Consider the following 278,188-nt stretch of genomic DNA (forward strand, 5'->3'; position numbering starts at 1 on the left):
TGCTGGGCTGCTAATTGCTATGTGCTAAGCTAATATAACGATTTATTGTGTTTTCGCTGTAAGACACTTAGAAAATCTGAAATATTGTCTGTATTCACAGGATCTGTGTCTTTCGATTCGTGTATGCTGTGTATTTTTACGAAATGTTTGATGATTAGTAGTTAGGTAAACACGTTGCTCATTGTAATTATTCTAGTCCATTTGTGATGGTGGGTGCAATTGTAAACTATGCCATATACCTGAAATATGCACTTTTTTCTAACAAAACCTATCCCATACCATAAATATGTTATCAGACTGTCATCTAATGAGTTTTTTTGTTGGTTAGGGGCTATAAATATCTTAGTTTAGCCGAATTGGTGATGGCTACTGGTGTTGGTGGACAAATAAAAGATGGTGGATTATGCTAATGTGTTTTTAGGTAATAGATGTACATCTTTACATATTGTGTCTTCCCTGTAAAACATTTTAAAAATCGGAAATGTTGACTGGATTCATAAGATCTGTGTCTTTCATTAGCTGTATTGGACTTTAATGTGTGAAAGTTAAATATTTAAAAAAAATATTTTTTTTGAATTTCGCGGCACTGGTTTTTCAGTGGGGGGGGGGGGGGGGGGTGCCGCTAGCGCCACGCTGATCCTAGACAGGTTAACCTGTCTAGCCCCCGGAACCCCCCCCCCCCCCCCCCACATTCCACTGAAAAGGCAGCGTGCGAAATTCAAAAAATATTTTTTTGAAATATTTAACTTTCACACATTAACAAGTCCAATACAGCAAATGAAAGATAAACATCTTGTGAATCCAGCCAACATGTCCGATTTTTTAAATGTTTTACAGCGAAAACACCACATATATTTATGTTAGCTCACCACCAAATACAAAAAAGCACAGACATTTCTTTCACAGCACAGGTAGCTTGCACAAAACCCCCAAATAGAGATAGAATTAGTCACTAACCAAGAAACAACTTTATCAGATGACATTCTTCTAACATGTTATACAATAAATCTATGTTTTGTTTGAAAAATTTGCATATTTCAGGTATAAATCATAGTTTTACATTGCAGCTACAATCACAAATATCACCAAAGCAGCTAGAACAATTACAGAGACCAACGTGAAATACCTAAATACTCATCATAAAACATTTAAGAAAAATACATGGTGTACAGCAAATGAAAGACAAACATCTTGTGAATCCAGACAATTTTTCAGATTTTTTAAGTGTTTTACAGCGAAAACACAATATAGCATTATATTAGCTTACTACAATAGCCAACCACACAACCGCATTCATTCACCGCCAAGGTAGCGATAGCGAAAAACCAGCAAAAGATATACATTTATTCACTAACCTTGACAAACTTCATCAGATGACAGTCCTATAACATCATATTACACAATACATATATGTTTTGTTCGAAAATGTGCATATTTAGCGGTACAAATCGTGGTTTTCCAATGTGAATACGTAGCCAAACTGCACAAAATTATCCGAATATATTTCTGATACTCACCTAATCTAATCAAAGAACTCATCATAAACTTTACTAAAAAATACATGTTGTACAGCAAATGAAAGATACACTAGTTCTTAATGCAATCGCCGTGTTAGAATTCTAAAAATAACTTTAGTACGACATACAGCTTACGTTATAGCGAGACAGCGCCTGCAATGAGGGCGGAAAATAGTACTAAACATTTTCCACAGAAATACGAAATAACATCATAAATGGTTCCTACTTTTGCTGAGCTTCCATCAGAATCTTGTACAAGGGGTCCTTTGTCCAGAATAATGGTTCTTTGGTTTTAGAATGTCCTTTTCTCCTGTCGAATTAGCAACCAAAGCTAGCCAAGTGGCGCGAAGCTGTCCATCTTCACCAAACGCAGAGAACGGAAAACGCCAAAACTCCCGATAGACTTTCAATAATCTGATAAAACTATATTGAAAAAACATACTTTACGATGATATTATCACATGTATCAAATAAAATCAAAGCCGGAGATATTAGCCGTCTATACCGAAAGCTTTTCAGAAGGCAATCCAGGGTTCCTTCCCGCGCCTTGCTGAACAAAGGAAATTTGGGGTCACGTCATTCCAAGGGCTCTTGTTCGACCTCAGATCAAGCTAGACACCCCATTCCACCTCTCACTGTCTCTTGACATCTAGTGGAAGGCGTATGAAGTGCATGTATATCCATAGATTTCACGCAAATGAATAGGAAGGCCCTGGAACAGAGCCTCGATTTCAGATTTTTCACTTCCTGACAGGAAGTTTGCTGCAGAATGAGTTCTGTTTTACTCACAGATATAATTCAAACGGTTTTAGAAACTTGAGAGTGTTTTCTATCCAATAGTAATAATAATATGCATATTGTACGAGCAAGAATTGAGTACGAGGCAGTTTAATTTGGGAACGATTTTTTATAAAGTGAAAATAGCGCCTCCCTATCCCAAAGAATTAAAGGAATGATGGACTGTCATTTCTCTTTGCTGATTTGAGCTGTTCTCGCCATAATATGGTCTTGGTCTTTTACTAAATAGGGATATCTTCTGTATACCACCCCTACCTTGTCACAACACAATTGATTGGCTCAAACGCATTAAGAAGGAAAGAAATTCCACAAATTATTTTTTAACAATGCACAACTGGTAATTGAAATGTATTCCAGGTGACTACCTCATGAAGCTGGTTGAGAGAATGCCAAGAATGTGCAAAGTGGTCATCAAGGCAAAGAGTGGCTACTTTGAAGAATCTCAAATATAAAATATTTTTGGATTTGTTTAACACCATTTTGGTTACTACATGATTCCATATGTGTTATTTCATAGTTTTGATGTCTTCACTATTATTATACAACGTAGAAAACGAAAGAAAATTCCTTGAATGATTAGGTGTGTCCAAACTTTTGACTGGTAGTGTATACTGAACAAAAATATGAAAGCAACATAGGTGTAAGGGGTGCGTAACTGGTGGCAGGGAAGTCAGACGCAGGAGAGCAGAACTAGGTAATAGCCGGAGCAGTTTAATTCCAAAACCAACGGCATCAAAAAAAGAACAACTTGGGTACAAAACCTGACGCGCACCAGTCAACATGTGCACAAGCACTTAAAACAAACAATACCACACAAAGACATCGGGGAACAGAGGGTTAAATACACAACATGTAATGAGGGAATGAAAACCAGGTGTGTGGGAAAACAAGACAAAACAAATGGAAAATGAAAAATGGATCGGCGATGGCTAGAAGACCGGTGACGTCAACCGCCGAACAAGGAGAGGAACCGACTTCGGTTCCCCACCCTCTGGGGAGCCAGGCCCAGCCAGTGAGTTTTTCTCCAAAAAGGGGTTTATTACAGACAGAAATATTCCTCAGTGCCATCAGCTGTCCGAGTGGCTGGTATTGCAGGTGAAGAACGTTCCCGCAGGTGAAGAAGCCGGATGTGGAGGTCCTGGGCTGTCGTTACATGTGGTCTGCAGTTGTGAGGACGGTTGGAAGTACTGCCAAATTTTCTAAAACTTTGTTTAGGAGGTGGCTTATGGTAGAGAAATAAATATTTAACTCTCTGGCAACAGCTCAAGTAGATATTCCTGCAGTCAGCATGCCAATTGCACGCTCCCTCAAAACTTTAGACATCTGTGTCATTGTGTTGTGTGACAAAACTGCACATTTTAGTGTGGCCTTTTATTGTCCCCAGCACAAGGTGCACCTGTTTAATGATCATGCTGTTCAATCAGCTTCTTGATATGTGACACCTGTCAGGTGGATGGATTATCTTGGCAAATGAGAAATGTTCACTTACAGGGATGTAAACAAATTTGTGCACAAAATTTGAGATAAATAAACTTTTTGTGCATATGGAAACATTCTGGGATATTTTATTTCAGCTCATTAAACATGGGATCAATACTTAACATTTTGAGTTCATATTTTTATTCAGTATATATATACTGTATAAAAAAACACTAAAATGAAATAGCATTTTTTTATCTGAGCGGGCACGTGATCTTGTGCCCCTATGTGCATGACACCTTTGCTGAACAGGCCACCTTCCTTGTTTCCCATCTGAAAGGATTTAAGTGGGTGCACCAGGCCAGTCCTCACTTATCAGTGCTTTTGCATCTCTGTTCATTCATGACCGCTGGAATCTAAGAATTGTTATATTGATAATATCTATCAAGTCCTGTCAGACAAAGTCGTCATGAAGTCAAAGGAGAAATGCAAGGAATTAAGCTATTCAAAGTTATTGGTATACCGAGAGTGACGTTGGAAACAAGCGTCCACTGTGACCCTTTGGGTACAGGAATACAGGAGTACAGGAGTCTCCAGGACCAGAAACGATGTGTTTTGGATAAGCATCACAAGGTCAAAAAGGCAGGATCTTAATAAAACACTTTAAATAAGAGTAGAGCTCTCTCATTAGAGTGGTATTACATCATAGGGACTTCCTGAGCTAATAATCAGAGGACAGAGACTGCTTGGGTCTGCTTCAGGATATGTCTCAGCAGAGAGACAGCCAGCCCTGTAATACAACAGCTTCAATTACACTGCATCAGGAAGGGAGGCCGTGATAGAACTCATTCACAAAGAGAAGGACACGGACACAGAAGGAAGGAAGGAAGCAGTGCTGTGTGTGCGTGTTTGCGTGTGTCACCGTGAGGATGATTCACCTTCATTTGGAATTTTGGTTGGTCTTGGAGTGGTAGTCTACAGACATTACTACAACAAGTAGTCATTCTTGGAGTCAATGCCTTGACTTTCAATGACGATTTCATCAAATCATAAATTCTGTTAACTTGAAATGACTGACATTTTAAACTGCACCCAATCTAACTACCCCCTGCCCTGTGAGCAGAGCCAGATAATTGCTTCCCTCATGCCTTAGAAAAGCTCCAGCAGGCAGGCTGTTGTTGGAGTTATCCTCAGGAGAGAAGCTGGAAAGAATGATGCCTTCAAACAGCACTAACAGCACAGGAACATCTGTTCAATCGCTTCCATTGATAGTAATCACAACTACCGGCAAACTGCTACATCTTATCCCCCGCAATTAGCAAAATACGTAACTTCTAAAACACCCTCTGGCTCTTTCTCTCTCTCTCTCTCTCTCTCTCTCTCTCTCTCTCTCTCTCTCTCTCTCTCTCTCTCTCTCTCTCTCTCTCTCTCTCTCTCTCTCTCTCTCTCTCTCTCTCTCTCTTCCTCTCTCTTCCTTCCCCTATCTCTCTCTCCCTCTTTCTCTCTATCTCTGTGCTTTTGAGGGACTCTTCAGATGTTTATTCCGCCTCTTGTTAGCCAACATCGGTTGTAGTGAATGCCCATTGAAGGAAACTATTTTGCCAAATGCCAAAGCCATTCACATTTTCTTCATATCCTGTCAGATAAGCCACCACAAAGGCCTCTCTTTTTTTCTCCAGCTTCCAAACCATTCTTAACATCTTGACATCCTCCTCTCTTCCTCCCCCTCCCCTCTTGTTAGGCTATAGAGTTGTAATGTCAGGAAGGACACACATTCCTCTGTACGTATTCACAGATCTCAGAGGAGAAGGGGACAGATGTCATGCAATGTCTCCAGCAGATCAGAAGGGGAGATGGAAAGGAAGGCAACAAGAGACAGAAGAGACTTCAGAGAAAGAGAGGGGAGAGTGGGGAGAGTGAAAGAAGGAAGGGAAGAGGCCAATGAATGAGAGAGAAAGCGGGACAGGGAAAGCGAGAGGGCGCAGTCTTGATCAAAGGTCTTAACCAAACATTAAAACACTGGCTCGGGCCTCTCCAAATGAGTTTTGTTTTCCAAAGGAATCAGCATCTAATGTATTTCAAAAAAATGGGACTGCTATAGCTCCTAAGGTCAATATGGATGAAGTGCTGACTGTTAAGTCTCAGAACACACAAAAAACATCTGTACTGTAAATGAGTTTATTAGAGTGCACCATGGGAGTCAACAGTAGCACATTTTAAGTGCATTAAATTGATTGTAAATTACATGCAGAGCAGGACAAAGCTTGAGTGTTTAAACTGGCCTTGGTTTCAAAACCTCCTTTGTGGTAGCTTTTGGATGGCTAGCAGCTCGAACGCTCAATAAAACATACGCTTGGTATTCAGACTCACACAATTAGAGTTGAAATGGGGCAACCAACGTGAAACTGAGGCGTTAACTGCAGTGGGCCCTGGCTTTTTGACATTCTTTTGTAAATGCTGTTGTTTTTGTAAACAAGGTTGTTTGGAAGGGATGGGAAACACCTGTGTACTGTGATCAGTCAGATGACACTCAGATGCTCTGGAATCTGTCTCTTACTGATAACTACATATAATGCTGTCAGCATGTTGGACATCCAGTGATCGAAGCTATCTACCGGACCTTAGTGTTTTTCTTGGAATTGTAATTTTTAGGTTGGTATGGGAATTTGTATCCTTCATTGTCTTGCAGTGTCTTGCCCCTCTTTCCAGCTCATCCTCACTGTTTCTCCATCTTTGTCTGGGTGGATCTTGACCCTATACGACCACATTTGTCTTCAATATCTTCACTATACAGTCTCATATTTGGTATTTATCCACGTATGACTGTCAACATATACCATGTTTTTAAGTTGCTCACCATGCATACAGAAAACGTGCTAGATGTAAGAGTCCCATAAACAGTATTACATATGAGAGCCTCCTGTATGACTCCTATCAAAATGACTGGGATTCCTGTGGCTTGTGATTAAGCTGTTGCAAACCACACAGCCAAGAGAGAGAAAAAAACAACATTTAAACTCAGACCCAGGGACTGGCAGCCTAGGCAACAACAGCGGCATATTAGTGATTATGCCCCGAGACAAAATGTCCGTAATTTGTGTGTAACCCACATTGAGGCAATTCTACCTCTCAGCACATGGTATTATGTCTGGAGAGGTTTTGGGGGTGCATTTACCAGTCCAATGTATTGCCTGGAGTAATCAAAATTACTTTTTGAAAACGATAAAACTGATGTGCTTCATAGCTGCTTTATAGCTGTTGAGTATGACATATACCTGTACTAAATATGATTTGTGTTTAGTACACACAACAAACAAATTAAGAATTGTCCTTTTAAGGCTGTTCAGCAGACTAAATTACTGTGATGGCCAGCTTTTCTTTCCATAAGCAGGATTTTCCACCCTAGGACAACAGTTCCTGTGTTGTTGGTGGGCTACTGTAATCCATAATAACACCATAATTGGTGTTGCTATGTCTACGATTGCCCATGAGAATTAGCAAAGCAACCTGTTTAGAATGTCCTCTAAGTGTTTACACGGACACATAAGACAGCTACAGTTATTGCAAGTCCTCTTTTGACCAGTGGGACCTGGTCCAAAGGAAAGCAGAACCAATCTGTCTGGGAAGTGTTTCCATATGGACACAGAGAGGGGGGCACATTCTTGTGGAAATGAAAGCCAGTCCTTTAATCTAAGAGACATAATCAATATATGATAAGGGTTCTAGCTGAAGGACAAGAGCAGTAGTTTGAAGATAACTAAAGACAAGATTTGTGATTGGACAGAGAGAGGGGGGCACTATGTTGAATTAAAACATTATGCACAAGGATTCTAGTTAGCTCCTTGCTAATCAAGGCTCCCTATCAGCCGCTTAGATCACTCCCTGCAGGCCTAGTGTTGCTTTTGTTTTTAGTGAACATAGGTTTATCTTAGAGGAATGGTAATTAGAGTTGTAGAGAACTTGTCCAGAGACCTGTGACAGCAGTTACGTAATTAGTAGACCAGTGGGACATAAATTAATTGGCATGTTGGAGATTGTGCACGTCACTAAAATGTAGTATGTGTTCAGAATACCAGTACTCCCTGCGACATCAGTATGTTGTGTGATTGTTTATGTTTCTGAGGGAGACAGTGAAGTGGTGCGGTTTTGGATTGTGCTGACCACCCTGCTCTAAACAGATGTTTATCATCGTCTGAATGCCAAAAGCACAGTTTAAATTAAATGGAACATTTGTGAGGCTGCCAGTGTTGTTTTGGGGTTGTCAGTTAAATGTAGGGTGCCACAAAATAGAAGAGCTCTTGAATGGAGATTTAATTTGTGTAATGCAATGGTCAAATGCATACACTTAGGAATGTGCTGATACCAACAATAGTAGTTAGCATTTTAACCAAAGTATTAATATTGCTTAATCACCATGTCTTACCAAATTTCAGAATAGGTCCAAAAATATCACCAAGGATTCTGGAGGATTTGGTGCTTGGCTAAGAGTTGATGTGACTGTGTAGTTCGAGCCAAGGGAACGGTTTGGGGTTACTGGAGAGTTAAGACATCTCTGGGACAGCATCTGACATGTAGGGACAGTTTGATTCCAACAATAACTTATCTGAAATCTGGTATCAATTGGCCTTTTGGGTGGCTACCTAGCAGCATGAGAACATCACAAATCCTTGCAATGTCCATAACTTCTCAAATTGTGCCAACCAATCCCATCACCACCCTCAACAACATAAGGAGGGGGTGGCATGCATGATCAGTGTAAATCCATGTTTCTCAGCCCAAGCTGCGAGTCCAGGGCTGAGTTAGTGTGATTTATGTCCTGTTATTCACGTCAGTTGTGAGAGTGACAGTAATGTGAAGTTTCCCACCCACAATGGAGGAACACACACAGACTGCAGCCTCAACACAGCTCCACGGCACGGCTGTGGGGTGTTCTCAGTCACTGTAAACCTGCAGAACAGTCACAGCATGCAAGCCATCGGGGATCGGTTATGAGTAGTGCCCTGAGTTTGGACTGACTATATGGATTTGACTAGAAATACTCTACATCTGTAGTTTGTATTGGTCAGGTCATGTGGTCAAGGAAACCGTAGGGCCCTAGTTATGAGTATGATTCAACTAGTAAGGATTGTGAGTGAGGATGATGCTGAGTGAAATACAAGGCTTATATTTTATTTTACGTTCATAGTCCTTGAAGATTAGTGTTTACCAAGGAAAGAGAGAGAGAGCAAAGAAGTCTTACGAATATCAGAATGTCAGAATGTCTGCTAATGGAGGTGAACTTGACTGTTGCCTTCCTTTAGAGGCGTGGACAGTCTATTGAGTGTTCTTTATGGCACCTCATCAAGTCCCCTCAGATGTTGGTGTGAACGAATCAACATTTAGACAACGTCCTAATATGCTGGAGATGACCCAGTGAAGATAACCCAACCTTTGATTTAACCCCCTGCCACTAACTCTGTCACAGCTTAGCCCACCAGCAGGGGCCAAGACAATCCAGTCCATTTACCCCTCACGGAGATCAAGGCACCAGAGCACTGCCGTCTCCCTTTTGATTCTATTCTACCAAACTCTACCTTTGTAAAGTCCCCTCACGCAAATTAGATTGGGCTCCGACCCCCTTTTTTGAAGGACTTAAAGACAGTCTTTTGATGGCAAAACGAACAGGGGCATTAATAGGTTGGAGGAATGGAGGGAGGAAGGAAAGGAGTATCAAAGGGTTAGGTGAGTGCCGAAAGGGGTTGGAGGGGGGGATGTAGTGATGGAGGGAAGCGCCGCCCCCTCTCCCCCATCCCTGAGGATTGCACTGTAACGGAAAATGGTCATTTATATGGTAATTTGAGGTATTATCAACAGTAACATTTCACTGCTGCATACTGTAAATGATGGTGAACCATGGGAAAATGTGGACAGGGAAAGAATTGCTGCATTTCGAATGGTACTGTATTTTCATTGCCAGAATACAGTACCATACCGTATATTTTTTGAGCGTCAAAAACCTTTTGACCACTAGTGGTGCATGGTATTGTTGTTTCTGGCTCACTAATTAACATATGTTGAGGCGTGCCTTGTAAGAGGCTATATTTGTTGTACCCCTTAGTGAGAATGCTATACCAATTTAACTGGTATGTGGTAGTAGTGCCCCATCAATTTACAATGTAAAGGGGACAGATTGGAGTGGCAGCAAGCCTTAAACTTTAAATGGTTGAGCATTGTTCCATGCCCTATTTGTTTGTTTTGCCCTGTAGTCGCTGCCAGTCTGGAGGTTTTTACAGTACAATACCGTCAATTCTATGGTATTTTGTTGTGTGTCATTACACAATGCTTGCTTTGATACTTTAATTAGATTACAGTAGTTGTACTGCAATATGAAATATGATAACTTACTTACCACTAGTTAATGTCAAACTCACAGCAACCCCTTTCCAGTGCGTTAATGGAACGATGGGGGAACCTCTGTGGCCATTACTGTACTATTGTCTAATAGGATGCTTCCCATTTGAGCTCAGGAGGCTGCTCTTGGGCTCTGCTCTTTTGATAATACTGGACTGACACTAGGTAGGGTGAGGAGTGACATTCCATGTTTTCTGTATTTCCCTGGAAAAGGGAGAAAGGGAGGGAGAGAGAGATGTGAAGGGGGAGAGGCATGGGGATAGGTATTAGGGGGAGAGAGGGGAGAAGGAGGGGCAAGGTGGGGAATTATATTGTTCCATGTGCTAGGAGAGGGCAAAGAGAGATGAGAAAGAGGGGAGGTGTGAGAGAGGGAGAGGCAGAGGTATAGAAAAGAAAGTAAGAGAGAAAGAAGGTGTGATAGAGAAGGGGGAGGCAGGGGAGAGAGAGACAAATAGGGGAGAGAGAGGGGATGTAGACAGACATCTCCTGTCGGTCGAAGGGTTTCATCATTTCATTTCCAAAACTCTGTTATTAAACAGAAAGTCCAGAGACACCTATTTCCTGTTTCAGAGGAAGTGCTCTCTGTCTCCTGTGAGCATACTGAATTAGCTATTAAGGTCACTTGTCTACTGACAAGCATTTACACTGTTTTTTTCTCCAAGCATTGCATTTTTGACGATTCACACTACTTCAGGCCTTCCACAAATGTGTCTGTGTCCCGGATGGATATGAACTATATGTTGCCATTGAGTCAGCTGTTCTGAACACTGCCACTCCACAGGTCTACTCAATTAGAACATTATATGACAGCATAGCTTTCATTTTTACTGAGTAATGACTCTTTTCTCTGTCAGTGTTGATTTTCCAGCGTAGCTGCCATTGCAATTAATCTAATTTCTTTTTACATAGAAAAATGTACAAATAATGAGTAAATTATGTGTGTGAAACAGCTTTGCACAACGTGGTTGTGGCTCGGAGAGACTTTATACAGTAGCATTCATGCCAGCTTTCTGGCTGCCAACCGAGAAGTTTCTGGATCAGGGATAATGTAGAGTAGGCATTTTTATTCCGAGCTGTAATGTTGCCCCCCCCCCCCCCCCCCCCCCCCCCCACCCCCGGTGCATCTGTTTGCTGTGTTTTGTCTGGCACAGAGGGTAGACATGGCATATTGGCTTATTATTTGTACAAACAATGGGCATATTGTTTGTTTGCAGTGAATGGGACCCAGCTGTGGTCGAGCTGGAATATTGGCACATCAGGAAGAAAGAAACGACCAATTGAATCCACCTGAAAAACGCAGGTGTATGAGACATTCGAAACTGAACACGTGCCAAGATAACACTTTACAGTAGACTTCCCTTTCTGACATAAATTAGAAAGCCATGAAAGAAGTTAAAAGCATCAAGTGCAATACAAATATGTTTATAGGAAATGTAGTGTTCAAATTACAATGTATGACTGATAGTTTCTCTTCAGACATGTATGCTCTTCATATCAATGTCAAGACTGAGCCTCGGACATTTCACATGTGATTCAACTCAATAAAATCCAATTATCTGCCAGAAAAGGGTCCACAAATCACTAGAATGTGCCTGTCCTTCCTGTTTCAAGTTTACTACATGTGGTGTTAAATGTCCTTTAGCATGACATCATCAGAGTGGGACAGACCTGAGACCACAGAGGAGGCGTCGACCACAGATGGATGGAACACCAGCCTGGATCAAACCAGACACCCAGGGGCCCCCCAGGAGAGCCAGCCCAGAGCAGCGTTCTTGGGGTAGTACAGAAAGATGCCGAGCCTCCTGGCCGCCATATGAGGAGACCTGCAGACATCACTATGGCTAAGAGAAACAGATTGGGAAGAAATACATATGATGTGAAGTATATTATATTCTATGGTGTTCAATGGAACCAATGGATTATAATTTGCCACATCAAAAAGTTAGGCAACCAGCTGCATCACTGTAACATAACTAAAATAAGCCATTACTCCACTTGAGATACTACAACACACTACTAGTTAGTTATTACCATTATTTTAGGACTGTTATAACTTTTTGGGGAAAGTGTAGGTCCCATCATAACCTTTGAGGAACAAGAGCAATCAACAAGACAGACTCACCTGTTGAGGGCAGTCTACAACACACCTTTTTGTACCCAATCCAACTTCCTCACTGTGTGAAAGACTCCATCGTAATCATTTTGAATTTGAATCAGTAGGACTCAATTGTTTTCAAATGACACGGTCAAACACACAAAGCATTGTGTAGGATGACGTGTACCTTTTTAATTACAAATTTCCCAGAGATAGGGAGAGTCCCCCTGTTGCTCAATCTCTCAGATAGTCACTGCGATTACTTCACTAAGATGAATAGTGTGCATTGTGCCTCTATATGGGGCAAACCGTGCCAGCGACCAACAGTATGATAACACCTCCCTGGGATAAATGTTTTGATAAGAACTTGTTTTGATCAGGATCCACATTCCCCAGATACATGCCCCTATCATGTGACAGAATAGCAGGTATTATGCATGTGTACACGGCCTCATCTCTTTTGTCTTTTATCTGTGATGGGTCTCACTGCACATTTGTTTATATAGCCTTGTCAGGGATGTTTGGCAAACCTTTTAGAATAATAATGAAGATTACACCAGCCACTTTAGTGGTGAAATGGTTTATTGTGCTTATCAGATCTAAAAGTGAAATAAGAGATTTGAATATAGCTTGAAAATAAACGCAAGTAGGCAGGGTGTTATTATAACTCAATAAAGATTTGGAATTGATATGGGGAAATTGAAAAACACACATACACATAACTCAACAGACGTATCAATGGTGGCCATCGTCAGTGTTATGGTTTTATGGTCAATTGAAATTACAATCCCAGTGCACGTCATAAACAGGAGCGGCGATTCTGTGATCTTCTCGATAAGATCAATAAATGTTATGGTAATGTTGAGACTTCCAGATAACACAATGGCATAATAAAGCCATCTCAAAGCCCTAGAAGCATAACTGGTGTTTGGTTAGTATTTTACTTGTGTATAATTTACCACACCTTGGACATGCCAGTGGGATGTGGGAGTGTGTGGTTAGCCTAATTATGAGTGGCTCTGCAGAGACACTGATTCCAGGAACCCCAGCAAACATGCTTTAGCTCATGCTGGAGCATTATGATGACAATACAGAAATTGGCAGTCATTTAATAGAATCATGGGCTACTTCTTGATGTAAAATACATCTGTGTGTTTGTCAGTCTGCCAACTGCCATGCACAACTGGGGGTTGGGTGCTACATTTGCAGTGGATATGGTGAATTACCCCCATACAATGTAAAGAGCTTAAAGACCTGGGTCAAATCACTTCTGATACTGTCTAAACATCCATCCTTAACCATCATAGTGTACTGTATATGGCCGTGACATGAAAGGTTGCAGAGGGCACTTTGCATAGTTACAAATCAAATGTTTCCCTTTGCCACCCTTTGATCCAAATCACTGGGATGTGAACATGAGAATCCGTCTGCTAGGCTGGGGCAGAAGACACAGTCGGTCGTTCGCCATCATGTAATCCACATCGTCCTAATTAGAGACACGCAGGTAGAGTTTGGTCGATGCTTATATGTTATTGCACAAGTGCAGGAAATGCGGTGTGTCCCTGCCGTGCAGTGAGCATGAAGAACACTTGCATTGCATCACAGTAAACCTAAGTCGTGTGGTATCCCCATTTCATGATCCTTCTTTAGATTGAGTTAGATAAAGTAATTAGAGAGTAAGCTCAGCTAGCTGGTAGCTACATTATCTCTATGTTATGTTCAGCTTCACATGAAGGCTAGGAGAGGTGTAATTAGAAGTTAGCCAGAAACACCAAAGACCCAAGGAGGACACTGGGATACTTATCATAGACTATTTTCATTGGATACAGCGTTACTGTCTTTGTAGTCCCCTGCTGTAGTGTTTCTGTCTTTAATGACTAGGTGTGTTTTTTACAGGAAGCAATGTATGGCCCAAGGACTGTGCCACACCACTTTGATATTTATCCTATGGTCAAGCCCCCATACAAAGATATGTTGTTTTGTGATAGTTGATGTGACGTGTGTGTGTGTGTGTGTGTGCGCGTACATGTGTGTGTGTGCGCGTACATGTGTGTATGCCTTTGTGTATGTGTAAAAACCATGACCAGGATAGCTGGGCCAAAAATTCTAACTCTCCAGTCTTAACCACTGATTTGTGTGGACCGGGTTAGGAGTTAAATGCTACCAAGAGCATGCCTAAATAACTCTTGCTCTCCAAAAGGGGTGGTTGTTAGCTTGGAATGCTAAAAACATTCCCTACCCCCTATCTTTGGAGAGCTTGACTGAATCATTAAGCTGTTGGACATCATTTTGGGACGTATAGAGTCAAAAACTATTGGCATATGGGTTGTTTTGCACCTTTCCCCCGGATCACAATATCAAATACTAGACTTTTAGACAACCATTGTAAAACAGACAAACAGACTTTTTTCTTGTAGAACTCGAGCAGCCACACTTACAACATGGGTCAGGTTACTATGATGTTTTAATAAAACAAATATCTTTACTTTTTTTACAAGTAAATAAAACAAATATACATTTTACATTAAACAGTAAATAACAATATAAATCATATTGTGTACACATTTACAGTATTGGAAACGAACCATGCAGCACCGTGTTCCCTTTTATCATACTGGTGTTGACAGAATTCAATAGCTCAGTTAAGTACCACCTCCAGTATAGTATTTACAATACAGTAATTTACTGCAATAATCAAGGTTAGTTCCATAAAAAGAGAAACAAAACAACTCTGCCATTTTTAATGACCTATCGATCTTTCCAAGACACATCCAATGACAACTTCCTTATTTGGCATCCTCCAGCATCCAGGGGAATCAGATTGGTCCATTTTACACCATCGCATCCCTCTGAGCGTATCACTTTTCTCTGGAATCTGTTCTTCCTTTCCAGGTGGTGTGTGTGTGTGTGTGTGTGTGTGTGTGTGTGTGTGTGTGTGTGTGTGTGTGTGTGTGTGTGTGTGTGTGTGTGTGTGTGTGTGTGTGTGTGTGTGTGTGTGTGTGTGTGTGTGTGTGTGTGTGTGTGTGTGTGTGTGTGTGTCTGTGTGTCTGTGTGTGTGTGTCAGCATCTCTGACAGATGTGTAGGTTATGGGCAGTGTGTCAGCATCTTAGGCAGTGTGTATGTCCAGGATGTGTGTGTGTCAGCGTCCCTGGCAGGTGTGTAGGTTCCGGTCTGCGGTTCTGCTGACTCCAGGGTCTTTCTCTCCTCTCGTCGGTCTGCAGGAGAGACCACTTCCACAGTCGCAGCGCTGGAACAGCTCCAGGCCATGGCCACCTTTCCTACGGTGACGTGTGCACACCTGGCCCTTCGTCAGCACCGGCTTACAGATACGAGACCAGAAGTGGCGTGCACAGCACAGACCCTCAGAGCAGTCAGAGGACCTCAGGCAGTTGTCACTTTCCTGACCTAGAGAAAGAGAGAGAGAAGGGAGAGGTAATTATGACGTGTTCTGTTGGAAACTCGGAAAAGGCCTCAAAGCTGGAATTTTTATAATGAAATGTTTTCTTTCAAACCCCTTGGCTTTGTGTTTTCAATGGTAATTTAGTCCGAAGTGGACAGTGTCAGGAGGACAAATCGATAGAATCTTTATGGGTAGTGTTTGTTGTGTGGGTGTGTGCATGTGTGCGTGTGTAATACACACCTACCTTTGACAGAATGTTGTGGTTGACCTTGGGGCAGATGCAGTCTCTTGTCATGGTGTTCCATGGTGTTGTTCTGCCTATTCCCAACACTAGTAGTGACTACAGCTTCAGCATCTTGATCACTGGCCTGACAAACACCTGAGGGAAAAGGTACACGTTATCAATAAACACAATATCTCATGACACCCCAACTTTCTTATCCATAAGTTGTTGTTGTTGTACTCCCAATACCTCTCATACCACATCATTAAAATTCACTACAAGACATCGCATGAATTAAAAGTATCATGATCTGAAAATGGTTGAAAAAATAACAACATGTAACATGTGGATATGTTGAGCTCACCGTTGATGCAGCGGTTCCCAGCGCAGCATATTGAATCCCTTGCGCACCGCTTTCGGATCTTTCGGCATGGGAGGCACGCGCCTCGGATACCATTGCAGAATTCATCACTCCCACACTCATCATCATATGTGCAAATAGGCTAAGATAAATAGACATAATAAAATATGTATTTCCATTGGAACATAAATGCAGAACGCATTTTGGTAAAAGCGCAAAGGTAACGTGTCCAACAAACGTTTGGGCATTGGTTAGTGTTGGTATTACGCACAGCTCCTAGAGCTTTCTAGTAGGGTTTCTTACCTGCAACGTGTCCACGACTGCTTTCTGCCGGTCGCTATCTGGTGAAGACGGACGTGGGCTCGGGCTAACCGTGTCGGTGCCACCAGGCAAGTTCTTGATGGCATTGGAGTTCAGTAAAACCGCCCCGGCATAAGCATCCCCAAGGTATCCAAACAGCATGAGATACACGGCCATAAAACGAAGCACTGACAGATGAGGCATACTTCTTCTTTATGTAAATTATCGGTCTTATAAATAAATCCGTCAAATGTATTGTTAAAAAGTCCGCGTAAGTCTTGAATCCTACCACAAAGTCTCAAGAGGTTGTTGTTAGTAGGGTATTTTGAGGTATCCTGACGCATGACTCTGCGATGTTCTCTTTATACATGTGGGTCTGTATTTATTCCCGCCCCTCGCAGCACACAACAAAGGCGGAGGGTGGAATTTCAAAGGCGCTTAAACTCCTGAGCTCCACTGTACGGAAATGGGCAACCGCCCCGCCAGGATTTCGTTTCACAATAATTGTGTGATCAACACGTCTCTATTGGGATTGCGCACATCACCTGCCTGGAGACCTCATTCTTTAAACGATACTTAAAGGATGCCATTGGGATACAGCTCAGGATAACTCCTGGTTTATTATGGCATTGTAGCCAATACCACATTTCTGTCAACTGGTTAGTGTAGCCAAATGTTGATCAAATTGGCACCAAAGTTATTCACTCACGTTTCAGACAGAATAAATTGTGGAGCTGCTCAAATCCAGAAGTTCTAATAGACTACGCTTGACGAGCAGTAGACACGGACCCTATTGCTTATTTTGGGTAAGATGGTCTGACATCTATGAGCCGTTCTGGCTCGCACAAGCCGCTCATGCAAGGCTACTTACTATTTGTACATTGTCTGAAATCTGCGCTCATAACTCGCAAATATTATGATTTAATATAGCATTTTTCCTTATTACCACATCCTATGATTGAACTGTATCTGTTGTCTGGACACATTCTCTCATTCTTACGCTCTTTTGGGAAAGTTTGGCACAGTGGAAAGGTCTTTCCTAAAGGCGCATTATTTTTCCTTTGACATTCAAGTAGCCTAACTGTCCTTTGGCTGTGTGTACACGGTGATTGGAGCTACTTTCCGTCGATTAACTACTTCATTTGATCTCTCTGATTGCAAAGGGCGCAATTATCCTCTAAGTGTGCTTGATTACACTAGCGGCGGACATCAATATAGGATATGCAAACCAGTATGGGGTGCGAAAGTTTACCGAATTAATGGGCTTCCGTGGAGAGGTCTTTCAGGGCTGACTGGCACATTGAGATAAAAGACAACTCTGATCTTTCATGCTTGCGATCAGGTTGCGCTTGGGAAGGACACAGGATAAAAGAGGCCACCAAATCGGACAGAGTGACTCTCTGCTCTTCCCATGGCCTGTAGCTCACTCCCACACAAATAGTCTCAAAAAGTTTACAATATATCCAGAAAAGGCACCAAAACAGTTCCTGTACGGGATGAGAAAGCGAGGCCGTAGAGAATGTGCTTGCTTCTCTTGTAGGCTACAGAAATAGTTTGTCACTTGGTCCCCATCTGGTGGTTTATAACTGTATAGACAATAAAGAAGCAATGTCGCCATACAAATATTGCCTACCTGAACACGAACACGAATTGGCGCTAAAGTATGTCTGGTGGTTTGGTTTGATGCTTTAGCTTTTAACCAAGGTGTAAACAAACGTGAATTAACAAGAACCCCTTGGATAGGTTCAAGTGATCACACAGAGGTGACACACTGTTAGGCCTGTCTCGTGAGTCAATTCCATCTCTGGGAATACACTTTCGATGGGTCTGATTACTGGCATCTGAAATACTTACGAACCAGAAGAAACATCTCTGAAAAGCTTAAGGTCCTCCTGTCAAAGCCTACAAGTTGCTTTCATTTGAGTCAGACTACTTGAGGGTGAACAGGAAGATGCTAACCTTTTGCACACTCTTGTGGTTGTGGATGTTTCCTTCTCTATATTATTGACTTGGTGTTTTGAATATAAAATCTTAATTTAACTTTAGATTGGCCACATGAAGAAAAGTATGTTGTATTTACTTTTTAAATGGTGTACACGTGGCACTCTGAAAATGTATTTGTGGTAGAAACATAACCCAAACACAAGGAAAATCTATCAGGCAACTCAGATTGTACTGGTTGGGGATACACAAATCAGTGGACATTAAAGCAGTAAGGGTCTGTCAAATTGTGAATGACAAAGTGGTGTACAAGAAACTGAAATGTTTGCAATCTTTTCTATGGATACCTGCATCACGGCAACAATAGTGTTTAAAATAAGTAATGCAGGCATAGGCTACGTGTTCTTGTCTGTGGCGTATGATCTGGATTATTTGTGGCTTGGGTTGCATATGTTTGTTCATGAGTAAAGATTGAAGCAAAATTCCTATTAAAATCTCTTGTGCCTTTACAAACTCAGCACTTTTTTAAATAAAAAAAAGATTGACAGTGCTAAGCATTCCCTCTCAATTTAACAAACCAGCTGTGCCGAAAACTGCAAATCATCTTTGCCATCTCTTTATCTGATTGAAGTGGTCTTTCTAAGTGGTGGTTTATCTATCAGATTGACATGTGAGTTTCTGTGCCCATTATCCACAAAGCGTCTCAGAGTAGAAATCAGATCTAGGATTAAGTCCCAACCTGTCTATATAGTCTTATTCATTATTATCTAAATGAGAAACTGATCCTAGATCAGCACTCCTACTCTGAGAGGCTTTGTGGATAAGGGCCCTGGTCTCAGTCTTCAGGTGCAACGACCCACTATCATGTCCAGAGGAGAGTGTACACATAATGCAGTCAGTGTTTCTACTTTGTTTCCATACCATGTGCACCCAGGTTAGGATACATATCCCTTAAATCTATCTTTTTGTAAAGGGAGAAAAGGAGGAAAATACTGTTTTATAGACAGACTTCCAGTTGTCTAGTGTTTTTTATTTTATTGTAAAAATATATATACGGAAGGCAGCAGCCATGTAGGAGAGGTGTGACAACAGATGTCATGTTATGAGTCGCTTACTGGTCATGCAGTATTGAAATGATGACATGATGTTAATTGGGATGCCAGTGATTTAAGGCACTTGCATTGTTCCACTGATGATGAATGATTAGTGGGGTTGGACAGTCAGGTACTGAACCACAAGTGTAGAGAAAATGATGAATGAATGATTAGCGTTACTGTTAAAACATAACCATGTTGGTTGTCCAGTCCACCAACTGTTCTACAAAAACTATTTTTAAAATAGAGCGAATACAAAATATGACTGATGCACACTTCATACTTATGTCAACAAGGAATAGTAATCGGTTGCTAACTGTTCTATGTATGTATCATTGTCCTCTGGATTTAGCGTCGACTTGTATGACTAACTAAACACGGAGAATCAACACAACAAAAGTGTCAAATATTAAACAGACTGTCACTTAAGTTTACAAACCAACACAATTCTTGAAAGAAAGAAAGCAAGTGCATTACAAAGTAATCAAGCACTTTAATATCAATACACAGTAACAATAACCAGTGCTCATAACGTTTCATCCATTCAAATTTAATTCAGCACCTGTAGAAACGACAGCACTGGAGGCATTAAAATTCCATTAAAAGTGGTAAATTAAACTACTGTGGCATGAAAATGGGACTTACCTATTTAAAGGGATGGCATTTATATTGATTGGTTAGCAACTACATGATGAAATAGCAACTCATAGGATGAGAATGTCAGACATTTGCAATATGTAAGGTTGATGTGTAGCTAAGAGCATATAGTGGACTTTCAAAATAAATCTTTATTATCTGATCGCTCAATGCCTGTGAAATGAAAGATGGTCCGAGGATCTTCGTTGATGAAGTTTGCTAATAACTGCATAATAACAAATTGCTTTCCAGAAATGAGGGTTGAATATGTGTGACTGATTACATTTGTAAGCAGGACATTTGAAAGGTCATGATTTTTCCATCAGAAGCACAGAACAAAAAGGTTGCTTTTTTGAAAGATAACTAGCTGCTGCATACAGTGTACATGAGTAAAGTAGATGAGTGTAGCAGCCTATGTGCATGTGTGAGAATGTAATTTCAAATGATATGTACATATACTCTGTGGTTCTAAACGTAATATTAAGACAAACAGTAACATTCTGGTTCGTCATGAGCACTTGGTACCTGTTTGACTTGTCAGACTCAGTGTTAAGATCCTGTTTCCCTATTGAAGAGGGCCAGGTACCAGATACTGTAGGTACTAGGTACTGCTGAGCCAAACCTCAGGAACCAGCTATAGTAATAGAAGTCTTGGAGAGAAAACAGGGTGCAGGGGGAAGCCTTCCAAACATGGACCCAGCCTGTCTGTTTGTGTCTGTAGGAGCAGTGCAGGTCTCTGGCCGCAACACAAAACTCATCTTCCACACTATATATTTTACTTTGTTATCGTTCCTTATAGTGTCCTTACACTCTCACATATATTGTACACACACTCATTCTCACACGCGCTCTCTGCTAAAGGAAAAGGCATTGTTTTAGCTCCAGGACTTACCTCTCTCTCTCTCTGTGTCTGTGTGTCTCTCTCTCTCTGTGTCTGTGTGTCTCTGTGTCTGTGTCTGTGTCTGTGTCTGTGTCTGTGTGTGAACACTGAGGAAATGCTAAAGTCATTAAATTCTAGTCCCAGAGCCACGTATAGCGAAGGCATATCGGTGACCCACAGCGGTTGTGGTCCTCTTCCTCTATTCCCCCTCTCCTCTTCCTCTTTATCGCAGTCTTTAGAATGCAACTACATCAGGAAGTAGGCCCCCAGGTCAACAACAGAAGAATATTTGGTATTGGGGGTGGGGGGGGGGGGGGGGGGGGGGTTGACGTTTAAAAATCGTTGTCCCAGCCAGAGTTGTCATCTGGGGGCGGGTCTTCATTGTCCTCTGGGAAGTTGTCAAAGTTACTCGTGTCCGTCGATGATGTCACCTGATTGACAGACAAAGTCAGACAGAGAATTGAGCCACTTAAACTTCTTATGAAAGCAGCTTGCTGCTGAGACTTTTGTTTGTGACTTACATTAGGGATGATAGGGGGTGTCAGAGTTCCCTTCCGTAGACCTTCCCCGTTAAAGCCCTCGAACCATCTGGAAATGTATAGAAACTGTTGTAAATATCAAAATGTGGAAAGATGAGGAGAATAATATGGCTCCATATCCATGAACTTACTTGTGTTTTTGGATGTCTTTAACACCGTTTTTCAAGTTTCCCAGTCTTTCTGAAGGATTGTCCCTAACATGGACACATCATGGTTAAATTCTCTACTTAAGACCAAATGATATTAAAAGGTCCAATGCAGCCATTTTTATCTCAATATCAAATCATTTCTCGGTGACAATAAATTACATTAGCGTGATTGTTTTCAATTAAAATAGTCAAAAAGTTACAGAAATAACTTCTTAGCAAAGAGGATTTTTTTCAGGAAAGAATTTTGCTAGGACTGTCTGGGAGTGGTCTGAGTGGGGACTGGAAAACTGAAAATTAGCTCTTACTGGCAGAGAGGTTCAAAACTCTCTTTCTTATTGGTCTATTAACTCATTTACTGTATGTTGATGTCGCCATGTAAGGCCAAAACTCCCTCCCACCAAAACAGAAATTCCAGGTGGTCTTTTAAAACAAATCTCACACTAACAGGGCATTATCATACTTTTTTACAATTTCACAGTATTATTCCAACCTCGTAGTGTGGAAATATATATAAAATACAGGAAAATCATGTTTTTGATTACACTGAGCATTTAAACCGTAATTGTTGAGGGTGGACCAAATGGTTTGCGACTCACCTGCATAGTTTTTTTATTAAGTTGGCAGCGTTTTTGGTAATCTTCTTTGGAAACTCAATCATGTCAATGCCCCTCAGGATGATGTTATAGGTCTTCATGGGATCAGGGCCAGAGAAGGGAGGGCTGGAAGACCGGGGTAGAAGTAGACACTAACATTTCTCCCAGTCTAAATTTACATCTAGCCTTACACTTTTATTTAAGAGTAATTATCAGGTTTGTCTGTATACCTGCCGGTGAGGAGCTCAAACATGAGGATTCCTAGAGACCAGTAGTCAGCTGAGATGTCATGGCCTTTGTTCAGAATGATCTCTGGTGCCACATATTCTGGTGTTCCACAGAACGTCCACGTTTTCTTCCCAAACCCGATCTTCTTGGCAAAGCCAAAGTCCACCTAAACAAAGAACATGGGAAAATACATTCTTAGGGGCAACCTGCAGCGTTAATAGTTGAAAGGGTTAGAGGTTTGAGCCATCAAGCTTTGAATCCACAAGGTGTGTCCCTTACTAGCTTGGCGTAGCCCCTGTGGTCGAGTATAAGGTTCTCTGGTTTGAGGTCTCTGTAGATGATGCCTTTGGAATGCAGGTAGGCAAATGCTTCCACCACACAAGCTGTGTAGAACCTGGTGGTGGAGTCCTCAAACGAACCCCTGGAGAAGGAAGTGACAATAATCACTAAAATAACCATAATATTTCAAACAAGCCCACATTGACCAGCTCTTCCACAGACTCACTGAAACACATGCGAGGCACAATGAAATGAGTTGAAATATTGGCCTAAAATGCTGACTAGGTTGCGTGCGCGAGCGTTGCAAAATAAATGTACACATACATGTTATTCTATTATTTAATCCAAACTGGTCGCGGGTGTCAACGGGAGTCTCCGTAGCCAGGCGCTAAACTAAAACTTGGTTTTACTTTAGAAGCTTGATGCGCTGCAAGTCCCACCTCTCCAAAATCTACTCATTGATTTTCACTAGCATACTTACCCACGTGGGTGATTGAAAGATGAACAGGTAGAGATAAATCAAAGAACTAACTAACAAAAAAAACTAACTAGGTTTCCCCTTTTACCTGTGGATTAATTGTCGGAGTAGAGAACACATGATTTTGTATGACTCAAAATGGGTGAAAATTCTACAAAGACACAGCAAAAATAGGAACATATGCATTTCAGGTAAAATAACAAAACAATGTTTATCTCCCAGGACAAAGGAGCTAGCAACAGCAAGCTAGCTAAATGTCCATAAATGTTTCATGTGTGTTTTGACCGGTCCCCAAATTAATATAGTTGATTCACAGTTGGTTTTGGTATTTTAACCTGCATGTCATGAATGAGTATGGTGGGGATAGACAAAAGCAACATGCGCACAATGGTGGTTTGGTGATCAAGGTATAACACTCACCGGTCTCTAAGAATGGTCCACAGCTCTCCTCCCAGACAAGCCTCCATCAGCATGTAGAGATACTTACTGTCCTTAAATGTCCTGTACAGTCTGAATTTGAAACACAGAGTACAAAGATATCAAGACAGTGGCGAGGGGAGGGTGGGTCCTCTGCAGTTTCACTGTGAATTAAAAGTGTCTGTGGACAGGTGTCGCATGAGTGTCTCTACCTGACAATGAAGTCAGAATGGGCCTCCTGCATAATGAGTTTCTCAGAGCGGATATGCTCCTGCTGCCGCGTGTCCACGATGTGACGCTTCTTCAGGATCTTCATGGCAAAGGTCTTCAACTCATCACTCTTCAGCTGGACCTGTTGACACAGGAGAGAGGAGAGCACTGTTAGCTGTAGGCAACAGTTCAATGAGACATCAATGCAATTCAACGTAAGTTGCAAGCTTAGTGTGGACTTCCTACATCTGTCGCTAGATTCCAGAAGACTGAACAGTCCCTTTACCAGTCAGAATGTTGAATTAACTGTCTGCTGAGTTCGCCCTTATGCCGTTGGAAATTTTAGACAAAATATCCATAAGACAGTATTATTAAACCGACTTCAATATACGGGTCTCTGTGCATGGCTCTCATGGTTTGTTTGATCATCATCTGAGGCACGTGCACATCACGTAAATACATGCAGGCGATGCATGCATATTAATCAAACTCGTGCAGGTGTAACAGTACTCTTCTTGCGTTGTGTACAATCAATCATCGACACGAACTCCAACTTGTAGCACCAGTCATGGAGCTTTATCCTGTCTAGCCCCGGGGTTCCGCTAGCGGAACTCCTCCCACATTCCACTGAAAAGGCAGAGCGCGAAATTCAAAAAATATTTTTTAGAAATATTTAACTTTCACACATTAACAAGTCCAATACAGCTAATGAAAGATACACATCTTGTGAATCCAGCCAACATGTCCGATTTTTTAAATGTTTTACAGGGAAAACACAATATATATTTATGTTAGCTCACCAACAAATAGAAAAAAACAGACATTTTTCACAGCACAGGTAGCATGCACAAAATCAACCAAACTAACCTAGAACAAACCAAAGAAACCAAGAAACAACTTCATCAGATGACAGTCTTATAACATGTTATACAATAAATCTATGTTTTGTTCGAAAAATGTGCATATTTCAGGTATAAATCATAGTTTACATTGCGGCTACAATCAGAAATTGCACCGAAAGCAGCCAGAATAATTACAGACACCAACGTGACATACCGAAATACTCATCATAAAACATTTCTGAAAAATACATGGTGTATAGCAAATGAAAGACAAAGATCTTGTGAATACAGACAATATTTCCGATTTTGTAAGTGTTTTACAGCGAAAACATAATATAGCATTATATTAGCTTACTACAATAGCCTACCACACTACCGCATTCATTCATCAAGGCACGTTAGCGATAGCAATAGGCACGTTAGCGTTAGCGAATAAACCAGCAAAAGATATTAAATTTCACTAACCTTCATAAACCTTCCTCAGATGACAGTCCTATAACATCAGGTTATACATACACTTATGTTTTGTTCGAAAATGTGCATATTTAGAGCTGAAATCCGTGGTTATACAACGTAGCATAACGTGCTAACGTAGCATCTTTTTCCCAGAATGTGCGGATATTTCTATTAGACTCTCACCTATTCTGACCAAATAGCTATTCATAAACATTACAAAAAAATACATGTTGCATAGGAAACGATAGATCCATTAGTTCTTAATGCAATCGCAGTGTTAGAATTCTAAAAATATCTTCATTACGACATAAGACTTAGTTATGGTAAGGGAATAACCAAAACCTGAGCGCAAAGCTACTAGTACACAGTTCGACAGATATATGAAATAGCATCACAAAATGGTTCCTACTTTTGCTGATCTTCTATCAGAATGTTGTACCTTTGGTCCTTTGTCCAGAAGCGTCTTTGTTTGGATTCAGAACGTTCTTTTTCCCTCTTGAATTAGCAAGCACACTGGCCATGCGGCGCTAAGCTCTCCAACGTCAACAAAGTCAAACAAAGCAACACAACTTACGTCCCGAATAAATTTCAATAATCTAATGAAAATATATTGAAAAAACATACTTTAGGATGATATTGTAACATGTATCAAATAAAATCAAAGCCGGAGATCATATTCGCCCATAACGACTGGTTTCCAGTAGGCAATAACAGGTCCCAACACGCGCCTTGCAGAAAACAGAAAATGGGGGACACCTTGTTCCAAGAGGGCTTATTCAACGTCAGACAGAGATAATCAACTCATTTTTCCTCTCACTTCCTCTTGACATCCGGGTGAAGGTGTATGACGTGCACGTATGGTCATACGTATCATGCCCATTTATAGGCAGTCACTTGAACAGAACATAGATTTCAGACTTTCCACTTCCTGGTCACAAAGTGTGCTGCCAAATGAGTTCTGTTTTACCCACAGACAAAATTCAAACGGTTTTAGAAACTAGAGAGTGTTTTCTATCCAATAGTAATAATAATATGCATATTGTACGAGCAAGAATTGAGTACGAGGCCGTTTAAATTGGACACGTGTTTCCCCAAAAGTGAAAACAGCCTGAAAACAGCCAGCCCTGTCCTCATCAGGTTTTAAAATCTGATAGGAACAGCACAAAATTGCACGTCATGCGATGCACGGCTCACCATCCAACTCTGCACTCACGCACGCTGGTTTGGTGCTTGTTCACTGGGCATGAAGTTAACAAAATAATACAATATACAATATAATATCTTTAACAATGTACCTGATAGGAAAGTGGCTAGTGATAAATCTTTACATAATTTCCATCAATTCCCATTATTAAAGTGGCTGGAGTTGAGTCAGTATGTTGGCAGCGGCCACTAAATTTTAGTGGTGGCTGTTTAACAGTCTGATGGCCTTGAGATAGAAGCTGTTTTTCAGTCTCTCGGTCCCTGCTTTGATGCACCTGTACTGACCTCGCCTTCTGGATGATAGCGGGGTGAACAGGCAGTGGCTCGGGTGGTTGTTGTCCTTGATGATCTTTATGGCCTTCCTGTGACATCGGGTGGTGTAGGTGTCCCGGTGATGCGTTGTGCAGACCTCACTACCCTCTGGAGAGCCTTACGGTTGTGGGCGGAGCAGTTGCCGTACCAGGCGGTGATACAGCCCGACAGGATGCTCTCGATTGTGCATCTGTAGAAGTTTGTGAGTGCTTTTGGTGACAAGCCAAATTTCTTCAGCCTCCTGAGGTTGAAGAGGCGCTGCTGCGCCTTCTTCACAACGCTGTCTGTGTGGGTGGACCAATTCAGTTTGTCTGTGATGTGTACACCGAGGAACTTAAAACTTTCCACCTTCTCCACTACTGCCCCGTCGATGTGGATAGGGGGTGCTCCCTCTGCTGTTTCCTGAAGTCCACAATCATCTCCTTTGTTTTGTTGACGTTGAGTCTGAGGTTATTTTCCTGACACCACACTCCGAGGGCCCTCACCTACTCCCTGTAGGCCGTCTCGTCGTTGTTGGTAATCAAGCCTACCACTGTAGTGTCGTCCGCAAACTTGATGATTGAGTTGGAGGCGTGCATGGCCACGCAGTCGTGGGTGAACAGGGAGTACAGGAGAGGGCTCAGAACGCACCCTTGTGGGGCCCCAGTGTTGAGGATCAGCGGGGTGGAGATGTTGTTACCTACCCTCACCACCTGGGGACGGCCCGTCAGGAAGTCCAGGACCCAGTTGCACAGGGCGGGGTCGAGACCCAGGGTCTTGATCTTGATGACGAGTTTGGAGGGTACTATAGTGTTAAATGCTGAGCTGTAGTCAATGAACAGCATTCTCACATAGGTATTCCTCTTGTCCAGATGGGTTAGGGCAGTGTGCAGTGTGGTTGCGATTGCGTCGTCTGAGGACCTATTGGGTCGGTAAGCAAATTGGAGTGGGTCTAGGGTGTCAGGTAGGGTGGAGGTGATATGGTCCTTGACTAGTCTCTCAAAGCACTTCATGATGACGGAAGTGAGTGGTACGGGGCGGTAGTCGTTTAGCTCAGTTACCTTAGCTTTCTTGGGAACAGGACCAATGGTGGCCCTCTTGAAGCATGTGGGAACAGCAGACTGGGATATAATAAGAATAACAGCAGACTGGGATACAATAAGATGCCATGTTGAGTAGGTGAAGGCAAGACAAAACTAAAACCAAAAACCCATTGGCTTAACAATAAAATGGCAAGGGGAATCACCAATATAACCCTGTACACAGGTGTTTACATGGTTTTGCACATGTGCCAGGTGATGGCAATTGTAATGGCAGTACCAGCTTATAAAAAAGCCCGTTTAACAATACTTTTCTGTGGATATTTTGTCTCATATTTTTTGCACATGAACCATTGAAGTGGACAACCGGCAGAGTAAGTTCAAATGACAGTTTACTCAACATTTTGTCTACACAATGCTATTCAAGGCAATGTTCATTAAGCAATAGCTTGCTATTAGGTAAGAAGTCCGACCAGTGGCAGTTGTGGTTCCTACCAGCTCTACGCGGCCGAAGCCACCAACCCCCAGTGTGTCAATGATGTTGAAGTCAGGCAGATTGAGGTTGGAGAAGAAAGCGTTCTCTGCTTCGTACCTGCAGGGACAGAAAACAAGGACATGTTAACTTTGAGGTAGTACTTATTTTTAACTTTTCTAATTCTACACTGATTAAAACATGGGACAGATGGTGGAATCTCTGGCCAATCATTGGCATTGATCAATTAACTAACAGGTAGAAAAAACACCTGCAGTTCTCCAGACCTGTTTTAATGTCCTGAGTCCTGACCTCTATCACAACACAGAACCTCCTTCTCCCCTGTCTGTTCTCATTGCACCAGAGACCGAGGGGGACAGAAGTCACATGAGATGACTTCTCTGGAACCAAATGGCAAGGCCTGTCACTCCCAGTGTCCTCTCTGGTTATTGTTTAATCCTGTGGGCCTTATCAGCTCAGTAGTGTAATCGAGAGGATCAGGGCAGATAGAGGCCTGAGGATAAAGGGTTACTGGGTCAACACCTTCAGCGTCAGATGCATGCCAAAACAATCACTGTGACTGTGGACTGGTTCATACTTTTCCATGTGAAAGGGGAAAGAGCAAGGACAGCAGCTTCACAGCGATTGCAAATGTCACACCTGTCCAGCCACATTAACCCATACTGGAATTTTTCCTGGACTATGTGACATTACCAGGAAACATCTGGGCCCTAGTGATGAGCTCCAATCACAGACCTTCTTACTGGAGGGCAATTATGTTTATGATGATGACTCTGTTTGTGGTCTTCTCCACAGTCTCACATGTAGAAGGTGTTGTCTAGAAGGTGTTGTCAATGGAACCAACTCTGCCAGTTGGTACAACTGTCTGTCTGCCCTGTTTCTCAGAAAAAGGACATGTTTAGCAGGGGCAGTGAGGCCCACTTGTCCATGAGGACTGAGCATTGAGCACATATCTATTGGGCTTCACCAGGCTCTCCTTTCATCACTCCGGTCTACTCTACCCATCTCCTGGAACACAGCCCAGACTGCACTCCAAAAAGGGTGGCCCATTTACAGCTCAGGGTGACTGACAGCTGACCCCTCTCCCTGTCAAGAGTTTTACAAGTCAAGGGGTGACAGCGAGGCCCACTTGTCCCTGAGTACTGAGTACGGCTCTATTGGGCTTCACCAGCATCTCCTTTCATCACTCCCCTCTACTCTACCCATCTCCTGGAACACAGCCCAGACTACACTCCAAAGAGGCGTGTCTACTGTCAAGAGTTTTACCATTCAAGGGTGATGGGTAAGGCCAAGAGATTTTCCTGACCAAGCGATCTGAGAAGGGAAGCGTTACAGCTCATTTCAGACCTACCTCAGTCATAAGCTCATTTGATTGTAAGACTAGTTTATGACCACTAGATGGCGAGGTTGTACCATTGTCATCACAGGTAAAGGAAGTTCAACTTAACTCTTATTTGTGTGTAACCTTTATTTAACTAGGTAAGTCAGTTAAGAACAAAGTCTTATTTACAATGATGGCCTATCCCGGCCAAACCCGGACGACACTGGGCCAATTGTGCGCCGCCGTATGAGACTCCCAATCACGGCCGGATGTGATTCAGCCTGGGTTCAAAACCAGGGACTGTAGTGTCGCCTCTTGTACTGAGAAGCAGTGCCTTAGACCGCTGTGCCACTCGGGAGCCCATTTCAGTAGTTGAGAATGGAAGAAAGAAGAAATAAATTCAAATGTATAGAGTTAAGTGGAGGCTCCTCTCAGAGGAGGAAGGGGAGGACCATCCTCCTTCTGGAATTTCATAAAAATAAAAATAGTAAAACATTAAAGTGATGCTTTTTAGATAAAACTATACTAAATATATTCACTTCACCAAATAATTGATTAAAACACACTGTTTTGCAATGAATATCTACAGTATCCTCAGCAGCACTCTGTAGGGTAGCACTATCGTGTAGCCGGAGGACACCTGTCCTCCTCTGTTCTGTCCTCCTCTGGGTACATTGACTTCAATAGAAAACCTAGGAGGCTCATGGTTCTCACCCACTTACATACAGTAGACTTACACAGTAGTTATGACAACTTCTGGAGGACGTCCTCCAACCTATCAGAGCTCTTGCAGCATGAACTGACATGTTGTCCACCCAATCAAAGGATCCGTTTTTTTCACCTAGTCACAGACAGCTGATGTGTTCTGCACTTAAGTCCACAAGCAAAGGGAAAAGGTGAGAGGAAGAGAGAGTGTAGATCGTTGTGAGATGGAATTATGTATACTGTACAACGAGCAAAGTGATCATGCTGTTTTAATGTGGCTGCTATGAAAGTGAACTGTGTTCGCCTGTGATCAGTGGTGTATTCACTCCGCCGATTCTGTTGAAAAACGTTTCTTAAACGGAAGCAAATGGAACGAAACAGGGATAAACATATCTGAATTTGTCCAGAGAAACTCTTATTTGCAACTGTTGGACTAATGATTACACCCTAGACCAGCTAGATGCAGGCAAGACCTTGATTACTAAAAATTATCTTGACGTGTGCACCTACGCTGTAAATTGTCAATCATAGGCTGTAGCAACCTCATGATGGGTACTGGGAAAATTCTAGTATCATGTACTCGCCTAAACCTATCGATGTTACATTAAACTGGGTGAATGGAAAATGAATGACAGTCATCCAACATGATGTATTGGAAATAAGGCCATGCTCATAAAAAATAATCCTCCCTCATCTTAAAAGGCACAAACCGCCACTGATAGAACTGCAGAAAATTGCAGATATACAGAAAAGCAATCCGTTCATCTATACAAGTGTGATGACAAAATATACACACTAGTGTTAAGAGCATTGGGCCAGTAACCGAAAGGTTGCAGGTTTAAATCCCAGAGCCGACTCCAGTGAAATAAAAAAGGCACTTAACCTTAATTGCTCCTCTAAGTCACTCTAGATAAGAGCCTCTGCTAAATGACTCAAATGTATGACCCACACACGGGTCATTAAATATTGTGTGGATGACATCTAATTGCGATTTGTTTGGGGCCAGATATTGCAATTGTGATTAGAAATAGCAATATTTAAACACTTGGCAAAAACTTGGTAATTCCATCAGACATGGTTAAAACGACTGTCAAGCTAGAAAACATCACTTCTAAAGTGAAATAAGATCATATTAATGCATACAAACTGTGCTAATCTTTTCCAACATTGTTATAGGCTACATATGATAATATATAGGATTATTACACCTACATATTAACAAACACATTTTTAACATAATCATCCAAATACACTCACCAGCCAGTTTATTAGGTACACCATCCCTTTCAGTTTATTAGGTACACCATCCCTTTCAGTTTATTAGGTACACCACCCCTTTCACGAAAATCGTTCACTCCTACAGACAGTGAGTCATGTGGCTTGCTATATAAAGCAGGCAGACAGGCATCTAGGCATTCAGTTACTGTTCGATTGAATGTTAGAATGGGCAAAACAAGTGACCTAGCGACTTTGAGCGTGGTATGATCGTAGGTGCCAGGCGCGCCAGATACAGTATCTGAGAAACGGCCCCTTCATGGGCTTTTCGCTCACAACAGTGTCTAGGGTTTATAGACAACGGTGTGACAAACAAAAAACATCCAGTCAGAGCCAGTCCTGTGGGCGAAAACAGCTTGTTGATGATATATTTTAATATGATCACCACAAATCTGAGGTATTTTCTGCACAACACTTGCATGTGGTTGACATCGGTTTGCTTGTAGCCGAAATACTGCCATAGGCCTACTCCGAAGATGCGCCCTTCTTTGGCACCAAATCTACGTTATCATTAGCAGCACTCGTGTTTCCGATGCACACACAGGTAAAGCGCTTTCACTCCTCACCAGTGTGTAACTGTGCAGAGAGTGAGAGATCCTGCTTGTGATTGGTCAGCATCATCTGTGCATGTAGAGAGTGAATGAACAAAGACTAGCACATCTCATTGGAGGAGGCACCATAGTCTAGTTTTTGTTGTATTAAGGGATGGAGAAAAATGTACAGAATGGTTACTTGGAGGAAAATGGGGGAGGGTCATGCTTTTCCAATTTCAGTTAAGGGGAGGGTTTAGTATTTTTTTTTATCTAGTCATTTGTAATTGATTACATTTCAATATTTCTCACTGTTTTAGAATTAGTTGCTTATTATGCTATACTGTATATCGTGTGGCCAATGTTGCGACTCATCTCTGATTCTCCGCTGGGCGCGCAATATCAAGTGCGCCTATAGGTAATTTAGTGTGGTCTCAGTCAAATGATCCATAGCCTATAGGCTATAGGCTACGAAGTGCATGCTCCTAGAAGCACAGAGCAAAGTTATATTTTTAATACATCTGCTCGGATGGTGTAAATAAAACTAGTCTGCATTACACACTGTAATGGATATTCCAACCCTGAGCCCCGGCCTGCTCTGCTCTTGCTGATCAAAAACGTTTTTTAGTGCTGCCTAACCAATGCTGTGCTGTGTAGGCCTACAGTGGCAGTTCAGGAGGAGAGTCAAAGGCTTCTTACGAAAATACATTTTGATGTTGCGCACAGACTAGCCTATAGCCTATGTTCTGAACAGTTTGAGAAGGAGAGCACAAAGTTGAGAAGGAGAACCAGAGGTCAACTTTGATAGCTTGCTTCTACTATAATTAATTTTATTAAAAACAATATGTTTCTTGACCATGATGTATTTATCAGAGTCATTGACCTCACAATAAGCCAGATTTGAGTAACTTACATTGGGGTGCTAAAACAATAAATCGGAAATGGACAGCTTATGATGTTGAAAGTAGGCAAATTCAAATAGGCATAATTCATTTAAACTGTCTAAATTTGAATTAGATTTGACTAACTTCAAGAGGGCTTTGTGTTTCAGCCTATTTCTTCCTATTTAAGAAATAAGAGGTAGGCCTACCTATTTTGACATTTTCAATCTCTCCTTGTCCCAGTCTGTAATGCCAACATGTTTCAAGCTGACCACCACTGTCCCTGTTCACAAGAGCTCCAAGGAAACCTGCTGGTCACGACACACATCAACACCATCATTCCAGACACCCTAGACCCACGTCAATTCGCATACTGTTCCATCAGATCCACAGATGACGCAATCTCAAGTGCACTTCACACTGCCCTCCACCACCTGGACAAAAGGGGAAATAACTATGAGAATGATGTTCATATATTACAGCTCAGCATTCAACAACATAGTCCCCTCCAAGCTCATCACCAAGCTAGGGATCCTGGGACTAAACCCCTCACTCTGCAACTACATACTGGACTTCCTGATGGGTCGACCCCAGGTGGTGAGGGTAGGCAACAATACCTCTGCCACGCTGACCTACAACATGGGGGACCCTCAGGGGTGTGTGCTTAGTCCCCTCCTTTACTCCCTGTTCACCCTCGACTGCGTGGCCGCGTATGACTCCAACACCATCATCAAGTTTGTTGACGACACAACAGTGGTAGGCCTGATCATCGACGGCGATGAGTCAGCCTAAAGGGAGGAGGTCAGAGACTTAGCAGTGTGGTGCCAGGACAACAACCTCTCCCTCAATGTCAGTAAGACCAAGCAGCTGATCGTGGACTACAGGAGAAAGAGGGGAGAGCACGACCCCATCCACATTGACAGGGCTGTTGTGGAGCGGGTCCTTGGCATCCACATCACTAAGGACTTAACATGGTCCACATACAGTACACCCGCACAGTCGTGAAAAGGGCACGGAAGCACCTCTTTCCCTTCAGGAGGCTGAAAAGATTAGTCATGGGCCCTCAGACTCTCAAAAGGTTTTACAGATGCACCATCGAGAGCATCTTGACTGGCTGCATCATCGCTTGGTATGGCAATTGCACCACCTTTGACCGCAAAGTGCTACAATGGGTGGTGCACACAGTCCAGTACATCACTGGGGCCAAGCTCCCTGCCATCCAGGACCTTTATATCAGGCGGTGTCGAAAAACTGGCAAAGACCCTAGTCACCCAAGTCATAGACTGTTCACTCTGCTACCATCCGGCAAACGGTAACAAAGCTTCAACTCTTGGACCAACAGGCTCAGAGACAGCTTCTACACCCAAGCCATAAGATTGCTAAATAGCCAGACTGCTAAATAATCAATTAACATACTATCTGCTCTGACTCTATCTTGCACTGACCCTACGCACACTCACTAGACTTTATATACACACCATATATACACACACACAGACACAGACACAGACACACACACACAGACACACACACACAGACACACACACACACACACACACACACACACACACACACACACACACACACACACACACACACACACACACACACACACTTGCTGCTGCTACTCTGTTCTTTATTTTACTCTTATTATTATCTATCCGGATGCCGAGTCACTTTACCCTGTCTTCATGTACATATCTACCTCAAGTACCTTGTATCTCTGCACATTGATCTGGTACTGGTACTCCCTGTATATACTGTAGCTCCATTCCTATGTATTTTATTTAATTCCTCTTTTTACAATTACTATTTTACTGTTACTATTTTATTTTGTAAGATTCTTTTCACTCTGCATCATTGGGTAAGGTCCGTAAGCAAACATTTCACTGTAAAGTCCAGATCAGTTGTATTCGGCGCATGTAATAAATACAATTCGATTTGATTAAATAGCCTACCTCCGTGTCAGTTAAGTTAAAACCAAAACTCAAATTCAGGGGGTACGCCATAGGCCTACATTTTATTAAAGAAAATTAGATTTTTTAAGAAAATAAAACTGATCTGATTATATAAAGTGATCTATAACAGAGCTTTGGTCCGCAAAGCTTTATCCCAGAAACAAGCTGTGAATACGCGGGAAAGACGTTACTTTCTTTGACATTCAGAGGCTGAGCTACAACCTTCTATAGCCGAGGAGACAAAAAATAGACATTGCTTGGGAAATAATCTAATTCTGTCAGTATCAAGTGATTAAGTGACTATTCACTTTCTGTACAAAAGCCAGACAGCTTTTAGGGAAAAACTTGAGTGACCTTCTCTCGTTGGGTTAAGCCACAGAAGAAGAATAGCCAGCAGTTAATAGTCAGCCTCCATTTTTTGGCATCAGTAGTTCTACTCTGTCTGGGGTCAAAAGAAAGGCCTAACTTTTGAAAGTACCATGCTCAGATTCCAAATGATGCTTCAGATGTAATTATTTGCAAACAGGGATAGTTTGGTTTAAAACAAGACACACTGATTTGGCATTGGAGAAATATGATAAGATGAACACATAGGCCTATCTCACTGTCCATTCTTAGTCTGTAATTTCTGTAATTTTTGTGGTATTAAGAAATATTCCGCTGATATGTAAAATGACGTAGAATTGCATGACATTTTTATAAAAGTCAATTTTTTCTCAGACCTGCAAATACAATGATAGATTCATGCAATGCTTTTACTATAAAGGAGATATTTCCACCCCTACTGTTGTCTACGGTACCCACAACCTTCTGGCCCACAGCCCTGTGTGCTATCAAAATTCCAGCGGTGCCACGTAATGCTTACAGGGCGAAGAACTGTTTCTAAAACTGCATATCTAAGGCTTTGGTCTGTCCAAGAAGGGCGGGTAAACATTAGACATCTTCTCTGCTATCCACTTTGTTTTAATTATTATTTTAGGTATAGGGGAGGGTCACTTGTTTTCTTTCTAGCCTTTATTATAAATAACATTCACTTCCTAACAGTGTCAAAGAAAGAAGAAAATCGCAGCCTCTGCTATATGGATATTGCAATTGCAATTTCTATCTGAATTTGATTAATCGTGCAGTCCTATTTCAACCACATAAAATATGCATCCAAGCAGAACAAAAATATTTCCTCTATTTGCGGGTTAGGGTCGGGTGAGGGCCTCAGAATTTCACTTTATCACATAATAGTTGGACGGTTGCGGAAGGTTTATCAGAAATTGCAGGCAGGTGAACAAACAGCTGACCCGTGCACCACTAATACCCCCATTTCTTGCAAATCGGACAAAATTAATTTTGAAAGATGAGATACAACAATACAACACAAGCATTTGTATTGTATAGCAGTGGTGGAAAAAGTACTCAATTGTCATACTTGAGTAAAAGTAAACATACTTCAGTAGAAAATGACTCAAGTAAAAGTGAAAGTCACCCAGTAAAACACTACTTGAGTGAAAGTCTAAAAGGATTTGGTTTTAAATATACTTAAGTTTCAAAAGTAAATGGAATTGCTAAAATGTACTTAAGTCTCAAAAATATAAACCATAAGCAAACCAGACGGCACCATTTAACAAAAACAATTGACGGATTGCCAGGGGCACACTCCAACACTCAGATATAATTTACATACTAAGCATTTGTGTGTCAGGGAAAATGTATGGAGGAAAAAGTACATTATTTTCTTTAGGAATGTAGTGAAGTAAAAGTTGGCAAAAATATAAATAGTAAATTAAAGTACAGATACCCCCAAAAAATTACTTAAGTAGTACTTTCAAGTATTTTTCCTTAAGTACTTTACACCACTGGTATACAACAACCTTGAATCCAACTGCACAACCAGGGATGGAAATATTGTTGAAAACATTACCAATGTATCATACTGGACACAATGCAGTAGATTGTACAGTAGGTTCCATGACAAAGACTCTATTCACTGTCTTACTCAGACATGGGCCTCACTACAGTGACCAACACAGAGTACCTTTCTCCATTCTTACCTCTTTCCAGGATGTAAGCAAAACAGTGAAACATTATTTATATTTTGTACACAAAGAATAGAATCTTCTGTAGTCCCCCCCAATATAAGAATTTCAGTATGAGAGAGGCTGACATTTCAAATGTACCATACGAGGTACACACAGCCAGGTATGGAATTACTGTATGTAAGGTTTATAATAACATGTTTAAACATCATACAGACTTCCAACAAAGAACATAATACTACCAAAATAATTCCCTAAGGTGTAATAAAACAACTATATTTCTGACATTAGTGGATTAGTGAACAGTAGACAGATAAGATCATAAAGAATTATGTCATTCTTGTCTGAGTATGTGTGCGTGCGCGAGTGTGCCTGGCTGTATGAGTGTTTGCCTGCATGTGTGTATCTGTATATGAGGGTATATAATGTATCAAACACTCTAACCTCTAATACCCCCTCCAAGCCCCCATCTATTGCTCCAATGCTTCCTGAAGAGAGAGGGAGAGTGCTTCCCAAAGTCCCCCATGAGATCTTCTGATGGTACACAGCTGCCAGTACCTCCATTTTCATCACATCCGGGACTGGAGCCTGGAACAGACCAGACCCTTTCTATACACGGTGTGTCCAAGCTCAAACACACACTCAAAACTAAGTTGTAGGTTTTTCCTTTGTTACTAAACTCTGGATAGAAACACCTGCTTAAGTGACAGAAATTAATACAAATGTTCCACAAAATGTGGTTAGGATATTCCTTTATGCCAAAGGGAGAACTACCACCCTTACTGCATTGAGGAAATAATCAAATGATAAACAAAAAGTGTAGTGTTGAGGACAAGGCAACTCTCCCTAATAGCGAGAAGCTGTAGTCAAGATGCGGTTGCTGTGTGGCGCCCAGCCAGCTGTGGCCAATTAGACAGGTTCCATCTCAGTGGCGGTCTGATTCGTGCTCCTCAATCTCCCCTGGCAACCGGCTCCCAGGAAGTAACGAACAGGAAAGGAAACTCCAGGGATACAACAGACAGTAGCGGGACGGTGAAAAAGTCATTTTTATCAGGGTGACAAAGGCACATATTTTGATTTGACAGACAGATGAATTAGAGTTGTATTTATTTGGTCTTGTGTGGCTCAGTCTGTAGAGCATGGAACTATCAATGCCAAGTGTTGTGGGTTTGATTCCCTCTGAGGTCACCCATAAGCAAATGTATCCACGCATGACTGTAAGTCGCCTTGGATAGAAGCATCTGCTAAATGACACATTATATTACCACAGAGGGGATGTAGAATAGGGATATACAATAATATAACACTAGATATACCACTGTCAACTCTCTCCGAGTGTCTTGGCTGGTGACAAGCTGACCCCGGTGTTTCACTTTATTCACAGCTTTGCGGTCAGTCTGTCTTGTGTGTCAACCACAGTTCTGCTTTCTCCTCACCTTGTCTCACAACATTACCCTGCACTGAAATGGCATCTCTTTATGCCAACAAGAACACGCCACAGCACCAAGGTGCCCCTGTGCCAAGGTGTCCAGTGTCTGGTGCTATGCTCCTGTTCTCATGGTCACACTTAACATATTGGTTCCTCCAAGGGCTGCGGTAGAGGTTACAACCTTAACTTCCATGTCTGTCACCAGAGAATTGCGTTATGTAACAGACCGAAGGTTGACAAAACCACAAAGCCAAGCAAGGCCAGTTGATAGAATGAGTAATGAGTAGACAGTGAAAGAAAGGGGACTTACCTAGCCTTGGCCTCAGCATCCTCACAGCCTTTACTGGACACCTCCTCCAACCCTCCAATCAGGTGCTTGAAGGAGCTGCAACACAGGAAGTGAAAGAGTGTTTGTGAAACATTCATTTTTATATGAGTTCAAGACATTGATCCCATTGCATTGATGTCACCCTCCTCTTCCTTAAATGACATTCAATAAACTGTAATATCTTGATATATAATTATTGTTGTCTTCAAGTAATCACGTCAGTTGTCTAAATGACAAAAACATTGCTAATTGGCCTTGTGTTTCATTAACTGTAGTGTAACTGCTCCAGCCCCTTGATAATTGTAATTGACATGACATACTTAATAAGCGGGGCTCTATATACCCCTAGCCACTTATTCTCCATATGACTAATCTAGTGCAGCTGTGTATTGCATCTTTATAGTACCTATGAAAACTTTATGAATGTTAAATAAACCTTTTTAAGATTGCTGTTTGTTTGAAGTGGAAACCACTTGGTCTCAATTTATAAGACCACAAGACCACCTGATCAATTTATAATACCCAGATTCCCCACACATATCATCTCTGTTTGGATGTGCTTGAACCCTAGACCCATAAATCCTTAAGCAAATATTGATGAATATGAAAATGAAGGATACTAATGATAAATATACATTTCAATTGATATCTTTACAACTGAAATACCAGCTTACAACCCTGGCTGCCAAGGCTAAATCCTCATGCCAAAATACTTACATTGTGACATGCAAACACATGCGCAAGCACACACACATATACAGTTGAAGTCGGAAGTTTAAATACACTTAGGTTGGAGCCATTAAAACTCGTTTTTTTCAACCACTCCACAAATTTCTTGTTAACAAACTATGGTTTTGGCAAGTCGGGTTAGGACATCTACTTTGTTCATGACACAAGTAATTTTTCCAACAATTGTTTACAGACAGATTATTTAACTTATAACTCACCGTATCACAATTCCAGTGGGTCAGAAGTTTACATAAAGTTTACACATTAAGTTGACTGTGCCTTTAAACAGCTTGGAAAATTCCAGAAAATAATGTCATGGCTTTAGAAGCTTCTGATAGGCTAAATTACATAATTTGAGTCAATTGGAGGTGTACCTGTGGATGTATTTCAAGGCCTACCTTCAAACTCAGTGCCTCTTTGCTTGATATGGGAAAATCAAAAGAAATCAGCCAAGACCTTAGAAAAATAAAATTGTAGACCTCCACAAGTCTGGTTCATCCTTGCGAGCAATTTCCAAACGCCTTAAGGCACCACGTTCATTAGTACAAACAATAGTATGCAAGTATAAACCCCATGGGACCACGCAGCCGCCATACCGCTCAGGAAGGAGGCGCGTTCTGTCTCCTAGAGATTAACATACTTTGGTGCAAAAAATGCAAATCAATCCCAGAACAACAGCAAAGGACCTTGTGAAGATGCTGGATTAAACAGGTACAAAGTATCTATATCCACAGTAAAACGAGTCCTATATCGACATAACCTGAAAAGCCGCTCAGCAAGGAAGATGCCACTGCTCCAAAACCGCCATAAAAAATCCAGACTACGGTTTGCAACTGCACATGGGGACAGAGATCGTACTTTTTGGAGAAATGTCTTCTGGTCTGATGAAACAAAAATATAACTGTTTGGCCATAATGACCATCGTTATGTTTGGAGGAAAAAGGGGGAGACTTGCAAGCCGAAGAACACCATCCCAACCGTGAAGCATGGGGGTGGCAGCATCATGTTGTGGGGGTGCTTTGCTGCAGGAGGGACTGGTGCACTTCCCAAAATAGATGGCATCATGAGGTAGAAAAATTATGTGGATCTATTGATGCAACATCTCAAGATATCAGTCAGGAAGTTAAAGCTTGGTCACAAATGGGTCTTCCAAATGGACAATGACCCCAAGCATACTTCCAAAGTTGTGGCAAAATGGCTTAAGGACAACAAATTCAAGGTATTAGAGTGGCCATCACAAAGCCCTGACCTCAATCCTATAGAATATTTGTGGGCAGAACTGAAAAAGCGTGTGTGAGCAAGGAGGCCTACAAACCTGACTCAGTTACACCAGCTCTGTCAGGAGGAATGAGCCAAAATTCACCCAACTTATTGTGGGAAGCTTGTGGAAAGCTACTCAAAACGTTTGACACAAGTTAAACAATTTAATTTAAAGGCAATGCTACCAAATACTAATTAAAACCTCTTGGAAATAGGGGGCGCCCTTTTCACTTTTGGATAGAATTGTGCCCAATTTAAACGGCCTCGTACTCTGTCCTAGATCATATGATATGCACATTATTATTACTATTGGATAGAAGACACTCTGAAGTTTCTAAAACTGTTTGAATTATATCTGTGAGTAAAACAGAACTAAAACTTCCAAACAGGAAGTGAAAATTCTGAAATGGGTCTCTGTGAAAGGCATCGCCTATTCAATTGTCTTGTATTTATGGATCTGTATGCACTTCATACGCCTTCCACTAGATGTCAACAGGCAATAGAAGGTGGAATAAAGTGTCTAGCCTTATGTGGGACCGGATGAGAGTCTTTGGAGTGACAGGTCAGCCATATTGGGTAGACATGAAGAAATGATCCGGGGACGTTATTGGATATATATCAGAAAAACATCCTAAAGATGGATTCTCAACTGAGTTTGACCAGTTTATTCGACTTTTATTATCATTTTTGGAATTTTTCGTTCATTGCGTCAAATCTTCATGGACATGTGAGCTACACATGCTAGCCAAAGTTGCTAATTCGACAGAAGAAATGGACATTCTAAAACAAAACAACGATTTATTGTGGAACTAGGATTCCTGGCACTGCATTCTGATGAAAGTTCATCAAAGATAAGGGAATATTTATGATGTTATTTCGTACTTCTGTTGACTCTGTTGACTCCAACATGGCGGAGAATGGCTGAGCGCTGTCTCAGATTATTGCATGCTGTGCTTTTTACAAAAGTTATTTTTTGAAATCTAACACAGCGGTTGCATTAAGAACCAGTGTATCTTTAATTATATGTACAACATGTATTTTTCAGCAAAGTTTATGATGAGTTTTTCTGTTAGATTACGTGACTCTCTAAAATTTCTCCGGACATTTTGGAGCCATTTCTGACCATGTCGCCAATGTAAAACCACGATTTGTAGCTATAAATATGCACATTTTCGAACAAAACATACATGTATTGTATAACATGATGTCATAAGACTGTCATCTGAGATAAAGATTAAGACTAACTTCCGGGTTGGAGCGAGTAGTCGCATTTCGCTTCGCTCCACAGGTAGTATTACATTTAATTTCATTTCATTACAGTACAACGGTTTGATTTGTTTGATCTTAGCACTTTTTTCTTAGCTAGCTACATAGCCGTCTTTGTATCAAAGATAATTGTGTAGTTTAGATTATTATCGAATTATCGAATTATCGAATCTTCTAACGTTGTCAACACTGCTAGCTAGCCAGCTAGCCAACTTCTACCGAATCATTACAACGGAACGATTTGATTAGTGTAGTGTTAGCTAGCTACATAGTTGTCTTTGCTGTCTTTGTATCTTAGATAATTGTGTAATTTAGAGTAATTATCTAGCCAGTTATCGAGGTTACCTAGCCAGCTCCACTTTCAAACAAAGTCAGCTAGCCAGCTATTTTTGCCGTCCTAACGTTGTCAACACTGCTAGCTAGCCAGCTAGCCAACTTCTACCGAAACAGTACAACGGAACAATTTGATTAGTGTAGTGTTAGCTAGCTACATTGTTGTCTTTGCTGTCTTTGTATCTAAGATAATTGTGTAGTTTAGAGTAATTATCTAGCCAGTTATCGAGGTTACCTAGCCAGCTCCACTTTCAAACAAAGTCAGCTAGCCTGCTATTTTCGCCGTCCTAACGTTGTCAACACTGCTAGCTAGCCAGCTAGCCAACTTCTACCGAAACAGTACAACGGAACGATTTGATTATTGTAGTGTTAGCTAGCTACATAGTTGTCTTTGCTGTCCTTGTATCTAAGATAATTGTGTAGTTTAGAGTAATTATCTAGCCAGTTATCGAGGTTACCTAGCCAGTTATCGAGGCTACCTAGCCAGCAACACTTTCAAACAAAGTCAACAACGCAGCCACTGCTAGCTAGCCTACTTCACCAGCCAGCAGTACTGCATCATTTTAATCATTTTAGTCAATAAGAGTTTTGCAACGTAAGCTTAACTTTCTGAACATTCGAGACGTGTAGTCCACTTGTCATTCCAATCTCCTTTGCATTAGCGTAGCCTCTTCTGTAGCCTGTCAACTATGTGTCTGTCTATCCCTGTTCTCTCCTCTCTGCACAGACCATACAAACGCTTCACACCGCGTGGCCGCTGCCACCCTAACCTGGTGGTCCCAGCGTGCACGACCCACGTGGAGTTCCAGGTCTCCGGCAGCCTCTGGAACTGCCGATCTGCGGCCAACAAGGCAGAGTTCATCTCAGCCTATGCTTCCCTCCAGTCCCTCGACTTCTTGGCACTGACGGAAACATGGATTACCACAGATAACACTGCTACTCCTACTGCTCTCTCCTCGTCTGCCCACGTGTTCTCGCACACCCCGAGAGCTTCTGGTCAGCGGGGTGGTGGCACTGGGATCCTCATCGCTCCCAAGTGGACATTCTCTCTTTCTCCCCTGACCCATCTGTCTATCGCCTCCTTTGAATTCCATGCTGTCACAGTTACCAGCCCTTTCAAGCTTAACATCCTTATCATTTATCGCCCTCCAGGTTCCCTTGGAGAGTTCATCAATGAGCTTGACGCCTTGATAAGTTCCTTCCCTGAGGATGGCTCACCTCTCACAGTTCTGGGTGACTTTAACCTCCCCACGTCTACCTTTGACTCATTCCTCTCTGCCTCCTTCTTTCCACTCCTCTCCTCTTTTGACCTCACCCTCTCACCTTCCCCCCCTACTCACAAGGCAGGCAATACGCTTGACCTCATCTTTACTAGATGCTGTTCTTCCACTAATCTCATTGCAACTCCCCTCCAAGTCTCCGACCACTACCTTGTATCCTTTTCCCTCTCGCTCTCATCCAACACTTCCCACTCTGCCCCTACTCGGATGGTATCGCGCCGTCCCAACCTTTGATCTCTCTCCCCCGCTACTCTCTCCTCTTCCATCCTATCATCTCTTCCCTCTGATCAAACCTTCTCCAACCTATCTCCTGATTCTGCCTCCTCAACCCTCCTCTCCTCCCTTTCTGCATCCTTTGACTCTCTATGTCCCCCATCCTCCAGGCCGGCTCGGTCCTTCCCTCCTGCTCCGTGGCTCGATGACTCATTGCGAGCTCACAGAACAAGGCTCCGGGCAGCCGAGCGGAAATGGAGGAGAACTCGCCTCCCTGCGGACCTGGCATCCTTTCACTCCCTCCTCTCTACATTTTCCTCTTCTGTCTCTGCTGCTAAAGCCACTTTCTACCACTCTAAATTCCAAGCATCTGCCTCTAACCCTAGGAAGCTCTTTGCCACCTTCTCCTCCCTCCTGAATCCTCCTCCCCCCCCCCCCTCCTCCCTCTCTGTGGATGACTTCGTCAACCATTTTGAAAAGAAGGTTGACGACATCCGATTCTCGTTTGCTAAGTCAAACGACACCGCTGGTTCTGATCACACTGCCCTACCCTGTGCTTTGACCTCTTTCTATCCCTCTCTCCCCAGATGAAATCTCGCGTCTTGTGACGGCCGGCCGCCCAACAACCTGCCCGCTTTACCCTATCCCCTCCTCTCTTCTCAACTCATCCTTGACCGCTGGCTACGTCCCTTCCGTCTTCAAGAGAGCGAGAGTTGCACCCCTTCTGAAAAAACCTACACTCGATCCCTCCGATGTCAACAACTACAGACCAGTATCCCTTCTTTCTTTTCTCTCCAAAACTCTTGAACGTGCCGTCCTTGGCCAACTCTCCTGCTATCTCTCTCAGAATGACCTTCTTGATCCAAATCAGTCAGGTTTCAAGACTAGTCATTCAACTGAGACTGCTCTTCTCTGTGTCACGGAGGCGCTCCGCACTGCTAAAGCTAACTCTCTCTCCTCTGCTCTCATCCTTCTAGACCTATCGGCTGCCTTTGATACTGTGAACCATCAGATCCTCCTCTCCACCCTCTCCGAGTTGGGCATCTCCGGCGCGGCCCACGCTTGGATTGCGTCCTACCTGACAGGTCGCTCCTACCAGGTGGCATGGCGAGAATCTGTCTCCTCACCACGTGCTCTCACCACTGGTGTCCCCCAGGGCTCTGTTCTAGGCCCTCTCCTATTCTCGCTATACACCAAGTCACTTGGCTCTGTCATAACCTCACATGGTCTCTCCTATCATTGCTATGCAGACGATACAATTAATCTTCTCCTTTCCCCCTTCTGATAACCAGGTGGCGAATCGCATCTCTGCATGTCTGGCAGACATATCAGTGTGGATGACGGATCACCACCTCAAGCTGAACCTCGGCAAGACGGAGCTGCTCTTCCTCCCGGAGAAGGACTGCCCGTTCCATGATCTCGCCATCACGGTTGACAACTCCATTGTGTCCTCCTCCCAGAGCGCTAAGAACCTTGGCGTGATCCTGGACAACACACTGTCGTTCTCAACTAACATCAAGGCGGTGGCCCGTTCCTGTAGGTTCATGCTCTACAACATTTGCAGAGTACGACCCTGCCTCACACAGGAAGCGGCGCAGGTCCTAATCCAGGCACTTGTCATCTCCCGTCTGGATTACTGCAACTCGCTGTTGGCTGGGCTCCCTGCCTGTGCCATTAAACCCCTACAACTCATCCAGAACGCTGCAGCCCGTCTGGTCTTCAACCTTCCCAAGTTCTCTCACGTCACCCTGCTCCTCCGCTCTCTCCACTGGCTTCCAGTTGAAGCTCGCATCCGCTACAAGACCATGGTGCTTGCCTACGGAGCTGTGAGGGGAACGGCACCTCCGTACCTTCAGGCTCTGATCAGGCCCTACACCCAAACAAGGGCACTGCGTTCATCCACCTCTGGCCTGCTCGCCTCCCTACCTCTGAGGAAGTACAGTTCCCGCTCAGCCCAGTCAAAACTGTTCGCTGCTCTGGCACCCCAATGGTGGAACAAACTCAGTCAATCACCACCTTCCGGAGGCACCTGAAACCCCACCTCTTTAAGGAATACCTAGGATAGGATAAAGTAATCCTTCTAACCCCCCCCCCCCCTTAAAAGATTTAGATGCACTATTGTAAAGTGGCTGTTTCACTGGATATCATAAGGTGAATGCACCAATTTGTAAGTCGCTCTGGATAAGAGCGTCTGCTAAATGACTTAAATGTAAATGTAATGAAGTTGTTCAAAGGTTAGTGATTCATTTTATCTCCATTTATGGGTTTTGTGAAAGCTATCTTTGCCGTGAAAAAAATGGCATGTTGGGCTATTGTGGTGAGCTAACATAAATATATGTTGTGTTTTCGCTGTAAAACATTTTAAAAATCGGACACGTTGGCTGGATTCACAAGATGTTTATCTTTCATTTGCTGTATTGGACTTGTGATTTCATGAAATTATATAATATTATATTCCCTGTGGCGCTAGGCTAGGCTATGCTAGTCATCGTTTCTGATGAGAATGATCCCGGATCCGGGATGGGTAGTCCAGAAAGGTTTTAAGTGTATGTACACTTCTGACCCACTTGGAATGTGATGAAAGAAATACAAGCTGAAAAAACTTATTTCACAATCTTAAAATAAAGTGGTGATCCTAACTGACCTAAGACAGGGAATTTTTATTAGGATTAAATGTCAGGAATTGTGAAAAACTGAGTTTAAATGTATTTGGCTAATGTGTATGTAAACTTCTGACTTCAACTGTATCTGTGCTGGAGTTTCTCTCTCACCATTATCCCCTAAATCTCATTATCTCTCTCTTTCCCTCCCTCTCTCTTCCCTCCAGAAAGATAGATAGCAGGCTGCCGGCCATCGCTAACCTCTCTCTCATCCTGGCCCCAAACCCAACCCATTCTTGTTGACGCATATGGCAAGCTGGCTATGTGAGGTGCGAGAGCATTAGCGGTCTGTGTGACAGAGTGACAGACCATAATAATCATCTCATTCAGATGACTCACTCACTAAGGGTTGCCCATGAGAGGAGCAAACCTGATACCACCCAACCCTGCTCTTACATTACAGCTAACTGATATACTGCCTGATGTTAGCAGTGACACAATGAGTGTGCTGTATGGCTCAGTTGGTAGAGCATGCAACATCAGGTTTATGGGTTCAATTCCCAGGGCCATTTGTACAAAAAAAAGTTGCTTTGGATTAAAGCTTCTGCCTAATGGCTTATGTTATGTAAGATTCTAGACCAAATTATTAAAACCATTTCAGAATACAAGAGAAGGTACTGAGGTTTTGAACACTCACTCTCTGTCGATGACCAGACATGTAACGGCCTCTGCAGCGATGATGTTTGCTGTCCTGATGTCCTCCCTGCAACAGAACACACATACGGTCATTAGTAACAAATATTACGCAGCACCTTTTTTTATGAAACAGTAACGACCAGGTATGTGTTTAAAATTACATGGAAAAATAGTTATTACACAATAAAAACATTTTGTTCCACATTTTGATAAATCATTGCAAAACTGCATTTGATACGTTAAGAAACACAGACTTGCCATAGAAACATTTCATCATAGGATTATCAAGCTTTGTGTTGACAAATACATGGACATCAGCGACAGTAAACGGTACCAAAAGTAAAACCAGCTTTACTCTGTATTGTTAGTGACATCATCGATATCCTCTTCTTCCGAGGACTCGTCTCCCCAGTCGCTCTCAGAGTCTGAGTTGTCCCAGGACTCCATGGCCCCTCCAGTCAAACTAGCACGACCAGTCCTCACACACACACACACACACACACACTCTCTCTCTACCGTATCACTGAGAACACTCAAATCTACACTTACAGCTGGGAAGGCGAGTCCATGCAAGCTGTCTACACACACTTTAACAGATCTCAGGGTCAAGTGAAGACCACTCCAAGACACACTGAAACCTAACACTTAATGCGGCAGCTGGAGGAGTCCATACAGTATTCCACTTCATCCAAATTTCATAACAGGAAAACTCTGTTGGCAAAAGATGAGCATACACTAAATACTGTACTAAATACAGTACTGAACAAGTACGGAATCAAGCTTTACTCCCGATCGGTGAGAACGTGTATCAGCATTAGAGCTGTTGACATGTGAGTCAAGTCACAGTCTAAGTAGGGGAGGAATGACCCATATGTTTAAGCTGCTACGCAACCTATTTCACATGGACTGAGGTGACAAGCCCTTCTCATGCCATCTAGCCTCCTCATACACCCCCCCACCACTACCCACTTTCCAAACACACACTCCCTATCTCAAAATGTCACAGCTGCTGGAAATGACAAGGGTTTCACCAGTGGAAAAGAGAGGAGAGGAGGCAACAATTAAGGAGTGTTGGGGTAAAGATGGGCTAGAGGAAAGAGAGAGGGTTTTTTCTCACATGGGCATGCACAGGGCATGTGGAGGGAGGGAGGCGGGAGGCTGAAGGGGGTATTAATTTAACTAAATCCAGTCCCTGAGTGGTACATCCTAGTACTTGCCATCATAAACACCTGCTGGGTGTGAATTGGGACTATGTGCCAAATGTAGCCTCTCTGCCATTGTGCTACTGATGTCAACAGTGTTTTGGCAGATACACCTGCCTCTCAAGAGGACAGGGTACATTGCTTTTTCCATGTCGGAAGAAAGAAACCCCCAACACACACATACGCATGCACACATTCACACACACACAAAATCTATTTTGCTTTCTATCTCAGATAATGAGCAGAGCCCACAAAGAGACTGAGTTGCTAGCTGTTCACTGTTAAAGGGGCAATCTGCAGTTGCTACATCCATTTTTGGACTGAAGTTAATGACGTGATACCATTGATTCTTGAAAGATATCATTTATAAATGCCTCGTGAGCTTAGTTAAACTGTTGAATCCCATCAGAACCCAAAACATAATATTGTTTTACTCCACTGTTTGTTGTCACGATCGTCAAAGGGACTGGGAGAGGACCAAGGCGCAGCGCGTGGAAAGTACATATTTTTATTTAAAGAAGGAAAAAACAAAACAACAAACAAAACAGACGACCGTGAAGCTATCAAACATAAGTGCTGACACAAAACACTTCAACATAGCCAATTCCCCACAAACAGCTAAAGCCTATGGTTGCCTTAAATATGGCTCCCAATCAGAGACAACAATAACCAGCTGTCTCTAATTGAGACCCAATTCAGGCAACCATAGACTTTCCTAGATACCTACACTCAACCATAGACACAGCTAGACTTCTATACTAAACATAAACCCAACTACTCTAATAAACCCCCTAAACCTTACAACCACCCTAGACACTACAAAAAACACATGCATTCCCCATGTCACACCCTGACCTAACTAAAAATAATTAAGAAAACAAAGAATACTAAGGCCAGGGCGTGACATTTGTAAACAAAATGAATGTAAACAAACACTGTATAGCCTCAACATAGTGACAACTATACGTTTATATCATGGATGATGATGGTCAGTCCTTGCATCCATAGCTCTGTCTATGAATTTGATATCCAGCTCCATCCCTCAGCTTTTTACAGAAACAGTGGCAGGGGAGGCTTTGTTATTGTTTCATCTCCAGATTGCCCATTTAAGGGACCTCCAGGGTTTCATATTAGAGGGGGATTTCCATCACCTGCTCTCCTCTTCTCCTTTTGTTGCCGGGGTAACATTTTTGTTGATATTGACAATACTAGTTGTGAAACTCTCTCTGCCATTGTGCTGTTGTCAACAGTGTTTTGGCTGATACACCTGTCTCTCAAGAGGACAGGGTACATTGCTTTTTCCATGTTAGAAGAAAGAAACCCCCAACACAAACATGTACGTTCGCACGCACACACACATAGATGCGCCGGAGGGGATGGCTGCCGTTTTCCTGGCTCCTAACCAACTTTGCTATTTTGTTTGTTTTTTTGCATTTTTTAAAACTAATTTTGGACATAATGTTGCTGTTACCATCTCTTATGACCGCAAAAAGATTCTGAACATCAGAACAGTGATTTCTCACCTCGAACTGGACAAAGCTTTTTCTTTAATGAGTCCAACGCAAAGGACTTACTGCCTCCCGAGACCAGGCCCTTATCCCCATCATTTGTGTGAAAAAGAAGACAGGGGACGGAGGCCTGGGTGCCTTGTGAGAATTCATTGGCGAGGGAGTAAACCGCCACTACCCTTGGTATTATTGGCCAACGTGCAATGATTGGAAAACAGACTGGATGATCTACGCTTAAGAATATCCTACCAACAGGATATTAAAAACTGTAATAACTGTAATAATATGTTTCACAGAGACTTGGCTGAACAACGACACGGATTATATAGAGATGGCTGGCTTCTCCGTTTTTCGGCAAGACAGAGCAGCTACGTCTGGTAAGACGAGGGGCGGGGGTGTGTGTCTATTTGTCAATAACTGCTGGTGTGCGTGGTATTGCTCGTCTGAAGTAGAATACCTCATGATAAGCTGTAGCCCACACTATCTACCAAGAGAGTTCACATCTATATTATTCGTAGCCGTCTATTTACCACCACAAACCGATGCTGGGACTAAGACCGCACTCAACGAGCTGTATAAGGCCATAAGCAAACAAGAAAATGCTCATCCAGAAGCAGCGCTCCCAGTGGCCGGGGACTTTAATGCAGGAAAACTTAAATCCGTTTGACCTAATTTCTACCAGTATGTCACATGTGCAACCAGAGGAAAAAAAACTCTAGACCACCTTTTCTCCACAAACAGAGACGCATACAACGCTCTCCCTTGCCCTCCATTTGCCAAATCTGACAATGATCCTATCCTCCTGATTCCTGCTTACAAGCAAAAACTAAAGCAAGAAGTACCAGTGACTCGCTCAATACAGTAGTGGTCAGATGACACAGATGCTACGCTACAGGATTGTTTTGCTAGCACAGACTGCAATATGTTCCGGGATTCTTCCAATGGCAATGGTCCGCGTATACTTTGAGTACACGTACTGGTAATCCATCTGCTTTGTAAGTAGGAAAACCTGCAAAATCGGCAGTGTATCAAGTACTTGTTCTCCCCACTGTATATATATATATAGGCAGGTCAGTTAAGAATAAATTCTTATTTTCAATGATGGCCTAGGAACAGTGGGTTAACTGCCTTGTTCAGGGGCAGAACGACAGATTTTTACCTTGTCAGCTCGGGGATTCAATCTTCCAACCTTTCGGTTACCACTCTAACCACTAGGCTACCTGCCGCCCCAGGTAATAAATATGGTCTCACCAGGGGTGATGGTCAGATTCGAGTTTAGGAATGAGCGTTACTTCGAGGCCTGTCCTCTGGAGCGGGATCGATTTGGAGGTGGAGGATCCGTCATGGTCTGGGGCGGTGTGTCACAGCATCATCGGACTGAGCTTGTTGTCATTGCAGGCAATCTCAACGCTGTGCGTTACAGGGAAGACATCCTCCTCCCTCATGTAGTACAATTCCTGCAGGCTCATCCTGACATGACCCTCCAGCATGACAATGCCACCAGCCATACTGCTCATTCTGTGTGTGATTTCCTATAAGACAGGAATGTCAGCGTTCTGCCATTGCCAGCGAAGAGCCCGGATCTCAATCCCATTGAGCACGTCTGGGACCTGTGGGATCGGAGGGTGAGGGCTAGAGCCATTCCCCCCAGAAATGTCTGGGAACTTTGCAGGTGCCTTGGTGGAAGAGTGGGGTAACATCTCACAGCAAGAACTGGCAAATCTGGTGCAGTCCATGAGGAGGAGATGCACTGCAGTACTTAATGCAGCTGGTGGCCACACCAGATACTGACTGTTACTTTTGATTTTGACGCCCTCTTTGTTCAGGGACACCTTATTCCATTTCTGTTAGTCATATGTCTGTGGAACTTGTTCAGGTTATGTCTCAGTTGTTGAATCTTGTTATGTTCATACAAATATTTACACATGTTAAGTTTGCTGGAAATAAACACAGTTGACAGTGAGAGGACGTTTCTTTTTTTGCTGAGTTTACTAGGCGGTGTCAGATGAAGGCCCCAAAAATTGTCAATGACTGCAGTCACCCAAGTCATAGACTGCTCTCTCTGCTACCGCACGGCAAGCTGTACCAGAACGCCAAGTCTAGGACCAAAACACTCTTCTACCCCCAAGAAAAAAGACTGCTGAACAACTACACTATTCAAATGTGCCACCCGGACTATTTACATTGAACACCCCCCACCCCCTCCTCACCCGGCTGCTACTCGCGGTTTACTATCTATGCGTAGTCACATTACAAATTACCTTGATTAACCTGTACCCCTGCACATTGACTCAGTACCGCTACCCCCTGTATATAGCCTCGTTATTGTTATGTACATTTCTTGTGTTACCTTGTGAATAATTCAATTTTTTTTTAACTTTAGTTAATTTAATATATATTTTATTAACTCTATTTCTTGAACTGCATTGTTGGTTAAGGGCTTGTAAGTAAGCATTTCACAGTAATGTTGTATTTGGCGCATGTGACAAAAACAATTTGATTTGATTTGATTCACACAAAATCTATTTTGCTTTCTATCTCAGATAATGAGCAGAGCCCTTTCCTCTAAATGGTACATACACACAGAGACTGAGCTGCTAGCTGCGCTAATTTGCCTCATAAAAGGTGTACAGTTTTTGTATTATTTACACACCATGGTGATTTCCTTTCATTAGGACACCAACAACCCAATACAGCCGGTGTGTGGGATAGATAGATTCACTGTTAAAGGGGCAATCTGCAGTTGCTACATCCATTTTTGGACTTAAGTTAATGACGTGATACCCAATGATTCTTGAAGGATATAATTTATAAATGTCTTGTGAGTTTCGTTCAACTGCCGTACCCCACCAGAACCCAAAATATAAGCTTGTTTTACTCCACTGTTTGTAAACTAAGTAAATGTAAACAAACACTTTATAGCCTCAAAACATGGTTACAACTATACTTTTTATATCATGGATGATGGTCAGTCCTTGAATCCATAGCTCTTTCTATGAATTTGATATCCAGCACCATCCCTCAGCTTTTTACAGAAACAGTGGCGGGGATGGCTTTGTTATTGTTTAAACTCCAGATTGTCCATTTAAGTAATAGAGGGGGGTCTCCATCACATGCTCTCCTCTTCTCCTTTGGTTGACGGGGTAATGCTTTTGGCTGTCATATTGTTGATATTGACAATAGTAGTTGGAAACTATTTCTGCTCTCTGTTAACCTCTGCAAACAATTGATTTACTCTGATCACCGCAGACCTTCACAATTGCTTGTAAACACACACAGAGCGAGAGAGCGAGAGAGAGAAGCTCTGAATGTCCTTTAGAGCAGCACGGCGGAGACCCGGCCAGCGGTGTACATTTCCAGTCGAGCGTTTGAATTAAACTGGTAATTGGATGTTGATCTGGTGTCCCAAGGAGGGGTTATGAAAATACAGGCTGAGGTGGGACTTGAGACCAGCACCAATCATATTGTTTCCCTTCTCTGTCAACGATGTCAAACTCTTTAAATAAGCTCTCATCCTCTACTGACCCTCCTATCAACCCACACACATGAACGCACACGCACAACACACACACTCCCCCAAAGCACAGCACACATCGTCTGAACTGTTGATGGATCTACACCTCAAATGGGAGTTCATACAAGAATGTGACATCAGATACTATGCTGCCCTATCGGGGACAACAACTATGTTTTGAGGTACCTCTGTTCCTAGAACTGCCAAAAAGATTTATGTACATGATAGACTATAACCTAAGAGGAGAGTGGAACAATTTCTGTTTCACGTAAACACGCACGCGCATGAAAACATGTGCACAGGCAGACACACACACACTCCAGTATCATTGCTAAGAGATGTGAAAACATGTGCACAGGCAGACACACACACACTCCAGTATCATTACTAAGAGATGTGAAAACATGTGCACAGGCAGACACACACACACTCCAGTATCATTGCTAAGAGAACAGAATGTGATTTGCAAATATTGTAACAAAAGATCAAAGTCAGAGTCTTGAGATGTAGCATGTCCTTCATCACACACATATAGAGTTGCATAAGCATCGACACACACCATTAACCTCTGATTAAAAACCTAGCTTGAAGCCCCCTGGTCAAAAGCATTCATTGAAGAAGCTGTGGTTGTCACGAATCCCGCCGAAGATGGTGTCTCTTCCTGTTCGGGCGGCGCTCGGCGGTCGTCGTCACCGGCCTACTAGCTGCCATCGATTATTTTCTTTTTGTTTCTGTTAGTTTGGGCTGATTGGGTGCACCTGTTTTGAGTTTAGTTTTGTGGGTAGGCTATTTAAGGGCAGTAAGCCCGCTGGCTGTTGTGCGGGCTTGTTTCTGTTATTTGGTGTTGGATTTGTTATGTGGATTTATTATTTTTTCTTGGACAGTTTAGTCCTGTGTTTTTGGACTCGTCTTTTCATGCGCCCGTGTGTTTAGGGCATGATCGTTTTTCCTGTCGACTGGAAAATAAATCCACTTTCTTTAAACCCTGCTCTCTGTGCTTGACTCCTCCACCCAGTACTCCTAGCAGCTTTGACAGTGGTCTTTATTTCAATTTGAGAGGCATGCATGACCATCAAAGCAAATGTTGTGTGGATCGCTTTTCTCAAGACGCCCCGAGACAAAGACTTGTTGGTAAATGGTTACAATAATAAGTGGGCACTGCGTCCTTCTGAGGATACATACAGATGGCCTTCTTAGATGTCCTTAGGGAGAATACAAGAGATAGAGAAAATAAACACGATTTTGAAGAAGGTTTTCCCTGTATCTTAAGAGTTATTTACAGCAAACAGACTTTCTAAACTCCTTAAAATATTATTCTGAAAGTGTCGCTATGACATATTATTTTAAACAGAAATGTGTACAGATTCTTCTTCTGGGAAAAGCTATGAATCCTATTGTAATCAAATGGGTCAGTCCAATCTACGGTATCATTAGCATGACCATCAGAAGAGTTGGATTAACATGACTCAAACACTCTCATTTCACAAAGGAATGTTTCACTCATTACTGTGAAATGTGGGACACTTTCTTTCTTTTATCTGTTTCACATATCGTCTTCCAATGGCAGCAGAGCTACAGTAGCCCTGTCCCATATGTCCCACATCCATTTTAATGATGTCATCTTACATCTCTTATCTTCATTAGCTTCAGATAAGGAATAGACCATACTGTACACAATTTGCTACACTGCATTTGCCATATAATTACCACGTTATGTATCCTGTATTAATATCAGACAATGATCTTATATAACTGTTTGTGTGAGAAATATGACACGCAACTGATGATCTAGACTGGTATATATCTCTCACTCCAAACGGGTAGAGATTTCTCAGTGAATTATTGCTTCCACAGTAATTGGTTGTCTGCATTACTTCTAATCAATACATCAAAATGCATTATAACTGTTTTGCTTCACACAGGTAAATAGAGCTCAATGGGGATTGTTCCTCATTCAGTTACCACAAGATGGTGCTAGCTACATCCCTTATTTTTTACTCACGTGCAGTGTGTGTGTGTGTGTGTGTGTGTGTGTGTGTGTGTGTGTGTGTGTGTGTGTGTGTGTGTGTGTGTGTGTGTGTGTGTGTGTGTGTGTGTGTGTGTGTGTGTGTGTGTGTGTGTGTGTGTGTGTGTGTGTGTGTGTGTGTGTAAGGGGGGGATCTATGGAACATTTGGTTCCTCTTTTGCTATTATCAAACCCACCCAGGGCTGAAACGCACTGGAGACTAACCGGGTGATTCTCTTGAAACCAGTTTTAAACATGTCTGTAGCAAATTGAGTTACAAAACCATGATCCATCTGCAAAAATCAACTACCATTCTGAGGACTAAGATGTCTAGTTCTCAGCAAAGTGTGTTATTTTAAATACATTTTACACTTTCGCCTGAATTTTGTAAATTTTCACCCCACATTCTCATTACTGAAATGCATCCGGATTATGTTCTCGGGTCATTTCATACAATTTTACTTTAGAAAAACGTAACTTATTTTAATAAAACACAAAATATGTTGTTGTAGTTTGTCCATAAATCATAAAAATTGTATACTAGTTGATAATATTTATTATGTACAAACAGTGTCTGTGGCAACACATCTCATTAGGCAACACTTTTTGAAGTTCCTGTAAAAACTCCAATCAGTTATTTTACAAACTTTTATTCATCCATGATGCATCATCTAGAGGAGTAGTAGAGGTTAAGTTAAGGAAACTAGGCGTATGTCGCGTGTCACTACTTCACAGGAGAGCTGTTTGAACATAAACTTTTTTAAATTAGTTTTTTGTCAGAAATGCCTTCTCGAACATATGAACTTTCATGTGCCTTTATAACAAACTTGTATGCCATGCTGCAAATACGAATACAATTTTTAAATTATGAACCTAGTTGCTTTAGCCACAGAAAAAGTGAGCAACCTTCCCGCTAGCCATGATTGGCTGAGATAATAAGTGGGCTGGACATGCCGAGAGATGAGTTCGGATTGGTCTGCCATATAGCATGCTTCTGTCTATTTGAGCTGGTTAGTATGTCTAGGTAATCCTCTCTAATGCAGGCTTAAAATTGTTTTTATTGCGTAGTAAAACGGCATAAGCCTAATATCAAGGTAAAGTGTACTGTTAGCTAGCTAACGTTAGCTGACTGGCTCACTAGCTAACGTTAAGTGTATGCTCTCCACTTTCTGGAGGACCAAGTTTTTAAATCAGTGGAATTTGAGGATGATAGCTAAGGAAAAGGAGAAAACACCTCTCTCCGGACTAAATCTTCAAACTAAGGGCAACCATGGCAACCCGACAGGAGACGCGTCCATCCATGATATATACGGGTAAGATAGCCTAGCTAGCTACATTTTCAGACATTACACGTTTCTAATTTTGACAGAAAGTGGTTTAATTTCAAGTTAGTGTACTGTTAGCTAGCTAACGTTAACTGGCTCGCTAGCTAACGGTATGTGTATGATCTTATTATTCGTATCTCATAGCCACTTGACTAGTTATAGCCTAATGTTAGTTAACTAACATTGAACCTGGTTGGTTAGCTACCTGCAGATTCATTCAGGGTAGTAACGTAAACTCACGTAAACTCGTACATCGCCTTGGTCCGTACAATTGCCCTTGTTTTAGCGCCCCAAAAACGTAATACTTCCAGATCAACTGTAATGTCAATACCCTTTCTCCCCTTTCCAACAAAATTAATTACATGACCTAAACACTACCCGTTTCTGCATAATTCAAGCAGGCAATGAGCCCCATCGGGTATTTTTAAAAATGGCGGGTGGGGAAGCGAAACTAATGCGTGATAGTGAGAAGGACAGATGTCGTGCGGAAAATTGATTTTTTCACTCGATCTGTCCAACTTATCACCTTATCGCCTCTAAAATGTAAATAAAACACTATAAAGAGTTTATATAATGTGTTTAAAGGTTTGTGTCGAATTTGAATCGGGTTTTTAGGGAAGTGCTAAAGTGATCTTAGAAGTAAACAGCGACTTTGAGAATGATGATCTCACCTTACCCCTGTCACTGTCCATTTCTTGTTTTTAAACGATGAGAGAAGTGCTACACCTGGTGGAGAGAGATTGTTAGACAGAAATAGTTGCTTTATGGGTGCTGTACGTTACGACATGACACGTCAAGATGTAACGGAGGGTCCGTTTTTCAAACTTTTCTCCAATACCATAGAGCCATTACCATGTCGATCAACGCTTGAATAGAAACCTAGTTCACACCCCCGATTTTGAAGTCAACACAGTCACTACAGTCCCATTAGTTTTCTTTGTAGCCTCGTTTGAATGTCGCTGTTATGCACATTTGTACGGAATGGGGTGAGTTTACGTTAACGTCATGAGTTGGCATTGTGATTCATTGTTTACCTAGCTAGCTAGCTAGCTACATGTTGAGTTGAGTTTGAGTTTATTTTTACAGGGACAGTGCACATTAATCAACGTTTCAGTAAAAGTGCCGGTTTTAGCCAGCCGGCTAATTTTCAACCGCAGTCCCTGGGCAGGTTATTAAAAACAATTACAATATAGACAATAGCAACATAGAACAAGACATAGCATACAGACATAGCAACATAGGACAAGCAAGACGTAGCATACAGACAGAGCAACATAGAACAAAAAGCAGCAAGACAAAATTCATAAAAGCAACAAAGTGTTTCCACACCTACAGACAACAGACATGGAAAGCGGCAACACACAGCTAGGGACCATGTTCACAAATCTGATTGACCTTTAGCCATGTCTTCAAGCATTTTGTGAAAGTGTGATATGTGGTGCAGTTATGTGTGTCTGATGGCAGTGTATTCCAGACATGGGAAGCTCTCACAGAAAAAGCGGATTTACTAAAGGTGCTTTTCCTTAGGGGAACTACACAGTCACCTCTCATGGCAGACCTTGTGGATCTGCTGCCATATGTTTGGGTTTTCTGTTTAACAAAAATACTGAGTGGAGGGGGAGCCAAGCCATTTAGGATCTTGAATACAAGACATGCATCGGTGTATTGCACAAGATTTTCCCAACTCAGGAGCTCATGCTTTCTGAGGATGTGACAGTGATGATGGCTATTGGGCTTCCTATCAAGCACTTTGAGAGCCTGTTTGTAGACAGACTGAATAGGTCTTACTGTTGTACAGCAAGCTTGGGCCCAACTAGTCAAGCAGTATGTTAAGTGGGGGAGTATCATAGATTTGAAGTACAGTTTTGCTACCTCTGTAGTCAAACAATTTCGTATAAATCGGAAATTAGCTAGGTTGAATTTGGTTATTTGAATTACCTTTTTCACATGCTTTTTAAAAGAGAGGTTGGAATCAAGTATGATGCCAAGGTACTTAAAATCAGATACCACCTGGAGCTTCTCCCCTGACACATAGACATCTGGCTCAGTAGCATCTGTTGCCCTCTTTGTGAAGAACATGCAAACAGTTTTTTTCACATTGAGATGCAAACACGAGTCACTGAGCCACTTTGTAACCTGGACCATTACAGTAGTGAGTTCTTGTGCAGCTTGTTGTTTGCTCTTTGCATGCACATATATCACTGTATCCTCTGCATACATTTGAACTTCAGACCCAGTACAGACAGAAGGCAGATCATTAATGTACAGGCTGAACAGGAGGGGCCCCGGTATTGACCCTTGGGGCACACCCACATCATAGCTAAGAGTGGGCGACAGCTCATTGCTCACTCTGACACACTGAGTTCTGCCTTCAAGGTATGATTTCATCCATCTCAAGGCATCGGGGGAAAAGTTGAACTTGGACAATTTTGTGATGAGAATCTCATGGTTAACAGTATCAAAAGCCTTCCTTAGGTCCAGAAACACAGCCCCAACAACGCCCCCTTTGTCCATTTTGGACTTCACATTTTCCAGAAGAAAGCAGTTGGCCGTTTCTGTGGAGTGTTTCGCTCTGAAGCCAAACTGCATGGAATGTAATGTGAAGGGGCTGTTGTTGAGGTGGGCAATCAGTTCTGCTACACACTTTTCAACAACCTTTGACACCACAGGTAGTATACTAATGGGCCTGTAGTTACTCACGTCAGCAGGGTCGCCTGATTTAAAGATGGCCGTTATTATGGCCGACTTCCATACCCTTGGAAACACCCAGAGACCAATAGATGTGTTGGTGACCTTAGTAATGGGGCCAATGAGTGACTCTTTGTAGTTTTTAAGAAAGGTAGAGTCCATCCCAAACACATCTTTGGCTTTAGAGTTCTTTAGTGAGCTAATCACCTTGTCCACCTTTGACTCAGAAACCTCCCTTATGATGAAGACAGGTTGAGCATCATTTACTAGCACTGAGCCCAAGAAACCAGTGGAGGGGTTCTGTGTCAGTACCCTGACAGACTCAATAAAGTAGGAATTGAAGGCTATTGCTATTTCGACTGCATCCCGTGTTAGATTGTTATTCACCATGATTTCTAGTCTTTTTGCAGTGTTACTATGGTCTTTCCCTGTTAACTTTTTTAGATTCTCCCAGATCAGTTTAGAATTTCCCTTTGCTTCACCAATTATGTTAATAAAAAAGTTTGCCTTGGCCTGTCTGATTTCTTTCATCACCTTATTTCTCAACATGGTAAACTTACGTCTGTCATGCTCTAATTTGGATCTTAGGGCTATTTTTAGATAATAATCTCGTTCTTTCATCAAATTCCAGATTTCTCCATTAAGCCAAGGAAGAGTGCTCTTTTGGCCAGGTTTGGATTTGATTTTCTTTAGGAAACCATTTAATGTAGTCTGGATTGGGGATTGACTATCAGCTTCCACTTCTGCATAGGACAAGAGATCATTCCAGTTAATTCCCTTAATTGCGTTTTCAAAATAGCTTAATTCACTCTTAGGTATTCTTAGTTGATCAGGCTTTCTAACAGTAGAGAGGTTAAACCTGCTCTTAGACAGCTTTCTGGCTATAAGTGTCAGATTATGATCAGATAGCCCAGTAACCATATTGAATGATTTAGTCACTCTCTCTGGTTTATTACTGAACACCAAATCAATCTGTGTTTTAGAGCAACAAGTCACCCTGGTTGGCCCTTTAACTAGCTGTGTAAGGCCAAAGGTATTAGTGATCCATTTGAGGGTTTTCCTACAACACTTGTCTTCATAATTAATGTTAAAATCTCCCATTAAGATGACCTCTTTCCCAAAATCACATTCCCTAAGCATGTTATTAAACTGATCAAAAAACACACTTTTGGTGGAAGGTGGCCTATACATTCCAATGAGGGTAAAAGACATTTGGGGAGACAGTGTAATGTTCAGGCCAATACATTCTAGTTCATTATCACATGACCACTCAATTTGTTTACATCGGATATGTTCTTTAATGTAAATCATCACACCCCCTCCTCTTCCTTCAGTCCTGTCTCTCCTGAAAACATTGTAGCCAGGCACAATCAAAGCAGCAGATGGAGAGTTTTTATGGAGCCATGTCTCTGAGAGGCAGAGAAAGTCAAGGTTGGAGTCTGTGAGTAGATGTTGAATTTGATCGCTTTTTGGAATGACACTACGAATGTTCAAGTGCCCCCCTAGTAGTCAGTTGGGCTTAGCTCGTGGGTCCCAGATGACTCGAGAGTGATTGACACATTGAAAAAAGTAAAATTTTCTGTGTTTTCTGATGGCTGGGTTTAGGCAGTTTTGTTTCGTTTTGATTAGGGGCAGTTCGGTAGCGCAATTAACAATCCCTCCCGCCTGCACTGGATGCGGGGAACTAATTAAAACAGCTTGCGTACCAGAAGCAGAGTCAGGGATCGCATATAGCGACTTTGGTATGTTTGAAGAGTCAAAATCTATCCTGGAGCCGGGTGAGTCGAGAGAAACCATAGGACCATAGCACTCACCCACTTCCACAGCGGCGACGATCAGTGGCCGAGGCCATCCACTGCTTTCTACTCCGGTGAGTATCGCTGGCTCTGTGATGTTGGGCCCAGGATTGAGTTGCACATCCCCGGAGAGCAGGAGGGTAGTGAACAGGTAGTTTAAACAGTTTCCGATAAATGTTGGACTTGTGTTTGTTGCGCCAAAGCGGTTCAGTAGAATAAGGAGCGAGGTAGACTTGGCCATTATTCAGAACATTATGGTATGCTGTGTACTGTCCGCTCCCGTGGAACGGTGAACCAATGTGTTTGGTGTTAATATTCTCCGGTAGTAGACTGATTGTGTCATCCCAGCAAGGACGCACTGAGATTAACAGTAGAGCAGCTACATAACTGACAATCATGGCAGAGTACTGGAGATAAAACACATAATTGCGCTTTAACTCTCTTAACAAAAGACTCACGTCTGAGTGTGCCAGAGCGCAGAATAACTGATGAATTTACAAACATTGAACAGCCGTTGAATATGGCCGGTGTCAGTAAACATCGGCAAAAAAGCATCATTAAATTGTTGCCACCAGCACAGTTACAGTCACCAACGATCTGGATAACATGAAAAAAGCCTAACCAGCTCTGCTAGAGTGAATCAAATGGTCAGAGTGGGGTGTTCTCTCATTTTGTCTGGAAGTAGCTAGCAAGCTAGCCACCAATACCCAGTTAGCTTGGGTGCTTGACTGCCGTTGTGAGGTTAAAACGTTCGGATCAACCCTACTCATCGGCCAGAGCTTCCAGTGTGTGCTCTGAACGCTCCGAGAGTGAAACGCTCTGAATATACAAACGGACAATCTGACAGCACAGTTGCAGTCACCAACACTTTGCATAACATAACAGCCTAACCAGCTCTGCTAGGGCAAGTAATGTTCAGTGAGCTGTTCTCTCATTTGTGTCTGGAAGTAACTAGCAAGTTAGCTTGGGTGCTTGACTGCTGTTGTTTGTACAGAATGCTTGGATCAACACTTAAAGAGATGGGTGGGGCTAAAGCTTAAGGGGGTGTGAACGATGCTGAATGGGTGTAGACAAAGAAGAGCTCTCCAGTAGCAGTACCAAAACATTAAAAGTCAATTTTCTAAAAAGTGAGTTTACAAGTTTATCAACTTTCAAAGCAAAATTAATTTTCCATTATTCCTGTAGCGTATGATATACAATTTTGTAGCTCTGAGTCTCTACTTTAATCCAATATAAAAAAACACCATTTCAAATCAGACTGACTTGAGCCGGTCGGTCACATATGCCTTCAGAATGAGGTTCTTATTCTCAAACACCCCTTTTACCCCACTTGACCTTCTCATTACCGAAACAGCTAAAAAGCTCAAATTAGGGAAAAGGTTTGGTTTAATTTTATTAGGTTTATAATAACATTTTACATATTTGTCTTTTCAGTGTTATGTTTAACTGAGGCCTTTTCATTAGAGGAGCAATGTTAAAAAATATATTAGAAATTGATTTGGGTATTCCTTTTTGGAATGTTGCGGTAATGAGAATTTTGTGGAAATTGTGGTAAAATGCATAATGTGATCAAAAAAACATAATAATCATTATGAAATAAAAGGTAATAAGGAATGAAAAGAAGGCTACGTCAGACATTGGGGTTCTTTGTACAGGTGAAGTTCATGAGTACATAACTACACATAAATACAATGAAGTACATACTGTAAGTACAGTCTTACCAAATACATTTGCGGACAATGATAATGATGCATTGGATTTATACAAGCACTTGCCAGGTTCTCAAGGTACTTCACAATGTGTCAGGGGGGAGATCACTCAGGCAATGTGATGCATGTGGTTTATTGGGGGTATGCACATAACAGATATTCTGGTAACAATTCTGATTTCATCCATTGCCACAGAGCACCTGCCTAGAAAGAGGAAGAGGAAAAGAGAATGAAAGGGAGAGAGAGGGAGAGATATATGTGCAGGTAGAGAGAAAAAGAAAGAGAAATGGAGGAAAGACAAGAAGGGAAAGAGATAGATAAAGAGACAGAGAAAGAGCGGGGGCAGGGCAAAGAGTGGGAGATAGAAGTGTGAGTAGAGGGATTATCAGTCTTACCCATGCAGGGCCTTCTCTCCGAACCAGTCTCCTTTCTCCATGCTGCGGAGGTAGACAGGATCCCCGCTGGGCTTGTCTTCCCTGGTCACATTCACCTGGACAAAGGGGTAGGGTGCCACTTTAAATCCATAAGGGGGGAGTGAGTAGTTATACATTCTGAGAGAAGGGACCTATGGGACCATGAGCTGCACTCTAGTACCTCAAGTACCTCAAACCCTTCTGTAATGGACATTTCTGTAACTGTATGGTTGACTAATCACTACATTATTCAACATCAAAGTGAGGTTAATGCAGAGCAGGGGTGATGGACATATCTGTGCATGCTAAATCTTTGTACATCTTTGATGGACATATTGGTGCTATGGTCTGTGAGGAACCACTAACCAGGTCATTAGCTAGCTGACAACTGAGCGATGGAGGTCCAGCAGAAATGGCCAAAGTGAAAATATAGAAGGTCGTTTGACTTAATTAAGGCTTCTATCTTCATTCATTAGAAGGTTCTATTGCGGTATGACATCACATCCACCAGAAATACATAGCTAAATCTGAGGGAAAGAGTGATAATTCAACTTTTAATATGATCTGGAAGACAAAAAGGGAAAGAAAGACCCAGGGAAAGAAACAAAGAGAGAGAGAGAGAGAGAGAGAGAGAGAGAGAGAGAGAGAGAGAGAGAGAGAGAGAGAGAGAGAAAGAGGTTTGTTCCACTAGTTGAGACAGATGGATACTGTACATCTTGATAATTTGAATGGGGTAAATCGTTGACCTTATTTGGCTTCCTGGCTGGGACAGAAGGTAACATGTCTGGCTGAGAGCCCCATATCAATAATGTTGATGATGATGAGGGTCTCACCATTCCCTTACTGACAATGAAGAAGGTGTCTCCCGTGGCTCCCTGTCTGACGATGTACTCTCCATCCTCATAGTGTGTCTGGAACCAAAGAGGAGAAGATAAGTGAGAAGGATGAGTCACCCAGGCACCTCTGTCTAATACCCACTTCACCCCAGGGTGAGACACCTTGAACACGTTGCGTTGGTGAAAAGGTTTTCCCTCAGTATTGTATCTTAGTTGGGGTGCATAGTCCTCTGAAGCAACAATCCTTTGAAAGCACACACACATTCACACACATAAGCACATAGGCACAGCCGCACATGTATGTGCACGCACGCGTGCGCACACATGCACGCTCCATATTCTTCACACTCTCATTTCCTGTGTTTTCTCTTGATTTGAAAGCCTCTCCTTGAACTTCATACACACACAGTGTGTTAACCTGTAAAGCCAGGATTATGTGTAACACACTGCCTTTTATCCAGGAAAAGATGGTTGAATGTGGTATGTGAGAGTGAGTATCGGGCCTTTGTAAGACAAAGCTGTGACATTTAACTTGTAGAGGGCTCAGCCGATCAATACACTGTGACCAATGTGCCACACCAGACCAACTAAACACACTGTCCATGGAAACAGATGCTGACCTTTGTATATTATGGTCATCCAATCTCAAAACATAGAGGTTGCATTGTCTTCTTGTTGTTCAGTCTAGCAGTCAAATCCTGGGTGGTGTTCTAGCGATCTGCCCCAATATACCTGTTAGCAACAGGGTTTAGATGTGTGCGTTTTTTTCCTCGTCCATCTAGACACACTATCCCATAATGAAAAGCCAAAACAGGTTTTTAGAAATGTTAGCAAATTTATAAAAAAATCCCAAACTGAAATATCACATTTACATAAGTATTCAGACCATTTACTCTGTACTTTGTTGAAGCATCATTGGCAGCGATGACAGCCTCGAGTCTTCTTGTGTAACCATCTGCGCTGAAGGACGGGAAGCAAGTTCAGGGAGTGAGTGTTTTAATAAAAATAAACGGAACATAATAGAAAACAAGAACCTTGAACAACGCACAGACATGAAACAGAAACAATGACGTCTGGGGAAAGAAGTAAAGGAAGTGACATATATAGGGCTGGTAATCATGGAAGTGATGGAGTCTGACGACGCACAGGTGCGCATAACGATGGAGACAGGTGTGCGCCATAACGAGCAGCCTGGTGACCTAGAAGCCGGAGAGGGAGCACACTTGACAGTACCCCCTCCCCAACATGCGGCTCCAGCCGCAGGAAGCCGACCAAAATGAAGATCCCGGGAAACAGGAGCGGACCGGTCACCTCTGCAGAGGTGCAGGAAACCCGTCAATTTGGCTGAGACGCAGGAGCATGGCAACCTCGAGCGGCGGAGAGAAAACATAACTGACGGTCCCCCTCCCTGGCGCGTTGGGCACTAGCCGCAGGACAGCAATCCAAGGGACGATCCCGGGGATCAGGAGCGGACTGGTCACCCCTGCTGAAGCGCGGGAACCTGCCGCCGGCTGGGATGCAAGAACCTGACAGACCGGCTGAGGCAGGGGAGCCTGGCGATCCGGTTGAGGCATGAGAGCCTGACAAGAGTGGAAGCAGGGGAGCCTGTCGATCCGGCTGAGGTATGAAAGCCTGTAACGGCTCCAGAACCCACGTCATTCCCACTGACACAAAAAATTTAAAATAACACTCCCTGATGCTTCCCTTGGGTGAGGCGTCATTCTGTAACGATGTATGCTGAGAGTCAGGAAGCAAGTTCAGGGAGTGAGTGTTTTAATAAAAATAAACGGAACATAATACAAAACTAGAACCTCGAACAACACACAGACATGAAACAGAAACAATGACGTCTGGGGAAAGAAGTAAAGGAAGTGACATATATAGGGCAGGTAATCATGGAAGTGATGGAGTCTGACGACGCACAGGTGCGCATAACGATGGAGACAGGTGTGCGCCATAACGAGCAGCCTGGTGAACTAGAAGCCGGAGAGGGAGCACACGTGACATCTTGTGTATGACGCTACAAGCTTGGCATACCTGTATTTGTTGAGTTTCTCCCATTCTTCTCCGCAGATCCTCTCAAGCTCTTTCAGGTTGGATGGGGAGCGTCACTGCACAGCTATTTTCAGTTCTCTCCAGAGATGTTTGATCGGGTTATCTTGGCTGTGTCCTTAGGGTTGTTGTCCTGTTGGAAGGTGAACCTTCATCCCAGTCTGAGGTCCTGAGCACTTTGGATTGGGTTTTCATCAAGGATCTCTCAGTGCTTTGCTCCATTCATCTTTCCCTCAATCCTGACTAGTCTACCAGACCCTGCAGCTGAAAAACATCCCCACAGAATGATGCTGCCACCACCATGCTTCTCCAGACGGGACGCTTGGCATTCAGGCCAAATAGTTCAATCTTGGTTTCATCAGACAAGAGAATCTTGTTTCTCAAGGTCTGAGAGTCTTTAGGTGCCTTTTGGGCAACACCAAGTGGGCTGTCATGTGCCTTTTACTGAGGAGTGTCTTGCCACTCTACCATAAAGGTCTGATTGGTGGAGTGCTGCAGAGATGGTTGTCCTTCTCGAAGGATCTCCCATCTCCACAGAGGAACTGAAACTCTGTCAGAGTGACCATCACCTCCCTGATCAAGGCCCTTCTCCCTTGATTGCTCAGTTTGTCCAGGCGGCCAGCCCTAGGAATAGTTTTGGTGGTGCCAAACTTCTTCCATACAAGAATGGTGGAGGTCACAGTGTTCTTGGGGACCTTCAATGCTGCAGACATTTTTTTGTACCCTTCCCCAGATTTGTGCCTTGACAAAATCCTGTCTCGGAGCTCTACGGACAATTCCTTTGACCTCATGGCTAGATTCTTGCACTGTCAACTGTGAGACCTTATATAGACAGGTGTATGCCTTTACAAATCATGTCCAATCAAGTTGTAAAAACATCTCAAGGATGCACCTGCGCTCAATTTCAAGTCTCATAGCAAAGGGTCTGAATACTTATGTAAATAAGGTATTTCTATTTTTTTATTTTATACATTTGCAAACATCTATAAAAACCTGTTTTCACTTTGTCATTATGGGGTATTTCCACAAAATGTGGGAAAAAGGAAGAGGTCTGAATACTTTCCGAATGCACTGTATGTCTCAGTCTATCTCAGACAAATCAATAAGACAGCACCTGATTGACATTAGAATGAACAGTACTTTGGTGAATACAACATAGTATTGAATGGCACAGAGGGGCTCTCACAAACATACTGTTAACATGTTATTTTGGTTTGTGTTTGGCAGTCAGTGTATGTCCCAAGCATTAGTCAGATGGTCTGTTCTTTTTTAAATGCATTGATTCATTTTACGACTGCAGTCACAAAGGTTCTCATTTTCTACGACAAGGCAAGCGATGTACACACATTGAATAACTTGCAAAAACAATATTATAGCTTTAAAATGAACTTTAATGATTGTGTGTCATGTATTCATTCTCTTGAAAGAGAGGTAAATATTTATGTTGAAAGAAACGGAATGGAATAGGAAAAACCTTAAGTTATAGAGAGTGCATAGATTTTCATAGTTTAGCATAATTGATAGATTTTTCTGTCCTTGTGAAGTGAACACTTTATGGCCAAAATTGGGACCACTTCCTGGTCATTATCCGAACACACACACACACACACACACACACACACAGAAATGCAAATGCTACAGGCTTCTAAAAGCCTGCAGCACAAAATAAATGTAAAAAGCAGTGTGCAGCCAAAGTAAAATTGGAGAACATATCAAAGGGAAACGGATAACAAATAGTATAAATGGAGCTCAGAAGTGTAGTGCCAAAAAAATCATTGCTATTGCAATGTCAAAAGAAAACATATAACCTTTTACAAAACCACCAGAAGTCTGAAATAATTCAGAGAGGAAACCTAAACAAAAAAGGTAAACCAGAGAACCGGTACAATATATACATTCCTCTAGGCAAAAGTGGTGATCTGACCATCTTTGACTGGTGAGATTCCTTCAAGAATTTCAATTAGTCCTTCAAGAATTTCAATTATATTTCAATTGTATGTGTTGTCAGATCACATACAAGTTCATCAACACCATACCCAGTTGCTCAGAACTCTCAAACCTCCTCTGCCTTCAGCATAGCAAGAACATCCTCAACCCGTAGGCCATTATCCATTCACGCAATGCACTTTTGTTTCCATAGAAATGTGTATCCTTGGCGAACACATTTGTGTACATAAATGGCTTTCAACGGAGGACCTACCTCCTCAAGGACATCAGCCAGCTTGCTTAGTATCTCCTCCGGAAGTTCATGGAACGTTGGAACACTGCAGGAAGAAAAGAGTCAGGAAGTCAAGGAAGAATAGGGATCCACAGTGCTACAGGGCATTGACGCTAATAGACATATACACTGAGTATACAAAACATGACATAGACTGACCAGGTGAATCCAGGTGAAAGCTATGATCCCATACTGATGTCACCAGTTAAACCCATTCAATCAGTATAGATGAAGGGTAGGAGATAGGTTAAATAAGGATTTTTAAGCCTTGAGACACAGAATGTGTACAGTATGTGTGCCATTCAGAGGGTGAATGGGCAAGACAAAAGATTTAAACGCCTTTGAATGGGCTATGTTAGTAGGTGCTAGGCGCACCGGGTTTGAGTGTCATGAACTGCAACGGTGCTGGGTTTTTCACGCTCAACAGTTTCCAGTGTGTATCTAGAATGGTCTACCACCCAAAGGACATCCAGCCAACTTGACAAAACTGTGGGAAGAATTGGAGTCAACATGGGCCAACATCCCTGTGGAACACTTTCGACACCTTGTAGAATCCATGCCCTGACGAAATGAGGCTGTTCTGAGGGCAAAGGTGGGTGCAACTCAACAATATTAGGAAGGTGTTGCTAATGTTTTGTACACTCAGTATACATTGAACAGAAGGTCATGTAATATCGGCAGCTACAGTCAATAGGTTAGCCTGAATAGAGTTTCTGTTATTACACTCGCTCAGTTATCTTAACGTTGGTGAAAGTATAATCCAGAAATGAACCTATATAAATACACTACACATGTACTATGTGTGGTATTCTGTATGCGTACACACACACACACACACACACACACACACACACACACACACACACACACACACACACACACACACACACACACACACACACACACACACACACACACACACACACACACACACACACACACTCTGAGGTTGAAGAGGCTTGATGTTTGTTCTGTGCGTTTCCTTGCAGTCCTCTGGATCCTAAATCCTATCTGCTCGTTATCGACATGGACTAAAGAAAACTGGCCAATGTTTATCAGAGGGGAGAGAAAAATAGCACCCAGGCATTGGAACAAAGGCTTTTATCTCTCCATATCATCTCTCTGTTTCTCCATCTCCAACTCCCTCTCGTTTTCCATGCTTTATTAAAGTAATCTGAACCATCTCGACCCAGCACTGACTCCTGGTGCTGAATTTCCCCCATGGACCCTGGCCAGAAAATGGCTTGTCAGATAGCTCCTTACTATGGGAAACATATGTGACTTTAGGCCCCGAGCCGTGAAACAATTCCGGCAAACACAAAGCCTCTGTTATGGAAAGTTCTGCATCTAACGACATAATTGGGTTGTAATAAAATGGTACATTTGATCATCATGTTGTTAGATTCAAAACTGTTAAAGTGGAATAGGATGGTGTTTACATGTGTCTTTGTGTGTGTGTGAGGGTTCGCATGCACGTGGCTTAGACTCCAGTCTTCTAAAATGGGACTGTGAACCATCTGAACTCGAGTGCCGCAGTCCCGCTGATTTTCATTCCCCCCGGCCCTTAATTGATCAATTAGGCTAATTGATTTGCTGGAAAGTGGGTTACCCAGGTGTTATCAATCTCTAATTGAATGGCAACGATGAAAAAGGGTTGGGGTCAATTCAGAAAGTAAACTGAAATGCCACCTATGTTCAACACTTTCTCCATAAACTGAAAAGGAAGCTAATTATTATTTTTTGAATTCTATTTTTGAATTTAAAATTCAATTCACTTCCTGAATTGACTGACTTCAATTCTAATTGGCAAAAACCCTGGATGAAAAGCAGTCGTCACTCCAGGACCAGAACTACACCCTCCTGCTAACAAACTAGAACTTCTTGGCTCCTGGACCCTGTCCGCGCATTTCAAGGCTGCGTTGAGACAATGACTTATCAGTGACCTAAGCCCTGCTCAGATAATCCCTACCATTGTGTCGCTGAGTTGTCGTAGTGCTGCTGCAAATGTACATTGTCCCAGGGGCGTTGGCAGTCATGATTTAAGTAACCTAATTTATCTCCGCTGAATGCCTCTGTCAATCCTACTCTGTAATCATGTGCCTAAGAACCTATACTGTTAGCACTGAGGCGGTATGACCCAGTAGGAGGTCCATTTGGGGGCAAGTCCCCCTGTACTGCATCAGCTCAAACATAAATATCACTGTCATTTCTACCTCTGATAAGCCTCCCAGTAAAATCTAATCAAAACAAACTTTATTTGTCACATGCGCTGAATATAACAAGTGTACACCTTACAGTGAAATGCTTACTCACAAGCCCTTAACCAACAGTTCAGTTCAAGAAGAGTTAAGAAAAGATTTACCCAATAAACTAAAGTAAAAGATAATAAAAAGAAACACAATAACACAACAATAACGAGGCTATATACACGGGGTACTGGTACCGAGTCAGTGTGCGAGGGCACAGGTTAGAGGTAATTTGTACATGTAGGTAGGGGTGAAGTGACTATGCATAGATAATAAACAGTGAGTAACAGCATTGTACAAAACAAATGGGGGGGGGGGGTCAATGTAATAGTCCGGTGGCCATTTCACCAATTGTTCAGCAGTCTTATGGCTTGGGGGTAGAAGCTGTTAAAGAGCCTTTTGCTCCTAGACTTGGCACTCCGGTAACGCTTGCCGTGCGATAGCAGAGAAAACAGTCTATGACTTGGGTGACTGGAGTCTCTGACAATTTTACGGGCTTTCCTCTGACACCGCCTATTATATAGGTTCTGGATGGCAGGAAGCGTGGCCCCAGTGATGTACTGGGCCGTACGCACTACAAAGCACTACAAACGATCAAAAATTCCAGGAAAGTGCTAAAAATAGCCCACATTAACTTCTTTGGGACTGGGGGGCAGTATTGAGCAGCTTGGATGAATAAGGTGCCCAGAGTAAACTGCCTGCTACTCATGCCCAGAAGCTAGAATATGCAAATAATTGGTAGATTTGGATAGAAAACACTCTGAAGTTTCTAAAACTGTTTGAATGATGTCTGTGAGTATAACAGAACTCATATGGCAAGCAAACACCTGAGAAAAAATACAACCAGGAAGTGGGAAATCTGAGGTTGGTAGTTTTTCAAGTCATACTCCCCCGGCTGTGCCCAGGCTCTTTTGCTGTCCAAAATGTCCTCCCATGTCCAGGAGTCCGTGTTCCCACGCTGCTTGGTCCTTTGTTGGTGGGTGATTCTGTAACGATTTTCCTCCTCTTCAGACGAGGAGTATGAAGGATCGGACCAATACGCAGCGTGGTAAGTGTCCATGATAGTTTAATAAAACTGAACACGACCAAATACAAAAATAACAAAGTGAATGATAACGAAACCCGAAACAGTCCTGAAATGTGAAACAAACACTAACACAGGAAACAACCACCCACAAACACAGGTGGGAACAGGCTACCTAAATATGATTCTCAATCAGAGACAATGAAAGACAGCTGCCTCTGATTGAGAACCAAGGCCAAACACACAGAAATACAACACAAGGACAACATAGAACACCAGACATAGAAGGCCCACCCAAACTCACGCCCTGACCAACCAAAACAGAGACATAAAAAGGATCTCTAAGGTCAGGACGTGACACATTGTCTATCCAATATACAGTGTCTATGGGGTCATATTGCACTTCCTACGGCTTCCACTAGATGTCAACAGTCTCTTGAACCTTGTTTCAGGCTTCTACTGTGAAGGGGGAGCGAATAAGAGCTGTTTGAGTCAGGGGTCTGGCAGAATGCCATGAGCTAAGTCAGGCGCGCGACCGTGAGAGTTAGCTGCGTTCCTTTTCATTTCTAAAGACAAAGGAATTGTCCAGTTGAAACATTATTGAAGATTTATGATAAAAACATCCTAAAGATTGATTCTATACATCGTTTGACATGTTTCTACGAACTGTAATATAACTTTTTTGACTTTTCTTCTGAACTAAGTGATTGAGCATTTGGATTACTGGGCTAAACGTGCAAACAAAAAGGAGGTATTTGGACATAATTGATGGACTTTTTCGAACAAAAACAAACATTTATTGTGGAACTGGGATTCCTGGGAGTGCATTCCGATGAAGATCAAAGGTAAGTGAATATTTATAACGCTATTTCTGAGTTGTGTGACACCTCTCCTTCTTTGGAAAATGGCTGTATGTTTTTTGGGGGACTTGGCGCTGACCTAACATAATCGCAAGGTGTGCTTTCGCCATAAAATCTTTTTGAAATCTGATACAGCGGTTGCATTAAGGAGAAGTTTATCTTTAATTGTGTGTTTAACACTTGTATCTTTTATCAATGTTTATGATGAGTATTTCTGTAATTTGATGTGGCTCTCTGCACTTTCACCTAATGTTTGTTTGAGACAATGCATTTCTGAAAATAACACACCAATTTCAAATGAGGTTTTTGGACATAAAGATTAACTTTATCGAACAAAACACACATTTATTGTCTAACATGGAGTCCTGGGAGTGCCATCCGGTGAAGATCATCAAAGGTTAGTGATTAATTTTAACGCTATTTCTGAGTTTTGTGACACCTCTCCTTCTTTGGAAAATGGCTGTATGTTTTTCTGCGACTTGGCGCTGACCTAACATATTCGCAAGGTGTGCTTTCGCCGTAAAGCCTTTTTGAAATCAGACACTGTGGCTGGATTAATGAGAGGTTTATCTTTAAAATGGTGTATACTACTTGTATGTTTGAGGAATTTTAATTATGAGATTTCTGTTGTTTTGAATTTGGCGCCCTGCAATTTCACTGGCGTCCCACATATCCCAGAGAAGTTTTAACATATGTAGCCTGAGAAACAAGGTTCATGAAATCGAGAACTTGCTAGGAACAGATCATATTCATATACTGACATATATCTCTGAAACTCACTAAGATAATACCTTTGATGATACATTGGTAGCAATACATGGTTTAAACATTTTCAGAAGAGACAGGAATGCCAATGGTGGAGTTGTTGTCGTTTATGTTCAGGGTCATATTCCTGTAAAGCTTAGAGAGGACCTCATGTTGAATGCTGTTGAAGTAATATGGCTACAGGTTCACCTGCCTCACCTAAAGCCCATTCTTGTGGGAAGCTGCTATAGACCACCAAGTGCTAACAGTCAGTATCTGGATAATATGAGTGAAATGCTTGATAATGTATGTGATATCAACAGAGAGGTATACTGTATTTTCTGGGTGACCTAAATATTGATTTACTTTCATCAAGCTGCCCACTCAAGAAAAAGCTTCAAACTGTAATCAGTGCCTGCCAACTGGTTCAGGTTATCAGTCAACCTACCAGGGTATTTACAATGAAACCATCCACATATTGATCACATCTTTACTAATGCTGCAAAAATCTCTCTAAAGTAGTATCCAAATCCATTGGATGTAGTGATCATAATATAGTACCCATATCTAGGAAAACCAAAGTTCCAAAAGCTGGGCATAATGTAGTGTATAAGAGGTCATATGAGAAGTTTTGGAGTGATTCATATGTTAAAGATGTAAAGAATATTTGCTGGTCTGTGGTGTGTAATGAGGAGAAACCAGTCACTGCACTTGACACATTTATGAAAATCTTTATTCCAGTTATTAATATGCATGCACCCATTAAGAAAATTACTGTAAAATCTGTTAAATCCCAGTGGATTGATAAGGAATATTTTTTTTTTATGGTTGACAGGGATGAGGCAAAAGGAATGGCAAATAAGTCTGGCTGCACAGCCCATTGGCAAATGTACTGTAAATTGAGAAATCATGTGACTAAACTGATCAAGAAGAAGAAACTGTACTATGAAACAAAGATAAATCATATAGAGAATGATAGTAAAAAATCTTTGGCGCACCTTAAATTACATTTTGGCCAAAATGGTCAACTTGGCTCCATCATTCATCACAAAACCCACTGATATTGGCAACCACTTTAATATTTTTTTCATTGGCAAGATTAGCATACTTAGGCATGACATGCCAACAACAAATTCTGAACCTACACATCCATGCATAACTGACCAAATTCTGAAAGACAAGAATTGTAATTTTGAATTCTGTAAAGTGAGTGTGGAAGAGGGAAAAAAACATTTTCTTGTTCAAACAGCCAACCAAATCAGCCTGTTACCAACCCTTAGTAAACCTGTTGGAAAAACATTGTTTGACCAGACACAATGCTATTTAAACAAATTAACAACAGATTTTCAGCACAATTAAAGGGAAGGGCATTCAACATGTAAACACTTACACAAATGACTGATGATTGGCTGAGAGAAATTGATAATGAAAATATTATGGGAGCTGTTTTGCTTGACTTCATTGCAACTTTTGACATTATCAATCATAATCTGCTGCTGGAAAAACGTATGTGATATGGCTTTACATCCCCTGCTATGATGTGCTATGATGTGTATCAAGATTTACCTGTCTAACAGAACACAGAGGGTGTTCTTTAATGGAAGCCTCTCCAACATAATCCCAACATAGAGTCAGGCATTCCCCAGGGCAGCTTTCTAGGCCCCTTAATTTTTTCAAACTTTACTAATGACCTGCCACCGGCTCTGAGTAAAGCCTGTGTGTCTATGTCTGCTGATGTCTCAACACTATACACGTCATCTACCACAGCAAGTGAAATCACTGTAACACTTAACAAAGAGCTGCAGTCAGTTTAAGAATTGGTGGCAAGAAATAAGTTAGTTCTAAATATTTCAAAAACTAAAAGCATTGTATTTGGGACAAATCATTGACTAAACCCTAAATCTCAATCTTGTAATGAAAAATGTATTTGTGAGAAGTATTGACATGTTGAATGCACTGAGCTGTCTGTTTAAACTACTAGCACACAGCTCAGACACCCATGCATACCCCACAAGACATGCTACCAGAATTTTCTTAAAGGTCCCTAAGTCGAGAAAAGACTATGAGCGCACAGTACTGCATAGCGCCATAACTACATGGAACAATATTCCACATCAACTAACTCATGCAAGCAGTAAAATCAGATTTAAAAACTGATAAAAAATAGACCTTATGGAACAGTAGGGACTATGAAGAGGTACAGACACAGACACACGCATACACACACACATGATAACATACACAATATACACACACGTTGTGACGGCCCTGAATTTTTCTGAACCGTCTCAGTGCTTCTCCTTCCAATAGGGCGCTCCCCCTTTAATTCCCAATTAAATAGTGCTTCTCCTTTAAATAGGGCGCTTCCCCTTTAATTCCCAATTAAATAGCCAGCATCAGCTGTGCAAAGGTGGGGTTGTGATGGAGACGTGAATGAGGATGTGGTCAACCCTCAGTTCCTGAAGCGTTGCTATTCCGTTTGTTTTGTTGCCTTAAAGTGTGTTTTGTAGCCTAATAGCTAGTTTACCCAGGATCGGATCCACTCTTGGCGTCTGTGGACTACACCTCTCTGTTGTTCTTCGTGGCCTTTTCTCCGCTGAAGATCTGTTGGCGGATTGGATTGTCTGACTGACTGACTACAACCTTTTCGTACGCGGTATTTCATTTGTTTTGGAGTGATGTATACTGTGATTTATGTAGTTAGTTGTGAGGACGTATTAGTCTTTGATACGCTTTATAGTTGTGTGGTAAAATAAGTGTTATTTAGAGTGTATGATTAATACTGGGTTTACGCTACGGACCAACATTGCGTGACTAAGGTCACTTGAGTCCCTGAACTTCTTTACCAGGCTGGACTCTTTTTTTTTTATGCCAGAGGTACAGGACATTTCTGGAGGAATCAGAGCTCATTATTTGTTATATTGTTATGTGTATGTGATCATTTATGTTAATACAACCCACGCAAAAGAATACAGTTTTTGAAGTTCTTTCCAACGTTTTAAGGGTTTATGAAAAGTGTATTTCCATCCTGACTTTTACATAAATCCTTTGTATTGGTGTAGACTTGACGGACCAGATGGGACTCATTCCCTCCCTAACCAAAAGGAGAAACCAATGTCTTCTCTGGTAGGCACAACCTACCTGGCACCCCTATAAATAATAACCTCAAGTCAAAACCGTTTTATAAAAAATGGCACCCCAGATGGGACCTCAACATTGAGAACTAACCAAAGCAAATATTTTGTGTGGAATTAAAACAATGGATTCACCCCAAGAAAATGTGCTCATCCATATTCTACCTGTCAATGGGAATACACAGGCCCATTCTGACCACTGAGCTGACAATACAAATCATAATGTGAATGGAAATAATGGAGTTGATTTGGGCCAGAGCCCTGGGAATCTGAATGCTCGGTCTGGACCAAAGGCCACAGGAGGTCTAACCAGTTACTCACTTATTGACATGGATCTGTGTGGAAGTACCGTTACAACGTACAAATAGGTTTTTTGTTGTAGATAAGTGGTGGTAGAGGAGTGGCCTGAGTGCACACACATAATGTAATGTTTTTAATTGTATATAACTGCTTTCTGGACCCCAGGAAAAGTAGTTGCTGCTTGGCAGAAAGAGGGAAAGATTGTGAAAGACAGAACAGGGGGACTATCAGAGGGACAGACAGCAGAACAGACAGAGAAAGCAGTACAATTCCAATTCACCTCATATCCTACTTGATGCATATGACACGCTCTTCTCCCTCCATCTTTTGATGAGGACATATTTTATCCCACGCTGTGTGTCCGTGCAACAAAAATCTGCCTTTAATATGATAATAGGCTTCCCTGTCTTCAGCCCCTCTCCTCTGCCAAACCCTATGCTAATGCCAACGTCAGATAGAGAGCAGGAAGAAGGGATAATAATTTTTTCCGGTAGAGTGGGTACTTCCAGATGCGTAACAAACTTGAAGGAGACATTGGGTTCTATTTTAACAAACCAAATGCAATGGTAAATCTTAGCACTGGTGGTAGGGCTATGGATCCTGGGCTGTGTCAGACATATTGTTGCTATTTTCACTGTATGAATTAGGGCTGGGTTTTGATTTAATTTACATTCTTTGGGTTTTTGATCAATTAAGAGGTCTCACGAGTCAAACCCTTTATGAAAGGTTTGACTAACTATTGAATACATTGGTCAGGACCAAAAAACAGCCTTCATTGAGAGGAGGAGAAGCTATGCATAATAATCCAAGATGGCGTAGCAGTCAGACGTCTTTGTTCTGTTGTGTCCCTTGTATATATCTTTTTACATATTTTTCTTCGCATATCTTTTAAAAATATTTTCCTAAACCTCAACTTCTAAATACTCCCCTGCAACCCGCCTCACCCAATGTGGCGTGGATCTGCTTTTTTCTATTTCTATTTACTTCGGATCTGGAATCCCTCAACTGAAGCTAGCCAGCTAACTACCTACTAGCTATCAGTTAGCAAACCATTGCTAGCGGTCATCAGCTAACCTTTAGCTCGGAAAGCTCTCGCCAGTTCGAACAACGTGACTCAAACCAGAGAATAACAGACCTATTTCTCTCCATGTCCCCGGATTCCTACCGCAAACTCTGAACATTTTCATCTGGATCTTCGCAACTAGCTAACCGCAATCCCGGGTGACCACTCCTGGCTAGCGTTTCCATCCCGGAGCATGCACCAACTGGCCTGAAGCTAGCCCGGCCAGGGCTCCTGTGCTACCACCGAAGCCCACTCCTGGGCTACAATATCCGGACCCCTTCTACTGCCGGTACGGGGCACGGAACCCCGCCGATCCTCTACGACTGGAATACCGACATAATCTGCCTGAGGACTCCAACAGGCACCTCAGGCGCAACGCCCGCTGAAGGCCCATTCTGCTAACCTGCTAGCTACCTAGAGCTACCTGGAACCCTACTAATTCCACGACTGGTCGATCGACGTCACTGCACGAAAAGGCAAAAACAGACTTACCCCCATCGCGACGTCCCCCAAAGGCTAACTTGCTAGCCCCGGTCTGCTAACTGCTAGCTTGCCTGCCCCGGTTTGCTAACTGCTAGCTTGCCTGCCCCGGTCTGCTAACTGCTAGCCCCTGCTAACTGCTTGCTTGCTAACCCGGTCTGCTAACTGCTAGCTTGCCTGCCCCGGTTTGCTAACTGCTAGCTTGCCAACCCCGGTCTGCTAACTGCTAGCTTGTTTAACCCCGGCCTACTAACTGTTAGCTTGTTTAACCCCGGCCTACTAACTGTTAGCTTGTTAGCATCAGCCTGCTAACTGTCTGAATCGCCGTGTCTCCAGTCAGCCCAACCACTCACTGGACCCATATGTTCAATTGGCTACCCATGCCTCTCTCTAATATCAATATGCCTTGTCCATTACTTCCCTGGTTAGTGATTACTGTCTTATTTCACTGTAGAGCCTCTAGCCCTACTCAATATGCCTTAACCAACCATGTTGTTCCACCTCCTACATATGCGATGACATCACCTGGTTTAAACGTCTCTAGAGACTATATCTCTCTCATTACTCAATGTCTAGGTTTACCTACAATGTACTCACATCCTACCTTACCTTTGTCTGTACACTATGCCTTGAATCTATGCTATCGAGCCCAGAAACCTGCTCTTTTTACTCTTTGTTCGGAACGTGCTAGACGGACAGTTCGTATAGCATTTAGCCGTACCCATATCCTACTTTTACTCTGGTGATGTCTAGGTTAATCCAGATCCTGCAGTGCCTAGCCCCACTCCCCAGGTGCTCTCATTTGTTGACTAATGTAACCATAAAAGCCTTGGTTTCATGCATGTTAACATTAGAAGCCTACTCACTGCTTTAGCACACTCTGCCAACCCGGATGTCTTAGTCGTGTCTGAATCCTGGCTTAGGAAAACCACCAAAAACCCTGAGATCTCCATCACTAACTATAACATTTTCCGCCAAGATAGAACTTCCAAAGGGGACGGTGTTTCAATCTACTGCAATGATAGCCTGCAGAGTTCTGTATTACTATCCAAGTCTGTACCCAAACAATTCGAGCTTCTACTTCTAAAAATTCACATTTCCAGAAACAAGTCTCTCACTGTTGCCGCTTGCTATAAACCTCCCTCTGCCCCCAGCTGTGCCCTCGATACCATATGTGAATTAATTTCCCCCCATCTATCTTCTGAGCTTGTGCTACTAGGTGCCCTAAACTGGGACATGCTTAACACCCCGGCCATCCTACAATCTAAGCTTGATGCCCTCAATCTCACACAAATTTATCAATGAACCTAGAAGGTACAACTCCAAATCCGTAAACACGGGCACCCTCATAGATGTCATCCTAACTAACTCGCCCTCCAAATACACTTCTGCTGTTTTCAATCAAGATCTCAGCGATCACTGCCTCATTGCCTGTATCCGTAATGGGTCTGCGACCAAACGACCACCCCTCATCACTGTCAAACGCTCCCTAAAACACTTCTGCGAGCAGGCCTTTCTAATCGACCTGGCCGGGGTATCCTGGAATGACATTGACCTCATCCCGTCAGTAGATGATGCCTGGCTATTCTTTAAAAGTGCTTTCCTCACCATCTTAAATATGCATGCCCCATTCAAAAAAATGTAGAACTAGGAATAGATATAGTCTTTGGTTCACTCAGGACCTGTCTGCCCTTGACCAGCACAAACATTCTGTGGCGTTCTGCATTAGCATCGAATAGCCCCCGTGATATGCAACTTTTCAGGGAAGTTAGGAACAAATATACACAGTTAGTTAGGAAAGCTAAGGCTACCTTTTTCAAACAGAAATTTGCATCCTGTAGTACTAACTCAAAAAAGGTCTGGGGCACTGTAAAGTCCATGGAGAATAAGAGCACCTCCTCCCAGCTTCCCACTGCTCTGAGGCTAGGAAACACTGTCACCACCGATAAATCCAGTATAATTGAGAATTTCAATAAGCATTTCTCTACGGCTGGCCATGCTTTCCACCTGGCTACCCAACTGCCCGGCACCCTCCACAGCAACCCGCAAAAGCCCCCACCATTTCTCCTTCACCCAAATCCAGATAGCTGATGTTCTGAAAGAGCTGCAAAATCTGGACCCCTACAAATCAGCTGGGCTAGACAATCTGGACCCTCTCTTTCTAAAATTATCTGAAATTGTTGCAACCCCTATTACTAGCCTGTTCAACCTCTCTTTCGTATCATCTGAGATTCCCAAAGATTGGAAAGCTGCCGCGGTCATCCCCCTCTTCAAAGGGGGTGACACTCTAGACCCAAACTGCTACAGACCTATATCTATCCTACTCTGTCTTTTCTAAGGTCTTCGAAAGCCAAGTTAACAAACAGATTACCGACCATTTCGAATCCCACCGTACCTTCTCCGCTCTGCAATCTGGTTTCAGAGCTGGTCATGGGTGCACCTCAGCCAAGCTCAAGATCCTAAACGACATCATAACCGCCATCGATAAGAGACATTACTGCGCAGCTGTATTCATCAACCTGACCAAGGCATTGGCAGACTCGACAGCCTTGGTTTCTCAAATGACAGCCTCACCTGGTTCACCAACTACTTCTCAGAGTTCAGTGTGTCAAATCGAAGGGCCTGTTGTCCGGACCTTTGGCAGTCTCTATGGGGGTGACACAGGGTTAAATCCTCGGGCCGACTTTCTTCTCTGTATACATCAATGATGTTGCTCTTGCTGCTGGTGATTCTCTGATACGCCTCTACGCAGACGACACCATTCTGTATACTTCTGGCCCCTCTGGACACTTAACTTACCTCCTGATGAGCTTCAATGCCATAACTCTCTTTCCGTGGCCTCCAACTGCTCTTAAACGCAAGTAAAACTAAATGTATGCTATTCAATCGATCACTGCCCGCACCTGCTCGCCCGTCCAGCATCACTACTCTGGACGGCTCTGACTTAGAATACGTGGACAACTACAAATACCTAGGTGTCTGGTTAGACTGTAAACTCTCCTTCCAGACTCACATTAAGCATCTCCAATCCAAAATAAAATCTAGAATCAGCTTCCTATATCACAACAAAGCATCCTTCAATCATGCTGCCAAACATACCCTCGTAAAACTGACCATCCTACCGATCTTCGACTTCGGTGATGTCATCTATAAAATAGCCTCCAACACTCTACTCAACAAACTGGATGCAATCTATCACAGTACCATCCGTTTTGTCACCAAAGCCCCATACACTACCCACCATTGCGACCTGTATGCTCTCGTTGGTTGGCCCTCGCTTCATACTCGTCGCCAAATCCATTGGCTAAAGGTTATCTACAAGTCTCTGCTCGGTAAAACCCCGCCTTATCTCAGCTCACTGGTCACCATAGCAGCACCCACTCGCAGCACGCGCTCCAGCAGGTATATCTCACTGGTCACCCCCAAAGCAAATTCCTCCTTTGGTCGTCTTTCCTTCCAGTTCTCTGCTGCCAATGACTGGAACGAACTGCAAAAATCTCTGAAGCTGGAAACACTTATCTCCCTCACTAGCTTTAAGCACCAGCTGTCAGAGCAGCTCATAGATTACTGCACCTGTACATAGCCCATCTATAGTTTAGCCCAAACAACTACCTCTTCCCCTACTGTATTTATTTATTTTGCTCCTTTTCACCCCAGTATTTCTATTTCTACTTTGCACATTTTTCCACTGCAAATCTACCATTCCAGTGTCTTAATTGCTATATTGTATTTACCTCGCCACCATGGCCTTTTTTTGCCTTTACCTCCCTTATCTCACCTCATTTGCTCACATTGTATATAGACTTATCTTTCTACTGTATTATTGACTGTATGTTTTGTTCATTCCATGTGTAACTCTGTGTGTCAAATTGCTATGCTTTTATCTTGGCCAGGTCGCAGTTGCAAAAGATAACTTGTTCTCAACTAGCCTACCTGGTTAAATTAAGGTGAAATAAAAAATTGCTTGGTTTTTAATCAAATTAAATGAAATGTGAACAAATATTAGTTTTTGTTTCTAAATACAAGGTTTACGGGAACAAAAAGAAAATGTATCTTGTTCCATGTGCATGTGGTCGTCGTGGCTGGATAGGCTGCACTTCCACTGTCAAAATCCATACCATAACCAACCAAGTTACTGCTAACACCAGCTTTTGGTTGGTCTAAAATATCCCCACCAGTGCTGCCTGAAATTGGTACTTTGGCGTATGTTTTTAAGGACACACCTCAGATACTGCCACCCCTCCCACCTCAGCGCAAGCGAACTCATATAAGACAGACAGGTCAATGAACAAACCTGGCGCTAGGGTTTGAAAACAGAAGGGCGCCGGCTCTAACAGGTCAAAATTGCAAACAAGCGTGCGTTTGACAATCGCACTGGTTAACTATCATTATGTAACTGAATACGAATTGGGAAATGTGACTTCAATTGTAAATCACTTCAATATCGCCAATCCTAGGTCTTATGAGTCTGGTATATTGATAAATAATTAAATGTTAAAATGTAATCAAATCCAATGTTATTCATCACATGCACTGAATACAACTGGTGTAGACTTTACATTGAAATGCTTGCTTACAAACCTTTCCCAATGATGCAGAGTTTAAAAATAATATAAAATAGTAACTAACAGAGGAATAAAATACATAAGAATGTAGCTATATACAGGGAATATATATAGTATTTCTGTTCCTCACCTTTTTAAAAACTCCATGTATTCGGTGTGTTTGATCAGGCCCGTCCTCATCATGATAGTCTGAAAGCATTGTCGGTCGATGGCCCATAACTTCACATTGGTGAGAGCTGGAGAGGGAGAAAATGGAGGAGTGATCAGAATAGTCAGGGAGAAACATGGATACCAGGTCACTTTCACAATATAATGAGTCATCATCATTAACCAGGTATCTACTTGGACAACATGAGTGCACTTTTGAGAGAGATGAGGAGAGAAAGAACTTAAACCTGCCCAGGCTATCCCATAAGAACCCACAGCAGAAAGGCTATTAGAATAGCTTCCATCACTGATGAATGGATTAATTTGGCTGACTCTCTGTGCATGTTTATCTGTTTGTTGCTTTGCATGTTTGTTCTGATCCTGACCTGTCTACTTGGATGTCTGTGTCACTGTAACACTGACTCCTCTTCTAATCAGAACACACAGAAACACCAATTAATCGAGAAACAGACACTTAAGGGTAGGCAAGATAAGACACACACACACACCCACATACTTCCAAGGAGCAACAGTTGAGCGCAGTGTGTTCTGTGTAATCAAACACTGCCAGACCACAGGAGAGATGCTCTCATTAGACGGTCAGGCTCTTTTTAGTCCCAGTTAGTTTCAGCCTGTGGTGAAAACTGATCTGTCTGCAGTCCTTGTACCAACTAATGAGGAAGGAGACAGCAACAAACACTATGCATACTTCTTTAAGCACTAAATAACTAAAACAGAGTGTTGGGTCCCATTCCAAAAACCTACTTCTCTTGGGCCTAGATAACTCACAAAGACGGAGCTGAAACACTGGTTAAATGGACGCAATATGGCAGATGGAAATTTCACAGCCTAGCAGAAGTCTTAGTGAAGCCACAGTATCACCCTTTTGTTGTCAGCTTTCCAGTACTATCAGGCTGCATGAAATCAAGGGATCCAACCTATGATTACTAGAACAAACCGCCATTCCAGACCTCTAAAACCCAAGCCTCAGAGAAAAGGGCTAGAAAATCTTTTGGAGTAACATTCCTGTTATGCGCTAAAGCAGCAGCTGTTAAGAGGAGAGACGTAGTTGTGTAAACACAGAGCAAACAGAGTGCTACGGCGGTGAGTGGGCAATTCACAGGGCATGGGGAAATCAGATATCGAGAGGCCAGGAGCGCATTGCAGTGAGGGTAAGTGGGTTATTTAGAGACTTGACTAAATTGCAGTGAGACTTAGGGAGTTAGTTAGCCTGCAATGTGTGTAGATGAATGTCTTAATGCTTGTGGGCCGTTCAGCCATTAGCTCGACAGCGTACTAAAGCCACTCCAGGCCCTGGGTTGATAACAGGCAGGGATGGAGGTGGAATGTGAAGGGTCTTGAGAAGTGTGGGAGTCTGGTAGTGAGGGAATTATGTTAGCGCAGACTGAGAATACATGCATGATGCATACTGCATATAACGTACTATGTGTGTTGATCTCTAAGCACACGCACCAACGCACACACAGGCACGCACCCTTGGGAGCTCATTCCTTAAAGAGATTGGAACAACACTATTGCAACCACAAAAAAGTGTGCGATCAAGTCTGCTATGAAGGCCCATCAGGATTTATGTTCCCCACAGCATACAAAGTGTGATCTTTCAGCCACAGTCTCCTCTTCCTCTACCTTGTCCTTGACAGGCCCATACATATTTCATTTTTTTTTAACTTTCACCCCCTTTTCGTGGTCCAATTGGTAGTTAGTCTTGTCTCATCGCTGCAACTCCTCAACGGACTCGGGAGAGGTGAAGGTCGAGAGCCATGCGCCCTCCGAAACACGACCCTGCCAAGCTGCACTGCTTCTTGACACACTGCTTGCTTAACCCGGAAGCCAGCCACACGAATGTGTCAGAGGAAACACCGTCCAACTGATGATCAGAGTCAGCTTGCAGGTGCCCGGCACAACCACAAGGAGTCACTAGAGCACGATGAGACGAAATCCCAGCCGGCCAAACCCTCCCATAACCCAGACAACGCTGGGCCAATTGTGTGCCGCCTCATGGGTCTCCGTGGCCCATACACCCCCCCCCCCCCCCCCCCCTTTCCCTATCTTAAAAAGGCAGTAGCTTTGCCCTGATAGTTTGTAGTTGTTTCCCCTCCCCCTTAATCTGTCCCACTAGCTCTTGGGAAGTTTCCTGTTATCACGCTAGCAAGTAAAAGTGCAGTGACGCCACCATCACTCAGAAGCACCTGTTCATGGGACATCTGTTCTGATTTCATATTAGGCATCGTCCAAATTAAAGAGTATTGTAAGGTCAATGTTTCCCTTAACATTATCTGGCTCTGTACCTCTTTTTAGTTTCACTTGGACTGTTTCCCATACAAATGTGATCGATTGAGCTGTTGATTGGGATTTTCACAAAGCATGTGTGTAATCAAGGATCAGTTGATTTGCCTTGTGTCACCCTCAGGGAGAGAACAGCTTTGTTTAAGCCCTTATACAGCAACTGAGGCCAGAGCTCTGTGTCAGTGGCTGGAGAGAGAACATCACAGAGCAAAGGAGAAAGGATTGAACAGAATTACTTTGTCCAAAGTAACCAGAATAAAAAGTAAATAAATATCTTTACTTCTCGATGTAAGTCGCACCATTTAAATACAAGTGGGGTGACTGCCAAAATGATTTGTAATAGAATAATGTCAGTGTAACTTTGTTTTTTAATAGAAAGCAGCAAATAATTATACGTTTTCATTTGTGTACTGATATTGTTCAAAGTTTAAAAAAAGAAGCACCCAAATGTTAAATCATCACACCATTGTACTCTCATGGTGAATGTTCTCTATGAAGTTGAAAATGACTCCAGTATCTTTGAAACACAGTCCCTCTCTGGTCCCGGATGGCTCTGATACACAGTGCTGCTGCAGTTGCTTTGTCAAGCTGCATGGCACCAGGATTATAATGAGTTGTGACACCCCCTCATATCAGTTTCACAAGAACAAAGACAACCAGGAGAAAATACACATAAATAAGCAACTTTGAATATTCTTACACAGTTCAAGTCACATAATCCTGACTGTCCAATGGAGGGAGAACAATACAATAGCAGAGAGAAGACACACAGCATACATACAACTGCATCTCCTGGGGAACACAGCAGAAAAAAGAATACCAACAAAGGGTGGAGGACAATTGTTCATATCCGGCTCTAAGCACTATGAAAAAGAGTGCCAACTTGTACCGTTATAGTTAGGAACAGAAGTCCAGAGTGCCTGGGTATAGAAAGGCTACTGAGTTTATGAACCTAGACTCCTATAGGCACTGTTTCACTCAGAAGTAAGGGATAATTAGATAGTCACACTTTGTAAGTGGACTGAGGGTTTTCTACAACAGTCACACCCCACTATTATAATGGAGGATAGATTGACTGTATTTCTCGCTATCTTTCTCTGATTTTGCCCCTCTAACCCCCCCCCCCCCCCCTCTCTCTGTCTCTCTATCAACACCCCCTCTCTTTCTGTGTATCTCTCTCCCTTCTCTCTCTGTAGCCCCATTCCCCTCATCATACTCTATAATTATATCACTGTGGCTTGGAAAGGCAAATGTGTTGGAATACTGAAGGAATATTAATTAACATGCATCTTTATCCGAACCTTCGGAGCGGTGGTTATTAGGGTATTAGCTACTCTGAGAATTATCATAAGTCCCTCTGTAATTAACCTGATGATAGTTAGGCAGCTCTGAGAGGACAGGGGGCTTGTCTGTCTCAACTGCTGCTGCTGTTGGGCACAAAATCTGGTCTGAACATTCACAATGAGAAGTGGCATGCTGTCATACTATTGTGGTGTACGACATTGAAGAGCTTTCAAACAGGCTTCAAACACATACCTGCAGTGTCGTTCTGTGTTACTGTTATACATGTTAATCCTCTTCATTCACTCTTACTTTGTGGCTCACAAAGTAGTGAAATAAGTGAAAAACAGTAAAAGTAAACATTACACTCACAAAAGTTCTAAAATATTAAATGTATTTCAAATGTCATGTCTGTATACAGTGTTGTAATGATGTGAAAATAAAGTACAAAAGGGAAAATAAATAAAGGTTGTATTTACAATGGTGTTTGTTCTTCACTGGTTGCCCTTTCCTTGTGACAACAGGTCACAAATCTTGCTGTTGTGATTGCACACTGTGGTATTTCACCCAATAGATATGGGAGTTTATCAAAATTGGATTTGTTTTTGAATTCTTTGTATGTCTGTGTAATCTGAGGAAAATATGTATCTGTAAGATGTCATACATTTGACAGGAGGTTAGGAAGTGCAGCTCAGTTTCCACCTCATTTTGTGGGTAGTGTGCACATGTCTGTCTTCTATTGAGAACCAGGTCTTCCTTTGGCGGCCTTTCTCAATAGTAAAGCTATGCTCACTGAGTCTGTACATAGTCAAAGATTTCCTTAATTTTGAGTCCGTCATTCTGCCACTGTGTACTCTCTGTTTAAGGCCAAATACCATTCTAGCTCTCAGTTTTTTGTAAATTCTATCCAACATGTCAAGTAATTGTCTTTTAGTTCTCATGATTTGGTGGGGTCTAATTGTGTTGCTGTCATGGAGCACCATGGGGTCTGTTTGTGAACAGAGTCCCAGGACCAGCTTGCTTTATTTAAACCTTTATTTAACTAGGCAGGTCAGTTAATTAAGAACAAATTCTTATTTTCAATGACAGCCTTGTTCAGAGGTAGAAAGACAGATTTTTACCTTGTCATCGCAGGAATTCGATCTTTCAACCTTTCGGTTACTAGTCCAACGCTCTAACCACTAGGCTACCTGCCGCCTAGGGGGCTTTTCTCCAAGGTGCATTGCTCGGTAGGTGATGGCTTTGTCATGGAAGGTTTGGGAATCACTAGAATTCAGGATTTTGATAATTAGCGGGTATCGGCCTAATTCTGCTCTGCATGCATTATTTGTTTTACATTGTACACAGAGGATATTTTTGCAGAATTCTGCATGCAGAGTCTCAATTTGGTGTTTATCACAATTTGTAAATTATTGGTTGGTGAGTGGACCCCAGACCTCACAACTATAAAGGGCAATGGGTTCTATAACTGATTAAAGTATTTTTTTTTGCCAGATCCTAATTGGTATGTCAAATTTTGTGTTCCTTTTGATTGCACAGAAGGTCTTTCTTGCCTTGTCTCAGATTGTTCAGAGCTTTGTGGAAGTTACCTGTGGCGCTGATGTAGGCAGAGGTATGTATAGTTTTGTGTGCTTTAGGGCAACAGTGTCTAGATGGAATTTCTATTTTATGGTCCTGGCAACTGGACCATTTTTGGAACATCACTATTTTTGTCTTACTGAGATTTACTGTCAGGGCCCAGGTCTGACAGAATCTGTGCAGAAGATCTAGGTGCTGCTGTAGCCATTCCTTGGTTCGGGACAGAAGAACCAGATCATCAGCAAACAGTAGACATTTGACTTCAGATTCTAGTAGGGTGAGGCCGGGTGCTGCAGCCTGTTCTAATGCCCTTGCCAATTTGTTGATATACACTACCATCCAAAAGTTTGGGGTCAGTTAGAAATGTCCTTATTTTTTTCAGATAATCACATTTCTTTGTCAATTAAAATAATATCAAATTGATCAAAAATACAGTGTAGACATTGTTAATGTTGTAAATTACTATTGTAGCTGGAAATGGCAGATTTTTTTATGTAATATCTACATAGGCGTACAGAGGCCCATTATCAGCAACCATCACTCCTGTGTTCCAATGGCATGTTGTGTTAGCTAATCCAGGTTTATCATTTTAAAATGCTAATTGACCATTATAAAACCATTTTGCAATTATGTTAGCACAGCTGAAAACTGTTGTTCTGATTTAAAGAAGCAATAAAAATACTGGCCTTTAGACTAGTTGAGTATCTGGAGCATCTGTCACGCCCTGGCCTTAGTATTCTTTGTTTTCTTTATTATTTTAGTTAGGTCAGGGTGTGACATGGGGAATGTTTGTGTTTTGTTGGTTTTGGGTGTTTTTTATGGTAAAGGGGTTGTTGTGTAGTATATGGGTTTGTGTGGAGTTCAGGTGTCTAGCGTTGTCTATGTATGTTTAGTTGTCTAGGAGAGTCTATGGTTACCTGAATGAGTTCCCAATTAGAGACAGCTGATTTCGGTTGTCTCTGATTGGGAGCCTTATTTAGGGTAGCCATAGGCTCTCATTGGTTGTGGGTAATTGTCTATGTGATACGTTTGTAGCCAGTGTGTGCACATCGTTGTTTTAGCTTCACGATCGTTTTCTTGTTTTGTTTAGTGTTTAAGTGTTTTTGTTTCGTGTGCCGTCTTCGTAAATAAAAAGGAGATGGCTTATTTTCCAAGTGCTGCGTATTGGTCCGTCAATCCTCCACACGATCGTGACAGAATTACCCACCATAGGACCAAGCGGCATGGAAAGCGGCAACAGGACCTACCTACACAGGATTCATGGACATGGGAGGAGATACTGGATGGTAAGGGGCCGTGGGCTCAACCGGGAGAATATCGCCTTCCTCGTGAAGAGCTGGAGGCAGCTAAAGCCGAGAGGAGGCGATATGAGGAGGCAGCACGGAGACAAGGCTGGAGACCCGTGAGTACAACCCAAAAATTTCTTGGGGGGGGCCTTAAAGGGAGTGTGGCGAAGTCAGGTAGGAAACCTGCGCCTACTCCCTGTACTTACCGTGGAGAGCGGGAGTACGGGCAGACACCGTGTTACGCAGTAGAGCGCACGGTGTCTCCTGTACGCGTGCATAGCCCGGTTCGGTACATTTCAGCTCCACGTATCGGCCGGGCTAGACTGAGCGTTGAGCCGTATGTCATGAAGCCGGCCCAACGCATCTGGTCACCAGTGCGTCTCCTCGGGCCGGCGTACATGGCACCAGCCTTACGCATGGTGTCCCCGGTTCGCCTACATAGGCCGGTGCGGGTTATTCCACCTCCCCGCACTGGTCAGGCGACGGGGAGCATACAACCAGGTAAGGTTGGGCAGGCTCGGCGTTCAAGGGAGCCAGTACGCCTGCACGGTCCGGTATTTCCGGCGCCACCTCCCCGCCCCAACCCAGTACCACCAGTGCCTCCTCCACGCACTAGCTATATGGTGCGTGTCTCCAGCCCTTTACCACCAGTGTCTAAACCACGCACCAAGCCTCCTGTGTGTCCCCAGAGTCCTGTGCGTCCTGTTGCTGCTCCCCGCACTAGCCCTGAGATGCGTGTCCCCAGCCCGGTGCCACCAGTCCCGGCACCACGCACCAGGCCTACAGTGCGCCTCAGCCGGCAGGAGTCTGCCGTCTGCACAGCGATGACTGAACGATCCGTCAGCCAGCCATGAGCAGCCAGATCCGTCAGCTAGCCATGAGCAGCCAGATCCGTCAGCTAGCCATGAGCAGCCAGATCCGTCAGCTAGCCATGAGCAGCCAGATCCGTCAGCTAGCCATGAGCAGCCAGATCCGTCAGCTAGCCATGAGCAGCCAGATCCGTCAGCTAGCCATGAGCAGCCAGATCCGTCAGCTAGCCATGAGCAGCCAGATCCGTCAGCTAGCCATGAGCAGCCAGATCCGTCAGCCAGCCATGAGCAGCCAGATCCGTCAGCCAGCCATGAGCAGCCAGATCCGTCAGCCAGCCATGAGCAGCCAGATCAGTCAGCCAGCCATGAGCAGCCAGATCAGTCAGCCAGCCATGAGCAGCCAGATCAGTCAGCCAGCCATGAGCAGCCAGATCCGTTAGCCAGCCATGAGCAGCCAGATCTGTCAGCCAGCCATGGGCCGTCCCTCAGTCCGGAGCTGCAGTCCCTCAGTCCGGAGCTGCAGTCCCTCAGTCCGGAGCTGCAGTCCCTCAGTCCGGAGCTGCAGTCCCTCAGTCCGGAGCTGCAGTCCCTCAGTCCGGAGCTGCAGTCCCTCAGTCCGGAGCTGCAGTCCCTCAGTCCGGAGCTGCAGTCCCTCAGTCCGGAGCTGCAGTCCCTCAGTCCGGAGCTGCAGTCCCTCAGTCCGGAGCTGCCATTCCTCAGTCCGGAGCTGCCATTCCTCAGTCCGGAGCTGCCCCTTACCCTGGTGCTGCCCCTTACCCTGGTGCTGCCCCTTACCCTGGTGCTGCCCCTTACCCTGGTGCTGCCCCTTACCCTGGTGCTGCCCCTTACCCTGGTACTGCCCCTGACCCTGGTACTGCCCCTGACCCTGGTACTGCCCCTTACCCTGGTACTGGCCCTTAGTCCGGAACTGCCCCTTAATGCAATGGGGTTAATGTGGAGAGGGGTCATTTTGAAGAAGCTAAGGAGGTGGTTAGGGACTGTGGTGACGTGGGGACCACGACCAGAGCCGGAGCCGCCACCGTGGATGGAAGCCCACCCAGACCCTCCCCTAGACTGTGTAATGGTGCGCCCGGAGTTCGCACCTTAAGGGGGGGGTTATGTCACGCCCTGGCCTTAGTATTCTTTGTTTTCTTTATTATTTTAGTTAGGTCAGGGTGTGACATGGGGAATGTTTGTGTTTTGTTGGTTTTGGGTGTTTTTTATGGTAAAGGGGTTGTTGTGTAGTATATGGGTTTGTGTGGAGTTCAGGTGTCTAGCGTTGTCTATGTATGTTTAGTTGTCTAGGAGAGTCTATGGTTACCTGAATGAGTTCCCAATTAGAGACAGCTGATTTCGGTTGTCTCTGATTGGGAGCCTTATTTAGGGTAGCCATAGGCTCTCATTGGTTGTGGGTAATTGTCTATGTGATACGTTTGTAGCCAGTGTGTGCACATCGTTGTTTTAGCTTCACGATCGTTTTCTTGTTTTGTTTAGTGTTTAAGTGTTTTTGTTTCGTGTGCCGTCTTCGTAAATAAAAAGGAGATGGCTTATTTTCCAAGTGCTGCGTATTGGTCCGTCAATCCTCCACACGATCGTGACAGCATCAGCATTTGTGGGTTCGATTACAGGTTCAAAATGGACAGAAACAAAGACCTTTCTCCTGAAACTCTTCAGTCTATTCTTGTTCTGAGAAATTAAGGCTATTCCATGTGAGAAATCGCCAAGAAACTGAAGATCTGGTACAACGCTGTGTACTACTCCCTTCACAGAACAGCGCAAACTGGCTCTAACCAGAATAGAAAGAGGATTGGGAGGCCCCGGTGCACAACCGAACAAGAGGAAAAGTACATTAGAGTGTCTAGTTTGAGAAACAGAAGCCTCACAAGTCCTCAACTGGCAGCTTCATTAAATTTATACCCGCAAAAGACCAGTCTCAACGTCAACAGTGAAGAGGCGAGTCTGGGATGCTGGCCTTCTAGGTAGATTTGGAAAGAAAAAGCCATATCAGACTGGCCAATAAAAAGAAAAGATTAAGATGGGCAAAATAATACAGACAGAGGAACTCTGTCTAGAAGGCCAGCATCCCAGAGTCGCCTCTTCACTGTTAACGTTGGGACTGGTGTGTTGTGGGTACTATTTAAACTTTTGAACAGTAGTGTATAAGTAGAAGACGGTGGGGCTTAAGCTGCATCCCTGTCCCTTGGGGGGGGGGGTAGTGTATTTTTTGCTAATTTTAACCGCCCACTTGTTGTTTTTGTACATTGATTTTTATAATGTTGTATGTTTATCCCCCAATACCACTTTCCATCGATTTGTATAGCAGGCCCTCGTGCCAGATTGAGTTAAGCTTTTTTTTAAATCAACAAAGCATGAGAATACTTTGCTTTTTTGGTTTGTTTGTCAATTAGGGTGTGCAGGGTGAATACGTGGTCTGTCGTATGGTCATTTGGTAAAAAGCCAATTTGACATTTGCTCAGTATATTGTTTTCACTGAGGAAATGTACGAGTCCGCTGTTAACGATAATACAGGGGATTTTCCCATAGTTGCTGTTGACTCATCCCACAGTAGTTATTGGGGTCAAATTTGTTTCCACTTTTTTGGATTAGGGTGATCAGTCCTTGGTTCCAAACATTGGGAAATATGCCAGAGCTGAGGATGATGTTTAAGAATAGCCAATTGGAATTTTTGGTCTGTATATTGTAACGTTTCAGTTAGAATACCATCAACCTCACAGGCCTTTTTGGGCTGGAGGGTTTGTATTTTGTCCTGTAGTTCATTCAATGTAATAGCAGAACCCACTGGATCTTCCAAGTCTTTAATAATTGATTATAAGATTTGCATTTGATCATGTATACATTTTTGCTGTTTGTTCTTTGTTATAGATCCAAAAGGATTGGAGAAGAGGTTAATCCATACATCTCCATTTTGGATAGATACAGTTGAAGTCGGAAATGTATATACACCTTAGCCAAATTCATTTAAACTCGGTTTTTCACAATTCCTGACATTTAATACTAGTAAAAATTCCCTGTCTTAGGTCAGTTAGGATCACATTTAAGAATGTGAAATGTCAGAATAATAGTAGAGAGAATACTTTTTCAGTTATTAATTTCTTTCATCACATTCCCAGTGGGTCAGAAGTTTACATACACTCAATTAGTATTTGGTAGCATTGCCTTTAAATTGTTTAACTTGGGTCAAACATTTTGGGTAGCCTTCCACAAGCTTCCCACAATAAGTTTGGTGAATTTTGGCTCATTCCTCCTGACAAAGCTGGTGTAACTGAGTCAGGTGGCTAGGCCTCCTTGCTCGCACACGCTTTTTCAGTTCTGCCCACAAATTTTCTATAGGATTGAGGTCAGGGCTTTGTGTTAGCCACTCCAATACCTTGACATTGTTGTCCTTAAGCCATTTTGCCACAACTTTGGAAGTATGCTTGGGGTCATTGTCCATTTGGAAGACCCATTTGTGACCAAGCTATAACTTCCTGACTGATGTCTTGATGTTGCTTCAAAATATGCACATCATTTTCCTACCTCATGACGCCATCTATTTTGGGAAGTGCACCAGTCCCTCCTGCAGCAAAGCACCCCCACAACATGACGCTGCCACCCCCGTGCTTCACGTTTGGGATGGTGTTCTTCGGCTTGCAAGCTTCCCCCTTTTTCTTTCAAACATAACGATGGTCTTTATGGCCATTATGCCCATTTTTGTTTGGCAGAAAGTGCGATCTTTGTTCCCATGTGCAGTTGCAAACCGTAGTCTAGACTTTTTAATGGCGGTTTTGGAGCGGTGGCTTCTTCCTTGCTGAGCGGAATTTCAGGTTATATCGATATAGGACTCGATTTACTGTTGATATACATACCTTTGTTCCTGTTTCCTCCAGCATCTTCACAAGGCCCTTTGCTGTTGTTCTGGGATTGATTTGCACTTTTCGCACCAAAGTATGTTCATCTCTAGGAAACAGAACGCGTCTCCTTCCTGAGCTATATGATGGCTGCGTGGTTCAATGGTGTTTATACTTGCTTACTATTGTTTGTACAGATGAGCATGGTACCTTCAGGCGTTTGGAAATTGCTCCCAAGGATGAACTAGACTTGTGGAGGTCTCCAATTTTTTTCTGAGGTCTTTGATTTTACCATGATGTCACGCAAAGAGGCACTGCGTTTGAAGGTAGGCCTTGAAATACATCCACAGGTACACCTCCAATTGAATCAAATGATGTCAATTAGCCTATCAGAAGCTTCTAAAGCCATGACAATTTTCTGAGCTGTTTAAAGGCACAGTGAACTTAATGTATGTAAACTTCTAACCTACTGGAATTGTGATAAAGTGAAATAATCTGTCTGTAAACAATTGTTGGAAAAAGGACTTGTGTCATGCACAAAGTAGATGTCCTAACCAATTTGCAAAAACTACAGTTTGTTAAAAATAAATGTGTAGTGGTTGAAAAACGAGTTTTAATGACTCCAACCTAAGTGTATGTAGACTTCAACTGTAACTATTCGTGTTTGTTTAGAATTCCAAATTTCCCCTAAGTGGTTAGTTTCTATAGATTCTTCAATCAAATTGAGCGGATTTCTCATGTGCTGTTCCTTCTTTCTCCATAGTGTATTTCTGTATTGTTTTAGTGATTCACCATGGTGAAAGCTCAGGTTTTCTGGGTCTATGTTTTTGGTTGGATATATTTCTCAATTCTTTCTTAGGTTTTTGCATTCTTCATCAAACCATTGTTGTTAATTTTCTTAGGTCGTCTGCTTGAATTTTTTTATTTGAAATGGAAGCTGAGGTCCAATATACTGTTTAGGTTTTCTACTGCTAAGCTGACACCTTCACTATTGCAGTCATTTTGTCCAGGAAATTGTCTAGAAGGGATTGAATGTTGTTGCCTAATTGTTTTTTGGTAGATTTCCACACTACTTCCTTCCATCTACAGCATTTCTCAATATTATTCAGTTCATTTGGCTTTGATGACTCATGATTGAGCATAGCTCTGTTCAAGTAGAGTGTGATTTTGCTGTGATCTGATACGGGTGTCAGTGGACTGACTGAATGCTCTAAGAGACTCTGGGTTGAGGTCAGTGATAAAGTAGTCTTGTCACGCCCTGATCTGTTTCACCTGTCCTTGTGCTTGTCTCCACCCCCTCCAGGTGTCGCCCATCTCCCCAATTATCCTCTGGGTATTTACACCTGTGTTTTCTGTCTGTGCTAGTTCATCTTGTTTGTCAAGCTTATCAGCGTTTGTCCTGTCAGCACCTGTCTTTTCACAGCCTCTCTCTTTCTTGACCCTTGACTGTCCTGACACTATCTGCCCTCCTGACCACTCTGCCTGTCCCTGAGCCTGCCTGCCATCCTGTACCTTTGCTCCACCTCTGGATTATCGACTCCTGCCTGCCATGACCTGTCGTTTGCTTGCCCCTGTTACAATAAACATTGTTACTTTACACAGTCTGCACTTGGGTCTTACCTTGATACCTGATAGTCTACAATACTACTGCCAAGAAATGAGCTATAGGTGTACCTACCAAAGGAGTCCCCTCGAAGCATACCATTGACTATGTACATACCCACACTCCGACAGAGCTGCAGGAGTTAGGACCCATTTTTGTTGGTTACGTTGTCGTAGTTGTGTCTAGAGGGTCATATGGGGGAGGGAATGCTGTCACCTCCAGGTAGGTGACTGTCCCCCTGTGTGCTGTGGGTGTCATGTTCTTGTCCAGTTCTGTTATTTAGGGTGCCACAGACTAGTACATTTCCCTGGGCCTGTAAATTGTCCTCTAGGATGGAGAAGCTGTCATCATTAAAGTATGGGGATTCTAAAGGGGGGATATGTAGCACACATGAGGACATTCTTCTCTGTGATAATTTCCTTATTAATTTCAGATGTAAAATGTTCCTGTTGACAAATTTTAATAGAGTGGGTTAGGTCTGCTCTATACCAAATTAAGATTCCCCCTGAGTCTCTTCCCTGTTTCACACCTGGTAGTTTGGTGAATGGTGCTTTTGTGTGGTTTAGGCCAGGACCATCACAGTAGGAGTGAGCAGAGCGTGTTGAGCATCTGATACATACCTGCTGTCATGTTCAGGTCCTTGCCGCGGGGGTTGCTTGGGGTGGGCAGAAGGGGCATAGGTCTGATATGGGGGGGGGGGGGGGGGGGGGCTATATAGGATGTGGCAAGGGTTTTCTTGGGGTGATCTTAGCTGGTTGGGGTGTGGCTGGTGATGCTGTGGTCTGGGTGTAGGTCCTCTTGGTGTGGGTTCTCTCAGTGCAGGTCCTTCAGGAGGGGGCCTTGCAGGTCTGGGAGGGTGTCTCGCTGGTCTGGGCGGGGTGTCCGTTGCTCTGTTGCTCCTGTGTGAGGTGCTGGGGCTACGGTTGAGGGTGACTTCCTTCAGGGTCCTGGCAAAAGTTAGGATTGCTGCCTTGCAGAGGTGAACCAGGTCGCAAAGGCTGTTCAAGTCCAGGGTGGAGTGGTGGGCCAGGTAGACATGAGGTTTTGAGTCACAGCCTCGCGAAATGCTTGCATTCACCCGCTGCATGGTAGCAGGGTGAAAGTCTTTTCATGGTTCCAGAGTGGAGATAACCACTTGTGCGTTGGGGAAAGTGGAAGTAGCTTTTTCAATCACTCCCTTGAGTGCTGCGGCCACCCTTTCCTCCTGGGCCCTCAGGTCATTTGTGCCTTGTGAATTATGATGTAGCTGGGGGACCCTAGTCTGTCTTCTGACAACAGTTCCAAGGCATGCCTAGTGTTTGAGCACCAGAGTTTAGCCACTTTTGTGTTTCTCTCTCTCCACACCACACTTCTCTTAATCGCTCTCTTTCTCACTATCACCCCTCTCCACTCCCCTGCTCTCTTTCTCTCTCTCTCTCATCTCAGGGGAAGATCCTAGGGCATTAACCGTAGGGCCAATGGAGTCTGTCTGAGAGCCGTAGGGTGTAAAAGACTGCTTGAGGCTTAATTTCCTCCCTCCACAAAGTCATTAATAACTCCAGTCTTATTTGATTACATCTGCATGAGTTCTTAAGAGCGTGAGAAATAATGACAGGCCATTTTGACTAGGCAAAGTAGAACAGAGCACAAAACAACTTTAATGGAAAATAGGAAGCATCTTACTAACAATGCACACTGAAATGTTGGGCTATAGCCTCAAAGAATGGATTGAGTCTTTGGTGAACAATTATGGATGGTAACACTTGAACTGTAAGAATGTGTATTTTGATTAATTTGTGACCGAAAAATAACATAACCTTCGATATACTGTGAATGCATAGCTCCCATTTTCAGTGGTAGTTTTGTGCAAAAACTGGTTGCACTAAAACTTTATCATAACTTAAATGTGCTTGTTACTTTGTCACACATGACTGACTGAGTGACTAAGTCAGAAGCAAAAGGAAGACAATCTCCCAGCTGCAAAAGTTCTCCCCATGTGGGAGAGAGGAATCTATTGCCCTACAGTGTAGAAGCTGCTAGAGAAAATATGCCACTGTTCTTCATCCTACCACCACCCACACCCAACCACCATTTAAAAGACTTAGAATACAAAACACTACTGTTCACCACCACATCACATCTAACCGTCTCTACACTAAATGCATATACTGCATAATGCACAATACATCCAGCTATCCAACTGATAATGTATGTCATGCAAATAAGCTAGCTGTTAAAAAAGCTCTGTTTGGCAATGGTAACACTTTGTTCACTCAAAACAGTGCTACTGTATGACAATTAACACAGGAAATGATTTAGCCTGAGCTGAAGTGATACTGGCTTGCCCATCTGACATGTTTATCACACTGTTCCAACTCCATCAAACTAGTGACTATTTTTCTGGGGTAAGACCAAATTATATTGTTCTTGTACACTCTTGGGTTCATGTAGTCAATAAAACACATTTAATGAACTCACAGGAAACTGAACTGGATGGTTAGCGTTTTCGCACAGTGTAGGAGGAATGTTGTTTTGCCCCGGAAACTACCAGTTGTTAGTGTTTGAGTGAACAGGGCTCTGATTTGTATTACATGGTGGAGACATGGCTTCAACAACCCCACCTGTATAATATTAACAAGACCTCGAAGCCTGCAGCCTCATCATGTAACTTTGGAGATGTTTTGGAAGTTCACCATGAACATTTTCCCATTAACGGGCCGGGTACTTGGTCAATGTAAAGTCAGCGTTATCGTAGAAGCAGAGTGGCCCTTCTGAAAGTAGTTTGCAGCAGGCCCTGCGATTGCATGTTTGCTAATGTTATTCATGGCCCAGGGATAACACATTACCTCACATCTTGTGACAACAAGATTGCCATTCTTTTTACATTGCACAGTGAGTTCGGAATATTCTGGATATTGACAAAACCTCACTACCAGTAGCCAGTTACTGTTTCAATATAGAGGATTGTCGAATTAAAATCATTCCTCTATCTAAGGTATTTTTCTCTCAGCCCTAGGTTATATATTTTGTAACATCAAATTAAAATATTAAAGAAACACTTTCACCTGCTCGGTACTATAAATTGAAAAAGCTTGTACAGCAGCACACTGCATCCAGCTCAGAAGCTCTGGGGTTTTATACCCCTTTGCAAAAATATGTCAAGAAACTGACCAGGGAGCCTGGACAGTGACAGTGATTGGACAAGTTTGTGGCCACAAGTAAGAAGAATGAGGGAATTAATGAATGATGAGAAAGAAGTAGTTTGAGGGGATGGGTGGTTTGAGGGGACCTGTGATAGGCTGATAAGAGATTGACTTGACATTTGGTGTGTTGACAGCTAAAGGCCAAACTTACTGAGGTGCAAATTCTCCACATTTGCAGTTCATGCCTGCTATTAATAAAGGAAATTAAAAATGAGAGGTAGTGCAAATGGGGTGAATGTTAAAACTAAGACAAATATCTGGTATCTATTATCTATCTTTCCAAGTAAAATATCTAACATAAGAAATAGCAGATGACCTCGTTGAGACTAATAAAAGGTTCCCAGGTGTCAGACACAATCCTATATCGCTGTCTGAACACACACACACACACCTCTGACATCTGGGGACCTTTTGTTAGTGTCAACGAGGTCATATGCTATTTCTTGGGGGTTTAGGGTTAAGGTTAGAATTTGTGTTAGGGTTAGAATTAGTGTTAGGAGCTAGGGTAATGTTTAGGGTCAAGGTTAGATTTTGGGGGTTAAGGTAAGGGTTAGGTTAAAGGAAAATAGGATTTTGAATGGGACTGATGTGTGTCCCCGCAAGGTTAGTTATACGTGTGTGTGTGGGGCTTGGCCCTTACTTACAGTATGTGCTCAATGTCACCTGGGGCTGCATGGCAAATGGCCCATCAAAACACAAAGGACAATGTCCAAGGACTAGTCAGCCCTTCCCACTCCGAGGGGCCAAAATGTAAATCTATGTTACAGTATCCAGAGGGCTGACTATTGAATGTGTGACTGAATAATACTATAGCATCCATGTCTGATATCTATGTCTGATATCTATCTGAAACTTTTCTCCTAAAGAGGACTCTGAAGCTACAGTGTGTGTGTGTGTGTGTGTGTGTGTGTGTGATCTCTGTGGTAACTTGTATCTCTGTACAGGGTGAACTCTGAATTACTCTATGCAAAAGGTTTTTATGGACCTCTCAAGCATTCTGTCTTATTTACATTGGTCTTATCCCCCACACAAGACTTTACATGCTGTGACACCCTGTGGAGATTGGGCCTGGTGGTCAGGTTAATGTCAACTTGCTATAGTTTGATTGGTCAATGGTGTTTGGTTTTGGGTTGAAACAGTTAGACCTTCAGATGTTATAAATGGAATTAAATGCCTTTGTTATCTCTTATCCTGTAGCCAGTCCATGGAGGAAAGTTGCATGATCAATTCTAATTTCCTCTGGCCTAGTAGGTGTCTCTTTGTTCATATTTTGTCTTGTAAGTTAAAGGGATAATTAGGGATTTGGTGATTTGGCGTGATTTCCTACTTACCCAGAATCAAAACGAACTCATGGATACCATTTTTATGTCTCTGCATGCAGTATGAAGGAAGTTGAAGATAGCATTATTGTTAGCTTAGCACAATTTCTGTTAGTCAATTGATATGTACTAAAGCTGTGTGGCTAGCACTTTTACACTAAGTATTTACAAGTGTATATATACAAGTATAATATTTTGAAGCATTTATTTTTGTATAAAAAAAAAAAATCTCAGAACTACGCATTTCATTCATCTGCTGTGATGGTGGGCACACAGAGGCTGTGTGCGAGTGTGAACACATTTGGCCGGCTGAGACAGCAGGACAGTGGCAGTTAATGAGTCCGCTAGAAATCAAATAAGAAAAGTGTGTGTGAAGAATACATTAACAGACTGCAATTGCTTTTCCAAATCAATAGTTTTACCTCGCAACCGTTACTGAAGATTGTTGAGACTGCTGGAAGTACTTTCAAGCTATTAGCTATCTTACATTAAGTAGCTAGCTAGCCCACATAGCTATCTAACTGTGGAGAGACATGCTACATCGATGGACTACCATCCCTTGTCCAATATGGTTTGTGTGTGTGCTGTTTGCAAAAACAAACCAAGGACGTGGTTGGTTAAAATGTTTCACAAATTTCCATTGCGGGATCCGGATCAATTTACACTATGGCTAGTTGTTCTGAATATAGGTAACAACACTCCAACCGAGGACCTCAAAGTAACTAGTTTTCTCTGAAACATTTTCGATGGGGGACTTCATGGGAGGATGGAACTGACAAGCCATAATGATGAGACGTTTCATGAGGAATACAGTGGTCCCATCAGTGGGCATTCTACACATGCCAGAACAAAGACTGGGACTAAGTGTGACATTATCTGATTGAATAGCAGTTCTTCTCATGATAAAATGTGATAGGTTTGTCAATTTTCTCGTGGATAGGCTGTCCATGTCAAGTAGCACGTGTCACACAAAGCAATTTGGATACAATTTCTGTTGCAGATGCAAGTTGCAAGTGACAACATCTCAAGCAAATTTGCTGGTACACAAAGCAACTCAAACGCAATTGAAATTGCATGCAACATCCAATCTTGTCATACACCACATCTTGGTTTCACAAATTATTAATTTATCCAACCATTTTGTAATTGTAACAGCATTTCTATAGACAAAATGCAGGGTGTAGAATTTAGATGCCTAACTAGCTAGTGCAGGTCATGATGGATAATTACAGTTGAAACTGGACGGAGAAAGGTCTGGATTAATTGAAAAAAGTACATTTATTGACTGCCAGACCATGTACATAAACCATGAGTAGCCATAATATCTAGAATTCTTTCTACATTACATATTTGGCATGTCTCTTGATGCGGTTTTCAGCAGCACTGACAGCTGTGTTGACATGACAATTTATGTCAACTTTTTTGTACTTCTAATTGCTTCTACTTCTAATTTGCATATAGTCAGTTGTGTCAGTTGCTTGAAATAGGGTTGATTTCTATCTCTTACGATGCATCCAGATTGCTTAGAGTGACATCGTGTAACTGTAAATATCATTTTCAGGATTTAAAGCGCAGGTTCAAGTCAATGCTCCATCACATCTGTGGAGTCCATCGCTGGGAAGAGGACAGAGTGGAAGAATACTGTTACCATGGACAGCTAACAGAGGACCAGCAGAGGAAGCCCTCTACTCAGACGACACTGGTCAAGCACACAGGTTTGTTCCCCATTGAATTAGCATGCATATCAAATGAAACATATAGAACCTTTCCTTTTCACAGATGAGAAATGCTTTCTGAGAATCTACTGTGCTCTGATTTGTGTGTAGGTGTTCACAAGCTACATAGTTAGCACATAATAACTATTTGGTACTAGTCATGCCTATGTTATTTCATGCTCCATCTAAGCTTGTCTCTTCACGTTTACTATGTTTTACCAGGTACACGTATATGTTGAAACACTGTCAAGTGTCTCCACTTCAAAGACTACAGCATGAAAGCCCGAACCCAGTTGACAGTTTTTGGACCACAATGAGAATCAGAACCGGAATAGAGGACAAGCCTCAACTGTTGCTGGTAACTACGGAAACTATGCCATCAATGTTCTGATTTACACTTTAGCACTTCCTTGGTCATATTGGGATGATAATGCAATCATTGGCCTGTCCAGACAGATCTATTCTAACAAAAGGCCAGGTGATTGCCCCTCCAAGATAGTTTGGATGACTTGGGGAAATTGGTGGGTTTCTTTGGGGGATGGTGCTCAGACACCCTTTTTTTTCTCTGTGGGATATGTAAAACCTGCCTATCTCCACTGCACTTATCTGATCATTTGCGTCCAACATGTATCTTGGAGTGCAATGTAGGAAACCAAGAAGTGTCCTTGTGTTTTATATTGTATTCACTGGTTTGTTTTCTTATCTTTCCTAATTTCAGGCAATTCAAGATTCAGCATTGTTGACCCTAAACTCAAAACAGTTGATTGCCCGGCCAATATCAGCCCACCACTCAAAGATTCAGGAATGACCTGATGTAGACGTCCTGCAGAAACGCATGGGCAAATGAGTGAAATACTGGGAACCAAAATTCTTTGGAAGCGGCCGTCATCTGGCTGCCAACATAGCCCCATCCCAAAACCCAGCAAGGAGGTTATTGCAGCACACACATCAAGATTCAAGAACACTTGAGTGCCATTTTGAGAATGCCCTGTCTATACTGTGTATTGCTCATTATGTGCAGTGATTTACCTTCAGTATTGAAACGCTACTGACACAGTGATCTGACTGTTTTATCTAATATACAAAACTATCGTGTGACACTGTAATAAATCACTTATAGTTGATAGTAACAAAACAAGTGGTACTGGTTCATATAATGTAATTTATTACTATGACTCGACATAATTGTAACAAAATAGAATGTACTGGTTTAGAGTGATTTGACAAAATTAGTTGGTTAGGCAATGTCTGGCTGTGAAGATGAGTCATCGTAGTGTAATTACAATAGGCCCATCACATTCTCTGCCTCCTTGAATCCCACATAGACACCTGTTGGCAAGGGATATTAGTGGCGAATGGCACAAACAACACATGAAGCTCATTCAAGCACCAATAAGAAATTAACCTGTGTTGACTAAGAACACATTGTTATTCATGAGTAGCTAGATAAAAATGATCTAATCACAAGAAAATGTTTGATTTGAGAGTGCATTTATAAAACTGCAAAAGTGATCAATATATTATCTTTCTTACACTTTGTTAGCGTGTGCCGGGACAAGAATGTCACTTACTCGATGGACTGTCCTTTCGGTCCAGCAGGTCTAGGCTGCTTCTTCCAATTCATTTTTGGGACATGGAAGAATGACTCTATAACACCACGATTGATGAACACAGAAAAGTCCTTGTGATTTGTTACACTGTCTCTCGTGCGCTGCGTTCTTCCCTGGAGATATCAAGCCACCCAATCGATAGCAGTAACAAGTCCCACTCTGTGAAACACAGACACCCATCATCCGTTGTCATGAGTTGTCATTTCCCGCAGTTGCACCACCAATCCCCTTAGACCTGGCTCTCGCCACCGCTCCAGTTAGCTTGTGTACCGGCTCCACCACTGATTCAGGCTCAAATAAATATGGCTCTGAATAAAAATTGTCTTAGTCTACATCAAAGTCCGACATGATTTTTCAAGTGTTATGATTTGCCAATAAGAAAGAAAGTAAGCTAGCTAGCTATGTTAGCTACTACAGTAAGTGACAACAATATTATGGTTCAAATAAAATATACTAATTGATAAAGAAACAATATATTTGGAGAAAAAACACTAATCTTTACAAATATCATAAATAGGACTGGTGGAGTTGTTACACATGCAGCAAACAAAAATATATGGAAATGTCTGCTCTACTCAATGACAAGCATTATCGCAAAAATGGAAGAGGCAAGTGGAAGGGGGAGAAATTAAGGAACTTGTCTGTCGGCCCTGCATTTAAGACCAAAAGGTCTCAAAGGTAGGCCAGTTTCATTTAAGGACCGAAAAATGTATTGCAATATAGTTGGGAAGAGATTTCCGATGTACCGATTCCATGGCACATGGTTTATGAACCGATGCACAAAACGATGCTGGGTTTAAAACTTAGAATTTTTCAATTTAAATTATTTTACAAAATTCTTGGAACCAATGGAATGTTATATATATGGGGTAAAAAACCACCCCAGCATTGCAGATTTTGTGGCAAAGAGACAGAATCATTAGATCATTTGTTTTGGTACTATCCACATGTAGCTTGTTTTTGGTCACAGTTTCAGGAATGGCTGAAGAATTCCAACATTTACCTGGCGCTGCAAATAGCACTGCTGGGTGATTTAAAAAGTCATAGTCAATCGATCAATAATATAATAATACTCTTAGCAACAGTGTTTATCTTTAATTTACAATCTGTAGACACTATGAGAATAGAAAGGTTCAGAACTTTGTGAAACATCACAGCCCAGTTGAAAAATACATTGCAAATAGAAATCAAAACTGGATGGTCTTTAGAAATAGATGGGAAGGGTTGAGGGTAGCTGAAAGATGGGACTAAAAACAAACAAAATAACTATTGTAAAATATATGGTGTTTGTGAAATGTATATAGTATGTATGAGCTGGAAGTAGAAGCCTAAGTGTTGTTGTCCATTAGTTTACTCCAATTAGGGGAGGGGTGGAAGGGTTAGGGGAAAATAATAAAGGAAAATATATTTTAAAATATATATATTTACCCCAAAAATATATGGAGGATTGGAAATGATGCAGACAATTACATTGATGGAAGCCACAATCTATCTGCAATATAAAAGCTGATCTTCCCCTTAATTCTTTTAAATAAAAAAAACATTTGACCTGCTTATACATATCTGGGCATCTAGATTGACAAAAATCTCTTTCAAAAAGCGTGTTGTCCTCCCGAGTGGTGCAGTGGTCTAAGGCGCTGCATCACAGTGCTAGCTGTGCCACTAAAGATCCTGTTTCGAGTCCAGGCTCTGTAGCAGCTGGCCGCGACCATGAGACCCATGGGGCGGTGCACAATTGGCCCAGCGTCGTCCAGGTTAGGGGAGGGTTTGGCCGGCAGGGATGTTCTTGTCCCATCACGCACTAGCGACTCCTGCGGCGGGCTGGGCGCAATGCACGCTGACACGGTCGCCCGGGGCAGTGTTTCCTCTGACACATTGGTGCGGCTGGCTTCCGTGTTAAGCGGGCATTGTGTCAAGAAGCAGTGCGGCTTGGCTGGGTTGTGTTTCAGAGGAAGCACGGCTCTCGACCTTCGCCTCTCCCGAGTCCGTACGGGAGTTGCAGCGATGGGACAAGACTGTAACTACCAATTGGATACCACGGAATTGGGGAGAAAAAGCGGTAAAAAAAACATAAATTTAAAAAGCATGTTGATGAGTTAGTTAATAAATTTGCACTATGCTTTATTATGAACAATAGGTTCAGTACACATCACTGCATTCTGTATCAGAAGGTAGGCTGGCTCTCTTTGAAGTCTCGTAGATTGATGCATTGCACTCTTTTTGTTTATAAAGCCTTCCTGCAAAAACTTCTGCCGTGCCTTACTTCATTGTTAACTTACAGACGTATGAGATACCTGAATCATTCTCAGGGATGGCCAACTCTGGAGATGCCTTCAATCTTCACTGAGTTAGGTAAATCTAATTGGAGGTTTTTTGCACCTTACTTGTGGAGTAATCTCCAAGAATCTCTAAAAGTGGATGAATTGGTGCCTTTTAATGCAATTCAAAAGAATGATTGAGAACCTTTTTACCGAATTATGTGTTTGTTTTCTATGATTGTGTTTTGCTTTTCTTGTATTGATGTGAATATTGACGGGTACAGTGTATTGATGTGTATACAGGGCTCATCTGTAAAAGAGACCTAGGTCTCAGCATGACTTCCTGTCAAAATAAAGGTTCAATAATTGTTTTTATCTGAGAGTTTAATTAAAGAGCCTTTTCAGCCAGTCTCAGTCTTCTCTTCAATTCTCAATCAAAACAGCGAACAATGACAAAGCTTTGTTGCTGTGATAATTTTGCTTCCCACTGGTGCAGAATGCAGAGACAATATTGTCCGTCCACCATAGACTGTTTCCTTGGAAGATAAATGGTAATTGTTAATTTTCCACGTCATTACAGAAAATCACCCAAACAATCATTCTCCACCAGGAAATCTATTGGAGTGACCTGGTATATTTTAGTCTGGTCGTTCTGAGAAAATTTTACAGAGAAAATTATCTCTTCTATTCATCAATAGATGCGTTATTCTAATCTGGGGCTACAGTCTTCTCACATCTGCTTTCACATATCTCCAACTCAATTGACTTAGTTCCGTCACATTGTTGATAGCCTGCGTCACATAGCAGGGTTGAAGAAAGGAAAGGGACATTGTGTCCAAGTCCTTGCAGCAGGACACTGGCTGGATTTGTCCATCAGCTCAAGATGGAAAACTGCTTCAACATTAGACCATCAGATGTTGAATACTGATAAAGACTAATAGGTTTTTTGGAAAGCTTTTTAACATTGCTACCACAACCGTTTTATGCATCTCCTTTGTCAAAGAAGATGTAATTCCTGGGTTGCACTTTCGAAGCACATCAAGGTACCAGCACCTTACTGAAATAACTCCAAAATGTACCAAACATTTCAGAGGGAGATATACACAGTGCCTACAACAGCATTGTTTTGACCTGTGTGGATCTACAGGTAATCTATGTGAGCATCTAAGCAATATGCATCGTTTCTCATTCCTCCTTCACCTCTGATAGCACACCTTAGCACTAGAATAGCCGGGCCTCAACGAGTACCAATAGCCACCCCTGGGGCATATTTTTTCAGAGTCTAATCCATAAATTAAATACAGTATTATTTTGATTAGGCAGGTCCTAAAGGAATAATCCACTCAAAAGCTATATATATTATTTTTTAATTAGACCAATGTTACAGTCGCAAAATGTTTTGCATGTCAGCAATCAAGTTTTCAAGATATAGGACTTTTACATCATTCTGCATCATCATGATGATGTGGCAAGTGACAATTAGCTTTTTGAAAGTCTTATATCTTGAAAACTAGATTACTGACACGCAAAACATTTTGGCACTGTATCAACAGTGGATTTATGAAGTGAAGAAAAATAACAAAATATAATTTGAGTGGATTATTACATTATGATGCCAAGAACAAATGTATTTCAAAATAACAGAATAGCATATTTTGTCCTCCTAAAGCTGCTTTCTGTTTGTGTTATCAAAATATTAACAACGTCAGTGTGTTAAATAGACTTATTTAGAAAAAGTCAAGGACAGAGATGGACATGACTTTTAAAATGACAGAGATATGTAAATTCACATGGCGTTCAAAAGGCGTCGTAGGCGGTTCTACTGTTCTACAAATTAGTTGCAATGTTTGTGTAGATCGAACGAGGTGGCTGATTCTCATAAGCCTCATCCTCTGACAGCTCGGGTACGACACTTCCCCCCTGAGGCAAAGTGGAACAATCATCAAAACTCTGCTCCAAAAAATTATCCTGGTGCCACAGTAACAATTTTTCTGGCTTTGGCAGCTTATAATGAGTGTCTTGGTGTATGTAGTGTGGTGAGAGAAAGCATCCCTCTCTTTACAGAAACACCAATGACTCTGACTAAGAAATGTCCTATCTCAGCGGGGGCCTAGGGTTCGGCTACACGTCTGTAAACCCATTTGGGAAATAGCTCATTAAGACGAGCAACCAACCATGGTTCAAAATCAGTGTGAAAAAGAAAAAGTTGCGAAAAGTTTGGGTGGTAATTTTGCATTCATTCTTGTTTCAATAGTGACTCAACACACATCCCATGTTCCCTTCGGTTTAGATGTTCTTGTGGGATACTAACAGTTTAGTCTAAAAAAGATGCACAGTCACATGCACACAGGTGCACACGTATTCACAAACACACAGACACACACACATACATTTTGTCTAGTTGAATCTTAATGATGACTCACATGTTATTTTCACTATCATGTCCTTCCCTGAGGGAGAGATGCTAGTTCATATTACCATGCCTGTTTCCGCATTCACAAATATTAACATAGAAATGTCCATCAAACATTGTTTAAAGAGACAGCTGCAGGGCTATTCTCTCACTGTAATTCTGGAGGTCTCTTTCTCTCCCTGTCTTTTCTTTCTCTCTCCCTTTCCACCCTCTCGTCCTCCACAGCGCACTCTTACTAGGTGAGTTAACTTTTTCAGCCGCCTGAAATCCTGATGCAGCCTCTGGCTCCAACACCTGCGTTCTCTCCAAGAAAATAACAGCTTACACAAACACACAAACTTTCACACTCGTACATTTATAAACCCTCTCAGATATAAACACATACGCAAGCACAGATCTGTAAACGAACACACCATCTGCAGTCTGGCTAGGGTCTGAGTGACCGTAACCCCCACTGTACTGATCACCCCGATCCCCTTAACCTCCTCACCTCTGTCCCTCCTCTGTTCCTCGCAGGAGAGGGTTACCATGGCAGCCAATGGAAGCTGAGGGCTTTTAATTACCACTCATGGAGAACAGTGTAAAAACATCTTCCTCCTCCTCCTCACTTTCCATCTTGTTGTCGCTCACTGTCTGTATCTCTCTCGCTCTCATCTCTCATTTTAATTTACCTCTATCTCTTTTTTCATTGTCTGCAGCTCTCTGACCCCCTATCTCTATTTCTTTCTCTCACTCTTTCATCTCTCTTTCGAAGGGCAGACACACCAACTCCATAAAGACTCCAGTGTGTGGTGATATGAGATGTTTGTGACAAGTGGAGACACAAAAACACAGGATACCTCCTTCCGAGAGTCTGCAAGTGCTCTCCTTTCACTGCCTCCCTCAATTCTGAGTGCCCTCTTCTCCACCAGTCCCCGTTTAGTCACACTACGGGAGAATATACCAATGTTTACAATATCCAAATTGCTATTGATTTCAAATAGCACTATCATTTCCTATAGAACTGTTAAAAACAAATGTACATCAGGGAGAAGACGAGCCCCAATCACACAAGCATTTGCAAATTAGTGGACATGTGATTGAGTGTGACACATTGTCAGTGATGCCTGCTTTAATCAAGTCGATAGTAAATCATTTTACCCTCGCTCATACTTTAGTTCTTTAAGGCTAAAAAACATGATTAGTATTCTGGGTCAACCTCTCTGTGAGCAGAGCAGAGCAGGCAGTCTGAGAAGGACAAGGAGAGGAGACAGTTTAACATTGTAACAGCTCGCTGCTGGAACTACAAGGTCAGTGTCATATGGAGGTTGACTATAGTCTGAAACTCACCACTCAACTAACTGCCTGTTGACATGGAGAACATGAAATATGTTGTTTACACATGGATGTAGAAGTGTTCTGGGAAATCTTTTTGTGGTTCATAACCGATTGTATAAACTCTGCACATACATTAATGTGTGGTGTACAGGGTTGGGTAGGTTACTTTCTAAATGTAATCGGTTACAGTTACAAGTTACCTGTCCAAAATTGTAATCAGTAACGTATTTTTGGAACTCCCAAACTCAGTAATGTAATCTGATTACATTAATTTACTTTTAGATTACTTTCCCTTAAGCGACATTAGAAGAAGACAAAAATGTATGTTACCAATTGAATGACATCTATTGTAGAATAATATTGCAGAATAATTCAACGTTAAAGTTTACATAACCAACTCATAAAGTAAAATTTGAGCTATGTAGGCTTCTTCTAACCCATCGCTTTCTACGACATATAATAATATGATTCAATTATATATTTACAGTAAAAAACAAAGTCTATCAAAATTCCAGTCATTCCAATAAATGTTATACCCCTTGATCTTCAAGAAAAGGACTTGGAAATATGAAGGTATAGATTAGCCTCATTATTTTGCTTGAGCATAATCCCAAAACTAAGGATTTATTAGCCAGCCCTACTCTGTTTATGATTTTATTGTTATAGAGGACTGATTGGGCTCATTGATTTGAGTTGAAATGCTGCACTCATGGAATGGCATACTCAACAACAAACTAGAATGGTCCAAACACACCAAGACAGTCGTGAAGAGGGCACGACAAAGCCTATTTGCCCTCAGGAAACTAAAATGATTTGGCATGGGTCCTGAGATCCTCAAAAGGTTCTACAGCTGCAACAGAGCATCCTGACTGGTTGCATCACTGCCTGGTACGGCAGTTGCTCGGCCTCTGACCGCGAGGCACTACAGAGCGTACGGCCCAGTACATCACTGGGGCTAAGCTGCCTGCCATCCAGGACCACTACACCAGGCGGTGTCAAAGGAAGGCCCTAAAAATTGTCAAAGACCCCAGCCACCCCAGTCATAATGTTCTCTCTACTACCGCATGGCAAGCGGTACCAGAGTGCCAAGTCTAGGACAAAAAGGCTTCTCAACAGTTTTTACCCCCAAGCCATAAGACTCCTGAACAGGTAATCAAATGTCTACCTGGACTATTTGCATTGTGTGCCCCCCAACCCCTCTTTTTACGCTGCTGTAACTCTATGTTTATCATATATGCATAGTCACTTTAACTATACATTCATGTACATACTACCTCAAATTGGGCCGACCAACCAGTGCTCCCGCGCATTGGCTAACCGGGCTACCTGCATTGTGGCCCAACCACCACCTGCCAACCCCTCTTTTACGCTACTGCTACTCTCTGTTCATCATATATGCATAGTCACTTTAACCATATCTACATGGACATACTACCTCAAATCAGCCTGACTAACCGGTGGCTGTATGTAGCCTCGCTACCTTGCTAGTCTTTTTACTGTTGTTTTATTTCTTTACTTACCTATTGTTCACCTAATATATTTTTGTTACTATTGGTTAGTAAACTATAAGTAAGCATTTCACTGTTGTATTCTGCGCACGTGAAAAATAAACGTTGATTTGATTTGAGCACGATTGAAAAGTGCTATTTACATTTGAAAAATTAATGCCATATGCTGCATTTGCTATAGGCCTATTGTCATGTATATTCCCTCTCCGGCACACGAGGTCACCAGGCTGATCAATATTACACACACTGGTCACCAACATGACGCGCACCAGCATCACATCAGACTCACCTGGACTCCATCACCTGCCTGATTACCTTCCCTATATACAGTTGAAGTCAGAAGTTTACATACACTTAGGTTGGAGTCATTAAAACTTTTTTTTTTCAACCACTCCACACATTACTTGTTTAACAAACTATATAGTTTTGGCAAGTCGGTTAGGACGTCTGCTTTGTGCATGACACAAGTAACTTTTCCAACAATTGTTTACAGACAGATTATTTCACTTATAGTTCACTGTATTACAATTCCAGTGGGTCAGAAGTTTACATACATTAAGTTGACTGTGCCTTTAAACAGCTTGGAAAATTCCAGAAAATGATGGCATGGCTTTAGAAGCTTCTGATAGGCTAATTGACATCATTTGAGTCAGTTGGAGGTGTACCTGTGGATGTATTTCAAGGCCTACCTTCAAACTCAGTGCCTCATTGCTTGACATCATGGAAAAATCAAAAGAAATCAGCCAAGACTTCAGAAAAAAGACCTCCACAAGTCTGGTTCATCCTTGGGAGCAATGTCCAAACGCCTGAAGGTACCACGTTCATCTGTACAAACTATAGTACGCAAGTATAAATACCATGGGACCACGCAACTGTCATATCGCTCAGGAAGGTTACGCGTTCTGTCTCCTAGAGATGAACGTACTTTGAGGCGAAAAGTGCAAATCAATCCCAGAACAACAGCAAAGGACCTTGTGAAGATGCTGGAGGAAACAGGTACAAAAGTATCTATATCCACAGTAAAACAAGTCCTGTATCGACATAACCTGAAATTCCACTCAGCAAGGAAGAAGCCACTGCTCCAAAACCGCCTTAAAAAAGCCAGTCTATGGTTTACAACTGCACATGGGGACAAAGATTGTACTTTTTGGAGAAATGTCCTCTGGTCTGTTGAAACAAAAATAGAACTGTTTGGCCATAATGACCATTGTTATGTTTGGAGGAAAAAGGGGGAAGCTTGCAAGCCGAAGAACACCATCCCAACCACGAAGCACAGGGGTGGCAGCATCATGTTGTGGGGGTGCTTTGCTGCTGGAGGGACTGGTGCACTTCCAAAATAGATGGCATCATGAGGCAGGAAAATTATGTGGATATATTGAAGCAACATCTCAAGACATGAGTCAGGAAGTTAAAGCTTGGTCACAAATGGATCTTCCAAATGGACAATGACCCCAAGCATACTTCCAAAGTTGTGGCAAAATTACTTAAGGACAACAAAGTCAATGTATTGGAGTGGCCATCACAAAGCCCTGACCTCAATCCTATCGATAATTTGTGGGCAGAACTGAAAAAGCGTGTGTGAGCAAGGAGGCCTAAAAACCTGTCTCAGTTACACCAGCTCTGTCAGGAGGAATGGGCCAAAATTCACCCAACTTATTGTGGGAAGCTTGTGGAAGGCTATCTGAAACGTTTGACCCAAGTTAGACAATTTAAAGGCAATGCTACCAAATACTAATTGAGTGTATGTAAACTTCTGACCCACTGGGAATTTGATGAAAGAAATACAAGCTGAAATAAATAATTATCTCTACTACTATTCTGACATTTCACATTCTTAAAATAAAGTGGTGATCCTCACTGACCTAAGACAGGGAATTTTTACTGAGATTAAATGTCAGGAATTGTGAAAAACTGAGTTGAAATGTATTTGGCTAAGGTGTATGTAAACTTCCGACATCAACTGTATGTCACTCCCTTTGGTTCTTTCCCTAGGAGTTACTGTTTCTGTTTCAGTGTCTCATGTCTGTACACTACTCGTGTTTCTTGGTTTGTTCCTCGTGTTATTTATTAATAAAGTCACTCCCTGTACTTGCTTCCCGACTCCCAGCGTACACGTTACACCTATTGTTTACATTTTTGTTGGTGACACTTTGATATGTTGATAATATGCAGCTGTTTAAAGGTCAAATCCACAGTAACAATAACAACATGTCTGACCAGCCTCTGTTTTGGTAAAAAGCTGAAGGATGAGCCTAGAGAAATGTAACCACTCTTAGATTAATAGACAGAGCTATGGATGCAAGGACTGACCATCCATGATATTAAAATGTTTGTTTTAATCATGTTATGAGGCTGTACAGTGTTTGTTAACAGTTACAATGTTTACAAACATTGGAGAAATACAAGCTTATATTTTGGGTTCACATGGACTGTGACAGTTGAACTAAGCTCATGAGGCATAAGTTATATTCTTCAAGAATCAATGGATATACAGTATATATATATATATATATATATATATATATATATATATATATATATATATATATATATATATATATATATATATATATATATATATATATATATATATGTATATATAGATAGCAACTACAGATTGCCCCTTTCAGTCTATCAAAAGTGTGCGAGTTTGAGCATGTGTCCATTAGGCCTATGGATTCATTTTTTTATCACATTGAATAAGATTGCAGCTGCAAAAAAGGTTGGAAAAGGGCATTTTTCACTAGCTGTCCACTGGTTTCAAAAACAATGATTGATAGGCAGCTTAAACTTGTTGAATTCAACCATTATTGGATTCAAATACACATTTAGATTTGTGAACAGCCATCCACAACAACCACAATCTGTAAGGCGCAAATAACTAAATGAGAGAGCAGCAGTGTGATTCACAACAATACGCTATTTAGATATCAATAATAGGTGATATCCGAATCGCCGTAGACTACACCACTGCTGTCATCCTTACCTCCAAGCGTTTATTCAAGTTGGATAATCATTTGGATGACGACTGCACTCGCACCATTGGAAGACATAGCTGTAGCCTACAAAAGCTTATTCCTGCTCTTTTACCACGATCCATCAAACACATTTGGTGTGTCATCATAGTGGTCTCTGACTTGTGGTCAGACTCGCTCAGGTGGAACAAACTTAAACTTGCACCTTTTTTCAATCTGATTTGAATGTAATTGAGAAAAACAAAGTGTCAAAGATTTTTTTTCGCAAACATTCTTTCTGAATGTAAAAGTAATCCTCGGCGTTATCATCTAGTTTTTCAAAAGTATCTGTAATCTGATAACAACATTTTTGCTGGTAACGTAACGGATTACAGTTACCGTTTTTTTGTAATCCGTTACATGTAACGGTTGACATGTAATCCGTTACTCCCCAACCCTGGTGGTGCACATACTGTACATCTACAAACACACCAGGGTTGGGATCAATTTGAATTGAAGTCAGTCAATTCAGGAGGTGATTTAAATTCACAAATAAAAAAAATGAAAAACCTTTGAAATATATAGCATCTCCTTTTCAGTTTATTGAGAAATTGTTGAAAATAGATGCCCTTTTTACCATTATTGAATTGGAATTTTAGTCTACTTCCTGAATTGACTGACTTGAAACACAGACACCTGTATAGAGACACACATGTAAAAACACATCCATGGACTTACTTAAACACACACACAGAGCCCCTCTCAGCCTCACACATACACAGGAATCTGCCACAGAATTCCAAACAACAAGTTTTATGATTTAAACAGTGAGTCCCTAGTGAAGCTACCACTGTCAGTAGAAAAGCTCCAGTGTTTAGTTTCATGCCTGTTCTCCTGAGGTCAAACCTGTAACTTCCAACTCCTGTCATAACAAAAGCCCAGTAATTTTGGACAGGGTGAACTGAGAGAAAGCCCAAGCAGGGAACGATGAGTCCCACTAAACTGTCAAAACCTACTAATAGAGATTAGACAGACAGACAGACAGACAGACAGACAGACAGACAGACAGACAGTTTGGTCATTCACTGGAGGAAAGGCTTTTCATACAGCTCAACTCTCCAAACAATGGAGCCTCTAAAAATGACTACACTGAATTGCAGCCTGACTAAGGTTCATTTTTGTTTTCATTTTTTGCTTTCTGCGATGCAAGGAGAGATAGTGTTGTGTTTGTGACGGTGTGTGTCTAATGAAAGAGGCAGGGTGGTGATGAGTGGTGTGTGTGTGTGTGTGTGTGTGTGTGTGTGTGTGTGTGTGTGTGTGTGTGTGTGTGTGTGTGTGTGTGTGTGTGTGTGTGTGTGTGTGTGTGTGTGTGTGTGTGTGTGTGTGTGTGTGTGTGTGTGTGTGTGTGTGTGTGTGTGTGTGTGTGTGTGTGTGTGTGTCCTTATTTGAATGCATTGTTGAACATGAGCAAAATGCTTTCAGAGTTTAATCTCAAGGGAAACTGAGGTATGTTGGTTTATGTGATCAAATCCACAATAGCTTAGAAAAGGGGTCAGGAATCTACATTACACATGGATTATGGGTAGAGAGAAAATATGAATCATAGTATCATAATATCACCGGGGGAATTTCTCTTTAAAGTCAGAGTTTAGCTGGAAACACTGTAGAATGGCAGATATCTCAAGGTCTGAGCTATCTTGTGCTGTACTGCACTGTGTTCTTCAGTGTTGTGCTGATGAGCAGGCTGGACTGCTTTTTCCTAAATGCCACTACCCTCCAGTTCTGGGGAAAAAGCACTGCATATGTTTTCAATATTTAAGCATGCATCTCTCGTTCCTTTCCTTGTTCCCATCCTTGCTCTCTCTATCGTTTCCTTACTTGTTCTCCCTCCCCCATCTCTCTCTCTCTCCCTTCTCCTGGTCTTGAGATTGTAACCTCTTTAAAACCATCCTTAAAGCCATTTGTCCTTAATAGGAGAGAAAGTGATGCATGAATTGTTTGCGTCTTAGTGGAAAAATAACATTGTTTATTGTTGACGTTACAGATATGACCCGGAGGAATTTATAAATCCTTTTCAAAACTGTCTAATAATTCTCCAGGGTCTGTAATGAGTAATCTTAGAGCATGGACCATACAATCAGAAACATGTGAACCGAGAATAGCCCTGGAGTGATTTGGCTAGCTTTAATCATTGTCTTCAGCTCAATTGTATTTGACTGTAGTCTCAAATCTATTCATATTTAATACTCAATGTATTTATATTTGATAGGCTGATGTTCCTTCAGTGTGTATATTTAATTATAAGTCTACATGATCGTGACAATCTCTCTCTCTCTCCTCTAACCCCATCGGTCCCTCTCTGCCAGACCCAAATCCCTCTATCCTTAAAGCATGGCATGTGATAATGAGTGTTAGACGTCAAACAAAGAGAGATCTCTGCAAACCTGTAGTCTGTATTTCAACACAGAGACCAACACGCTTGGATTTATGTAACACTTTATGTAGCGATGTATGTGGTGCTTTCCAGATGCTTAAAGAGGCATGACATTGTAATTTAGTATTTCTTAAGAAAAGCCATCATCTGTAATAACAGCACTCTTGTGAAACAGTTATTGTCCTTAACTTCTCATATTGCTTCATGATTATGCCATGTAATCCACAGATATGCAATTATGTTTCATGTTGTCGGTACATTTAAAGGAGGGAGGGTGTGGGCGGGTAGCGGGGTGGGTTTGTATTATGGAGAATCGTTATTGACAGGCTCTTTTAACATCTGAAGAAAATGCTCCTCAAATGCCAAGTCATAATTACACATGCAAATTATACTTAAAGGAGCGCACACTGGAATAATCCCTTAGAAGAAAATGTACATATGCTTTCCTAGATGCTTCATAATGGCAGCACAATGAATTGGTTGATTAGATAACACACACAAACAGACTTCCTCATGCACCTAGATACATTCAACAGGTCTTGTGTGTGAGCAGTGGTTGTGGGAGATATGTGAGTGGGAGTCAGGGGACTGTGATGGTTGAGACACTCTGTAACTGTTGTGTAGTAGATCTAATCCCTCAGATACTCAGCCCCAACCCTCCCTTAGGACTCCTCACCATGGCAACAGAGCCATGAGATCCAACACTTTGGAGGAACCAGAGGAACAGGTAGGAGGTGGCAGACTGACTGATAGCGTGACGGCCTCCTCACCTTTCATCTTTCCATTCCTCACCTATCTACCTTCTTTTCTGCCCCTCACCTCTCCCTTCTCATCACTTTCCCCTCATGCCCTCCCCGCATCTCTCCTCTCAGCTCACCCTTCAACTCTCTCCCCCCAACCCCCTTCCTCCCATCTTTCTCCTCCAATCTCAGCCATCACCTCAGGGACTCTATATCCTTCACACCTTGGCCACCGCACATCCTAGGGGTTTAGTCACCAGCCACCACCTCATGAAAATCCATCAACTGTGTGAGTAATTGATTAATGAATCAATAGTGCTTAAGTTAAGTGATTTAAGGGATTTTAGTCCCAACTGACTGGGACCTGTCAATGAAACTGTTTCAGATACAACATTCTTCAGCTGTGTTGTACAGAAGTGTACAGTACGTGCGTATGTGCAGACGTGTGAGAAGAGAGTGCTTGCGTCCATTGTAAATGTCCTAACACACAGTTCTATGTCGATCCCGTGTTATTCATATCCAACCCTACAGCTACAGCCTGTACCCATTTCCTCTTTGCTCCATAAACACACATTCCTCATTCTGACACACTCTCATAACACACACAGGCTCACTGAAATATGGACACAGACTTAGAAACCTTTCTGTCGGTGTATGTATATATTCATGTGTGTAGGCCTGTGATGATAAAACCTGAGGTGAAAACTAAAGCACAACCATTAGGAGAAAAAAAAAATGGTGAGCTGCATGTCAAATGCACCACTTTGGGTGTTCTGAGCTACTCAACCAGAGTAAAATCCAACGTGTTGTGGCTAGAGGGCTGTTTCACCTTGACTGGAACAATGCTATCAGTGTGTTCCAAGCTTCTGCTAGTACATAACAGGGTGATTCCTTCCTGTGTCTACTGAGGGATGACTCACCGTCCGGCAGGTACTGATTGACTCCACACTGAGCTCTCTCTCTCTGTGTGTGTGTGTGTGTGTGTGTGTGTGTGTGTGTGTGTGTGTGTGTGTGTGTGTGTGTGTGTGTGTGTGTGTGTGTGTGTGTGTGTGTGTGTGTTTAGACAGCGATATATGGTTGGTGTGTGTAGACTCACTCTTGACAGTTGCTGTCCTGGTACAGTTGTAGAGGATGGCCAGCTCCCCAAACACCTTCCCAGGTCCCATGGTGCACAGCTTCACACTCTCCTTTGTCACCTCCACCCTACCATCTGAAAAACACACTCACACTTTTAATATATCTGGAAACACACATACAAATACACACTCTTAATAATATAACTGAAAATACAGTTATATATCCCTTGTACTTGACTTTGCACATCATCGTGGCCCATCTAGCAAAGTACATCAGAGCAGGATGCTAATAAACTGATAGACTATATGGATCACATACTATTATCCCCTAGTATGCATGACTAAGCAGTAAGATACAACATAAAGTTGACCGTGAAATCACACAGTTCACAATGGCTTGGCATTCAGCAGCAACAGTATGACAGATCAATATAAAATATTAAACCCAAACCAAGGAAATAGTTCAGAGACAACGGGTTATGTCCTGAAATTGTGCAGTTTAAGGACATCCTGTCTGTGTAATTGGGGCCTGTGAAGGGTGATGGGTGTGATTGCCCAGCCTGTTTGTCTGTGATTGGAGCAGAGTATAGCTATTGTGTTTGGATGCACCTCATCACGGAAATATCCATACTCCAGAGGAACTAGAGCTCTGATTGGGTAAGAAAAGGGGAACTGGGAAAAAAGACTGTGGTGATTGGCAGGTACCTGATGAAAATAACTGAAGCAGAAGATTAGAGAGGAGGTGAGAAGGAGAAGAGAATAGTGAGTCACATTCTGGAAGTTGAACTTTCAGAAGCTCTAGTCCCAAACACCTGTCAGAGTTTGTGATAATACAAGGGTGACAGACATGCGTATGTGATGTACACATCTCACCACCTCCAAAAAACAGAACTTTCGCTTTGCAAAACAATTACATTTCTTTCTTTTTTTAAACTTACAACTTCTTTACTGCTCAGAAAGTACATGAGGTATGGACATAGGTGTGTGTTTGTGTGTGCATGTGTACAACTGCTAAAACTCTGTGTTCCACTTAGCTCTTTGCACTGCCCTCCTTCAAAGCTCACTTTGTGTTATGACCTTTGTGTAAAATCATCCATCCTCATCCTCTTTCGCTAAGCAGACAGAGAGACAGCTGGAGAAGAGGAAAAACCAGAATGCTCAACCATAAAAAACACATACACATACCTCTTATATGTTAAGTTACCTATTTGAGGGACTTTAAGCGGTTCTGGACTGGTTACGACTGACATTTTGGTGTACAAAGTGCTCTGTGAACGCTATCCACTACTTCTCAGCAGAGTTGACTTGAAGTGTCAGGTTTCAGACCCCACATTTGCATAGGGAGTGACGTGTCATATTTTCTGGCCTATCCATTCAAAGAATCAATTTGCTCTTCCTCTGAGTGATGGAGCTCAGTCTGGAAGACAGTATATGCAAGGCGACAGTTGAGCGAATCCAAAAGCCGAGGTTTCATCACGCTGTGATATTCTCGGACGGAATTAGTGCTCTCAATATGAAAAACATCGTGTCTCAGCAAAACTGTAACGGCTTTCGTTGGTGGAAGGAGAGGAGGACCAAAATGCAGCGTGGTACGTGTCCATAATAACTTTAAATGACAATGAATACAAAATACAAAAAGAACAAGAAAATCAAAATGAAAACCGAAACAGTCCCGAATGGTGAAAACACTAAAACGGAAAACAACTACCCACAACCCATAGTGGGAAAACAGGCTACCTAAGTATGATTCTCAATCAGAGACAACGATCAACACCTGCCTCTGATTTAGAAACATACTAGGCCAAACACATAGAAATATAACGTACAGAACAAAACATAGAAAAACAACATAGAATGCCCACCGCAACTCACGCCCTGACCAAACTAAAATAAAGACATTAAAAAGGAACTAAGGTCAGAACGTGACAAAAACTCAGTGGATGTTTAGGAGAAAAGACTCTGTCGTCAGTTATATGAAATGGTGTCAAAGTTACTAAGTATGATAATATTTATTTTACAGTTTGAGAGGTAAAATCTTATAGTCAATTCGATTTTTACTATATTTCAAAATAATTTCAGTCAATTCAAGCCCTATTTCCCCACTTTAGTTGAATTGGAAAAAAAATCTTATGTGACTTTTCGTATTTGTACAATGTAATTGAGCTTGTGTCCTCACAAGTGAGTACACCTCAGCAATGTGTAACTATTTTTACAAGGAAGGTGAGTTCCAGACCTTTCTAAAACGAACAAATTATTGTTTATGGCCATCTCATGAATATAATTACGCTTCGCAAATTTTTTCCCGATTATTAAACACTGCAATGGTTCACCCCGCGCTATCATTGCATTCTAATCAAACTGAAGGCTAGCCAACAAACCACCATGGCTCAGTCTGTAAGGACAGATGCTGGGAGATGAGAAGCAAGTACAGGGAGTGAACACATAATAAATAACCGACATAAAACAGGACAGCGTCTGGACAGGGGAATCATAACGACATTAAGGCTGACACGGGGAACAAACTGAGGAACAGACAGATATAGAGGGGACAATCAACAAAGTTAAGGAGTCCAGGTGAGTCCAATATTGCGGTGATGCACGTAATGGTAGTGACAGGTGTGCGTAATGATGGGCAGCCTGGCGCCCTCGAGCGCCAGGGAGGGGGAACAGGCATGACAGTACCCTGCCCCCCCTCTAGGGGTGCCACCCGACGTCCCACCTGGGCGAGCCTGACAGGCCGGCTGAGACATGGGAGTCGGATGAGCCAGCTAAGCTGTGGAAGTCCGACAAGCCGGCTGAGACGTGGGAGCCTGACGAGCCGGCTGAGGCGTAGAAGCCTGACGAACCGGCTGAGGCGTGGGAGCCTGGCAAACCGGCTAACCGGAAACCCCGGTTTCTTCGGCAGCGGCCACAGACCCGACTTCACCAACCAAAACAAAAAACCTGTTGTGTCTGCATTCTGCAAGGACAGACGCTGGGAGATGAGAAGCAAGTACAGGGAGTGAACCTATAGTAAATAATCAACATAAAACAAACAAGGACAGCGTCTGGACAAGGGAAAAATTACGACAATAATGAGGAACAGACAGATATAGAGGGGGCAATCAACAAAGTGAAGGAGTCCAGGTGAGTCCAATGTTGCCTTGATGCACGTAATGATGGTGACAGGTGTGCGCTCTTGAGTGCCAGGGAGGGGGAGTGGGAACAGGTGTGACACAGTCTGTTGAAAACGCATAATAACCTAAGGGCACTCCTGCACGCAGCACTGACTTTGTCCACAGTATATAAAACTCCCATTTAACCCCTTAGTTATTCTGATCGAACATATCAAACTCCCATTAACTCTTAAACACCGAGTTGCTACCTCAATACATAGACTATGTTGTTGGCTATAAGGACACATAGGTAGTTAAAACAACAATCTGAACTGCTGGAAATGTGTTTTATGCAGTCTATGGACCATGAAGGTCAAAATATGTATTATTATACAGCGATGTGAGAAGACACTTGGACACCTGAACTTATAGGCTATATCCAGTGGATATAAAATGTCCAAGTAAATTGGTACCCTAGCCTAGATGATATCTAGACGATATCTAGATGACAACATTCTATGCAGACAGGTGAAAATCCAATTCAATATTCTATGGTAATAGAAGCAGTCAGTCAGTTCAAACAGGGGGTATGTTTTGGGTGAGTTCATCTGATGACACGATGTATGATTACCGTGTGTTATAGGCAAATAATGCATGCACTAGAACAGCGGTTTGCAAACTTGAGCTCGCATGGGTCAGCATTTCTATTATTATTATTATTATGTTTTAAAGGAACTCAGTCCGGCTTTAAACTTACTCTTGAACGTTGTAATAGTAGAATGCACAAGGTGCAATTTCGAAATCGGGTATTGCAGCATCAGTTCCTCTTGTCATGTTAGTCTTTGCATACCTTAAAGAGCTATTTATAACTTGTCAGAAATGTCCAGATCAACTAGCCCATGTCAGGCACCATTTTTTTTCTTTAGGTTTTTTAGCCCATAGATATTGTTGTATTTTTTGGGGCACTCAAATAGCACATGAATACACATCAGGCATGGCAAAATGTATAGAATTGCAAGAACATAAGCTTTAAAACTACAACATTTTCAGGGTTGAAAACAGTTTGTCTCATGAACAGTGCTTGTGCCTATAGAAACAGATATGGCATGTATGTGCTGGGGGTGGCGCGAGATGTTCCCCAATGATGGAAGGGTGGCCCAGAGTGAAAAGGTTTGCGAACCCCCGCTCTAGAATGCCCTTCAAGCCAATCAGAAACAAGTATTCAATAATGAAATAATACCTGATGGGGTATTTAGTATTTAAGCAATAAGGCATGAGAACCTGGGGATTATCATGTAATAATTCCTGAGTAATGTAATGAACACTTACATTTGATCATTTCAGTCAGTTGTGTTATTGCTGGGCTGAAACAGAACCCTGCACACCCAGCAGACCTCCAGCAGGGTTGGCCTGCTGCAATTGTAATAGGTTAATACATTGTGTGTGATGTTTAACCGTGTTTTTGTATATAGCATGTGCTAACATACGTAGGCCTACACATATAACCCATGGTATAGGATATACCCTTAGTCTCTTGGGACATTCATTGAGACAGGGTTTCACAGCTTTCCATATCTGAGGACAGAAAGCATCACAAAGAAGCAGGCTTCATTATACTCAGACAGCACTGAATATTACAGTGCCTTCAGAAAGTATTCATACCCCTTGACGTATTTCACGTTTTGTTGTGTTACAGCCTGAATTCAAAAGGAATTAAATATTTTTTCTCACCCATCTACACACAATACCCCATAATGAAAAAGTGAAAACATGTTTTTAGAAATTATAGCAAATTTATTGACAATTAAATACAGAAATATTCTATTTACATAAAGTATTCCCACCCCTGAGCCAATACTTTGTAGAAGCACCTTTGGAGCGAAAGAACATTCAATGTTGTCTTGGTAAGCAACTCCAGTGTAGATTTTGCCTTGTGTTTTAGTTTGTAGTCCTGCTGGAAGATGAATTAGTCTCCCAGTGCCTCTCAGATTTTGGCTGTGCTCATAGCTATATTCTGTTTCTTTTTATCCTAAAAAAAACTCCCTAGTCCTTGCCGATGTCAAGCATACCCATAAAATGATGCAGGCACCACCATCCTTGAAAATATGAAGAGTGGTACTCAGTGATATGTTGTGTTTGCCCCAAACCTAACGCTTTGTATTCAGAATAAAAAGTACATTTCTTTTGCACATTTTCTTTTACATTTTCGGCTAAAATTACATACCCAAATCTAACTGCCTGTAGTTAGACCTGAAGACCTTCAACACCTGAAGTAAGGATATACATATTCTGTGCAGAGACACAGCAGGTGTTCAAACTGTAGAATCCAGTTCCTACATTTGAATATAAAATGTTTTTTCTCGAATATAAAATGTATTTTCTATGCTACATTTTATCTCTGAGACCCTCAGGGTGGAAAATCAGAGAAAGATTACTGAATGTCAGTACATTATTTACCTTCAGAGGTGAATGTATCAAACCAGTTGCCATGATAAAAGTTTTTTGTTGTTGTGCACTCTCCTCAAACAATAGCATGGTATTTTTTGTTAGATCAACCGTCCCGTGGGGTGGTTACCGATCCCGTAGAGGTTAAGTGACTTGTTGCAAACAGGATGCATGCTTAGGAATATTTTTATTCTGTACAGGCTTCCTTCTTTACACTCTGTCACATTAGGTTAGTATTGTGGAGTAACTACAATGTAACTGTTTTAAAATCACCATTGGCCTCATTGTGAAATTCCTGAGCAGTTTCCTTCCTCCCCGGCAACTGAGTTAGGAAGGACACCTGTATCTTTGTAGTCACTGGGTGTATTGATACACCATCCAAAGCCTAATGAATAACTTCACCATGCTCAAAGGGATATTCACTGTCAGCTTTTTTTTTTTACACAACTACCAATCGACGCCCTTCTTTGCAAGGCATTGGAAAAACCCTCCTGGTCTTTGTGTTGCATCTGTGCTTTAAATTCACTATCTATTGAGGGACCTTACAGGTAATTGTATTGTATGTGCGGTATACAGATATGGGGTAGTTAAAAAATTTAACAATCCTGTGAACCACTATTACTGAACACGGAATGAGTCCATGCAACTTATTATGAGATTTGTTAAGCAAATTTTTATTCACAACATTTCAGCTTTGAATTTTTTATTATTTTTGGTTCTACAAACAAAATTCCACTGGGACATTATAGGATATTGTGTGTAGATCAGTGATCAGTAAATTTAAATGCAGGTTGTAACACAACAATATGTGGTAAAAGTGCAGGGGTTTGAATACTTTCTCAAGGCACTTTTTATTGCTATTATCTCTCTGCCCTCAAAGTTTCCCCTCTATGGACTGGAGAATCTTTTTATAATGTTCTCCCACAAAATGACCTTCCCTATCCAGTACAGTAACATACACTCTCCCTTTACTGACAGCTGAAGCTGCAATTTCACCCTTTTCCATGGCTGCTGTCTACAAATACATTTGGAAACAGTGTTTTTAATTTACAATGATTTCATCAACATAGATAGCGAATAGGAATTTATATAGCTGATGACACTTAATTAACTTAGTTTAACATTGTGTAAAGTTAGCTAGCAAGCTAGCAGCTAAGTTAACTTGACCTACAAAGTGGCCTACTGTAGCCAGCTAGCTTGCTAATAATAATAAATAGTTTTTTAACATCATTTTTATTTTATTTACTTAGTTGAGTAGGTTTTCCCACTGCCTCTGTTTTTTCGGTCCTTATAATGATAATCTTCCAAATAATGAGTAACGTAAACTCACGTAAACTCGTACGTCGCCTTGGTCCGTACAATTGCCCTTATTTTAGCGCCCCAAAAACGTAATACTTCCAGATCAACTGTAATGTCAATACCATTGTAAAGCACAATTTCTCCCCTTTCCAACAAAATCAATTACATGACGTAAACACTGCTCGTTTCTGCATAATTCAAGCAGGCAATGAGCCCCGTGGGGAAGCGAAACTAATGCGTGATAGTGAGAAGGACAGATGTCGTGTGGGAAAATTGCTTTTTTCACTCGATCTGTCCAACTTATCACCTTATCGCCTCTAAAATGTAAATAAAACAATATAATGTGTCATTACATACCTATTTGAAGGTTTGTGTCGAATTTGAATCGGGTTTTTATGGCGGTGCTAAAGTGATCTTAGAAGTAAACAGCGGCTTTGAGAATGATGATCGCATGCAATGATGACGAAAAAATGACTAGGTATCCCCCCTTACCCCGTCACTGTTCATTTCTTGTTTTAAATGATGAGAGAAGTGCTACACCTGATGGAGAGAGATTGTAAGACAGAAATAGTAGCTATATGCGTGCTGTACGTTACGACATGACACGTCAAGATGTAACGGAGGGTCAGTTTTTTCAACTTTTCTCCAATACTATAGACCCATTACCATGTCGAATAGAAACGTAGCTCACACCCCCGATTTTGAAGTCAACACAGTCGCTACAGTCCCATTAGTTTTCTTTGTAGCCTCATTTGAATGTCGCGGTTACGCACATTTGAACGGAATGGGGTGAGTTTACTTAATCTTCACTATTTTCGGTGGTAGCAAAGCACACACAGCAGCCATGTGGGACAAAAAGTATGTTTCTCACCAGTGCGGTTTAGAACGTGTTATGACTTTTGACTTTACCAGCGTAATCCACTTTCAATTTAAAATGATATAAATTGCAGACTGTCGGCCACACTTAATAACTTGAAAACTAGCCTTTGATACTAGCATAAGCAACACCTAACCTGGACGTAAAACAGTGACGCACATAACACAGCAGCCCTTCTATGCGCATGTGAGGGGAGGGTTCTTGAAATGTAACATCCATTTAAAATCTTGCCAGTGTACGGTTCAAACCATTTTTGCAATACAACCTCCAAGGGAGGCATGACAAAGGCGTGATTTTGGAGGTATGGCGAGACTAGTTATTTTCTCATGTTTTGACCCAGTCATTAATTCGAATCATTCTATTCATTTGACGTTGCTATGCTAAACAAATAATTGGTGTGTAGCTAGCTAGCAGAGATTCAATGATGATGAGAGACAAGAACATCAATAAATAATGATTTAATAAATATCCAATAGGCCTACATAGGCCAAAATGCGCTGGTTAATGAATTCATGGAATTCTGAGTGTTTCCGGTTTCCATGGTGAATTATTAGTTTGTTCATTCTTGGACTAGATAGCCTACTGACACATGAATGGTCGCATTTGTAAAATGATACGTTGTTGCACAGGTATTATAGGCAGGCAGTTAGGTTTATACAATCCCCAACTGTTGTAAATCAAATAGTAGCATGGAAAAATAACATGTAGGAGCTGTTATCCAAGAGGGAGATGAAGTTTATGAATTTCCTGCCTGGGCTGCAGGACAGTGGAATTATGACATTAACACATCATGGTATTTTGTAGCATATAAACCAATCAGCATCCAGAATCCAAACAAACGGTTTTATAAATGGTCACAATGGCTACGATGCCTGAGCCTACTACCCACTTTATAATAGAGAAAAAGGCTGCAGGTAAGACTCATCTTTTGCCTTCATATGCATATGACTGTGTACTGGATCTGTCAACGAGTATTATAAAATATAAACTGAGCGTACAAAACATTAGAAACAACTGCTCTTTTTATGACATATACTGACCAGGTGAATGCTGTAATCCCTTATTGATGTCACCTGTTAAATCCACGTCAATTAGTGTAGATGAAGGGGAGGAGACAGGTTAAAGAAGGATTTTTAAGCCTTGAGACAATTGTGGCAAGTGGATTGTGCATGTGCGCCATTCAGAGGATGAATCGGCAAGACAAAATGGGTATGGTAGTAGGTGCCAGACGCACTGGTTTGTGTCAAGAACTGCAACGCTGCTGGGTTTTTCATGCTCAACCGTTTCCCGTGTATATCAAGAATGGTCCCCCACCCAAAGAACATCCAGCCAACTTGACACAACTGAAAGCATGGAAGTGAACATGGGCCAGCATCCCTGTGGAACGCTTTCAACACCTTGTAGAGTCATTGCCCCGAATAATTGAGGCCATTCTAAGGGCAAAAGTGGGTGCAACTTAATATTAGGAAGGTGTTCCTAATGTTTTGTACGCTCAGTGTATATAGACATGCAGGCATAATCAATTTGTATCTTATTGTACTTTACCATTTGCTGAATGGTTCATTCTTCCCGACCAAGATGGTCCATCAGCTTATTGTTGATCCAGTGTAATTTGTTGGGATTGTTCAAGCAGAACTACATGCATGATTACATGCTGATCTAATTAGCTAAAATCCACAAAAGTTGTTTGTTCAGGGAAATTCCATAGCTCAGACAGATCGTGCTCTCTCACACACACACACACAAACACACACACATACACGCACACACACAGCCTATTCTTACATCATTACATTCATTTGGAGATTTGTTTTGAGGATCTGTTAAGAGGACGTGGTGTTGAGACACTGAGGTCATCTAGATCACCACGTCCATGCAAACCCAACGGCAGTGCTATTCAAATCCCATTCAAATAGAACTGCGCTGTGATGACCCCGTTTACTGCCTATGAGGGCCATACTGTAGAGCAACTGAACATCAGCATGTCCATTCACCACCCCAGTCACTGAATTACCGGCTGCGCTAGAGGGCCGATAAAATAGTTGATATCTGAAGTGAAAATGCAAAGTACCATAAAACACTTATCTACAGTGCTAGCTAAATGTAATCAAGCTTTGTACTCGTATTTTATTGGGGCACATCCCGTTCTCTTGCTCGCCTATTGTATATACCCTCATTAATGTGGGTTCACATTTTAATGTGAGTGATAAGGGGGACTTCAGGGCTCAGTTTAAGGCAGAGGAAACACTGGCTGCATTCCAAACCAGAAGCCTGCTGCTTTTCCTTTGCCCTTGATGTTGGGAGCAGACCAGGGTAAGAGATATGGCCTCGGCTCCACCCTGCCTACTCCTAAACGGTAAACGACACAGGTCTATTAAATCCATATATCCATCCTCGTCATCTGAAGTCCGTTTGGATGAGTAATACAAATGGTTTAATGCAAAGGGGAATGCTTAGTATACCTTGGGAAAGAGGGGACACTTGAGACAGTACTGTTTAAAATGGTTTGTAGCAAGGCCATTGTCTGGGCGCCATTCAGGGAAATTTCATGCAATGCTTATTTATTACTATACGTAAACCTAATTTGGAAAAGCATCAGTTCATTTCCTGCAGGCTATTAGGTAATGAGTTTGAAGGAGTTTGAAGGGTCATCCATGGGGTACAGTGCAATTATTTCTTTATGACAGATATTTTTTTCTCACAACACAACATCATGGACAGGAAATGGGGGAGGATTTGTCCCATAGAGGATAACACATAGCCTAGCCACAGTTGACAGTCCCACTTCTATGCTCGGGGTAGAAGGTCCCCCAAGCCACAGATCTAGGAACAGATTACCCTTCCTCCAATGTGTAACCTTAAAATAATAACATCTACAGACTGAAGTTAGATCAGTTTATCAAATATAATTAGATTGAATATGAAATGTACATTTAGCAGATACTCTTATCCAGACTGACTTAGAGGAGCAATTAGGATTAAGTGCCTTGCTCATGGGCACATTGACATATTTTTTTATCTGGTCAGCTCAGGGATTCGACCCCCCGACCCCCTTTGGGTTACTGGCCCAATGTTCTTAACTGCTAGGCTACTTAATATGAAGAGATTTGAAACTATAGTCAAAGATAATTGAGCAGAAGATTGTTTCTGATTGTATGGGCCGTGCTCTAATTAAGTTTAGTCATTACAGACCCTGGTGAATGATTAGCCAACTTGGATAATGACTTATAAATTCCTCGTGATCATATCTAACGTCAACAATGAACCATGTTATTATTCCAAAACACTCTTAGAAAAAAAAGTGTCATCTAGAACCTAAAAAGGTTCTTCGGCTGTCCTCGTAGGAGAACCCTTTGAAGAAACCTTTTTGGTTCCAGGTAGAATCCTTTTGGTTCCAGGTAGAACCCCTTTGGGTTCTATGTCGGACCCTTTCCACAGAGGGTTATTTTTAGCACGCTACGACATTAGCGGTTAGTGCCGCATATTATTGTGACATTTAAAGTACACTAATGGGGCAACTTCATTTTCTTCCTGGCCCGGCGAATCAGAGCGCAGACATCGCTGAGGCTCATTTACCAAGGGGATTCAATTTCTCTGTCTATTTGAACATAGTGCCGGACGCACATACACAAACTTACACACACTGTTGGCATACTGAAGGGTTGACAGGGTGACATTACATGCCGTGTTAACACATGCAACACGCTGGCCTATTCTAGCAAACATAAAAGATTTGACATGATAATTTAACAATTGTCAAATGACATGGGCATACAAAGGAACACAGCAGATGGTTTATTTTATTTTACGCCTCAGGGCAACCTAGACTTCATGCTTTTTGGGGCTGCTTCAGCACAAGGAGACTAAAAAACTGCATTTTACCTATCTTTACCTTGCTTGTTATCTCAAAAATAGGGCTTGATTTAAGTGGCATACTTGACTAATTCCCTATACTATTTTGAACATTCTGAAACCCTATTCAAATATGTTCTTCCAAGTACCTTGCTCTAACATCCAGAGCACAGGAAATGCAATTACTGAAAATACCATACAACAAAGGTCAGTGCTTCAAAGCTGGATATTTTCACATGGCGGTGACTGCTGCTCTCCATACAGCCATGATGTTTTTCAGCTTCTAACAAAGCCAAAAAAGGTCTTAATGCATGCTGAACCTGAGCAAAAAGAGAGAGAGTAAGCCAGCCAGAGCTCCATCGGTCTCTTCCCTAGACTAGTACATAGGCCTACCTCACACACTCTAGGCAAACAGGCACAGATATAGATCCCCTTACACACACACACACACACACACACACACACACACACACACACACACACACACACACACACACACACACACACACACACACACACACACACACACACACACACACACACACACACACACACAAACACCCTGGCCACAGTCGACAGTCCCACTCCTACGTTGGGGGTAGAAGGTCTCCCAAACCACAGCTCTAGGATCAGATTACCTTGCCTCCAATGTGTAACCTTAACCTTCAGGGGATGAACAAATAGCTGACCCTGTATCAGTGGTTAGGGGAGGAGGAGAAGACATGGCCTCTAAAGATTATAGATAGGAAAAGTCGCCCCTGGACACTGACCTTATTTCTGTATTTTGACCCTTATAGTTAAGGTTAGGATTGGGGGAGGGTAATCCTAGATCTGTGCCTAAAGCCAACTTCTACACTGGGGGGTTATAGACGAGGCTTTGATGGGTCCTCTAGAGAAAACTGAACTCATGATCCACTTTTCAAAGGGGAGTTCAAGAAGCTTGAGGTTGGCACACATATACACACATGCAAACTTTACAAAATGTAAATGTGAGCTCTCAACAGCAGGTTTATACAGAGTGAGAGTTAAAGACTCAGGGATCCCTCCCAAATGACTCATTAAGTCTCCCTCTAAAGCATATTCATCTAACCCCCGGACTGGGAATATGAATCAATATAGCCACCTGGGATAAATACTAAACATAGAGAAAGAGAAAAAAGAAGATGGGGGCTGACAGAAAGAAAAGAAAGGAAGTGGATAGAAAGGGAAAAGTGGGACATATAGATACAGAAAGAGATTAATAATAAGGACAAGGAAACATTAGGGTGAAAAGGGAGGAGGACAGAAAGTGACAAAGAGAAGTTGGGAATGATATGTGAAACGAGACTAGACAGTTCTCATTGGGAAGATGAAGAACGGAGGAAGAAGGGAGGACAGAGAGAGTGGAAACAGGACTAGAGAGAGAGGGGGGGGGGGGGGGGGTGTACTCTCTGTCTTGCTATTCTCAGTCTGTTTGGTCATGTGCATGTGTGTTCCTTCCAGCAAGCAAATCAATAATAACACATTGAATGGAACGTATAAAGTTAATATAACCTGTCCTTTTTTTTAACCAGGAACTCTTTCTTTCTCTGCAAAAAGCTTATTTTCTTTATCACACTATTTCTGAAATCACATTCATTTTTTCTACAGAGCACAGATGTCATGCATATTTTGCAAACTGCAAATTAACTTTTTTCTTTCTCATATATAAAGTGGAAATCAAATGAGAGAAAAGTGTATTAGAGAGAAAAAATAATCTATTTTTCGTACCTCCTGATTAAAGCAACAATCCAATCTCAAGGAGAGAACACACACACACACACACACACATACACACAGTACCTTCAGAAAGTATTCACACTCCTTGACTTCTTCCACATGTTGTTGTGTTACAGCCTGAATTTAAAATGGATTAAATTGAGATGTTGTCTCACTGATCTACACACAATACCCAACAGTTTAAAGTGGAATTATGTTTTAGAAATGTTCATAGATTTATAAAAAATTGAAAAGCTGAAATGTCTTGAGTCAATAAGTATTCAACTGTTTTGTTATGGCAAGCCTAAATAAGTTCAGGAATAAAAATGTTCTTAACAAGTCACATAATAAATTGCATGGACACACTCTGTGTGCAATAACAGTGTTTAGCATCTCTGCCTCATCTCTGTACCCCACATATACAATTATCTGTAAGGTCCCTCAGTCGAGCAGTGAATTTCAACCACAGATTCAACCACAAAACCAGGGAGATTTTCCAACGGCGTCACTCCAATCAAATCCCATTGAGAGCATACGTCACTGACAGAAAAACTTGAGTTGTTGCATCTCATTGTGTTGTTGTCCTCCGGTGGCTAGATAGCTAGCTAAAACTGTCCCTTTCCTAAATTAGCCAAGGATGGAGATAGGGGTTTTACTTAATTCTCCGTGTTGGCCAATGATTATAACGGCGATTCAGATCCAACCATTAATTCATACATTGTTGTGCCCCTGGCCTGAGAGGATGGAAGTTCAATATGTAGCTAGATGTAGAAGGCTAATGTTAACTAGCTAACGTTGCCCATGAATAGAAGTTAGGCTAGCGAGCAAGCATTTTAGCCAGGTAGCCAAGGACAATAAATAAATAAAAGCGTGTACTGTAGGACAGAGTGATAGACCGTTTCGTCAACATGAAAGAGAGGAAGATGGCATTGGTGTTTCTCTACAAGTAGGGTGAGTCAACATGTTTTTCTACATGCACACACACACACACACACACACACACAAATCAGAACCATGGACAGCTACATCATATTTAGCTTACGTTGATTGGAATAAATTGTTTTTGGTATCTTTTAGCTGTCACTGTATTAGACTAAGCAGAGGTGATTTAATGATGTTGAAATGTTGAAGTTGAAATGGTGCTGGAATAGTGGAGGCAGCTCCTGTTTTCCTTGCGACTTGCGGTAACTCTCTGTGGTTCTAAATCAATAGTTGTTCAGTTGTTTTTCCGAAAATGTCGGAAAACATTAACTTGCTTGAACATGCTGTAGATCATGTAACTGTCTGTTACTGTACATGCAATATGCTTTGTGGAATTCACTGGACAGAGGTTGCTATCCGGTTTTCCGATAAAACTAAAGTGTGCGGCCTCCCGATTGGCACAGTGGTCTAAGGCACTGCATCACAGTGTTGCGATGTCACTACAGCCTTGGGTTCAAATCCAGGCTGTGTCACAACTGGCCATTACCAGGAGTCCCATATGGTGGTGCACAAATGGACCAGCATCTCACATCTGGAAGTCGGAAGTTTACATACACTTAGGTTGGAGTCATTAAAACTTGTTTTTCAACCACTCCACAAATTTCCTGTTAACAAACTATATAGTTTTGGCAAGTCGGTTTTGACATCTACTTTGTGCATGACACAAGTAATTTTTCCAACAATTGTTTACAGACAGATTATTTCACTTATAGTTCACTGTATCACAATTCCAGTGGGTCAGAAGGTTACATACACTAAGTTGACTGTGCCTTTAAACAGCTCAGAAAATTCCAGAAAATGATGTCATGGCTTTAGAAGCTTCTGATAGGCTAATTGACATCATTTGAGTCAATTGAAGGTGTAGCTGTGGATGTATTTCAAGGCCTAACTTCAAACTCAGTTCCTCTTTGCTTGACATCATGGGAAAATCAAAAGAAATCAGCCAAGACCTCACAAAAATATTATAGACCTCCACAAGTCTGGTTCATCCTTGAGAGCAATTTCCAAACACCTGAAGGTACCATGTGCATCTGTACAAACAATAGTACGCAAGTATAAACACCATGGGCCTACACAGTCGTCATACCGCTCAGGAAGGTTACGAGTTCTGTCTCCTAGAGAGGAACATACTTTGGTGCGAAAAGTGCAATCCCAGAACATCCCAAAAACCTTGTGAAGATGCTGGAGGAAACAGGTACAAACTTATCTATATCCACAGCAAATCGAGTCCTATATTGACATAACCTGAAAGGCCGCTCAGCAAGGAAGAAGCCACTGCTCCAAAACCGCCATAAAAAAGACACACTACAGTTTGCAACTGCACATGGGGACAAAGATTGTACTTTTTGGAGATATGTCCTCTGGTCTGATTAAAGAAAAATATAACTATTTGGCCATAATGTCCATTGTTATGTTTGGAGGAAAAAGTGGGAGGCTTGCAAGCTGAAAAACACCATCCCAACTGTGAAACACGGGGGTGGCAGCATCATGTTGTGGGGGTGCTTTGCTGCAGGAGGGACTGGTGCACTTCACAAAATAGATGGCATCATGAGGCAAGAAAATTATGTGGATATATTGAAGCAACATCTCAAGACATCAGTCAGGAAGTTAAAGCTTGGTTGCAAATGGGTCTTCCAAATGGACAATGACCCCAAGCATACTTCCAAAGTTGTGGCAAAATGGCTTAAGGACAACAAATCCAAGGTATTTGAGTGGCCATCACAAAGCCCTGACCTCAATTCTATAGAAAATTTGTGTGCGGAACTGAAAAAGTGTGTGCGAGCAAGGAGGCATACCAATGAGATGATTGTGGATTTCAGGAAACAGCAGAGGGAGCACCCCCCTATCCACATTGACGGGACAATAGTGGAGAGGGTGGAAAGTTTTAAGTTCCTCGGCGTACACAACACGGACAAACTGAAATGGTCCACCCACACAGACAGCATGGTGAAGAAGGCGCAACAGTGGCACTTCAACCTCAGGAGGCTGAAAAAATGTGGCTTGTCACCGAAAACACTCACAAACTTTACAGATGCAAAGTCGAGAGCGACCTGTCGGGCTGTAACACCGCCTGGTACAGAAACAGCTCCGCCCACAATCATAAGGCTCTCCAGAGGGTAGTGAGGTCTGCACAACACATCACCGGGGGCAAACTACCTGCCCTCCAGGACACCTATACCACCCGATGTCACAGGAAGGCCAAAAAGATCATCAAGTACAACAACCACCCGAGCCACTGCCTGTTCACCCCGTTATCATCCAGAAGTCGAGGTCAGTACAGGTGCATCAAAGTTGGGACTGAGAGACTGAAAAACAGCTTTTATGTCAAGGCCATCAGACTGTTAAACAGCCATCACTAACACTGAGTGGCTGCTGCCAACATACAGCCTCAAATCTCTAGCCACTTAAAAAAAAAAAAAATGGATGTAATAAATGTATCACTAGTCACTTTAAACAATGCCACTTTATATAATGTTTACATACCCTACATTACTCATCTCATACTGTACTCTATACCATCTTGCCTATGCCACACGGCCATCACTCATCCATATATTTATATGTACATATTCTTATTCATTCCTTTACACTTGTGTGTATAAGGTAGTTGTTGTGAAATTGTTAGATTACTTGTTAGGTATTACTGCACAGTCGGAACTAGAAGCACAAGGATTTCGCTACACTCGCATTAACATCTGCTAACCATGTGTATGTGAACAATAAAATTTGATTTGATTTGAAGTGCTTTGAAAGGCTGGTCATGGCTCACATCAACAGCGCATTCCCCCGGATACTCTAGACCCACACTAATTTACATAACGCCCCAACAGATCTACAGATGACGCAATCTCAATCGCACTCCACACTGCCCTTTTCCTCCTGGACAAAAGGAACCCCTATTTGAGAATGCTGTTCATTGACTACAGCTCAGCGTTCAACACCATAGTGCCCAGAAAGATCATCACTAAGCTTAGGACCCTGGGACTAAACACCTCCCTCTGCAACTGGATCCTGGACTTCCTGACGGGCCAACCCAGGTGTAAGGGTAGGCAACAACACGTATGCCACGCTGATCCTCAACACTGGGGCCCCTCAGGGGTGCATGCTTAGTCGCCTCCTGTACTCCCGGTTCACCCACGACTGCGTGGCCAAACATGACTCCAACACCATCATTAAGTTTACTGACGACACAACAGTGGTTGTTGTGTCACTTGAGTAAGTTGAGTCACTGACGTGAGATTCCTGTCCGGGTTGGTACCCCCCTCGGGTTCGTGCCGTGAGGGAGATCTTTGTGGGCTATACTCGGCCTTGTCTTAGGGTAAGTTGTTGGTTTGAAGACATCCCTTTAGTGGTGTGGGGGCTGTGTCTTGGCAAAGTGGGTGGGGTTATATCCTGCCTGGTTGGCCCTGTCCGGGGGTATTGTCTCCCGACCCCTCATGTCTCAGCCTCCAGTATTTATGCTTCAATAGTTTATGTGTCGGGGAGCTAGGATCAGTCTGTTATATTTGAAGTATTTCTCCTGTCTTATGCTGTGTCCTGTGTGAATTTAAGTCTGCTCTAACTCTCTCTCTCTCTTTCTCTCTTTCTCTCTTTTCTCTCTAACTCTCGGAGGACATAAGCCCTAGAACCATGCCTCAGGACTACCTGGCCTGATGACTCCTTACTGTCTCCAGTCCACCTGGCCATGCTGCTGCTCCAGTTTCAACTCTTCTGCCTGCAACTATGGAACCCTGACCTGTTCACCGGACATGCTACCTTGTCCCAGACCTGCTGTTTTTGACTCTCTCTCTCTACCGCACCTGCTGTTTCTAACTCTGAATGATCGGCTATGAAAAGCCAACTGACATTTACTGCTGAGGTGCTGACCTGTTGCACCCTCTACAACCACTGTGATTATTATTATTTGACCCTGCTGGTCATCTATGAACGTTTGAACATCTTGGCCATGTACTGTTATAATCTCCACCAGCACAGCCAGAAGAGGACTGGCCACCCATCAGAACCTGGTTCCCCTCTAGGTTTCTTCCTAGGTTCCTGCCTTGCTAGGGAGTTTATCCTAGCCACTGTGCTTCTACATCTGCATTGCCTGCTGTTGGGGTATTAGGCTGGGTTTCTGTATAGCACTTTGTGACATCAGATGATGTACAAAGGGCTTTATAAATACATTTGATACATTTTATGGTAGACCTGATTAACAACAATGATGAGACAACCTATAGGGAGGAGGTCAGAGACCTGGCAGTGTGGTGCCAGGACAACAACCTCTCCCTCAACGTTGAGCAAGACAAAGGAGATGATCATGGACTACAGGAAAAGGAGGGCCGAACACGCCCCGATTCACATCGGCGGGGCTGTAGTGGAGAGTGTCGAGAATTTCAAGTTCCTTGTTGTCAGTATCACCAACAAACTATCATTGTCCAAAAACACCAAGAAAGTTGTGAAGCGGTCACGACAACACCTTTTCCTCCTCAGGAAACTGAAAAGATTTTGCATCGGTCCCCAGATCCTCAAAAAGATATACAGCTGCACCATCAATAACATCCTGACCAGTTGCATCACCGCCTGGTATGGAAACTGCTAGGCATCTGACCGTAAGGCACCTCAGAGGGTAGTAAGTATGGCCCAGTACATCACTGGGGCCAAGCTTCCTGCCATCCAGGACCTACGTATATACCTGGCGGTCAGAGGGAAGCCCAAAAATTGTCAAAGACTCCAGTCACCCAAGTCATAGACTGTTCTCTCTGCTACCACACAACAAGTGGTACCGGAACGCCAAGTCTAGGACCAAAAGGCTCCTTAACTTCTTATGGCTGCAGGGGCAGTATTGAGTAGCTTGGATGAAAAGGTGCCCAGAGGTGCCCAGAGTAAACTGCCTGCTCCTCAGTCCCAGTTGCTAATATATGCATATTATTAGTATATTTGGATAGAAACTGAAGAAACCAATCTGAAGTTTCTAAAACTGTTTGAATGATGTCTGTGAGTATAACAGAACTCATATGGCAGGCAAAAACCTGAGCAGAAATCCAACCAGGAAGTGGGAAATCTGAGGTTTGTAGTTTTTCAACTCATCGCCTATCGAATACACAGTGGGATATGGGCCATTTTGCACTTCCCAAGACTTCCACTAGATGTCAACAGTCTTTAGAACCTTGTCTGATGCTTCTACTGTGAAGTGGGGCCGAATGAGAGGGGATTGAGTAAGGTCTACCATGACCTGAACATGCGCTGACCATGCGCGTTCATGTGAGAGCGAGCTCTGTTCTATCGCATTTCTGAAGACAAAGGAATTCTCTGGTTGGAACATTATTGAAGATTCATGTTAAAAACATCCTAAAGATTGATTCAATACATCGTTTGACATGTTTCTACTGACTGTAATGAAAAAAAATTAAATTTCGTCTGCTTTTAGTGAACGCGCTTCGTGACTTTGGATTTGTTAACCAAACGCTCTAACAAAAGTAGCTATTTGGACATAAATGATGGACATTACCGAACAAATCAAACATTTATTGTGTAACTGGGATTCCTGGGAGTGCATTCTGATGGAGATCATCAAAGGTAAGTGAATATTTATAATGTTATTTCTGACTTCTGTTGACTGCACAATATGGCGGATGTATTTTTGTCTTGATTGGGCTCTGAGCGCAGACCTCAGATTATTGCATGGTTTGCTTTTTCCGTAAAGGTTTTTTGAAATCTGACACAGCGGTTGCATTAAGGAGAAGTGGATCTAAAATTCCATGTATAACACTTGATCTTTGATCAACGTTTATTATGAGTATTTCTGGAAATTGATGTTGCTCTCTGCAAAATCACAGGATGTTTTTGGAACTACTGAACAACGCGCCAATGTATACTGAGATTTTTTTATATAAATATGAACTTTACCGAACAAAACATACATGTATTGTGTCACTCCACAAATTTCTTGTTAATAAACTATAGTTTCAACCAGCTTATGAAACTGGTTGAGAGAATGCCAAGAGTGTGCAAAGCTGTCACTAGATTCTACTTTGAAGAATCTAAAATCTAAAATATATTTTGATTTGTTTAACACCTTTTGGGTTCCTACATAATTCCATATGTGTTATTTCATAGATCTGATGTCTTCACCATTATTCTACAATGAAGAAATTAGTAAAAATAAACCTTGAATGAGAAGGTGTGTCCAAACTTTTGACTGGTACTGTATGTAAATGTTTTTTATTTTTAATATAATTTCTAAAAACCTGTTCTTGCCTTGTCATTATGGGGTATTGTGTGTAGATTGCTGAGGATTAAAAAAAAAAAAATAATAGAATAAGGCTGTAGCGTGAAAAATGTGGAAAAAGTCAAGGGGTCTGAATACTTTCTGAAGGCACTGTATGCATATTGTACATCTAGCCATGGTGGCTTTACCGAGAATAGAAACCATTCAAAAACATCTGTACTCTCTCCAAGACGTTTGGAGTGGACAGGAAGTCATTGATCCAGAGAGAAGAATAAGATCAGGCTTCAGGGATATTAGGGAGTAAAGACTTAGAAGTGGTGGATAAAATGCTAACAAATTAGGCGACTACTCATTCACTTTTTGGTGGGGTCATTGTCTTTCATTCAGCCAAGTGATTCTGTTTTTTGGTCCACCACATGTACCTTTTAAACACACAGTAGAGGGGGAGATTTGAAACTGTCTTCAGACAGGCTTTAGGAAGACAAGTTGAACTAATTAAAAATAATAGCAGTACAGCAAATGTGAATCAGCTTTCAGATAACTCATTGAAAGTTGTATGTGTTATGGACTTTGTTGAATGGCTTCTTATCCACAGAGGGCTAGTGTGGGTGCAGGTTTGTGGAAATGGAAAGGGTGTACCTAGTCAGTTGCACAACTGAATATATTCAACTGAAATGTGTCTTCTGCATTTAACCCAACCCCTCTGAATCAGAGAGGTGTGAGGGGCTGACTTAATCCATGTCCAAGCAATAACACACCTGATTCAACTAATCATGTCTTGATTAAAATCTATGATTAGTTGATTAGTTGAATCAGGTGTGTACTGGTCGGCAAGAACAACATTCTAAGTCCACATTGATCTCTATGGATATGATTGGACACCCCCCTGTTATGATTGCTACTTCTATTATGAATAGTATTGATCCGTTTATTTTAATAAATTTAGATTATTAAAATACAATTTTACATAAGAAATGTCAGTTTGTAAGTTTTGAACATATGGAACTGAATTAAAAAGTATTATTTAAGAGGTGGACTTATTTGGAAAACCCATGGGCTTAAAGGGTACACTTGGTACCCATTAAGCCCGATCTGGACATTTCACATATTTTATAAAATATTTGTATGTCTTAAAACATGCTGTAAGTAAAGACATTAAACTTAATTGGGTGGTGTTCTCTGAGATGTATTTAGAGCTTGAAGCCAGGGTTGTCTTCACTTCACTGAGTTGTGATAAATTGGTTTGTGTGCCTTTTAGAGAGTTGGGCTTGGTGCTCACTGACCTATGAGGCAAGGTTGACTCCATGAAAACCTACATCTAACAACAAACTAACAACAAATACCCACCAATTATTCAAATTTGTGTTTTTTCATCAGAAATTATTGCTTCATGTTTATAAAATATTACTGATCTCGGATTTTTAATTCATAGATGTGTATGAAAATATGTTCGATTTTTTGCTAAATGCTACCACTGTTGAGATTGTTAAGCTGCACTGGAATGTTCATATCCTGTATATTTGACTTTGATATGTGGTTGTCTCACCTACTGTAGCTATCTTAAGATGAATACACTCTGGATAAGAGCATCTGATGAATGACAAAAATGTCAAATGTAAATGTTTTACATAGAGAGCTCATATTACTGTTTTGAATAATTATTTTTAAATATTGATGTATCATTTGACAGTTCTTTATTAAAATGTAGTTATTTGTTATATTTGACTGTGCAAAACCTAGCAGTATTACTTATTTATCTGAGAGAGAGGCAGATACATAGCATTTTACAAAAAAAATATAAAGTGATAGATTTTAAACAAATAGATGTCTGTCAATGAACAACCCCATGCCATGATAAAATAATTTAAAAAACACACCAATCTCTTTCATAATTTCTTTAAACAATTAAAGTTCAGCTACACAAATACATCATTTATAACAGCGAATATCACACATAATAGTGTACAGGAACAAGTATTTGTCTCTTGGCATTTCAAGTCAATTGCATTGAGTCTATGAGATCAAGTAGCCTATAAGGTGACATGGAGGGGAGGGGATGGCAGGGAAACTAAGGGCTGTAGCCTATCACATTAATAAAATATGCATAATAGAATAAAAAGTGTGAAAAAACTAAACACCTGAATCATTTTCTGATAGCTTTTATATTAGATTCATATGCAAACAAAAACTAAAAAAGGAACAGTTGAGGAGAGCACATATCAATTGGGGTATATCAGGACAATATCAACTAGAGTATCATAGGAAAACTTGTTAAGGTATTTCACAACATTAACAATACAATCAAGCGTCAATCAAAGTTGACCTTTCGGAAGACTTCGAGAAAAGGAACAAAAAAATGCAAATGCTCAGTTAGTCGACAACGTCTTTCAAGGGACTATGCATAAGCCTCAGACAGTGTGTATTATTTGTCAGTGTGTCAGTTTTTATCTGACTGATTCTAAACGTGTTGGTGACATCTAAAACAGACCTTCAATCCAACAACTGAACTCTAATAGGAGCCAATACATCACAATGCAACATTTCTAATTTCTTAAAGTGTGGACAAAAAACATAATTGGGGAGTGTGTCCAATTTGTGTCAACACAACGCTAAATCCCTCAGGATATGCCATTAACTTTAAATCCCCTGAATCCAATAGTGTAGATTTTAACTAGTCTCATAGAAATTCTGAAAAGAGGGAAAGAAGGGAAAGTCTGGACAAACTTGGGATCAAGAGAGACGGATTCAGCTGAGGCCCTCTAAGTCAGTGAGAAATCTATTTCATTATAACAGATTTATAACTTAATGGGAGTTGTAAATTGCATTGTCAAGGAAACACTTGATAATAATGGGATCTAATTAACTCCATTATTATCCCCATTATCAACCTGCAGATCCCAAGCACCCAATCAGAACCCCCAGTGTTCAAGAGCAGTGTAACGGTGGTCCTCCTCCTCTTCAACCGAAGAGGAGGAGTAGTGATGGAACCAAGGCGCAGCGGGTTGTGAACACATAATTTATTTACAGAAAGACGAAAAACACGAACTTCACTAAAACTAACAAAACAACAAACGGAGTAAACAGACCTGGACGACGAACTTACATTAAACACGAAGAACGCACGAACAGGGAAAATAGACTACACAAAATGACGATGTACAAAAAACAAACCGAACAGTCCCGTATGGTGCGACAAACACTGACACAGGAGACAACCACCCACAACGAACACTGTGAAACAACCTACCTAAATATGACTCTCAATTAGAGGAACGCCAAACACCTGCCTCTAATTAAGAGCCATACCAGGTAACCCTAAACCAACATAGAAACAGACAACATAGAATGCCCACCCAAACTCACGTCCTGACCAACTAACACATACAACAAACTAACAGAAATAGGTCAGGAACGTGACAAGCAGCTCCATGTCAACTACACTGGACCAGAGACTTAAGTCAAACTCATTCATTTAGGCCATTATTCATCAAATATAACAGCACAGTAAGTTTACTTCAGCCCAAGTTCTGCAACTATTCAATCCTCAAAAAACTGGTTCCATTTTAAAGGGCTGAATGTACACTCCCCATCCTGACCGCAAGGCATTAAAGAGGGTAGTGCGTACGGCCCAGTACATCACTGGGGCTAAGCTGCCTGCCATCCAGGACCTCTGTACCAGGCTGTGTCAGAGGAAGGCCCTAAAATTTGTCAAAGACCCCAGCCACCTCAGTCATAGACTGTTCTCTCTACTACCGCATGGCAAGCGGTACCGAAGTGCCAAGTCTAGGACAACATTTTTTCTCAACAGTTTTTACCCCCAAGCCATAAGACTCCTGAACAGGTAATCAAATGGCTACCCAGACTATTTGCATTGTGTGCCCCCCCAACCCCCCACCCCTCTTTTAACGCTGCTGTAACTCTCTGTTTATCAAATATGCATAGTCACTTTAACTATACATTCATGTACATACTACCTCAATTGGGCCGACCAACCAGTGCTCCCGCACATTGGCTAACGGGCTATCTGCATTGTGTCCCATCACCCGCCAACCCCTCTTTTACGCTACTGCTACTCTCTGTTCATCATATATGCATAGTCACTTTAGCCATATCTACATGTACATACTACCTCAATCAGCCTGACTAACCGGTGTCTGTATGTAGCCTCACTACTTTTATAGCCTCGCTACTGTATATAGCCTGTCTTTTAACTGTTGTTTTATTTCTTTACCTACCTATTGTTCACCTAATACCTTTTTTTCACTATTGGTTAGAGCCTGTAAGTAAGCATTTCACTGTAAGGTCTACACCTGTTGTATTCGGCGCACGTGACAAATAAACTTTGATTTGATTTGATTTTATGCTGATGAGCTATCCCCTGCAGGAGAGTAGCTACCCCGGGGCTAACGGTTCGTCACAAACACTGATACAATTGAGTTACACCAGTAGGCAGGTTTCCATTGACCCAGGTTTATTCGACAAAAGCATTGTAAACTGCAGATATAGGAGACGTTTTCGAAAGATCAACAACATTTTTATCCGTTTGACACGGGTTAATTTTGTCTACATTTATTATGACAAACGATGAGAGAAACTGTGTTTTTCAAATAAATGATGATGTGAAGGTATGCAGAGCACGTGATGTCAAGACGTAGCTATGAAGCTCCACTCCACATTTAATTCTAAATGCCTACTAAATATACTTTCAACTATAGAAATTATCTTTCTTTGCAGGATCCTTGTCCTGACTTTAAAGAATGGATGAATTACTTCGCCTTGCTTTTCTGGATGGCTGGATGCAAGTTTCCCCAATATTTGTAAATTATTGCAATTTATCCGTGCTGGCTTTTGCATCACTACGTCTAGCTGTTTTTATCGAAGCACGATAGTTAAATGGAACGCACCATAGCAGGCAATTGTCAAATCTATTTTCTATGCAAAGTTTCTAAATGTCGACAAAAAAATCATTGGACAAGTTAATGGAAACATAGCTACTGACAGCAGAAATAAAGGCCAGAGGATGCTGGCTGTCAAAGGCTTGGCAAGGCCACGGCCAGCAGTCCTGTCGACAGTCCTGCTTAAAGGTCACAGACTGGACCTTTTCCCACTTAAATCAAGGCTCTTGACCTCAGGGTGAAACTACTAACATTTACCACTGAAGCAGATTGTGTTCAGGTAGAAACCTACAGCGGACGTAAGGACAGAAGGTTAGGAGAGGTCTCCTACACACAAAAGAGCTCAGATAAGTCATTCAAAATGAAGATGTCAAGAAAGAGCTGAGAAGTGGTTGAATGAAAGGAGGGAGCAGGGTAAATAAAGGCTTTATCCAGCACCGTTTTAATCGCCTTTCATTCAAATAAAGGTTATATTTAAAACGTTTACATTTAAAGGTATCAAGCCTCTCAAGCCAATTCATAAACCTTTTATTGAGAAAGCACCTTTTACTATGTGATTGTCACTGAGAAAAACCAAGTCTCCAAACAAACCCTTTGAAGCATGCTCCACATCATTTGTCTGAATGTGTCCATCCTGTGGGGAGATGTATTATCATGTGGTGAGGGAGACACTTGCACTCAACAGGAGATCCAACTCTATTGATGCAGATGGTGATATCGAATGCCACACACACAGTGAAAAATACAGACACATAAACACATACACACTAGTGTGTGTGTGTGTGTGTGTGTGTGTGTGTGTGTGTGTGTGTGTGTGTGTGTGTGTGTGTGTGTGTGTGTGTGTGTGTGTGTGTGTGTGTGTGTGTGTGTGTGTGTGTGTGTGTTGCTTTCAAAACTAGTTTGGTGTCTAAGTCAAACTAATGGGAAAGTATAGGTGGTATTGATCAATGACGTACAGGTAACTGCCAAAATAAAGGAAACACTTGAGAAAATGAGGGATACAAAGTATATTGAAAGCAGGTCCTTCAACACAGGTGTGGTTCCTGAGTTAATTAATTAAGCAAGTGTAACAGTATAACTTTAAACCGTCCCCTCGCCCCGACACAGGCGCGAACCAGGGACACTCTGCACACATCAACAACAGTCACCCACGAAGCGTCGTTACCCATCGCTCCACAAAAGCCGCGGCCCTTGCAGAGCAAGGGGCAACACTACATCTAGGTTTCAGAGCAAGTGACGTAACTGATTGAAACGCTACTAGCGCGTACCCGCTAACTAGCTAGCCATTTCACATCCGTTACACAAGTAACATAACATCATGCTTGGGGTCATGTATACAAATGCCCACTCGTCCATTATTTTGGCTACCATGGCTAGAAGAAGGGATCACAGAGACTTTGAAAGAGGGGTCTCATATAAGCATATAGGGGGGTTAAAGGGTGTGTGTGTGTGTGTGTGTGTGTGTGTGCGCGAGTGTGTGTGTAAAACACCAAATTCTGAAATTTCCCATGGAAGAATGGTGTCGCATCCCTTGAATAGAGTTCCAGACACTTGTAGAATCTATGCCAAGGTGCATTGAAGCTATTCTGGCCCGTGGTGGCCCAATGCCCTATCTATACACAGCTCACCTTGAGGCAAATTACCCCTGAGTAGATTCCACCTACATCACACACACGCATCCTGTATATAAACAATACAATCTGAAAACCTCTGCACACCCACAATCTCGCTGATGCTGTCAATCAATCTGACGAAGGCTAACCTTCTCATAAACAAAATCAACTTTAAATGCCGCAGTGCTGATATCTACCTCTTGAGGTGTTCATATTTTAACCTGTTGGGGATGGGGGCGCTGTTTAGACTATTTATGCTAATTTGGCTAATTTTTTAAACGGCTTCCCACAAAATCCTTGATCGTACAATATGCATATTATTATTATTATTGGATAGAAAACAGTCTATAGTTTCTATAGGAGTTGAAATTTTGTCTCTAAGTGGAACAGAGCCCATTCTACAGCAATTTCCCTGACATGGAGTCAGATTTGAGAAATGTTGGCCACTTTTCTGAAGTCAGTTAAAAGGGCACTGTCGTTGCTATGACTATACGGACACTTCTTACGTCTTCCCCTGGATGCCTTTACGTGATGACGATTCCAACGGGGTCGATTGCGCGTTCACAGGCCCTACAAATGAAAAAAACCTTTAGCTAGCAAGTCTTTTCTTGCTGCGTAACGCGCGTGGAAGACACCGACCCTCTCCTGTTCCAAGCGTTAGTTTAGCCTGTTATATTTCTCCGGTCATCTTTTCACTCGTTATAGGAGTTACAAACATCATAAAGTAGTTAATTGAAAGCGTTTTATAGCAATTTATATCCGTTTAGTGCGATTTTGGGACATTTATTTTTGCAACGATGTGAAAAGTTGGGCACGCTTTTCAGTTCATCCCGAACGCAGTTGACATTTCCACATGGCAAGAGGACAGCTTTCCACCAAAAGACGATTTCTCCCAAGAAAGGATCCTTTGCCCAAGATACTGATGGAAGAACAGCTCAAGGTAGGACATTTTTATTATGATAAATCGTGTTTCTGTCGAAACATTTTAGTGGCTTAGGACGCCATGTTTTTTGACGTAGCTTCGCTTGGCGCAAACTGTATTGAAAAGTAAGGATAAATTAAAAAATGTAATAACGCAATTGTATTAAGAATTAAATTGTCTATCAATCCCTGTCCACCCTATATTTTTTAGTCACGTTTATGAGTATTTATGTATAAGAGTAGATCACTGTCTAAGTGGCGCAAGGACATTTTCTGACCAGCTGAGCTACATTTCACATTGTCTAACCATGATTTTGGTGGCTAAATATAAACATTTTCGATCAAACTGTATATGCATGTTGTAATGTGATGTTACAGGAGTGTCATCGGAAGAATTCTGAGAAGGTTAGTGAAAAAATTAATATCTTTTGGCGATGTTGACTTTTATCGCTCACTTTGGCTAGAATCAATGCTGGGCTGCTAATTGCTATGTGCTAAGCTAATATAACGATTTATTGTGTTTTCGCTGTAAGACACTTAGAAAATCTGAAATATTGTCTGTATTCACAGGATCTGTGTCTTTCGATTCGTGTATGCTGTGTATTTTTACGAAATGTTTGATGATTAGTAGTTAGGTAAACACGTTGCTCATTGTAATTATTCTAGTCCATTTGTGATGGTGGGTGCAATTGTAAACTATGCCATCTACCTGAAATATGCACTTTTTTCTAACAAAACCTATCCCATACCATAAATATGTTATCAGACTGTCATCTAATGAGTTTTTTTGTTGGTTAGGGGCTATAAATATCTTAGTTTAGCCGAATTGGTGATGGCTACTGGTGTTGGTGGACAAATAAAAGATGGTGGATTATGCTAATGTGTTTTTAGGTAATAGATGTACATCTTTACATATTGTGTCTTCCCTGTAAAACATTTTAAAAATCGGAAATGTTGACTGGATTCACAAGATCTGTGTCTTTCATTAGCTGTATTGGACTTTAATGTGTGAAAGTTAAATATTTAAAAAAAAAATTTTTTTTGAATTTCGCGGCACTGGTTTTTCAGTGGGGGGGGGGGGGGTGTGCCGCTAGCGCCACGCTGATCCTAGACAGGTTAAGTCTCCAGGCGAAGAAACCAGCTGTCTCTCCTAAACTCAAAGTAATATGTGATCTAAAAGTAGTTCATTTTAGCAGCCTTCCTGTTGAAGAGCCGTCAACATCAGTGACAATGAGACAGCTCAGTCAAAATGTGTGCTTCCTTCAACACATGCCACTCGTCTTTACAGGTGGAGAGGATTATCCGAGCTAGAGGACCACAATAGAAATGTGTACCAGACTTTTTTCCCCCCGATATACTCAATTCATGTACACTATGTGCTGCTATTTCAGAGATGTTGGGACTGTATTCATTTTATACTGTCAAATATATTCAGTCAGCATTGGCCGTGATGGGGATTCCTCTCATGACCAGATCTAGAGAGCAAAGGCCTGTTTGGGTTCATTTAAATTAACAACACAATGTTTACTGCATGACAAAAATAAATAAAAAATCTTACCAAATGTTTATCCAATAAGGCACCTAGAATCCATAAAAGCTGCTGCAGATGACATCATTTAAATCAGTGGACTGCTCCTCCACTGGCGTCAATCAATAATCGCTCTAATTAACTTTAAATGCCACTCTAACTATTACACACACATTTATCTCTGAGTGGTATCCCCCATAGACAAGCACAGATAACACTATTGCAAACAGATAACTTTTAATAATGTTTCAAATGACTATTGCTATGGGTCGTGGAGGTTTCTAGTGCAGGGCAGTGACTTTTTCATTGTCAAGATCACTTAAATTCACTTATCTTTCCATAACTTTTTAGACACTAAAAGTTGTCTAAATGGCCCCATTCCAGAATCCTAGAAGTCAAGCCTGTGGTGATTATCGAAAGGAAAAAGTGCTCTGTGAAGGTTTTATTTGTGTAGAACTTTTTTAATACAATGTCGTTGTGGTAAAGCATTAAACTAAATGGCACATTCCAAAATCCCTTGAGATCCAGTCTGGACAGAGGGGTCAAGCCCTGATCTCCTAACTGTAAGGGTAATTCCCAATAATACTTATCATTTCCTGTTTCAAACAACAACAAGAACATTTAAGAGCTTCAAACAACCCCAATACCAGACATACACATCACAGTGTGTGACGCAGGGAGAGAGTAAAGCTACGGTATTTACCTTCCATGACGTAGACCAGTGAGCCCACGTCACCTTCCTTGATGATACAGCTGTCTTTGCCATACTCCACAGGGTACATGCAATCCACAATCTCCTGGATCTGAGACAGCTCCAGGTTCTTCATGAAGTCATTGTCCAATATGGCTTCCTTGATCAGGTCCTTAGACCTGGGGGTTAGAGGAGAAGGAGGTAGGGAAAATGGGATTCATATGGTAATATGTAATTGTAAGGAATTTGTGTTTTCCTTAGCATTGTTTAGGTGGAGTGGATACCCCCTAGCCATTTCTTTGCCTCTTTTTTACACTTTAACTTCTTGACGCTAGGGGCGTTTTTTAAATAACGTTCCCAAGGTGAACGGACTATTTCTCAGGCCCAGATCGTAGAATATGCATATAATTTACAGATTAGGATAGAAAACACTCCAAAACTGTCAAAATATTGTCTGTGAGTATAACAAAACTGATTCTGCAGGCGAAAACCTGAGGAAAACCAACCCGGAAGTGCATTTTTTTTTTTTATCCCTGTTCCGTTTCCTGCCCCTCTACCATTTAAAGGCGTATCAACCAGATTCCTTTTCCAATGGCTTCCTCAGGCTGTGACCAGGCTTTAGACATAGTTTGAGGCATTTACTTTGAAAAATGAGCGAGATTTTTCTAAACGAGTCAGGTGTCCTTTGATTAGTTCCTGCGCGTGAGATGGGTAGCTCGACATTTTCTTTCTCTCTTTTATTGAATAGGTTACCGTCCAGTTGAAATATTATCGATTATGTATGTTAAAAACAACCTGAGGATTGATTATAAAAAACATTTGACATGTTTCTACAAACATTACGAATACTTTTGGGAACTTTCGTCTGCCTTTCAGGAACAGAACGAGGCTGTAGTTTTCTGAACATAACGCGCAACCCAAATGGCGTTTTTTTGTTATAAAACTAATATTAATCGAACAAAAAGAACATTTATTGTGTAACTGGGAGTCTTGTGAGTACAAACATCCGAAGATTATCAAAGGTAAGCGATTAATTTTATTGCTTTTCTGACTTTCGTGACCATGCTAATTTAAGGCTAACTGTTCTAGCATTGATTGATACACTCACAAACGCTTGGATTGCTTTCGCTGTAAAGCATATTTTCAAAATCTGACACGATAGGTGGATTAACAACAAGCTAAGCTGTGTTTTGGTATATTTTACTTGTGATTGCATGATTATAAATATTTGTAGTATTATATTTGAATCTGATACTTTTGGGAATTTTCTTCTGCCTTTCAGGACCGGAACGAGCATGTGGTTTTCTGACCATAACGCGCAACCCAAATGGCGTTTTTTTGTTCTAAAACTAATATTTCTCGAACAAAAAGAACATTTATTGTGTAACTGGGAGTCTCGTGAGCGCAAACATCCGAAGATTATCAAAGGTAAGCGATTCATTTGATTGCTTTTCTGACTTTCGTGACCATGCTAATTTAAGGCTAGCTGTTCTAGCATTGATTGATACACTCACAAATGCTTGGATTGCTTTCGCTGTAAAGCATATTTTCCCAATCTGACACGATAGGTGGATTAACAACAAGCTAAGCTGTGTTTTGGTATATTTCACTTGTGATTCCATGATTATAAATAGTTTTAGGATTATTTTTTAATTTGGCGCTCTGCAATTCAGTGGTTGTTTAGGAAAATGATTCCGGCAAAGGGATCCGTAGTGTCAATTAATTTGCCTAAAAAAGCAAGGTGGAAACACTGAACGATTGCATAATACCCTACAAAATGTTGACTTAATTTAGATTCAGCAGTTCAATGTCTACTGTGGTGTATTTTGAGCCTGCTGAATTTTAAATCCTTTTTCAAATGAATTTTCAGGAAATAACCCATTAAAAAAACATGTTCTAAATTCTGTGGTTTCAAGGTGACTCGTATTTGATTTGCTTCAACAGCTGGAACAAGAAACACAGGAAATCAATGCCTAACAGAAATGGATTGATCTGATTAAAAGTACACTTTGTAAAGACTAATTTGCTTCGACTTTTCTACAATGGTAATCCACATAGCTCGTTTAGGAGATGTGAACAGAGTTGTTTTATGCTACGAATATGCTGTGCAACCTCTTGCAAAGGGATAGTATGAGCCAAAGCGCAGTAATAAAGGTCAGGGGTGTATTCATTAGTCACACACCATAGCAAAGCGTTTTGCAACTGAAACAGTTAAAACCTCTTAAGGATCCACCCCCACCCCTTAACAAGAATTTAAGCTTTCTGCCAATATTAGATATGTCTATGTCCTGGGAAATGTTCTTGCTACTTACAACCCTATGCTAATCGCATTAGCCTACATTAACCGTCCTGTGGAAGGGACACCGATCCCGAAGAAGTAAAATACAGAAAATGTTTTGCACAGAAAACACATTTTTATACTGGATAAATTCCGTCCCTGTTATGTTCTGTTTGCTTCCGTTCTGTTTGTTTGTTAGTGAATAGGCCTACACCCCTGGTGTATGCATGAACCTTAAAACACAGAGTACAAGGCTAATGCAAAGTTTTCTATTCCAAACTGCCTCATTTTCCCAGCTGCTTTAGAAGCAAAATTCAAAGAAAGCCAGAGAGAATAACATAGTCATATCAAAAGAGATGGGGACAGGGAGGGATGTCAATTTAGGCAGAGCCAAACTGAACAAATGCCCAAAATCTGTACAATCCTTTCAGACATGGGTTTGCAGAGAACAGTTTGTTGATTGAGTATTTTCTCAGAATGCGGTTCAGAAAGTGACAGATGGAGAGAAAGTGAAATGTACGTAGAGGTTGACCATTGAGAAGAAAGTAAACGAGGGGGAGAAAATGGGAAAAGGAAGGAGGGCGAAGATGCAGGGAGAGGGAGCAGTGCAGGAACCAGGGGGCCATTAAAGAAAAGTGTAGTTGTGTCAAATGTTTATGTGGCAATGCAGAAACCCATAGGTGAGCTTGAGGTATAGCACCCAAAGAGGAGTGTAATGACACTTTCGACATTCCACTCCAACGCATTTCGCTCATCTAGCGCCAACCACAATTTGCAAATCATTGCTGTTTGTTCATTTTGCTAGCATTTTCAAACATATTCCTATCGCTTAACATGTCCAACAGTTATTTCACAAAATATCACACAGAAATGTAAACATTGTTTAATAGAGTTTAAAGTATTATATCGCCAGCCCCTACTCACCACCGCGGATTGTGTGAGTGAACTGCACGTTCTCATTACTGAGCACGCGCACCTGATGGATAACTATGCGAATGTGACCAGCACGCACGCTCAGTAATTAGAATGTTGAGGGCTATTTTCATAATCGTCACTCGTTAAATGCTTTTTATGTGATATTATGTCCTCATATGTTGAAATGTACTATGGTATTGAACATTCATGTTTAAATTATTGTGAGTGATCCGATTATAGAGTGACATTTAATTGATGTGTTAGGTTCTAAATGACAGGGTAAAAACTGATGGACAACTATTAAAAGCTCAAACCAAGTTTATTCACCCAATGGGTCAGACAGCTGAACAGACCAAGACGGTGTTCCCACCAGCACAAGTGTATATATACCCCAATTTAGATGAAGTCTCCTCCTTCCCTCTAAACATTAATTCTTTATTGTTAGGCAGGAAGTTAAGTGATGTGGGTAATAAACTGCTCCTTCTCCCTTAATGTGACCTGACCTGACGTCGGCCACCATTCCTCTCTAATCCACAACTCTCCACCCTTATCAGTGATCACAACCATGTGATTGCCTTACCCTTACTCAATAACATTCCAATCCCCTGGCTCATATCCAACCTTAATTGACTCCACCATATGCATTCCTCCTACAGACAACCATTAACATCTGGTGTAACAACCAGACTGTGGCCCTTCTCCTTTCCATAGAATACCTGATGATTAACAATATTTGAAGTTTATAAATCAGAACCCATCAGATTAAATACCTGTTACGGTGCATTTTGGATAATCCTATTTATATTATTGTTTATTATTTTAAGAGTCTCTGTTTATATGTCAGTGTTAATTAACATCTTATTAATATCCATGGTCCCAGCTCACATTCTGCACCTTAACACCACAATTTTGCACCTGATTCCGTTGATGCTTTGCAGCCCCTTGACAAAATCTCAAATAAAACTCTATTCCCCAGTGCACTACTTTTGAACAGAGCATTGACTTAGATTAGACAAGATTGGGTGTAATGTGCTGTATACTGAGATGTTCTGTGTCTGTTTTGTACTGAACTCCTTTCACAGGGAGGCAGACAGTGTAGTGTCATGCGGCTCTCTGTCATCCAATTCTGTAAAAGAGGCTAATCACATGTAACAGGGTTAATCCAACGAGAACTGCTGTCTTCAAAGAGAAGCTTGGATAAAATAGGGACAGGAAGCCCTTTCTACCTCTCAAAGGATGCTGAGAATAGAACTCACAAAAGGGAGACAGTTTGAAGTGTTGCCCGAGCTTCTAAAGTCCCGCCCAGAATTCTGTGGCAACACACCACCAAACACCCCTCTGTTCCTAGCCTAGTGGTTTGAGCGTTGGGCCAGTAACTAAAAGGTTGCTGGATCGAATCCCCGAGCTGACAAGGTAAAAATCTGTCGTTCTGCCCCTGAGCAAGACAGTTAACCCACTGTTCCCCGGGCGCTGAAGATGTGGATGTCAGATGGGTTGGGTTAAATGCTGACAACACATTTCAGTTGAAGGCATTCAGTTGTACAACTGACTAGGTATTCCCCTTTCCTCTTTAGGAGCGACCACACACAGACAGACTGACAAAATATAATACAAAAATATATGTAATTTAGCAGACACTATTATCCAAAGTGACTTACTTACAGTCATGAATGCATACATTTTATGCCTATCCTTTTTTGATGTTATGAAGGTATAAAAGGAGCATACTTTAAAAACAACACTATATTTCAATCTATCCTTTAATCCTAACCATGAGAGAGTAAAGAGAAGCACAGTAGGGCTTCTCTTCAGCATACCTCCAGAAGCTTCTCTCCTTAACCCTAACCCTGACTTTGACAGATTTACACCCAGGAAAGGAGTGAGGGTTCCTGGCCTCCCTACTACACTACGGACCCCAGAGTGAAGGAGCCTGCAGTCCAGTAACATCTCTCTGTTTCATGTCCTCTATACTCTAGCCAGCCACCCCATTACACACCCAACCTCCTCTCCTCCTCCTCTCCTTCCTCTTCTCTTTCTCTCCGTTGGAAAAGAAGATACACACACTCAGTCAGGTTTGAGGACTGAACACGGTCTGTCTTCCTTAAAAGGAGAAAATATGCTCTTTTAGAAGAATAAGGGAGAGAGAGGCTGAGCGAGTGAAAATAGAGATAGAGAGATAGAGAGAGAGATCAACAGACATATTCCAGAGAACTAGTTTTAAATATAAAGAGAGTAAAACTGGGAGAGAAAGAACAAGGCCATTAATATACCTCAGCATTTTAAAGGCCACATCTTTTCAAAAACAGGTTTTCTAAACCCTCTGACGAAGGCCAATAGGCCGACACATACGCTGAATAAACAAAGTATTACTGTCTGCTGTTTTTCTTTTTTTTCAGCTATCTAAACCAAAACAGACAAATAAATGAAGATTGAAAGTTGGTCAAACAGAGGAGAGACATTGATTTCCAAGCCATTGAGTAAACATCACAGTGCTCTGTTCTAATTGATAGAGGAGCAGCTCTATTGAAACTTATTACTCAATGGTTGTCAAAGGCCTCTGCATTGACAACCATAAATGTCTGCTTGTTCAAGACAATGACTATGATGACAATATGCTTTTACTTAAAAAATGCGCCAAAACTGTTATGAAGTTGTCATAAGGTGCATGAAAGTGAAGTATAACCTGTCAAACACTGACGGTACAAAACTTTTCACATTAAGTAATTGTCATTCATACGTTTCAGAGATATCATATAGAGACAGAGGATGTGACATACAGACTTTCCAAAACTTAATTTGATCCCTACTTGCTGACACCAACACAGATAAGGGGAAGGAAAATAAGGGCCATTTCTGGCCTCCGTCTCGTGTCCTCATCTGGCACCAGGACAGATACCCAGCTGACCAATACAACCAATTTAATTTGCCTCACTGAAGAAAAACAAAGGAATGAGGCCAGAGGATTAAAAAGGGGCTTTGGGTGATATGCTGCACAATGCTGACAGATACAATTAAGAAAAATAACTTTTTCCTCTTCAAATAATAACCTCCCTTCATGTTGACTCTTCCTCGATGAAACCCAAAAAGCATATTACATGTGCAGCAGGCCACCAGGACAGAACCATTTTTATCTGGCTTCAATGGACACAGCTGGCCACTCTAGCAAGGCTTATTATTCAGCTGATTTCTATGCGTCTTTGATGTTTCATGTAGACTAAAACACCTTTTATAGCTACAGGTACCACACATCTAATAAGCCTATCAGAATAACAGAAGATCTGAGAAAACATATCATCACCACCACAATCATATTCTCAAGGTAAGTGATTTCCAGGCTTTTTAAAAATTGATTAATCCTCAACTCAATTTTGAAGACAGTAAATAATTATAGCATCAATAACCCTTTTTGTTCAGGGTTTGATTTCCAGAGACAAGCATCAAATGTTTCTCATCCACCTTGAAGTGTGTATTGATTTTGAGTGGCATGTTAGACAAACAATGCAACACGAGGTGCGGAATGTGTCTCTAAATGCATGAGACCACACACAAGTTTGTTGGAGAGAGAGAGGTGAGTGTTGATTGTGTACTGTATGTATGTGCATGTGTGCAGAGACAACAAGAGGAGTGTGTGTGTGTGTGTGTGTGTGTAGAGAGACAGAGATTTTACTGAGTTACAGTTTATATAAGGAAATCCGTCAATTGAACTAAATTCCTTAGGCCCTAATGTATGGATTTCACATGACTGGGAATACAGATATGCATCTGGTCACAGATATTTTAAAAAGGTAGGGGCATAGATCAGAAAATCAGTCAGAATCTGGTGGGACCACCATTTCCCTCATGTAGTGCGACACATCTCCTTCACATTGAGTTGATCAGGCTGTTGATTGTGGACTGTAGAATGTTGTCCCACTCCCCTTCAATAGCTGTGTGAAGTTGCTGGATATTGGCGGGAACTGGAACACCCTGTTGTACACGTCAATCCATGGCATCCAAACATGCTCAATGAGGGACATGTCTGGTGAGTATGCAGGCCATAGAAGAACTGGAACATTTGTGTACAGAGCCCTGCGACATTGGGGCCTTGCATTATCATGCTGAAACATGACGTGATTGCAGCGGATGAACGGGCCTCAGGATCTCGTCACAGTATCTATGTGCATTCAAATTGGCAATGATAAACTGCAATTGTTTTCATTGTCGCTAGCTTATGCCTGCCCATACCATAACCTCACCGCCACCATGGGCCACTCTGTTCACAATGTACGTGGTCTGCGGTTGTGAGGCTGATTGGACGTACTGCCAAATTCTTGAAAACTATGTTTGGGGCAGATTATGCTAGAGAAATTAAGATTACATTCTCTGGCAGCAGCTCTGGTGGACATTCCTGCAGTCAGTATGCCAAATGCACACTCCCTCAAAACTTGAGACATATATAGCATTGTGTAGTGTGACAAAACCGCCCATTTTAGAGTGGCATTTTATTGTTCCCCGCACAAGGTGCACCTGTGTAATGATCATGTTGTTTAATCAGATTCTTGATATGCCACACCTGTCAGGTGGATGGACTTTCTTGTCAAAGGAGAAATGCTCACTAACAGGGATGTAAACAAATTTGTGTACAACATTTGAGAGAAATAGCCTTTTGAGTGTATGGAAAATTTCTGTAATCTTTTATTTCAGCTCATGAAACATGACATTGGTCATCCAACACTACATGTTGAGTTTATATTTTTGTTCAGTATATATTATATTACACATACTGACTGATCCTAGATTTCAACCCACACCATAATGGGAAATTGTAATTTATACAGTAATTTTAGGTACTAACAACAGTGAAAAAACTCAGCATTCAACACCATAGTACCCTCCGAGCTCATCATTAAGCTTGGGGCCCTGGGTCTGAACCCTGCCCTGTGCAACTGGGTCCGCCCCCAGGTAGTGACGGTAGGAAACAACACCTCCACTTCTCTGATCCTCAACACTGGGGCCCCACAAGGGTGTGTGCTCAGCCCCCTTCTGTACTCCCTGTTCACCCATGACTGGCCACGCACGGCCATGCACGCCTCCAACTCAATCATCAAGTTTGCAAACGACACAACAGCCTGATTACCAACAATGACGAGATAGCCTATAGGGAGGAGGTGAGGGCACTGGGAGTGTGATGCTAGGAAAATAACCTCTCACTCAACTTCAACAAAACAAAGGAGCAGATTATGGACTTCAGGAAACAGCAGAGGGAGCACCCCCCTATCCACATCGACGGGACCACAGTGAAGAAGGTGGAAAGCTTTCAAGTTCCTCTGCGCACACATCACTGACAACATGAAATGGTCCACCCACACAGACAGTGTGGTGAAGAAGGGGCAACAGTGCCTCTTCAACCTCAGGAGGCTGAAGAAATTGGCTTGGCACGTAAAACCCTCATAAACTTTTACAGATGCACAATTGAGAGCATTTTCTCGGGCTGTATCACAGCATGGTACAGCAACTGCATCACCCGCAACCACAGGGCTCTTCAGAGGGTGGTACGGTCTGCCCAACGCATCACCGGAGGCAAACATCCTGCCCTCCAGGACACCTACAACACCCAATGTCACAGGAAGGCCAAAAAGACCATACAGGACAACAACTGCCTGTTCACCCCACTATTATCCAGAAGGTGAGGTCAGTACAGGTGCATCAAACCTGGGACTGAGAGACTGAAAAACAGCATCTATCTCACAGCCATCAGACTGTTAAATAGCCATCACTAGCGCATTAGAGGCTGCTGCCCTATATACATAGACTTTAAATCACTGGCCACTTTAATAATGGAACATTAGTCACTTTAGTAATGTTTACATATCTTGCATTAGTCATCTCATATGTAAATACTGTATTCTATTCTATTCTACTCTATCTTAGTCTATGCCGCTCTGACATTGGTCATTCAAATATTTAAATATTCTTAATTCCATTCCTATACTTTCGATTTGAGTTTATTGTGTGTATTGTTGTGAAATTGTTAGATATTACTTGCTAGATATAACTGCACAGTTGGAGCTACAAACCCAAGCATTTCACTACACCCCCAATAACATCTGCTAAACACGTGTATGTGACCAATACAATTATTTGATTTGATTTTGAAACCTTTTACTGTAGCATACTGTAAATTATGGTTCATTGTGGGAAAATGTATTTATTTGTTTCCGAATGGTACTGTAATTCCACCCCACAGAATACAGTACCGTGCTGTGTTCTCGGAGCGCCAACAACCTTTTGACAACTAGCTGGTGCATGGTATTGTTGTTTCTGGCTCATTAATATATTTTGGGGCATCCACACATACCCCATAATGACAAAGTGAAAACATGTTTTTAGAAATGTTTGCAAATGTATTGAAAATGAAATACTAAAAAATCTCATTTGTATAAGTATCACCTTGAGTCAATACACGTTAGAATCACTTTTGGCAGCAATTACAGCTGTGAGTCTTTCTGAGTAAGTTAGCTTTGCTAACTTAGATTGTACAATATTTGCACATTATTCATAAAAAAATGATTCAAGCTCTGTCAAGTTGGTCGTTGATCATTGCTAGACAGCCATTTTCAAGTCTTGCCATAGATTTTCAAGCTGATTTAAGTCAAAACTGTAACTAGGCCACTCAGGAACATTCAAAATCATCTTGGTAAGCAACTCCAGTGCATATTTGGCCTTGTGTTTTTGGTTATTGTCCTGCTGAAAGGTGAGTTTGTCTCCCAGTATCTGTTGGTAAGCAGGTTTACTCTAGGATTTTGCATGTGCTTACATCTATTCCATTTATTTTTATCAACAACAACAAAAAAACTCCCTAGTCCTTGCCGATGACAAGCATACCCATAACAGAAAATATGGAGTGTGGTACTCAGTGACATGTTGTGTTGGATTTTCCCCAAACATAATGCTTTGTATTGAGGACATGAAGTTAATTTCTTTGCCACATTGTTTGCCGTTTTACGTTAGTGCCTTATTGTAAACAGGATGCATGTTTTGGAATATTTTTATTCTGTACAGGCATCCTTATTTTCGCTCACTCATTTAGGTTAGTATTGTGGAGTAACTATAATGTTGTTGATCCATCCTCAGTTTTCTCCTATCACATCCATTAAACTCTGTAACTGTTTTAAAGTCACAATTGGCCTCATGGTGAAATCCCTGAGCGGTTTCCTTCCTCTCCGGCAACTGAGTTAGGAAAGACGCATGTATCTTTGTAGTGACTGAGTGTAGTGATACATCATACAAAGTGTAATTAATAACGTCACCATACTCAAAGGGATATTCAATGTCTGCTTTTTTTATTTGTACCCATCTACCAATAGGTGCCCTTCTTTGCGAGGCATTGGAAAATGTCCCTTGTCTTTGTGGTTGAATCTGTTTGAAATTCACTGCTTGACTGAGGGACCTTACAGATCATTGTATGTGTGGGGTACAGAGATGAGATAGTCAAAAGACATGTTAAACACTATTACAGACAGAAGAGGACTGGCCACCCCTCATAGCCTGGTTCCTCTCTAGGTTTCTTCCTATGTTTTGGCCTTTCTAGGGAGTTTTTCCTAGCCACCGTGCTTCTACACCTGCATTACTTGCTGTTTGGGGTTTTAGGCTGGGTTTCTGTACAGCACTTTGAGATATCAGCTGATGTAAGAAGGGCTTTAAAAATACATTTGATTTGATTTACTGCACAAAGAGTGAGTCCATGCAACGTATTATGTGACTTGTTATTTAGGCTTGCTATAGCAAAGGGGTTGACTACTTATTGACTCAAGATATTTCAGCTTAATTTCTTTAATTCATGAATTAGTAAACATGTCTAAAAACACAAATCCACTTTGACATTATGGGAAATTGTGTGTAAACCAGTGAGTGACACAAAATGTTCCACAAAATGTGGAAAAAGTCAAGAGTTGTGGATACCTTCTGAAGGCACTATATGTGTTTATAGTGCCCCATCAATTTAAAATATATAGTGGACAGATTGGAGCGATAGCTAGTGTTGAACCTTAAATGGTTAAGCATTTTCCCATATCCTTTTGGTCTGTTTTGCCCTTTAGTTGCTGCCTGTTTGGAAGCGTTTGCTAACGCCTCTAGAAGTGATAAATAAAACACCAAATATTCATTAATATGATGTAATGTGTAAATACTTTACCTAGTAGCCAACCTGCTTGCACCAATCCCTTGTAAGTACATAAAAAATATTGTGAAATACAAACCCCTCCCCTCAATGAATTTCATTCATTCATCCATTAATTCATTCTGATTATTGTAGCATTTGCTTTTTTACAGTATAATACAGTCAATTTTACGGTATTGTACTGTGTGTCATTACACAGAATTTGCCACCGAGCTGCCTGTAAATGACTGTCGAATTCATGGTAATCCCTTTACAGTGCATCTGTTGGGTGTCAGACATGATTCATCTACAGAAAGCTAAATGAGTTTATTATTCAACAGTAAAAAAGCTGCAATAAAGCTGGTATTTTCTGCCCTCTGTCTTTCTCCTGTTTATGTACTCACCCACATACATTTGCATATATCCTACTGACTGACTCTGCCAGGCTGGTGTGTTTGTGTGTGTGTGTGTGTGTGTGTGTGTGTGTGTGTGTGTGTGTGTGTGTGTGTGAAAGCGAGAGAGAGAGAGAGCGAAAATGAATTAAAGATGCAATACGTAACTTTTTGGGGACCCACAAATTCACATTGAAATTTGACTTGAATAGCTGTCATTCTCATTGAAAGCAAGTCTAAGAAGCATTATATCTGTTCTATGTGCAATATTTATATTCTTCCCGTTTTTAAGTTTTATTTTGTTTTTACTCTTTTACTGTCGGTTTTGTACACCAGCTTCAAACAGCTGAAATGTATGGAAATATGGAAAAGATATTTCACAGCGGTTTAGATGGTACAATGATTCTCTACACCTTACTTGCTTGTTTTGTCATAAACTGAAAATAGGTGAACTATTAGAATTTTAGCAACCAGAAAATAGCAGACACATTTCTGCATAGTGCATCTTTAATATAAATGGATGGGTGGATACATTAATTAATTAATTATTTGACATTCTGCTTTCGGTTTTAAATAATTTACTCACTGAGCCATTACAGTCAAATAAGGTATATAATTTGATACGCAATGGCAAAGTGCAAAAATAAAAATAATTCAATGTGGGAAACCCTTGATTTGAAATGGCAATAATATGACAGGTCTCACACCTGATACGCCATACGCACACTTAAAATAGTGCACAATGGATAGAAACAGCCACGGGCTGTATCACATAACGTCAAAACATGATACAGTAATGCAGAAACAGGCACCCCTGTTGTAACTGTACACCTACTGTGGACTTTTGGGGTAGAAAGGCAGCGTGACATGGCTAAGATCATGGATGTCGAATGCGGTGGGTTCGGCAGATATCGCCTGTCTCTTAGTTCGTTGGTGCTCGTGCAGCTCGGTCTGTTTGACGACCTGTTGGGTGGCCGGTTTGATAACGGACCGGTATTTATCCAGTTCGTTCTGTAGTTTTTGTATCAGTTCATCTTTCTGGTCAAGCTCCAGTTCTAGCTCATCAATGAGCGCGTCCCGCTGCCGCAGCTCCTCAATCTTCTCCTGAAGCGCGTATTGGAGGTCACGCAAGGTACCCATGTTAATCCCAGACGCCAAGGGAACTTCAGAAAACTTTATCCAAAGCTATCCAGTTGATACTGTAGCGTATTCCTTCTCCTCTTCTAGCCTGACTGAAAGCTGTATCCCGCATCAACAGCTTTAAACATATATCCTCCCTCCAGTCCTTGATTCCCAAACGGCTTGCTCTCCGTTGATGACAGAGTTCGAATATTTAAATAGGCATATACAGTAAATGAGGCGACACTGAAGGTGAACCACCGAGAGCACCGCAGTCTGGAAATGTAAAGTTTGTCTTTATATCTCTAGATGAGAGTGTCAGTGGTCAGGCAGGCTGGTCCTCCCCGAGTGCGTCAAACTGCGACCTGGAGAGAGCGCAAGGCGAGAAGGGCGCCTACAGGAATCCGAGGTACAATGCAGCCTGTGCGCACGTGAGTGAATCCTGTGAGAACAACATTTACAGCGGAACTGGACCAGTCTTTGGCTAAGGTAAGTTGTCATTGAAATACATACATAGCGGGGGATGTAGGGGTGCTGAGGATGCTGCAGCCCCCCCCCCCCCCCCCTTGAAAAATCTGAATCCTCCAAAATATTAATAAAAAAGTCCTTTATTAGTGGACTGCTATAGCCATCTGTAGTGCAGGCAAAAACTTTTTTTTAAGGTCACCCTCCCATCACATTTCCCATCATCAATCATGAATGATAATTCTTCAAGTTGTACCTGTGAAACGTCTCCATGCCAACCATTTGATCTCAATCATTTTCATGGGAATATGAATGTAGATCTTCCTGAGTTATGTACAGTGTTGTTTCAAAGTACCGTGATGTTAAGAATTATGTACAGTGTGCTAATTTTAGAGCAAATAGTGTTAAAAAACTGTAGAATAACTGTGTTTTGTTTCAATCAAAGCACATACACTGAGTGTACAAAACATTAACAAGAATGAGTAGAAGAGAGACTGTGCTTAAAGTAGAGAATTCTGCACATGTGCAGAAGCTTTGAACCTTTAGCTGTCGGTAAGAGGGTTCCAGAGAACTCGGATCGGCATCCACTCCAAAAGATGTAGCGTTATTACAATATTGCTAATATGCTATATATAAATAAGTATGTGGACACCCCTTCAAATGACTGGATTTGGCTATTTTAACCACACCCATTGTTGACAGGTATGTCAAATAAAGCACAGAGCCATGCAATCTCCATAGACAAACAATTGCAGTACAATGGCCTTATTGAAAAGCTCACTGGCGTTCAACGTGGCACCGTCATTGGATGCCACCTTTCCAACAAGTCAGTTCGTAAAATTGCTGCCCTGCTAGAGCTGCTAAAGTCAACTGTAAATGCTGTTTTTGTGAAGTGGAAATGTCTAGGAGCAACAACGGCTCAGCCGCGAATTGGTCAGCTACACAAGCTCACAGAATGGGACCGCCGAATGCTTAAGCGCGTAGCCCATAAAAAAATCATGTGTCCTCGGTTACCACACTCACTACCGAGTTCCAATGTGCCTCTGGAAGCAACATCAGCACAATAACTGTCAGTCAGGAGCTTCATGAAATGGGTTTCCATGGCCAAGCAGCCACACACAAGCCTGCAATGCCAAGCATCGGCTGGAGTGGTGTAAAGCTCACAGCCATTGGACTCTGGAGCAGTGGAAACACGTTCTCTGGAGTGATGAATCAAGCTTCACCATCTGGCAGTCCGACAGACGAATCTGGGTTTGGTGGATGCCAGGAGAACGCTACCTGCCCGAATGCATAGTGCCAACAGTAAAGTTTGGTGGAGGAGGAATAATGATCTGGGGCTGTTTTTCATGGATCGGGCTAGGCCCCTTAGTGCCAGTGAATGTAAATCTTAACGCTACAGCATACGTTCTAGACCATTCTGTTCTTCCAACTTTGTTGCAAAAGTTTAGGGAAGGCCCTTTCCTGTTTCAGCATGACAATGCCCCCGTGCACAAAGCGAGGTGCATACAGAAATGGTTGGTCGAGATTGGTGTGGAAGAACTTGATTGGCTTCGACAGAGCCCTGACCTCAACCCCATCGAACACCTTTGGGATGAATTGGAAGGCCGACTGCGAGCCAAGCTTAATCGCCCAGCATCAGTACCCAACCTCAGTAATGCTCTTGTGGCTGAATGGAAGCAAATCCCAGTAGCAATATTCCAACATCTAGTGGAAAGCCTTTCCAGAAGAGTGGAGGCTGTTATAGCAGCAAAGGGGGGACCATCTCTATATTAATGCCTGTGGTTGTGGAATGAGTTGTTCGATCAGCAGGTGTCCACATGCTTTTGGTCATGTAGTGTACCGTTTTAAGTCCTTTCAGATGTCTGATGCACGAGGGGTCGAAAAGCTATAGAAGGACTTGATTCATATACACCATATAAAGGCAGAGGGATGGAGGGTGATAATGAGGATGATGATGGTGACCTGAGTGGGAGGTAACTGAATCCCTCTGGTGAGGTAATGACCAGCACCTTCCTTATCTAATCTGCAGTCTTCACTCTGAGCTGTGGTGTCAGCTTATGTTATGTCATTAATGCATCTAAAACCCACTGAACTTCATTAGACCTTATACTCACTGGTCTCATCCAGAAGACGTTACATCACTGATGAAGGCAAATGCAGCTGAGTGTTTATGTTAAATCAAAATGCAGGGATGTGTGATATTGTAAAATCAAAGGACGGTAGTCACTACATGGTCATGTCAGAAACGCCATTGTAATTTCGTCACTAATGACAAACAAGTAGCCTACATTAGCTTTTTATTCATAATTTAGTGGTAGGGTCAGGCTTAAGGTCAAGGTTGGGGTTAATGGTTAGAATCTTATTTGTGGTTAGAAAGCGCTGTAGCTCTGATCATTCCACCATGGCCAGTCATCAGACAGCATGATGACCTGAAAAAAAGATCAAAACTGCCCTCTTGTGGTTGTATGTGATACCAGTGACTGAGCAGTTAGGCAGAACATCTGACAGCTGATAGAATGTCTGGTGCACACACACTTTTGTTCAATGAAACTCAGAAACCAATGATCTAGAGAAATACCCTTATTGGATCCTAACCATGCTGAACTGTAATATAGATCTTAATAATAATAATATATAATAATATATGCTTTTAGCGGCTAACAGTCATGCGTGCATACATTTTACATACGGGTGGTCCCGGGAATCAAACCCACTATACTGGCTTTGCAAGCGCCATGCTCTACAAACTAAGCTATAGAGGACCACAAACTGTGATCACACACCACAAACTGTGACTGAATGATCCTTCTCCATGTTTTCGAAAGGTCTAGCTAGAAGAGTTTGTGCTGCCCAACCATTCAACAGCTGTTTTTACCATGTTATTATGTGCTATGACAATTCTATTACAGCTCTATTATCACACTGTAAGACTGTCTATGATACGGTGACAGTGATATATAATATTGGCTGTAATAGTGTAGCGATGAGAGTTGGCTTGAAGATCAAGAGCCTGAACCTTTTAGTGGGTGCTTCAGGGAAAACAAAGTTTAAACAACTCTGACATAATATATGATATGGTAAAACAAGAAGGCTTATCACTTATGCAAAGGAACAGTTTAAGTGCCAAATTTATCCTCGTTTCCCTTTTAGCTTCAGATGTCATTTGTGAGGAAATAAAGTATTAGTGTAAACAAAATACTTTACTGAAGACCATATTACACAAACCTACAGACCTACATATTCAGGATCTTAATTTGATCACCCTGTTGCAGGATATATTTTCTGAAACTTTCCAGGAAATTTAAAACTTGTAATGTATTTGAAGTTTGAAAAGGTTTCTGAAGTTTGTAATTTCCACTTTGAAATTCGAGACTTGATTCTCCCTTACGAAAAATGTATTAACCCCTACAAAAATGTCCAATAATTGTAATCCACATAATAATTCACATTTCCTTTGGCTGCAGGATTATTTTCCTGCTGTAGCAAACTGGCTCAAATTAAGATCCTACAACTGTATGAGGCATTCTAGGTACAGGACTTTTTCCTGGCCAAGTAATATGACCAAGAAAACATGCCCTGCATCCCAATACTTCCCTTTACGGAAAGAAAAGACTGGAATAAGAAGCATAGTGGATGAACACTCAGTCTAACCCATGCTTAAACCAATGCTTTTATATTTGTAGGGAGTAGGGCACTGATCACATCAACTCCTGGCACTAGGAATTATTTACATCTTCTGGATGGCCGCTGTTTTGCGAACTCCGACCCAACTTTGGTGTTTTGTCATTTATTTCTACTCTATTTTCACAAAATGTATCTGTTATTATTTCTCACAACCGACAAGAACTCTTGAACATCAGATCGGCAGTTACTTACCCCAATTCCTGCTTCTATTTCGATTCATCTGCCCTGTACTCTCTCTGTAATTCCAATTTCCGGGCTACCCAAGAAGAAAAAACGGTGTTACAGAGGCAAGAGAGGGGGGATCCTGGTGAGATTAAGGCAAAGGGAAAACCGGCCACCTCTTCCCTCCATTCTACTGGATAATGTACAGTCACTTGATAATAAGATGGATGACCTCCGATCGCGGATTGGCTACCAACGGGACTCTCGGAACTGCAATATTCTTTGCTTTTCAAAAACTTGGCTCTCGGACAAGATAACCCCATGGCTATCCAACTCGATGGATTCTCCATTCACCGGGTGGACAGGACAGTGAAGTCAGGGAAATCGAGAGGGGAGGGGTTTGCCTCTTCATCAACTCCAAGTGGTGTGCTAATTCCAGTGCGGTGGAAGTGTCAACCCACTGTTCACCCGTCTTGGAATACCTGATGGTCAAATGCCGACCATTCTATCTCCCGAGGGAGTTTTCAGCTGTTATAGTGACTGCTGTATACACCACAATCAAAAGAACAAGCTGGCACTTAACAAACTGTACAAGGCTATAAACAAGCAGGAAAACCTATACCCAGAGGCTGCCTTTCTGGTTGCCGCGATTTTAATTCGGCGTCACTAAGACATGTGATGCCCTACCTTCCATCAACACGTCTCCAACGCCACAAGCAGCGATAAAGTCCTAGACCACTGCTATTGTGCATGAAGCAAACTTCACAATGAAGCATTAGGTACACCTCTACTCCACAATGATGGTCAATAGGTCAACTTTCAGCAACCAGATAAGTAGATAATAAGCAAGCATAGAAGGCCCTCCCTTGTCCGCCATTTGGTAAATCAGATCATTACTGCGTACTTTAGCTTCCTGTTTACAAGCTGAAGCTGAAACTGAAAGTACCCGCGATTCGCTCCGTTGAGAAATGGTCACCAGAATCAGAGGTTATGCTACAGGACTGCTTTGCTAGCGTTGATTGGAATATGTTTCCGGACATTGGAAATGCATCAGCGACGTTGTACCCATGGTAAGGGTTTGCTGCTTCTCCAATCAAAAGCCCTGGATTAACACTGAGGTTGGTGCTAAACTAAAGAACAGGGCTACCTCACACAGAGCTTTTTCCTGGCCAAGTGATATGCTACAGCAAAAGACTGAAATAAGTACAAGAAGGCCTGCTATTTCCTTCGCAGAGTCATCAAACGAGGAAAAGGACAATATAGGAATTAGGTGGAATCATATTGCACAGGCTCCGACGCCCACCGCATGTGGCATGGGCTACAGCCCATTGCGGATTACAAAGAAAGACCCAACCGTGATCTGCCTAACAATGCCTCTCTACCAGACAAACTCAATGCATTTTATGCACGTTTTGACAACAACAACATCGAGACAGGTGTGAGGGCCGTCACCAACCCAGAGAATTGGGTGATGTCGCTCTCCGAGGCTGACGTGAGAGGGTCTTTAATCAGGTCAACACCCGCAAGGACGCGGGCCCCGAAGGTATTCCAAGGTGCATTCTCAGAGCATGCGCAAAACAGCTAGAAGGCATATTCACAATAATTTTCCACCTCTCCTTGTCCCAGTCTGTAATCCCCACATGTTTTAAGATGACCAAAATCATTCCTGTTCCTAAGAACTCTGAGGCTTCAAGCCACTATGCCTACCGCCCTGTAGCACTCACTTCTGCAATCATGAAGTGCTTTGAAAGGCTTGTTATGGCACACATTAACTCCACCATCCCAGCCACCCTAGACCCACTCCAATTAGCATACCGCCTCAACAGATCCATAGACGACGCAATCTCGATTGCTCTCCACACTGCCCTCACTGACCTAGATAAGAGGAATACCTATGTGAGAATGCTGTTCATTGACTACAGCTCAATGTTCAACACCATTGTCCCCTCCAAGATCGTCACCGAGCTTAGGACACTGGGTCTGAACACCTTGCTCTGCAACTGGATCCCAACTTCCTTACGGGCTGACCCCAGAGGGTGAGAGTAGGCAACATCTTCTCTGCCACACTGACCCTTAACACAGGGGTGTGTGCTTAGTCCCCTCCTACACTCCCTCTTCACCCACAACTGTGTGGCCACGCACGACTCCAACACCATTGTCAAGTTTGCTGACGACACGACGGTGGTAGGCCTGGTCACCGATGACGATGAGTCAGCCTACAGGGAGGAGGTCAGTAACCTGGTAGTGTGGTGCTGGACCAAAACCCTCTCCCTCAACATTAGCAAGACCAAGGAGCTAATCGTGGGCTACAGGAAAAAGGGGGAGCGAGCACGTCCCCATCCACATCGACTGGGCGGCAGTGGAGCAGGTAGACAGCTTCAAATTCCTCTGTGTCCAAATCACTTAAGACTTAAAAGGATCTAAACACACACGCACAGCCGTGAAGAAGGCGTGACAGTGTCTCTTCCCCCTCAGGAGGTTGAAAAGGTTTGGCACGGGCCCTCAAATCCTTAAAAGGTTCTATAGCTGTACCATTGAGAGCATATTGACTGGCTGCATCACTGCTTCGTTTGGGAATAGCACCGCCCTCGATTGCATGGTGCTACAGAGGATTGTGCAGACAGGCAAGTACATCACTGGGGCCGAGCTCCCTGCCATCCAGGACCTCTATATCAGGCGGTGTGAAAAGAAGGCCCGGAAAGACTCATCAAAGACTTCAACCACCCAAGCCATAGACTATTTTCTCTGCTGCTGCATGGCAAGAGGTACCGGTGCATCAAGTATGACACCAACAGGCTCTTGAACAGCTTCTATCACCAAACAATACGACTGATAAATAGCTAACAAATTAGCTACACAGACTATCTGTACACCTTGTATCTTTAATTACCTTTTATTTTATTATGCACACTCACAGGGCCCTACACACTCCATCATTTGCTCACTCACATATAATATGCACATGCATTTATACTGACTCTACACACCCACACACCCAGTCACATACAAGCTGCTGCTACTCTGTTTATCCTATATCCTGTTGCCTAGTCTCCTTATCCCTCTACATACACTGCATTCGAAAAGTATTCAGACCCCTTGACTTTTTCCACATTTTGTTACGTTACAACCTTATTCTACAATGGATTAAATAAAAAATATTCCTCATCAATCTACACACAATACCCCATAATGGCAAAGTGAAAATAGGATTTTAGAAAATGTTTGCAAACAGAAATACCTTATGTACTTAATTATTCAGACCCTTTGCTATGAGAGTCAAAATTGAGCTCATATACATCCTGTTTCCGGTGATCATCCTTGAGATGTTTCTACAACTTGATTGGAGTCCACCTGTGGTAAATTAAATTGATTGGTCATGATTTGGAAAGGCACACACCTGTCTATATAAGGTCCCACAGTTGACAATGCAGAGCAGAAACCAAGCCATGAGGTTGAAGGAATTGTCTGTAGAGCTCCGAGACAGGATTGTTTCGAGGCCTAGATCTGGGGAAGGGTACCAAAAAATGTCTGCAGCACTGAAGGTCACCAGGAACACAGTGGCTTCCATCATTCTTAAATTGGAGAAGTTTGGAACCACCAAGACTCTACCTAGAGTTGGCCGCCCGCACAAACTGAGCAATCGGGGGAGAAGGGTCTTGGTCAGGTAGGTGACCAAGAACCCAATGGTCACTCTGACAGAGCTCCAGAGTTCCTCTATGGAGATGGAAGAACCTTCCAGAAGGACAACCATCTCTGCAGCACTCCACCAATCAGGCCTTTATGGTAGAGTGGCCAGACAGAAGCCAAAAGGCACCTAAAGAAACAAGATTCTCTCGTCTGATGAAACCAAGATTGAACTCTTTGGCCTGAATGCCAAGCGTCACATCTGGAGGAAACCTGGTACCATCCCTACGGTGAAGCATGGTGGTGGCAGCATCATGCTGTGGGGATGTTTTTCAGTGGCAGGGACTGTGAGACTATCAGGATCGAGGGAAAGATGAACGGAGCAAAGTACAGAAAGATCTTTGATGAAAACCTGCTCCAGAGCACTCAGGAACACTGGGGCGAAGGTTCACCTTCCAACAGGACAACAACCCTAACCACACAGCCAAGACAGCACAGGAGTGACTTCGGGACAAGTCTCTGCATGTCCTTGAGTGGCTCAGCCAGAGCCCAGACTTGACCCTGATCGAACATCTCTGGAGAGACCTGAAAATAGCTGTGCAGCAATGTTCCCATCCAACCTGACAGATCTTGAGAGCATCTGCAGAGAAGAATGGGAGAAACTCCCCAAATACAGGTATGCCAAGCTTGTAGCATCATACCCAAGAAGACCCAAACCCAGTGTAATCACTGACAAAGGTGCTTCAACAAAGTATTGAGTAAAGGTCTGAATACTTATGTAAATGTAATATTGCAGTTTTGTTTTTGTTTTTGCTAAAATGTCTAAAAAACATTTTTTTTCTTTTTTTTTCTAGTAAAATATTGTTATTTATTATTGCATTGATGGGTTTTGAGTTTGCAAGAAAAGCATTTCACTGTACTTGTGCATGAAGCAAACTTGACAATGAAGCATTAGGTACACCTCTACTCCACACTGATGGTCAATAGGTCAACTTTCAGCAACCAGATAAGTAGATTATAACCTAAATGGCAGCTGACACTACTCTTCTTGCTACATCTAGAAGTTTCATCCACATACTTTATGGACAAATTTACATTACACATTAAACATGTGTTTCTCCCTTTGATTTTCCTCCTCTCATCCCCTTCTTTCCCCTCCATCCCTCCCAGCTTTGCAGCCTCCCTATGCCCTTCAAACCAACTCTGTGTCGGAGAAAGGCTTTAAATTTCATCTCCCTTTACTTCCAGCTCAGCCCTTTCCTATGGCGATCAATAGGAACAGGATCCATTGCTCCAGGCTCTGTAATCCGATGATGGCTGGTGCCAGGTTCTGACACTAATCGAGGTCACTCTGTCTCAGTGTCTCGGACCCCTAGCAGAGCCACGAGCAGGTAGACAAAGCCAGATCCGTTAAATAACAACACACATCCCATCCTCTAACCAGGAATTAAGACATGCCATCCTTTTTATCAGCTAACTGTGGCCTTGGACCACTACTGCATCAGCAACCCTGAAGGTATTCTTCTTAATAGAAGATAACAAATACCAGAAGACTTGAAAGGAATTATTTTTCACTTTCATGGCATTACTCTTTATGGATAATGACATTGTCCTCTGACAGATGGCGCCATGCTAAAGTGACACATTTCCAGGAGCCAGCTGCCTTGCAAACTGTGGAAAAATCTAGATTTTGTTCATCGGCGTGACACTAGTGCCTAACTTCTGAAAATCACTGCGCTTTCCCATTAATCGCTATGGAATACCAGCAGACCTAAAGGCCTGAATACATTTGTTATCGAAACATTATTTCTAAACATTTCTTTATTATTCTTATTTTTTCAGAAGGATCATTATGGCCTGACAGAGCACTGTATAATTCATTAACACTCTTGTCATCTTCTTGTCATTTAGTTCTTTCAGAGCAATTTGTTTGTGTAAAAAATGTAAATTCCTATTATCTGTTTACCTGACAGTCAGTTTATATTGGCCTTTTATTGTTTGTGCAGTGGGTTCTGTTTGCAATCTAATCCAGACCCACATAATGGTTAGTATTTGATAACTGTAGGCAGATAATAACCCAAATCTAGTCTTGAGTTTCAGTAATGTAAATGAACCATGACGAGAGACAATGCGAAATTGTCTCGCCACAAATTAGCTCATGTTAACACAATTTGGCTCTGTAATTTCACTGTGCACATCATGTAGGCATTGAGTCGTTCCATGTCATTTCAGCAAGACATAACATCCACCATCTCAGATTGTTCTAAAATCGTTTAGGTAGTTAGAAACAGGTATGATAGGCATTACTGAAACATTATTTTGTTGAAATGTAATTTGATCTCTTAGAAATTAAGCTAATTAAGTGCATCTAAATTGGCCATTTTAATTTATAGCATTCAGATAATATTCAATAAATATAGTACCCAAAATCCGATCTGGACCAAACTTCTTCCTACCAATGAACACATGAGAAATCAAATGAAATGGTCAAAACACCCACAGATATTTTTACCTGTTCAGAGATATTAGTCATTGAAGTCACTTGAATTATTTACCATAAATTAGTGTGAAAATACCAGGTTTTGACCACTAGATGCAGTGGTTCCTACTAAACTGCCACACTCTTTCATCCATTCTGCTTATTTCTTGTGTTTATTTTATAGATAATAATAATAAAATTATTATTATTTATTTAACTTGTTTAGCGCTTTTCATTCAATTAAATAATCTCAAAGTGCATAAAAAGCGAAACAAACAAACAACACATGTAAATTGAGATGGTACAGATGGAGATTGAAAGTCTCTATTTGGCTTGGGATGAAAGGCTGGAAGCTGAGGCAGTTTGGATTGGAACGGCAGTGTAGCTTCATGGGAGGGGGCATCGATGGTACAGCCAGAGATAAACAAAGACAGTCTGACAAACAGTACACAACATCTGCTTCTCCAACGGTCAGTTCCTCTATAGGACCCACTCCTCTGTAGGTACTGGTCCTCCATTGCTGAACATGTGGAACCCACCTGGGTGATGCCACGGCTGCTGTAAAGCGCACAAATAAACACCACATCTTGGCAGTGGTCAAGAACAGTCCCTGAGCCTCTTCTGCCATCTCTAGAAACAGCATGCAGTACTTGTTGTAATTCTTCCCGACAGATTAAACAACAGAGCCGGGGATGCATTATTTGAATCAAAACAGCCAGCTAGCTATAAGCCAAAAACACTGTATATACTTTCCAATCACAATTCTGCAACTCTAAAAGTCAAGATCACGAGGTGTAAGTGATCAACCTCCAGAGCAGTCAAGCCCCAAAACATCTAAATAAAAAATGCTACAAACATCCAATAGATCACAACCTTTTCTTTGCAACTTTGTTTAGAAAAACAATATCTTTTGTTGATGATGAAAATAAATTGTGTGGCCATCATTACAATTCAAGCAAGTTCTCCATGAAAGCAATTCAGTTAGTCCTTCTCTTAGAAACCTAATCCTTCAACCCCAACTCTCCTTGAATAGTCCAACACATAGAAGCTCTCCGAGAGGGCTATCCCTATGGTGCAATTATCATACTGTATGAAGAATTTTACTACAAGCCCAAAACTTTAATGGAGAAATGGGCTAGGGGGTAAAATGTTGCGACAACCCTAAAATAAATAATACAACTATAAACCATTGCATGGCAGTTGTATGTTTTTCAATCAAATTCTTAGAAAGCAGCTCTATCCGTAGTGTGATTAGTGACATTTACTATTAAACCCAACCCAACACAACCCAGCCCAAAACCATTACCATTGCAAAACAATATACAATGTGCGTTTGGGACTGTTACCATTGAAGAGCATTATAGGCCATAACATTGAAACCATTAGAACTACGGTAACCTAAGGGTTTGCTTGTTCACCGTGAATGATCTAACACACACAAAGAGGCCGTGGACACAGATTAAGCATAAGAGAAGGAAAAACGGAATTGCTTTTATGGAAGACTGGTATGAATTGTCGGCAGAAGCTACTGGTTTTCTATCCAAAGTTGCAAAGGAAATGTTGTGATCTAAATAGCAAACGCAAGAGACCAGGAAAACGTATAAAAGAGTGTGGCAGTATAGCAGGAAAAGCGGCATCTAGTGGTCAAAGTCTAGTACTTTCACACTAATTGATGGTAAATAATGCAAACAACTTCACTGACACATTTCTTTGAACAGGGGAAAATAACCATCACCAGATTCACAGGGAATTCATTACATACAGTTTCAGTCAAAAATTTGAACACACCTACACATTCAAGGGTTTTTCTTCATTTTTACTATTTTCTACATTGTAGAATAATAGTGAAGACATCAAAGCTATTAAATAACACATATGGAATCAACACCAAAAAAGTGTTAAACCTATCAAAATATATTTTAGATTATTCAAAGTAGCCACCCTTTGCCTTGATGACAGCTTTGCACAGTTTTGGCATTCTCTCAACCAGCTTCACCTGGAATGCTTTGCCAACAGTCTTGAAGGATTTCCCACATATGCTGAGCACTTGTTGACTGCTTTTCCTTAACTCTGCGGTCCAACTCATCCCAAACCATCTCAATTGGGTTGAGGTCGGGTGATTTTGGAGGCCAGGTCATCAGGTCATCTGATGCAGCACACAGCCTGGTGGTGTGTTGGGACATTGTCCTGTTGAAAACAAATGATAGTCCCACTAAGCGCTAACCAGATTGGATGGCGTATCACTGCAGAATGCTGTGGTAGCCATGCTGGTTAAGTGTGCATTGAATTCTAAATAAATCACAGACAGTGTCACCAGCAAATCACCCCCACACCATCACACCTCCTCCTCCATGCGTAACGGTAGGAATCATACATGCGGAGATCATCCGTTCACCTTCTCTGCGATCACAAATACACAGCGGTTCGGAACGAAAATTATCAAATTTGGACTCATCAGACAAAAGGACAGATTACCACTTTCCTAATGTTCATTGCTCGTGTTTCTTGGCCCAAGCAATTCTCTTCTTATTATTGGTGTCCTTTAGTAGTGGTTTCTATGGAGCAATTTGACCATGAAGGCCTGATTCACTCAGTCTCCTCTGAACAGTTGATGTTGAGATGTGTCTGTTACTTGAACTCTGTGAAGCATTTATTTGGGCTGCAATTTCTGAGACTGGTAACTCCAACGAACTTAACCTCTGCAGCAGCGGTAAATCTGGGTCTTCCTTCCTCATGAGAGACACTTTCATCATAGTGCCTGATGGTTTTTGCGACTGCACTTGAAGAAACTTTCAAACTTCTTGAAATTTTCCGGATTGACTGACCTATATGTCTTAAAGTAATGTGAGCGTTTAGTCACGGTAATTAGTCTTCTCCAAGTTCTGTTGATGCTGACGGTCATTAGTAGCCTACCAAACTAACTAACTGCCTGGTACTCAGCACTCTGTTAATCAAACACTTCATGAGAGTCCATGAGCTCATATTGCACAATAGGCTATACAATTGCGTGAGGAAACAGAGTGATGGCCTCTATTAAAAGAACAGGACCCCATCAGCTTTCTACAGGATAGGCCTACTATATTTATTTCTTAACTTTCCTACTATTAAGCACATTGCTTCTCTTTAAAACAGGACTATAGCCTACCTGGCTTGGATGAAAATGAAACACGAGAAAGCGCCCTCCATTCGTTATTTAAGTGCATACAGTAGATTACATTTATATTTTTCCCCTTCCCCTGTTTCGAGACAGATGTAGGATAATGGTCCATTCTAAATCAAAAGACATTTCACACATACTAGTTAGTATATGTAAAGACAAGATTAAATCAAGAATAGTCTGATGGGTGACAATATTAGCCTATCACTTGTGAATAATATATTATCACTAGTGAATGATGCCCAACTTGTGTCCAGTAAGGGAATAAACAGCGCATGCCTTTTTTTGCAACTTTTTCAAATCATAGTCACACACCTCATGTAGCCTAGCCAATAGGCATATATGTTTTGATAAGGTTTGTATCACAACTAAAGTGGCCAAATTGTAAAGGCAGTCATTGTTGTTCTCCCCCTTAGACGAGGAGGAGCATGGATAGGACCAAGATGCGGATTGAGGGAAATAAGCCATCTTTTAATGAAAACAGCAAACAAGACACTACAAAACAACAAACGTGACTAACCTTCAACTGTCCATGTGTGGACACAGGAACAAACACCCACAAAACCCCAGTGAAACCCTGGCTGCCTTAGTATGACTCTCAATTAGAGACAAACGATACACACCTGTCTCTAATTGAGAATCATACCAGGCCGAACACAAAAACCAACCTAGAAATACAAAACATAGACTGCCCACCCAAAACACACGCCCTGACCAAAAACACATACAAAAACAACATAAAACAGGTCAGGACCGTTACACAAATAACTTAACTTAACTTAAAATGAAGCATATTAATTCGCTTTACAACAAGTGTAGAGCCTAACTGGCATACTGTACATACACATCGCATGAGTTTGAAGTTTGGGGAAGATCATTTTCACCATAAAAATACACCTTTATAACAAAAGCATTACATGCATAATCGCATTTGTGGTCACTTTTGAGAATAGGGTCTTCCCGCTATGAAACATTCGCACTTATAGCCTACTGCCACGTGCGCATTGCTGTGCTTATAATATGAAGAAATAGCCTAATAATTGTTCAAAATTTTAAGTTAAACACTCTGATCTGTTGCGTCAGCCTCATTGCTTAAAAAGGTTTTTGGGATGCAAGTGGTTGTATTTATTTGGGATGTATCGCATCACACAACTGTCCAAGACTATGTTTGTAATATTTATTTCTCGCACAGAATAGAATAGGTCAACTTCTGTACTATGGGATAGTAGATTGACATAGGCTAGTGCTTTTGCTGTTTGTTAGGCCTACTCATCATGTTGACTGACAAAAAGTAAATGTAGACAGTTCTTCCAATATCTTCAATATGCGCCTTGGAATTGGATAAGGACGCACGCAGTTGTGTACCCGATGTGTCTGTCTTCACTTGTAGCCTTTGAGACAGACCCGATCACGTGACAGGCATTGGCTAACAATAATTGACCTATTTGAGAGAGCCATGTGAGTGAGAGGGGCTTTGAAGCACGCAGCCAGGAGAAGGGATTTATAATTATTATATTCAGCCCAAGGGCACAATGGCCACTGGCCGCAAAAGGCATGTTTTTTATTAAGGGGCATTATGGCCACACAAAGGGGATCCCGCCGGGAAATTTGAGACATTATCAAAATGTGAATGAGAGACTGACGAAGTGTGTACAGCCTAGAGGTCGGCCGATTAATCGGCATGGCCAATTAATTAGGACCGATTTCAAGTTTTCATAACAACCGGTAATCTGCATTTTTGGACGCCGATTATGGCCGATTACATTGCAATCCACGAGGAGACTGCGTGGCAGGCTGACCACCTGTTACGCGAGTGCAGCAAGGAGCCAAGGTAAGTTGCTAGCTAGTATTAAACTTATCTTGTAAAAAACAATCAATCTTAACATAATCACCATTTAACTACAAATGGTTGATGATATTGCTAGTTTAACTAGCTTGTCCCGCGTTGCATTTAATCAATGCTTTGCCTGTTAATTTATCATCGAATCACAGTCTACTTCGCCAAACGTGTGATGATTTAACAAAAGCGCATTCGCGTCAGGGTATATGCAGCAGTTTGGGCCGCCTGGCTCGTTGCGAACTGTGTGAAGACCATTTCTTCCTAACAAAGTCCGTAATTAATTTGACAGAATTTTACATAATTATGAGATAACATTGAAGGTTGTTCAATGTAACAGCAATATTTAGACATAGGGTTGCCACCCTTTCGATAAAATACGGAACGGTTCCGTATTGTTTTAGAAATTATAGTTTCTGGATTTGACCATATTAATGACCTAAGGCTTGTATTTCTGTGTGTTATTATATTATAATTAAGTGTATGATTTGGTATTTGATAGAGCAATCTGACTGAGCAGTGGTAGGCAGCGGCAGGCTCATAAGCTTTCATTCAAACATAACTATAACAACATACAATAGTCAAAGGTATATGAAATACAAATGGTATAGAGAGAAATAGTCCTATAATTCCTATAATAACTACAACCTAAAACTTCTTACCTGGGAATATTGAAGACTCGTGTTAAAAGGTTAAAAGGAACCACCAGCTTTCATATGTTCTCATGTTCTGAGCAAGGAACTTAAACATTATCTTTTTTAACATGGCACATATTGCACTTTTACTTTCTTCTCCAACACAGTGTTTTTGCATTATTTAAACCAAATTGAACATGTTTCATTATTTATTTGAGACTAAATAGATTTTCTTGATGTATTATGTTAAGTTAAAATAAAAGTGTTCATTCAGTATTGTTGTAATTGTCATTATTACAAATATATACAGTGGGGAGAACAAGTATCTGATACACTGCCGATATTGCAGGTTTTCCTACTTACAAAGCATGTAGAGCTCTGTAATTTTTATCATATACGTATCAAATACTTGTTCTCCCCACTGTATATGGAAATCGGCTGATTAGTCGATATCAGCTTTTTTTGGTCCTCCGATAATCGGTATCGGTATCGGCGTTGAAAAATCATAATCAGTCGACCTCTAGTACAGCCTGCACAAAAAAACTAAGCAGAGCTCATGTGTTTCATGCAACTTTTTCAAATCATGATTAGAGTCGCATCATGCAGCCTTAGAATGTATTAAAACATCTAAACCTACAGCCCAAAGCTTGTATCACAACTAAAGTTACATTAATAACTCTAAATTAAGCATATAGGAGTACCTGTTTCTTTGTTGACCGCTCAACACAGAAAAGTCGCATGTGCGCACGCCCTCAAATCGTTTGGAGAAAATATCCTTTCTATTTTATTCAGCTGTGGTTAATTGTATTCTTCATACTATAAAATAATATAAAACAATGTCACGGAATTCTAAGCAAATCTTGTCTGTTACATTATCTAGTGTAGCCCACAGTCATCTGGCAAAGCCGGATCAGAGCCTAACATAAGGACAACTCAGAGTATGCTATACTGTGCTTCTGCAATAGACAACATTTTCTTCATATCATGTTTCTTTAGACCTGTCTAAAATAACTAATGGATTTATTGTGACGGTGTAGGCTACATTACATGGATGTATTAGACTTATTTATTTAAATGTTCCAAAGATCTGCCTCAAAGGCTTGTAGGCCATGTGTGGAAGCCAGGAGATGCTAAATGTGTTTATGTTAATTAATGGTTAATTACCGTGAGACCGGCAGTTATTTGCTTGACAATCACCGGCTGACAACATTTCATGACCGCCACAGCCCTTGGTGGGGGGTGCATGGGTGGCTTTTTGACAACAATAACAACAAAAAATCCTCATGTCTCACTCATTGGTAGTAAGAAGTCTGGTCCAAATTGGATATTTTTGACCTCTATTTGTTGAATATTAGCTGGATCCTAGAAATTAAAATGGCTATTTTGGGTGCAATCAATAAGCTTAATTTCAACAAAATTCAACAAAATGTTTCATGGATTCTAATTGTATCTGATACTAACTACAGAAGCAATTTCAGGACAATCTGAAATGGTGGGTTTCAAAATCCTCTTTCTTGTGCTTTTTGAAGTGGAACGACCCTATTACAAGCCATATGTCCTGATTAGCTTTTATTACTGTACTGAGGATATGTGATGTGTGTGTGTGTGTGTGTGTGTGTGTGTGTGTGTGTGTGTGTGTGTGTGTGTGTGTGTGTGTGTGTGTGTGTGTGTGTGTGTGTGTGTGTGTGTGTGTGTGTGTGTGTGTGTGTGTGCGTGGGTGTGTGTCAATATCACAGGAACAACCTTCAGAGAGTAAAAAGGAAATGACAGTGAAATCCACAGTGAAGCAGACTTTATGAATGAGCTTGTGTTGTTCAGGAAACCTATAAAATAACAGAAAACTAATGTAGGTGCTATTTGTGCATGACTGTGGTATGTTGAATTTCCCTTGTTAAATTGTCAGGAATATATTCAAATATTTTGATCAATACTTTATCTGAAGTGTATGCTTAGTAACTTCTTAGGCGGGATATCATTGAATCAATCTGATTAGGCCTACAGAAGAGGCCTTCATCCCATTCTAAAATAACAGATCTGTTTCCATGAATTTCCTCTGTGTTTGCTATCAGGATGTAAAATTTCACAGTCAGTTACCAGACCAAGGGAGTCAGTCCTTCAAAGAATTAACCCTAATATTTTAGAACACCAAACACTGAAGCTACAAAGGCGCAAAGCAAGGTGATGAGGAGAGCATATTGTCAAACAAAGAGTTATTCATTGGAGTATTTAAGGGATAGTTCACCCAAATGACTAAATTAAATTGGTTTCCTTTCCCTGTAGGCAGCCTATGGACAAGGTATGACAGCAATCCATGCACTGGTTTTATTTCCCTGGTACTGTTTCCAAATGCTAATGTTTAAGAATTTTTGGCACAAATCCCATTCAGGTCATGGGACCAATATTATAATTTTTCATGTGTAAACCATCCTAAAGTATCTCAGATGTATTGTGAAGCTCAACAAAGTCCCTTATTATAGAAAGCTGTTTTAACATATATTCATTTGAAAATATATATAAATAATTGCATTTTTATATTAATAATGATATTTTATATCAAAAAAGTATTTATCAATATTAAAAATGTGAATTGTTTATATAACATTTTCAATTGTCAATATGAATTATTCAAATGTTTTATATCTATAATTTAATTATTGATATCAATAATGTATTTATATCAAACACTTTATTATAATGACCTTTTTACTTTATTTATTGAACCTTTATTTAACTAGGCAAGTCAGTTAAGAAGAAATTGTTATTTACAATGACGGCCTACCCAGGCCAAACCCGGACGACACTTGGCCAATTGTGCGCCGCCCCATGGGACTCCAAATCACGGCCTGATGTGATACAGTCTTGATTCAAACCAGTGACTGGTTCATTGGGGCGGGATTACATTTGCATGCTCCTACATACAGTGCCTTGTGAAAGTCTACACACCCCTTGCAGTCTTCACATTTTGCTACCTTAAAATTAAATCAAAACATTTATTAAATTTGATATTTTTCCTACTGATTAAATCAAAACATGTATTACATTTTATATTATTCCTTAAAATAAAATCAAAACATTTATAGAATTGTATATTTTTCCTAGTGATGTTCACAACCTACTCCACATTTTCAAAGTGATAGAAAAATGATAGAACATTTTCAAAATGTATTGAAAATAATAAACTTAGATGTCTTGATTGCATATGTTTCCACGCCCCAGGGTTAATAATTGGTGGAAGCACCTTTGGCAGCCATAACAGCTGTGAATAATTTTGAATAACATTATACCAGCTTGGCACAACTCTTAGGGCAACATATATGCATTGTTTTTGTGAAAATTGCTCAAACTCAGTACATATGGTTGGGAATCACTGATGGACAGCAATATTCAATGATTGTCACTGATTTTCAATCAGATTAAGGACAGGACTGAGACTACTAGACCATTCAGGAACACCCAACACCTCTTGGAAGGTCATTCTGGTGTGTCTGACATTAGAATTTGTGTAAATGTTTCACTGAAAAATGATAAATCTTATATCAATAATTCAAATTATTGATATCGATAATCAATTTTTTGATATCAACACTTCTAATTATTGACATAACATTTAAATTACTAATATAAAAACGATTTCTCTATTGAATCCTATGGGGATCTATTGATATCAAAAATGCAATTATTGATATTGAAAATTCCATTATTGATATAAAAAATACAGTTATTGATATAAGAAATGTAATTAATATATATTAATACGGCTTTCCACACACTTATAGATGATTTCAACATGATTAACTAACAATGCTAATATCGGTCCCACGGCTTGAATGGGATTTGTGCCAATGCTAAATGGGATTTGTGCCACAATTGTATTCTGAAACAGTGCCAGGGAAAATAAACCAAACAATGTATTTCTGTCATACCTTGTCAATACACTGCTTACAGGGTAAGGTAACTGATGTAATTTTGTAATTTGGGTGAACTATCCCTTTAAATATCCTCAGACGTGCACTTCGGGCGCTCAGCATCCAGCTACTAAAACCAATAATGCATCGTGGTTCCTCTACTCTACCTCCGGTGGGAATGCAAAGATGGATCGGATCAATCGTAAACTTCTCTCGGAAATCTACCTTGGCGCTACGCCATCCGCCCCAAGAATGAACGCGCTCGCGCTATCCCATTCACGGAAGCGCGTCTCCATCTCCACAGTAGGAGGGCTCAGCCCTGTTGTGATTGTGAATGATTGACATCCAATGGGCTGACATCACACTCATGTCTACCTATCTGTTTCAAGTAGGCTAGTCTAAACGCAACCCTTACCATTAGGCTACATTTGTTCCGTTTTTTCTATACCCCATCAATTGCACACGATGAATAAATAGACTTGTTTTGCCGTATATAAACCCTAAATAAATCGACACCAATAACACCCACTTTAAACTCTCTTACCAGTCGGATTTGACATATTTCCGAAAGGCTTGTCTCGACAGGTCTTGGTAGTTTTGAGGCTCCGCCGAGATGCCTTGCGCCCGAGTCCTGGTCCTCGGTCCTATAAGTTGAGCGCTGGGCAATACGGACTGACATTTGTGCAGTTTCCTCTTCAATTCTTGGATCTCGTCCTCCCTGTCCGCCAGACGCCTCTCCAAGTCCCGTATCCTGTCCTCCTTCAACATTAAAATCTTGGCAAAGTCCTCTTCCAGGTCGCTCATGATGAAATCTGCGGAGACTTCACAGTTGTTTCCCCTCGAAAAACACAATTCCGATATTTACGGTCAGAATTCCGTTGTTTACAATGGATAAACGAGGCTCCGCTGTGCGTATGGAGAAGGATCCCTTTGTAATCCACGTGTTTATTTCGGAAGGTGCTGAGAGGAGGAGATTTAAATCGGTGTTTAAAACAGTCGAGCCGGCGGTTGATAAATCCGAGTTGCACTGGTCCACATACAGAGACCCTGAACCTCCAGGGAAGTTGGGAACTATTGATGATCCTTCATTGACAAACCAATTAGAGCAGCCCTTCCTCTTTGGGGACGCAGGCCGTCATGCTGCAGAGAAACTCGGTGTGCGCTCCAGACTGTAACCGCGACTGTGCATCACTGACTGCCCCAATTGTTAAATTCTCACCGTTACAATCACCAACACAAAGCTTCTGGAACGCCCTTTGATCCGAGAGGCTGACGCAGCCCAGTGAAACTCGATCTGGCTAGGGATCTGATTTACAAGGTTGTTAGATTAGAGTGCTAGTTTGGGCATCCCCAAAAACACCCATCCTGTCGTTTTGTCATTAGACAGCCTATATGAAACTCCTTTAGGCAATAACAACTCATGTAATTACTTTAGACATGGAATTTGTGGTTCCATACAAGGACCATTTAATTATTCAATCAAACATTTAGAGTCCCCTCCAACCGAACACAATGTTTAATAGAATAAACTGTAATATGTAAACTAAACTGTGTAAGCAGCACATCACTGTCACAATCCTTGGTGGTCTGTAGCAGAGTAGTAGCCCAGCAAACATGATGTGGGCCCAATGTAGGCTACAATATTGGCCCCACTAGGCTTCCCACATTTGACATATCCGATGCGCCTTTGCTCATCAGCCTCACATTGGCCCCCATGGCATTGGCCCAGTGTAACCCAATGTGGGCAGCCCATATCAGGCAGCCCTCACTTTGCCTAAAATAAGCCCATCTTTTCCCAGCAAACATGCCCATATTGCCACCATGTGGGCTCAATGCAGGTTAAAATACTGGAACCATGTAGGCTGCCCACGTTGGGCCGATATGCCTTTGCTCATCAGCTCCTCATTGGCCCCAAGGCAGGTGGCCCCAAGGACAGCCCTCACAACGCCTGAAATTAGTATTGGAAATCGAGACTTTCTGAATGCTTTGGCGCTTTCACCAAATTGTTCCGAAAAACGGTTAATTACTCGGAGTTTCATTATCTGTTCACAATGCAGATTAGTGACATCTGCTGGTCAGCAATAGCAGCGTGTGATTATCATATAGAGATGTTTTTCTGCTCTGTTTTCAGCAAAACTCCATGGCGCAGCGGAAAGTCAATTCCGTTAGTAGCGTTTTTTAACCATGACATTGTTGAAAACTTGTTTCTTATTGGCTTGAAGGGCATTCTAGGGCGTGCATTGTTTCCCTATATAAACTGGGTGGTTCGAGCAGGGTATGACAAAACATTTATTTTTACTGCTCTAATGACGTTGTTAACCAGTTAATAATAACAGTAAGGCACCTCGGGGGTTTGTGGTATATGGCCAATATACCACGGCTAAGGGCTGTATCTAGGCACTCCTGCGGAAGAACAACCCTTAGCAGTGGTATATTGGCCATATACCACAACCCCTCGTGCCTTATTGCTTAAATAACACACAGTATATTGGCACATTAGAATCTAATGGCTAAAGTTAATTATTACATGTTTTGTTTTGGCTGCTTTTTAAAGCAAATGTTGAATTGAAAACATTATGTGTATTGTTGAATTTGATATTCATAATAGCAAGCTAGGACTGATGGTTTTGTTAGCTAAAGTAGTGTAACGAACCTGGGTTTATAAGCGCTGGAGCATGCTTTTGCGGCACAGTCGATAGCGCGCCGGACCTCGGGCTAGGAGGTCGAGGGTTCGAGACCTGCTCCCTGCCTGTTTCATTACACTGGTGTCAGAAGTGATCGGACCTCGCATCCACGACAGTGCGTGTGCTTGGCCGGTGAGCGCGTTCCTGTAAGACGTAAAGTCGCAAGCTAGCGCGAGGACGCGCTCTTTGAAAGGAGGGAGTAGTGTAACGACCCTGGGTTTATAAGCGCGGAAATCGACTCTGCCGCTGGTCGATAGCGCGCCGGACCTCGGGCTAGGAGGTCGAGGGTTCGAGACCTGCTCCCTGCCTGTTTCATTACAGTAGCAAGTCCGTTTGTTTGGTTACCACAGCAACTACTGTAGCTATCTAGTTAACTTGCTAGCTAGTTTAGTGGATGTTGAACACATTTCTACCAGCAAATGAACACATTTCTAGTGGCAAATGTGTTCAATTATAGCCATGGTATAAAAGAGATAATAAACTCTCTAAAAATTAATACAACTCTGTGTGTCATGGAACACACCTTCCACGTTGTTCATTATTTTCAATAGAATGCATAGTTCCTGTTGATTATCTTTTAAATAATGAGTTGGAATATCAGGTTAGAATCTTGAAATCATGCTGCACTTTTTTGCCTTCAAGTTTACTATTTTTCAAAAACGGAATCTATGTCAGTATTTAGGATGCTGAAGACAGAAGCTTATGCTATACTAAATGTTCAACAGTGCAGAAAATGTAGTTTCACATAAAAACAAATCTAAATAGCATGCATTAGACAGGATTCAACCTCTTACCCTGACAACCCTGAATGTGCCACCTGTTAAGCTACCAGTCAAGTGAACCTTTTTGCACAAAATCCTAATTATACTGAACAAAAATATAAATGCAACAGGCAACAATTTCAAAGATTTTACTGAGTTAAAAATCAAATCAAGCTACAGTTCATATAAAGAAATCAGTCAATTAAAATAAATTAATTCGGCCCTAATCTAAGGATTTCACATGACTGGGGATACAGATATGAATATGTTGGTCACTGATATATTTTAAAAAGGTAGGGGCGTGGATCAGAAAACCAGTCAGTATCGGGTGTGACCACCATTTGCCTCATGCAGTGCGACACATCTCCTTCGCATAGAGTTGATCAGGTTGTTGATTGTGGAATGTTATCACACTCCTCGTCAATGGCGGGAACTGGAACACACTGTCGTACACATCGATCCAGAGCATACCACACATGCTCAATGGGTCACTGGTGGGTATGCAGGCCATGGAAGAACTAGGACATTTTCAGCTTCCAGGAATTGTGTACAGATCCTTGTGACATGGAGCCGTGCATTATACAGATATGATCTTGTTGCCATCTAATGCACACTCAAATGTCATAAATCAACACTGCAGAGCTCTCCCTGTCCTCTGCCGTGCCTTGATTGTATTACTGTTGATGATATCTGGAAATGTGCATGTACACCCTGGCCCATCTAACGTTGCTAGGCCCAATTCTGACGTGTGCTCTGATATCTGTTTCACTGATTTCTGCTTTCATAAAAGCCTGGGTTTTCTGCACGTTAACACTAGAAGCGTATTACCTCAAATGGATAAATTGAAAGTGTGGGTTCGCAGTTCCAATCCAGATGTGTTGATCATTACTGAGACAGGGTAACTGTAGGAGAATATAACACATTAGATCTGGTAAAAGATAATACAGAGCAAAAACATGCATATATATATTTTTTGTACCATCATCTTTGAAATGCAAGAGAAAGACCATAATGTATTATTCCAGCAAAGGCACAATTTAGATTTTGGCCACTAGATGGCAGAAGCGTATGTGCAAAGGTTTAGACTGATCCAATGAACCATTGCATTTCTGTTCAAAATGTTGTATCAAGACTGCCCAAATGTGCCTGATTGGTTTATTAATACATTTTCAAGTTTATAATTGTGCACTCTCCTTAAACAATAGCATTATTTCACTGTAATAGCTACTGTAAATTGGACAGTGCAGTTAGATTAACAAGAATTCAAGCTTTCTGCACATGTCAGATATATCTATTCCCTGTTTTTTTGTTTGTTACTTACAACCTCATGCTAATCACATTAGCCTACGTTAGCTCAACGTCCCACCCCCCGCGGGGTTAACAAAACCTTTTTTTATAAATTTTCACCTAAAATGCAATACCCAAATTTAACTGCCTGTAGCTCAGGACCAGAAGCAAGGATATGCATTTTCTTAATGCCAATTGAAAGGAAACACTTTGAAGTTTGTGGAAATGTGAAATTAATGATCACTGTTTTACAGCCTGTGTTCGTAATTGCTGCTCAGTGAAACAAACTGTCCTGATTTGTCATAGGCTCTTGCTAAAATCCTTTAATGAGCATGTCTTCCTTCATGACCTGGCCTCTGTAAATTGGTTCAGAATCAGCTTGAGCCCCTTTGTCGAAGACGCGTGGGCCTTCTTTTTGATATTTTCAGTGATATTGTTAACAAACACGCACCCATAATGAAAATGAGAATTAAAACAGGTTCAGCCCCTGGTTCGACAGTGATCTTGCAGAGTGACTCCACCTCAAGAATTGCATTTGGCAAAGGCCTCCGCACACTCATACTCAGGCTGACTGGCTCTCGTTCAGGCAAATGAGAAATAAGTGTACTCGAGCTATCCGAAAAGCCAAAGTTAGTTACTTTAAGGAGTAATTCTCCCTCTGTGGGTCTAACCCCAGGAAGTTCTGGAAAACGGTTAAAGACCTGGAGAATAAACTCTCCTCCTCACATCTGCCCATGTCCCTTAAAGTTGATGATGTGGTTGTTACTGACAAGAAGCACATGGCTGAGCTCTTTAATCACCACTTCATTAAGTCAGGATTCCTATTTGACTCAGCCTTGCTTCTTTGCCCTTCCAATATTTCCTCATCTCCCACCCCTTCTAATGCGACGAGCCCCGATGCCGCTCCCTCTGTTTCCCCTGCCCCGCTACAAAGTTTCTCGCTGCAGGCATTCACTGAGTCCGAGGTGCCAAAGGAGCTCCTTAAACTTGTCCCCAAAAAACAGCTGAATCAGATGTTTTAGACCCTTTCTTCTTTAAGGTTGCTGCCTCTATAATCACCAAGCCTATCTCTGAACTTTTTAAACCTGTCTCTCCTCTCTGGGGAGGTTCCCATTGCCGGGAAGGCAGCCATGGTTTGTCCTTTATTTAAAGATCAAGAGATCAAGCTGATCCTAACTGTTATAGGCCTATTTCTATTTTGCCCTGTTTACAAAAAGTGATGGTTTCTTCCTATGTTTTGGCCTTTCTTGTGAGTTTTTCCGAGCCACCGTGCTTCTGCACCTGCATTGCTTACTGTTTGGGGTTTTAGGCTGGGTTTCTGTACAGCACTTTGATATATCAGCTGGTGTAAGAAGGGCTATATAAATAAATACATTTGATTTGAACCAGGCTATGAGGGGTGGCCAGTCCTCTTCTGGCGGTGCCGGGTGGAGATTATAACAGAACATGGCCAAGATGTTCAAATGTTCATAGATGAACAGCAGAGTCAAATAATAATAATCATAGTGGTTGTCGAGGATGCAACAGGTCAGTACCTCAGGAGTAAATGTCAGTTGGCTTTTCATAGCCGATCATTCAGAGTATCTCTATCGCTCCTGCTGTCTCTAGAGAGTTGAAAACAGCAGGTCTGGAACAGGTAGCACATCCGGTGAACAGGTCAGAGTTCCATAGCCGCAGGCAGTATTGTCTCTGAGGGTTCTTTGGCCTGGTTTGCTAACCCCGTCTCTCAAAGAGTGCAGTGTATAAAGTCAGAACATCTGCTGTCACAGCCACTGCTTGTCACCAAAGGTGTAACCCAAGGCTCGATCCTAGGCCCCACGCTCTTCTCAATTTACATCAACAACATAGCTCAGGCAGTAGGAAGCTCTCTAATCCATTTATATGCAGATGATACAGTCTTATACCCAGCTGGCCTCTCCCCGGATTTTGTGTTAAACACTCTACAACAAAGCTTTCTCTACCCTTAACCTTGTTGTGAACACCTTCCAAACAAAGGTCATGTGGTTTGGTAAGAAGAAAGCTCCTCTCCCCACAGGTGTGTCTTGGGAGTATGGCTAGACGGTACACTGTCCTTCTCTCAGCACATATCAAAGCTACAGACTAAAGTTAAATCTAGACTTGGTTTCCTCTATCGTAATCGCTCCTCTTTCACCCCAACTGCCAAACTAACCCTGATTCAGAATGCCGATACATGATATATACGAATGCATATACATGATTTATGAATGTATATGCATTCGTAAATCAAGACCTTTCTTGAGGTGGGCTCTGGGATGGTACAACTGTTGAGAATGTGAGCCTATGGTTGTATGGGGGGAAAGGGTTGAGTGTGTATGAGTGTGTGGGTGTGTGTGTATCCCACAACTGTTGAGAAGGAGTAAAATATGTTAGGGTAGGATTCACAGGATTCACAATAATTGTTTGCTAATATAATAATTGCTTGCAATAATGTAATTTTGGTAATGGCGAGACTGGTGAGAGGTAAAATCCTTTGCATAAATTGCCCACATTACTACAAATATTAATAGCTAATTATGGAAAATAAGAAGCCTCCTAGGTGGCGCAGTGGTCTAGGGCACTGCATCACGGCGCTAGCTGTGCCACCAGAGTCTCTGGGTTCGCGCCCAGGCTGGGCTGGGTTTGCGCCCAGGCTCTGTCGCAACCGGGAGGTCTGTGGGGCGACGCACAATTGGCATAGCGTTGTCTGGGTTAGGGAGGGTTTGGCCGGTAGGGATATCCATGTCTCAGTATGTAAAATGTAATAAAAATGTATGCACTAAGTCGCTCTGGATAAGAGTGTCTGCTAAATTACTAAAATGTCAAATGTAAGAAACAAGATTTATATATATATATATCTTTTTTTATGGCTATATATGATACAGATCGAGGTGAGGGCGATGGAAATGCATTTGGCGGTTGATCTACTTCTGTTCTGTAAATGGCACTGTGTGGTCTTTTCGAAGGATGGATCCTGGTCTTTTCAGGGCTATGGGATACGGGGGGGTTGGGCGTGGTCTGCCGAGCATTGGGATGACAACCCAACTCGGGATGAGGGGGGCTTTTAGCGGGTGGAATAGTGGGGACCAATTGGAGGTTTACTTAGTAGCAATGCAAATATCATGGTACAGCTATATAGACACTCAATCATCATGTTACTTTTTAATGGTATGTTTACAAATATATTTTGATAAATAGAATGGAAAGTTGTGTCTCATTATGGTAAGTGGTGAAATAAGTATAGCCAGTTACAAATGTAATGGCTTAGCAGATAATAAGAAAAAACAATCAGTTTTTACCTGGCTAAAAGAGAAGGAATATAATATCTATTGTTTACCGGAAGTTTTGTGGAAAAGCTTTTTAAATTATATGCTTTTTCGCTTTTTAAATTATATGAACAAAAAAGATTCAATTTTATTTGGAATGGCAAGCCGGACAAAATTGAAAGGGCCTATTTATATAACGAATATGAATTCGGAGGGCAGAAATTATTAAATAGAATTATATATACGGGGTCTGAGACGCCGAAGGCTCCCACCGTTAGCTCTGACAAATTGAAAACCCTAGTCATTGGCGACTCCATTACCCGCAGTATTAGACTTAAAACGAATCACCCAGCGATCATACACTGTTTACCAGGGGGCAGGGCTACCGACGTTAAGGCTAATCTTAAGATGGTGCTGGCTAAAGCTAAATCTGGCGAGTGTAGAGAGTATAGAGATATTGTTATCCACGTCGGCACCAACGATGTTAGGATGAAACAGTCAGAGGTCACCAAGTGCAACATAGCTTCAGCGTGTAAATCAGCTAGAAAGATGTGTCGGCATCGAGTAATTGTCTCTGGCCCCCTCCCAGTTAGGGGGAGTGACGAGCTCTACAGCAGAGTCTCAGCACTCAATCGCTGGTTGAAAACTGTTTTCTGCCCCTCCCAAAAGATAGAATTTGTAGATAATTGGCCCTCTTTCTGGGACTCACCCACAAACAGGACCAAGCCTGACCTGCTAAGGAGTGACGGACTCCATCCTACCTGGAGGGGTGCTCTCATCTTATCTACCAACATAGATAGGGCTCTAACTCCTTTAGCCCCACAATGAAACAGGGTGCAGGCCAGGCAGCAGGCTGTTAGCCAACCTGCCAGCTTAGTGGAGTCTGCCAATAGCACAGTCAGTGTAGTCAGCTCAGCCATACCCATTGAGACCGTGTCTGTGCCTCGACCTAGGTTGGGCAAAACTAAACATGGCGGTGTTCGCCTTAGCAATCTTATTAGGATAAAGACCTCCTCCATTCCTGCCATTATTGAAAGAGATCGTGATACCTCACATCTCAAAATAGGGTTACTTAATGTTAGATCCCTCACTTCAAAGGCAGTCATAGTCAATGAACTAATCACTGATCATAATCTTGATGTGATTGGCCTGACTGAAACATGGCTTAAGCCTGATGAATTTACTGTGTTAAATGAGGCCTCACCTCCTGGTTACACTAGTGACCATATCCCCCGTGCATCCCGCAAAGGCGGAGGTGTTGCTAACATCTACGATAGCAAATTTCAATTTACAAAAAAAAAAATGGCGTTTTCATCTTTTGAGCTTCTAGTCATGAAATCTATGCAGCCTACTCAATCACTTTTTATAGCTACTGTTTACAGGCCTCCTGGGCCATATACAGCGTTCCTCTCTGAGTTTCCTGAATTCCTATCAGACCTTGTAGTCATAGCAGATCATATTCTAATTTTTGGTGATTTTAATATTCACATGGAGAAGTCCACAGACCCACTCCAAAAGTCTTTCGGAGCCATCATCGACTCAGTGGGTTTTGTCCAACATGTCTCTGGACCTACTCACTGCCAGTCATACTCTGGACCTAGTTTTGTCCCATGGAATAAATGTTGTAGATCTTAATGTTTTTCCACATAATCCTGGACTATCGGACCACCATTTTATTACGTTTGCAATCGCAACAAATAATCTGCTCAGACCCCAACCAAGGAGCATCAAAAGTCGTGCTATAAATTCTCAGACAACACAAAAATTCCTTGATGCCCTTCCAGACTCCTTCTGCCTACCCAAGGACGTCAGAGGACAAAAATCAGTTAACCACTTAACTGAGGAACTCAATTTAACCTTGCGCAATACCCTAGATGCAGTTGCACCCCTAAAAACGAAAAACATTTGTCATAAGAAACTAGCTCCCTGGTATACAGAAATTACCCGAGCTTTGAAGCAAGCTTCCAGGAAATTGGAACGGAAATGGCGCCACACAAAACTGGAAGTCTTCCGACTAGCTTGGAAAGACAGTACCGTGCAGTACCGAAGAGCCCTCACTGCTGCTCGATCATCCTACTTTTCCAACTTAATCGAGGAAAATAAGAACAATCCGAAATTTCTTTTTGATACTGTTGCAAAGCTAACTAAAAAGCAGCATTCCCCAAGTGAGGATGGCTTTCACTTCAGCAGTAATAAATTCATGAACTTCTTTGAGGAAAAGATCATGACCATTAGAAAGCAAATTACGGACTCCTCTTTGAATCTGCGTATTCCTCCAGGGCTTAGCTGTCCTGGATCTGCACAGCTCTGCGAGGGCCTGGGATCGGGAGAGACACTTAAGTGTTTTAGTACTATATCTCTTGACACAATGATGAAAATAATCATGGCCTCTAAACCTTCAAGCTGCATACTGGATCCTATTCCTACTAAACTGCTGAAGGAGCTGCTTCCTGTGCTTGGCCCTCCTATGTTGAACATAATAAACAGCTCTCTATCCACCGGATGTGTACCAAACTCACTAAAAGTGGCAGTAATAAAGCCTCTCTTGAAAAAGCCAAACCTTGACCCGGAAAATATAAAAAACTATCGGCCTATATCGAATCTTCCATTCCTCTCAAAAATTTTAGAAAAAGCTGTTGCGCAGCAACTCACTGCCTTTCTGAAGACAAACAATATATACGAAATGCTTCAGTCTGGTTTTAGACCCCATCATAGCACTGAGACTGCACTTGTGAAGGTGGTAAATTACCTTTTAATGGCGTCAGACCGAGGCTCTGCATCTGTCCTCGTGCTACTAGATCTTAGTGCTGCCTTTGACACCATCGATCACCACATTCTTTTGGAGAGACTGGAAACCCAAATTGGTCTACACGGACAAGTTCTGGCCTGGTTTAGATCTTACCTGTCGGAAAGATATCAGTTTGTCTCTGTGAATGGTCTGTCCTCTGACAAATCAACTGTACATTTCGGTGTTCCTCAAGGTTCCGTTTTAGGACCACTATTGTTTTCACTATATATTTTACCTCTTGGGGATGTTATTCGAAAACATAATGTTAACTTTCACTGCTATGCGGATGACACACAGCTGTACATTTCAATGAAACATGGTGAAGCCCCAAAATTGCCCTCGCTAGAAGCCTGTGTTTCAGACATAAGGAAGTGGATGGCTGAAAACTTTCTACTTTTAAACTCGGACAAAACAGAGATGCTTGTTCTAGGTCCCAAGAAACAAAGAGATCTTCTGTTAAATCTGACAATTCATCTTGATGGTTGTAAAGTCGTCTCAAATAAAACTGTGAAGGACCTCGGCGTTACTCTTGACCCTGATCTCTCTTTTGACGAACATATCAAGACTGTTTCAAGGACAGCTTTTTTCCATCTACGTAACATTGCAAAAATCAGAAATTTTCTGTCCAAAAATGATGCAGAAAAATTAATCCATGCATTTGTTACTTCTAGGTTAGACTACTGCAATGCTCTACTTTCCGGCTACCCGGATAAAGCACTAAATAAACTTCAGTTAGTGCTAAATACGGCTGCTAGAATCCTGACTAGAACCAAGAAATTTGATCATATTACTCCAGTGCTAGCTTCCCTACACTGGCTTCCCGTTAAGGCAAGGGCTGATTTCAAGGTTTTACTGTTAACCTATAAAGCGTTACATGGGCTTGCTCCTACCTATCTTTCCGAGTTGGTCCTGCCGTACATACCTACACGTACGCTACGGTCACAAGACGCAGGCCTCCTAATTGTCCCTAAAATTTCTAAGCAAACAGCTGGAGGCAGGGCTTTCTCCTATAGATCTCCATTTTTATGGAACAGTCTGCCTACCCATGTGAGAGACGCAGACTCGGTCTCAACCTTTAAGTCTTTACTGAAGACTTATCTCTTCAGTAGGTCATATGATTGAGTGTAGTCTGGCCCAGGAGTGTGAAGGTGAACGGAAAGGCTCTGGAGCAACGAACCGCCCTTGCTGTCTCTCCAGGGCCGGTTCCCCTCTCTCCACTGGGATTCTCTGCCTCTAACCCTGTTACTGGGGCTGAGTCACTGGCTTGCTGGTGCTCTTTCATGCCGTCCCTAGGAGGGGTGCGTCACTTGAGTGGGTTGAGTTACTGACGTGAACTTCCTGTCTGGGTTGGCGCCCCCCCTTGGTTGTGCTGTGGTGGAGACCTTTGTGGGCTATACTCGGCCTTGTCTCAGGATTGTAAGTTGGTGGTTGAGGATTTCCCTCTAGTGGTGTGGGGGCTGTGCTTTGGCAGAGTGGGTGGGGTTATATCCTTCCTGTTTGGCCCTGTCCGGGGGTTTCTTCGGATGGGGCCACAGTGTTTCCTGACCGCTCCTGTCTCAGCCTCCAGTATTTATGCTGCAGTAGTTTATGTGTCGGGGGGCTAGGGTCAGTTGGTTATACCTGGAGTACTTCTCCTGTCTTATCCAGTGTCCTGTGTGAATTTAAGTATGCTCTCTCTAATTCTCTCGTTCTCTCTTTCTCTCTGAGAACCTGAGCCCTAGGACCATACGTCAGGACTACCGGGCATGCTGACACCTTGCTGTCCCCAGTCCGCCCGGCCTTGCTGCTATTCCAGTTTCAACTGTTTCTGCCTGCGGTTACGAAACCCCTACCTGTCCCAGACCTGCTGTTTTCAACTCTTAATGATCGGCTATGAAAAGCCAACTGAGATTTATTCCTGATTATTATTTGACCATGCTTGTCATTTATGAACATTTTGAAAATCTTGGCTCTCTCTAATTTTCTCCTTCTCTCTTTCTCTCGGAGGACCTGAGCCCTAGGACCATACGTCGGGACTACCGGCCGTGGTGACTCCTTGCTGCCCCCAGTCCGCCTGGCCTTGCTGCTATTCCAGTTTCAACTCTTCTGCCTGCGGTTATGGAACCCCTACCTGTCCCAGACCTGCTGTTTTCAACTCTTAATGATCGGCTATGAAAAGCCAACTGAGATTTATTCCTGATTATTATTTGACCATGCTTGTCATTTATGAACATTTTGAAAATCTTGGCTCTCTCTAATTTTCTCCTTCTCTCTTTCTTTCTCTCGGAGGACCTGGGCCCTAGGACCATGCGTCGGGACTGCCACCCGTGGTGACTCCTTGCTGTCCCCAGTCCGCCTGGCCTTGCTGCTATTCCAGTTTCAGCTGTTCTGCCTGCGGTTATGGAACCGCCACCTGTCCCAGACCTGTTGTTTTTCAACTCTTAATGATCAGCTATGAAAAGCCAACTGAAAATTATTCATGATTATTATTTGACCATGCTTGTCACTTATGAACATTTTTGAACATCTTGGCATAGTTCTGTTATAATCTCCACCCGGCACAGCCAGAAGAGGACTGGCCACCCCTCATAGCCTGGTTCCTCTCTAGGTTTCTTCCTAGGTTTTGGCCTTTCTAGGGAGTTTTTCCTAGCCACCGTGCTTCTACACCTGCATTCTAGCTGTTTGGGGTTTTAGGCTGGGTTTCTGTACAGCACTTCGAGATATTATCTGATGTACGAAGGGCTATATAAAATAAAATTGATTGATTGATTGATTGATTAAATATTAAAGCATTAGACCTCTCACTAAAGACATCAGTCAAACAAAAGTTATACTTAAATCCAAACTAGTTCTCTAGTAAATTGGTAAGAGTGTCTCACCCTATGTTCAATAATGGCCTTTTTCCATTTATTCAGATTACACCTGCTCACTTTCAGGTTGTTTGAAAAGGAGATAATCTCCAAAATATCATTATTTTTTAAACAAGTTAAAAAGTTGGTTGCAATTTCAGTTTAATCCACCTGAAAAGACAGAACAAATAATACAACAAATATTATGGTTAAACTCAAATACACTAATTGACAAAAAAAACGTATTTTTCGAAGATATTTTAAAAAAATGTATCATTTCAGATAAAGAGACAGCTTTAGCAGAGCGGAGAGCCTCTGTGAGACAGATGAGAGTGATCTCAGTTGAGTGAGCTGTCTTGAAGCCTGACAAGTTAGGGTCAAGAAGATCTTAGACCTCACTCCCCCCTATCTGAGAAATCTGCATCCCTCATTCTCTCTCATACAACACCTGTTCTGCCAGTCACATTCTGTTAAAGGTCCCCAAATCTCACACATCCCTGGGTCACTCGTCTTTTCAGTTCGCTGCAGCTAGCGACTGGAACAAGCTGCAACAAACACTCAATCTAGACAGTTTTATCTCAATCTCTTAATTCAAAGACTCAATCATGGACACTCTTACTCACAGTTGTGGTTGCTGTGCGTGATTTGTTGTTGTCTCTACCTTCTTGCCCTTTGTGCTGCTGTCTGTGCCCAATAATGTGTGTACCCTGTGCTGCTATGTTGTGTTGCTACCATGTTGTTGTCATGTTGTGTTGCTGTCATGCTATGTTGTTGTCTTTAGGTCTCTCTTTATGTAGTGTTGTGTTGTCTCTCTTGTCGTGATGTGTGTTTTGTCCTATATTTTAATTGTATTTATTTTGTATTTTTAATCCCAGCCCTCGTGCCCGCAGGAGGCCTTTTGCCTTTTGCCTTTTGGTAGGCCGTCATTGTAAATAAGAATTTGTTCTTAACTGAATTGCCTAGTTAAATAAAGGTACTTTTTTTAATACGATTATAACGCCGAAACATGAGGTGATGGCGGCGGATAAATGACACGACAATGGGCCTCAGGATCTCGTCACGGTATGTCTGTGCATTTAAATTACCATCAATAAAATGCGATTGTGTTTGTTGTCCATAGCTTTAGCCTGCCCATTTCATAACCCCACCTCTACCATGGGGCACAATGTTGACATCAGCAAATCGCTCGCCCACACGACACCATACACGTGGTCTGCGGTTGTGAAGCCAGTTGGACGTACGACCAAATTCGACCAAATTCTTTAAAAAAACATTGGAACGAATATTCAATTCTCTGGCAACAGCTCTGGTGGACATTGTGTTATGTGACAAAACTGCACATTTTAGAGTGGCCTTTATTTGCCCCCAGCACAAGGTGCACTTGTGTAATGATCATGCTGCTTAATCAGCTTCTTGATGTGCCACAACTGTCAGGTGGAAGGTTTATCTTGGCAAAGGAGAATGCTCACTAACAGGGATGGAAACAAATTTGTGCACATTTTAGAGAAATTTGCTTTTTCCGCGTATGGAAAATTTCAGAGATCTTTTATTTCAGCTCACGAAACATGGGACCAACACTTTACATGTGTTTATATTTTTGTTCAGTGTATATTTGTAAGTACGGTATCCAGTAGAGGTCGGTGTTTTAAAGCAGCTTGGAATCGAAGAAAGCACCAGATCCACAGTGAAATCAGTTGGATCTCGCATTTTGCAACACATGATTTGAAAAACTTGTGATCAAATTAAGCTTTAGACGTCATTGATAACGTACTTCTAATAGTGATAAACGCATCGGCACACTGCTTCAAAGTTAGCTGCTTAGAGATTTTGACACATGACTCGGAGCTCCAGTACCAAACATAACATCACTACCTGAAATAAGGCCACACTTTTGGATCATACATTGTATCAGAAAGACAAATATAATAACAGTTGCACAAAAATAACCTGTGAACTATAAGGTTCTATCTGATAAAAGATTATCCAGAGAGCCTCCCGGGTGGCGCAGTGGTCTAGGGCACTGCATCGCAGTGCTAGCTGCGCCACCAGAGTCTCTGGGTTCGCGCCCAGGCTCTGTCACAGCTGGCCGTGACCGGGAGGTCCGTGGGGCGACGCACAATTGGCCCAGCGTTGTCTGGGTTAGGGAGGGTTTGGCCGGTAGGGATATCCTTGTCTCATCGTGCTCCAGCGACTCCTGTGGCAGGCCGGGCGCAGTGCGCACTAACCAAGGGGGCCAGGTGCACGGTGTTTCCTCCGACGCGTTGGTGCGGATGGTTTCCGGGTTGGACGTGTGCTGTGTTAAGAAGCAGTGTGGCTTGGTTGGGTTGTGCTTCGGAGGACGCATGGCTTTCGACCTTTGTCTCTCCCGAGCCCGTACAGGAGTTGTAGCAATGAGACAAGATAGTAATTACTAGTGATTGGATACCACGAAAAGGGGGGAAATGTATATAAAAAAAAAAGGTTATTCAGAGATAATTGGCTTTAAAGTTCCAAACCCTCAATGGTTTGAATGGTGCCAGCAATTTTTTTACATAACAACATGATTTGGATTGTTTGCTAACCACGCCCCCAAATATTAGAGCCCCGCCTCTACATTATGAAGTAGCTGGGCTGGTGTAGGCTAACCTATGCTGGGCTGCTGTAGGCTTGGCGTAGTCTAAACCGTGCTGGGAGTGGTGTGGGCCAGACCATGTCGGGCTGGTGTCCACTAGACCGTGATGTGCTGATGTGGGATTGCTGTGGGCTTTGTGTGGGCTAGAACCTGCACACAATGGGGTCATGTTTGCTGGGAGGCTATGTTGAGTTTTGCAATAGGTAAATGTAGAGAAAGGCCAATGTTGTCACACACACACACACACACACACACACACACACACACACACGTTGAGCACTCTGTAAGCCTAATCTTCAAACAGAGCCAACCATATCTCTGCATTATTTTCATCCTCTGACTAAATCCATTTCAGCTCAATGAATTCATCGAAAGAGCGACTTGGGCTGCAGGGGGAATGTTTCATTAATATTCTGAGTTAAAAATAGAGCCAGGGGATCCATCATTTCAAGTGGAGTTCATGGTATTATGCCCCTGTTTTCCTACTCTCCTTCCCAAGTCCATAGAGTCTGGGTGGCTCAAAAGTGACAGGAAAGGTAGGCTGCTTTCCAACTACTACCACAGACATAGACATCTTTGCTCATCACTTTTCCTTTTAAATTAGAATTCCAATCCCTAATATTTTTGTTTTCAAAGTGAGGAGAAAGTACTTCAAATGACTCACACTGAAAAAGGCTAAGTTTTGAAGAGCAATACCTTTTGATATACTATGCAAGTGCAAGAGATCACTTATAGACATGCTTGAGACCTTGGCCACATGAGAAATCTTCTTGGCGTGAAGAGAACATCTTTACAGACATTCAGCTTTCTTTACGTGTGGTAAAGCTGTGTCAGTTACATTTAACATTTTTGTCATTCAGTAGACGCTCTTATGAAGTTATTGAAGATACTCTTCAAAGAGGTAGGGTTTCAGACATTTTAGAAAGATTGGCAGTGACTCTGCTGTCCTGACTTTAGGGGGACACTTGTTCCCCCATTGGGGTGCCAGGACAGAGAAGAGCTTAGACTGGGCAGCGCGGAAGCTGCCCTTCCATAGGGGTGGGAGGGCCAAGAGACCACAGAGGCTGGAACAGAGTGCTCAGGTTGGAATGTCATTTTTTAGCATAGCCTGAAGGTAAGGAGTGGCAGTTCCCTTTGCTGCTTCATAGGCACACCAGGGTCTTGAAGATGATGCTAACTTCGACTGGAAGCCAGTGTGCGGAGGAGCAGGTGACATGGGAGAACTTAGGAAGGTTGAACAGCAGGTGGGCTGTGGCATTCTGGATAAGTCTCAGTGGTTTGATGGCACAAGCCGGGAGCCCAGGATCTGCGCCACTTCCTCTGTGAGCAAAGGTCGTACTCTACGGATGTTGTAGAGCATGAACCTGCAGGAGCGAGTCACTGCTTTGATGTTTGCTGAGAATAACAGGGTGTTGTCCAGGATCACGCCAAGGTTGTTTGCACTCTGATAGGGGGACACCATGGAGTTGTCAACCATGTTGGATAGTTCTTGGAGTGGGCAGGGCTTCTCCACGAGGAAGAGCATCTCAGTTTTGTGAAGGTTGAGCTTGACGTGGTGGGCCCAGATCCAAGCTGAGATGTCTGCCAGGCAGAAGGGGGGAAGAAGAAGAGTAGTTTAGTGTCATCCGCAGAGCAATGATAGGAGAGACCATGTGAGGATATGACAAAGCAGAGTGCCTTGGTGTAAAGAGAAAAGAGAAGAGGGCCTGCAGGAGCGAGTCACTGCTTTGATGTTTGCAGAGAAAGACAGGGTGTTGTCGAGGGTCACATCAAGATTCTTTGCACTCTGGGAGGGGGATGGAGAGGTCTTGGAGCAGGCAGAGCTTCCCTGCGAGGAAGAGCAACTCAGTTTTGTTGAGGTTGAGCACTCTTTTGTTTTTTGTCACTGCGTGCCTGAGCCCTGGGAGAAACCAGTAGTGAGAGCATGTGGTGCAGACAAATCAAATCAAATTATATTGGTCAGATACACATATTTAGCAGATTTTTGCGGGTGTAGCGAAATGCTTGGAGAAGCAACCTGCCAGGTAGGATACAATCCAGGAGTGTGCAGAGCCTGAGACGCCCAACCCTGAGAGGGTGGAGAGGGTGATCTGATGGTTCACAGTGTCGAAGGCAGTGGATAGATCAAGGAGGATGAGAATGTTGAACAGCTTTGGTAGAGCAGAGAACCTCTGTGAGACAGAGGAGAGCGATCTCAGTTGAGTCAGCCGCCTTGAAGCCTGACATGTTAGGGTCAAGAAGATCATTCTGAGAAAGATAAAGAGATAGTTGGTCAGAGACAACATGCTCAAGTGTTTTGGAAACAAACGAAAGATGGGATACCAGTCTGTAGTTTTTGATATCAGAGGGGTCCGGTGCGTTTTGTTTTTTTGAGGAGGGGAGCGACTCTGGCCGTCTTGAAGTTAGAGGGGATGCAGCCAGTGGTCAGGGATGAGTTGATGAGGGAAGTGAGGAATGAGAGAAGATCTGGAGAAGGGTAGGAGGGGATGGGTTCAAATTGGCTGGTTGTTGGGCAACCGGACATCACTAGTCGCAGCATTTCATCTGGAGAGAGAAAGCAGAAAGAGGCCAAGGCGTAGGGTAGTTCTGTGTGAGTGGGACCAGTGGACTCAGTAAGCTGAGTGAATGAGGAACAGATTACGTCAAACTTTTTTTCAAAGTGGTTGACAAAGTCGTCCGCAGACCGGGATAAGGGAGGGGAGGAGGATTAAGGAAGGAGGAGAAAGTGTAGAAAATAGTTTCCCAGGGTTGGAGGCAGAAGCTAGAGTGATAGAAAATGGCTTAAGAAGAGGATACAGAGGAAGAGAAGGTAGACATAGTGCAAGGATGATAGGTCCTCCGGAAGGTTTGTTTTCTTCCATTTCTGCTCAGCTGCCCGCAGCCCAGTTCTGTTAGCACGCAGTGAGTCACTCAGCTATAGATATGGTCTATGGACTGTGATCCAACTGGATGTGACAGGTTCTGGGTGATAGGGTCATGACTGGAACAGCGCAATGGGCAGCGTAGATCAATCAATCATAGTTTAGTTCCTAACTGTACCCTTTATCCCACTGGCAAATATTCTCTACATTTACAGTATCTAGGGCACTCCAGTATATCGATATTGTTGATAGGGATGAAAGAATGTTCATCCAATGACATTTGTACATAGGCCTGGATCTGACATTTAGAGGTCATGTCAGGGTAATTGAGAAACAGAGTGTTGTTTGTGGCAATTTAAAGCATTGAACGTCAGTTCTGAATGTGTTAAGTATGCCTAGTTTAGTCTCATTGTTTGTCTCAGAGAGTATGACTGGATGTGAGTGGTACCATTGTTATCAAGTGATTTCACATTGAGCCATTGCATTGCTGTAATGCATGGTTTAGTCAATGTTATTGCAGTGCTCTCAAAGCGTCTGGGCAGACTAAGCCCTCCCGACAGCCTTGGGGACAGATCAGTTTACAGATGAGCGGGGCAGACGTTAGTCACTGCTTTCCTGTAACACGCACGCACATACACATGCACACACGCACGCACGCACGCACGCACGCACGCACGCACGCGCGCGCACGCACACACACACACACACACACACACACACACACACACACACACAAATGCACACACATATGCACGGATGCATATACTCATAGGCACAACTTTACATGTCCATCCAAACTCACACACATTTACAGTATACCGGCACAGACATCCCCATAAATCCTTAACCACCCCTTACAACAAATGTTTACTAACGCACACACAACCTCTAACACACACACACCTTCATGGCTGCCTGCCACCCATATGGAAACCCTAGAGCGGTTGAGGGTGGTGGTGGCGGTCGATAAGGTGGCTGCTGGTGCCTGTGATGCAGTGATGCCAGCAGCTGGTTGGAGGCTGGGGCGTCTGCCTCAGAGGAGTCAGAAGAGGGGACGGGAACATGGAGAGACTGCAGACTACTGAGCTACCTGTCTCTGAGCCTCAATACCCACATCATCACATCACACCACAGCAAAGAAAGCCTGACTGATCATTTGACATGGGCCAAGGGAAACAGAGCCAGTGTTCTCTCCTCTGGAATTTGAGAGCATTGAAATATGATACTTAAAAAAATGTCATGCATCCCTCTTACCTGCCGTAGTGTCTTCCTCTCTTAGGGGTTCTATAGTCTATTTAAAATGGAAATTGTATAAGCAAAATTATGTTTTCCATGATAATCAGCTTGAGGGTGGACAGATGCTCTTGTATTGTATTTACAGAACAGTTGTGCAAGATGGGTGTCTAGGGAGAGACACACACAGGGAACAGGCATGTGAGATGTGCAACAGTTCAGAGGTCAGAGGCTGGAATGTTCCCCTCCCCTCACCATCCAGGTGTGCCATGTAACTGGCTAAATGACCCAGATCATGTGACCGCAGGCCCAACAGGATCCAGACGGATGGGGAAAAACAAGACGACAGAGTAAATGCTGTACTATATACTCAAACATCTGTTTATTTCAGGTCAACTTACCATGTTGGGCCATATGTGATGGCAATATTACTTAGAAAAATAGTCCTTATGCAATTATTGGAATTTTAAGTGCATGCTATGTAAGGCTAAGACAATATACAACAGTGATGTGCAGTCAGGATAGACAGTGCTTACACTGTGATAATCTAATAAAAAAGCTGTTATGAAAAGCCAAATAAAAAATACAATTATATAAAAAATTGTCATTCTTTTTTGTTATCTATTGTTTTTTCTCAATTATTCTGGTGGTTTTTATGCTCAAAGTCTAAACATTTGCTAAAACTGCATCAAAAGCTCAGGAAAGGCACTAGGGTATTCATGTCTTTCTTTCCATCCATTCAAATCCGTTAATCCTTGACGCATGCTGCCTTTCCTGACTCCAGTGACTGTCAATGAACAGGGTCATTGCCTAGCTTGAAGTAGCTCAAGCCTATTTTATATTTTGCGCATTCGTATTGCCTAAACGTGTTGTGTGGCTATTGCCTGGGGTAGGCTGTGCAAATTTGAGCATGTCTACAGCACATAATTTGGCGCTCGCATTCCTTGGCTAGAACTGAACAATGCTAGATAGCTAGCAAAAACAACCTGACACTACTATACTGCGCCTCAAACTATTTTACAAGTTGGAATAGTCATATAACGTGCCGTTTGGAGGGTTTGAAGAGTGGAACGTCAACTATAATGAAAGGTAGGACCAGACAGAGGCAGCATACAGCATACAAGATATGACTTTATTCATGACAGGCAAGACAACCAACATCAATCTCCCTCACTGCTATCTGTCGGGCAGGCGAACAGTGAGTACTGGACAGTCCACTCATTACCAGTTAATACTTTATACCCAGACTTTTACACATCTTGGACATTTTTGTTATTTTTTATTTATTCAACCTTTTTATCAGGGAGTCAAAGTGAGACCAAGTTATCCTTTACAGATGAGCCCTGAATTACGTAAATTGCAGAAAATACAGACATCAAAATATAAATACAAAAAGCAAGCAGAAAGAAAAACACGGTCATAAAAAACAAACACATTCATCAGTAATAAGGCCCTCAATCAGCTTTCTGAACTTGCCCTAGAGGCACCAGCACATCAAATTTATGAACATTTTGAAGATTGCTCCAGAAATAAGGTGCAAGAAAACTTAAAGCTGATTTACCTAACTCAGTAGAGACCAAAGGAATTTCCAGAGTTAGCCATCACTGAGAGCGGGTGTGGTAACTCGTATGTGTAAAGTTTAGTAATAATGTTCTGTATAGTGGTACTTTTTGTAAAAGGGTTTTATAAATGAAAACATAGCAATATATCAACCTGAAGTATGTGACATCAGAGGGCCAACCAACTTTCTGGTAGAGAATGCAGTGATGAGATCTAAAATTGTCGCCCGTAATAAAGCGCAGTGCGCATCTAACGGGTTTAATGAAGTGGCAGCTGCGTTCATAAAGATGTCGCTATAGTCTAGGACCGATAGGAACGTTGACTGAATAATCTGCTTTCTACTATTTAGCGAGAGGCAGGACCTATTTCTATAGACGAAGCCCATTTATATTCTAAGCTTCTTAACTAACTCATCAATATACTTTTTAAACGACAGTTTTCATCTATCTAGATGCACATATATTTTTAAGCAGGGACACGATCAATATGGACACCATCCAAAGTGCATATGTGTAAACCTCAGGAGGCCTAAGAAATTCGGCTTGGCACCTAAGACCCTCAGAAACTTTTACAGATACACAATTGAGAGCATCCTTACGGGCTGTACGGCAACTGCACAGTCCAAAACCGCAGGGCTCTCCAGAGCGTGGAACGGTCTGCCCAATGAATCACTGGGAGCACACAGCCTGCCCTCTAGGACACCTACAGCACTCGATGTCACATGAAGGCCAAAAAAATCATCAAGGAAATCAACCACCCGAGCCACGGCAAGTTCAACCTGCTATCATCCAGAAGGCGAGGTCAGTACAAGTGCATCAAAGCTGGGACAGAGAGACTGAAAAACAGCTTCTATCTCAAGGCCATCAGACTGTTAAATAGCCATCACTAGCCGGGTACCGCCTGGCTACTGAACCCTGCACCTTTGAGGCTGCTGCCCTATATACATAGACATGGAATCACTGGCCACTTTAAATAATGGAACATTAGTCACTTTAATAATGTTTGCACACTGCTATACTCACCTCATACATGTATGTATATACTGTATTCTATTCTACTGAATTTAGTCAATGCCACTCCGACATTGCTCGTCCTAATATTTATGTTTATATATTTCTTAATTCCATTCTTTTAATTTAGATGTGTGTATTGTTGTGAATTCTTAGAAACTACTGCACTGTTGGAGCTAGGAACACAAGCATTTCTCTACACCCGCAATAACATCTGCTAAATGTGTGTATGTGACCAATAAAATTTGATTTGATTTGAAAACCATCAAATTTGTTTTTATGCGCTATAGAGAACAACATATACTTAGTTTGACATGCATTCATGACTAATTTCAGGTCAATTAAGTTGTTCTGTATTACAATGAAGGCAGAAGGTAGTTGAGATAGAGCCTGGTCAACCGTGGGGGCAATAGAATACACAACAGTATCATCAGCATCCATGTGCAGGTTACAGTTTTTTATAGACAAGTCGATATTGTTAACAGTAAAAAGTACAGGACCCAGAATCGACCCCTGCGGGATACCTTTCGTAATATCCAGGAAACCTGATTTAACACCATCAGTAGATAGATCTACATTGAGTTCTATGTGTCAAGTAATTTTTAAACCAGTTACAAGCAGCCTGGTCTTGGCCAATTGAGGACAGTCAGTGAGTGATCAACAGTATCAAATTTGACAGGTCAATGAAGATGGCAGCACAATGTTGCCTTTTATCCATACAGTTAACCACATAATTTACAACTAGGGATGCAGCAGAGATAATGCTATGACCTGGTCTAAAACCTGACTGTCGTACATTTAGAACACATTTAATCTTAGCTGAGAATTAATCAAGGATTCTAATATTTTAGCCAAGCAAGAAAGTTTAGAAATAGGCCGATAATTATTTAGGTCATAAGGTTCACCACCTTTTTGGAGGGGGAGTACATGGGCCGCCTTCCAAACCTCGGGGACAAAACCAGAGATACAGTAATCATTAGGTTAAAAATATGGTTAATAATTGAGCAATAAGAGGGGCAGAGAACTGCAGCAAAATCTGATCAAGCATCAGCTCCAGTGGATTTTTTTTACATCAATCTTAAGCAAGGCATCTAGCACATCACAGATAGCAAATTGTTGAAATGAAAACAAGAATTCACTAGAAGTTGACGGGTTAACCCTCGATTCAGCTAGAGGCTGGCAGAGGCAAGAGCAGTCGATTGACTTACCAGGGTCAACTACACCACCGTTCCTCTAAAATAAAATTCCTGCTGAGATAAAACGATAGTTAAAACCATCACTTATCCCATTCTTCTCAGTTATGATGCCAGAGTCAGACAGAACTTGCTTAGGCAGGGAAGAAGAAGAATTTCTACTCTTCAGTGCATTTACTGTTTTATAAAATGTAGGATCACCAGCAGAGTCAGAGATAGAGCTTAACAAGTAGCTTGATATGGCTTTCTTAATTAAGATAGTACAACTTTTGCTTACAATTTGTACAAGTTAGCACACATTTACATTTGCTTTGTGTACGTAGTGGGAATGGGGCTTCTTCTGTCCCTCAATGCGAGTCTTAGCCTTGGCTTACACAAGATGGATGTGCCTAAATGCACTGCAACCATTCTATGTGCCTGGCTGCCCTACTGTGTGCATGCAGAATACAATAATGGACATGGGTGTCACGTTCCTGACCTGTTTTCTGTTGTTTGGTATGTGTTTAATTGGTCAGGGCGTGAGTTTGGGTGGGTAGTCTATGTTATGTGTTTTCTATGTTGGGTTAATGGGTTGCCTGGTATGGCTCTCAATTAGAGGCAGGTGGTTTTCATTTCCTCTGATTGAGAGTCATATTAAGGTAGGTTGTTCTCACTGTTTGTTTGTGGGTGATTGTTCCTGTGTCAGTGTATTCCACATGGGACTGTTTCGTTTGTTCGTTCGTTTAAGGTAGTCTGTTCCTGTTCTTGCGTCCTTCATCTATATGTAAGTTCGTTTGTTTCAGGTCTGTTGCCTTCGTTTATTGTTTTGTAGTTTGTTCTAGTGTTTTGTCAGTGTTTAGTCTGTTTGTAATAAAGTCAGTATGTATTCATCACCCGCTGCGTCTTGGTCCGTTAATACACCACCAGACGAAAGTTACAGAATCACCCACCAAACCCGGATCAAGCAGCGGGTTAACGGACAGCAGCGACAGCAGCAGTGGGTCAAGGAGGAATGGACATGGGAAGAGATTCTGGACGGAGAAGGACCCTGGGCAGAGCCAGAGGAGTGTCGCCGCCCCAAGGCGGAGCTGGAGGCATCTAAAGCGGAGAGGCGACGATATGAGGAGGCAGCACGGAAGCAAGGCTGGAAGCCCGCAAGTACAACCCAAAAAATTCTTGGGGGGGCTAAAGGGTAGTGTGGCGAAGTCAGGTAGGAGACCTGCGCCAACTTCCCGGGCTTACCGTGGAGAGCGAGAGTACGGGCAGACACTGTGTTACGCAGTAGAGCACATGGTGTCTCCTGTACGTGTTCATAGCCCGGTGCGGGTTATTCCACTTCCCCGCACTAGCCGGGCTAGAGTGAGCATTGAGCCAAGTGCCATGAAGCCGGCTCAACATATCTGGCCTCCAGTACGTCTCCTCGGGCCGGTGTACATGGCACCAGCCTTACGCATGGTGTCCCCGGTTCGCCAACACAGCCCAGTGCAGGTTATTCCACCTCCCCGCACTGGACGGGCTACGGGGAGCATGCAACCAGGTAAGGTTGGGCAGGCTCAGTGCTCAAAGGAGCCAGTACGCTTGCACGGTCCGGTATATCCGGCGCCACCTTCCCGCCCCAGCTCAGTACCACCAGTGCCTACACCACGCACCAGGCTTCCAGTGCGTCTCCAGAGCCCTGTTCCTCCTCCACACACTCTCCCTGTGGTGCGTGTCTCAAGCTCAGTGCCTCCAGTTTCGGCACCACGCATCAAGCCTCCTGTGCGTCTCCAGAGCCCTGTATGCACTGTTCCTTCTCCCCGCACTCGCCCTGAGGTGCGTGCCCTCAGCCCGGTACCTCCAGTTCCGGTACCACGCACCAGGCCTATAGTGCGCATCGAGAGTCCAGTGTGCCCTGTTCCTGCTCCCCGCACTAGCCTTGAGGTGCGTGTCTCCAGTCCGGTACCACCAGTTGCGGCACCACGCACCAGGCCTACTGTGCGCCTCAGCGGGTCAGAGTCGTCCGTCTGCCCAACGCCGCCTGCACTGCTCGTCTGTTCAGCGCCGTCTGAGCTGCCTGCCTGCCCAGTGCCGTCTGTACTGCCTGCACTGCTCGTCTGCTCAACGCCGCCTGCACTGCTCGTCTGCCCAGCGCCGTCTGAGCCATCCATCTGCCCAGCGCCGTCTGAGCCATCCATCTGCCCAGCGCCGTCTGAGCCATCCGTCTGCCCAGCGCCGTCTGAGCCATCCGTCTGCCCAGCGCCGTCTGAGCCATCCGTCTGCCCAGCGCCGTCTGAGCCATCCGTCTGCCTAGCGCCATCTGAGCCATCTGTCTGCCCAGCGCCATCTGAGTCATCCGTCTGCCACGAGCCATTAGAGCCGCCCGTCTGTCCCGAGCCATTAGAGCCGTCCGTCAGTCAGGAGCAGCTAGAGCCGTCCGTCAGTCAGGAGCTGCCAGAGCCGCCAGCCAGTCAGGAGCTGCCAGAGCCGCCAGCCAGTCAGGAGCTGCCAGAGCCGCCAGCCAGTCAGGAGCTGCCAGAGCCGCCAGCCAGTCAGGAGCTGCCAGAAATGCCAGCCAGTCAGGAGCTGCCAGAAACGCCAGCCAGTCAGGAGCTGCCAGAGCCGCCAGCCAGTCAGGAGCTGCCAGAGCCGCCAGCCAGTCAGGAGCTGCCAGAAATGCCAGCCAGTCAGGAGCTGCCAGAGCCGCCAGCCAGTCAGGAGCTGCCAGAGCCGCCAGCCAGGCAGGAGCTGCCAGAGCTGCCCTCCAGTCATGAGCTGCCCACCAGTCATGAGCTGCCCTCCAGTCATGAGCTGCCCACCAGTCATGAGCTGCCCTCCAGTCATGAGCTGCCCTACAGTCATGAGCTGCCCTACAGTCATGAGCTGCCCTCCAGTCATGAGCTGCCCTCCAGTCATGAACTGCCCTCCAGTCATGAGCTGCCCTCCAGTCATGAGCTGCCGCTCAGTCCGGAGCTGCCGCTCAGTCCGGAGCTGCCGCTCAGTCCGGAGCTGCCGCTCAGTCCGGAGCTGCCGCTCAGTCCGGCGCTGCCGCTCAGTCCGGAGCTGCCGCTCAGTCCAGAGTTGTCCCTCTGTCCTGAGCTACCTCTCTGTCCTGAGCTACCTCTCTGTCCTTAGCTACCTCTTTGTCCTGAACTACCTCTCTGTCCTGAGTTGTCTCCTCTATTGTAGAGGGGCGTTGGTGAAGGTTCCTGGACCATGGTCGGGGGCGAGGGTCGCCACTCAAGTCACGCTAAGGAGGTGGACAAAGACAGTGGTGGAGTGGTGTCCTCGTCCACCGCCGGAGCCGCCACCGCGGACAGATGCCCACCCAGACCCTCCCCTTGAGTTTTAGGGGTGCGCCCGGAGTTCGCACCTTGAGGGGGGGTTCTGTCACATTCCTGACCTGTTTTCTGTTTGGTATGTGTTTAATTGGTCAGGGCGTGAGTTTGGGTGGGTAGTCTATGTTATGTGTTTTCTATGTTGGGTTAATGGGTTGCCTGGTATGGCTCTCAATTAGAGGCAGGTGGTTTTCATTTCCTCTGATTGAGAGTCATATTAAGGTAGGTTGTTCTCACTGTTTGTTTGTGGGTGATTGTTCCTGTGTCAGTGTATTCCACATGGGACTGTTTCGTTTGTTCGTTTGTTTAAGGTAGTCTGTTCCTGTTCTTGCGTCCTTCGTCTATATGTAAGTTCGTTTGTAACAGGTCTGTTGCCTTCGTTTATTGTTTTGTAGTTTGTTCTAGTGTTTTGTCAGTGTTTCGTCTGTTTGTAATAAAGTCAGTATGTATTCATCACCCGCTGCGCCTTGGTCCGTTAATACACCACCAGACGAACGTTACAATGGGGTTCTGCTGTGACTTCTACAACGCTTTCACCGAGAGGAAAGCACAGACAAATTTACTTCATTTACAAGTAAAGGTAGGCCGAAATGCATTTTCCTTAGCAATTTAGGTTAGGCTACTTTTGAATCATGGGAATAGACAACATCCCTTTGAATGCTTTTGATTTATCAAGCTAGAATTACATTTTGATGAGAGAATTTTTGACGTTTTCAACTGCATTTTTCAGTCATTTCGATTGTTGATATGGACATTTCGTTAGAAAACTTCTTTGTTATATATGTTTGTGTAATGTTATTTCAGATAATAATGACATTATTTGTGTGTGTGTGTTTGCGCATTGGAAGAATTGTAAATCTATTGTAAAGCCTATGGCGTTTGCGTTGCAAATTATTTGAATTTGGTCTTTTAGTGCCACCTATTGGTTGTAGCTGTGGATGCTGCATTGGTCTATGGCTGAGCTGAGTTGAACAGTGTGTCATTTTGTCAGATTATGTGATATATGTCTCCATCAAAGGCTAATGTGTATCTATGCTACATTGGTATTTACATTTGCAATTTGTTTTTGTCCGTTTCAGTTAATAGTCTATGTCACTCTGATTGTTGGACCTATCTGTTGTATGGTGAAATTGGGCTTCATCAAGGTTTATTTGTGAGTAAATCTGTCTTTGATAATAGTCCGCGTTTACACAGCCACCGACCTCACATCACTGCAATACAATTTTATGACCTCTCTATCAATTAGCTGCTTAAAAACATCCTGTTTGGGAGGCATTTGTGAATATTACAGTAAGAAGTGAAGTAAAGTCTGTAACTTCGATTCTAAATGGACAGTAAAGTCCACCAAAAATGGACAGGTGATTTCACTTTGCCACTGCTGTATGTAGTCAGTCTCAGTGTTGGTGCTGTCCTCTGATGAGGACATAGGGTTCTTCAGCATAACCTCAGAGGGGTAATATGAAGTGGCAGCCTCATCAGTCTGATTCTGCCCTGTCATTCTCTCCACTCAGCCCCAAGTTATTCACATATCGTCTTCTTTTTGAGGAGAGGCGAGAGTTTCCTCTCTGTGTCCGCTGAGCTGAAACAGGATTATTTTGGGCCCTGCTTCTCCAATTACTCCTCGATCGCGTTTCCTACCTGTTCCAAACTGTCTGACACAGCTCCATCAGGGCAATGGTACATTGCAGTGTCATTCTGTTTCTTTTTCATTCAAAGAGCGACTTGGGCTGCAGGGGGAATGTTTCATTAATATTCTGAGTTAAAAATAGAGCCAGGGGATCCATCATTTCAAGTGGAGTTCATGGTATTATGCCCCTGTTTTCCTACTCTCCTTCCCAAGTCCATAGAGTCTGGGTGGCTCAAAAGTGACAGGAAAGGTAGGCTGCTTTCCAACTACTACCACAGACATAGACATCTTTGCTCATCACTTTTCCTTTTAAATTAGAATTCCAATACCTAATGTTTTCGTTTTCAAAGTGAGGAGAAAGTACTTCAAATGAATTGCACTGAAATAGTCGATGCTTTGAAGAGCAATACCTTTTGATATGCTGTGCAAGAGATCATTTTGAGACATGCTTGAGACCTTGGCCACAGGAGAAATGCTCTTGGCTTGAAGGGCACATCTTTACAGACATTCAGCCTTCACTACATGTGGTAAAGCTGTGTCAATAGGCTTGATATGGTGGATATGATCTGGTTCTGGGTGACAGGGTGATGACTGGAACAGTGCCTTGGGCATCGTAGATCAATCAATCATAGATTAGATCCTAACTGGACCCTTTAGCACACTGGCAAATGTTCGGTGCATTCATTTAGGGCACTCCAGTATATCCATCTTGCTGAAAGGAGTGAAAGGACGTTCATCGTGTCCTTTTCAAGGTAATTTACTAGGTTTCTTCAGGACAATCATTTGGGTTCAGTGTCCTTTCAGGGTACTTTTTTACTGTACTCCAACATGTTTTTTCACTATATTTTCCATGCTGTCGTAAAAGCAGTGTTTTCAAATAGCTCTATTCTTCAACTGCTCTATCTATGGTCCTAATATTGGTCTTTGTCCTTCTGCTTCTGCTAAGTTGTTCTCTAAAAAACAGCACTCTTAAATGGATATGTAGCAGACCTTTATGACTGCACTGTTGGGCTAATACATGGGAATTTATTTATCGAAATGTGTTATCCTAATTCTATGATTTTACTATTACTATTTCTTATTTCTGTTCTATCTGAATACTTTGTTGGTTGTTCTGTTAGGCTGCTTCAGAAAACCCAATGTAATATTGGATTCTCATACAGACTGATGGGGTGGACCGACAGAATGTGTGTGTGTGCGCGCGTGCGTGTGTGTGTGTAAACATTTGTCTGGGTAGGGTAAGCAGCCGTTTGAAAAGGTCACCACCCATACCATACTGTTTTAGTCTCAAAGAAAGAAGCTGTCAGGGAAGAGAAGTTGCTGTGTATTTTACTGGGAGAAGGAAACACGTGGCAACACTGTTGGGGAATACTTCTCTTCTCCAGAGATGCTCTTACGTAATAAGGACGTAAACACACCGGGTGACTCATGGAGCATTAGGTACCATGCTGTGTTCTGCGTGTTTGCTATGGTTGATGGAGGAATCTCTGTTGAAGATTGTGGAAGATAAACACTGTATACATGGAGTACACAACATGATCACTGAACACCTCGGTTGCAGTAGGCGGAATTCCATTTCAGTTGTAGGCAATTGCAGGTATTCTTGCAAAAGCAGGAAGTAAAATTGTATTTCAAAACATAAGACTAATGAAAGTAGTTCTGTTCCACTCTAGCGCATGCCTATCTCTGTTGGCCACCTTCCATTCCGAGCAAGCCTCCCTCCGACCAGCCAACCATGCCCACCATGACACTGTTAAGAAGCAGACGTTCCGGGTATGTTTATGCAAAGGTAGGAAATTACGTCAGTCACGGCAGAGGCCCTGTTGCGAGCGGCTGGGGTCGGGCCTGCTTGCCATCTCTGCCACAGCAGGCCTTCACTTAAACACTCTCATAAAAGTCTGCCTGGCTAAAGATAGACGCAGGCAGTCTAAGGGACAGACGTAAATCAGAAGGCCCCTGCTGCTGCTGGGAAAGACTTGTATATGGGGGAGAGTCTTCCACTGACCTCCAGCCTCTGCTAAAGTGAACCCCGTCTCTTCAACCCGTCTGTGAGCTACAACCCAGGTGCTTACGTCTACCTCGTTTCTACTGTTGAACAGAGGCCATATCTTTGCTCTAATGTTTCTCTGTTCCCAGTGAACTTATTTCAGCATGGACTTCTGCAGGGACAGTACAGGTGGACTGTATTTACTGTATGTGTGTTGGGTTATATGGGCTAGTTCTCTTACAAATACGTCTGTCGAAACATTGTGTTTGCACTTCGAAATGTTGTGTTTACATTGCTGAAAGCTGAAGTGAACATCAGTTATTGGGCCTGGAAAAAGTGAACAGAATAGACATTACAATATTTATTTTAGTTGTCCTTTTTTGTCTCGGTCCTGTGCCAAGTGTGGATGTATGTAAAGTAAACACTGTGTTTTAGTAACGCTTCTCTATTCCCCTTCCCATCCCAGGCTGTGAAGTTGATCTCAGCTATCCCATGCCCAGAGGGTATCCACATTCCTGCGTTAGCTTGACACTCAGCAGGCCACCACCTGCACGGTGTCAACAACCCAGAAGTTAACTACCCAGGGTTAACTATTTCCCCTCAGCATTTACTACCACTTCTAACTGGTAGCAGTTATAAACATGCCAGAAAATACAAAGGGGAAAATGTGATAGTTAATTGAAATTTCTTCCATGTTTGAAGAGACTGTGAGACTGATAGTATTTAACATACAGTATAATGAGAGAGAGAGAGAAAGAAAGAGAGAGAGAGAGAGGGTGATTTATAGACAGGGGGAAATTAAGGGAGTCAGGCTAGGAGAAGTAGAGGGAGAAAGACAAGGACTGGGAAGCAAAATAGAAAATGTAAGACAGGAGAAGAGATAAAGATAGGGAAGAGATAGAAACAGATAGAGGTACCAGAGAAACAAAGAGCCAGGTGGGGAGAAACCTGGGAAGAGGATAGGTGGGGAGAGATGTATACTAAACAAAAATATGAATAAAATAACCTGAAATACAGACAAATCCTGCATAATGTGATCTGTGATGAGATGTCACACTGTTCTACTCCTCATGTTTCTATCCTCATCCTAAAAACAAGAGTGATGTTTCCCGGCCTGAGGTAGTGTGTGATAAAGATGATGAGAGCAGTTGGTGACATGGCGTCTTCTTTGTGTGTGTGTGTGTGTGAGAGAGAGAGCGAGAGAGTGAGAGAGAGAGAGAGTGTGTGTGTGTTTGGGTGAATCTGCCCGCCTCAGGAGGATGGTCAGTCTAGTTTATGAGTCAATGTCTAAACCTCAAAGCATTGCATTGACTACTCTTGACAAGCAATCACTGTCAGTAAATGTCATAGAGAGCAATTGCAACTACTCTCTATCAGTCAACTGTTATCACTTGAATTTAGACAATGCATATTACAGTTGTGTTTGCTCTACTGTACACATCAGCCCCGACCTTGATTTCTCAAGAAATCCTCCTGTGGGAGATGAAGCTGCATGCTTCGTATCAGTATCAGTAATTCCCCTCACATTGTTTTCTGCTTTGCACCTCATTGCAGTTGCCTAGGAGCCAGTGGTGGCCTCTTCATTTGACTTCACACGGTGCCAGCGAAGCTCACCTGGAATAACAGAACAGGCCTTCAGAGACAACTGCTCGCTAAAGTTGTTAGCGGACATTGGACTGGCAGTGCCGACATCTCTACCACTGATATCACGGATGGAGAGACGGGGGACGGGGGAGAAGAGATAGGGAGATTCCTTGGAGTTGCTTTGGTAATTTGTTCATGTATTGCATAATACACTCACATTGAATTTGTTCAGAATGGCACTTGTGATGTCCTAAAGGGTGAGCGAAGGGATGTCTCACAGTAAAGTGGTGTAATACAGTATGGGGAATAGTAGTACAAAGGGTGGTATATGGATTCAAAAGTTTTAGCAGGCTTATTGCAAAGCCTCTAAGCATTGGCCTAATGGACCTGGTAGCTTCATGATCATAAACAGTTATAGGCTCCTACATCCATTTAAAGGAATGTCTATCCTCCTTGTGTGTAGTTTCTACTGGAATGACCTCACTAGTCCACAGCTATGTCACAAGAGTTGTATTATTATTCCAGGGCTGCGATTACATGTGCAATTGCAACATTTTATCGGAGCAAAAGGTTATTCTCCCACAGCAAACAACTCCCATCATTCAAAATTGACAACTCATTGCAGTCAGTGGAGGGGTTCAGTAGATAAATCCGCTTCAACTCCAATAAAGTTACAGACTCTCCCTAACCTGGGTCTTACTGGTTCTGTATGAGAAATTCTGGGAAGAGCCAGCAGCTCTGTAGGTCCATTGACCCTAGAGACATCAATAAACCAATGGCCTACATACATAAAACAATGAACCTGCTCTCTGCCAATATGATTACTGTATGTTGGGTTGTTATTCTTATTTCTATATGAAACATACAGATGTAGGATCTTAATTTGACCACCCTGTTGCAGGAGAACTTTCCCGTAATGCTGGAAATGTAAAACTTCTAGTGTATTTGAGGCTTAAATAGGCTTCTGAAGTTTGTAGTTTCCACTTTGAAATGTCAGACTTGATTTAACCTTGTGAAAAATGTATCAACCACCACAAAAAATGTCAATTAATTATAATCCACATAATAATTCACATTTCCTGTTGCTGCAGAATGATTTTCCTTCTGTAGCAAACTATCTCAAATTCAATTAAGATCCTGTATAACTCTTGAGGTTAATTTGGTGTTGCACAGCTCTGATTTATTTCAGAAATATACACTACCAGTCAAAAGTTTTAGAACACCTACTCATTCAAGGGTTTTTCTTTATTTGTACTATTTTCTACATTGTAGAATAATTGTGAAGTCATCAGAACTATGAAATAACACATATGGAACCATGCAGAGATTATTCAAAGTAGCCACCCGTTGCCTTGATGACAGCTTTGCACATTTTTTGTTTTATCATGGATCTCTTGGAACTGCCTAAGGGCCAATGTCTGGGTCTGAGACCACATGTTGAGAGCCACTGCGGATTGAACACTTAGCTAACTAAACTAGATCATTACTCAAACTGCCCATTATATACAGTACATACAGTACATACAGCATGAGACAGATGTGTCAATTGTAGTCGCCACTATAATCCATATGACCGTGAATCATCCATACAGGAGAGCAGTCAGCTGCAGCTACTATGACGCATTGAGTTAGAGAGCATTTCATTATAGACTAAGCTGCATTATCTAGGTGACACTCTGACAAACACGCTCTGACAGGCGTCACTGGAGACCAGACAGACATTCTGACATCTGCTCAGACACTGTCAGAAACATGTCCCATTTCCACCCTCCCCCAACCAAAAGAAACCCGCTAACAGCCAGAGATGAAACCCAGAGCCAGAGATGAAAGTAGCCTTCTGGGTAAAGGATGATATACAGTATGGAGGAAGTCACTTTCCTTGGCACCATAAGATTGTGGAGGACAGAAGCATGTTTAGTTTCACTGATGTTGAGAATCTACAAGGTAAAAGTGTCTCTACTATAAGACTTTCTACTTAATCTGTCCAGGCATAAGTGACATACGCGGATGTTTAGCCCCCCCCCCCCCATTTTAATATATATACACTATGTATACAAAAATATGTGGACACCCCTCAAAATAAGTTGATTCGGCTATTTGGTGTATAAAATCAAGCACAGCCATGCAATCTCCATAGACAAACATTGGCAGTAGAATGGCCTTAAGAGCTCAGTGGCTTTCAACATGGCACTGTTATAGGATGCCACCTTTCCAACAAGTCAGTTCCTCAAAATTTCTGCCTTGCTAGAACTGCCCTGGTCAACTGTAAGTGCTGTTACTGTGAAGTGGAAATGTCTAGGAGCAACAATGGCTCAGTTGTGAAGTGGTAGGCCGCACAAGCTCAGAGAACGGGACCTCCGAGTGCTGAAGCGCGTAGCGAGAAAAATCATCTGTCCTTGTTGCAACACTCACTACCGAGTCACAAACTGTCTCTGGAAGCAACGTCAGCACAATAACTGTTCGTCGGGAGCTTCATGAAATGGGTTTCCATGGCCGAGCAGCCGCACACAAGCCTAAGATCACCATGCGCAATGCCAAGCATTGGCTGGAGTGGTGTAAAGCTCGCTGCCATTGGACTCTGGAGCAATGAAAACGTGTTCTCTGGAGTGATGAATCACGCTTCACCATCTGTTTTCATGGTTCTGGCTAGGCCCCTTAGTTCCAGTGAAGGGAAATCTTAACGCTACAGCATACATTGGCATTCTAGACGATTCTGTGCTTTACAACTTCGTTGCAACAGTTTGGGGAAGGCCCTTTCCTGTTTCCCCATGACAATGCCCCCGTGCACAAAGCAAGGTCCATTAAGAAATGGTTTGTCAAGATTGGTGTGGAATAACTTGACTGGTCTGCACAGAGCGCTGATCTCAACCCCATCGAACACCTTTGGTATGAATTGGAACAACGACTGCGAGCCAGGCATAATCGCCCAACATCAGTGGCCGATCTCACTAAGTCCCTGCAGCAATGTTCCAACATGTGGTGGAAAGCCTTCCCAGAATGTCCACATACTTTTGGTCATGTAGTGTGTATATTATTATTATATTTTTTGGGGGGGGAGGCTCAGTCAGGTCTCAATTTACTGTTGAGAGTTAGAATAGTAGTTGCAATTTCAAAATTTGGTTGTGCATCACCTGTTTTTGTGTTATGTCAGTTGCTGACAGTCACTCAATTATCCCGTGTCAGCTAACATTTTTTAGAATGGTAAGAAAGTTGGCCGCTAGACTATCTAAACTTGTAGTAATCATGGTCCAATTACCAACCGGGGGGGGGCACCCATTGATATCATATTCAAAACTGCAAAACTGCAACAAAAACAATGGTGCCTCCAACCCCCATTAAGTTGCCCATCCCTGCTCTAGACTAGAGACACATACAGTAAAAGAATAAGAACACAGTGCAGATGGTCACTAAAGTATCCCCATGGAGGTTTGGACCCACAAATCCTTTTTTTCCCATGATACCTTCTTTCCAGTCATCCATAAATAAATCTCGTTCTCCATTTGCTCTCCAAGAACGTGCTCCCAGACTAAGTTTGGTATTATGTCTTGAGAATGCACTACTACTTGAAATAGAATGGCTTTGTGAACTCCTCCAGCAGGGTGTTGTTTGCCTTGGCAGCATCTTGGTGAAAGGAACGGCAGAGCTGACATCACAGTGTAATGGCTTCATCTAGGCTGTTTTAGTATTGGTTTATTCTGGCCATGATATTATCAGACAGGGTCAGGTTCTGGTCATTTAATTGTACACACCAGTAGTTAATTTGTGACACGTTGATCATAATGTGATTGTAGCACTGTGTAACAGAGCACTTTTCAGTAATCTTTGTATTATTCAAGATGATTTGCAACTATGAGTGTATACAGCATAGCCTTGGGATGGTCAAATGTTGGTAGAAGACGTGATGACAGTGGACAGTAGAGTGGCCAGATTGGAGGACAGACTGACCCATTCTGCAAAGTGCCCCATGCCAGAAAAGACACAATGTCCTTGTGGACAGTTTCTCTCTATAGCTCAGCTTATATCAAATCAAATCAAATCGTTTTAGTGACATACACATATTTAGCAGATTTTATTGCGGATGTAGCAAAATGCTTGTGTTTCTAGCTCCAACAGTGCAGTACTATATAACAATTCATAACAATACAAACCAATCTAAAAGTAAAATAATGTAATTAAGAAATATATAAATATTAGGATGAGCAATGTCGGTGTGGCATTGATTAAAATACAGTAGAACAGAATACAATATATACATATGAAATGAGTAAAGCAGTATGTAAACATTATTAAAGTGATTAGTGTTCCATTACTAAAGTGACAGTTGATTCCATGTCTATGTATATAGAGCAGCAACCTCTAAGGTGCAGGTTTGAGTAACCGGGTAGTAGCCGGATAGTGATGGCTTTTGAACAGTCTGATGGCCTTGAGATAGAAGCTGTTTTTCAGTCACGCTGTCCCAGCTTTGATGCACTTGTACTGACCTCCCCTTCTGGTTGATAGCGGGGTGAACAGGCAGTGGCTCGGGTGGTTGATGTCCTTGATAATCTTTTTGGCCTTCCTGTGACATTCGGTGCTGTAGGTGTTCTGGAGGGCAGGCTGTTTGCCCCCGGTGATGCGTTGGGAAGACCGTACCTCCCTCTGGAGAGCCTTGCGGTTGCGGGATGTGCAGTTGCCGTACCAGGCTGTGATACAGCCCTACAGGATTCTCACAATTGTGCATCTGTAAAAATTTTGGGAGGGTCTTAGGGGCCAAGCCGAATTTCTTCAGCCTCCTGAGGTTGAAGAGGCGCTGTCCACACTGTCTGTGTGGACCATTTCAGATTGTCAGTGATGTGTACGCCGAGGAACTTCAAGCTTTCCACCTGCTCCACTACGGTCCTGTCGATGTGGATAGAGGTGTGCGCCCTCTGCTGTAACCTGAAGTTCACAATCAGCTCCTTCATTTTGTTGACGTTGAGGGAGAGGTTTATTTTCCTGGTATTACTCCACCAGGGCACTCACCTCCTACCTGTAGGCTGTCTCGTCATTGTTGGTATTCAGGCCTACTACTGTTGTGTCGTCTGCAAACATGATGATTGAGTTGGAGGCGTGCTTGGCCACGTAGTCATGGGTGAACATGGAGTACAGGAGGGGCTGAGCACGCACCCTTGTGGGGCCCCTGTGTTGAGGATCAGCAAAGTGGAGGTGTTGTTTCCTACCTTCACCTCGTGGGGGTGGCCCGTCAGGAAGTCCAGGACCCAGTTGCACAGGACGGGGTTCAGACCCAGGGCCCCAAACTTAATGATAGGGTTCATAGTAAATAGAGCACACACAGAAGAGTGAATGTGCAAGCCTTCATTCTAAAGTAGATTCACTCTCCAAGACTCCCAGAGACCATGATCACTCTGGCCTAATTATTGAAGACTGTGTAGTAGCGTGTGGGAGTCAGGCTTGGCTGGCCAGCACCATCTCTCCAGACTGACCGGAAATAGTTGAGTGAGCCGAGGACCCAGCACTTGAGATAAATATAATCTGCAGCTTCTTTCATCCAGTGAATAAAACTTCAGGGTTCTCCAGCTTTTCACACGTCATTAGAAATACACTGGAGGTTATGCAAACTCCCCATCAACGAGAATGTAGGGCACCTACATTTAGGGCACATACAGGTAACTGCAAAAACAATGGAAACACTTGAGTAAACTAGGGATACAAAGTATACTGAAAGCAGGCATTATTTGACTACCATGGCCATGCCCTAATAGAATGACAATGCCCTCATCCTCAGGGCTCGAGTGGTCACTAAACGGTTTGATGAACATGAAAACAATGTAAACCACACTTACAGGAGATACTGGAGCAGTGTCTGACAGTGTTTTCTACAACCATCAACAAGACACAAATTACTCTTGAAAATTGTAATAGTAGATTGCACAAGATGCAATTTTGAATTTGGGTAGTGAGTCATCCGTTTTTCCTCTTGTCATGTTATTGCATACCTTATTAAAGGAGAACTATTTATAATTTCTAAGAAATGTCCAGATCAACTAGCCGATGTCAGCTAACAATTTTTTGCTCGTTTTTTTTATCCCAAAGATCTGGTTGTAATGTTTGAGTCACTCAAATATCACATGAATGCATGCACAATAGACATGGCAAAATGTATAGAATTGCAGGAAATAAGATTAAAACCTGCAAAATGTTCTCCTTGCCAACAAGAGGGGTGTGAACAGTTTGTGTCATGAACAGTGCCTGTGCCTATAGAACTAGATGTGGTGTATACGCACACAAGGGGGGATGATCCTCTGTGTTACACCGTTCCCCAATGCTGGAAGGGGGCCCCAGAGTGAAAATGTTTATGAACCTCTGTGCTACACCATTCTTCGTCCGGGTGGGACATAAGACCACAATAATCTTGGGTTCCATCTGGCCACAGCTTCCAATCATGAACAGAGGACACTGCTAGAATGCTGAATGATAAATTGTTTTATTTGAAAGCCTCCCAGATATAATTCTCTGTCCTATTCATTTATCATAGCTTACAGCCATCTGATATACACAAAAAAACACATGAAAAATTGTATTGTTGATTCACACAAATTAAACATACATAATTACGTTAGCGGTCAGTATTCTAAAATAAAAATGTTTTTCCAGCTTAGTTTGCAACCATGGACTAACTTATCTCCCAAACTATGGCCAGGAGACAAACAATTTGTTATATACAGTACTCATTCAAAGGTTTTTGTTTATTTTGACTTTTTTCTACATTGTGGAATAATAGTGAAGACATCAAAACTCTGAAATAACACATATGGAATCATGTAGTAACCATAAAAGTGTTAAACAAATAAAAATATATTTTATATTTGAGATTCTTCAAAGTAGCCACCCTTTGCCTTGATGACAGCTTTGCACACTTGGCATTCTCTCAACCAGCTTCACTTGAAAATTATTTTCCAACAGTCTTGAAGGAGTTCCCACATATGCTGAGCACTTGTTGACTGCTTTTCCTTCACTCTGCGGTCCAACTCATCCCAAACCATCTCCGTTGGTTTGAGGTCGTGTGATTGTGGAGGCCAGGTCATCGAATGCAGCACTCTATCACACTCCTTCTTGGTCAAATAGCCCTAAAACAGCCTGGAGGTGTTAGCCCTAACACAGCCTAAGCACAAACCAGATGGGATGGCGTATCGCTGCAGAATGCTGTGGTAGCCATGCTGGTTAAGTGTGCCTTGAATTCTAAATTAATCACAGACAGTGTCACCAGCAATGCACCCCCACACCTCCTCCTCCATGCTTCACGGTGGGAACTATACATGCGGAGATCTGTATTTTTGGAACCAAAAATCAAAAATTTGGACTCATCAGACCAAAGGACATATTTCCACCGGTCTAATGTCCATTGCTTGTGTTTCTTGGCCAAGGAAGTCTGTTCTTCTTATTGGTGCCCTTTAGTAATGGTTTCTTTGCAGCAAGTCAACCACGAAGGCCTGGTTTCCAGTTTCCGAGCTGGTCACGGGTGCACCTCAGCCACGCTCAAGGTACTAAACGATATCATAACCGTCATCGATAAAAGACAGTACTGTGCAGCCGTCTTCATCGACATGGCCAAGGCTTTCTACTCTGTCAATCACAGCATTCTTATCGACAGACTCAACAGCCTTGGTTTCTCAAATGACTGCCTCGCCTGGTACAACAACTACTTCTCAGACAGAGTTCAGTGTGTCAAATCAGAGGGCATGTTGTCCGGACCTCCGGCAGTCTCTATGGGGGTACCACAGGGTTAAATTCTCGGGCCGACTCTTTTCTCTGTATATATCAACGATGTCGCTCTTGCTTCGGGGTGATTCCCTGATCCACCTCTACGCAGACGACACCATTCTGTATACATCTGGCCCTTCTTTGGACACTGTGTTAACAAACCTCCAAACGAGCTTCAATGCCATACAACACTCCTTCCGTGCTCTCCAACTGCTCTTAAACGCTAGTAAAACTAAATGCATGCTTTTCAACCGTTTGCTGCCCGCACACGCCAAGCCTGACTAGCATCACTACTCTGGACGGTTCTGACTTAGAATATGTGGACAACTACAAATACCTAGGTGTCTGGCTAGACTGTAAACTCTCCTTCCAGACTCATATTAAACATCTCCAATCTAAAATAAAATCTAGAATCGGCTTCCTATTTTGCAACAAAGCCTCCTTTACTCACGCTGCCAAACATACCCTCGTAAAACTGACTATCCTACCGATCCCCGACTTCGGCGTTGTCATTAACAAAATAGCCTCCAACACTCTACTCAGCAAACTGGATGCAGTCTATCACAGTGCCATCCGTTTTGTCACCAAAGCCCCATATACCACCCACCACTGCGATCTATATGCTCTACCTATTCGTCGCCAGACCCAGTGGCTCCAGGTCATCTATAAGTCTATGCTAGGTAAAGCTCCGCCTTATCTCAGCTCACTGGTCACAAATAACACCCACCCGTAGCACACGCTCCAGCGGGTATATCTCACTGGTCTTCCCCAAAGCCAACACCTACTTTGGCCGCCTTTCCTTCCAGTTCTCTGCTGCCAATGACTGGAACGAATTGCAAAAATCGCTGAAGCTGGAGACTTATATTTCCCTCACTAACTTTAAACATCAGCTATCTAAGCACCTAACCGATCGCTGCAGCTGTACATTGCCCATCTGATCTACCTACCTCATCCCCATATTGTTTTTATTTACTTTTCTGCTCTTTTGCACACCAGTATTTCTACTTGCACATCATCATCTGCACATCTACCACTCCAGTGTTAATTTGCTAAATTGTAATAACTGCGCTATAATGGCCTATTTATTGCCTTTACTCCTCACGCCATTTGCACATACTGTATAGACATTTTTATTTTTATTGTGTTATTGACTGTACGCTTGTTTATTCCATGTGTAACTCTGTGTTGTTGTTTGTGTCGCACTGCTTTGCTTTATCTTGGCCAGGTCACAGTTGTCAACTAGCCTACCTGGTCAAATAAAGGCGAAAAAATTTGTAAAAAATTTAATTCAGGCAAGCTCCTCTGAACAGTTGATGTTGAAATGTGTGTTACTTGAACTCTGAAGCATTTATTTGGGCTGGAATTGCTGAGGATGGTAACTCGAATGAACTTATCCTCTGCAGCAGAGGTAACTCTGGGGCTTCCTTTCCTGTGGCGGTCCTCTTGAGTCAGTTGCATCATAGCGCTTGATGGTTTTTGTGACTGCACTTGAAGAAACTTTCAAAGTTCTTGACATTTTCCAGATTGACTGACCTTCATGTCTTAAAAGTAATGATGGACTGTCATTTCTCTTTGCTTATTTGAGCTGTTCTTGCCATAATATGGAATATGGCTATCTTCTGTATACCATTCCTACCTTGTCACAACACAATTGATTGGCTCAAATGCATTAAGGAAAAAAAATCCACAAATTAACTTCTAACAAGGCACACCTGTTCATTGAAATGCATTCCAGGTGACTACCTCAAAGCTGGTTGAGAGAATGCCATGAGTGTGCAAAGCTGTCATCAAGGCAAAGGGTGGCTACTTTGAAGAATCTCAAATATAAAATATATTTTGATTTGTTGAACACTTTTTTGGTTACTACATGATTCCATGTGTTATTTCATAGTTTTGATGTCTTCACTATTATTCTACAATGTAGAAAATAGTACAAATAAAGAAAAACCCTTGAATGAGTAGGTGTCCAAACTTTTGACTGGTACTGTATATATATTTATCAAGGCATATATTCCGACTTTCACTGCCCGGTTTAAGTTAGGCATGTGCACTTCAAGTCAAAATATGGCCCTTAATGTGCGTGCATCAAACATTGAAGTATTTCAGAAATGGTTCAAACATTCCACCACTACTGGCTTCCTTTTTAAGAGAGAAATGTCTGGATTGAAGGGGCTCAAGGGGAATATCCCCAAACTCCTCTCATGTTACAGCTGTAGATGGCTTTAGAGAGGTTTACATCAATAAGCCTATATAGAGACATCTGATCTGCCATTCACATTCATACATTTTTGACATAGCCGAAGCTGTCAATGAGAACAGCATTGGGTCTGTCACATGGGTACATGCTAAACTCATTACAGTTGATGTACTTTTAATATAGCCATACACATACGACCTTATACCCCTTGAACGAAGGTATCCCAACCTTTTCTTTAGAGGACAACCACCGCTGCCTCCTTCCCAAGCTAAAGAGGCAAAATTACATTTGTCAAAACATTCAGCATTAGAAGAAATAGCACATCAATTCAGCATTCAAATTATGTCATCATTATCGATTTAGTACTTCTACTCTTTAGGACACAAAAAAACATGACGTAAAAATGTACAACAATGATTAGAGGCTAGACCTCTTTTTAAAGAATAAATACAATTGAAGTCCATTATATTAACCTGTCCTGTCTCACCATTCAGTTCTATTTAACTGGGCCATGCTGCATTTTCATAACAGAAAGTGCCATGTTATTATCAGTTCAGTCTCTCCAGTCAGACAGCTGAACTGAGGTCATTTCTTACTCGAACCAGCTCTACTTCAGGAGAAAACATGTGCTGTTGGAATGGTAACACAAATCATTTTAATGCACAAGTGTATCGAGGATCATTAGAGACCATTTTCACATTCATGGTAATCAGTACGTTGTCTGGTGTGGATTTGTCCGTACATTAGATCCCCAGTACTGTGCATTTGGCCCCCTCGCCCACTTGATAACCCCATTGGCTTTGTACAATTTGTCATCTTCTTTAGTAGGTAGTTGTGACTGAAGTATTTTTGGCATTGCAAACTTGCCAGCCAATGTAATTCAGGACAGTACCAATACACTTTGCCTCAAACTTCTGTTTTTAAACAAGACAACATTGAAAAGCCCTATACATTTGACAAAGTTCAAAGATGGCATATCATCACTGAACTGCATTAAGATCAACATGTATGTCAATAAGACAGATAAATAATCACAAGAAGCTTGTCTTTATCAGTAGGGCCAGGACGATACCAGTATCAAGATACTCGTCATTATCGTGGCAGGGAAACAAAGCACGAAGCGGGATTAACTTCTTTAGGAAAACAGTTCTAATGTCAGAAACAAACATCATTATGATGTCATCTATAGTCACATTTAATTATTTTTCCAAGCTATTTATTTATTTATTTAATCTTTATTTAACTAGGCAGGTCAGTTATGAACAAATTCTTATTTACAATGACGGCCTACTCCAGCCAAACACAGACGACGCTGGGCCAATTGTGGGCCGCCCTATGGGACTCAATCACGGCCGGTAGTGATACAGCCTGGATTCGAACCAGGGTGTCTGTAGTGACGCCTCTAGCACTGAGATGCAGTGCCTTAGACCGCTGCGCCACTTGGGAGCTATAGCAAACGATATTTAACATACAGTAGGTTTTTAAAAGGACCAAATAGTTAGCCTGCTTCGGGTTTTCATTTTGCAATGGAAGAAATATTGTGATACTGGTGTCCTTCCGGCCTTATTTATCAGTAAGACATTCTGGCAGGCTGCATTCAGGAACACACTGCTCTATTGGCCAAGTCTACAACAGCCAGTAAGATGTATTTTCTGGGTCTGTATCGAGAACACTGTTTGACGAAATAGGGATTCAGTATCTCTTACAAAGACTTGTAGGTGTGCTGCACAACTCCAGTACAGTCCTTGAGGTCCAGAGGGTTTCCTGGTTTTCATCATTCTTTCAAAGTTAGCAACTAACCTTTGATACAAGATTATTAGCAAGTCAATCAGCTTTAAAGTCTTAATGACATGTTAGAGGACTGAAAACCCTCTGGGACCATCTTGCAAGGACATGGTTAGAATAGGATTGGAACAAGATTAGAACACGGTCAAGACTGGCTAAGTAAATGATTAGGACATAACCAAACAACTTAACGGTCCTTCATTAACTGCTATAACATCACCTGCTATGGAAAAAAATATTATATATGAAAACATAAATAAATTGACAGGACATTTCACTCGTCTCACTGTTTTTGGTTTTGGGAAGACTAATTACCATATAAGGCTGGCATTATTATTCTTACATTCATGAGAACAGGACTTGAACGATCATTTGGAACCGCTTCATGCTGACCTTGTGGGCAGTCAGACAGACACGGGCGAGGCATAGGAACACAGACACATAGTCCAGTCAAGCTAAGGAAGGCACTGGAACAATTCTAAATACCACAGATTCTTCTGCTTTCACCATTCAATCTTGAAAAAGGTAAAAATCTAAAAATATTTTTGGGGACATTATTTGTTTTGAAAAATAAAGTTGAAATTGTTAGAAAAAAACTTTTTTTTTGCACCATTGCCATGTTGTAGTTGACAAAAAAGTAATTTGTTAAAAAATAAAAAAATGTTTTGCATCTAAAACTCCCCCAGACAACATATGGAATTTTGGTTATCAAATAAACATTTCAGTGACATGATTTGCACTTGGTAGACCTTATCGGACCAGAATTTCTCAAATTATTTGCAGAGAAAAAGAGTCTAAACTACTTGTTACAGCCATGGTCAAAATAAAAAAAACTAAAATAATTGAAATGTAATATTTAAATATTAACCAGATCTGCTGTCGACAACGAAACATTGCAGTGTCCCAAGCAAAAAATAGATGATCAAAGTAGTGTGCTAAGTTTTCAAAAACCTTTCCCAAAATACAATTATTTGTAGTGCTAAAGTAAGACTATGGTCACAGTGCTAGCAGGAACTGGGATTTTTCTAATATGAGCCCAACAAGTCAAGGGAACAGCACTGGCTTGGCAACACCATCTCCTTCAGATGATCACAACTTCAGGAGGTCTCTCGCTCAGCTCCCACCCCTCACGTGACCTGGGTCACTGGGTGTCCACTTTGCTGTACTTTACCCCATGGCTCCACGGAGACGATCGCCATGAACACGGCAGCTGATAATTTCGAGGGACAATGCCCTTGACGTTTCCCTCAAAGTACTGGAACAGTCGAAACCACCAGACTCTGGAGAATGGGTTACTCTGGGACGTCTCTTTCAGCGCCTGAATGAAAACACAACAGAGAAAATAAATACAAGTAGAATAATGCCACTTAAGCTAAAATAAGCTACATTTAACATCAGATAATGGAGACCGGCGTGTTGGCTCCCCACCTGCTGGTTGGCCATGGTGTGGTACCACCAGAAGAGACGTGTTGTGATGAAATAAGCCACCACCACGTCCACAGTATAGTGGTCATGGGCCAGCAGGATGCAGAAGATGCCTACTGCACTCAGAGTCCAGCAGAACCAGTGGTACCACCAAAACCTCTTAGGGGAATCTGACAACAGAGAGAGACAGGGAAGGGTTAATGGAATATACAGAGAGACATTATTTTGTTTCAATAATCAACAATGAAATGCATTTACCTAACACATTGCTTTGGAACAAACTATGTAGTCTTTCAAACCAGACTTCCACAACCATCCACTAGATGTCACTGCAGCATAAAAGACATGGCTAACGTCACAACAGTACAGTTCAACATCATGTGACACCACTGTTAACACAGAATTTACACAAGAAGTCGGCTTATCTCTCTATTGCTTGGGTAAACCTTTACTGCAATTCTAAAACCTTTTGTATGAGCAGTGGAAAACAGCCAACTGGTAATCTCAGATTGTGAAAGAGAAGAGAACAGAGAAAAAGTGAAAGGACAGAAGTGCTAAGCTTATAATGATAGAGTAAAGTGATGGTGTTAGCATGACGGTAAACCTGTAGCCTACTTTTACCCTTTGATAAAGAGATAGACACAACCATGCTAACGCTAACCTATGTAATACTTACACTCTTTGATAAAGAGATATGATAGCGTTAGAATGACTGTATGGCCGCTGTACAGGTAGTCTCCACACATGGTGTGGGAGCCGGTGATTGACAGGCCTCCGCCGGCGATCAGCTTTATGATCCTCCTCATCTGAACCTCCCAGTTCCCAAATAGCTGCAACGACACACATACCGTTATGTGTCAATTTGACATGTCAATCATTCAACAATGTCCAGTCAGCTAGTCACATGTCACATGTCCCTCTTAACTTTTTTGTTCTCCATTATGTATGCTACATTTTAACTCAAATAGGGAACACAGAAGACAAACTTTGTGGATCAGGTACAGCATGTGACTCAACCAACACTACATTGCAGGCACGCATGTGCTATGTACACACAGTGTAGTATACACACACACACAGGTATGTGCACACAAGTAAATGTCTATTGTGCACAGACCCACACAAATAAACATGTACACACAAATAAGAACGCGCACACACACACACACCACACACCACACACACACCACACACCACACACCACACACCACACACACACACACACACACACACACAGAGAGAGAGAGAGGAAGCCACTTCATAGATGGTCTCTGTGATGGAGGACAGCTTGTCCCAATTCAGATAGAGGTTTAGAACAGGAAACCAGGCCCAGGGCATGACAGTACATAAAAAGACCTCCATTTGTTGCTGGGAGGGGAATAGAGTGGAGGAGGGGAGGAAAGTTGGAGGGCGGAACGAGGGAACAATACACATCCCTCCCAAAGGCCTTGGGCAACAGAGGGAGTGGGAACGTTTCTATACACTGAACTCCCACCCACCGCTTTGTTCTGTGGTGGGAGGAGCTACTATTTTGTGACTTCCATTCTTCGATACTTCAAAAGAGTTTCAATAGAGAACTATATAGTATTAAGATGAGTCACACTTAAACCACATGCTACCTCAGTATAACTTGACCTCATCTGGCTCTTTAGTCACAGGGTTAGGATGTGAGAAGTGAAAACAATGAAAGGAAACTCATGCCTGATGAGCACTCAAGCAGTTTAAAAAATAGCTATTTTAAGTTGTACACATGCAACATAATCGTTTTTATCTTTTTCATGTGATCAATGTCCCGTGAAGAGGACTGGGGGCATTAAACTGAAAACAAGGTCTAGATCTCTTTCTGTTGAGTTTGTCTTTAGGGGGTGTTGTTTTTAAGATCCAACTGTAATGTTTATATGCAAGAATAGCCCAGAGAATCAGAATACTATTGCAGCAATGACACATAATTGATGGAAATAGATGTGGGCGCTGGTAGGTCACAGTGAGTGTTTGCAACTGACAGCCTACTGTTGGTTGGATTTGTAAGGAAACAAACCTTTGGAGAGCATTGGAAGTGCATCCCTGGAACAGGCAGAGTGGTTATGTACATGGTGACACATCTGTACAGGTAGAGGGTACCCACAATGAAGAAGAACCGACGGATGATTATTGATCTGGACACAGAGATACAGATTATTGGTTAGTTATCTACGTTCACATTCCAGGCTGACTACATTGCAGACGTTGCATTGCAGCAACCTGTGGTTGCATGCCACGTCATTGAGTGCCAAGTCGAGCATCAGATTGCTATATCATATGATGTGGTTAGCTGATATGTTAAACGCATATCCAGGCGTGGTGAGATCTGGCAGACGTTTGCAATTTAGTCAGCCTGTAATGTAGCCATTGGGTATCCCAGAAAAATAAGTTCAAAGTTGAAGGTTACAATTTAAACAGGTAAACACTGCCCCGTGGTCTACTCTTATCACACACACTACTGTTGTCTCACCTGTACTTGAGCAGGGTCCACTGCAGCAGCCACAGACTCACCAGCAGCATGCCATTGATCTCGCAGATAGAGAAGGCCCACTCCACCCGGTCAAAAATGTCAAAGAACTTATCGGGCAGCGGTGGGTTATGCTCCTTGGCAGGCACCCTCTCATGGACCACCGAGATGACCACAGTGGTAGTGACAAAGCAGCAGACTGCGTAGAGGAACGCTACGCCTGTCTTGCCCCACTCCTGGGGGAACCCAGAGCGTTCAGCCTCCAACATGGGGATGGGGATTTGGACCATCTCCTTCCGGAAGCCATTAAGCCCCAGCGAGCCTTTCCGCAGGGGCTTGGCAGTGCCATTGGGCAGCCTCCCATGGCCATTGGCGTGGCCGTTTTTTTGGTGCTCCTCAATGTGGTGCTCGATCCGTAGGGTCTCCAGACGTTCCAAGAGCTGCCGCCCGGTGTCTGAGGAGACCAGTGAGAGGGGCGGGGTCAGGAAGTCATCCGGGGTGAGCCGCAGCAGGGCGGGGCCGTCCGCCTGCTGGAGGGAGTCGCCGTACTCCTGCATCCCCTCCTCGCTCAGCCAATTGGACACATCCTCCGCCGACCACTGCCCCACCTTCTTCATCACCGCCAATGGGGAAGGGGGGACGGGGCCAGGACAGAGATGGAAAGGCTGCAGGAGATATGGCAGTCTATGGAGTAGTAAATCCTCCCCAGCTGTGGCTCATGGCGTTTCAGGAGCATTGGATGGGGACACCCGGAGGACCCAGTCTCAGACTTAGCAGAGTATGGAAGGTAGCTAGTAGCCAGCTGCTTTAGCCTGCTTTGTGCTTCTTCACCTCATTACTTCAATGGGGTTCCCGTATGCCTCTTTCCTGGGAAAAGAGAGAAAAAGGGCTGAGACTTGAGATTCAACCTAGAGCAGACAGTGACCAATCGTTGAATTATAGAAAAGGATAATTAGCTTGTAACATGGCCTTTAGTACCACAGGTAGCTCACTGAAATCAACACTGAAACCAGTTAAGCTCTATTTCCTTCAGATGAACACATGCTATCAATTACACACATCATTCAAAAGCTATTTTTACGACAGCAACACTCATAGGAACAACCCAATAGAAGCACGTTTCCTTCTTTGATCTCTACAGTAGACATGCCTTTCAGAGGACACACATCCTGTGTGGCTTTAGCCTTTTTATGTACCAAGCCACTGAGAAATATCTATGATTGTACCTGACACCCATTTACCAGTAAACCAGTATAACCACAACAGACAATGACATTGAGATCCCATTGTAAACTGTCAACATTCTGTATATTACAGCCCTAAAAGAAAGGTCAATATTGCTGGTTAGGAATCTCCCTAGTTTGATACAGTATATTGATATATCAAAGACTTTGATAAGCAGAAGTGACAGGACTTGCTTCAGTATCCCCTAAAACTAACCCAAGTCAGTCATCTTTTAGACAGTTACCACCTAAACCCACTGAACAAATTACAGACCAAGCAATATGATTGCTACTGTTGGGCGACCCAGCCCCCAAAGTGATTCTTATAACCTGTCTGCTAGGATTTCCTTTGTGTGGTTTTAGGAATCGTGCCTTCTCCCTCTAACATGCTGATCACACCGCTCGCGCAAAATAAACCTACAAATACATGTTATTCAATCATTGCGCCAACGAGCATCTGCGTTGCCAAGCGCTAAAATAGAAGAAGTCAGTTCTATTTGTGACGCTGAACACGGTGCAAGTCCTGTCTATCCCTTCTCCTCATTGGTTTATAGAAGCATATACCCAAGTGCCATCTCCTCATTGGTTATACCCACGTGGGTGATTGAAAGTCATAAGGTGTCATAAGGTGAATGCACCAATTTGTAAGTCGCTCTGGATAAGAGCGTCTGCTAAATGACTTAAATGTAAATGTAAATGTGAAAGAAACTGAGGTCAGTCGGGATAATACACCTTATTATGAAAGTTAGATGCCAATTGCCATATAAAGTTCAATGAAGAAAAAGCCTGGAATGAGGAGAGATGACTAGAAAGATTTGGTTGACCGTTTTATGTGTGGATTAATTGTCAGAGTAGAGGACCTTGTGCATTTCAGATAAAATAACTCAACATTTCTATCCCAGGACAAATTAGCTAGCAACAGCAAGCTAGCTAAAAAGGACAAATTAGCTAGCAACTGCAAGCTAGCTAGCTAAATTGCCATAAACGTTTGAAGCTTTTCAACCTGAAATAATATAATTGGTTAAGATTTTTTGTTTTGATATTTCAACCTGCGTGTCATGATCGCGTTTGGTGTGGGGGGACAAAATAAATTTGCGCACGATGGCGGACGCACCCGCGCATCCGGTTTGGGCATGGTGTCACCCCCATTCTGTCTCACTGGGTAGCAGAGGTTCTGTTGTCTTTACATCCTGTAGGTCTGATATCTAATTGGAGGTTAACTCAACAGTAATGCTGTTGGTCAACAACTCAGATTTTGAATCCAAACAACTGTTATAAAAAGGGTTCTCAGATGCATCGTCACCCTCCCTTTGATCCTGACCTGCGCTGGTGAGATATACCCTCTTTCTTTTGCTCTCGGCCCCTGGGATTCTTGGAGCCTGGCCTTTAAGGCTATGACTTCTCTTTCTCCCTCTGTGATCATGCCCAGAATAAGGCCTTGAAATGCTTGTTAATGCTTTGTAACTTAAGCTTTATGCCTTGTATAATGTATTGTTAATTTTACAATGGTATTAAATATCTGCCTTTGATATAGACAATTCTCAGACCTTTCTATTACTTTTACTAATAGACTCTTGCATATTGCTAAATAATCTTTATGGAGTTAGATCATTTTTATTTTATTTAACCTTTATTTAACTAGGCAAGTCCGTTAAGAACAAATTCTTAATTACAATGACGGCCTAGGAACAGTGCCTTGTTCAGGGGCAGAATGACAGATTTTGACCTTGTCAGCTCGAGGATTTGATCTAGCAACCTTTCGGTTACTGGCCCAACGCTCTAACCACTAGGCTTCCTGCCGCCCCAAACACTTCTACATTAATATTGCTTGGTTATTTAATAGACTTTGTTAACATATTAATTGCAGTCTTATTACGGGTCACATGTGAGGTATGCAGAATATGCACATATTGTAAATATTACCCCACTACTCTCGGTTTCCTGTTTTTCCAGCTGTAGTAACCACCACTCAACGGTATGCCTCTATTACTTTAACTTAAAGCACAACAGCAACAGCTCACTTTATCCACTGTAGTGTAAACTGCAACAATCCACATCTGCTGGCTGGCGTGTGTTTATAAACGGTGTTGACAGCAATGGACACAGGGTGTCCCTGCTTATGTTTCAGGGAGTCCATGGTTCAGCTGGAGGCCAAGGCTGTGTTTCTGGAGGCTCAGGGAGGAACTCATAAATCATCCAGGCTGAGGGTCAGTGCTCAGCAGTACTCTTGTCAGCCTGGGCCCCACCCCAGTCACAGGGCAAGCAGCCAACAGAACCATTCAACCCTTACCTCAGCCAACCACCCTACAGACTGGGATACAGGCCTATAGGCACCAGCTGCCTGCTTTCATGAATACAACTGGCAAGGCTTCAACTCTGATGAACAAAAAGTACAACTTATTTTAACATTCCAACATGTCCATAACAACAGGTTAGCCCACCACGATGAATGACAGATTTGAATAGCTATAAAATGCTCTGTGTAATGGCTGGCTGTAGCCTGTTTTGACTCAGTGTGAGAGGCAACTCACGACAGGATTGAAGTAGGGGAAAGGGTAACCCACAGAGGTGGAGTGTGTGTGTGTGAGAGAGAGAGAGAGCGAGAGAGAGCGAGAGAGAGCGAGAGAGAGCGAGAGAGAGCGAGAGAGAGAGAGAGCGAGAGAGCGAGAGAGCGAGAGAGAGATTAGAGATTTGCCGTCAGCTGCGTGCAGTGGACCTTTGCTCCTTGAATTATTTTACAGGGCAGTCAGTGTTATAATTCCACAGCAGAATGTAGCCATGCTGCCGAGGGGAAAACCACAAATCTATTCAACTCGGGGGTACAACTTTGGTTTTAGAAGTGGAGGGACAACCTGGTGCATGGTCTAGTGGTCCTCCCTCAGAATGTTTTGGGCATCTAAAGAATTTCCTGCGTTTCTACACAATCTAATATGACCCTTTTGGGGTCACTTTTATTGTAAATAAGAATATAATGTTTCTAAACACTTCTACATGAATGTGGACGCTACCATGATTATGGATAATCCTGAATAATGATGAGTGAGAAAGTTTGACGCACAGATATCAATACCCCCCCCTCTAACCACCCCTGTTATTCAAATCAAATCAAATTTTATTGGTCACATACACATGGTTAGCAGATGTTAATGCAAGTGTAGCGAAATGCTTGTGCTTCTAGTTCTGACCATGCAGTAATATCTATCAAGTAATCTAACAATTCCACAACAACTATCTTATACACACAAGTGTAAAGGAATGAATAAGAATATGTACATATAAATATATGGATGAGCGATGGTCGAACGGCATAGGAAAGATGCAGTAGATGCTATAGAGTACAGAATAGAGGTCGACCGATTATGAATTTTAAACGCCGATACCGATTATTGGAGGACCAAAAAAGCCCATACATTTTTTTTTTTAAACAGCCGATTTAAATCGGTATTTGTAATAATGACAATTACAACACTAAATGAACACTTATTTTAACTTAATATAATACATCAATAAAATCAATTTAGCCTCAAGTAAATAATGAAACATGTTCAATTTGGTTTAAATAATGCAAAAACAAAGTGTGGAGAAGAAAGTAAAAGTGCAATATGTGCTATGTAAGAAAGCTAACGTTTCAGTTCCTTGCTCAGAACATGAGAACATATGAAAGGTGGTGGTTCCTTTTAACATGAGTCTTCAATATTCCCAGGTAAGAAGTTTTAGGTTGTAGTTATTATAGGAATTATAGGACTATTTCCCTCTATACCATTTGTATTTCATTAACCTTTGACTATTGGATGTGGCACTTTAGTATTGCAAGTGTAACAGTATAGCTTCCGTCCCTCTCCTCGCTCCTCCCTGGGCTCGAACCAGCAACACAATGACAACAGCCACCATCGAAGCAGCGTTACCCATGCAGTGCAAGGGGAACAACTACTAGAAGGCTCAGAGCGAGTGATGTTTGAAACGCTATTAACGTGCGCTAACTAGCTAGCCATTTCACTTCGGTTACACCAGCCTCATCTTGGGAGTTGATTGGCTTGAAGTCATAAACAGCGCAATGCTTGACGCACAACGAAGAGCTGCTGGCAAAACGCACGAAAGTGCTGTTTGAATTAATGTTTACGCGCCTGCTTCTGCCTACCACCGCTCAGTCAGATACTTGTACGCTCAGTCAGATTATATGCAACGCAGGACACGCTAGATAAAATCTAGTAATATCATCAACCATGTGTAGTTAACTAGTGGTTATGATTGATTGTTTTTTATAAGATAAGTTTAATGCTAGCTAGCAACTTACCTTGGCTTACTGCATTCGCGTAACAGGCAGTTTCCTTGTGGAGTGCAACGAGAGAGAGGCAGGTCGTTATTGCTTTGGACTAGTTAACTAAGGTTGCAAGATTGGATCCCCCGAGCTGACAAGGTGAAAATCTGTCGTTCTGCCCCTCTGCCCCTGAACAAGGCAGTTAACCCACCGTTCCTAGGCCGTCATTGAAAATAAGAATGTGTTCCTAACTGACTTGCCTAGTTAAATAAAGGTATTAAAAATATATATATTTTTAAAAAATTATAATAAAAAAATAAAAATGACAAATCGGCGCCCAAAAATACCGATTTCCGATTGTTATGAAAACTTGAAATCGGCCCTAATTAAATCGGCCATTCCGATTAATCGGTCGACCTCTAGTACAGAATATATATATGAGATGAGTAATGTAGGGTATGTAAACATTATATAAAGTGGCATTGTTTAAAGTGACTAGTGATACATTTATTACATCCAATTTTTTATTGTTAAAGTGGCTAGAGATTTGAGTCAGTATGTTGGCAGCAGCCACTCAATGTCAGTGACGGCTGTTTAACAGCCTTGAGACTGAAAAACAGCTTCTGTCTCTCGGTCCCAGTTTTGATGCACCTGTACTGGCCTCACCTTCTGGATGATAGCGGGGTGAACAGGCAGTGGCTCGGGTGGTTGTTGTCCTTGATGATCTTTTTGGCCTTCCTGTGACATCGGGTGGTGTAGGTGTCCTGGAGGGCAGGTAGTTTGCCCCCGGTGATGCCTTCTGGCGCTGTTGCGCCTTGCCTTCTTCACCACGCTGTCTGTGTGGGTGGACCATTTCAGGTTGTCTGTGATGTGTACGCCGAGGAACATAAAACTTTCCACCTTCTCCACTACTGTCCCGTCGATGTGGATAGGGGGGGTTCTCCCTCTGCTGTTTCCTGAAGTCCACGATCATCTCCTTCGTTTTGTTGACGTTGAGTGTTAGGTTATTTTCCTGACACCACACTCCGAGGGCGCTTACCTCCTCCCTGTAGGCCGTCTCGTCGTTGTTGGTAATCAAGCCTACCACTGTAGTGTCGTCTGTAAACTTGATGATTGAGTTGGAGGAGTGCATGGCCACGCAGTCATGGGTGAACAGGGAGTAGAGGAGAGGGTTGAGAACGCACCCCTGTGGGGCCCCAGTGTTGAGGATCAGCGGGGTGGAGATTGTTTCCCACCCTCACCACCTGGGGGCGGCCCGTCAGAAAGTCCAGGATAGAATTGTCGGTGGCAATGCATTTATTTATTTTTTTCACCTTTATTTATTATACAGGTAGGCTAGTTGAGAACAAGTTCTCATTTACAACTGTGACCTGGTCAAGATAAAGCATAGCAGTGTGAACAGACAACAACACAGAGTTATTGTCCTCATTGTCCTCAAGGCGAGCAAAGAAGTTGTTTAGTTTGTCTGGGAGCAAGACATCTGGGTCCGCGACGGGGCTGGTTTTCTTTTTGGAGTCCGTGATTGATTGTAGATCCTGCCACATACCTTGTGTCTGAGCCGTTGAATTGCGACTCTACTTTGTCTCTATACTGACGCTTAGCTTGTTTTATTGCCTTGCGGAGGGAATAGCTACACTGTTTGTAATCGGTCATGTTTCCGGTCGCCTTGCCCTGATTAAAAAGCAGTGGTTCGTGCTTTCAGTTTTGCGTGAATGCTGCCATCAATCCACGGTTTCTGGTTAGGGAAGGTTTTAATTGTCGCCGTGGGTACAACATCACCGATGCACTTGCTAATAAACTCCCTCACCGAATCCGTGTATACATCAATGTTATTGTTTGACGCTATCTCGAACATATCCCAGTCCACGTGATCGAAGCAATCTTGAAGCGTGGATTCAGATTGGTCGGACCAGCATTGAACAGACCTGTGCACGGGCATTTCCTGTTTTAGTACAAGTCTAAAGGCTGGGAGCAACAAAACAGAGTCGTGGTCAGATTTACCGAAAGGACGGAGGGGGGGCTTGTATGCGTTGCAGAAGTTAGAGTCACAATGAACCAAAAATGTTGGCCGTCGAGGTGTCTGCTTGGGGGGGGGGGGGGGTTGGGTGTACACGACTGATTATAATCGAAGAGAATTCTCTTGGTAGATAATGCGGTCAGCATTTCATTGTAAGGAATTCTAGGTCAGGTGAACAAAAGGACTTGAGTTCCTGTATGTTTTTATGATCACACCACGACTCGTTAATCATAAGGCATACACCTCCCACCCTTGTAATGGTGGGTATGATATCAGTGCATCTGTAACTTTCTCACTCATCATTATTCACGATTCATTCAGGATGATCCGTAATCATGATAGCATCCACATTAATGTAGAAGTGTTTGGAAACATATTATATTATTATTTACGATAAAAGTGGTTCAAAACAACACAACATTATTTACCATTCATTTCTATTGGGCACAAAATAATCTGAAACGCAACCAAAACAAACAGCAAATACATCCAACAAATGTGTAGAGTCACAAGCTTGATGTAGTTATTGCGTGCTATGAATGTGGGACCAACTTTAACCTCATAGTCCTTGTTTGATTTCAAATCCAAACTTTTGGAGTATAGCACCAAAAGAAGAAACAATTCTTCACTGTCCCAATAATTACAGAGGGCACTGTCATTCATATCACAGGCCTAATAGTACTGTAGAGCTATTTTTACTTGCACACAATATAGCTGGATCGTCCCATCCTGCCCCTAGGGGTCCAGCGCCCCAACCCAACACACCCCACTCCACTCCACTCAGCTTTAGGATCTTAGTTAAACATTCATTATTGGTTTCAGGTGTGTTAGAGCAAGGCCATAGTGACAACAGTACGTCAGACCCCCAGGAGCAAGACTGAGCAGCCCAGCAGCTAGGGATTGCCTAAATAGGTATCTCAATACAGACTCCTTTTGTTGTACAGTATTCCATATAAGGCATCCAGACCGTATGAAAGATGCACAGTATACCCTTAAATCAGGTAATAAATCAAATCTAGTGATACAAAACTTGACATTTCTGCCATCCTGTCACGGGTGACGCTCTCCTCATCCTCGGATGAGGTGAGGAGAGAGGGATCTGAAGACCAAAACGCAGGCTTTGGGAAATAAGCCATCTTTATTAAACAACGATAAAGATGGCAACACGAAACGAAACAAACACTTGCACAACTACAAAATAACAAAACGACGTTGAACGAAACCTGAACATAAACTTACATAACTAAACATAAACTTACGTACAGGAAACGGACGACATCGAAACGAAACGAAACAAACAAACGCTACAGTCCCATGTGGTACGAACATAACATACGGACACAGGAGACAATCACCCACAAACAAACAGTGAGAATGCCCTACCTAAATATGACTCTTAATTAGAGGCAAACGCAAACCACCTGCCTCTAATCAAGAGCCATACCAGGCAAACCGAAACCAACATAGAAACAGATAACATAGAATGCCCACCCAACCTCACGTCCTGACCAACTAACACACAAAAACTAACATAAATAGGTCAGGAACGTGACAGTACCCCCCCCACAAGGTGCGAACTCCGGACGCACCAGCACAAAGTCTAGGGGAGGGTCTGGGTGGGCATCTAACCACGGTGGTGGCTCAGGCTCCGGGCGCGGTTCCCACCCCACCATAATCCATCCTAACTTCCTCCCTCCAAGAATGTCCACCCTCTTTTTTCCCCCACACAATTCTCTTAATAATATATTTAATAAGGATAACACCGGGACAGAGAGATAAATCAAGATAGAGGGATAGATAAGAATATAGAGATAGATGAAGATAGAGAGGGAGATTAGGATAGAGGGGCAACTCCGGACTGAAAGGCAGCTCCGGACAGAGAGACAGCTCTGGACTGATGGGCAGTTCTGGGTATCCAGCCTTTTCAGGCTGAAGGACAGCTCATGGCTGACTGACGAATCTCGATGCTCATGGCTGGCTGACGGCTCTCGACGCTCATGGCAGGCTGACGGCTCTCTACGCTCATGGCAGGCTGACGGCTCTCGACGCTCATGGCAGGCTGACGGCTCTCGACGCTCATGGCAGGCTGACGGCTCTGGCTGCTCATGGCGCTCTGACGGCTCTGGCTGCTCATGGCGCTCTGACGGCTCTGGCTGCTCATGGCGCTCTGACGGCTCTGGCTGCTCATGGCGCTCTGACGGCTCTGGCTGCTCATGGCGCTCTGACGGCTCTGGCTGCTCATGGCTCGCTGGCGGCTCTGGCAGATCCTGTCTGGTTTGCGGCTCTGGCAGATCCTGTCTGGTTGGCGGCTCTGGCAGATCCTGTCTGGTTGGCGGCTCTGGCAGATCCTGTCTGGTTGGCGGCTCTGGCAGATCCTGTCTGGTTGGCGGCTCTGGCAGATCCTGTCTGGTTGGCGGCTCTGGCAGATCCTGTCTGGCTGACGGCTCTAGCGGCTCCTGTCTGGCTGACGGCTCTAGCGGCTCCTGTCTGGCTGACGGCTCTGTAGGCTCATGGCAGACGGGCGGCTTTGCAGGCTCATGGCAGACGGGCGGCTTTGCAGGCTCCTGGCAGACGGATGGCTCAGATGGCGCTGGGGAGACGGATGGCTCAGATGGCGCTGGGGAGACGGATGGCTCAGATGGCGCTGGGGAGACGGATGGCTCTGGCCGGATACGGTACACTGTAGACCTGGTGCGTGGTGCCGGAACTGGAGGCACCGTGCTAATGACAAGCACCTTCCTACTAGTGCGGGGAGCAGGGACAGGGCACACTGTATTCTCAAAGCCTACTCTATCCCTGATGCGTGGTACCGGCACTGGTGACACCGGGCTGAGGACAAGCACATCAGGATTAGTAGGGGGAGAAGATACAGTGGGTTCAGGGCTCTGGAGACGCACTGGTAGCTTAGTGCGTGGGGCCGGAACTGGAGGCACCGGGCTAGATACACGCACTACAGGGAGAGTGCGTGGAGGAGGAACAGGGCTCAGGATACGCACTGGTAGCCTAGTGCGTAGTGTATACACTGTAGGTACTAGGCTGGGGCGGGGAGGTGGTGCCGGAAATACCGGACCGTGGAGGCGTACTGGCACTCTTGAGCATTGAGCCTGCCCAACCTTACCTGGTTGAATGCTCCCGGTTGCCCGACCAGTGCGGGGAGGTGGAATAACCCGCACCGGCCTATGTAGGCGAACCGGAGAAACCATGCGTAAGGCCGGTGCCATGTATGCCGGCCCGAGGAGACGCACTGGAGACCAGACGCGTTGAGCCGGCCTCATGACACCTGGCTCAATACCCAATCTAGCCCTCCCAGTGCGGGGAGGTGGAATAACCCGCACCGGGCTATGCACTCGTACAGGAGACACCGTGCGCTCTACTGCGTAACACGGCGCCTGCCCGTACTCCCGCTCTCCACGGTAAGCCTGGGAAGTGGGCGCAGGTCTCCTACCTGCCCTTGGCCCACTATCTCCTAGCCCCCCCCCCAAGAAATTTTTGGGAATTACTTACGGGCTTTTTCGGCTTCCGTGCCAGACGCGTTCCCTCATAGCTCCGGTTCCTCTCTCCGGTAGCCTCCGCTCTCCTCAGTGCCTCCAGCTGTTCCCATGGGAGGCGATCTCTACCAGCTAGGATCTCCTCCCATGTGTAGACACCCTTTCCATTCAAAACATCGTCCCATGTCCATTGCTCCTTTCTCTCCTGTCCCTTACTCCGTTTCGTTTTCCCTTGCCGCTTGGTCTTAGCGTGTTGGTGGGTGATTCTGTAACGGATGACGCTCTCCTCATCCTCGGATGAGGTGAGGAGAGAGGGATCTGAAGACCAAAACGCAGGCTTTGGGAAATAAGCCATCTTTATTAAACAACGATAAAGATGGCAACACGAAACGAAACAAACACTTGCACAACTACAAAATAACAAAACGACGTTGAACGAAACCTGAACATAAACTTACATAACTAAACATAAACTTACGTACAGGAAACGGACGACATCGAAACGAAACAAACAAACGCTACAGTCCCATGTGGTACGAACATAACATACGGACACAGGAGACAATCACCCACAAACAAACAGTGAGAATGCCCTACCTAAATATGACTCTTAATTAGAGGCAAACGCAAACCACCTGCCTCTAATCAAGAGCCATACCAGGCAAACCGAAACCAACATAGAAACAGATAACATAGAATGCCCACCCAACCTCACGTCCTGACCAACTAACACACAAAAACTAACATAAATAGGTCAGGAACGTGACACATCCGTTGTGAAAGGATAACCAAATTTCAAATTAATGGCACTGCATGGGGACAAGAGCTGTAATCAGTGGTGTAAAGTACTTAAGTAAAAATACTTTAAAGTACTACTTAAGTAGTTTTTGGGGGTATCTGTACTTAACTTTACTTATATTTTTGACAACATTTAGTTTACTACATTCCTAAAGACAATTATGTACTTTCAACTCCAAATATTTTCCCTGACACTCAAAAGCACTCGTTACATTTTTTATGTCTAGCATGACAGGAAAATGCTCCAATTCACACACGTATCAAGAGAAAATTCCTGGTCATCCCTACTGCGAACTAAACACAAATTCTTTGTTTGTAAATTATGTATGTGTTGGAGTGTGCCCCAGGTTATCCGTAGTTAAAAAAACAAGGTGTTTAATATAGGGAATTTGAAATGATTTATACTTTTACTTTCAATGCTTAAGTATATTTTAGCAATTACATTTCCTTTTGATACTTAAGTATATCAAAAACCAAATACTTTTACTCTAGTATTTTACTGGGTGACTCACTTTTACGTTAGTTATTTTCTATAAAAAAAAAGGTATCTTTACTTTTACTCAAGTATGACAATTGGGTACTTATTCCACCACTGGATGTAATGGACCTGAGGGGAAGCATACTAAAACATGGTGTAAGGCAGCCTTAAATGTGAGGATGAGCAAAGCCACCCTTCACCTGAACAAAGGAATAACTAGTTACGAGTTCCCCTTAAACCATTTGTTGCAGTAAGGATGCCCCCCCCCCCCCCCCCCCCCCCTACCAGACTGGTCTATGGAAACCATGAGAACACCTGCATGAACTGCTTTTCTGTGCGACCAGAGAAAATACGCTGCATTCATGTCCTTCTACTATGATACTCATGTGCTTTCTAACTTCACCATGTGTCTGTGTGTGTGAACTCTCTACCCAACGGTGTTCAACTGCAGCTGCATGCTGTCTACTGGCCAACCATGTTGAGTAAATATTTGCATAGTTCATTCTATGTGGGTTTGTGGGCCAGGTAGTGATACAGGTGAGAGAATGGTGTTCATGCATTTTATTCACCATCGTTCTCGGAAGGTAACGTTCCGTAATGAGAGACAAATAAAGCATTGTGTGCTTTATGAGTATTTTTTTTAACCTTTATTTAACTAGGCAAGTCAGTTAAGAACAAATTCTTATTTTCAATGACGGCCTAGGAACAGTGGGTTAACTGCCTTGTTCAGGGGCAGAACGACAGATTTTTACCTTGTCAGCTCAGGGATTTGATCTTGCAACCTTTCGGTTAAAAGTCCAACGCTCTAACCACTAGGCTACCTACCTGTTATAAGGCAAGGCCTAGCATTGTCATGATGAGTGAATACACAGACAACTTCACACAATGTTTACACAAGCTTTACACAAGCACTGCATTGACCAACTGGACAAAGTTTATTTAGCAATTTACTGTCTACGGAGAGAGAGTATGTTTACAGGTAGTGGTGGTCAGTTTACTGCTGTTCAACCAACTTCGTAACGGAAGTATCACAGGAGCAATGAACACAGAAATCTTAAAAACAACACATTTCGTGTAGTGAACAAAGAGTTGGAAAATAACTCGACAGTTGACTTTGAAGATTCAGGAGTACTTCATGCCACTGTAATTCCAATGGCGAGTTGATATGCCATGTCTATAGTTATACATAGCTGCAGGAGAGGCATAAAGGAAACCGTAATTTCATCACTCCAACAGCTCGCAAAACATCAGCAATCTAATAGTCCCATGTAGCTCTGTTGGTATTATAGCAGGGCGCTTGCACTGCCAGGGTTGCGAGTTTGATTCCCACAGAGGAAAATGTATGCACTCACTACAGTAAGTCGCTCTGGATAAGAGTGTCTGCTAAATTACTAAATTGTAAAAAAATATGTAGCACAAAGTAACTGAACTGCTCATAGGACTGCGTAAATCTGTTTACTTAATAGGGTTGTAGCTGATACTCGGCATTCACAGTGACGCAACAGCCTAAATAACAGCACCTGCTGCCCGACTCATACAAACAGTGAACACCAAACTATGTTAGAAGAATCATGTATATTCTTACTCAACCATCTGACACAGCTTTGTGTGCACGCTTACAGACAATAATGAAAAGTCATGGCAGATACAACTAGGGTTGTGACAATTCTAGTATATTTTTAAAAACACGCTGTATGTAAAATTGTGTGTGCTATAGCATGGAAAATAAATAAATATGACTCTGGATGACAATATATTTGGTTTACAACATTAGGGCTTCATGTTTTGTTTCCTTGCCACAATGCTAACAAGTATTGTGATGCTGGTATTGTCCCGGCCCTAGATACATTATATATATAGAAATAACGTGAGCTTTTTAAAATCTAAAATTAAGGATGTTTTTAGGCCTACAGCCCCTCATAAATAAATAAATAAGTCTGGTTTCTGGCCAGAAACCAGACTACATGACAGGACACGGACATTTCTGATGGTGGAAAAAAATACTTGGATCACAAAATGAAACAAGGACAAGTGGAAAACGCATCAATGATACATAGTCCAACCATACTGCTTCATGCTGTAAATTCTTCCCTTCGAGGTTTGGCCGTGGAATGGAAGAGTAACGACAGTGGTGGAAAAAGTACCCAATTGTCATACTTGAGTGAAAGTAAAGATACCTTAACAGAAAATTACTCAAGTAAAAGTGAAAGTCACCCAGTAACATACTACCCGAGTAAAAGTCTAAAAGTATTTGGTTTTAAATATACTTAAGTGTAAAATATTTCAAAATTGCTTATATTAACACAAGCCAGACAGCACAATTTTGCATTTTATTTTTTACGGATAGCCAGGGGCACACTCCAACACATAATTTACAAACGAAGCATTTGTGTTTAGGGAGTCTGAAAGATCATAGGCAGTAGGGAACGACACGGGATGTTTTTTTGGACGATTTTCATGTCCAGCTAAGCATTCAAAATGTAACAAGTACTTTTGGGTGTCAGGGAAAATGTATGGAGCAAAAAGTACATAATTGTCTTTAGGAATGTAGTGAAGTAAAAGTTGTCAAAAATATAAATAGTAAAGTACAGATACCCCAAAAAACGACTTAAGAAGTACTTAAGTATTTTTACGTAAGTTCTTTACACCCCTGAGTAACTAACGAGGCAGAAAAGCAAAAGGCTGTGTCTGTGACCAGAGTTTAACCTTTCCCCCCAAAGCATGCCAAGTACACAAACACACACACAGGGCGCCAGTAGCAGAGTGACTCATTCACAATGCTAAAGCGTATGTTTCAGGGAAGAGACTAACCAATTCAGGCCAAATAGACACAGCAAAAATATAGAGCTACAGATTGTTGTCAATATAAACTTTCCTCAGACTCTGGTTGACAAAGAAACGAGACAGTCTCACTGACAAACATGTTGTTGGAAGCAAGGTTATAGTAAACTGAAACTACTAATGAAAGACGTTCGTAAACTGAAATAAAACAATTCACAAACCCGTTTGAAAAACTAAAACTACACAAACTTATCTTTGACAAATTAACAGTACACTGTACAAAAAAAGCACACACACACACAACCAGTCAAAGGTATGTCAGTGTCATGAGGTAGTCACCTGGAATGCATTTCAATGAAAAGGTGTGCCTTGTTAAAAGTTAATTTGTGGAATTTCTTTCCTTCTTTATGCGTTTGAGCCAATCAGTTGTGTTGTGACAAGGTAGGGGTAGTATACAAAAGACAACCCTATTTGGTAAAATATCAAGTCCATATTATGGCAAGAACAGCTCAAATAAGCAAAAAGAAAATGACAGTCCATCATTACTTTAAGACATGAAGGTCAGTCAATCCGAAAAATGCCAAGAACTTTTAAAGTTTCTTCAAGTGCAGTCGCAAAAACCAAACGCTATGAAGCAACTGGCTCTCAAGAGGACCGCCACAGGAAAGGAAGACCCAGAGTTACCTCTGCTGCATTAGAGTTACCAGCATCAGAAATTGCAGTCCAAATAAATGCTTCATATAAATAAATAAACTGTTCAGAGGAGACTGTGTGAATCAGGCCTTCATGGTCAAATTACTGCAAAGAAACCACTACTAAAGGACATCAATAATAAGAAGAGACTTGCTTGGGCCAAGAAACACAAGCAATGGACATTAGACCGGTGGAAAGATGTCTTTTGGTCTGACAAGTCAAAATTTTAGATGTTTGCTTCCAGGATGTAACAACAAAATGTGGAATAAGTCTAGGGGTATGAATACTTTCTGAAGGCACCGTACATAGTAATCAATATTTTATACATTTGTTAATTTGACTGATAATCATATCATTCTATCCACTTCCTCATTCTGTCTCATTGTCGCATAGACATATATTATATATTGATCGACCTGCTCAATGTGCCTGCTAGCAACTACTAGGTAGTTTCATTGACAAACATAGATGGAGCTAGCTAGCGATTTTGGGCACTGAAACAGCGTGTTGCTTGTGCTTTATTTACAATAGGTCGACAGCTTGCTGATAAAGTTGATGGCATGTTCTCAGAAATCAGTTCTAAGCACAGACAGCGGAAGCGGACTCAATACTGTCTTCAGTGCACTGACTAGGTTATCCATGCACGTCTTTTTACTTCAGAAATACTGCACCAAACACCTTAGCTAGATGTAAAATTGTGCCACTAACAAGTCCAATGCAAAACATCAAAATAAATTACAGATTTATTGGTTTATCTTAGATTAATTCTGACTATTTTGAGGAAGTGGTATTGGCTATGTTGTGGATGTGGTGACTCAAGGAGGGACAAACATTAATTGCCAGGGTACGATATATAGCGAACACACCCACATCAAACCACACCTCCAAGACCCAAATATATTTTTTCTTAATGAGAAACAGAAAAACACGTAGAATCGGTGTGTTCAGCCCCCCTTGAAAAATAACCTAACCTCTGACCTGACCCATCAACTAGTGTATTACTGCCCCACAGTGGCAAAAACTTACATCCTCAAAAATCTAAACACAAATGTCTTCTAACATTTCACACACAGGCTACTTTCGGTCCCTAACACAAAAAACGAGTAAATCAGATGTTAAACCTAACTAAAACTAAACTGAATTTCAAGGAAAAATCTATAAACTATAATAACATTGGTTGGAATGTTTTAGAGTCAAATTCATTCCTCCAGGTTCCAAAGCTCCCGGTCAGAGATATAAATAATTATGTAAGCATAAACACCTGTGCCATAGGACTTACCCCCATCTCCCCTGTGCCTCTTCATTCTTCACCTGCTCTAATTACAAGGCACATGTGGCTCTGAGAGAGAAAGAACAGCTCTGCAGAAGTTCCTCTGAACAAGGCTCTCTCTTTCTCAGACTCCTCCTCCTTCCCTCTTGGTCTCTTTATCTATCGCTCTCTGGCTTGAACGGAGTCCCTGAACCCCACCCATTCTGGGCTAGCGTGTGTCCGCAAAACACAAAAAGATCTGATCTCCATCCATTTACCTTATTCATCCTTTAAGCACAATGGATATCATTGGAAATTTTCATTTTTTGTTGTTGAAAGGACACACTGTCAAGTGGTGGAAACACAGGCATCCAGAATCAGAAAAAGTGCACAGTAAACACAGCGCAGGGAGCTGGATACACATAGTAGAAAACACACTGGGGAGGGCTCATGGGGATTTGAAAACGGGTCAGCTCCTGTTATAGAACTAATTGTTTTAACGTCTCACCTAGGCCACACAGACTTATCACCACAACTCAAATACACAAAGGAAGGAATTTAAAATGTTACTCAGGTAACTAAACTCGAACCAATAAGCTAGGCTTATTTGTGCCATATAGATACATTATATAGACAGTCTGTTTGCATATAGAGCACATTTCAACAGTGAGCGTACCATGTTTCCTCTTTCTATGCCTAAAGTATATTTGTTTGAACATGTTGAATCAACATAAGCCACCACAAACAACATTACAAGTAAGAATGTCAAAATGACATTCCAGTCATGGAAACATATTCAGGCCAACCTTTTGTTTGCTTTCCCCTCCTCCTTCCCTCTGGGTGTTTTCGCTTTTCTGGGACAATGCTTTATTTGAAACAGTAATCTTCCATTACAGAACGTTACCTTCTGAGAACAATGGTGAATAAACACACTATTCTCTCACCTGTATCACCTAGCCTACTACCTGTCCCACAAAGCCGCATAGAATGCATTTTACCCATGCTTGGCAAGTTGGCGATACCAGGGTGAAAATTAACAGCAAGCAGCTGCAGTTTAACACTGTTGGGTAGAGAAAGTTCAGACACACACACACACACACACACACGTAATACTTGTTATAGCAAACATGAACTATGCTTCCTGAGGCCTTTCATGAGGTTGAGTGTTCTGATGTGACGGAGTATTTTCATATTACTATAATAGACTGTTTTCCCAATTCTATTCTGGTATAGGCCTACTCGTTTGTATGTAGTAGGCCTGTGTGTGAAACTGCCTTGAAGGCTTTAGACAACACCTGCAGTCTCATAGAACACAGAAGCTACTTATAGAAGCAGAGACAAAGTCTCTTTGTTCAGGATTTTTTTACGTGAAGGTTCTCCAGTACTGTGGAGCTAGAGCAACCAGCTAAAGCGGCCTATGTTGGGGATCGGTTACATTTTTGGACAACTTGATTGGCAGAGGAGATGCTGGGAATGAGTAGGAGTTTAGAGATTACATTCTTAGCATCAGCAATGCAGGTTTCACTTTACTGAGAGGTTTGCAATACTGTTGGCTAAATATTTTGGCCTACAGTACATCCAGATTCTTTAAATGCTGTATGGTCAGGACACCTCTTAAAACAAACTTTTAGACATACTTGTTGGAAACTCTGACACTGACAGCATTTTCACACGTCGATGAATCAACCACACTGTCACTTATTTGACAAGTGGTTGAGGCTCACATCATTAGCGCCTCCTACATTAATTCCAATGTACCTCATTCAATATTACACTAAATTAACATTCAAAAATGTTTGCAGTAACCTGCATTAACTGTTTTTATTGTTTCTGTACAGTATGTGCAGTTGATCATTCAAAATTAGATTAACATTTGAAATATTGGTACTGTAACCTCATGACCTAAGTTCTACATAGCATTCAGTAGCCAGGGAAGTTATTGAGTTAGTCTCAGGCATGTAGGCTAGTCTACAAGCAAGATGTATGGGAACAGTGACTGAGACGTGCAATAAGGTCTCTCTGTAATCTTTCAGCAAACCCTCAATTGTCAGAATTTCACAATAGAATACATGAAAAGACAAAGCCTTCAAAGAAGAGGATATATGAAAGTTTCTACAATTCATACTATACGGGCCTGATAGGGGTATAGCTTTTTAGTCTTCTAGGAAGTAAAATAGCCTACTTTGTAGGAAAGGGACCACTGGACAGGTTTCCATCTTGGCTGCAAAATAGTAAGTTGTTAAAATATGTAAGCTTCCTTCTTTCATGATAATGCACAAGGCCATTGGTACTTTTGACAAACTCAAACAAGATAGATGACAACCCATATACAGTCAAATAATCTGAGGTTTTCAATACAAATGAGAATAAGCAATCAAATCATATCTGCATCCACTGCTGAGCAATCGATCTGCTGTATGATTGCATTTATCCTGTTTCTGGAGGGGAAATTGGCAATTAAGGTCAATTACAGGATTCTGAAAACAATGCACGTGTCTTTAGGCTTTCTGTAGGAAGTAATGAATCCACTAAGATAACTGAGAGTACAGTGACCTTTTAGAGGTACAATTTGCCAGTCTAAGGTTAGTTTGCCAAAAGACTAGAGTAGTTTTAGTTAGTCAAAGTTTTTTCCTCAAGTTAGAAGCCAGCATCAAATTTAGAACAGTTCATAGGAGCAATACTTTTAGTGTTAGTTAGCATTTCTCTGTTGTGGTATTAACTAACCATCTTCCACAAGCACAGCTTGCGACAGTTGAATTGGCCAATTTTCCACTGTTTTTTAACAGCTTCCAGCCCTATCAACAGGGGTCTTTTCCATGTGATTTCTCTCTCTCCTTGACTTCATTTTAACCTTCCTCAGTACCAGGAAAAAAACATCTCTGGACACTAACGTGTTCATCTTCAACCTTTTGAAATTTCCACATGAGATAATGAATGATGTAATGGCCTAATGAGATCAGAAAGCAGTGGTGGAGGAACCGTCAGTGCGTTAATCAATCTGCCAGGCTTAATAGTTGAAGACAGTGGGTTCGGAACAGCAAGTCACGAATCTGTGTGTTGTGTCATGGTGTCTGATTACAGATAGCAGAGGTAACAAGCTGGCCTCTGGGAAAGAGTATTTGCTGATGTCACAGAGGAATATCACACCTTCAATCTTGGCAGATAAACAGGCTCAGAACTCACCACTAAAGAGATAAGATTCGAGGAAAATACCAACCCTTGACCCTGTTTGTTTGGTTTCATGCAAATCTGACTGTCAAATGTATTGAATAGCCTACAACTTCCCTTCACCCAAATACGATCTATAAACATATTTCCCCCAGCGATGGTAGACGTGAGACAGAATCTATAAAACAGTCTCTGCTACAGTATTTTTTCTTTCAGTAGTAGCTTAACTTGAAAGAGCAACTAGCGGCTGGATGGTCACATCTTAGCTAGGGCTGGGAATTGCCAGGGACCTTACGATACGATATCATGACGATACTTAGGTGCCGATACGGTGTGTATTGCGATTCTCACAATTCTATGTATTGCGATTCGATACTGTGATTTTATTGCAATTCGATGTTCCAAACAAATTGCTCAAACATGTCTGCTGCAAAGGGACAAGAGAGGCATAAGAAAACGAGTTATGTTCAGACATGGTTATACGTGCTGAAAACAAATTGGCTCCCTATAAAAAGATGTAGAACGAGCTATGAAGGAAAAATACTGGAGTCTTGGTGCAGGTACAGCCAACTAGAGCAAAAATAATATTGCGATTATATTGTTTTCACAATGTAAAAAATAATATTCCAATATGTAACTCTCGATTTTCCCCCCAACCACTAATCATAGCCAACTCATTGGCACATGGAGATAAATGTATGGTTTGACGCTATATGGAAAATTCAGCTGCTATCCCTTGGTGAAAGCCAAGGACTAAAATCCCAAATAGTAGATAGTATAGATGGTTTTGTTTCTTAACAACCAACCTAACACGTGTGGAATTATGGGGAAAAACACACAGGGTTGGCCTAGATTGTTGACAACATGTAAATTACACTGAATAAAAATATAAAAAAGGCAACATGGAAGGTTTTGGTCCCATGTTTCACGAGCTGAAATAAAAGATTCCAGAAATGTTCCATATGCACAAAAAGCGTAGATCTCTTGAATTTCTTTACATCCCTGTTAATTAGCATTTCTCCTTTTCCAAGACAATCCATCCACCTGACAGGTTTGGCATATCAAGAAGCTGATAAAACAGCATGATCATGACACAGGTGCACCTTGTGCTGTGGACAATAAAAGGTCACTAAAATGCCACAGATGTCTCAAGTTGAGGAAGCGTGCAATTGGCATGCTGACTGCAGGAATGTCCACCAGAGCTGTTGCCAGAGAATGGAATGTTAATTTCTCTACCAACGTCATTTTAGAGAATTTGGCAGTATGTCCAACTAGCCTCACAACCGCACACCATGTGTAACCACGCCAGCCCAGGATCTCCACATCTGGCTTCTTCGCCTGCGGGATCGTCTTGATGAAACTGTGGGTTTGCACAACCAAAGAATATCTGCAAAAACTGTCAGAAACAGTCTCTGGGAAGCTCATCTGCATGCTCGTCGTCCTCACCAGGGTCTTGAGCTGACAGCAGATCGGCATCGTAAACGACTTCAGTAGACAAATGCTCACCTTCGATGGCCACTTGCATGGCACGCTGGAGAAGTGTGCTCTTCACGAATGAATCCCAGTTTCAACTGTACCGGGCAGATGGTAGGTTGTCGTGGTTTGCTAATGTCAACGTTGGGAACAGAGTGCCCCATGGTGGAGGTGGAGTTATGGTATGGGCAGGCATAGGCTACGAACAATGAACACAATTGCATTTCATTGATAGCTATTTGAATGCAGAAAAATACCGTGACGAGATCCTGAGGCCCATTGTCGTGCCATTCGTCTGCCGCTATCACCTCATGTTTCAGCATGATAATGCACAGCCCCATGTCGCAAGGATCGGTAAACAATTCCTGGAAGCTGAAAATATCCCAGTTCTTCCATGGCCTGCATACTCACCAGACATGTCACCCATTGATGATGTCTGGGATGCTCTGGATCGACATGTACAACAGCGCGTTCCAGTTCCCGCCAATATTCCGCAACTTCACACAGACAATGAAGAGGAGTGAGACAACATTCCACAGGCCACAATCAACAGCCTGATCAACTCTGTGAAGGAGATGTGTCACGCTGCATGAGGCAAATGGTGGTCACACTACATACTGAATGGTTTTCTGATCCATGCCCCTACTTTAAAAAAAAAAGGTATCTCAGACCAACAGATGCGTATCTGTATTCCCAGTCATGTGAAATCCATAGAGTACGGCCTACTGAATTTATTTAAATTGACTGATTTCCTTATATGAATTGTAACTCAGTAAAATCTTTGAAATTATTGCATGTTGCGTTTATATTTTTGTTCAGTGTATATTTCGTCTCCAATATTTATTGAAAACAAATACATTTGCACAATGAGCACTTGTTGTCTGAAATACATTGTTACAGTTGTTGGTTAGCTAGCTAGATAATTTTTGCCATATTAGCATAAGCATTTCATTGACATGAAATTCGTCAAAACACCTCAAAACAAGACATGGTATAAAGAACAAAATTAAACTAATTGAAAGAGTCACTTACGATTCCCCACATGGCAGTTTCTTGTCATTGTTGGTAGCTAACTGGCTATCCAGAATCACAACATCTCACAGGCTTCTGCACCACTGAAGCATGAACATTGTGAGGTTGTCAGCTAACCCATCTATGTAAACCGATTAGGTTCTCAACCAAGTACCAGTGATCAACACAGAACAAAGCTATGCATCAGCAGTGATAAGCCTGTAATAAAGCCTATCAGGCAAATAATTACCACAACACATTTGTACATGAATACTGTCACCTGGTCAGGATGAGACATGGAGTGTACTCATTAGTTGCGTACTGTAGCAACACATTTTGCACAGAAGGAAAACAGTTTGCAGCGGAAACTACGGTTTCTATTGGACAAATTCAGCTAGGTCCCTCCCAGTTTCGTTCCATTTGCTTCCATTTTGTTCCTAGTGAATACACCTCTAATGAGTCTGTTTGCCTTGAATACTCTGAAGAGCAGAGCTTAACAGCACAATAACAAATGCTCGCAGGTGCCACCCGTTAATGAGGAACCCACCTGTGAATTCATGATTAAATTATGACCATGTCAGGTCCACACACACACACACACACACACACACACACACACACACACACACACACACACACACACACACACACGACAGGATAAAAACCTGTTTTACAGTATAGTACAGCATACGCACAAAACCTGAAGACAAAAAGACTATATGTTGACCTAGACAGATAATAAGAGATTGAAGAACAGTATTAATATGGAGGAAGTGAGTATGTGGAAACACCTAGGGTAGGCAAATTACACTTTTCAATTGAAACAGAGTCAAGAGCAACATTATTCCAAAGCAATTTACACATGCAGTAGTTGTTTCCTGTTATCCAACATAGGGGCCTGTTTTGTTGAATACATCCATTTAATGGTGGATGTTAATATGTTTACTAAAAAAAGTATCTTCAGAAAGTATTCACACTCCCTGACTCTTTCCACATTTTGTGGAGTTACAGCCTGAATTTAAAATGGATTAAATAGATATCTCATTTACACCGTCCCTGGGCAAGAAAATACTGAATAATCCTGGTCTCTAGCTACCTTTTGTTGTAGTGTATAGCAGCTGCAGCCACAAGTGTTATCAAAGAGGATGCTTTTGCTAATTTGTTAACACCCTTCAAGATTAACTTTCAACAAGTATCAAATTATCATGATTTGGTGATTTGTAGCCCACTGGTTTTGCAACTGTTAGCTACCTCTTTGAAAATAACGCGTGTGAAACATTTGTGTACGGAACGTGTTAAAAATATGTTTGCAATGGGAAGTAATAGTTGTACATTTCGATTTGGAAATGCTTAAATTTTTAATGTTTTTGTTATTGGGGTCCTACTGGCTTATTTTAAATGGGTGGCTTTTATCAGTATGCTGTGTTTGACTGCTTTCTATGTGTTTTACAAAAATAGTTATCCTGCGCAGATCATGGTCAGTGTCCTTTCAGCACCACGAGCCTGTCACCTTTGATGTGTCACTGTTGTTGTCATTGCTATTGGTGACAGTGACAGGCTACCACAGGTTGTTTAAGCAGTTGTTGCTTATGGCATGATTCCATGCTGGGCTTGTGAGTGACAGCCCGATGCGAGGCCTGTTTGATTAATTCATGATTTCATCAAAAAGCATTGCTACTCCTACATTAAAGCTAGATTTGTCTTGTGCATTAAAGATAGACTCAGCAAAATGACGTTGCCACAAGTAGAACCATAGATATTGAAACGAGCGAGATGCAAGACTTCGCTCTCACACAGTATCTGCACACGTGCATGGGTTCGCTTCACGCTGAGTCTACCTTTACGTGATGTTTGTTATTTTTCAGGTTGACATTTTGGAATATTTCCCCCCCCCCACACTAAAGGCCTAGGTGCAATAGTCACGGTTTGCCACTGGACCCAGCAAAGAATGGAATGCGAACAAAGGTGAAACAAGTCTGGTTTCAAAAAGCCACAAGGGGTTCCACCCTCTTCAAAAAGTAGGGAGGAGGAGAGCAGAGTATCAAAGCAAATGTTATTTGTCACATGCGCCGAATACAACAGGTGTTGACCTTACTGTGAAATTCTTACTTAAATGCTTAACCTGTTTGGGCTGCAGGGGCAGTATTGAGTAGCCGGATAAAAGGTGCCCATTTCAAACGGCCTCGTACTCAATACTTGCTCGTACAATATGCATATTATTATTATTACTATTGGATAGAAAACACTCTAGTTTCTAAAACTGTTTGAATTATATCTGTGAGTAAAACAGAACTCATTTTGCAGCAAACTTCCTGACAGGAAGTGGAAAATCTGAAATCGATGCTCTCTTCTAGGGGCTGCCTATTAAAGTCCTTGATATTTATTAGTTTAGATGCACTTCATACGTCTTCCACTAGATGTCGACAAGCAGTGAGAGAAGAAATTGAGTGTGTAACTTGATCTGGGCTCGCATAATAGCTCTTGGCATGACGTGTCACCAGTTTCCTGGAGAGCGCGCGAAGGGACCTGGTTTTGCCTTCTGTACAGCTGTCGTTATAGACGACTAATATCTCCGGCTTTGATTTTATTTGATACATGTGACAATATCATCGTAAAGTATGTTTTTTCAATATAGTTTCATTAGATTATTGAAATTTTTTCGGGACGTTAGGCGTGTTGCGTTGTGTGCCTTTGTTCAGGAAGGAGAGCTTAGCGCCACTTTTCTAGCTTTCCGTGCTAATTGACTGGAGAAGAGGACATTCTAAATCCAAACAACGATTGTTCCCGACAAAGGACCCCTTGTACAACATTCTGATGAAAGATCATCAAAAGTAGGACCCATTTTATGATGTTATTTCATATATCTGTCGTACATGTGAACTAGTCGTTTGCGGCCAGGTTTTGGTTACTCTCTCGCCATAACGTAAACTGCATATCGTAATGAAGTTATTTTTAGAATTCTAACACGACGATTGCATTAAGAACTAGTGTATCTATCATTTCCTATACAACATGTATTTTTTTGTTATGTTTATGAATAGTTATTTTGTCAGAATATGTGTCAGAAAAGGTGTCAGAAAAATATCCGGACGTTGTGGGAAAAAGTGGGATGCTACGTTAGCACAATGTATAACCACTGATTTCAGCTCTAAATATGCACATTTTCCAACAAAACATAAGTGTATGTATAACCTGATGTTATAGGACTGTCATCTGATGAAGCTTATCAAGGTTAGTCAAAAATTATATATCTTGCTGGTTTATTCGCTATCGCTAACGTGTCTATTGCTATCGCTAACGTGCCTTGATGAATGAATGCGGTAGTGTGGTAGGCTATTGTAGTAAGCTAATATAATGCTATATTGTGTTTTCGCTGTAAAACACTTTTTAAAAAAAATCGGAAATATTGGCTGGATTCAGAAGATGTTTGTCTTTAATTTGCTGTACACCATCGATTTTTCAGAAATGTTTTATGATGAGTATTTAGGTATTTGACGTTGGAGTCTAATTATTCTGGCTGCTTTCGGTGCAATTTATGATTGTAGCTGCAATGTAAACTATGATTTATACCTGAAATATGCACATTTTTCGAACAAAACATAGATTTATTGAATAACATGTTATAAGACTGTCATCTGATGAAGTTGTTTGTTGGTTAGTTTGGTTGGTACTTGGTTAGTTAGGTTGGCTTTGTGCATGCTACCTGTGCTGTGAAAAATGTCTGTCCTTTTTTGTATTTGGTGGTGAGCTAACATAAATATATGTGGTGTTTTCGCTGTAAAACATTTTAAAAATCGGACATGTTGGCTGGATTCACAAGATGTGTACCTTTCATTTGCTGTATTGGACTTGTTAATGTGTGAAAGTTAAATATTTCAAAAAAATATATTTTGAATTTCGCGCCCTGCGCTTGAAGTGGTTGTTGTCATATTGATCCCGACTTAGGGCTTGCAGCCAACAATGCAGTTAAGAAAAGAGAGTTTTACAAAATAAACCAAAGTTTAAAAAAATAAAAATAAAAATAAAAAGTTACAATAAAATACCAATAATGAGTCTATATACAGGGGGTATCGGTACCGAGGCAATGCGTGGGGGTACATGTTAGACGAGGTAATTTGTACATGCCAAGAGCGTGCAAAGCTGTCATCAAGGCAAAGGGTGGATACTTTGAAGACTCTCAAATATATTTTGATTTGTTTATAACTTCTTTGGTTACTACATGATTCCATGTGTTATTTCATAGTTTTGATGTCTTCACTATTATTCTACAAATGTAGAAAATAGTAAAAATAAAGAAAAACCCTGGAATGAATAGGTGTCCACACTTTTGACTGGTACTGTGTATATATTGTTGGATTCTGGGGTAAACTTGGAACATTGCTATACTCAGAAGTATAGGAACATTAATAACATTAGAGACATGAGGGGTGCCATGATGAAGCTTCGGAGTGGCGGAGTGCAGGGAAAACAATTGCATGTGACAGTACTGATAAGGGGAGAAACCGTTGAAGGCTAATATCACTTATTTCCCCACTTAGCAAGAATGATGCAATGTTGAGAGAGAAGAAGGATGCAATGTTGAGAGAGAAGGAGACTCCACTCAAAGTGGGGTATGAATACCACCACGGGGGAAGCCATTTCTTTGTCTCAATTGCAGCTGTAACGACCCTTTGGGAAGAAATAAACTTGGTTAAGCTTCTCTAGTGTTATTTACTCAGCAAAATAAGAACATAACTAACTCACACACACACACAAAATGGTTAGGTTGTTATGAATGCACTGATCTAAGTTAGACACGTGGCATTTCAGCAACAAAGAAAAATGACTTAATTTCAGAGTTGTGCCTGTTGTTCACACACGTATCTGCCCTATCATTGGCTAGAATGGTTCCACCTGATCCTCCCACCTGCCTTCCATCTTTGAGGACTTGTATTTCTATTGCTAGTGTGGTCACTCGACTATCTTATCATTTTAATAGATCATTCTTGGTGAAGCCTCATAATGAAGGGCAATTTGGACTGCATTGAGCATTCTCCAGGTGATAAACATTTGGCGTGTCTATGAAATTAGGCTATAGGTCTAGATGGAATAGGAGAGAATTGCTGTACCTCTCTTTCGTATCGTCTGAGATCCGCAAAGATTGGAAAGCTGCCACGGTCATCCCCCTCTTCAAAAGGGGGAGACACTCTACAGTCGTGGCCAAAAGTTTTGAGAATGACACAAATATTATTTTCCAAAGTTTGCTGCTTCAGTGTCTTTAGATATTTTTGTCAGATGTTACTATGGAATACTGAAGTATCATTACAAGCATTTCATAAGTGTCAAAGGCTTTCAGTGACAATTACATGAAGTTGATGCAAAGAGTCAATATTTGCAGCGTTGACCCTTCTTTTTCAAGACCTCTGCAATCCGCCCTGGCATGCTGTCAATTAATTTCTGGGACACATCCTGACTGATGGCAGCCCATTCTTGCGTAATCAATGCTTGGAGTTTGTCAGAATGTGGGTTTTTGTTTATCCACCCGCCTCTTGAGGATTGACCATGAATTCTCAATGGGATTAAGGTCTGGGGAGTTTCCTGGCCATGGACCCAAAACATCGATGTTTTGTTCTCCGAGCCACTTAGTTATCACTTTTGCCTTATGGCAAGGTCCTCCATCATGCTGGAAAAGGCATTATTCGTCAGCAATCCCACACATGAATGGTCTCAGGATGCTTTACTGTTGGCATGACACAGGACTGATGGTAGCGCTCACCTTGTCTTCTCCGGACAAGCTTTTTTCCGGAAGCCCCAAACAATCGGAAAGGGGATTCATCTGAGAAAACTTATTTACCCCAGTTCTCAGCAGTCCAATCCCAATAGCTTTTGCAGAATATCAGTCTGGCCCTGATGTTTTTCCTGGAGAGAAGTGGCTTCTTTGCTGCCCTTCTTGACACCAGGCCATCCTCCAAAAATCATCGCCTTGCTGTGTGTGCAGATGCACTCACACCTGCCTGCTTCCATTCCTGAGCAAGCTCTGTACTGGTGGTGCCCCGATCCCGCAGTTGAATCAACTTTAGGAGACAGTCCTGGCGCTTGCTAGACTTTCTTGGGTGCCCTGAAGCCTTCTTCACAACAATTGAACCGCTCTCCTTGAAGTTCTTGATGATCTGATAAATGGTTGATTTAGGTGCAATCTTACTGACAGCAATATCCTTGCCTGTGAAGCACTTTTTGTGCAAAGCAATGATGATGGCACGTTTTTCCTTGCAGGTAACCATGGATGACAGAGGACGCTTTCGAAGCTTCCAGTCTGTTATTCGAACTCAATCAGCATAACAGAGTGATCTCCAGCCTCCTCGTCAACACTCACACCTGTGTTAACAAGAGAATCACTGACATGATGTCAGCTGGTCCTTTTGTGGCAGGGCTGAAATGCAGTGGAAATGTTTTTGAGGGCTTCAGTTCATTTTCAAGGCAAAGAGGGACTTTGCAATTAATTGCAATTCATCTGATCACTCTTCATAACATTCTGGAGTATATGCAAATTGGCATCATACAAACTGAGGCAGCAGACTTTGTGAAAATTAATATTTGTGTCATTCTCAAAACTTTTGGCCACAACTGTAGACCCAAATTGTTATAGACCTATATCCATCCTGCCCTGCCTTTCTAAAATCTTTGAAAGCCAAGTTAATTAACAGATCACCGACCATTTCGAATCCCACCGTACCTTCTCCACCATGAAATCTGGTTTCCGAGCTGGTCATGCGTGCACCTCAGCTAGGCTCAAGGTCCTAAACGATATCATAACCACAATCGATAAAAGACAGTACTGTGCAGCAGTCTTCATCGACCTGGCCAAGGCTTTTGACTCTGTCAATCACCGCATTCTTATCGTCAGACTCAATAGCCTTGGCTTCTCAAATGACTGCCTCGCCTGGTTCACCAACTACTTCTCAGAGTTCAGTGTGTCAAATCAGAGGGCCTGTTGTCCGGACCTCTGGCATTCTATGGGGGTGCCACAGGGTTCAATTCTCGGGCCGACTCTTTTCTCTTGTATATAGCAATGATGTCGCTCTTGCTGCTGGTGATTCTCTGATCCACCTCTACGCAGACGACACCATTCTGTATACATCTTGCCCTTCTTTGGACACTTAGACACAAACCTCCAAACGAGCTTCAACGCCATACAACACTACTTCCGTGGCCTCCAACTGCTTTTAAATGCTAGTAAAACTAAGTGCATGCTCTTCAACCGATTGCTGCCCGCACATGCCCGCCCGACTAGCATCACTACTCTGGACGATTCTGACCTAAAATATGTGAACAACTACCTAGGTGTCTGGTTAGACTGTAAACTCTCGTTCCAGACTCACATTAAGCATCTCCAATCCAAAATAAAATCGGCTTCCTATATCTCAACAAAGCCTCCTTCACTCATGCCGCCAAACATACCCTCGTAAAACTGACTATATCCTACCGATCCTCGAATGCGGCAATGTCATTTACAAAATAGCCCCCAACACTCTACTCAGCAAACTGGATGTAGTCTATCACAGTGCCATCCGTTTTATCACCAAAGCCCCATATACTACCACTGCGACCTGTATGCTCTCGCTGGCTGGCCCTCACTACATATCCGTCGCCAAACCCACTGGCTCCAGGTCATCTATAAGTCTTTAATAGGTAAAGCCCCACCTTATCTCAGCTCACTGGACACCATAGCAACACCCACCCGTAGCACGTGCTCCAGCAGGTATATTGCACTGGTCATCCCCAAACCCAACACTTCCTTTAGCCGCATTTCCTTCAGCCGCATTTCCTTCCAGTTCACTGCTGCCAATGACTGGAACGAATTGCAAAAATCTCTGAAGCTGGAGTCTTATATCTCCCTTTCTAACTTTAAGCATCAGCTGTCCGAGCAGGTTACTGATCACTATACTAGAGGTCGACCGATTAATCGAAATAGCCGATTAAATCAGGGCCGATTTCAAGTTTTCATAACAATCTGAAATCGGTATTTTTGGGTGCCGATTTGCCATTATTTTTATTATTATTTTTATTTTTATTTTACACCTTTAATTAGTCTTTATTTATCTAGGCAAGTCAGTTAAGAACACATTCTTATTTTCAATGACGGCCTAGGGGCAGAACGACAGATTTTTAACCTTGTCAGCTCGGGGGATCCAATCTTGCAACCTTACAGTTAACTAGTCCAATGCTCTAACACCTGATTACATTGCACTCCACGAGGAGCCGGCCTGTTACGCGAATGCAGTAAGCTAAGGTAAATTGCTAGCTAGCATTAAACTTATCTTATAAAAAACAATCAATGACTGTCATTGCTCCAATGTGTACTTAACCATAAACATCAATGCCTTTCTTAAAATCAATACACAAGTATATCTTTTTAAACCTGCATATTTAGCTAAAAGAAATCCAGGTTAGCAGGCAATATTAACCAGGTGAAATTGTGTAATTTCTCTTGCGTTCATTGCACGCAGAGTCAGGGTATATGCAACAGTTTGGGCCGCCCGGCTCTTTGCGAACTAATTTGCCAGAATTTTACGTAATTATGACATAACATTGAAGGTTGTGCAATGTAACAGGAATATTAGACTCATGGATGCCACCCGTTAGATAAAATACGGAACGGCATAAACGTTTTGTTTTCGAGGTGATAGTTTCCAGATTAGTCAAAAGTATATGGTTTAGAGAGAAATAGTCGACGCGTTATAATTCCTGTAATAACTTGCGGCTGAACTTGAAAGGGGTTCCTTCGTTATTTTACCGTTCATGTCTTCCATAGAGAATGTCTTGATCTACTTCAAATAAGGTATGTGTTTCGCAGAGGAGCAGACTGACAGGGGACCATGCAGACAAGATCTGCTTTCTGCACTACAACCTAAAACTTCTTAACGTGAGCGGGTCAGCGACGCAATCTGACTACAAATCTAGTCTTTGAGCTGTCCAAGACGTGGCAATATTTTCAAACATGTATCGGCACAAAATCTGCAATGCTCTTGTAGTTCTTGAGCTCGAGATGGCCAACGAAAAGTTGAGAACAGTGATCAGCAATAGCCAATGAGAGCTCGCTAGAGAATAAGCCAAGATTATGTTGTATCGCACCACCCAGAATGTGTAGACTCTCGAGAAGGAGCGATGACTACTACTAGTATGCGTTTGGCTTTTGTTAACCTGTTAGTGATCCCTTCGCGCGCCAATCCCTTTAGCGGGATCGATTTGACAACATCCAGTGAAGTTGCAGAGCGCCAAATTCAATTTTCAAGATTCACCAAAATATAAGTGTAATACATCAAAATAAAGCTTAACTTCTTGTTAATCCAGCTGAAGTGTCAGATTTCAAAAAGGCTTTACGGCGAAAGCAGACCATGCGATTATCTGAGGACAGCGCCCCGCATACAAACACATGAAAATAATTTTCAACCAGGCAGGTGGTGACACAAGTCAGAAATAACGATATAATAAATGCCTTACCTTTGAAGTTCTTCTTCTTTTTGCAATCCCAAATATCTCAGTGACACATTGAATGGTCGTTTTGTTTGATAAATTCCTTCTTTATATCCCCAAAATGTCCATTTATTTGGCATGTTTGATTCAGAGATACACCGGTTCCAACATGGCCACAAAGTATCTAATTAGTTACCTGTAAACTTGGTCCAAACATTTCAAACAACTTTCCTTATCCAACCTCAAGTACCCTAAAACGTAAATAATCGATAAAATTTAAGACGGGATAAACTGTTTCCAATACTGGATAAAAAAAAACATGTAGGGCGTTCCAGTTCACGCACCCCAAAACAGAAGAGAGTCCACCTGGAGTGACACTTACAAAGAACAGCCATACTTCTTCATTTCTCAAAATAAAAACATTGAACAATTTCTAAAGAGTGTTGACATCTAGTGGAAGCCATAGGAACTGCAACCAGGTTCCTATTAAATAGGGCTTCCCATAGAAACTAATTGGGAAATACTATGACCTCAATTTTTTCCCCCACTGGATGGTTTGTCCTCGGGGTTTCACCTGCCAAATCAGTTCTGTTAAACTCACAGACATTATTTGAACAGTTTTAGAAACTTTAGATTGTTTTCTATCCAAATTTACCAATTATATGCATATCCTAGCTTCTGGGCCTGGGTAACTTTGAGCACGCTTTTTATCCGGACGTGAAAATACTGCCCCCTATCCCTAAGAAGTTTAACAAGTAAGTACAAAGTGTGAAATTATTACAGCTCTGAAGTTCAAAATAAATGTTTTTTCAATTCAACATTTATTGGCTAGATATTTAAACTCTGTATGGCAAGCGTGAATGTCTGACTGATAATGATTATGAGGCTGCTTTGAGCCACAGCTCATTCTAGCTATGTTAACAATCTAAATCACATCGTTTTCATGAGACAGTGTGGTATCGAGAATTCTGACAACCAATTGAAGAATCTTGTAGTGTGTGAATCCCCCCATCTGTGATACATTGCTTAGTGTGTGCACCACTACGTTGGCAAGACGAAAAACTACAGGAAAGACGGTCTTTAATGTGAGAGGTTCAGTGACGTTAGATATTTTAAAGCCGTGAATTGTATTGCCATGCATTAGTTTTCATTTGACACCCAATTTGACATATTCCAATGAACTTCACGTTGGTGCTCATGGGTCCTTTTATATGGAAATGCCCTAAATGTATGTACGACTCAGATCATCAGATGTAAACATTAGATGGGATACAGTGGGGCAAAAAAGTATTGTCAGCCACCAATTGTGCAAGTTCTCCCACTTAAAAAGATGAGAGAGGCCTGTAATTTTCATCATAGGTACACTTCAACTATGACAGACAAAATGAGAAGAAAAAAATCCAGAAAATCACATTGTAGGATTTTTTATGAATTTATTTGAAAATTATGGTGGAAAATAAGTATTTGGTCACCTACAAACAAGCAAGATTTCTGGCTCTTCTTCTTTAAGAGGCTCCTCTGCCCTCCACTTGTTACCTGTATTAATGGCACCTGTTTGAACTTGTTATCAGTATAAAAGACACCTGTCCACAACCTCAAACAGTCACACTCCAAACTCCACTATGGCCAAGATCAAAGAGCTGTCAAAGGACACCAGAAACAAAATTGTAGACCTGCACCAGGCTGGGAAGACTGAATCTGCAATAGGTAAGAAGCTTGGTTTGAAGACATCAACTGTGGGAACAATTATTAGGAAATGGAAGACATACAAGACCACCGATAATCTCCCTCGATCTGGGGCTCCACGCAAGATCTCACTCCGTGGGGTCAAAATGATCACAAGAACGGTGAGCAAAAATCCCAGAACCACACGGGGGGACCTAGTGAATGACCTGCAGAGAGCTGGGACCAAAGTAACAAAGCCTACCATCAGTAACACACTACGCCGCCAGGGACTCAAATCCTGCAGTGCCAGACGTGTCCCCCTGCTTAAGCCAGTACATCTCCAGGCCCGTCTGAGGTTTGCTAGAGAGCATTTGGATGATCCAGAAGAAGATTGGGAGAATGTCATATGGTCAGATGAAACCAAAATATAACTTTTTGGTAAAAACTCAACTCGCCGTGTTTGGAGGACAAAGAATGCTGAGTTGCATCCAAAGAACACCATACCTACTGTGAAGCATGGGGGTGGAAACATCATGCTTTGGGGCTGTTTTTCTGCAAAGGGACCAGGACGACTGATCCGTGTAAAGGTAAGAAAGAATGGGGCCATGTATCGTGAGATTTTGAGTGAAAACCTCCTTCCATCAAAGCAAGGGCATTGAAGATGAAACGTGGCTGGGTCTTTCAGCATGACAATGATCCCAAACACACCGCCCGGGCATCGAAGGAGTGGCTTTGTAAGAAGCATTTCAAGGTCCTGGAGTGGCCTAGCCAGTCTCCAGATCTCAACCCCATAGAAAATCTTTGGAGGGAGTTGAAAGTCCGTGTTGCCCAGCAACAGCCCCAAAACATCACTGCTCTAGAGGAGATGGAGTAATGGGCCAAAATACCAGCAACAGTGTGTGAAAACCTTGTGAAGACTTACAGAAAACGTTTGACCTCTGTCATTGCCAACAAAGGGTATGTAACAAAGTATTGAGATAAACTTTTGTTATTGACCAAATACTTATTTTCCACCATAATATGCAAATAAATTCATTAAAAATCCTACAATGTGATTTTCTGGATTTTTTCCCCTCATTTTGTATGTCATAGTTGAAGTGTACCTATGATAAAAATTACAGGCCTCTCTCATCTTTTTAAGTGGGAGAACTTGCACAATTGGTGGCTGACTAAATACTTTTTTGCCCCACTGTATATCCTCTTTCAACATAGATCCAAGTACTCAACATAGATCCAAGTGCACTAGACCTCCAAGACCAGTTGCTAGCCAGGCAAACTTGGGCATATCATGTGAGTGTTGGTAGAACTTCATGCGTTTCTAATTATGCATGGAGATGAACAGAGTGAAGAGTCATTGCCATCATGTGGTTCAGAGTATGCATACAGACTGAGGTAGGAAGGGTCCCATTTACCTCATAGCCTAGATAAGAAATAATGTATAGGGTTTCAGTAAGCAAAGCCATAACACCCAAAATAAGTTGATATAAAAACTATGTCAAAGAGCTGCGTGTGAAAATGTTGGTTTGCTAAAATCAAGAAGCCTTCAGTTTGAATCCAAAATACAGCAATGTTGTTGTTTCTGCAAGCACACAAACACAGACTTGTCTTGTCTGCTTTGAACTCATCTGCTTGTCCATAGGCATGCTTGGCAATGATAATTCCTTTGCAAAGTGAACTGGCCATACTGACAACAATAAAATAAAAAGATTGTTGTGTTCATTGACATAATGTCCTGACCCCTTATACATTCGTCACTTTATCATCCCTCAGAGTAGGAAGTATCTTTGGTAATAATAAGTGCTTTCACAAGAACAGCACCATGACCCTTCCCCCTTTTTGAAACCAAACATTTTCATTCTAGCCTCTCCCTTTCTCTGGACATTTGCACACAGTTTGGAAGTCCTCAGGGCTGCTTTCTGTTGTTGATTTTATTTTCATACTTCAGAGGTTGCCTGGCAGCATTCATGGCCTGCTACATGCTCTTCAAAAGCATGTGTAAAAATATCTGTGTTGATGTTTACTTCTCTCTCCCCAAGGTGGAGGACCATTTAGAGAAGCTTCATGGTAACTAATAGTAAATCAGGTCACACACTCTCTGCCTAAACTTGCCTCATGTCCTCTCTACAATCAAACCATGAAAAGAATCAGCCAAATCAGGATTACACTGGACCATAGATTGAGCAAACAAAAAACACTGACAACTTGCAAGTCAAAGAATTGTGAGATATACAGTTGAAGTCGGAAGTTTAGATACTTAGGTTGGAGTCATTATAACTCGTTTTTCAACCACTCCACAAATTTCTTGTTAACAAACTATAGTTTGGCACGTCAGTTAGGACATCTAATTTGTGCCTGACACACAAGTCATTTTTCCAACAATTGTTTACAGACAGATTATTTCACTTATAACTCACTGTATCACAATTCCAGTGGGTCAGAAGTTTATTGTGCCTTTAAACAGCTTGGAAAATTCCAGAAAATGATGTCATGGCTTTAGATGCTTCTGATAGGCTAATTGACATCATTTGAATCAATTGAAGGTGTACCTGTGGATGTATTTCAAGGACTACTACCTTCAAACTCAGTGCTTCTTTGCTTGACATCATGGGGAAATCAAAAGAAATCAGCCAAGACCTCAGATAAAAAATTGTAGAACTCCACAAGTCTGGTTCATCCTTGGGAGAAAAAAAATATATATATAATCGTTTGGCCATAATGACCATCATTATGTTTGGAGGAAAAAGGGGGAGGCTTGCATGCCGAAAAACACCATCCCTACCATGAAGCACGGGGGGAGCCACATGTTGTGCTGGTGCTTTGCTGCGGGAGGGACTGGTGCACTTCACAAAATAGATTGCATCATGAGGCAGGAAAAGTATGTGGATATATTGAAGCAACATCTCAAGACATCAGTCAGGAAGTTAAAGCTTGGTCGCAAATGGGTCTTCCAAATGGACAATGACCCCAAGCATACTTCCAAAGTTGTGGCAAAATGGCTTAAGGACAACAAATTAAAGGTATTGGAGTGGCCATCACAAAGCCCTGACCTCAATCCTATAGAACATTTGTGGGCAGAACTGAAAAAGCGTGTGCGAGCAAAGAGGCCTACAAACCTAACTCAGTTACACCAGCTCTGTCAGGAGGAATGGGCCAAGATTCACCCAACTTATTGTGGGAAGCTTGTGGAAGGCTACCCGAAACGTTTGACCCAAGTTAAACAATTTAAAGGCAATGCTACCAAATACTAATTGAGTGTATGTAAACTTCTGACCCACTGGGAATGTGATGAAAAAAATAAAAGCTGAAATAAATCTCTATTATTATTTCACATTCTTAAAATAAAGTGGTGTTCCTAACTAACCTAAGACAGGGAACTTTTACTCTGATTAAAATGTCTGGAATTGTGAAAAACTGAGTTTAAATGCATTTGGCTAAGGTGTATGTAAACTTCCAACTTCAACTGTATCTACATCGCTGTAAATCTGTTTGTTGATGTTTCTTTGCAACCACTACACTTTCACATAGCATAGTGAGTTCATACTGAAAAGTAGCTCCTTAGTATGCCTACTCAACCTTAGTCTCATTAATCAGGCTGTAATACACAATTAATTGCTATATACAGCCTGAAACGAATGCCTGCAAAATCATGTAAATGTACACACCAGAAAGTTGAATAAAAGTGTTTTTTTAGAGACCCAGCCGGTATATGGTTGCTTTGGCACCAGGTAAAGTTAGGTTTGCGTTCTCTTGCCAATAGCTATTGAACCAAGCATGCCATGACAATAAAATTGTAGATTCTGAATCAGGGGAGGATAGAGAACAATCAACCCATTTTTTGTTTGTTTATTTATTTATTTTTTAAAGTTAAATAAATTAGCTGAAATTTCTAAAAACATGTTTTCACTGTCATTATAGGGTATTGTGTGCAGATTGGTGAGAAAAAATATATATTTAATCAATTTTGAAATCAGGCTGTAAGAGCAAAATGTGGAATAAAGCAAGGGTATGAATACTTTCTGAAGGCACTGTACCATTTTTATGACATGCTTGCTTGGTTGCACTAGCTATTGACAAGAGAAAACAGAAGTTACGAATGTAACTACGGTTCTACGAATACCTGGAAGACCATCGGTACGGTTGAAAGTATGGATTATATCTGTGGCGCTCTGATCAGGTCAAGTAATAATAACAACAATGTCACGCCGGTGACGTGACAGTGTGGGAGGCCTTGCCTCCGCGTTTCTAATAAAACAGTACATCAGACCACGCATTATCTTAGAGAATCTTCTCGCCAAAAGATTCAGAGAGACAGGAAAGTACTGATGGTCTTCCAGGTATTTGTAGAACCATAGTTACATTCGTCAGTATGGTTGAAAGTACGGATGACTCATACCAACAAGGTCACGAGGAATAGTACTACTAACCTCTGAATTGGCAGATGAGGTAGTGGGTCCCTGACAATTTTCCATCGATGCGTAAATGGTTAGCCAATATGCCTGAGACATACACCTTCAAGGTAGAGGCAGAGCGACCTGAGTCCAATAGTTTCTGAAGGAAGCTCAGTATAACAGGTACAGAGCAGGACACTGGTTACTCTGCCCTGGTAGAACACCATTCGATAAACAGCTTCCAGCGACCAGCATACATCTTCCTGGTTGATGGGGCTCTGGCGTTCTGTAACGTCTCGATAATAGCAGAGGGTGATCAGTAGAGGGTCAAGCTCTTCAACGGCCACACCCATAGCTGTAGTTGGTCTGGTCAGAGATGCCATATCCTGCCTTCCAACTGTGAGAGCAGGTCCTGTCTGTGAGGGAGCTGCCATGGCTCTCCCTCCAGAAGACTGAGGAGGGTTGGAAACCAGGATCTCACCGGCTATCTGGGGGCTACAAGCGGCAGCCTGTGCTGAGCCTGAGAGAACCTGTGCAGCATTGCTAAGATCAGGGCGGTTGGAAGGAAAGCAGACAGTAGGCCCTCTGGCCATGTGTGTCGTTAAGGCATCTATGCCCAGGGGGCTCTTAGACTCTGCCAGAGAGAACCAGAGGGAGCAGTGGGAAGTTTGCTCTGAGGCGAACAGGTTCACATGTGCTGTTCCATACCGCTGACATATCATCCTCAATACTTGTGGGCGAAGTCTCCATTCCCCGGGGGCAGTTTCTGTTGCAACAATCATTTCCCACCTCGTTCACCTTGACTGGGAAATGAATGGCTCGTAGGGAGGCCAGATGTGGTAGGGCCCATATCAAGAGTTGTTGGGCCACATGAAGGGACCCTACAGACCTCATATCACCTTGATGGTTGATGTGTAACACTGTCTATGTATTGTATGATCTTATCAGGTCATGTTTGTGTTTGAGAACCGTTATTCAGGGCTAGGTAAACTGTCTGAAGTTCTAGCACGTTGATGTACGCTTTCCACCAGCAGGGGCACCACTCTCCCCATACAGACCTGTTGCCACACTGCTCCCCAGGAATTGATCCAAGTAGTACACCTGTAGTCAGGCAGGCTCTCTTCGTCCACGGCCGCAGAGTAGAGTAGCACACCCTTGACACCCGTATTTTGGTGTTTATGTTCCGGTTGGGGTCCAAGCAGAGGTCGTTGAACCACACTTGTAGTGAGACAGCAGGCCTTACGGTGTCACCATGGAGGCCACCGCGAGCATGACCATCAGTTATTGGAACATTCATACCTTCACCAACTTATTAAACTGGAATTATTGAGGAAGAAGAATAATGCTGGCCACGTGTTGAGGTGTTATACATGCCCTCATAGTGCAGGAGTTCAGACCCATGACAAAGGTGACCAATTGGCTTGGTATGAAGTTCCTCTTCTCATTGTTCACGGTAAGTCACGGTGTGGTGATGTGGTTCAGTGTCAGCCCTGTGCCCTTGGCCACACCCTCACGAGGGGGAGGGGGGGGGGGGCAGATGAGCCAGTCGTCGAGATAAATAAGAATCTACCCTGTAGGTGGAGAAAGCTCAGGGCTGCTTGAAAGCTCAGGGCTACTTGAAGGGTAATACCACAAACTGGTATACCTGGCCATGGAAGGTGAACATTTAATCATTTTAAATGCAGAACTGGACGGAACCCTCCATCTTTCTTCGGAGCCAGGAAATAGGTTGAGTAAAAGCCATCTTGCTGTTCTGATGCTTTTACTCGTGATCGCGCCCTGCTATCTCCTTGTTGAGGGTGCAAGCTTTCAGAGGGTCTGTGACTGAAGTCATTCTGATCCCTGAGAATGGTGGGGGCCGGTGTCAGAACTGGAGCCTGTACCCTTGTGAGAGGGTCATCACCACCCATGGGTCTGAGGAGTGAGATGCCAACGGCTGACCCCCGCCACTCAGTTTCTGTCCCTACGCCTGTTTGTGGGGTTGCTAACCACGGCTGCATCGCCGTCTGGGGCTGGCGAGAACCTGTGTTAGGATTGGTTGTAGGACCACAGGCTTGTGTAGGGCTGGGCCGAGTGAGAACGGTGAGGTTCACGCACATCAGGCCTAACCCTCTGACACAATCGGATGCCTGGTTTCTGGGCTCCACAGCGGTGTAGCCTGACTCAGCTGTTTTCTACGTTCAATGGCCCACTTAGCCGCAGGGCTGAAGAGCAGTCCGGGGACTACTGGGACCATTCTCAGCATCCGTGTGGAGTCATCGGATATTGGGGCATGGGCAAGACAGTCGTCCTTTGACTATTTAAAACTCGAACAGATCACTTCCCTAGATAACTGCGTCTAGGAAGGTTGTTAGCCTAGCCAACTATAAGACGTGAAATTCAGATTGCCTCCCTCCCCTAGGCATCCCTCTCCCCTGGTATTACTAGCACGCTACTAGCTAGCTAGTTTACCAAATCAGCCTAGCTAACAATGTGTGTCGTCAGCTAGCTTACCCACTCCACCGAGCTGCCACTGTGTTGTCAGCTTGGTTGACCAAACAACAGCCATTCATGCGTGTTTCACATAAAGAAGCCTACGTTTAAACGTATAGTACCAGTCAAAAGTTTGGACACACCTACTCATTCCAGGGTTATTCTTCATTTTTACTATTTTCTACATTGTAGAATAATAGTTAAGACATCAAAACTAAACTATGAAATAACACATATGGAATCATGTAGTAACTAAAAAAGTGTTAAACAAATGAAAATATATTTATATTCTTCAAAGTTGCCACCCCTTACCTTGACAGCTTTGCACAGTCTTGGCATTCTCTCAACCAACTTCACCTGGAATGCTTTTCCAACAGTCTTGAAGGAGTTCCCACATATGCAGAGCACTTGTTGGCTGCTTTTCCTTCATGCCGCGGTCCAACTCATCCCAAACTATCTCAATTGAGTCGAGGTCTGGTGATTGTGGAGGCCAGGTCATCTGATGCAGCACTCCATCACTCTCCTTGGTCAAATAGCCCTTATACAGCCTGGAGGCATGTTGGGTCATTGTCCTGTTGAAAAACAAATGATAGTCCAACTAAGCCCAAACCAGATGGGATGGCGTATCGCTGCAGAATGCTGTGGTAGCCATGCAGATTAAGTGTGCCTTGAATCCTAAATAAATCAAAGACAGTGTCACCAGCAAAGCACCCCCACACCATCACACCACTTCCTCCATGCTTCACGGTGGGAACCACACATGCAGAGATCATCCGTTCACCTACTCTGCGTCTCACAAACACATGGCGGTTGGAACCAAAAATCTCACATTTGGACTCATCAGACCAAAGGACAGATTTCCACCGGTCTAATGTCCATTGCTCGTGTTTCTTGGCCCAAACAAGTCTCTTCTTCTTATTGGTGTCCTTTAGTGGTTTCTTTGCAGCAATTCGACCATGAAGGCCTGATTCACGCAACTGTCATCTGAACAGTTGATGTTGATATGTGTCTGTCATTTGAACTCTGAAGCATTTAATTGGGCTGCAATTTCTGAGGCTGGTAACTCCAATGAACTTATCCTCTGCAGCAGAAGTAACTCTGGGTCTTCCTTTCCTGTGGCAGTCCTCCTGAGAGCCAGTTTCATCATAGCTCCTGATGGTTTTTGCGACTGCACAATTTTCCGTATTGACTGACCTTCAGGTCTTAAAGTAATGATGGACTGTCATTTCTCTTTGCTTATTTGAGCTGTTCTTGCCATAATATGGACTTGGTATTTTACCAAATAGGGCTATCTTCTGTATACCACCCCTACCTTCTCACTGATTGGCTCCAATGATTTAAGAAAATATAGGCACACATAATAATTGAAACACATTCCAGGTGACAAGATTGTGCAAAGCTATCATCAAGGCAAAGGGTGACTACTTTGAAGAATCTTAAATATATTTAGATTTGTTTAACACTTTTTTGGTTACTACATGATTCCATAAGTGATATTTCATAGTTTTGATGTATTCACTATTATTCTACAATGTAGAAAATAGTACAAATAAAGAAAAACCCTGAAATGAGTAGCTGTGTCCAGACTTTTGACTGGTACTGTATCTCTGCTGCTCCAGCCCTGTGGTCATAACTACAGTAGGCTCACCCAAAATTATTTTGCGGGTGCTGTACAACTCCCACCAGATTATTGTAGCTCTCTACCCTTACTGTATATTGTGGTAGCTGTTGTATATAGTCTCTGGTTACTATTTTACTAGTTCATTTGATTAATCAGTATTGCATAATAAATATTTTATAATTTTCTTCTACACATTCTGAGCTGAGAGAACACCAGATCAAAATGATGCTGGGCATGCATGGCTGATCCTCTTGTGGCTCAACTACAAGTAGAAGATGGTCATGACCTGTGCCCCACCTCCCTAGGTGTTGACCACCTGCGTGAGGCCCTTTCTGACCCCTGCATTAACTGTGCCATCCTGCCAGTGAAGGTGAGAGAAGCGCGGCTAGCCAGAGTCGATGGCCTGGTTTTCACAGATAATTTACCAGCGTCTGGCATTGTTCGCCAGGACCCACCCAAGGCCACAAAAAGAGGGAAAGCCCATGAAACTGATGCCCCCGCCCCCTTCACCTGTAAAAAAAAAGTAAGAGCCTCACTCGTAAGATAGATTACTTATCTTCTGAGATAGAGAAGCTAAAAATGCTTTTGCATTCCTTCAAGCCCCCTGAGTCGGGGCTCTCTAGCACTCCCTCCAGCATGGGGGACGCAACAAAGGACACAGATAGCCGTGATGATGACCGGCTCTCCACTCGGGCATCTAACCGGCACTTTAGTGACCAGGGTGATGACACGCCCAACATGGTGGAGGTGCTACCCAGTGTTGTTTACCCATACAGTGAACGCTAAAGATGGGTCAGAGGAGTCATTCCAAGCCTCTGATCACGCGGAGTCAGAAGGAAGCTCTGCCTCAATACGCGCTGTCCTGCATGCAGCCTTAGCTAGGCTAGAGCTTGATGACCCTCAAGCCACAGCCTCTGCAGCTAACCCTTTATTTAACTAGGCACATCAGTTAAGAACAAATTCTTATTTACAATGATGGCCTACCGGGGAACAGTGGGTTAACTGCCTTGTTCAGGAGCAGAACAACAGATTTTTACCTTGTCAGCTCAGGGATTCGATCCAGCAACCAAATCGACCTGTGCGGAGCACGAGGGATATAATCCATACTTTCAACCATACTGATGGTCTGAAAGGTATGAAGTAGAACCAAATAGTCAATATAAAACCTACCAGTTCTCTGAAAAGTCAGGTAAACAATACAGTGAATATTTTGTCTCAAATGTTGAGACATTTAAGAACAACCCACACAGATAACAGGTAGAATAAGTTAAAATGTAATTGTATAAAACATTGTGGCTTGTAAGGAACATTTACATGATTTGGCAGGCATTAGTTTCAGGCTGTATCTTATATAACAATGAATTGTGTATTGCAGCCTGATTAAATCAGACTAACTCAACCTTCACAGCAAGGTAACAAACTGAATAAAATTGACCAGACTACAACACAGACAATTGCAGGTAGCTAGATCAAGTATGGTGTAACCAGCGGTGGGAAAAGTACCCAATTGTCATTCCCTATATTAAACAAACCAGATGGCACCATTTTCTCGTTTTTTTTTTAAATTTACGGTTAGCCAGGGGCACACTCCAACACTCAGACATAATTTACAAACAATGTATTTGTGTTTAGTCAGTCCACCAGATCAGAGACAGTAGGAATGACCATGGAAGTTCTCTTGATATGCGCGTGAATTGGTTAATTTTCCTGTCCTGCTAAGCATTCAAATTGTAACAAGTACTTTTGGGTGTCAGGGAAAACGTATGGAGTAAGAAGTACATTATTTTCTTTAGGAGTGTAGTTAAGTAAAAGTTGTCAAAAATATAAATAGCGAAGTACAGACTTTAGTAGTACTTAAAGTATTTTTACTTAAGTACTTTACCCCACTGAGTGTAACAGAGTTTATGGTGTCCATTTATTTCCTCCAGTCATTGCATGTGTAGCTTAAACTAAGCAGCTAAAAATAGCAAGTTATAGTTTGCTAAAACAAGCTGGCTTTATTTAGCCTGTTAGGTACCAGATATTAAATGGAAATGTCAGCCAGCAACAGCTTTCAGTTTAATCAATGAGTTCATTCGCTAAAAGGGCCACAGATTCTTCATTTGACCGAACGGTTGGTGCGTTTGACATCGCGAACTAGCAAGCTAACTGACAATATCAGATTAAAGAGATTAAAACAGGGGTGTTAGCTAGCTCGAATAACATGTTAGTTAGCTAGTCAGGCAACGCAGAAAATCTAGTTAAATAGCTAGCTAGATAAAGAGACAAATTGCAAGCATAACAACTGATACAAAATATATGGTTGATAGATGGTGTAGCCCGATAATGTATAAATTGTGGTTTCTTGTACTTACTACTTTGTAACGTCAGCTAGTTGACACTTACCGCATATAACATCACATTGGCGACTTGTAGCTATCAGAGGAATGTGGCGTAGCTATCGGGCGTACATTATTACATGAAAAAAATATTCTTAATTTCAAAATAAATCGTTTTAGGTTCCCTTATATTCCGATGGGTAGACGATATAAATGCAACACCATTGAACGTAACGTTAGTCGGGATGGTTTGGGGTTGTTTTCGTGAGTAGGTGGTTTTAACTTATGTGAAGCTAGCTACAATAACGACTAGCCACAATAGTGGATTTTGCGGTTCGCCTTCAAAATAAAAAGTTCCTCATTGAAAGTGATGCAAACGGATACAAATAGCGGAATCATGACATAATTGAACTACATAATGCTGAACAAGTTTGGAATATTAACAAATGACAATAATGAGTTCATTTGACCTTCGAAAAATATAATCTGTTGAAATCGCACTGTGGATGTATTGATTTAAGAATTGCATTGGGGGCATACTTATATTTCACGTACTTATGGATTGTGGATTCGTGAAATGGGTTATCAGTCTACTCAGTGACAGAGGTTAGACTGATACCCCAGAGCTCCCTGCCATCCAGGACCCCTATAACGGGCAGTATCAGAGGAAGGCGCTACAAATTTGAGCCTAAGATATTAGCCTTATATGGATGTATTTTTATTGGCATTTAATCTACCGAAAATTACCAATATAAAATGTGAAGAAAACGCTCGGGGAAAAAGCCGTTCTTCATAGAATTTGACTTTATTGTTGCATTTTTTTATTTGTCCTGAAGAGGGCACTCTTTGCATGGCTATAAGCCTATCTTGCCTTGGCGGTCTACAGCAAAACTGGACACTATAGCCACAGATAGAACCATGACACAGATATTTCACTGTAAATCTGAAGCGTCCGCTTGGCCTTTCCACCACTCACTACCAGAAATGTTAGTGAGAGGAGGCTCATTGGCCGGCAGTGGGGGAGGATGGAACGAGATGGATTTTAGCCGACATTCTGCACATTTTGTCACTCAGTACAGTTTTCTGTTCCCAAAACTAAAATATGTTACGAACAAGTTGGACAAAGGTTTGTCGACTTTATCTTTTGCCAAAGTTAAATAAAAAAAATGCGTTGTTTAGGAGTGTAAAGGTGAATTGAGTTATTGCACACGCGCACTTCACAGAAAAATAATTATGCAAACGCTTGCTAGAACAGCTCTTGCTAGGCTCTGCCCACCTCCTTGCTTGTTCTGCCCACTAGGACTCATTGTTCCCATTGGAAACGACAGACTGTATTGTAGTCTATCTTAGTTATAAAGTGCAAAACATGCGCACTGGCCAGATACTGTTTATGTGAAGTGTCATGACAAAAAAAAATTATGTTATGCCCAAATGTAAAGCAAGTGCCATGCTGAACGTTCAGACTACAAGGTAACATTAACGTTACAGCCCTTTAGTGAAGCCCGCGAAATCTGGTGTGTTATATTTGGTTTTGGCGAAGGGTATTCCTCAAGCTCTTGTCATTTAAATCTTTCCAGAGACACTAAAAAAATACCAGGTTACAAAGTAGCGCTTCGCAGTCAGGGACATGTCCAAATTCACGTTTCGCTTCAATGGGGGGGTAGGGACGTCTCAATGACCCTATATAGCAATTAATTCAGTGGCTACAGTTTTACGATCTATGAAAACATATCTAAATACCAATACATTGAAAAATGTGTCGTCATTGTTTTCCAGCTGGCTAGCATGAGGCAGCTCAGTCTTCAGAGCCGAAGGCAACTTTTTTTTTCTGGAATCAGTGCAGTTTATCTTCCTTTCACTAGAATCAGTTTTTCCCCATACAAAAACCTCGTCTTCCTGGTGCTTCTAAATGTTATGTGGCGCTTACATTAATGTTCTTTCCTCAAATTTTTGAAATATGCTTTCTGTTTCAACTACCTTTGTAGGGCTGCAACATTTTGTTTTCATTCCAGCTATAATAATTGAAAAAATCTGATATATTGCTCTGAAATCGGATCCAAATATCCCAAATGGTCGGGCGCTATTAAAATTGTCATACTCCATCCACCCAAGTCATAGACTGTTCTTTCTGCTACCACACGGCAAGAGGTACGGATGCAAAGTCTGGAACCAACAGGACCATGAACAGCTTCTACCATAAACTTCTAAGCCATAAACTGCTAAATAGTTAACCAAATAGCTACTTGGTAGTGGTGTTGCGGGTCAGCTGTTTGTTCACCTGCACCCAATTGCTAATAACCCATCCGCAACCACCAGACTGATGTGTTTATATGTGATAAAGTGAAAAGCTGAGGCCTGCACCCAACCCTAACCCTCTAATATAGAAAATGCGGTATAGGCTATGATCAGATTGCGGAAAGATTTTTTGGCAGATTTAGTTATGTTTCTGCTTATAATTTCCAACATTTTGCAGGCTATTTGTTAGTCAACTTGTCTATAATCAGTAACATGCAGCTTCTCTTATGTAATTATATTTTGAAGACTAAATCAACTCTTGCTCACCAGAATAATTTCATAAATTGATAGAAAGAAGTTGAAGTTCTCTGTGATCCAGTAGCGGTGCATGGGTAAAATCACTGGAAGCCAAGCCAGAAAAAAAATCACATATTACAACCCGTGTTGTGATAATTGCATTGTTGTTTGTTCTTGCGACCGTGATATAGAATAGAGGCCTAAGGCCAAGACAATAAGACATAGCGGCAGGATAAATTCAACCAAACCTTTGTTTCATCACAAAACCGGAACGCAACCTCTGTCCGGTGAAGTTCACAAAGCATATTTAATGTAACAAACAGTTTCATGACCTACAGCATGGTCAAGCAAGTTAATGTTTCTGACATTTTTTGGATCACTAAACAACTAGCCTATTGATTTAGAACCAGAGAGTTACCGCAAGTCGCAAAGAAAACAGGAGCTGTCTCAGTTATTCCAGCACCGTTTCAACTTCAACATCATGAAATCACCTCTGCTTAGTCTAATGCAGTGACCACTAAAAGATATCAAAAACAATTTAGTCCAATCAACTTAAGCTAAATATGATGTGGCTGTCCATGGTTATGATTCCTGTGTGTGCGTGTGTGTGTGCGTGTGTGTATGTGTGTGTGTGAGACACCCTACTTGTAGAGAAACGCCAATGTCATCTTCCTCTCTTTCATGTTGAATAAATGGTCTATCACTCTGTCATACATTACACAGAATTTTTTTTGTCTTAGGCTACCTGGCTAAAAAGCTAGCTCGCTAGGCTAACTTCCTTTCATGGGCAACGTTAGCTAGTTAACATTAGCCTTCTACATCTAGCTACATATTGAACTTCCATCCTCTCAGGCCAAGGGGCACAATGTATGAATTTATGGTTGATCAGAGTCGCCATTATAATCATTGCCCAGTATGGACAATTAAGTTAAACCACAAGTCAAAATCCCTATCTCCATCCATGGCTAATTTAGGAAAGGGACAATTTTAGCTAACTAGCTAGCCACTGGAGGACAACAACACAATGAGATGCATAACGAGTTTCTGTTAGAGGATTTTATTTTAAAAGAAACAACTATTAATGTTAATTTGAAAGACTCTGATATTATGTTTTATTTTGAACCAAATTATATGGACCCTGATTTAACTTAACTTTCATTGCTAATTTGTTTATCTTTCATTGAAGATTCTTTGTCCATAAAATGAGGTGGGCAGAGAACAAGCCCCTTTTCACATTATTTAAGATATAATTGAAATATTATTTTGAACTGATCAGTGAATGTAAAAACAAAAAAGCAATATGCACCATAAAAGTATTTAACAAATTGAAAATGAATCTTGATATGTAATACCCCTGTCTGTTAGGTTTATGACTCTTGTTTGAATATTTCAGTTTTTTTTGTATTTGTTGTGTTCATAATAAAAAATAATAATATATACACTGCTCAAAAAAATAAAGGGAACACTTAAACAACACAATGTAACTCCAAGTCAATCACACTTCTGTGAAATCAAACTGTCCACTTAGGAAGCAACACTGATTGACAATAAATTTCACATGCTGTTGTGCAAATGGAATAGACAAAAGGTGGAAATTATAGGCAATTAGCAAGACACCCCCAAAAAAGGAGTGATTCTGCAGGTGGTGACCACAGACCACTTCTCAGTTCCTATGCTTCCTGGCTGATGTTTTGGTCACTTTTGAATGCTGGCGGTGCTCTCACTCTAGTGGTAGCATGAGACGGAGTCTACAACCCACACAAGTGGCTCAGGTAGTGCAGTTCACCCAGGA

At 42.2% G+C, this 278,188-nt stretch overlaps 3 protein-coding genes across 6 annotated transcripts; all 3 read right to left on the reverse strand.

The window, feature by feature from the left end:
• Positions 1-14,688: 14,688 nt before the first annotated feature.
• Positions 14,689-16,933, reverse strand: LOC129835961 (dickkopf-related protein 1-like). Its single transcript, XM_055901657.1, has 4 exons — positions 16,508-16,933; positions 16,208-16,346; positions 15,865-15,999; positions 14,689-15,625 (listed from the first exon to the last, which is right to left on the reverse strand). The coding sequence occupies exons 1-4, from the start codon at positions 16,706-16,708 to the stop codon at positions 15,360-15,362; spliced, it is 741 nt and encodes a 246-aa protein (XP_055757632.1). The 5' UTR covers positions 16,709-16,933; the 3' UTR covers positions 14,689-15,359.
• A 3,079-nt stretch (positions 16,934-20,012) lies between these two features.
• LOC129836351 (cGMP-dependent protein kinase 1-like) lies at positions 20,013-182,438 on the reverse strand. 2 transcript variants are annotated; one of them, XM_055902396.1, is made up of 18 exons: positions 181,650-182,438; positions 148,329-148,495; positions 118,192-118,305; positions 82,917-83,022; positions 68,353-68,416; positions 64,098-64,175; positions 63,247-63,341; positions 47,106-47,171; positions 38,710-38,784; positions 28,276-28,372; positions 23,951-24,090; positions 23,742-23,831; positions 22,844-22,985; positions 22,567-22,730; positions 22,340-22,462; positions 21,726-21,788; positions 21,577-21,643; positions 20,013-21,486 (listed from the first exon to the last, which is right to left on the reverse strand). In XM_055902396.1, the coding sequence occupies exons 1-18, from the start codon at positions 181,907-181,909 to the stop codon at positions 21,388-21,390; spliced, it is 2,010 nt and encodes a 669-aa protein (XP_055758371.1). In that variant the 5' UTR covers positions 181,910-182,438; the 3' UTR covers positions 20,013-21,387. The 2 variants fall into 2 exon arrangements, with proteins under 2 accessions (XP_055758371.1, XP_055758370.1); XM_055902395.1 differs by lacking the exon at positions 181,650-182,438 and adding an exon at positions 160,874-161,634.
• Positions 182,439-220,121: 37,683 nt separating this feature from the next.
• On the reverse strand, positions 220,122-274,155 carry LOC129836352 (phosphatidylcholine:ceramide cholinephosphotransferase 1-like). 3 transcript variants are annotated; one of them, XM_055902400.1, is made up of 7 exons: positions 273,932-274,155; positions 270,238-270,497; positions 229,314-230,177; positions 228,861-228,978; positions 227,499-227,652; positions 226,826-226,992; positions 220,122-226,715 (listed from the first exon to the last, which is right to left on the reverse strand). In XM_055902400.1, exons 3-7 carry the CDS (start codon positions 229,925-229,927, stop codon positions 226,539-226,541), a joined length of 1,230 nt encoding a protein of 409 aa, XP_055758375.1. In that variant the 5' UTR covers positions 229,928-230,177; positions 270,238-270,497; positions 273,932-274,155; the 3' UTR covers positions 220,122-226,538. The 3 variants fall into 3 exon arrangements, with proteins under 3 accessions (XP_055758375.1, XP_055758372.1, XP_055758374.1); XM_055902397.1 differs by lacking the exon at positions 270,238-270,497; XM_055902399.1 differs by lacking the exons at positions 270,238-270,497; positions 273,932-274,155 and adding an exon at positions 246,326-246,433.
• Between the last annotated feature and the right edge of the window lie 4,033 nt (positions 274,156-278,188).

This window comes from Salvelinus fontinalis, chromosome 37 (genome assembly GCF_029448725.1).
Source record: "Salvelinus fontinalis isolate EN_2023a chromosome 37, ASM2944872v1, whole genome shotgun sequence".
In the NCBI taxonomy this organism is placed as follows: domain Eukaryota; kingdom Metazoa; phylum Chordata; class Actinopteri; order Salmoniformes; family Salmonidae; genus Salvelinus; species Salvelinus fontinalis.

Excerpts from the sequence above, each read along its gene's own strand:
- LOC129835961 (XM_055901657.1), bottom strand. The coding sequence starts at position 16,708 with ATGCCTCATCTGTCAGTGCTTCGTTTTATGGCCGTGTATCTCATGCTG. Across the intron at positions 16,347-16,507 it reads CAGTCGTGGACACGTTGCAG|CCTATTTGCACATATGATGA; the intron begins GTAAGAAACCCT and ends TATTTATCTTAG. Across the intron at positions 15,626-15,864 it reads ACCACAACATTCTGTCAAAG|GTCAGGAAAGTGACAACTGC; the intron begins GTAGGTGTGTAT and ends CTCTTTCTCTAG.
- LOC129836351 (XM_055902395.1), bottom strand. The coding sequence starts at position 161,178 with ATGGGTACCTTGCGTGACCTCCAATACGCGCTTCAGGAGAAGATTGAG. Across the intron at positions 24,091-28,275 it reads GCTTCGGCCGCGTAGAGCTG|GTCCAGCTGAAGAGTGATGA; the intron begins GTAGGAACCACA and ends CTGTGTCAACAG. Across the intron at positions 22,463-22,566 it reads TTTGAGCTCCTCACCGGCAG|CCCTCCCTTCTCTGGCCCTG; the intron begins GTATACAGACAA and ends CCGGTCTTCCAG.
- LOC129836352 (XM_055902397.1), bottom strand. The coding sequence starts at position 229,927 with ATGAAGAAGGTGGGGCAGTGGTCGGCGGAGGATGTGTCCAATTGGCTG. Across the intron at positions 228,979-229,313 it reads TGGACCCTGCTCAAGTACAG|ATCAATAATCATCCGTCGGT; the intron begins GTGAGACAACAG and ends CTCTGTGTCCAG. Across the intron at positions 226,716-226,825 it reads ACACCATGGCCAACCAGCAG|GCGCTGAAAGAGACGTCCCA; the intron begins GTGGGGAGCCAA and ends GTTTTCATTCAG.